Source organism: Rhamphochromis longiceps, linkage group LG20, assembly GCF_057381845.1.
Source record: "Rhamphochromis longiceps isolate RC_006_pf linkage group LG20, R_longiceps_female_GT1.1, whole genome shotgun sequence".
In the NCBI taxonomy this organism is placed as follows: domain Eukaryota; kingdom Metazoa; phylum Chordata; class Actinopteri; order Cichliformes; family Cichlidae; genus Rhamphochromis; species Rhamphochromis longiceps.
The window spans coordinates 5,287,837-5,549,138 of NC_140576.1; the positions used below are offsets into that span (position 1 = coordinate 5,287,837).

Genomic DNA, 261,302 nt, shown 5'->3' on the forward strand with positions numbered 1-261,302 from the left:
CATTCTATATATTCAAGCTTCATTCTATATATTCAAAAGATCATTCTATATATTCAAGTTTCATTCTATATATTCAAGTTTCATTCTATATATTCAAAAGATCATTCTATATATTCAAGTTTCATTCTACATATTCAAGCTTCATTCTATATATTCAAAAGATCATTCTATATATTCAAGTTTCATTCTATATATTCAAGCTTCATTCTATATATTCAAGTTTCATTCTATATATTCAGAAGATCATTCTATATATTCAAGTTTCATTCTATATATTCAAGCTTCATTCTATATATTCAAAAGATCATTCTATATATTCAAGTTTCATTCTATATATTCAAGTTTCATTCTATATATTCAAAAGATCATTCTATATATTCAAGTTTCATTCTATATATATTCAAGTTTCATTCTATATATTCAGAAGATCATTCTATATATTCAAGTTTCATTCTATATATTCAGAAGATCATTCTATATATTCAAGTTTCATTCTATATATTCAAGTTTCATTCTATATATTCAAAAGATCATTCTATATATTCAAGTTTCATTCTATATATATTCAAGTTTCATTCTATATATTCAGAAGATCATTCTATATATTCAAGTTTCATTCTATATATTCAGAAGATCATTCTATATATTCAAGTTTCATTCTATATATTCAAGCTTCATTCTATATATTCAAAAGATCAGCATAATAAAACATATCATAAAACACTTTGGTAGCTATTTGGTATTTAAGGGCAATATTTAAATTCCAGTTCCTCTTCATTAAACGGAAGGCGCAGATTGTAGTTTTTAATTGATATATATATTTTTAATAACCACAATACACTGAAAGAGTTAACTGTTATCAAGTCGTCAAGGGAGACTATCCTAAACTCCAGTTCAGGTTTTCCGATCAACACCTGCTAACCGAGAAATTCAATTAAGGGCTCCTCTTCCCACTTGGAGCCGGTCTCCAGGGCAGATCTTCCGGCCAACTCGCCCTGTAAGAAATTAGAAAATGCTACAATAAAACCTGAAAAAACTGAAAAAAAATGTGGGAACTTTAATAATGAAAGCTCTCACACCGGCCACCGTAAGCACACTCACACCTCCCCTGAGTTGGAAGTCACCGAGAGACAGCGAAGTAGCACAGGTAAGAGTTTTCCTTTTGCTCTCAACTATACAGCACACGCTCATTTCATCTCCAAAACATATCACCCCGCGCTGAAAAGGACATCAAAGTGTCCCCAGCTCCAGCGAGGACACCAACAAATAGCATTATCAAGCGGTATTTAACGTCGTAGAAGCGATACTGTAGGATAGAGAGTTGATGTGAGGACTGTAAACACGGTGCGAGCAGCAGCCTCGGTTACAGCGGCAGCGCCGACAGCAACAGCGGCAGGTCTGGAGCGACTCCACACAGTCCGACTGAACCTACTGTACCTTTGAAAATGACGGCGAGGGGTCCGGGCTTTCCTTAAAATCTGCTAGTTCACACAGCGGTCTCATTTTAAACCGTCTAAAGAAGACAAGGAAACTGCAAGCAAGCAAAAGCCAGCCCCCGTTTCAAAGTTGAGACAGAAAGGTGTAACTTTTTCCTCCCCATAAGTTTGTACTTTTTCTTTTTTTATTGCCCAGTCAAGGTGAGCTCGAGTCCTCCCTTCCTCAAAATATAAAAAGAGGACTGCGCGAAAACAGAACTGACACGCGCTATTTTCTTTATTATTTAATCAGCAGTTTTGGACGTACAAGCTATCATAGGCTGTTCCTGTTAGTTTGCACTTATCCAAAAGTGCAACAATGAGAAAAACCCCAACAAAACATAACAAAAAAGGCACAAAAGAGCGACTTCATCGCCGAAAGTCCCGCTTTTAAAGTCGAGAAAAACTTAGTGAAACTCCTTGGCTGCCCCTAAACAGGTAGTAGCCTTCACACAGTATCATTTACTGTAAATAGAGGAACTGCTATAAATGCAATCAATATTCAAAGCCTGAATTGCGGAAGTTCTGCTTTTGAAGTTTGGCTGTGAATGACTTATTTTTTTTTCTTTTCTGTATATTGCATGGGTAAAAAGGTTAATTGAGGCCGCAGTGTCTGATCTTAGTCACAACTGAAACCTGCAAAGTGCATCACCCCATCAGACCTTTTCTACTTATTAATAATTATTGTTTAACGTTGTAAGGCTTCTTACCGATAATGTAGTTTCAGCTTTTGGCAGGTCTGACACCACACACCACTAAACTATATTTGCTATGGTAAATATGATGCAGTTCCTGCTCTCAGTGACTGCATGGGCTTTCTGACTTCCACTTACTGTCGAACAAACAATCTGTTTTAAAACACTGCGTGTGTTTGGTTAGTTGTGATCTCTACAAAACACCACTGTGATGTGAGATTTAATTTAACATGGTTTTGTAAAGGGTCACTGTTTGTTCTCTTGCGCATTTATAGATGTCTTTGTTGTGTGCTTGCCACTGTGTTTGTTATTGTTCTCAGGGATGATGAGGAGGACAGGAATAGATCACTGGCACTTTAAACCCGGAGTTCTCATATTCTCGCCGGATCTTTCTCCTTTGCTAATTATTGTGTTGTTTTCAGAGCAAATATGTCATATCCATGGCGACCAGGCAGGTTTATTGTCTCTCCCGTGCAATAGCACAAAAGTAATTAATTACCCCCCCCCCCCCCCCCCCTTTTTTTCCCTCTCTCCCTCCTGTCTTTGGTTAAACAGATCATTCAAGGAAAGCCATCTTCTATATTAAAAATGCCACTGATAGTACAACACAAGGTAAACATGAAAAGTTTTTTTCTTCCCAGGTTTTTTTATCCTTTGATTTTGTGTGTGTGTGTGTGTGTGTGTGTGTGTGTCCCACAGATCACTAGTAGATGAAATAATTTCATCATGTGAAGAGATGCATTATGCACACAGTGTGTGCTTTTGAGGTATTTTCCATAATACCCTCATGATGCAGCAGCTGTGCAGCCTAACTGTTGCAGATGTATTCATGCATGCAGAGCAAGCACACACTTGGCACTTAAACAAGGCAAGCTTAAAAAACACATGCTTAGACATGAAATTACATAGCATTTTGCGTGTTTTGAGTACCAGTCATTAGCCGGTCTATATGCGAGTTCGCTTTACTGATGTCTCCTGTTTTATGAGCATACCAAAAATAAAAACCAACAGCAGGTGACACTACAGAGTACAGCAGTTCACCTCGGTCCATCGCAGGGCTAAGGTAAAATAGCTTTTGTACATTCTGTGCAAAGAAGAGCTGCAAAGTGATCAGCTGAAGCCGTTTCCAACTCTTCCGCCCCGTGTGCTCCCTCGGTGCCGCTCTCAAGTGTAACGTCATGTGCCTGCTGTCTGGAGGTCCATCTTTAGCTGGACACCAGCCAGCCTTCACTGTCAGGCCGGTGGCGCAGGTTCTCATCTCTCTTCGGCATTGAAGAGACACTGCAATATCCATATGTCAAACATACTGCCCTTCCTTCCCTGCTTCTCTTTCGCTTTCCTCTCTGCCAGAGAGGTAGGCAGAGATGATAGTTGAGATGATAACTGTCCATTTGTGCGGTTTTAATTGCGAATTCGCTTTGTGTGCCTAGTTCAGTATTTATGGATGCGGTGGGCCTTTCGTTTCGGGTTCTCTGTCTCTAAAATGGACTTGAAATGTTGCCTGTAGTGCTGAACCCTTGGTTCACTAAAATGGTTGAGAATCTCATTAGTTAATCAGTGTGCGATGCCTCCAAGATTCTTATTGCTTGCAGCTCTATCAGTCAGTGAAATGCCTCATGTCTCATAAGTACCCATCTGCATCTGTCAAGGGCTGTGTAAAATTAAACCCATGTGTATTCCTCTTCTGTATGACCTTGGCTGTGGACCTCGGGTCTTTGATGTCAAATAAGCATCTGTAATCCCAGGCTGCATTCGACAGGCTTCAGGAGCTATTACTTTTGTTTCCCCGGCACCTAAGCTTTATCAATTGCCCACAGTGTAATGATTTTTGTATACATATTCACACTACCACAGCCATAGTGTTTTCCTTGTAAAAATACACTGCCTTCAACACATACTCTTACACCGGCACAAATAGCACACATGTTTTTTTAATCATCATTATTGTTTTTATTTTAGTGCTGAGGAAATGTCCTTTTTGCATGCTTGATCAGCCAGTAGAGAAATCCAATATAATGGAGGTTCAAGGTGAATTGCATCCCGTGCATCCCCCCCCACCCCCCCCCCCTCCACTCGACTGAAGGAATATTCTAAAGCAAAATAAACAAATCACGCAGACAACAGTAATATAGGGTTGATTTTGAAGGCATGAAATAAGTATCGATTAAATCCTGCAGTTCATAGATGAAAATGGCCTTTTTGGTAATTTGTCCTGGCTCCTTTCAATACGATGGAGAAAGAGGGAGAGAGGCATGGACTGGGGAAAAGAGAGAGACTGCAGAAAGGGTGGAGAGCTGGAGCAGAAAGAAGCACAAGACGAGTGAACAGTGAGGAAGAGAAAGACAGAGAGAAGAAGAGCCTTCACAGAGTTGAGAAAGGGACAAGCTGCCCCTTTCCGAGCTCATTATCATTCTTAATAAGTCTTAAGGAAAGAAGGAGCATTGAGTGTAAATGCACGGTAATCCTTACACTGGCCAAGGTTAGTAGGGACGTCAGCACATGCGCACCGTTCCCAGCTGGCCACTTTGGGACAGGGAGGGGACCAGAGGAGCACAGTTAAGGATAGATGTTCAAGGAGAAAGTGAGGACGTTTAGACAGTGCATAAAGGTTAGGGCCTTTCCCCCAGCCTGTAGCTTTCCAGTACCTGCACCACCTGGCAATTAATGAGTAAACAGTTCTGCATCAGACTTAAAACAGCGGTGTTTGGGCGCTAAGACTTGGCGTAGGCTGCAATTTTTCCCAAAAAGAACAGTTAAAAGGTGACCAACTTAAAAATTCAAGTGGAATACCTTCTGCTTTGGGGTTCACGTCTATATTTGATCTCAGTGTAACTGTTGATTGCACTGCCTGCCTAATTCACTGTTCTTTGGGTGTGGTCCAGAAACAGGCATTATGATGAATTAGATGAACTGGTGACCAATTAACTCATTTAACAAATTGCCAGCCACTTGTAGGGGTTGTTCAACCACACTGCTTTAATGGAAATCCAATGCAGTATTTATTTATATACTGTACCAAGTTTACAGTCCAGTGTTCTGTCACCCTATACATTATACAGTGTTAGTAATATTAAAGTATTCCTTTTCATTAATCAAATCAGTTGTGAGACATGTCTGGCACATTAATCTTAGTCCACATTAGGCCACACAAGAAGGTGATTTTTATACTCGGATTAATTAGCACAGAGAGTGTTTTCCTTACTGTTGCATTAGCAAAAAATGTGGCAAGAGCCATTACCAGAATGTAATGACATTGACAAATTGAATGAAGGACATTAAAACGTCTGAAAAGACTTTCTAAGTCACCACTGCATCTAATAAGATTAAAAAAAGCTCAACCAGTATGAACAAATGTCACTGATCTATGCAGTACATTCAGTAGTTTTTGCGCAAACGTTATCAGCTCAAATTAGCACCAAACTGCAATAACTCAATCAGGCCAGCAAAGAACTGTAGACACACCTGTGAGTCATGGCGCAGGGCAGTAGTGCATCTAAATCGAGGCCCTAGCGTTAGCTCTGAGCGCTTGGAAAGCAGAATAAAGGGGAAAAGCAGCAGCAAGTGCAGACAACAAATTGGTAATTAAATTAAGTACTCAACGGCGCTCGCCTTTCTTCATTGCTTCACTCAACAACGTAACAACAGCCTTACTGCACATGTGTAAGTGACTCAGTCTAACTTAGTGGGTTTATTGTGGGAAGTGAGTCTCTCCTGCTTTGTGAGAGAAGGAGCTGTCGCTACAGAACAGTGAATCCCATGAGCCATGCAGTCTGTAGATAAGCTCATGCTGCACTATAGTAGTTACTGAAAGTCTTTCACTGAAGAGGAAGAGTTTTTGATGGGATATCAGTTCTCATTTTTAAATATGGTTATTGTCAGTGCTGGTATATTGCGACAGCCCTGTCAGCTGCTTGTGATGTGACAGAATTGGTCTGTGACCATAAATGTGTAAAACTATCATAAAAAAATGGGAACAGATTTTATTTCCTCAGCTAAAGTAACTAATCAAGAATAGTATTTGTAATGGTATTTAGGTGTCATAGGAATCTTCAGTAATTATTTTAAATTTGGATTCAGAATTGATCATCAATTCAAAAATATTTTTATGACATAATTTATGAAAACTGCATTTATAAAAAATTTAAAATTATGATCGCTCAAACTTGAAAGCATGTTGTCTGCTCCTAAACCTGGCTAAGCAGATTTTAGTCCTTAAATCTGCCAGTGATTGAAAATGATAGTAAAAATTTAACAGAGAAAATGAAACAAATCACCAACTGAAAAGCAGAACAAAGTGCAAAACACTTGCAGTGGTGTCTTTCAGAACACGCCTTCTTTGAAGAATGACTGCAAACACAATATCCTTTCTGGCCCTGACATGTGGCCCTACCTCTTTGTTTTGTGCAGTATTTAGTATTTCATAATACTAAAACAAATTAAAAGTTACCAAACCGTCATTAACAGCACAGTGAGACAAGGTTTTGTTCCTAGCAATTTTAAGCATGCTGAGGTAATTGCATTCCTTAAAAGAACCCCCCAAATAATCTTGATTGGGGTTTGATTTTGAAATTGATTCAAATGTATTAGACAAAGATGTATAATGTCCATTCAAATCCTTATAATGCAAATTGAACTCAAAAATAAGCAAGAGAGACTCAAAAGAACTTAATTGAAACTGCTCTTTTAAAGATCTATAATGGTCTTTTAATAGCAGCTGTTGTAGGGCATTGCTCTGTGCTCAGAATGCTTTATCTCACTTCTGCCTTTGATAGTGTGGGTCATAATATTTTACTTAATATGCTTAAGTTTTTGGCTGGTTTTGGCTCTGTATTAGATCGGTTTTCCTCCTAATTATCTGGAACTTTGTTGGTTAAGGCAAGCAAGTGCTCCCCTACCACTGCTTCCCTAATTTTTGGGGTTCCACAAGGATCAATCCTCGGTCCGTTATCATTTTCTTTCTACATTCCTCCTGTCAGCTAGCATCATTCAGCCTTTTGCTTACATTTCTTATCACCTTTATGCTGATGACATTAAGCTGTATATATCTTTTAAGCTTTGCCAACTGGATAGGCTGTCCACTCCAGTTGATTGTTTATCCTGGATTAGAGACTGGCTTTCCAACAATTACCTTGTTTTAAATTCCAGTAAGGCTGAGACCATGATTATAGCTCCTCCTGAACTACATCCAAAAATCAGTCAAGTGCTTGCTTCCTTCTGCTCATCTGAGAAGTCCAGTGCTCCTAATCTCAGTGTGATATTTGAGTCTTCTCTGGGTCAAATGTAAAATCTGTCTCACGTTCTTGCTTCTTTCATTTATGGAAATTTCTAAATTGCGAGCCATAGTCTCCCCATCTGAAATGAAGAAAATTATTACTGCATTTTTGTTGTTGCACCTAGATTACTGTAAATGCCCTGTTTATGGGCTTAGATAAATTGTCTCTTTCAAGCCTCCAAGCTATACAAAATCCAGCAGCCAAACTATTAACGCATTCTAGTAAGTGAGCTCACATTATTCGTATTTATATTCTATACTTTGGCTTCTAGTAGGTTTTTAGATTTGTTTTAAAAGCTTTCACTTCAGCTATCGTCAGCTCACTCTGTGACTCTTTTAAAAAGCAGTTGAAAACCTTTCTGTTCAACCTTTTGTTGACATTCTTTTGTTATTACTGTTTTTATTGGCAATTTCTTCATCTGTTGCCTGTTAAACATCGTTTTGTACTGGTGTTTGCTGTGTTTTAACTTTCTATTATAGTTTATGTTATTTCTGTTATAGTGTTTTGTGATTACTCCTAGTTTTTATTTATTGCATTTTACAATGACTATATGTCTGTGAAAAGACACCTTTATTCGCTAAAGGTCTGTATTTCTAAAATGATCATTGAGGCTCTCTAATAGGGCTGCATGACCACCACCACCTGAACAAGCAGCCTTATGTGGTAGTTTGGAGAATAACTCTTGTTTGTCAATGCTGGTTTTTATTGTTGGATTCAGCAGTTTTCTTTTTGTGAATGTGACGTTACAGGTTAAAAAACAAAACAAAAACGTTTTTGGCATCTGTTAATTCTTTTAAAAAGCACAAGATTACAATTGCGATTTTCCCCCCCCTTATCTTTTCATACATCCAACAGTTTACTAACAACAAATGGCGTACTTAATCAGATTTCTCGCTGAAGAAGTTCACAAATTGTTCAGCAACTTGAGACAAGAGTGAACATCAGCTATTTATGGAAATAAATTTCTAGATTAACATGCGAAATAAAGCGTCCTTTGTCTTTGTTTATTTTCTAGGTATTTTTAACTTGAAGATGCCAAACTGTTCTCTGAATGAATGTGGTTTAGTAAGAACGCGGCTGGATAGATAGTCACTTGTAACACGTTAAGAAGTGAGTAAAGTTTTAATGAAAACTACAGTAGGTTTACAAGAAACCGTTAAACAGTCACAAACCCTACAGTGCTGTTTCCACAGGCTAAAGGCAGAAAAGTCACCAGCATCAGTAAGTAGGCAAATTTCACTGGCTGACTGGCCACATTGCATCCCTGTGCATGTGTGGCTGCACTGAGTGGGGATTTTTGCCCTCACAGCCAACATAGAGCACTGTTTATTTGCAGTTTATACGTAAGAAACAGTTCAATAAACTGCACTTTTCATGAATAATTGCAAGAGTTATTTGGGCACGGTCAAGTTAAGATAACAAATATTATTCACAATTGTATCATTGCATCGACTGTTTTTATGTGGAACTGGGATTCTCGGTCTGTGTCTGTGGCCAACTTTTCGCGTTCTGCGTCACATTTAAGCAGGTCTGTTAAAACCTGGGTGCTATTTTCCCATTTCCAATTGAAAAGAAAGTGGTCAGATACTGAGTTTTATCAGAAGTCGCGAAACTTTGTTATCCAGTCTCACGTGGCAGTTCCATCTGGGTCATACGATGGTTAGGCCTAGCTGACATTAGGCAAAGCATAGGGTGCCAGTCTATTACAGACACAACAATAAGCATTGGTGTCCACATTCACAACTACTTTCAATTTAAGGTCACCACTGAACCCTACATCCATGTCTTTGAAAACAGGGACCGGAAGAGCATAAAACTTAAAGAACGTCCTTAGCTAAGCAACAGGTCTGAACCCCGAATATCCATGTCATGAGTCACTGGTGCTAACCACAAGTGTTTGTGCCAACATTGTGCAAAAGATCCCTATAGAAACTGGTATTATTTTACTTAAGGGGAAGTCCCACTGCAAAATGAGAGTTTGAGAGAGCTGTTTAGAAATCTGAGTATTACACAGTTGGAGTATGGAGCGTATAGATTACAGATATAGTTTTCTCTATAACTGTAGTACAAAGAAAACAAATCTTAACAGAGTGCAGAAGTTGTGGCTAGTTGTGTTACAAGAGCATGAAAACATGGCTGCCTGTACACAGCGTCTTGGTGACAATAATATTTCAGTTACCATTTTAGGCAGGACGTCTGCTGGCTGTGAAATCAAAGAAATCCGTTGCTTGATTTTCATGAGAAACTGCAGACAGAGAGATAACGTTGTTTCTGTGTAAAGTTATCTTCTTGACTTAGCATCAGTAAATGTAAAAGCATGGCGGGATAATGTCAAAAACAATCTTAGAGTATCTATTTGACCCTGTCAGTGGTGAAAACAAGCACTTTTATCTTGTCACAGACTGCTGCAGTTGAGGATTACATCGGAGACATTGCGTTCTTGCATCACGTTGGACCAATTCTGATAATTTTTGTGCCATTAATTATTTGAAAAATGAAGCTCCTATTTAAAAATAATGACATTTTTCTTTAAGATTGTTACGTAAGGTACTCCTTATGTTCCCTGTGCATTTAAATCTTGATGATAATTCCGCAGATTTTCATGGGAATGTTTTGGCTTTAGTTGTCCAAGTAGGGGAAATAAGTGAAACAAGCACATGAAATCGGAGCTGATGGTGTAGAATAGGGCTGAACGATTATGGAAAATAATCTAATTGCGATTTTTTGCCCCAATATTGCGATTGCGATGCGATATGCGATTATTTTTTAAGGTCTTTGTCTTCTGTATTATTAAACAAAGACAAGCAATACATCATATAGTATGGCCAATACTATATTACATTAATTTTAAATTGTTCTTTCCTGGAAGACAGACCTCTGTTATGATGACATGAGGTGATGCATGAATTGATGACTGACATTTTTATTTAACTTCTTCAATCACAACAGTATATTTGAACATACACAATAGTTTATTTTTAGCTTACAAACATCTGAGCATAAAGTGCTGACAAGGAACCCTGGTGTAAACATTAAAATGAAAGTCAGTACAATGTGCAGATTGCAGAAATATACATAAAAAAAATCAGTGGCTTTACCACACTCAGTTTTTCGACATCTGTGAACTACTAGACAGTCATTCAATTAAAAAATAATATTAAATAAATAAAACTAATAAATAAAAAATACACACATCTTACTGATCTCTGCAGTCAGTAACATTACACATAAAGTGCAAACATAATAGCAATTGTATAAACACACACACAAACACGCCTTTAAAATTTAAAGGCGTGAAATTGGACGGTCTAGCCTTCTGATTAGCTAATCAGAAGGCTAGTTCTGATTAGCGTCACCGCTGTCTCGGTGGAGTTTAATAAACTCGGCCGTCTGCTTCTTGCTATCTAAAATATAACCAGACACTGGCGTAAATTCTCGAATGTCTCAAACTTCTGTTTAATAAGTTTTCTGTTTGACGTTTAGTCAGCTGTGTGAAAACCAAGGAGGAACCCACCCGGGGGATTAATAAAGTTTTATTTTATCTAATCTAATAACTTTAATCTCAGCCAAACCGATTTACTCACGAACAAACAAAACACTGAAAAAAGCCCAACAATAACATTTTTAGGTTGTCTAAGTGACTTATATATTACGTTTAACCCGAGCAGCGAAACTCCGCGGTGATCTGAAAATGATGTGCCGGGAGTTGTGCCGTTCTCGGCCGCATCAGTAACCCTCGAGCTCCCGGCTAGCTGTCGAGCTGGTGGGTAGCAGACGCCTCTGAAAACGTCGAAGCACTTTTGCAAATATGGGATATCTTGATAAACCGAGCAGATATTTGATGTTTACTGGGGCGATCGTGGCTCAAGAGTTAGGAGTTCGCCTTGTAATCGGAAGGTTGCCGGTTCGAGCCCCGGCTCGGACAGTCTCGGTCGTTGTGTCCTTGGGCAAGACACTTCACCCGTTGCCTACTGGTGGTGGTCAGAGGGCCCGGTGGCGCCAGTGTCCGGCAGCCTCGCCTCTGTCAGTGCGCCCCAGGGTGGCTGTGGCTACAATGTAGCTTGCCATCACCAGTGTGTGAATGGGTGGATGACTGGATATGTAAAGCGCTTTGGGCTCCTTAGGGACTAGTAAAAGCGCTATATAAATACAGGCCATTTACCATTTACACAACTACTTTCTCGCCTGAAAATATGTTAAAAGTTTATTTTGTGACCCAGAAAGATTAGTATGAGTAATTTTAAAACTTAGTAGCGGCCGCCATTGCTGGAAACTGGAGTTTGGCTGGGCCGCGCTATGAATTCTGGGATATGGTAGTAATTTGGACAGCCTTCGGCACGTCGCTGTGACGTAATCGGTCTACAAATGCGGCCTCAGGAGGATGCAGCCCATGAATTTGGACATGTCCAGAGTATAATCGCAGCCTTTGCGGTTAGAAAATTGCACTTGATCATGTCGCGATATTATCGCAAATGCGATATATCGTTCAGCCCTAGTGTAGAATGGGTGTAACCTTTTGTCCTCTTTTGTCTTGCACAGTGTAATGCCATCTCTGTGCCTTTCTGTCATGTAAAAATGATTTACAAAGAGACAGATGTTCTCAGACCTTTGCTCATGAACCTACACGTTTAGTTCTATTTTTTGCCCTTTTAAAGGTTAGGCAGTGAAACGCGCTCCCTGCAACATGTCGGCCTCTTTTGATTGCTTTGATGTTGTTTGCTCTGCTCCACAGTGTGCTGAGCTCCCCTTATAGTGGACTAAAAAACCCATTACGTTACATAGAGAAGAAGCTTGGAGGAACATGTTTTCTTTACCATTCTCCCAGTGCGTTTGCATTTTAGTTTGCAAGGTTGGCAAACTCCTCCTTTACTGCCCCCTTCCCAGGCGCCAACCCTTCGACACCCTCAAGGAAGCCTTGGGAGGCAGAGAGCCATCGCCATGGTGATGTGAACACAGATCCCCCACACACCGGTCCATTGTGACTGGCGTGCGTTAAGGTGAGAGAACAAAATGTCACAGCAACAGGTTTTTTTGTATGTTTTTGTTTTTGCCTCAATTCCCAGTGGAAATGCACTCAGATCCATGTAACCCGTCACACTGGATGGACTGCTACAGGGACTGTGGGAGTTAGGCAAACAGGCTGATTGGGGAAATGAATGGATTGGTATCAAAGTAGACTATAATAAGTGCGTTTGTTTGTTTTCCTTCCTTCTGTAATGTTTAGCATCAGGGTAAAAAAGCAAAAGCAGAGCCAGGGAGGAAGTTTAATTGTTTTTATCTGAATAAATGTGTTTGCAAATTCTCCAAATGGGCACAATCTGAAGGGAAATCTGCAGGGTTTTTAATTATATAACAATAATTTATAATAAAAACACGCAATTGAAAAGCAGAATTTTGTTTAATTAGCTTCAGTGCTGAAAAAGTTGTTTCATACCGAGGTATTTCAATTTGCCTCAAATTTTATTCAGTTTAGTAGTATTTTGAAAAATAAAACTGAATAAATTAACCTTGGAAAAAAAAGGCTTCCCCCTCTCTCTGACTTCTATACAAACACTTTTTGCTGTGAACAAATTGAAGTCCTGCTGGGGCCTTCGCAATAAAGTAAAATGATTAAATTGCATGGGATTTGCTCCTTGGATTGAAGTGCACAGTTTTCCTGTCAGATTTGTGGTAAATATAAAAAGCAGTAAATATCAGTCTCTTGAAGACCCTTGGGATCCCGGGGTCTAACGTCCTCCACGCTTCACTGTACTTCTGCCATAATAGCAATTCTGATCACCTCATGATGCCCTTTGAGCCATCATTTTACTTTGACCTTTGACCTGTCTCGAGGAAGGCTATTGGTTGCCGGCCTCGGGGAAGGAACGGTCATATAGATGATGTGTCACTGAAAATGTGGAGCAGATTTTGCCCTCAACCCTGAAGAAGATGTGGGCTGTGTACTATGACAGGTCCAGGGTTGCCCTCAGTCCCAGAGGTTGGGAGGGTGGGGTCAGGCTGAGCCAGAGGACACAAAGGTGACTTCAAACACACAACCCTAGCGTCTGGTGTAATGTCTAGGCCTGCTGCCCTCTGCTAAGGGTAATACCACCCCATGGCTCCTGTGGCATCAAATGCTAAAGTTATTGTCTTCTCTCAGAATATCCACATATGCATTATATACATACAGTAGAGCTGTTTTGTTTTGGAGTCAGGGCCAGTATGCAGTGCATACCGCAGCTCCCCCGATAACCTGTTTTATTATGCAAGAACCTGAAGTCTCATTAATATTTGTTGATATGTAGCTATAGCAGTCAGGTCTTTTCATGCCAAGTCTGTAAGATGCTGTCATCTCTGTTCCCCGAGCAGATGCAAAGGTGCAGGTCCTGAGAGATTCTTTTATGTTTGGAGACCTCTCCTTGCTCCTTTGACTGCGACCTCAACCACAGCGCAGCTCTGTCTCAATCAGCTCTCTGCTGTAATCCCACTTCAGAATTCCTCTTGGCTAAGCGAGTAAATAAATTTTTCAGCATTTATTAGAATACAGCTTGCCAGAAGGGACTCCTCTCTCCTCTCCTATTGCTGCTCCAGTAATTAGCAAATTGATTAGGAGAACTTCAACACACCTCCTTGGCTCTTATCTCCCCATTCTAGGACAATATTGCTGTGCCATGGGACAGCGTAAATATTTTAAGGGAAACCCTCAGTGATTCTCATTAAATGGCTGTGGGGCAGAGCAGCTGTCTCCTGCTGAAGGTCCCAGCCAATTTTCTAAACTATGATTAAAGAAAAGTTTTGGATTATTTAAACATGCTGTGTCCTGTGGGTTTTTGTTTTTTTTCCCAGTCCCACTGACGACCTCCGATTCCCCCACCCGTCTGTGCCAGGACTCCTCCTCTCCCTTTGGATCTATTAGTTTGAAATCGTTTGGGTGATGACTCTTTGAAAGCTGTGGTCATTCTGGGATGCCACGTTCAAATGCAATGTAACAAAGACCTCTCTTTTATGCACAAATGCTAATTAAAATTTTTACCCCCCATCCCCGAGCTGCAGAGGGAAAGACTTGGTAGCAATTTGGCAGATAATCAAATTGCATTTTAAATGGAGCCGTTTAAAGATGACTAGGGTCTGCTCACAGGAAGACACAGTGGCGCAAATTAAGCTCGAATAAGCTGCCATGTGCACCGAGGAACAATACAAGGAAATTCATGCAACAATACCATAATGCATTTATGTTGTTAGACAACATGCAATGTTTCATTTATGTTTTCTTTAATTAGTTAGATTTGTTTTCTTAGGCAGGAATTCTGTCTTTCTTGTAATTATTGTTATTTCCCTCTTGTTCACTGACATTTTTACATAATGTGTACTTGCAATATGACCAATTGCTGCAAAAATGCTAATAAGACATGATTTGTTAATGGATGTTGTACCTAGGAAAATTTTTTTCTTAATTTTAGATTTTCAGCCTGACAGAAATGGCAAACTGGGTGGAAAATGCTGTCAACACCTATGTTTGTCTAGAAAATATGCGCTTAGAAGCTGTCCCCTCACATTTGGTATACATCATTAAGTTCTTCGTGGCCAATCAAACTGTCTGTTCTCACAGCATTCCAGTACATATTAGTGACATCTCGTTAGCAGAAAACAGAAAACTGACACAAAAAATTTGGGAAACAGGCCTGAATTGTTTATCTCTCAGAATAAGTTAAAAGTGTGATTCTCATGAAATGATAGAATCAGATCAAACGTGCGGCTCCCAAATCCTCGCTCATCCTCGCCTTTTGTGTGCCTGAAAAACTGAAGGCACCAAATGATCTGCTTAGTTTTCAACACTACTCATTTCAGAGGCCATCTTTCCTGTAAAGTTAGCCATTCATCACAAGACCAATACAGCCATCACAGTGCTTCATATCCATAAAACCCCATTATGGACAGCACAACAAGTGATGCTTGACTTGTAAGTTTAAAGGGTTCTTAATTGGCTGTGATTTGCTGGCTGTACAGCAGTGACTGGAAGTGCCATAATGATCCTCTGTGGATGATACATTACTTTTCTGCCAAATTAATGCACCTTAATGCGGGATGTATTCATACTCCTCTCTTTTATTATTAGTCCTTTATTTATCCAGGTAAAAAATCTCATTGAGATTAAAAATCTAATTTCCAAGAGAGACCTGGCAGCATGGCAACAAAAGTCAAAATACACATACCACATAAGTATATAACATTTCAAACAAATACAATATCCCATACCAACATGTGTAAAATATACAATAACAGATCAAATTAAGAGTACATTAAAAACAATCACACTGAGTAAAAGAGTTATTCTCTCGTTCCTTTAGGACAGACTTAAACTCTCCCAAGGTAACCAATTCTGATAATTTCAGTTCCTTCTGCAGATTATTCCAGGAAGCAGGGGCAGCGTATTTAAAAGCCTCTTTCCCCAATTCTGTTCTGATTTTTGGGACAATCAATTGTATGATATTGTGAGAACGAAGGCTGTATTGATTGTGGTTTTTACACATATAAACACATAAATAAGATGGAACCAGCCCAAGGAGAGATTTATAGATAAACATCAACCAATGGGAGAGTGCGAATATGCAAAGATGGACATTTAGCAGCAGCATACAAAGAACAATGATGTACATGATTTCCATAGCCAGTAATAAAACGTAAAGCACAATGGTACACAGTATCCAACCTCTTTAGGTAGTGGGCAGGTGCATTCATAAAAAGCAGGTCACCATAATCCAATAAAGGTAAAAAAGTTGCATGAATCAAGTGTTTTCTCACTTGGAGGGAGAAACAGGATTGATTTCTAAAAAAGTAATCTAGTTTTAGTTTTAACTTCGACACAAGCCTTTGAATGTGAGTTTTAAATGACAAATTCTGATCTTTAATGATCCCTCGATACTTGTAAGATGTGACCATTTCAGTTCCTTGAATTGTTTTAATCTTAGGAGACGTAGCTAACAACTCCTTGCCATTTGAGAATAACACGAACTTGGATTTCTCTGGATTTAACACCAACTTAAGTTAAATGGGACTGAACTACATCGAAGGCAGACTGCAGAAATTGCAGGGTTTGTGCTACTGAAGGGGATGAACAATAAATAATTGTATCATCTGCATAAAGATGAAATGCTGCATTTGACAAATTAGCATAAAGGTTGTTTATGTAAAGAGAAAATAGCAATGGCCCTAATATGGAGCCCTGCGGAACTCCTTTGGATACTGGGAGAAAAGAGGAAGAAGACCCAGCAGCATGGACACACTGTTTTCTTGCTGACAAGTAATTTGAAAACCAACTAAGTATTTATGTATTTAAGCCTTCATCTGGGCATCATAACAAACGGACATAACAATGTCTTTGACCTGCACGCTGCAGGTTTCAAATGAGTAGATGAAATGTTGACCTCTGCCACTTTTGCTAAAGTAAGTCCCTTGAGTTGTTTTACAGTGATTCGCCAATGAATTTCATGTTTTTGCTTTAGACTTGTGGTTGAAGGCCATGAAATACCAAAGCAGCTCATCTGAAAAGTTTTTTAATTCATTATTACAGCTTATTTTCAGCATTGTGGACCACTCCCAAAAAGCCCAGGGGAAACCAGAGTGCAACACAGAAAAATGACTCCCCTGCTCCCAATGAAGGACCAAAGCTAAATACCATAAGTACTTTAGGCTGTTCTCAAAAAGCAGTTCAACTTAGATAGATAGATAGATAAGCATTTAGCAAACCACAAGTTAACCATTAACTCTGACTTAAACTTAAATCTTAGCTATGGGTCTAAAGATCCCAAACGAGCCACCATCTGTTATCTGGTGACAAGTAAGGAGTCCACGTAAGGTTTCTTAAATACTAAACAATTCATTAGAGATAACCTAACCAAGAAAAAAACATCGGCTACATGCACACATATAATATTCTGACTGAAATCCTTCTGATTAAAGACGTTGATGCAGCTGTTAACATTCCAGATGTGCAAAGGTAATAGCATGCATTTGTCCACATCGGCATCAATCGCATCTTTTTAGTTTGATGAGCTGCCTGCAGATGGATGTCTTTAATGTTGCCTTTAATAGAAGCTTAATACAAAGTTTCTCTAATACAAACTTAAGAGTTTGTATTAGAGAAACTCTCAAATTCAACTCAGAGGTTGTCATGTGGTTTTTGGAGGAGGTGGAGTTCATACATGCCCGTGGGTTTAAGATGGAGGGGATGCACCGAAAGATTTCAGAACAGAAGGAATGTGCATGAAAAACGCAGCCAGAAAATCCAGTTAAGTAGATTACGTGGTTCAGATTTTTTTTTTTTTTTTAATGCTCATACAAAAGTTTTAACCTCTCCACTGCAACCAGTCTGAATTTCATTTTAGGCCTCATTATAACGATTATACATGGAGGTTTTAAAAAAAAAAAAATTATTTATGCTTTGTTTTTTTCCTTTTGAAGATTTCCCAAAATCCACTTTGTTTTTGTAAACATGCCTGTTTTTGTGCTTAAAAAAAATTAAAAGCACGCAAGAGTTGTATTGTTTTGTAAATGCCAATCCCTCTCTTCTGATGTTGATTGACAAACATTGTTGCAAACTTAATGGCACAAGAGGGATTTAATTGATCAACTGAATAACTGATCATAAAACTGCAGTCAATATTTGGCTGCAGCCTTATTTCCCTCTGAGCAGCAGTGTACCAGGATGTCTGAGATGTATGGTTAGACACACAGTGATGGCAAAACACATATTTACACTTCTTCTCTCACTGAGCGTGATGATGTTGCTCCTGTTTGCCGTACAGTAAATAATATCCCACGCTGTTAAAATGAGCAGCCTTAGTGTATTTATTCAGTTGGAGCAAAGGGTATTGGTTAAAGCTGACCAACTTTTGAGTAGTTGGGATGGAAATCTCTCTAATTACTATACTGTGTGGATCCTCTGGTCCCCGTCCCTTGGATGGTATTAAAAAGTCTCTTTTATTTATAGAAGTAAAATTTTAGCTTCAGAGACAATAGGTTCTGTTTTACGGTACAGCAGACTTTATCTTTTTAATAAAAATTCCTGACTTGGTGAAAGTTTAATTAATAAGGGACTTAAAGCTAAGGGAATGAGCAAGGGAGTTGGGTCTTTAAGGGGCTACTTATTTTTCCATCTGGGCTATCCTCCAAAAAAACTGTCAATTAGTGCGTTAAGCTGAAGAGACAAAAAACGTCATTAGTTCTTGCAAAAAGAATAATGGGTTTTAAATGTTTTGCTTCAGGGGCAGGCCAAAAGCACAGTGAGCCTTATGTATTTTCATTTACTTCCTGCAATTATCAAGGTTTGAAGGAGGGATTTATTGTTCTAAGGTACATTACTGAGAAAGCAGACACAGTTTGTTGCTTTCCTCACTAAGTGTGTGCCTTAATTGCCTGAAATAAGACAAAATTCATTTTTTTCCCCTTTATAATTTTCCCTGCTGAATTGCAGTGCTAAATAGTATTGTCACTGAGGAAAGCTGGATGTCGCTGTAAAAATGTGAGAGATGGATTATTTGATAATCCACTGAGTTGGTTAAGAAAATAGGCACTTCCAAACCTTCGTGTGGCATTAAGCCAGCCGTGCTGTAGTGCAGGGGCAGGCTGTTATTTGGCCTAAAATAGTCCAATCAGTTTTTGTTTTTTCAATTTGGCTCCTGTGAATAAATTCATAAATAAATGAATCAAACTCAACAACAGGTGAAGTTTAATACTTACACCTAAACAAAGTTGGGTTGATTATTTTGTTCACTGGCATCATTTATATCATCTTTTGATTTAGTTTAAAGTTAAAAGAGTGTTTCAAGACATTGTTTCAGAGTGTGTTCATTATTTTGTTATTCCTTTGTTCATCTTCAAGTTCTACTTTCATCCACTAAGGTCACCTGGAATCCAGCCGGGTCCTTTTTGTAATGAACTTTCTGCCTTGCAGATGGCCATTAGAAACGTTTTTTGTTTTATATATGTAGGTAGGAAGTGTGACATTGGCGCTTAAATGAGGCTTACATAACTGGTCAAAGAGCAGAGGGGTTGAGGCACTGAGCCCAAAATATGTCATTGACTTGTGCCACACACAACAGGAGATGGCTTTTGCATCACAGTGTGAGTGCTAGTAAATGATTGGTTACAGGAGATCCTCCAGTAAATTAATTGTTTCCACTTCATGGTTAAGTATGTGCTACTCTTCCAAATCGAGTGCTGGTACTTGGTTATTACACTTTAATAGCTCGCTTGCCAAACTAACGATATATTACTCCATGTGCTGGCTCAGATCAGAGAAGATGAATTGGCTATTAATTAGAGTTGCACTGAGAGGGCACAGGGGAGAGACTACTCATAGCCTTGCAATCAGTGTCAACGGGGGCCCTTTTCTGACTGGGACAGCCGGGGCAGGCCCAGGTCACCGAGTCTTATGGTGAAACCCGCTGAATCCGGTGGAAGAAGCGGCATCAAAGATGGCCATCGTGCTGTCTGCTTAAACAAAAACAAGAGAGCGCGAGCAGCTGAGCAGCTGCAATTTCATCTGATCGCTTTTAGTTAGGAGTGCGGATGGAATCGCAGAGATACGTGGGAGGTGGTTTGGCTCTGTGAGGTTCCTTAACAAAAGGCTCACGTCCGAAGGACTTTGAATTAGAAAGTTATGGAGGAAATATTTGACGGGCTGAGATGATTTGTGGGGAATATTATTGTTTGGCTCACTTTTCTTGTGCAGCCTTTGAATTAGCCCTTTTATCACAATTAATTAAGCTTGCCTATAGGAGATGTTCCATCTTGAGCTCATCCACACAGGATAAATAAGTCAAAGCAGTAGGATATATGTCCTTTTATTGGCTGACTTGATCTCCGAGGCATCTGTAGTGGGGGGGAAGCTGTCTCTGTGGTGCGACTTTGTGGAAGAGTCTTTGCCATCATTCACTTTGAATGCTCCTTTTATGACTAGCTTTTTTAAAAACCTCTTTTTTTAATGCAAGGTATCAGGAGTTATGGCCTGTCCATGCAAATTAGGAAATTTTGACAGTTTGTTATTCATGACGTCGCCTTTTTAAACACTTAAAGCTAATAAATTTCACTGTGACAGGCTGCTCCAAAATTGCCACTAAATATTATTAAATATTTTAACAAGTTCCTTGTAAATATGCCTTAAATGTTTGAACGATGGGCAGGAAGAAAAATGGCTTTGCATCAACTTATTAGAGGCTATAAAAGTGGCAGTGATTTATCATGGATGTGGAACAACTCAGGCCATCTTTTTTTCTTTCCTTTTTTTTTTTGTTTTGCTTGTTCTGTTGGCTTGCTTTGTTCTGGTGTGCACGTTAAAGAGAGTAACATCGTATTAAAAGCCTGCGCTTTTCATGAGTCGTGAAAATGTTAGAAGCAGAAACTGTTACGGCGTAGTCCTTGAAAGACAGAATGATGCATGGCAACAGCATTTTAAAGTTTTTAAAGCTTTTTATAGCCATTAGCAGTTCTACGTTTTGTGATGTGGCTGGCTCTAACAGTGTGTTTATGGAGAAATCCATCCGACGTGTTATTTCACCCACTCAGGCTTTCTAATTATTTTCTTTGATTATTCGTGTCACTGTTTAAAGAGACTAAATGTTGGCAACAGCGAAATGCTACGTCTCTGCCAGCCAACATACCTGTCACACTTTTAAAAGAAAGAAACTAAATTCTGTCTGTTGTCTGTTTTCCAGCTTGTAGACGAACTGTACAGTAGTAATTTTCTCTGGTATTATGTGCCAGAATTGATTTGACTCTCTTTAATTATCTTTAATCTTTTAATTACAAATTCAAGCGACAAAGTTTGGTTGAACGGTTTAAAAACGGGTTGAGATGTGAGGCAGTCTCGTGGTTTGTGGTGCACCTTTCTGTTGGTTAGGGTTCAAGCTTTTGGGGGCAAATCAGGGTCATTTAGAGTAACAGGTTACAGAGGATTTGTTATTTACACTGAATATATGCAGCAGCCGGCTTTTTTCTTCATTGTTTCGCAACTTAAAGCAGATTCTTTATGTTTTAAATTTCAGTTATGATCGAGTTCAACGTTATGTTATTTATTAACTCTTCAGAAATGATTCCAGCCAGGGATCACAAAGGAAGAGAAGAACAATTTAAATCATCACTTGGCACTAAATTATAACACACATAAACATTTAGTGAAAACACTTCTATATTGAAAAGGGCTGACTGTGCAGTTACAGTGCTTCAGCATCATTGTTACTGGGATAAAAGAGCTACCAAAATAAAAAAAAGCCTAGTTCACATTTCTGTATGTGAACATCTGCTTCCGTAAGTCTTTCAGAGTTTCGCTGTTTGGTTGTGATTTGCCTTATTTTGGAACTGAAGCACCAAAGCTGTGCGCAAACTTTCGAGCTGTGTGTTACGGCTTATTGACACTGCAACGGTTTAATTGCAGATGTGAGGTAAAAAGCCGTCGCTGAGGTTTCATTGGTTGTGTGCGCTTATGTTCTCTTGCTGCCTTTGTTTTTTCTCGTGCTCCTTTTGGGATAATTAGACATAAAGAAGGCAATCACGGGTCATATAATCTACACACCACTTACTGTTCTTTGTTAGGAGCCACCGCACTATTCTACAAATCTCGGTGCTGTCTGCGCACATCACTCTTGCCCGTTAGTACGACGTGACGGCTGCCATGTCAGCAACATGGCACATCTCTGTTCTCTCTCTCGCTTGAACCCTCTGTGAGTTTTCCCTTGGGTTGGCAGAAAACGAGTGCCCCCCTCCTCCATGTCTGAGTGGCTATAACCTTGCCACCAGCTTGTGTTTGCGTGTCTTTGTTTTTTCTTTCCAACTCTAAAGACTTGAACAATGATGACTCAAGCCATGCAGAGTACACCACAGGGAAAATTCAGTGGGAATAAAAATAACAAGTGGATTTTTGACTGCGGTAAGATGTGAGCATGCTGGCACTGGGCTAAAAGCCTGAGCAGATTTTGCCCCCCCCCCTCGACCGTCGCACACACCACACACACACACCCAGTTCATTAGATTAGGCTGTCTCGTGTTCAGGAAGTGCTGAAAGGCACTGCAGATTGTATCTCCACAAAATGCTGTCCTTACGTCCAGAGACAGTTGCCAGTCCCAGTCTTTGAAATTCCAAAGTAGTTCTCAATCCAGTTAACGTCCGATATTGCGGTCGTGTCTTTGTGCTCCCCCTGCTGCTGAGGTTTCTTATTAGGAGGGTTAACTATGAGGATGCTGGTGTGTTGGTATTTCTGCGGTCGCTCATCTGCGCACCGCACATGAAGGTCTCTAAATTATTTACTTTCCTGACATCACCATATGGTGCTGTAACTTGTTTGTCTTGGAGCATAGAGGAGAAATGCAAGACATAGACAGATTTACTCCTTGCATGAATACATAGGAGACCCTCTTCAAACAATGCCTGTTTTTTGTTATTTCTTTTGCTGGGTGGGCTTTGTTGATGCAATTGTGTGCAACGCGCTACGAGAGTTCTCCTCTCATCTACTTGATAGAAAAGCGATAATAAACATAATTGGGCCAAAATATGGAGATGTTTCAAAGAGAAGACCAGAGGCTGCCGACACTTGTCTGCAGCGGATGGGGCAACTGAGCAAGAAGCTTGAAAGGCCTTGGAAAAATTGGGTCCTGATCTTCTTTGAAATGCCACAATTAATTGCTATGCGTTGTCCCCAATGCACGGATGATTAAATGTGCTCCTAAACTGCCCTGATTTGTGGGGGCACCTTGCCGATTTTATTTGCCACTGTTAACATTTTCATTCCTGCATTATGCATGGTGCTGTGGGGCAAGGAAGTGCTGCAAACAAATGGCCTGAGGGATCGGTGTAAACACATCGTGCCATAAGAGGGAGAAGACTAACAGTTCAGCACAACCTCCCTCAGCCAGTCTTCACTGACAAACTAGACAGCCCCTCTGGCAGCTTTGCTGTACTCTAACAGATCAGTGTAAGTGCGACTGTGAATGTCGGTCAATTCAGATACTTAAACTTGCCAACTGAAAATTAGCTAAAGAATATGTGAAAACTGTTCAAGCAGGGCTGAGATTTGATGCATGGGAAGACGTTCTTCTGTATCTTTATTAATCGACAATGAATGCATGTCTGATAGAATATTTCTGTCTAACTAATTGAATATGATCCCTCCTCTTTCATAGGCTGAGGTCACTTTCACTAGTTAATTCTGACAGGCAAAGCAATGTGGTGCTGGTTGCTTTGTGTTAAGGGATTTTAATTCCTCATTGCAATAATCAGTGAGTGATGGAAGCCCTAGTGTTATATGAAGGCATGCCAAATGACATGTGCTCCCTTTTGAACATGAAACACTACAGAGCAGAAATATGAATTTTCACATTAGCTGCATATTAACTCACTGATTAGGATTTACTTGATGTGAGATCTTGGCTGTTAGAAGTGCAACGCTGCACACAAGGCCTGTCTGAGTTGTCAGCTGTCATGGCATTGGACCAGAGCCTTACACTTGGCAGATCTCCACCCTCTCACCTCCGGCTGACAATGCAAATACAGGCAAACGATGTGTAGCTGCTGGACAGCACTGTATACCCTCATCCAATTCCTTATGGATAAAAAAACTTTGAGTCAGACGCTGATCACTAAAATGATCCTTTTCACTATGACAGCCTGTTGTTTTGACACTGGAGTCAGTTTTTTATATCACGTCATAAACGAGTCCATACTCTAAAGTTCCTACAAGCGTGGGGAGTTTTTTTTAACCTAGTCCCTTGTCATCAAAAAGTAACTAATGCACAAGTCAGTGGAAAGAGGGCAGATATTGTTTTTTATGGCGTGACCTTTGAGGCATTATTATTTTTTTGATGAATAACTGTTTACTCTGAAAGCGGGCATTAAACAAGTTTTTCTTAAGTTTTGCAGTCATTGTCCCTGACACAAATGGCAAAACAAAAACACCTCATCCTGTTCATGAAGCCTGTTGACAGTGGAAATAGAAAGTCTGTTTAAGTGGACTCGAGGGTAGTGTTAAATACACGGTAACCAGTTCATTAGGGTGCCTTTCGGAGCATGAAAAATGACCTTTTCCCTTGTAATCGTAGGCTGAGTTCATAGATAGTTGACTGGAACGAGAGCATACTGTATGTTGACAAGGATCACTGCTCCAACACCCGTCTGATTTCATTATGTGGAAAAAGGTTAGACAAATAACAAAATACATTACTATAATTATTTTTTTTAAAATCAAGTGCACTGAAGTTCATTTAGCTCTGTTTGCTTTGCCCTCATATTCTTTCTAGAGGGTCACAGCTGGGTTGGGTAATTTCTTGGACCAATTAAAGATTTCTTTTCAAGTTTCTCTTCTGCAAAATATTTATTTGTCAAGTACTTTGTGGCATATAATTAACTGAGCAATATAATCAGCTGTCTCTTCTCGTTCTGCTGACGGACTCCCGCTCCACCGTCTTGGACTGTAGCTGGCAGTGGTGAGGACAACAAAGACGACCATGTGATTCCTCATTCATTGCTGGAGTGAATGAGCAATCTTGTGTTCAGTCTTGCCGCCTGCGACAGAACATTTGACACACTTGGCTGAGACATTTTGGATCTAGCAGAAGTTGCTCTTGCAAGTCAATGTAGAGCAAATGCTTATTCTTCGTTTTAGGGTATGCTAACCCACCTGCTGGGAGGTTACTATGCTTTGGTTTATATCTTTGATGAGGCTTGACACACACACAGAAGTTACACTGTAAAAACACTAATCTCTAATACACTAAAGCAAATGGCTAAAAAACTAAATGCACTTTATAGTCTCTTTAGATATTTTTGTTTCTTGCAGTTCTAGATTGCAATCATCATCAGAAATTCCCGTCTCTGTAGTGTTTTGATAAAGCAAATGTGGTTAAAAGACTGAAAATATTTAAGGTATCTGCAAATGTGATGCACATCTGTCAAACAGCCCAAGGGTGAAAACCAGCACATAAGAAGGCAACAAATGCTGATCCGGGACTTCTCTGCGGCAAAATAAAATATGGCTCAAGTTTTCATTAAGGTGCTATTGATTAGCTTTTCCTGGCAATGAATTATGGATGACATTAAATAAAAGGGAAAATATTTTTATGACTTTGCTTAGGCCATGCCAGATTCCCCCTTTGCCTCTTGTATGCTCGCCCTGACAGGCATTTTGTTTTCTCTCAAATTCTTGTGGCTTTTGTGAGACCTAGACCAAGTTAAAAAAAAGAAAGAAGCTATTTCACTTTGATTACCTTTTCCATTTTAGATATGTGTAAAATGATTAGAATTGCAGACTTTACAAAAGGGTCAAAAATTTGTCAAATTAAAAATGTTTAAAATCTCAAACTCCTAAAGGTCTAATCAGCTCTCTCTTTGTAAAAAAACCTCATTTAAAATGTAAAAAAAAATAAGTAGAATTGCATAAAAACAATTCAAAGTTGCCACAGTTCCTTTACATGCTCAGTTGTTATTGAAAACAGTTATTTTTTATGAGAGTTTCTCTGCTGTTTCTGATTATTCTTGTTTTCTTGTGTTCCAAGGATGCTAACTGTACCTTCAGATAGTCATTGCTACTATGAAGTCTTTGCATAATAATTCCTGCAAAATTATTTTCTTGATAGGATATCTTGAACTTCTAAGTGAGAGGTGACAGAATCCTTTCTGATTATTGGGTCTGTAAAGAAAACAAATGCAGAAATTATTAGACAATCCTGTATGATTGAAAATCTTTATTTAGCTGTTACAGTGCACTCTCACAAATGTCGCTGCACTCCTAAGCTGCCTTAGGCCCGAATCCCACTAGGCATGGCTGCTTTGTGTCACACCGGCATAATCCTTCCAGTTCATCCCAGTGCACGTACAGTGAATTTCAGGAGCAGCACCGGCACTCCTTTGCACTACTAAAACTCTGTGCTGAACTTTTTTAGTTTTTTCTGTTGGAGCTGCACAAAAAGAGATGAAGTGCTGGAAGTCAGATACAAAAAGAACATGCAGTGAATTTTCAAAATAAAACATCCTGTGCACATTCAATGCTATACTTCTAAATTAGTCTGAGCGTGCTTTAAAGCTGCACGAAGGCCAGAACAGAACTAGGGATTCATCAATTTGACATTTGTATTGGGTGATGGTCCAATCTTAATATAAAAAAAAGAAGCTAGATTGGGTATCCTTGACAACGTGCTGATCGTTCAGCTGACCTTTTGAAATAAATTGATCTGTGTTTATTTTGTCATGTGGCAGCAGCTAGCCTGAGAGCAAACATGGCATGGCGAAAGCTAGCAGGTATTTCACCTTCGTTATGCCAGCGGCTTGCTTTTTTTTTTTTTTTTTTTAACTGTAATGAGACTAGTGGAAATGAATTAGTTGATCAGCACCGGCACATTTTTGAATTTTTTTTATTGTATTTATGGATCTTGGGCATGCTGTCAAATATTATATTGGTAGCAGATTGTTGGAGCCTTTCCCAACTGGATACATCCTGAGTAGATCACCAGTCTATCACAGGGCAAACACAGAGAGACAGACAACCACTCAGACTCACTCCCACAGCCAATTTAGAGTCACCGATTAACCTAGCATGCAGTGTTTGGACTGTGGGAGAAAGCTGGAGTACTCGGCTTCTCTCATGCAGACATCAGGAAGGCTTCTGGCTGACTGGTGGATTCAGACCCAGGAATTTCTGACAGTGAGGCAATGGTGCTAACTACAACACCACAGTAGATAGCAACTGAATGTTTCTCTTTCTAATAATTCTCTAAAATGATTTTTTTAAATGTCTAAATCAAACCTGATATTCCTTTAACTATAAAGAATGTTTCCTAGTTTTTTCCTAGTCTGCTGATAGCTGAAATCAAACTATGGAACTGGAAAAAAGTAGGCTTGATGAATCCCAGGGCAAAATCAGAAAAAATGGAATTGCATCCCAAAAGTTGAACGTCACATCTAGTGTAATCCCGGGATTAACAGCAGAACTGCTCATTTACAAATACACAAACCTCTTTTACTCTTGGAAGTCATCAATTGATGACGTCCTGCTGAGATTTATTCCACATTTCCTTTTCTCTGGACGTCTTGTCTATTGCAAAGTTGTTGTTTTTTTCAAGTAGCTGTCCACAAATTCTTCTGCTGAGGATATGAAGGTGTCATGGGAGTCATTTAAAATTGTAACTGCTCCCTTATTCACAAGGGGTCGCCACAAGGGGTAGCTCGACATGTTTGATTCGTCAGATTTATTATTTAAAAAAAAAAAAGAAAGAAAAAAACAAAAGACACTTTCTCTCTGTTATAGCAATGGCAGCAGTCACATTCACAGAGCACGCACAATCTTGGTTTTAGTTTTGACCTGCTATGCATCACAGGAATGTACTAACTGTTGGTGGTGGAGACTTTTATTAGAAATAATTACATCTGCCTACAGTAAATAATAGTTGAACCTGTCTGCCCAGTTCTGTCTTCTTAAACTTCTTTCTGCTTATACATCGTCTGTTTTCTTAAATAGTAGTTAACTTGCAGGGACAGTTTTCTTAACTGGAACTTTCTTTTCTCTTTTGTCTCCTGATTAAGCTCAGTGTGTTGAATTCTAGTATATGTGTTTAAGTATCTTGTACATTTAAGTCTAAATTTGTTCAGTTTATGTCTGCGTTAAGTTATTTTGCATACAAAATCTGCAAATGAACGAAATGATCTTAATGATAAAAAAATATGAAAGGGTTATTCTTTCATAAGCAGTAGTGCTGCTCAGATATTTGTGCATCTGACCAACAGGTTTGCCCATGCAAGATTCGCAAGAGCTAGAGATCTCATATTTTAAATGGCAAGAAAAATGGTCTGTTTAGAGGTATGTCTGAGAATGAGCATTCCATTCACATTGTATGCTTGGTTTCAGTAGACACAGCAGACAAACAAAAAAATATGTTCCTGGCATTTGCGTCACTGAAAAAAAAAGTAACTGCACCTACAGGTTTTTACAATACGGGCTGTATGAGTTCTTAGTATTTTCTCTTCCCTGAATTATTATTGAATTCACAGAAAGATATGATTTACAAAAAGAACATGAAAGGCATAATATTATGTTCCTTTTGTGAACAAATTAGTTTCTCAGGGCCAAAAATCCTCATATAAACAGTGGACTGAGTGCAGTTTTAAGTCAGGTGAAAGGTAGTTCTTTAGAGTTAGACTGATGAAATATATTTTGGGGGAGTTGTTTGATTCTCTACAGATCACACAGAGTAAATAAGTTGTTTTTAAATCATTCATTTACTTAATTTTGACAAATTTACATATTCATTTACTATCTGATGTTTCAGCAGTTAAGTCATTATATTATGGTTCTTCAGTTTGCTAAACAGTGTTAAAGTCCGTGATATGTAAAGCCTGTAGAACCTGCCTTATCTATCCTTAGGTAGCTTTGCAGTCACTAGCCACTTTATTAGGTACACATAGTTATTCTTGGTCCAAGTGGGTACTAACAAGCCTTCTGAACTGCTTTAACTTCAGTGATGGAAACGTTCCTCTGAGATTTTGGTCTATCTTGACGTGATATTGTCACACAATTGCTGCAGCTTTGCTGGCTTCAGCTCTATGATGCAAATCTCACCACATCCCAATCCTTTGGGATGTGGTGAGTATAGAGTACAGTGAACTCAAGAGATGTATGTGCATTATCCTTTTGGAGACAGACGATGGGGTGGCTGTAGCTCAGGTGGCAGAGCAGGTCAGCTACTAATCAGAAGGTCGGTGGTTCGATCCCAGGCTGCACCCTGGCTGCATGCCAAATATCCTTGGGCAAGATACTAACCCCGTGTTTGCCTACTGGTGGTGGTCAGAGGGCCCGGTGGCGCCTGTGTCCGGCAGCCTCGCCTCTGTCAGTGCGCCCCAGGGCAGCTGTGGCTACAATGTAGCTCGCTATCGCCAGTGTGTGAATGTGTGTGTGAATGACTGAATGTAGTGTAAAGCGCTTTGGGGTCCTATGGACTAGAAAAGCGCTATACAAATGCAGGCCATTTACCATGGGCACATTGTGGTATATAAAGAGATGGACATGTTCTGCAACAATGCTCAGGTAGTATTTTTTCCAATATTCTGTTGTCTGATTTTGGTGAGCAAATTGTAGCTTCAGTTTTGTGTTCTTAGCTGGCAGGAGTGTGGTCTTCTGCTGCTGTGTGCTCAGAGATGCTCTTCTGCATATCTTGGAAAGACCCTGTCTACATGCTTAAATGCTTTTGGTTATTGTCCAATTAGATATTTGCATAATGAACGCTTGAACAGATGAACTAGTGTATCTACTGTGCATTTATTTTGAAACATTTAAAGCATGAGAAATCACCCAATCTCTATGTATCTTCCGTATATACAGCGCTTAACAAATTTGTTTTAGACCACCACCCAATTTAAGGTTTATGTCACAGCTGCCCTAAATTAACAGTAATGACAGTTGACAAAATTAGAGTAAGCAAAAGCACATTATTACTTTTTGATTAAGATGCCAAGTTAGTTATTTACATGCATTCCTGAACAAAAAAAATAGATTTAATGGTTGAATGTCATTCATTTGTGATTTCATTGTGCCACCTCAAATTAGGGTATAAAAATGTGACTTGAGCAATTCACATTCAAAAACGTTTTTGAAAAACTTCTAAAAGATGTTTGTTTTCTTATTCTTACAGGTTGGTATAATAAATGTGTTAAGCACTGTATTCCTACTGTTGCCACAAAACATTTACCAAGAATAGGTTAAATAAAAAAATATATTTTTAGCTTACCTACTTACACATCTTGCTGTGGTGATCATAGCGTTTATATATATCTGTATCTCTTCCCTAACAGGAACACCAATCTGAAATCACCTTTACATGAACATCGTCACACGTACGGCAGTCATTAACTGCATTAAATGCAAAATATTTTAAAATACAATTCTAAATCCTAATTCTTTGGATTTTCCTATATGGTGTGGTGATTTCATCATCCCCCTGCGAGTGCGATGTTACGTTCTCTGCTTTTGTTTGTTTCACGTGTCACATTCAGTGTGCATTGCCCATATGTAACTTAATGGCCACCGAATTTGTATTCTCTAAAGAATTTTGTTTGTGTGACTGCTAAATATGGAGTGAATTATTTGGAAAAGGGCTAATTGGTCTAATTTGTTAAGAAACCTGAAGCTAGTCATCAGTCACAAAACCCCCTTTTCATGCATCAAACATCCCAACAGAAAAGAGGAGAAGAGCAAAAGCCGACTGATTTAAGTGATATGTTTTTAAACAGATGGCTATTTTGCTATTTAATGCAATTTACAAGATACAATCCTTTGAAATCTGACTTTGGTAGTTCATTAACTTGCCACATAATGAGTGTCGAGAAAGGACAAGTGTGGTACGAAGCTGCAGTACGTAGTTAATAGAAAATCTTTTAGAAGTGACAGCGCTTTATAAAAGAGCTCCATGACTGCTAGCTGTTGTTCAGTGTTCAGACTGCAGGCACTTAGCGCACCAGGTGTTTTGCCCAAGATTTTTTCCACAAGACAAATGGAAAAGTGCCATATCCTTTAAACATCCCATTAATATGTCTTATAAGAGTCACCGCAACTGAGCACCAAAAGCTCAGTTTTATTACAGTTTCTTGTCTTTGTCAGGCATAGCTTCCAGTTTACGTTTTCAGGTAATTATAGCGTTGTGCACACTAGAGTGGCACAAATTAGCACTTTGGGCGAAGAATCAGTTGGCTGGATGCCCATCATTGCTTGCATGGCCTGGACATGACAAACACAGAAGCACAAATGCCTATAAAAGGCATCCAAAGTGTGACAACATTTTGAAGAAGTTATTTATTTATTTTTTTTAAGTAAAACTAAAAGACTAACTGCGGGATTACCGCTTTTGATTTTAAAGACCAACATTGGGTAAAGTCCTGTTTGTATATTGAGTGAACCCTGCAGAGTCGTGTGTGAAAACAGGCCTTTATAGAGGGTCAACTTTTTTTTTCTCTGTTCTTTAAGCTCGTAAATAAATGTAGCAGGGAAAAAAAAACTTTGTTGCAATAAATGAAGGGAGAGGACACCTTAAGAAGCTGAGTCTGGTCTGAGGCTTTGCCTGTGCCTAATGTGTGAGGAATAATGCATGATGTTTGATGTGGTCTGAATAGTTCTTCTATCACACATGCCATGAAAGAGAACTCATGGCTGTACTGTATACTGTATGCAATTCCTCTTTATTACACGTGGAATTTCCTCCCAGATGATTGAAGTATCAGCATATTGCTGCCATATTCCCTCCCACAAGAGCCTAGAGTTTTAATAATTTGCAGAATGAAGGGGGGTAGGGGGGTTGAGAGGCTATCAAAGTGGCTTATATTTGTTTAATCTCTGAAGGACTGCCATTCACAAAGTTTTCCAGAAAAAGACAGGAGTTCATAGTTCTCTCTAAAAAGCAGTGTCGAAAGCCGGCTAAGCTGCATCAAACGTAGGTAGGATGCGTACACAGTGATCGATATATGCCGAGAATTACTATATGTGCTGTGTTTACAGAATGATCATGTGGTGGAAAAATAACAATAAGTAATCTCATGTCATTCTGCTGTTCTATGCAAAGTTAATGTAATCCTCTAATGTTTAGTATAACGCATCAATCATGCAAAAATCTATTGTTGCATTAGCCTTGAAAGAACAATAATAATAAAAATGCTATAATGGTTTTAGCTTCCTTTCCATAAATCATACTTGGAGGCTGGGGAGGGGGGTATCTTAACTTGCCATTTCAGCTCATCTGAGCAGTTGAAGTGATGCTGAATACTGATAGGATATTGAACAATAACCAGAGCTGCAGTTGGTCACTTTCAACCTGAAGTGGTATGAAATACTGCACGACACAGTCAGTGGCTGCTTCTAACTGAAGTTGACCCAACACCTTCTGCAGTGACATAAAGCTGTTTTCTGTTCGATAGCCTCTCAACAAAGGACTGTAAATCAGGAGTAAATGCATAAAAACAGCGAGCAGCAGAAGATTTACTGTAACTCTGCGAATCCTTTTAAACAAATATTAAAATAAGGGCCAAATCAGGCGGATCATCTTTAAGCGGGTCGTGCTCTCTTCAGCTTCGAGGCGAGCCACAGTAGCTGACAGGATGGTGGAATTTACATCGTTAATAACATTTAATTAATGCCGCAGCCCTCACTCTGAAGATAGGTTATGTTGTCAGTGTAAGTCTGTGATGTATGGATAAAAATCCGAAACGAACGAGCACGTCACTGAAGCACGGCGTCCTTTACCATGATTAAACAAAACATTGAGACGCACAAGCGACTGAAAAGTGCTACAGTTGAGCAAATCTCCCGTGTCGTCATTCAAAAAGTCATGTGGCAAAGCACGTACGTATAGAGAGAATTGCTGAAGAGCACAGCTTTCAGATTTGATGAGTGGAAGTGCATTTCTACCATGTGGTTTCAACCTGGGACCTTTACAAGTGCTTGTCGGAGTAGTGCTTAGAGTGCTACCTGAAGAGGCTTTTCGATTTCACAGAGAATACACTCTTCCCAGGAAGTGGGTGGAGAAGATAATTCTGCAAAAGAAGAAGGGAAAGGAAAACAAAAAAAAAAGAAAACTGGAGAATTAATAAACCTTTTTAGTTGGCATAATCACTCATTTTGAACTTAAACTGAGCAGAGCAACAAAACAAATCATTTTTGGGGAAAGAATACATGTATTTTAATGCCCTCAAGCAAAACTAATTAAAGACGACACCTCATTTACATAAATAAGCATTATAATTTGCATGCGTGCACAAGGGAATAGAGTCAGAAAAGAAAGCAATATTTTGCAGTCTGCTAATTTCATTTTATTCAGGATTTAAGCTTAATAAAGATTCATTTTGGAGGGGAAGGGAAAATAATCAAAGAGGGAATTTGAACTATCTCCAAAGATGCAGCAGCCTACTATTCAAAGGGCTCCTTCCGAGTCACCAGATGACTCCTAATCTGGAGTGGCACTTCCTGGCCGAGTTCCAACACCAACTCCTTGAAAGGTAAAGAAATTTTAGAGCCCAATTTATTAGTATGCAGTTCTGGCTTCGGGTGGAGAATTAATGGCGGTGACTGATAATGACTGTAATCGTGGCACAAATGGGGTGTTGAAATAGCAAACAACGGGCACAAGGCATGTAATGGGGATTTTATTAATTACCCAAGGTCCCTAGCATGAGCAGTCTCCAGGATTTACTGTGGCCGTGCCAGCCGGTCGAGAAGGGGTCGGCCAGTCTAATCTGACAATGAAAGGGTCACTACAGAGACTGCAACATGCGCAAAAGGGAGCAACGTGGCCGGCCTCCTACACGTGCCTTAAAATGACTTTGTAATGTTATGAAAGGCACTAATATTGAAAAGATGAGAGCGGCTGTATTCATTTTGGTTTTAGAATCTTTTTGCGGATTCAGCAAATGTTTCAACAAATGCGAAAACGGATCAAAGAGGCAAGATCCAAGTCAGATAAATTGTCCCCTTTCATCAGAGTGTTTCAATTAAAGTGTATTGTAAAGGCATTCACCTGCACTGCAGTAAGCTCCCTCTGTCTCTTTGTTGACTGTAAGAACAAAAAAAATCAACATATGGTACCGCTGTCAGGTAGGATAGCCCATTCGCACATCAGCTCATCAACAAGAGAGGATTGATTAAAAGTCCTTTTTATTACTCACTGCATCCTTAATGGACGCTAGACTTTCAAAATGGAAGAAACAATTAGAGTTTTACTGCTTTGTGGGCACTACTGATTTATATAAATCACTGCACGGGTGTAAATTTTCCAATAAAACACTGTACCACTCCTAGCATACATAATCAACACGTCCATTCTTGGTACACACTCCAGACTTGAACAATCTCTTTAAACTGGTAGGACTCAAGCTCACTCAGTCAGTAGACTGTCTACTTGATGGAATTTAACTGTTTCTATATGGTTTACCATAACTACTAGTATACATTTGCAAGGCAAACAAACACAGGGAGACTGTTTACTTTGTATTTCAGTGCTGTACAAACATGAAATTAGAGTTTGCTCATTCATTTAATATGAAAACCAGCAGTTAAATCCAAGCCCGGTTAGGTTAGCGTCATTTTCTGCGCGGTCACTGTGACACAAAACACTCACTCAGCTATTCAGGGAGTACGTTTTTGTTCTTCTGTTTTATAGCTTACTATATTAGTGTCAACAAAGAGTATGAAAAACAAAATCAGGCAAAGAAAGTAAGGTGGGTCAGCTGCATATTGCATTTATGGGAGATTACATTATTTGCAATGGTGATGTCGTTTTGCTAAAGCCACGTTGCGTGACAAAAGTGGGTAGTGCATATTTTACAATGTGTTTATCTAGTACTCATGCCTAAGGGTAACATAACCACAGAAAATCTCACCTTGCAGGTTCAGATTTTTGCTTTTTTTCCTCTCTTGAAGGTACGTTTTTTTGGCCTTTTTCCAGATTAAGCTGTTAACTGTTGTCTTGTTAAATGTTAACGAGTCATCTCCACATTTTATCAAAAGGTTTCACAGTCACTTAATAGTTAACACATTTCAGCCCCTGGGATTGTTGTTTTATCACCAAAATCAAAATATGCACTTTTTCAGAACCGTCCCTCATTCACATGTTCTGACAAGGTTTTCTCAAGTTCCTTGGCTCTAGGTTGTATTTGCAGTATTATAGTGTTTTTCAGAACACCTTGATACTTAAAATCATAACAAAAACAGCTGTACAATTTGCAGGGAAATTCAATACTCTACAGAACTGGCCTGTAAATAAAGATAAGATAAGATAGATGGATAGATAGATGCTTTGTTGCTCCCACAAGATACATTTTTGTGTTAGTATTAACAGTTCTTGTAAATGTTGATGTCATTTATTTAAAAAATTAGTTCTCTACACTTTCTTTCTTATTTTTTGGATTTGAATGTATTTGAATTTTTTGAACAATTCTGGTAAATGTTAAATATTCTGCGTCAGTGCCTTCTCTTTTGTACTTTACTATTCATAGATGAGTCATGTCTGTAATGGAAAATACCGTACCACAAAGTACAAACCTAATTTACTTGTGAAATACCCATCTTTAAGTTCTGTTTTGTTGTTTTCTGTCAGTGTTTTTTTCTTTTTACCTCAAGTACCTGTTCCATGGGTGTGTACATTTTTTCACATCATGAGGTCATGTATGAAAAATGTACTGAAAAACAGTCATGCCATAACAAATCAAAACCTGTTTCTACGTAATGATCCAGATATTTTAAAAAAACAAAACAACCAAAAAAAGCGTCTCTATCTTAAACACGCACGTCGAATGTTTCTCTGAGCTTTTTGCTTGTTTTTGCTCCTCCTCTTGTCCTGCCTTTGAGTCCAGAGGGGAGAGACTTTGAAACTAAAGTTGGCAGCATTCCTCGGCGGTGACACACGCTGAAGTATCACTTTATTGCTCACTTTTAGAAAACACCAAAAACACAAAGAGCTCAACCAGATGTTCGAGTTCTGCTCTTAAAAACAGAAGTGTAAACACTCGCTGAAAGAAAAAAAAAAAAAGAACTTCCAACTGTTCATTTTTTTGACACGCTGTGCTGTTTTGTGTGCGTGCAGCCTAAAAATTAAAGGCAGACCAGAAAACGAATAATTTCCCTGTTATTGCTACAACCCACTGTGATTGTGTTTCATGGTAGTCGGAAGTAGCAGACCCGTGGGTGTTGAGGAGGAGATCCCTCTGTGTTCCAGCGGTGTCTCAGACAGGCGTGTTGCCTCACCTGGTGCTGTGTTTACCTCAGATGGTAGGATTAGGAAGCAGCCATGTGGAAGATACGACTCTAATCCATCGTGCCTTTGCTTGGCACTTAGACATGGCCCTCTGCAACACTTCCGCTCTCCTAAAGTTAGAGCAACGCCCTTAAGGAATGTGAGAAATATCAGCACCGTTTCAAGACTCTTGAGCATGATGCAGCCACGTGGGGTTCAGCTTACCTCGTGGAGGAGGTGGGCGTATGTATGGGTATGGGTGCTGATGATGGCAACCATCAACCAGATAGATTCAGATTTATTGGATGGATCTGGGCATCGTTATTTCTCTAGGCTTGTGCCTGGCCTCTACGGCAACGAGATACTTTCGTTTTCCTTTTTTAAATTTTTTCCCCTCATGTGCACAAAACCCTTTTTCAACGTAGAGTAGCAGATAAGCTGGTATCATGAAAGAAAATCTCTTAGTTAGATAAAATCCTGAATGTTGTCTCTTTAAACTTGCCGACATTGATTAGGCAGTGATAAAAAGCTCATAACCTGCAAGAGGGAAGGCTGACCTCTGCATGCTCACAGTCTGCTGCTGCACCCCAATCTTATATACTATAACTTACTGAGCTTCCACGTTTACAATACTGATATTTTTCTGTCTGGCTGAGTTTCTTTCTTTCTTTCTTTCTTTCTTTCTTTCTTTCTTTCTTTCTTTCTTTCTTTCTTTCTTTCTTTCTTTCTTTCTTTCTTTCTTTCTTTCTTTCTTTCTTTCTTTCTTTCTTTCTTTCTTTCTTTTTAAAGAAATTTCAGGCAAAGTTTCATTTTTTTTCTGCAGAGATGGTTTTAAGTATAAATTAATAAAAATAAAATGAAGTGCAGCTGCCCGTTTGTTTAAAAGCTATAATGGCTTTGCACTGAATGATAAATGCAGTTGTTTAAGGCCGAAATACTGGCTTGCGATAACTTTGATATCTGATTTTCCTTTTTTTTCACACACAGTGCAAAGGACATAATCAAATCTATAAATGAATATGCATTTAATTTACATGTTAAATGTTTTATTACCATTGAAGAAAGGGAGCTACAGTGTTTTTCTTGTGCGTTTCAGAGGACTTGCCCTTGATATCGTGGCCAAATCACCACCCCAATCACAAATGGTGGAAAGCAAAACTCTTATTTATCCAATGTACTGATAATTAAGCTGTTCTCATTAGTTACATAATTGGAAATGTAATTAGCAATAGTAATAATTATTGCATTTAATACCTTTTCTCTTTTAGTTATCAGGCTCATTCAAGCTGGTAATTAGCAGTCGTGAGAATTCTATACTTTCGTCCTAATTCATTTTGGTCGGCAGTTATTTATAGTGTATTTTATATCAATAAATCATTACCATATCCATTTAGATTTTTCAGTAAACATACAAACGCCGTGCTCACTCAAATGTTTGTTTCATGTTTTGTGTAATAACAAAGCAAAACTCTATCTGCATAGTTGCAGTTCTACTTTGCCTTAACTAAGCCTTACAGTGAGACGCCTGACAGAGCTCAGCAGCGAGGTTCCGAAAATGGAAAATCTCATTCATATTTTCCGTAAGGATTTTGATTATGAGCAGTAATGTTGTAACCATCCAAAGCAGACTTACTCTGAGCTACAGCATTGTGAAATGATGGCACGCGCTCCTGTAGAAACCACAAGTCTGTGCGATATCCACCTCGTTTTAACAAAGATGCAGTTTATTCTCTCCAGAGTATGCAGTCGGTTCTGTTCGTTAGCTGTCAAGCAGCCACGGTTTTCAAGATATCGTGCTCAAATTTTGTGTCGTGGTAAAACACGAGCTAATTTAATTTTGGTGAAAATCAGATCAAGGTCAAGTTCACATGAAATGTATAATTTATTTATGGGTCGTCTTCAAATTTCACAACAATATTCTAGGAAGTTGTGGCCTTGAGTACCGGGCTGTTTGCACCCCAGGTCAAAGTTGACCTTGAAAAAACTTTTAAAGAAACCACAATGGGCATCATGTCATCTGAGTGAGCTGTACAACACACGACAACATCACAGCGATTACATAAAATTTAGCAAAATCACACATGGCACGAATATGTCTTAAAATCTCAAATTTGATGCCGAAGAAGTCAGCTAATTCTGCTTCAGTCACATGGCTAAAGATAATAAAATATATAATTTTACTATGTAATGCTTTAAGGTCATAGGTCAAAGTTCAGATATCTGGGTGTTGTTATAAAAGCAGGTTGACGTCAGGATGTTGTAATAAAAACATCATAAAACATCAGTGTTTTAGAACAGCCCTTTGAGGCGAGTCATTCTCTCCGAGTGCGCTTGTTTGCAAAGTCATGGAAAGGACTAAACTAAAAACAGCGTCATCTCTGATCGGTGGACGCCGCTGTTACCATGGAAGTGTCCAAGCCCAACAAACCAATTTAAGAAACTGCTGAAGAGGTGTTTGCAGTCAGGGATGATATTTTGATTTATGCTTTACTACACAAAACACAAAATGCAAATTAGATTCGAAACTACTATTAATATTTAACACTATTATTAACCATATAAACATTATGATAATGATAAGGTTTGATTTTCAATAAAGCTTAAAGATACTGTGGAATCTGGATACTGTGGAATTTGCAATGCATTATGGGATGAGTAATGCCTTTCAAGTAATCATGTAAACAGTCTTGCACCTTGGTCTTTTTTTTCCCCCTTTATTTTTTCTGCATATCAAATCTTTTTATGGTCATGATTCACTCATAGCTGGTTGTCTTGGTTCAAGCCTTTAAACTCTTTAAATCAGGATTTTCGTCGATAAATGAAAATGAATGGGAAGTTCACTTCTGGAGCCAAAGCCTTTAGAAAACGGGGTACTGATGTGCTTGTTTTGTTTGACCATCATAAAATGAGTTGTTTCCCCTTTATTTACCAAAACCAGCTGCATCGCTGAATGCAAAACTGCTCCACAGAGAGGTTTCTACACAAAAGAGAAAAAGAAGTTGATTTTGATTTGAGAAGTTTGGTTTTAAATACTGTATATTGGACATAAAAACTAAATTTTATATAAACTTTATTGTCCCATAGATTCACACATTTGAGTGACTTGGTGGTTTGAAGATATTAACCTCTACATTCAGTTTGTTATTTGCAACATTGGTAATGGCATCTTTGCTGCAATCTGCGCAAATGCTTTAAATCTCTTATTTCAAAGAAACTACATGTGATGTAAACGGACTATATGTGATGTAAACAGCTGTTTTATGTTTATCTACAGAAATCAGATGGCAGTAGAGTGAGCATCGGCCAGAGGCGATAACTCCTCAGCGGATTAGTCTTCAGCAGACATTATTCAACAGGAAGGTGAGTCTTTAACTTTTATTCATGCACCATTTTTATGTGGTATAGCAAATATAGGTAAAAAAAGAGACTGCCACTGGCTTTCCTCCCTGTCTTTGACAGATCGGCCCATGTGATTTGTAATTCAATTGTATACCAAAAAAAGAAAGAAAAAAAAAAAAAGCAGTTCGCACATTTGTCATTAGTTTTCTGTTTTCTTCAGTGGGAAACAAATGATTGGATAATTGACTTTCGCAAAACACAAAATGTGTCATGCAATGTGCGGTATTGCTGTCTTTGCTCCATGTCAAAGTTGCACCTCTGTTTCTTGGAGCAACTTAATTGTCTCAAACATGCACAAAAGCAGCACGTTCGAGTCATGATACCCCAAGGCATAGATTAATTAAGCTATGAAAACCCATGAGCAGAGAGCATTCAGCAGGTGCCTGTTTGCCTTGGTATGGGACTTGTTTTTGGCAGTGGTGCAGTGGCTCATTATAAATCTATAATTAAGTTACAATTTTATTTGCTTTTTTTTTTTAACATACTGTCATAGGGGATCAACATGGCTTAAACTCTGATTCTGTTAAGTGCACTCTTGGCTATATCGCTTTTATGTCTTTATTCTTCCTCAGGAATTATGCTTTGACAAAAAAATGTGAATGAGAGGCTGAAAACGATACTGTGTGTGTCACTTAGTGCTCGGTATCCCACGCCTCCTGCAGGTGTTGATGTGATTCTTAAAATCTGCTGATTTGTTCTTAATCCAAAGCAAGCTGATTTGCCCACTCCTTTACCTCCTTGTATCTCGGCACATAAACAACCCCCCCCACCCCCTCTCCCCTGCTGGCTGAAAGGATGGTCCTGAGAACCCCCCACAGTTCGACTCATCCCGTGTTGGCCATGTTGGCAGAGCTGGGTGATTGCGATGTAGCGGCTCTCTCAGGCCAACATCTGTTGTTCTGAGTCACCTGCCAACAAAGAGGGAGGGTGAGCTGCACAGTGAGGGGCCTGAAGGAGGGATGAGCAGGTCTGCGGGGGAGAATCCCCGTATCTGCAGGGTGGTCAGATTGAATGAGAGTCACCACCACGGCGGTAGTCTTTGCCAAGAGCTTCCTCAAGCTAACAATGTGGCCTGTGGAGGGGCAGACTAGGCAGGAAATTGAGGTTAACGACATTGTTACATATTAAGCAGGGGTTGGCTGCCTCCGTAGGCAAATCCTTGAATAGTCAAGCATGTTATTATTCACACCTGAAATCTATTAAAACTCACACAGTGTTGGTGGTTCAGTCAAAATATCCATTTTTAGTAATGTAAAAAAAACCCACATATTTTTGGTATTGCGCTGGAAAGCTTCCTCAGAGTTTTGAGTTTGAAAATCATAGATTCAAAATAAAAGTTTAAATTAGTTCTCATGTTTCAAGTACCATTATATCTGAGTGACCAGGAGATCACTGCGGTACACTTGAATCTGAATTGAATAATACATTTACAAACTCTCTTCAAGTGAAGTGACTAGTCATCAGTTGTGACTGTTATGAGTGTTTTCACAGGTGGTAATTGTGCACTACAGCACAGGTCTGTGCTTTAGCTTTCATAGCTCAGTCCTTACAAGTGAATCTCCACACTTTCCTTCACTCTTTCCCCCACTGTGCTTTGCCCAGGGGAGAGACGCCTTCTACGTGTTGTAATAAGGGTAGCTGATATAATGAAGGTCATTGTAATCAGAGCTAATGTGCCAAGGAGTCAAGACACTGTAGCTTTATTTGCCAGCAAGGCCCGGCATTTGGTACCCATGGGGATCAGGCTGATAGTGTTATCTTTGCTAACCTGACTCTAATACAGGCCTTGCTCCGCTGTTTGTGTCAGCGTCGGAGCTGAACTTTTCCCAGTGATCCCCTCCATGTGTGGATGGGCATGGATTGGGCTCTACTCTGTTCCATCCTGGTTAAATCCCATCCCAAGGTGTTTGGCTTCTCTCAGTTCACGTTCTGCATTTAGCGAGCAGCGCTCCCTCTCTCTGACTGTCGGACTTGGGAAAACAGGCTGGGCTTCAATGGAATGTACTTGACATAGAAACATTACATTGGCATCTGTTGAGAACTAGCTCGTAAGACATGACCTCTAAATCTAATCCTGTCCCTCAGGATATGCAAATGTCCTCAGCTCAAATTTGATTTGTTTTTGACTGTTCAGGACACGGCCGTTTGTTTATAACCGTTATCTAACACAGCGGCAGGACAAAGCCGTGTTCGGTAGACAGTTTCGATATTATTTTCTTGTAAAAATGTACCTTAAATGTTAGAATTAAAATTCTTCTTTCTTCACCAAGTATTCGGTAGAAAGAGCTGACCTGAAACGAGTTTTAGTTTCAACCAGGAAGTGAAAACTTTATGGTTAATACCGTGTTTAGTTGCAGTTAAGGTTATTTGTAAAACTGACTGAACCGTTAAACATGTTATGCTAAAAAGTTTTTACAACTACAGATTCACAACTGTCTTCTCCATTATTGAAAATTTTACCTCGAGGCTCTGATGTCTGATATGTGACCTGATATTTATCTAGGAAAAAAGAAATACCCCATCCCTACTGGGCATCATCAGCAGAGCTTCAACATTAATTTCCATTTTTCTTATTTTTTTCATAGTCGCCTTTTAAACTTGGTGCTTTCAGTAGCAAACATCAAAGATCCTTTTTCCTATTCATCTGAGCACCTCCTGGAAAAAAAAAAAAGGCTATCCATATCTAACCCCAAGAAAGTCCCCTGATCCCATCATTCAAACTTCCAAGCCTCTCTTTGTGGCTTCCTAGAGGACCACGGTGAAATGATCTCTTTTGTTTCGCATCATTAGTTCCATCTGTTGTGCGAGCAGGCCTGTCTGTTCCGGAGCATGGCAACGTGATGGTCGCCAGGGGCGATTGGAGACGCTGCCGTCCCGGTGGCTTGTGGCTCAACCTCTGCCACCACCATTGCCTTGTCCCTGATCCCCATGACACCATCCCATTCGCTTCACAGTTTCTGCTTATTTATTCATACATTTGAGCAGATAATAAAAACGTAAGCTTCGTGTACATGCAGTACTAGTTTACCTTATACACGAGGCCCCTTAGGAGAAGAGTTTGGTTCAGTTGGGACGACATTCATACAATCGTTTGCAAACAACATACAGATTTGAATCTCTATACCTCAAACGCTTAAATGTCCACTGTGTGTCAAAAACGAGCTTTAATAGGTCAGATTTTTGTGCTTATTTTCCTGCAGTCGGGAGTAAATGATGCGCCAAACAGATGTAGCATTTTCTCACAACAAGGAAATATTTTATTCATGATTTACATGAATGATAAATCTTCAGAAAGTCTTAGCGCTGATGGGCATACACAATTTAACATCTGTCTTCCTCAGAATAATTAATCGCTTACCAGAACACTCGGGACTCAGAGTTGGATTTTTCCTCTCACTTTACTTGGTCTAATTACTTCTTTAAAAGCAAAGCTTTCTCTAAAGAAGACTTGAATGATAAACACAGCAGCCGTACGCTCCGCAAAAGGAAAAGTTCAGGAAAGATGCAGGAAACGTCCTGCTCTCGCTTCTTAGTGCCGTGCCTGTAAAACCAAGCAAACCCCACCATACTTAAGACAGAGAAATGTGGCCATACATTCTAATTATAATTCGTAATTCCCAAATGAACATTTCCATAATGTCTCCCAAGTGAATTGCTCTTATCACCATAGTGTGAATGTACAGCACAAGGGCATCCGTGTGCATGTCAATGCGGAGATCGCCAGATAATTTTCATTGAAGATGGAGCCATCAAAGGTCATAGCCATCCGAATGACCTAACCTTGCAATGTAACACCTGGGTGTAAAAGTGGACTCATCCTATCTACTGGGATGGGTGTAATGTACCTCTAATGTATAAAGTGCGGAAATAAAATAAGAGTTATAGGTTGGTGGAGGAGGCTCAGTGTGGGCTAGAGAATACTGTAACTCTATAGGTTGAAATAGCTGTGTTGGTATCACCCGAGGTGACAGGCTATTGCCAAAGTGCTGTATTTGTTGGAACCATTATGAAATAAAGTGTGTGGAAAAGGGCAATATTCAGTTTGAATTGATTCTTGGAAAACTCAAGAAGTGAATATGCTTTCATTTTGATGGTATTACTATGGGCAAAATGTGTTGTGTCAGTTTCACCTCGCCATTACTTTGCTCCATTAAGGCAAAACCGAGTGATTTTATTTTTGCCCAGTCTATTTTCTGTGATAAAATGAAAATCTGAAAGCTTTATTAAGTCTGAGTGACACCTAAAGCTGAGAGCCAACAGGAAAATAAGTCATGTGGGATCTAGTTTCAGTTCATTTTTGCTCAATTCCCATCTCCTGATCAAATACTGCACTTTCCAGTAGGGGCTTAATGGGAGTGTCAAGTTCACAAAGGCCCTCTCTCTCCCACTGACTCCATTACCTGATAACAGCGCTGGTTTTGGCACTTATTTGCACAGTGCAGGGCTAAGCTCGGCTTGTGCCGTGCGCATTCGAAGCAGGTTGTAATTGAAGCTGTATTGAGACCATTTTATTAATTTTTACAAATCTTCCCTGCCTGTATTTCCGAGCTACTACGGGCACTAACTCATCTCATTTTCCTTTGTGTACTCTGACTACTTGTGCTGCTCTTTTGAATGCTGCTTCTCTTTAAGCCAAACAAACATGACCACTGGTGTCTTGGGTTCAGGGCCTTTCAAACAACCTTTCAATAAAACAAGATCAGCTGTGAGACATACAGGATCTCACATGCTGGGCAGCCCCGCTGAAAATACCCTCCCTCCTGTTTCAAAGCCATCAGCTTTTGGTTCCCCCAGGAGAGCCAGCATTATCCTGCAGGGTTTATTTAAACTTGTTGGGAAGGTCTTGCCTTTTCTTTTTGATACACTAGGTTATTTGACATTTAGGCGAACCCTGTCACATTTAAAACCTGATTTTATTCGGCTTATTGGTTCAGATTTCAAAACTTTAGTTGCCAATTTCCCAGTAAACGCAAACAGTGGCAGATTTAAGATAGGGGTCGAGTAATGCTGCGCCTGCCGCACTTGCAGCTCGTCCTATGTTTAGGCATAGGATGACTGATGATGCGACGCCTGCGAAGCCTGCCATGCTGCTAGACTTAACATTTTGTGAGAGACAGTAACCTGAAAGAGAGGAGAAGCATGAGGAAAAAGGACGGGGAAAAAAAGCGACAAATAGGGACAGATGACACAGGCATCTTTTACAGCTTGATAGTGCAGTCCCCGACTTGTTTTTATTGACCTTTTCTATTTACAGTAGAAGATGTGCCACTTAAATAAATGTCATTTGACCATCTTTGGTTTCAGTGTCACACGCTGACATGTGGTATTTTGATAGAATTCATCCGTTTGTGTGGATAGCGTATCCACTTCGGCTGCTGTGTTGCGTCACCTTATATAGGGCTTTATTTCACTCGATGTGGGCACTTTCAGAGCATCCTTAACTGCCTCTTAAATCAACAAACTGGTCAGTCTCAGTGCGTTACTTTTTTTTGTACCACCCTAGGAGGACACTATGCTTTGGCTGAGACATTATTGGACCATTAAATCGCCACCCCTCCCACTCGCAACCACTTTCGGTTCTGTTTTAAGGCTTTGGAATTACGTCCAGGTGGTGGGGGGTTGCAAAAAAGACTGCTGGAAAGGCTACTTATTCTCTTAATGATGTCTTGTCCTTTTTAAAAGTCGTCATCTTCATTCACAAATGGATGACTATAGCAGAGGAGCACCCCGAGGGACTGAGGTCATCCCAACCTCCTTGTCCCAGCAAAGGAAGTTACTGTGTATGAAATGAGGCATGAAAGTTTGCGTTAAAAATTAAATTTGTTGACATCGGGTGGGGGGTAGAATGTAATGGCACATAGTAATTATTATAGGGGTGGATTAGTTAGGCAGGTATTTATGATAAGTTTCCTGCCCATTAGTAGCTGCGCCCAGGGAAATGGGGAATGTTTTGTTGCATGCCAAATCTAAATCTCCAACTTAATAGTGTATTTAAAATGTGACACTGTTAGTTTTCACTAAACTGCTGTAAATACTGTATCTTTTTATTCAAGTATACAAAGTTAAAGATGTTTCAAAGCTTTTGAAATTTAAGCCTTTTTTCAGTGTCTGATTTTATGACTAGAGGCTCCTTACTCTGGTGGTTTACACAACTGCTTAACACGGGAAAGATTCCCGGTTCAGTCTTGGGAGGAGATACGAATGCCTTTGGGGGTGTGACAGGAAGGGCATCAGGTGTAAATAAATAAATAAATAAATCTGCCATATCAAACATACAGAGCTACCTGCTGCGGTGACCTCTTGTGAAGAAGAAAGTCCCTTTCATGAGTGATGCAGTGACTAAAAGTTTAGACCAAGGATCATTATTTTTATCAAATACTTTTGAAATATTAGAAGGTTTTTACTAATGCACAGACTTTATACAAACTTGGATGAGTTTTGCTCCTTCGGGTAATTTTTCTGTCCTGTTTAGTAAATAAAAATTTAACTGGAGGAACTTGCTCTATATATTTTCTCATTTTTAGTGCTGTAACTTTTTAGAGTTATGCTTTTTTTGTCCTTTTGTATGCACTGTAGATGTATTTAACTGTGATTTCATGGGAGTATAATAACATAAAAATAACAAATAACAAAACAAAAACAACTGGACATTCAAGATTTTCCCAAATTATATTTGAAAGGTTCACAGAAGTTTGAAAAGTAAATAAGGAGAGCACCTGAAACAATAGTACAGTTTACTGCATGTTGCCTTTTCCTTCAATCCCCGAACCTTTGGACTGCCTACAAGCTCACATCAAGCGAGCGAGGTGTAGTCGGTGATATACATGACACGCGTCTCTAAGGACCCTCTGATTTGTATAATATCCTTCAGACAAGGTCATAGCATTGCCTACATCTTTGAAGATAGAGGAAAGAGAACATGTTCCCCCCTCATTGTGCCTGTGGAATAGAACAAACGTGAGATCACGGTGTCGAGGGGCTTCCACTCTTCAAAGTTGATATGAATCAGACATGAAATGATTTAGATAAAGTGATAGTTATCTTGATTCCCGGCGCCGTCCGTTGAATAGACACGGCGACGCGCGGGGAAGCTGAATGGCTGTGTTTTAGTGTGAAATCCCGGGGAAACGTATCCATCTGGTATATGAATAATTTAGATGGCTGAAGTTGGTTCCTGTTGCTGTTGTGTTTGCGCTCAGCTTTCTCTCTCAGCTCAGCACCCCCACCATCACCCTCCCTCCTTGACATCACTCCTGAGGTTTGTTTGTGATGCTTAAAGGGAAGTTGGGCCACATGAGGAATCGAGGGGAGGAGAGACTCACTTTCCCTCTCTGCTGTGCTTTCTGTGTCTTCTTTCTTTCTTAGATCTACACAAACCTCAGATAAACAGTTAAACACCCGCTGACACACATAGCCTGTCAGCCAGCCAGGCATGTTGCATGTAGGAAACACTCTTCAGATATCGAGACGCTTTGTTTTATATGGTAGACATTGCACACGTTTGAAACTTGTATACACTGGATTCTCTTAATTGAAATCTGATTTTTTTTTAGTGTTCACTGAGCATCATGGTAATGAGGCTGGGTGTGACTGCAGATGGATATTTATTTGACACATATAAATGGATATTTGGTGGAAGGTCTTCCAATATGGAGCAGTGTAAAATGGATTCAAAGATCTGAATTGTCCCTGCAGCACCAAGCAAAGGCAAACACACGCGTGCACGTACAACAATCACACGTATGCAGAATTTACGGTTTCAGCGCAGATGTACAAAATTGCAATTGTGCACATGCACTTGCATAACAAACAACAGCAACAACAAAACACGTGTTCTGGCAAAAATGTGCAAAAGTGTTTGTGGACAGATAACACACAAACATGCAAATCCACTAATATGCCAGGCCAGCTATACTAATCCAGTCCCTGTCTTTAAGGGAACCAGTCAGGATGAGGAGGGGGGATGGGGGGGGGGGGGGGGGGGGGGCATTGAGGAATAGGAGGAGGGAAAGACAGAGAGAGGGAGAGAGAGGAGGGAGAGGGAGGGAGGGGATGTGACAGGCCCTTGGAATCTCAACCTCTCTCTCCTGGCGCCCGCACTAATCAACCCCTGTAATTTATGCAGAAAATATGATTTATATTTAATTTCACTACACTTGCATTGTTAATTTGAGATGTAATTAACGCGTCGCCACGGCAACTAATTTCTCAATGCCGTAAATTATCACCGCCTTTTCATCAAAATTCAGTTACTTTGGCTCCTGTGTGCAGTGTTGTGATGCAATTAGGTTACCAGGGCAACCCCAAAGTGTTAATTTTCTTTTGTTATATTGCAGCGAGGCAGAAGTTTTTAAAACACAAATCATATTCACTTTTTTAGTGAACAAAGAACTTGGGACTTTTTTTTCTTTCTTTAGTTAAAAAAAAAAGGAGGGAGGGTGGACGCGATGTTGAATGTTGGATACCGTTCTGCCGTTCATGAGCACCGGTATATAACCCTGCACGCTGCTCTTCACAACACTTATATATGTACTGTCGTGACGTGGACTGAGTGTTTGCTGAGAATTCTTTGATATTGCGAGCAGGGGCGCTTCAAAGTTGTCCTTTGGGAAAGGGCATGTTTGTCAAAGGAAATCTATATAAATGAGAAATATGTACAAATTTAAGAGAGCTCTCTTTTCTCTCTCTTACTTTTTTTCCTCATACCAATATTCTCTCTCTCACACACACACCACAGCACATTTTCAGTACTCACACTCTTTTTATTCCCCCAACAGTGACTGTGAAATGACTCAATATTTTAATCAACTGTATCTAATTTGCACTCCAACAGAAGATAGGGCCACATGTGTGCTGTTGTTGCCTTTGCTGGCAATGAGTATGCCCACCGGATGGCTCTGAGCCGCCCTGGATTGCCACGCATGGCAGTCTCTGTGGCCCACTCGGTGCGTCCGTCTCCAATCCATCCCCCCTTAGCTAGTCTTCAGTGGAAATATCAGGTCATTGGCTGCTAAGCTGTGGTTAACTGCAAAGGTAATTAAATTTGGGAGCAGGCTTTTTGAATCTTTTTAGCCTCTTCGGTAATACCAGCAGGAATTACAGCGTTTTTTCGAAGCGAGGTGCTATTTTGACACCCTGGCAGAAGGGGGCCAAGTACCAGTGACCGCACAGAGTTTACAAAAGCCAAAGTACCGATTTGCAGGAGACTCTTTAGGGAGACCAAACCCCCCCAAAAAGATGATTTAATTTTTCCAGTTTTTGAATATTACCCATTGTAAGAGAAAGACAAAGCCCTGCATGTCTGGTGTTTAAACTGTGCATAGCAAAAGTGCACTTGCCTTGCTCATCACACTTGTGATAAATACTAGACGCTGTGCAGAAATCTGAAAATGCAAAATTGATTCCACTGTCTCCAAACCAGTGATTTGTAACATATTGTCATTAATGTACTGCTGTTTTGTTTTTTTTTGTTGGGTTTGTGTACAAAAGTTAGAAGCTTGAGTATCCCTCTTCAGCCTCAAGCAGCTGACAAAGTTATTTGTCCAGTGATGTCAAACTTTCTCTAAATAACAATTAGAAGTCACAATGAGGCTGAACCGCCTAATCAAAAGCAGCATAATAGGACATTAACCTGTCTGGCATGTCTTGCTTGATTAGAACAACATAGTCAAAATATACTTGCTATTGTCCTGGTGGGTGCAAAGTACGGCTGCAAGGAAAGGTCATCAAGGAAGTTTTTATGTAACTCGCTCTGTAAAAACATTACGTTGATTAGACTTGTTTATTTATTCAGGTCCAAAAGAGTATTTGCTTTTGTCGCATTTATTCCCATTTTGCCAGCACAAGGGGCCCTGGAAGACGAGTTACCAAGGAACACAAAATTTTAATTAGTGTATTTTAATCATTCAGGCTTTTCAAGCTAATCCACAGACCCCTGAGAATTCCCAAGATGCAGCTCTGTGCTGCTTTACCATTTATTGTTGAGTCTATTATAATTACTGTTAGCAGGTGGGGGCAGGGAGACGTTTATTATGTTTTTCCATCTTTATTATAATTACCAGAAAAAATGAAAGGATGCTGTTTCATTAAGTTTAGAGATGATGCCATTTTCCCCCTGTTTTCCCCTCAATCTCCTTCCTGCCTTTGTTTCATAAAGCTATTGTACTGGCTTTCATTCCAGGGCTTTCATACGTTGCACAGCTTTATGAGAAAAAAACAACAAAAAGAAACAGATCTTTTATTAAGAACAGAGGGGGAAGATGGTCTTAAAGAACTTAATTTCTGAGACAGTTTTCCTCCCTTTTTTTCTCCTAAATGCAGGCAGTGCTCTGAGAATGAAGTTGACACATCCTCTGAAACACAAATGTTTAATCGAGTTGGACTGGGATCAGAACAGAAATGCAGAAAGTAGAATATGTTTGCCTCTCTTTCACACTTGTCAGTAATGAAAGATAAGAGGACTGCAGTAAATCTTTAAGCCCCATGCTTTTGGTGCTCTGCAGGGATTTTAGCATCATCCAGAAATATTTTATGTTTGTCTGTTTGTTTAAATATTATTTTGCCACTCCCTCTTCCTCTGCTCGAGTCCCAAATGTGTGGCAATTGTGTATCTAAAACAATCAGGCTGCTGAAGTGATGAATCAAATAAAGTGGAGTTTTCTCAATTAGAATCCTTTTTGTGTCTGTATTTATGATACTTCTTGGAGGAGTAAATAAAGAGCCAACTTCTAGCACAGCAGTGTTGCTTTTTAAATGAAGAGAGGCTGATTTACGAAGTAAATGTGCCTTTTGTGCATGACAGAGGAAAGCACATCAGCCGTTTTCTGCTGGTGCCGTGTGGGTTGACTAGTTGATCAGAGCTTGTAGTATGGTTATGTTGGAGTCAACTACATCGCATAAAACTTAACGCTTGCTATCATTTCAATGTCTGTCAAGGGCACCATTTTGGCAATGATCTCATCAATTTTCTTAAGTGAGCAGATCTGAAGCCGTCACTTGGCCAGAAAGCAGTATGCCCAAGAATTGTATTTCACATTGATATGATTAGACTTCCAGTTCTGTAAATGGTTGCGGTGCTCCAAGTCTTTCTTCATAAACACCTGAAGGGCAAAACTGAATACATACAGTACCTCTGCAAACACTCTGGATTTAAAACAAACTTTAAAACGGTAAAAATTCATTACCCAGCAGCAGCTATGTAATAGTCGTGTCATTACCACAAGTCATGACAAGACAGGCGTAACTCTGAGGAGGCGAATGGGCAGATTGGCTCAAGAGATAAACGTTGGGGCTTACTTTGTCAAGCACTTGAAGATTGTTTGCATCCACGGTGTAATATGTAACAGAGATCTGAAGCTCACTGCACCTGTGTCAGTAAAACAAAGCACAACTTTCATGTTGGTTGTTAGATGACTCGTCTTTCTTTTGATTTGCAAGAATTAGCTGGAAATTAATAATAAATAACGAAAGAGAAAGCGATATTCTTATTTGTAGAAAAGCTGTTTTACAGGTCTTGCAGTACGTGAACCTGAACAGAGCATGTCAGATGTTCTCGTTGACAAACTGTCAGATCATTCCAGTTTATGTGGGTGCCATGTGTAACTGGTTGTGATGTTTTATCTCTGTTCTGCCCAGTAAGAACAAGATTTGTTTTATTGTGACATGGTGATCTTTGCACTGCATGGGTCTTGCAATATGCTAATTAATTAGCAAAAAACAAAAGAACAAATGCTAACTTCTAATGGATTGTTAGCATTAGCATCCGTTGAAAAGAAGACGACTGGATTTCTTTAGGTTTTTTTCTTTTTTAATGTATAATAAAATAAACTGTAATGACCTGGATGAGTGAGAACCTATACAAGTATACATGCTAGCTAGCTACAAACATTTAGCAGTTGCAAAACATCTGCACAGGAATGCAGTTTTACATTTGTGAAAACTAGCCAACCTCTATTTCATTTCATTTTTCTTTTTTTAAGTGTGTGAAAATGTGAAGAAAGTTTAACCCATTATGATAGCAAAAAGCACATGACTTGTATATTGGTGTCTGCCACAAACATAGTCCAGTAAAACTTGCCACTGTTGGGAAATTACATCAAACATACTTTTAGTGTGCTACCTTTCAAACAACTGTAGTGGGGTGTTTTTTTTTTTTTTATCATGTTGTTTCCAGTGATGGTTTCCAGTCACATGGGCCTAGGGACCAATTGGCAACCTCCTTGCAAACTCCTGGCAACTATTAGTCGCTATGGCAAAATTGCTAGAGCATACCGGCAGTTACTGTGAAATCATCTGCTAAATCCACGCAGGCAGTCATGCAGGTCTAGAGAACAGTCAGTGAACCTCCTGGTGATCATAGCTCACAAGGGAAAAATGTGTATTCCCCAACCAGTTGCCAATTGTTTGCCGGAGGTTGTTTGCTTTGGTTAGTTGAAATTGATTGCAAAGAAACATGCTGCACCAAAAACCTTGTGATTCTTTGATCACTAGCAGATTGCTACGTCACCTGTAGTTTGGATGGAATTGCATGGAAGTGGTAGTGAAACTGAAGAGTGCAATGCACACCAGAAACAGAGACTGTCACACTTTTCACAGTTTCACTACCACTCTGCGGTTGGCTGGCAAACTATTGTGCAGACTGTGGCTGTCTGAGCCCAAATCAATCATCAGGAGGTTTTTGGAGCAGACCCTTCTTTGCGACTGATTTCCCTTAATGACAGTCAGCAAATTCCAGCAACTGCTCGTCAATTGTTTGAAAATACAGTTTTCCCCAGCAACCAGATGTTTTCAGGGGGTCACTGTCCAGTCTCTAGGCCTGCACGACCTTAGCAACTATCTAGCTGTGCAGCTATGGTATCATTTGGCTGGGAGTCACTAACCAGAAAACAGCACCATCCTCAGTAACTTAAGCCTGTCATGAATGTATTTTCTCAGTGGTGAACTGTAACCTCTGGCTCTGACAAATTTGTTGGCTAGAGTGAGGGAGAAAACACTGCCGAGCGCTATGGGTGGATGTAAACCTGCCACTCTTCAACAAGCACAGTGTGTTTTAAAAAGTGTCCACTTAAAGCAGATTTACATTTAGAATGATAGGTGACAGCTGTACCTTCCCATCCTGACCTGACAGTTTCATCCCATTCTCATGAGCTTGGCATTTCCAGAAGGCACCAATTTCATTTTGTGGTAAAAGTCACACTGTACGGCCACTAAGCTCACCTTTTCTCACTTCTCTGGAATACTTTGAGGGTTTTTTTGGGGGGTCAGAATTGGCACACATGACCACTTGGATGGACATAAGGATGGACTGGTACGACTGGAGTGATCAATGCCAATGTCAGTAATCTCAAAACATCTTTTGGTTATAAATCAACTATTGATTCCATGTTTATGAAAAAACACAGGGCATCATAATGTTACTTTCTGCAAGTCCAGAGTCTTCACTACATATATTTTGTGAGCCTGCTCAAACATTGATGTAAGCTGCAACTCGGCATAGATCCAAAAGTTTCTTTTTTTTTAAAAAAAATTGTATCTATTGTGACGCCATGTAAATCTGACACTCTTGAGGTTTCACCTTATTGACTATTATTAGCTTTTGGACATCAAAATTATGCTCTAAGTATCTAACACCATGTCATGGCACTATTCTGGGATGTTTTGAGAGCAGAGAGTAGAGAGCAAGTGATGATCTCAAGTGGAAATTTTTATGTTTTCATGAAAAATTCCTCATCTTCTCATGAGGTGGCTTTCAGGACCCCCTCACCCCCCCTCCCCCCCCAGATATATTTCAGGACAGGTCCTAAAAAAAATGAATGAATAGACATTTGAAGACTGAAAGAGTATCCTAATGCAATCACAGTGTCTTTGTGAAGTGTCATGATTTTGGAATTATAAAATCACTCTGGATTGGCAGTGGTAATTATGGTGGGTGAAGGAGACATTCTCTCAGGCCTGTGTTGATGCAGCTTGTCACTGCCCCGTCTTTTCAGTCTGTTAAAGGGTTTCGTATTTTTATAGCCTAGTGTTTTTATACAGAGCTTTGTAATTGTCAAAGAATTTAGTTATGTAATATGTGGCTTTAAATTAAAAATACATTGCATGACATAGCATAATAATTAAATATTATACTTCTCATTATATAATGGCAAACACCTTCTACCAGAGGTGTACTAATACTGTGTTCACTAAACATAATATAGAATTATTTTATATTTATTTGCCCTTTTCTTATTTTCAAATTCTTAACTTTGATTCATAAATGATTTTGTAAGATTATATAAAATCAATCTAGATACACATTCATTCATTTTTTCATTCATCTGTTGTTTTATCTCTACAGAGCAATGTTTTTGAAAAGTTTATGAAACCGCAATCGCAAAATATGTTTTACAGATACTTTTAAAACCCAAAATCTTCCAGTTTCCTTACTACTTGCTAACATGTCTGTGGTACAGTAACTGGGCAGTAGCACGGCCTTGATAAGCATTGCAGAATAATAATGAGTGCATCTGTCCTTCACACACAGCCAGCCAGGTGATGTTTAGGTTTTTGTATAATAGTAGGGCAAGTGATTCCATTAGCATCCATGATGGGTCTCTTGGGGTCACTGAGGACAGAAAACGTGGATGCCCGTTCTGCCTTTTCTAGCCTTTTATTTAAGCTTGATGTCTGTTTTACTATGATACAATACAGAAGCTCTTTACCCAGTCTCAGCCGAAGGTCCATGCGCTTAGTTTGAATGAGGCAGGCTAACCAGGCCTGATAAAAGTGGCATTAAAACATCAGACTTTTCCCCTCACACAGCACACATCGACATCATACAAATTACTGCTCAATTTGGCTGCAATCATGCTCTTAACATGGAGCTGGTTTGGAGAGGAGCTTTTCTAATTATGGGCAATCTGTAAAAGATTGTTGTTGTGATTACAGCACAGACATATGCCCCAGTGCTGAGTACTACAAACTAGACACCAGTAAGCTAAAAGCCCAAGACCCTTTAGCTACTGACCTACTAATGAAGGTTTTTGTTGATATTTACATGGTAGTGCATCATGACTGATATTAATCATTAAAACAGCCATGGCTGTTTTCAAAAATATGTGTCCAGTTGTGGAGTTTTGACATCAAAGACAAACCAATTATATGTCACTGTGTTATAACAAACTGGAACTTCTCAACGTTTGGAAAAAGGCTTGGGTGTAATTGCGAATTAAGATTGAGACATTGTGACTTTTGTTATTGTCAATAACATATCTTAATATAATGATTGCAGCATAGGTTTGCATATGCATATCTATGTGCTCTTTAATGGCCATGAACAAAACTGCATGGACATCTTCACACATACAATTATGTTTTTAAAAAGGTTATAAATCCCAGTTATTTGGATTTTTCTATATATTATGGCCAATTCACAGAATGAAGAATTTTAAGTGCCACAGGCCTGGCAAAAACCAACCTTGGGGTGTTTTTTTGCTAGTATAAACTAATATATAGAAATACCATAACACTGTGTCCAAATTTGCCACTAATTAATTATTTGTAGGTTTAACAGTAGTTAAGGCAGAAACACAAATGGTTAACAGATTTTTAAAGAGTGGAATGAAAAGTCTAGAAATGAGTTATTACCTTTTGGTCTTTTCCTGTTTTTACCAAACAGAAGTTTTGTGGTTGTGACACTGAGGCCATGTGATCTTGGTGTAGGTTGTTCATACCGTAATAGGGATTTAATTTGTGGTGAAAGATGGTGTCAGTTGCTGAACAAAATGCGTCAGTATCATAAATGTTTTCTTTGATAATCCAAAATGCTAAGGAAAAATCTTTTGTTAGTGTAGCCACTGTGGATTCACCTATTGGTTAGTGGACTAACCATAGACTCTGACCATATACTTTTTATATTAATTAATTTTTGTTTATTTAAATGATACTGCTGGAGAGTGAGGTTAACACTTTTCATAGAGAGTATAAAACATAAACTTAAGCCTGAGTTGAGAATTTACATCAGTGCTGAACTGCCTTAACCCTGTAAAGTCGGTCGGAGCGGGTGCGCTCCGTTTTGCGTAACTATTTTTAAATCCTGGTAGCACTGCAACCACGTAAGCTAGCGCAATAATTGTTTTTGCATATGAAACCGGAGGAGTTGTACTTACATCTTATGCCATCAGCTTGTCCTCGGTCACAGTTTCCTTCCACATATAGCTTTGCAAAAACTGCATAAAAAGCACTTGCAGCAACAAAAACATAATATTCCAGAAACACGCTTTGCCGATCCGATCAGCTGTTTGTAACACTTCCTACGTCCATCAGCGCGAACTATCGCATGTCCGCCATGACCTGCCCGAAACCGGAAGTGACGTCATTTTGCGGAAATGTAGTTTTTTACCATCAGGACCTTATGAGCCTATACTGGTGTTTTTAAAAGTTATGTTTGACTTTATGACTTTACTGTGTCGTTTCTGGGATGCTTAGGACTCAAATTGCACTGCTGGAAATAGTTTATTTTGATGCATATGCTGTTTTTTTGCAAATTTGCATTATAATATTTATTTTCGTTTTTCCTGCAGTATATAAAAATTGGTGTATTTCAAAAATAAAACTATGAAGACACTTAAAATAAATCTCCTCTGGTGGGAAACTATTTTGTGCAACGTTTTTGTATTTACAGTTTTGAGGGATAAGCCTCTTAAATTTCCCTAACTAGAAATATATGTTAAAAAAACAAAAACGATTTAATTTTTTTTGTAGTTTATTGCACTTTTTTGCAATTTATGTAATTACTATGCACTTAATGCATACATATTATTAAAATTTGGGCTATAATGGTTGTATTGATGTATATCAACTTGAAATGCTCCCAAAAATGGCACTACAGCATGTAAAAATATAATATAAGCTCTGGCGGACTTGGTTCTATGGTAGGTCTTAAAGGGTTAAACCTGCGTGCTATTAAAACGCCATCAGATAGTTGTGATTGGAAAAACACTTCTGGTCATATAGAAGTTTATGGGAAAACAGCTTTCTGTGATGACTGCTGTAAATACTTTCCTGCTGAGTTTATGAACTCAGTCACTCATTTTGGGTCACACTGAGTAAAAAAATTATATGTTTTATAAATCTTCATCATACCAAAATGGAGAATTTACTGTGGTATGAAACCCTATGCTCACTTGCCTAGTTGTCAGTCACAAGTCAGTAGCCAATGAGTGTGCAATTTCAGTCAGACCCGCCTCTAACTATTATATCCAATACTTCAAAAAATGGGGCTTAACAAAAAAATGGGTGATTTCACTGAAGGTGGAACCATTCAGCTACATATGACTTTAAATATAATTTAAAGGGGTGTGTTTTATAAGCGTTCATCCTGATTACAGTTTTCACGAGGAGGGATCGATTCACTATTTGAGCCAGTCTCAAGTGGACTTTCCATTAATTGCAGTTTTTAGGTACACAAGATTTAAATAATTTGCGATATTTGTTATTGTAATGGCCTTTAACTTCTTTCAGGGTACTACAAAAAGGTCAAAGCCAAAAACATTTAATGCCAGAAAATGCTTGGGATTGGATCGGACATTAAAAAATATTGTCATTGTGTTAATTTGTTTCACCGACATTTAAAAGGTAAGACAATTTAATAGAACATTTTTGATGACATTAGCAAGATTCATTTAAATCCTAATTTTAAAAAATGCTTAAAGTACAAACATTACATCCAGTGTGACTGTTTTTGATTAGAAAATTAAAAAAGATGAAATTGTGAATTGACTGTTTTGTGTAACTGCCTGGCTTTTCCACGGATACTGTCTTTGTCTGTTTTCCTGCGAGCGTCCAGGTCTCTGTCTGTATTGCAGTGTTCTGTTATTAATTCAGTTTTCTGTGTCCTGATCAAGAGGGTTTGAGTAGGACACCAATGCAGCTTTCAAAAAAAGACTTTGGCTCCAGCTCGCCTTAAAAAAACTCCTCATCCACCCAAACCGCCACACGTGCCCTTTTCCTGTCTCCTTTTATTACGCAGCCATGGTCCTCTTACGAAGGCTTCCTCTCCAGTGGAATACCATATGTTTCTAGTTAAGCCCAATGTCTTTTTCTCATCATTCAAGACAAGCATTTGCCAAGCCAAAAGCATTGAGAAAGCCCAACTTCTGCCATTCTTTTTCTTTTTTTCACCCGCCTGACATGTCTCAGAATATTTCAAATTGCTGAGGTTTTAAATTAATTTACAGCCACAACAAAAGAGCTCAGCATTTTAATAGCATTGTAAGTAATTTTAAGTTAATTCAGTAACCTTTGAAATAGAGTTCAGGCAGCCACTAAATTGTGGTTGCTGTTGATGAACACAGAGGTCACACAGAGGGTTCCAGCTTATTCATCAGAGGATTACTGGGATATCATTTTTAAATTGTCTATTTTTTTTTAATCCAATGGCACAGTGTGTCACCGAAACACTGTGGAGAACTTAAAAACATTCGCTCGTTTGGTTTGAATTATTTTTCTGGCTTCAAAGTTTTCGTTTTCACTCGTTCCGTCTTTGAATTGTTATTGTGTTTAAAATTAGGCAAATACTTTTTGGAAATCAGCAAATTTGTCTTTATAGATTCTTTCACTGGACGGCTCCGCTGCAGGATGAGCGTTTGAGGTCAACTTTAATGTGAATTTTCTTGCTATGAGGAAAAATCTTCCAGATGAATGCAGAAATGCAGCTTAAGTAAGTGAGAACAATCTGCATTACTCAAACTGCACTTTTTAACTCCCGCCGCCAGTATATTATCTACACAGTCTTTAAAATCCCTTTTCAGCCATCACTGTTTCACAACCAGCATCAAGGAATAAGTGGCTTCCTTCATAACGCATTCAACAATATGAGAGTATGGCTGTGGTGTCAACTCCTTTTTAGTGTGAATTTTCCCCCCACATTAAATGTAAGCTGTTATAGGGCCCAGAGGAGCTCAGTAGTCTATTTTCCAATGATGTTGTCAGCCATGTGGCTTACACCCCTGAGAGGTGAAGGTAATCAGCCTTTTCATCTCCAGAGAAGAGGCAATGTCGAGGTCCTGGCTGACTCCATATTTTCCTCAGCCGTCCTCGCCGCGTTTGACCAAAGCGTCCTCTTTATGGATTAAATCTTTAATACTAAACTGGAGCCATCTCCCTAACCGTGCTTTAGTGTGACACCATGTTTGATGATGATTGTTATCATTTTGATGATGAATATGTTTGTGTGTTAACAAAACAAATGGCTTATTTTTGGATTATGAGCACAAATTCTGGTTAAAGTCTGTATCCACAGGTTAAAGGTTTCACCTTTACAGTTACATTGAGATGTATCATTTTATCAGCATGTGTAATATATAAATATGCCAGCGTGTTGTTATTTAAGTCTCCAGCCTATTCAAGTAAATGTGTGTTCTTGCTTGTTCAAACCTGGACCCAGATTTTTTAATGCATCCTATTTAATTTTTAATTTTTATTTTTGGAAAGCTGTAATTTGTTTCAGAGTCAATATATTGAAAAATGGAGGCTCCAGTTTGTAGCGCGCCGTGCGGTACATGGCTCTAAAATGAATGAACAAACAGTAATCAGCACTTGGGGATGTGATCAAAACCCAGTTTTAAGAAAAGGAGCAAAACCCTAAAGTTCCTCATTAAAAGCTTTGAAATCACTTTTCTTCTCCGAGCTCATCCGTGTTTGCATTTCTTTTGTGTAGGTGTTGAAACAATTGCTCTCTTCTGTGCACCTCCCTAAAATAGCAGACGTACAGGGCTTGTAAGAAAATTAGTCAATTTAATTTCCTTGAGTAATGAAAATGTCATGCACCATTTAATAAAACTGCAAGAAAAAAGTCTGCGTTTCACACGCTGGAGATAGCTAGGGCCCCGTGGATTTGAAACTTTGACAGTTGGCCCTTTTGATGTTTTCTCTGAGTTTTGTTTCTTTTCTTTTTTTTTCTTGATGTGATTTCAAATTAATCTCAACAGCTTGGATGTAAATATGAAAATGAGACTTGTTTGGTCTTCCCCTGACAACCCAGAGCACTGCTGGCTGAGGTAACTGATATCTCTTTCCCCTTTAAACTGCAAATTATTTTACGTTTATGAGTTTGTCTCATCTTCAAGGTCAAAAATGTAATTTTTGCTCTTTCAAAGGGTTATAACCTTAAAAGAGAACCTCAATCCTTGCTGATTAATAAGAGACTCCCGCATTTGATGTTTCAACTGTGACATTTTAAACTTTAAATATTTTATATGCATACCTATGAAAAAAATGAAGATATGCATTCATGTGGAATAAACGCTATTGCAGAGAAGAAAGGCTGGGCCGGGTATCATTTTAATAGAACAGTTAGAGTGCAATGGTTTTTCTTGGTGATTTTTATTTGAGGTTTTTATGTGTGCGCAAGCTGATTTAAAGGCACACTAAATCATTGGGGATGGGGAGTAGTGGATTATGCATTTAATCAAGGAGTAGGCCTTGGGAGAGTGGCTGGCCGAGTCACTAGGGCATCAGTGAGGGGTTGGCTGTAACATGGGGTCTATCCTCTTTGTTCCTCGTTATAATGGACCATTTTTACGTCGTTTGTTAGGAAAAAAATGATAGAGCGCGTGCGCTTGCTTCAGCTTTGTTCCTTTACTGGAATTATGCGACTGCTGAATGTGTTTAAAACGCTATCATTAGGCAGTGCTTAAACTCAGGAAGCTCTCAGTACCATTTTTGCTTTTTGCACAGCATGTTTTTACTTTGGTAAAAGTCTAAAAGTCAGAGTTATTGTTTACAATATGGAGCAGAAATCACATGGTTCTGCTTGTACTGCACTGGGTAACTTCACAGCTAGGCTTGTTTGCACATGTATAGACAGCACATATAGTCTGGCACAGTGCATATATTCTTTTAGTCCATCATACAGGTCGACTGGTGAACGAAAATTGCTGCTGTTTCAGATCCGGTGACTGATTTTTCTCTGGTTAATTAAATGATTAGTCCCCTTAAGTTAGAAAAAAAAGTTTGCTGGCATTTTCAGATGTCCCGTATCACATTTTACCACTCGTTGTGACTAGGACCTCTTTATTTATATAGTTTTAACTGGAACTATCTGTCCAGAAGGCCACTTTGCCTTTTGTAAAGATACTTGATTTAATTGCTGAAATATTATGATATAATTGAAAGCAATCCAGATTACATCAAAGAGTTTGGCCTGTAATTGCAATTTGTAATTTTCATTAGTGATTTTTTTTTCTGCACTTTTGTCAAACACATCACGGAAACAAAAAGCTTTGCAAACTGCACGGTGGACTCTGCAGTGTTTGTCTCGCTTCTGTTATTAGTCTTATCGTAGCTCCTGCAGCGTTTCCCATGAAATTAAAATTTTCCATCAGCGGTTCGGTTTTTAGACATGGGTTGACTTGTGACGTCACGTTGAATACTTTCTCGCACTGACACTGTACATTATGGGTAAGGGTGCATGCATGTTTAAAAACTGTCTACAAAAGGATTTTTTCGCCCACTATGGTTAAGTATTTAATATGAGTGTCCTGTCAGCTTCAGACAAGTCATCGCCACTGTCTCCAAGATGTTCCCATTACCACTAGTTCTTTGAAAATTAATATGTGTGCTTAATGCTTGATGACTTGCTTTCCTACTGGCCAGTAGAGCTTAATTTATAATTGAAAAGCCACAGTGTGCTTTGTATGTCAGTGCTGTGCAACTGTCTCAGGTCTTAATCAGGATGACGGCATACAAATCAAGAGTGATTTTGGAAAGCAAAGAGAAACACTCACATTTCAGTTTTAAGTTTCATGGATGAGCTTGTGAGCTAGAAAGCACATGCTGGATATTCTTCTCATAGGTTTTGTGCAGATCATTTAAGATACTGGGGCTTGTGTGTGTGTGTGCATGTATGTGTTTGAGGGTGTTCAGTTGTTACTTATGCTAAGATTGCAACTTTTTTTGTCTGTTTGTTTCTTTTAAACATAGGTTTAGTCAGCAATGCAGTTGAAACTCTTTCCCACCTACCAGCGCATGCTTGACTCTTCTGCACAGTTAGATGGATAGGTGAAATATTTACCCAAAGTAGGATTTAATAAACAGGGACATGTTTTCTATAAGGGCATGGTTTGTTTTCTCCACCTCTTCGCTCCTGTGGGGGATTAATAGTGTCAATCACATTGACTGGCACCTCTCAAATCACACCCTTGCAGCAAAGTGGCTGATTTTGTCAGGGAGAGAATGGCGTTATCGGTAGAACCTTGTTTAGAGACTCACAAAACCGCTAAACCCGCAATTCATGGGAGATCTGTTTACAATCTGCACCGGCCATTGACTGCTAAACAGCCCGCGCAGATCCATCCTGGGCCACTCCGAGGAGGAGAGGAGCAGAGCAATTACATCCTCAAACAGCAATCTGAGGCTAGGTCGGCATGCAAACAGACATCAAGTGCACACACAAACACTGACAGATTCAGACACGAGCAATACGTTTGCTCAAGACTTTGCAGAGTCCTGTTAAGCTTTGGGTATGAATATGCTTGGCCTAGCTATAGTGGCGGATGTGTACCGTGCAGTACAGTTATTTTGCTGATTTGTAGGCCCGAGTATCTAATGTTACTTTCCTTCTTCCGGAAGCAGGATAAGAAATTTGCAACGTGATACCTGAAATTTCTTCATACTTGAAATACTTTTCGGGAAAAGTGCTTGGATTAAAAGAACGCGAACAAACGGAAACAACATTTTTGTTTACAAAAAACTACAAATGACCAAATGCTAAAAGGGTACCAGCATCAAGTTTGCATTAATGTGACACATTAGATAAATTAATAAGGTCTGTTGGATGGAATTCCAATTTCTGTTCTCCTGTCACTTTTCTCATTCAGGCAGTTTGTAACATTTTGAATCATTTAGCACACAACGATCGAGACATTTTTGGCACCGTCGCCAGATTTCAAACAGCAAACCTTTTAACAAATATATTTGCCCAAATAGCCAGATCTGTATGTTTTCACTAAACTTGATAAAATCCCAAACAATTGCAAAACTAAGCTGAATTTCCTTCACTGAGCCTAAAACTGCAATTAAACCTAGACAGCTTCATTTCCATGTAACAGGTGATGCAGCTACTCAAAAAATCTGGATCCAAGTGCTGTCCTTTGAACTGACTCCGCGCCAGACGGGGAGGTTTGTTTGCCTTACAAAGCAGAGGCAATGTCAGTGGATCATTTTATTTTGCCTACCTTATTGCTCGTCAGCATGTTTTTTTTTTTTTTTGGTTGTTAAAGGACATATGGTCTTTTAATCCAAAGTGGTTGATTGTTGTTTTTACAGCCCCGGATGTGTTTCTCGATCAGAGTGCACTAAATCATTGTTTCACCCAGTGAAATATATAAATTGCTTAGGGTTGTCCAGTGGTGCACATTCTTGTGACGTACTTAAAATAGAGATGCACTTATATATTTATATATATATATATATATATATATAAGACAGACATAATTATTCTGTTACGTTATGTTCAAGAAATCAGTTACCGTGTGTTATACAAATGTATTTCTGGATGAGCGCTCACTGGTTTAAAAGTCCTGCATAGGACAAATTTGTCAGTTTAATATTTACTGTACATTAAAGCAATATGTAACAATAGGTGTCGTTCACGCTTTACGGTTCTTGAAATGCAACTGCTATTCTCTATAGTGCCTCTGGCATTAAAACTTGAGGATGATGCAAACAGCTAAGTATATTGCTCCATCCATTAAAGGATTTTAATAGTTGAGTTACATTATTGATTTTATTTTACAGTGATAAATACATCACTGATTGAAGGTTTTTCCACATCAAAGATGAATTGCATTAGTCTGGCTTTTCATACAGTGGGAATCGAGATTGGATGTGTGAAAGCCATAAAGTCTGTGTATGTGACATCTGTGCTAGTACAGCCTTTTCACAGTATTGTTTTACAAAGCAGTAATGAGTAATCAGATGAAGGAACCACAGTAGCCGTAGTCTTAACGCATTTTAATTTGTTGTCCAATGTACGGTGCGTCATAAAAATCAAAATACACCAAAATTGCGCCGTTCTCTACTTGAACGTACTGCACGTGTTCACAGCTCTTACATAAAAATCAAATTGATTTAGTTTATAACATTAAATGAAAAAAATAACATTAAACTCAATGCAAGTTAAAGATTATTTATGTTGAACGTATTTATTTATTTATTTTATGTAGACTGCAGAGGGTAAGAGATTGTTGGTTGGTTAAGCATCTCCTGTCAACATGCCAAAACAAGACACAGTGCACTGTAGAGCAATAACAAACCAATAAACAAAGAAAAAGGAATATATCTAACCACGTGCATGTGAGAATTTTTATCAGAATTTTGGTATTTAGAAGATTCAGAGTGAATGATGATATGTGACAATCAGTCACAGCAATTAGTGTTACTGTTAAGAAGCCTTTTTGTTTTCTCTCACCCATACAGAATGTCACAAATAAATCCTCACTTACATTTGCATATTAATTGGATCTGAGACGTCAAGCATCTTTCATTAAGCAAAATGATCTGCATATTTGGAAATAGTTTATTTCAATGTGGGAAAAGAAGTCATTGAAAATTGACCGCATATGGGATGTAAACTTTGGCTGATCCATTAACCCTTTTACCCCCTGGCAGCATATCGTACACAAAGCAAAAACAGGCTGATTAGCAATGGGGATGATGTTTCTCAGCCTCAAACAATGCTAAGTAAAGGAGCAACGAGATCATGTGTGTTATGGTTTTGGAACAGGTGAAACTTTTTTGTAACGTTGCAGTTTTTGTGTTATTGAACTGAAAGAGCAAATCTGATTTAAAAAACAAGAAAAGGAAAATTATCTGTGCTTCCTGCGACATGGAAATTATACAGAACTCCACACAGTGACTGATTGGTTGCATTTATTGGAGGTTTATCTAGAGGTCGCACTAATACAACCACAAAATGAACATATAGAAATTCAGTCTCTGTGGTTAGATGTGGAGGTATATCATATTAGAAATCAGAGATGCAGTCAGAAACCGGCAGGAAATAAATTATCCCCATGACTTTATCATGTCAGTGGTTGCCCGGGTTCATCAGACAGTTCAAGTAGCTGGTACTGGAAGACTTCTGGTAACATTTTGTGATCGGGGAAGCCATGAAACATACCCGTGCCGAGCATTGGCAACAGCTTCGGCTAATTTGAACACTTTTGCTTTAACTTCCTAAAAGCTGTTGATGTCCAGAGAGGGCTTACCTCGCGTGAGAAAGAAAACTCGTCAGTTTGGTTTCCTAATTTGCATGGGACTGCGTGTGCCTAAAATACTGATACCTAGTGAATTTGGATGAAATGTCACGCAGTATTTTCCCAGAGAATAGACTGGACATTTCTCTGGAAAGCTCTGAGGAAATTTTGAATTCAAATATGACATAAATATTACCTTGAACTTGAGGATAAACTGATCTGACTTTGGTGGTTGAAAAATGACAAAACAGGTCACATTTTTTTTTATCACATTTTTCTAATGTGATAAAAATTCCAGTGTTATCACGTTTTACATCCAAAATCCTCTAAATGGGCAAAGTATTGGACCATTCTGTCTTACTCTTTGAAGGATATTTTCAATCCCCTTGGCATAGGGCTATAAAATTAAGTACATGGAAATGCAGTCCACATTTATGAACATTTGTGAAGGAATGGATTGTTCTGTAGAGCTCACTGAATTTGAATGTGGTCCTGTGATAGGATGCCACCATTGCAAGAAGTCAGTTTGTGAGACTTCTTCCTTCCTAGATATTCCACCATCAACTGTAAGTGGTATTTCTGCAAAGTGGAAGTGTTTAGGAACCACAGGCACTCAGCCGCGAAGTGGCAGACCACGTAAAGTTACACAGCGGGTTACTGAGGGCTGAGGCGTAGTAGTAGTGCATCACAGTTACGGCGCCTCAGAATTCTCCAGAAGCCTGGTAATGAGCTAATCATTTGATTCAGGTGTGTTGACCCAGGGTGATATCTAAAACCTGCAGGACACTGGCCCTTGAGGCCTGGACTTCCCCACCCCTGGTGTAATGTGTAGGTGGCCCAATACTTTTGTCTATACAGCTTGAAGTCAGCACGGACATTTTTCTAGTAATTATTCTAACTGAAACAAATGGCAGTTTTGACTAGCTGGACTATGTTGCTGGGTTAGAGACGTTTGTGAAGTATTCATGCTTGTTGTCTACTTTTGTTGACACGTAAAGCCACACACTATATAACTTATGAGTCTGGAAAAACATGGATATTAGCCATAACTTGATTCATTAGTGGACTCATACAACTTGGTATTACTGTAATTGAACTGAATTGTGCCCAGAGGTGTGTCCTGCACGCACACACACACACAAACAAACAAACAAACAAACAAACAAACAAACAAACAAACAAACAAACAAACAAACAAACAAACAAACAAACAAATTGCATTAAACAGTAGAGCTCTTTCATCGTATATCATTTTACTTAGCGTCATCATGGATTCATGATATTGGAGCGACTTTATTCATTTGTAGGACATTACATGTTCTTTCTTTTGCACTGCACCGCAAAACAGAAGTGGTACAACCAGTCCGGAAAGCTGGAATGTACCACAAACGTTATAAGCAATTGCACAATGTAAAGAACCATATTTTCGAGCTCGACATTTCTGCATAAATCATACTTGCATTTGAATCAGCACTTCTGTTTTTATCTCCTTTTCGGATTAGGCCTTGAGGGACCCAACCCCGTGATTATCAAAATCCCTCGTGTCATCTGCAGTTGTCTTTCAAAGTTATTCTCAATAGCTCCGACTCTGCCCTGCTAATTACTCCAACAGCTAACTTCCCTTGAAAGCATCATTTGAACATAATGTGCTATTGTCTTAAGATTGTGTACTTCCAGTGATAAAATTCTCTTTCTCTTGGTGCACTCTGTTCTTCAAAAGTAAATAAAATCCCAGGACAATAAGAAATGCCAAACAAAGTGGACAACGGGGGGAAGGATGTTGTTTGTCTGAAATCTTTGTGTGTCAGACACAGCCATGCTTTGTTTGCTGTGTCTGTTGGCCAATCTAAAGGGAAAAGTGACATTGGTTGTTTCGATATGATTAAGACACAGAGGCTGGTAATGGAAAGGCTGTGTATCGCGTGGTCTACATAGTTAGGGGCTAGACTTGTGAATAATTTGATTAGGTTGCAGGGGAATATATCTGGAGGATTATGTAAATGGCGGTGCCCCCATGCAGAATTCTTTTGAACTCTTCAGAACTCACATCTGCCGGGGTCGACAGCTAGACAGGATGGCTGCCTTCTTGTAGCCTGATTCCTCTGTGTTGGAGGAAGGTGTTTAAAGGTCATTTTTGGTACAAACAGACTTGTCCTCAAAGACCTCTCTCTTCTAAAGAACTTCAATTTATTTTTTGTTGATGCCCGTGCAATTATCATTTTCTTTGAGTCAACAATAGCTGAGCTTAGGACAATTATTGTTGTATACTAATTAGCCAGACTGTGTGCGTGTGTGTCACCGGTAACCTCTTGCATGCACAGGATATGTACACAAAGGAATAGCTTTGACCTGTTTACAATATATTTAAGGTTATATCTGCCTCTCCCTCTGTGCCGTCTGATTATGAGATTTTCCCCCAAGCCTTATTTGGTGTATTTCTGGGTGGGGATATGTTTGTGTTGTGCACTATGGCAACCAAAGTCAAGGTGACCAAGAGCATGTAGCACACATTAGATTACCAGAATAGAGGCAAGCAGACAATGCAGTGAGCACAAAATGGCATTTATCTGCAGCCTTATTGTAGGGAATTTTGAGACCATCCTTTGGCTGACTGTGGATTTATTGTCTTGGTGAGTCTGACCACTGTTAGGTGTATTAAATCACAGGGACCAGTGCTTGTGCAGTGGCTTCTGTGTATGCTGTGTGGCTGGTCACAAGCACCTTAACAGAAGTGAAGAAGTGGGTATTTTGGCTTTATTTGAACCACATTTCATAATAGAAAGTGTTTCTGTGAAACCTCTTTTAACATTTGAGGAGCTTTGACACCCTTATGAAAAGATAATCCTTAAGTATTGTTGAAAGACTGAGCGAGTGCAATAAAGTAGGCATTTTACTTGAAAGCCGTTTGAATTTCACTCGAAGTAATTCCATTATTCTGCGCTGTAAGTGTTCTGAGCTTATTTGATCAATCGCCAGAAAAGCTGAAATGGTGTAATATTAGCAGCTGGTTGAAAATCTGGTCAGCTCAGAGCAGCACGTGTAGAGTATTTCTGGCAAATTATGCTGTGCTGCGGCTGCAAGCGAATGTTTGGGCCTTTGGAGATGAATTTGTGTTTGAGGCTGCTCTGCAGAAATCCGAGTGCCAAAACAGTAAAAACACGGTCATTTTGGCAGGCCGGGAATCTGTGGGATTTAGTCTCGCTTAAGAAAAGTGGAAAAGAAAACAATCAGGCTATTATCGCTCTTAACCTCTTGTAACTTCCGTCCACATATGAACATCTATACCGTGGAGGATATGTGAAATGTGTGGAAAGTGTGACTTTCTGCTTATGGGTGTTCACAGCCAGTTTCCTCTCTCACAAAAGCCAAAGTCCTAAAATATTGACTGAAAATAAGCCTGACAAACCTCCCACTTCCCTTCTTTCAGAATGCTCTCTTTTTTTTTTATTCCCAGGAATGTATGCAGGGCACTAAGCGGTTACTTTACCAACAGGAAGGATGATACAAGGACATACTGTAATTATGTTCAAAGATACAGAATCAGCCCAGTTTTTACTTGTAAAACTTAAGCAATCAGTTTTGGAATCTAACAGAATCCTCTTTTGTGGTTGTCATGTGCTATTGAAAGAGTCTGTTTTGCCCCGGCTTGTGACCACTTGTTGAAGGGTTTGAGAGTGATTTAGGGAGGGCAGCTGGATAACAGAGATTTTATTTATCTATTCTGAGAGCCCTTTATTTTTGCGAGCAGTTCTCAGCTTGCAGTTGCTTGACTTTATGGCAGATTTTCTGAATTGTGTGGAGTGAGTATGACTAAAGGGAGGAACAGCTGTGGGGGTGAATGTGTGTACTGTAAAAAAATGTGAAGAAAATGGAAAATGCCAGAGATGTTAAACAGAGGGCAATCTAGATGTCTGGAAGTGCTGCTTAAAGTGCTAAAAGCTGATTTCCTGTGGCTCTGTTCTGGTGAAAGGAAAGAAGGGCAAAACATTTTCCAAAGATCAGGGACTTTTGCATGGGAGATGTATAGTGTTAATGCTCTCTTAATTCAATATATTCATATTTTGACTTTATAAATGAAAGCTTTTGATCAGGTATGACCTAAAAAAAATCACAAGAGTCGCTAGAAATAGGAACTTTTTCGACTATGTTTCTCACAGCTTTGTGAAACCTCTCCAGGCATCTGAATGTGTGATTGTTCTGTGCCGCTACGTGTGTGAGGATAGATACAGAGGCATTATTACCCAGGAGAGGTCATGGGTCAAGTATTAAGCAAGCTGCCTGCTTGGAGCCCTGCATCAGAGATTTCACTCTGTTGGCCCAGGAAATACTCCTGTGTCTTGTCTAAATAATCAAGGAGTCCTTCAGCGTACAGTTTTAGAAACTGATAAATAAACACAAGAGACTGAGACTAAGAGGAAGTATCACTGCGAGAAGCCCACAGTGCTAAAGTGAAGATTTTCTTCCTCTTAATTACAGATCAACAAAGTGGTGTTTACAGGTCCTGGCTCTGGAACAGGAATGCCCTGTTGGCCGTGCGCTTTTACCTTTAGTCTCATTTTCTTCGTTTCATAACAATGTTGTTTGACCTTCTACATAGGAACAATTTGTTTTTAGCCTCATTCCTCTAAAAACGCAGGAAAACAATAGAAGCGGCTTGGATAGGAAGTCACATCTCACCCTATCAAAAACAGATTAGAAACGCGAGAAAAGGCCAAAAAACATGTATGCATGAAAACAGCAGCACTGCTGGTGAAAACAATGAAAGCACTCTGGATGATTTTCATTTGATTATTCTGTCCTGTTATATTTGTGTACCTGCCGCCTACTTACTAATGCTATTCTGAGTATAATTAGTATAGTTGATGTCAATTTTGTGATTATTTGCAGTTTTATTAAACATAGTTTCAAAAAAAAAAAAAAAAGACCTTAAGCTCTCTCTTTTATCTGATCAAACTGCCATCATCTGAAAGTTCCTGGCTGCCTCCTGTTAGAATCTCTAAAGAGGGACAAAGTTAGAGTGAGCATTATCACACAAACTCAAAATAACCCCAGAATTCAGACAGTGCCTTATTAGGTCATGAATCCACAATGGGAAGGAAGTGTACAAAAATTTATTGACAATGTGAGTGTTTCTTTGAGTCCAGGCACAGGACAAGATAACCTAAGTTGGAGCTGCTGGCCGTGACTTCTTCTCTGAGACCAATTAAGAAGGTTTTGCATAGTTTAAGATGGGTTTAGTTGAATTAGTTAAGGTAAAAATATGTGGGGCTTTGAATATGCTCGGCATACACAGACACACGTTACTACCTCAGAGTAACTGGATAACTTATGTATCTTAATCATTTCTATATTATTCTATAGCTGTAATATCTTGGAAGTGACAAAATATGGGGAAAATGTCCTCCACACCTCTGTTACTGTCTATTTAAGAATATTATGGTTTAAGTTTGCTCTCTGGTCACATGATAGTCAAGCCTCAAAACTGTTATTCCAGTTATGTATTAGTTACTGTAAGAACAAGACAGCTTAGTTTAGAAGGTAAACTACATTTACATTGTAAATGAAAACAACCGCGACCTGCCTATTTATAGATACGTTTGTAAAAGCACTTGTCTGTTCCCCAACAAGCCTCACTTGTGTTTTGTTCCGAATCCTGTCCTTGAAAAGGACAAGAAAACTGACAGTCCATGGGTGTGTGCTTGCCTGCGTGTCTGCGTTTGTGTGGCAGTTGGATAGGGTGGGGTGTATGGCGTCACAAGTGCTCCAGTTTAGGAAAAGTGACACTTTGCCTTGAAAGACTCTTCAGGTCAGCTAGATAAGGAATTTAGTGGCTTTATCACAAATGCCACTATTTAATTTAAAAGGGTGAGGCACTTAGGATCTGGCAGCAGTCTTTCAGTCTAGTGATAAATTTGCAAGAAAGTGGAAAAGATTGGAGCCTGGGAGCAGATTAGCAGGATACAAATATAGAAGTGACATTATAGTGGGTATTAGTCAGGTGCTGAACAAGTGGCTGGTTTCTGATAGCCCTGAGAACAGGGCCTGACTGCAGGCTTGTAGAGTGGGTGGGTGGGTGCGGGGGTTCTGGACACACTACAAATAATAGAGCAGTTAGTATAAATAAGGCCAGTTGTAGCGCTTCTAAACAGCTTAAAGCGCTGTAGAATATTTATAGTGCCTTATCAGTCTCAGTTTTGATAGCATCGTGTTAAATAATGAAGCTATTGCATTAAACTTTGTTGAGTCTTTGTATAGCTTTTCCTGTCATCGTTCTATTTTCTTCTGGGTAACAGTTGAAATATGTAGAAGCCTTAATCAAAACAGAAAGAAGACTTACCCTGAATTACTCGTTTTGTTAGAATAGAAACAAACACTCACACAACATAACTGCAGTTGTCATGCACAACCCTGAAATAACCCGGTTAATGACATTAATTACTAATGTAGTCAAAAAGAAGTTTATTTTTAAATTACATTTAATCCTCCAATTTTCTTCATTTTGCTGATGTATAAAATGTTGTCAATTTAAACTGACCCGTAGTAATTTCAATATATGTGCTGTATGACACACACTCCTTAAATTTGGATACTTACACTGGTACATTTGCACCATGATGAATTTATTTGCATTGCTTCTAAATTTAGACAGGGTGTTTCCTGAAATCAAGCACGGCACGAACGGCAACACAACACAACGCGTGTAATGTTAATGTCTGATAAAATAATATGTTAGGTTGTTGGCTAGCATCAGTATTTAAGGGGCGTCCACACGTGAAACGATTTGCTACTACGTGGCAGCCACGAATCATAGAAAGACGGTGACATTCGACAACTTCAAATAACAACGGGCGATTCAGTTCTGGCAACTTTGAGCCGAGTGAGTGAAGTGACTTCCGGTGAGTCGCTGAATCACATATGGCAGGGGGATAAATATGTTAAAAGGTCAAGCAACCAGAGCCTGGGATGTCCACTAGCAGCCGACTAATGATAAAGTCATATGCGATGAGCACGCTTGAGTGCAAATTAAAGGTACGAAACATTGTGACTTGAGACAGGGCCAAAGAAATGCTTACGTTTGAAAAGTTCTAGATAAATAATAGTTAATATCAAATTTTAATGATACGTTTTCTTTAGCTTGACCGACCTCATTTTTTCACCTAGTAAGAGTTAACAAGACATTTCTTTTTGTACTGCTCAGACTTTAAAATGTCATACTTTCATTGCAAATCAAGTTATAAGCTAACCAAATATTGCTGTAATAACTCAGCAGCAACTTTAAAAAAAAATATAATGTGTTTGGTTACATATCTCCTACATACACCTGCATATCTGCAGATGTGGAAAGCCACTTCTTTTACTTTAATTCCACTCTTGTTCTCATTAATTTCAATACTCGATATCTCATTAATATATAACTAGAATAACCAAGTTTAACAGTGGATTGAGTCCCCATATGAGATGCTGGAGCCAGCCAATGGTTACTATTTTGCTTCATGATGAACTAAATTAACCTAAAACTAAATTAAGCTAAATTATAACTTTATCATAAAATGTGTAAGTGATACTGTGTTTAATATTGATTGATTGGATTTTCTGTGGCAACATCTGTCTCTCTTTTTCTCCCCATTTTCTCCCCATACATTTCTATCTTTGTATCCTCTATTTTTTAAACTAAACTGTCCTTTTTCCACTTGTCCGCCCTCCCCTCTTCCTCTCTCACGTTCTTTTTTTGCAACAGTTGGTGTGTGTTCATCTTGGCAGCGCTCCATAGTCTGTTTGATGTGGTTTCCAGAAGTCCTGAACTGCAGTCCCTGGCCACTCTTTCTGTCATCGGTAGACCTGCTGTCTCTTTAGCCTCCATTGACTCCTTTTAACCTCCTCCTACCTTCCTCACGTCGAAGCAGCTGCTTTCTTTCCCGCTGCACATTTCTGCATGGAAATAATCTGATTCCCATTATTTGCTAGTAAACTGCCTTTTGCTGTGGACCGCATACACAAGCAAACTCTTACTAATGCAGTGTGCGCTCTAGTCAGGCATTCACAACATTGCAGAACATCTTCTAGGCTCTGTTCCAGGCACTGGAGAAAAATTAAAGAAGCCTACTATTTCCCCGTTGTAAATATAAATTAGGGAGGCCTAAATTTATGATCTGCTTTTTAAGTCATGAGCCTCCCAAGGCTTGTACTTTTTCCATCCCAATAATATGTAAAACTAGATCAAAGTTAATCAGCTCTGTTGAACCCATTTCTACCAGTGACCTCTACACACTGTAATTTGAGTGATAGAAGAAGGAGGGGAAGTAGAGACGACCAGATAGTAGCTTCAAAGAGGGCCTGTAGAGGACAGTCAGTGACCCTATATGGGTGCCTTTCCTGCATATAGCAGCACGTTTAAAGGGAAACTGATAGGCAGGTGAAATATCTGCCACTTACAGAAAAGAGGCAGTGACTGGGGAGGGCAGACAGGACAGAATGGATATGGATTGGGTCACAAGGCTGACGAGGCCATCCTAAGGAAATGAATATTCCTTGCAAAGTACACTTGGTGACTCTTGGGTCTAAGGACAAAACACAAGTGCAAAGGAAATTCATTCCTCACTTTTATTTGGCATGGAGAAGCAGTGGATCATGTTTTTAACATCGCATAACACTTTACATGCTATGTTGGGCTTTTTATAGCGATGCTACTTCAAAATGTGCTTTGCTGCGTCCTGACACTACTTATCGTAACAATGCCGAAAATCTTTCAGTTTTCAGCTGAAATACAAGGGGGGATGTATCAGCCAACTTCTCTTTTTTCTTGCTCTGAAGTGTATATGTATCCACTTTCACCCCACCAGCGGAGATGCATGTTATTACCGGGTGGACTTCCACTTTGTATCAGATGAAGGCGGTGCGGTGGAGGCACAGCTAAACATGCCCAGGGGGCTGGAGTGAGATTGGTGTCTCGTTTTCAGGGGCAAACAAACACATACAGGGAGCAGACATGGCTGTCACATCTCCCTTAGCTCCCCTGTCACCCCTGAGGGCAGTGGGCAGGGGCAACCTCTGTGCTCCGGTGATGCCTCAAAAAATCTCCACGTACTCTCGGAAAGAATACACAACCAGACGCACGCTCGCATCGTTTGCGGCGCAGACACACAGATGCGTCAGCATATGTTGCATTTGTTCTGGCTGCTGAACAAACTTTCTAAAATACAGCAAAATTAGTCTTCGGCATTCCCTGGAGATCCCCACTTTGACCTTCTAAGCTGAAAAGCAGCGTGTTTAGTCCACAAACCTGGCTCCATTTTTAACTTTCCCAGATTGATCAGTGATTGTACTGGCGCCGAGCAGCTGTATAGCTTTACATCAGCGAGGAGGAGGTTTAGCGGTTTTCAATAGTATTTCAGGATATCCTTGCTGCTGCTGCTGCAGTTTTTGGCAGACTAACAGCTGCCACCAGCATTAGTGTACAAGCAGACACTTCTTAATGTTCCCCAGCCCTGGCCTCATGTGTCACATGGACTCCATCCAGCCTAACCCACTTGCCATCCGCAGTGGCTGAACTGGTTGAAAACCGTGTGAGACCAGCAATTTGCAGCATGCCTGAAACTATCCTTTCATACCGGTTTAAAGTTAGTAACATTAATGTGACTGTGTTTTAGTGGCAAAAGGCAAACAGAGGACAGACACCTTACTAATTATGTGCGATTTATTATCGCAGATGAAAATTACTTAAGGTCTCTGGACCAAGGGAAATTAGTTACATAGCCCTGTTGCTTATAATTTGACAACACTGCCTTGAATTCACTGAGATGTAAAATTAATTCTTGCAGTTGTTTTCAATGGGACTTTCGTGTTTGCTTTGCTCACAGTTAAAAATCTGAGAAAAATACAAATGATTGGGCTTGGCTCAGTAACTTCATTGTGCAGGGAAAAGAAAGCCAAACTGGACGGGGTTCAGTGGTTTTTAGGCCTTTTGAGGGTTGGTGTGTCAGGATTTATGTATTTAATTACACACTCATTCTGCTAATGTAAGTAGAGAAAAAAGGAAAAAGGATAAAAAGCTCCATCAAGCCTATAAGCTTGTAGTTTCCCTCTTACTGAAAGTTGGCCACTGCTGCTGTTTAGCTCCCCTTGAACTGGCCTAATACTTGTCTATTCCGATTAGGATTAGTATGTGTAGCATGAGCTCAGGGACCCGGGCCACGTAATCTAATAAATCAAGATAAAAAACTCTGAGATTGGTTTACAGAGGGCTCGGATTTACTATTGGCCATCTCAGAGAAACAGGGATTAGCACAGCATTTGGTGCTGTACTTACACACCCCCATTCTGTGCATAGGAAGAGCGAGCAAGCAAGAGAGAGACCGAGGCGGCGGGAGGGAAAAAGACTTAGAGGGAGGGGGTGGAAGAGAGGCACTGGCTAGGGTTTTATATTGCCTAACAGACAGCAAGTTAAACTTGCAGTGACAAGGTCAGGTAAGTCCTTGTACAAAAGGCTTTGTTCCATAGGCAGATTAAAGGTCTCTCTGACAGTTTTTACACTTTTGGATCATGTTGAACATATTAGAAGTTAATCTTGTCTGTGAGGGGCAAGAAGCTCTGTGGTCACACGCATGAGGGAAAGCAGGAGAGAAGATAGAGCTTCACAAAAAATAATGAAACTTTTGCGTACATTTTCAACAGCTGATGTCTTCTTATGACCTGGGTGGTGCTTCCTAGTTCCTTATTTCCCTTCTCTAATCTCCTTATTTAGCCTCCCAAAGCCACATGTAACACATACTTACACCACTTTGTGCTGTGTTAAGATTTTTACATTTAAAAGCAAATTTTCCTATTTAGCAATAATGAAGCCGGAGAATTTTTTTTCCCCCTGTCATCCGATCAGGTGGTACAAATGGATAAATTTAGAGTTTGGGTATCACTCTATCTAATGTGGTGAATGCATTTTTAAAAGTTCTGTCGGCATCAATAATAATAATGCATCATTAGCAACATCACGTGGAGCTGCAGCTGAGCTGGTTGACACAACACTGCATGTGCCTCTCTTTAAAACAATAAGATTATGTTTCCTGAAGTCTGGTTTCATCTAAATATTGTGTCAAAGATGAGTTTCAGAACATTTGCATCAATTTGCAAGTATTTAAAGAAGTCCAAAGGTGGGGTCTGCAGCTGTGGCAATAAAAAAAAAGCTCAGTTTTAAAGACAGTCAGTTTGAACTGTACTGTGAGGATTTTATCATCTGCTTCTTTAAAAGATTCAGAGAAATCTTTGTTTGCAAGGATCAAGGCCAAAAAACAGCACTGAATGCCCTTGATTTCTGCACTCTGAGATGCCATAATATTAAAAACTCACGTTTCTCTTCTGCAGTGGAAGCACTGCATGGACTCACTTCCAGGAAATCCTCAGGAACACAACCATTGTGAGCAAACACAGTTCATCTCTGCATCTACAGGTGTTAATGCAAATCTGTGCCATGCAGAGAGAGAGAAACAGATAAACAAGGTCCAGACATCCTGCTACCGTCTGTGAACCTGAGCGTGTTTAAGAAAGACTCAGGTTAAGTGGAAAACTTCATCCCGCTTTAATTTTGTTCCAAATCGTGGATGCTGCCGTGTTCAAACTAAAGACAAGAATGACCATCTTCAGTGTTATCACTGCAGAATGGTCAGATGGCATCGGGGTGAATTAACATGGTCATCTTGCACCTTTGTGATTTCACCTTTAATGCTGCACAGTACTTACAGACTTTGGCTCAGCATATTGCTGCCATACAGGCAAGTCTTTTAGAGAAGACCTTGCTTATGTTAGCAAATAACAGTCTAGATTTTGTAAAAGTCCAAGAGATAAACCGGCGTGCCTGCAGTTCAGACCTCTAGTTCAGAAAACATTATGAAATGAAGAATACTGTAAAGAAGGACCCCTTTAAAAGTTGCTTTTAATATTATAGCAGATGGTCTCCACACTTCCTAAATGTTTATAGAGTGCTGTTAAAGAAAAGGAGATGCAGCTGCTAAAAACACAACAACAGTATAAAATATCTTTATACTAGTTTCAGTTGAACTTTAAATTAATTATTTGACATTTTATACAACAAATCCAACATGTTTGGACGCAGAGTAACAGGTAACGATTAAGGTGCAGTGTTTCTGATTTTGCAAAATGTAGATTTAAAAGTACAGTGTGTAGTTTCAGTGTAGGACAGCGGTTTTTTCATTTTTTATTTTAACTGATAAAAGTTCTTAAGATTTAAAGAATTGTGTGTCTGTGTGCGTGAGTGTCAGTTATCTATCGGTGTTGTTTTTTCCCCAGAAACTGAGACTAAATGACTAAAAAATATCCACCTGAAATTTGAGCTCTTTCTATTTTCTCTCTGCCTCCAGGGTTTCACATAAAGTTTTACATATCAAAAGTGGAATGTCCTTTCATCTGCTTGCATGTCTTGTTAAGCAATATCAAACACGGCAAATTCTTTCTACATCCACATATAAAGGTTGAAAAATCCTAGCAACACATCCCAGCTTGTGCAAAAGAGGCCTTTTCTTTTCTTTTCTGTCTTTCTTTCTTTCTCGGGGAACTGTTAGCAATATCACTGGGCAATTAGCAAGGAAACGAGAGAGAATTGGAGAAGCCAATTACTTCTGCGAGTTAGCTAAAGGCCATTTTAAACTGTGTGCCCATGACATAATAATGTTTATGGTAAATATTATAGTTGGAGACAGTGAGTGCATGGCGTGAGAGGCAATGAAAAAAAAGGGCATCAATCTCAGATCGAGAATAATTTATTAAGATCTGAGATGCGGCAATTACGTGGAAAGGACCAAAAAGAAAAAAAAAGAAGAAGAAGCCAACTCTCCAGGAACCGCATACATGATTGCAATCTTGATTAAATCCCCCTGGATCTAATGAGTTGATTTTCTGCTGTTAATATTGCATTGGCTGATGATGGATTCGTTAAGATAATGGAACGAAGCTAAAATATAAATGACTCCCTGTCAAGGAGCAGATTTTCGTCATTTTCTGTCTGACACCTCCGCCGTGGGGATTTGGTGAGGCCTTTTTGTGTTTAGAACCATCAGGATCTGGAATACTAATTGCTCATGTGTGGACGCTTCTAATGCTTCTCCTCCTCTCTGCACCCCCTCACCACCGCCGCCACCCCCTGCCTATCCTCTTGGTAAATATCTGCTCCACATCTCTACGCAGAAACAAAGAGAGCAGCTTCTTTTCTTCAGTGCTGATGAAAGTGTTCCTGTGCACGTTTGATATATTAAAACATATAACATGATACACCAGTTTCCACATAAGTCGGCTCATGTTCTGTGAGCAAAAACTGTTAAGTCACAGAGATATGACACAGTGCCAACAAAAACAGAAAAATAGTTTCTTATCGACCTGTGCTTCTTTTAGTAATATGGCCTCGTTTGGCGCATGCAGAGCAGCTGAGCCAGTCTTTTTGTTTTTTGCTCCGTCGCCCGTCTAACGTATAGAATATTGATCACATCAGACATGAACTACAATCCTGCGTGTATAATTTTATTCCCAAATGTGGTGGGAACCTGTAATAATCTAGAGCAATGCTCGGATATGAATGTCCTGCGGTGACGAGAGCGTCATTTCCAAAAAGAAACCCCACCACAGTATTTAGAGCTACAGCGAAGCGAGTTTTCAGTCGTCTGATTCCAGGGAAAAAAAATCACACAGTTCATGTAAAAGAATCTGATATGTAGCTCAACGTAACACACCTACCAAATTCCAACCCGTCTTTCTTTCATTTTCGTAATTACCATTGTCGTCGAGTTTCATGCTTTGGCCTGACCCTTCCTTTGTGGCGATTATGATATTGTTTCTTTTCTTTTTGTGGTTTTTTTTTGTGCGTTAGTACAGGGAAACCCGTCTGATTGGGCCATCTGCAAGATCCCTTTTCTTCTGTGTGTCACTTTTTGTGTCCTTTAACATGGTTTTACTAAAAAGTCTTTTTTAATCAATCAAGAAGCAGGCAGAAAATAGGCTTTGTCATGGCTAGGCCCAGGGTCGTGTGATGCCTGCTTTGCCTGGTGACAGGTCTTCAAAAGGGATAAAAAGGAATATTTTGGGGGCAAAACGGGGGTTTCCATGGCACCGGCACTTGTTGCACATGGATCACCATTCTTTGGTTCTGCATGAGATTGAGGTTTCAAAGGGCTGGACAACAAAAATTAGGCGAGGAGGGGACAGCGGAACTGTGTAGGTAGCTGCCCTCAAGCCCCTGACTCTGTCCTCTCCTAGGGGAAAAGGAGAATAGGAGCCAGAAGTGACAGAACAAAAAGGGGCCTACTAGGTGCTGTCAAATATGCATGAGTAAATGATCAGTTGCTCACTCTGCAGTGCGTTTAAAAACTCAGAAGGAAACACAGGCTAGAGGACATAAAGTACAGACCTATTCAGTGAGAAGTGTATTCTTGTTGCGGCTTCCACTTCATGTAATTAGAGGTTGTTTCATGTAGAATGAGGTCACGTAAACTAGTAAGTTTCTGAGTTTATGTGTGGGAAATGAAACCAGGAAACTTAGACAATGGGCTGGCAGTCATTACAGCAACGAGGGTTATTATTTAAAACTGTTCTGTTGAGCTGAGTAGCTTTTCATGTGTTCCTGTTATTTAAATTGGTAATAATTGCAACATTACAGAGGGATATATCTGCTCGTCTTGTGTACCATCTTTAAGTTTAGAGAAAGCTTTAGTGTATGCGGTTGTGGTTTGCCTCGTGTGCGTATACATACATATATATGCCATCGGCATATGCATGCATGAAAGCAGCTGCATAGTTCGTAGATGATTAGCTTGGAGCTCCTTGAACTTCTGTAAAAATGTTGTTCGTGCTGATTACCTTTGTGCTCCACCTTGAATTTCTCTAACAAATACACATTATTCTGACTTTGGGAAATGGCATTGCGAGGTCAAGGTTTTTTACGTGTCAGGAGTCCTTTAAGCAATTTGCAATAATTTCCATAGCATCATCACTGCCACCCCAATAACAAACAAGGTTACACACGTGTTGCTCGCACAATCAACGCCAAACATGTTTTGGTGTTGGAGGGCTTCAGCTTGTTTGCACTTGGCTAAAAAGAGGTCAAAAGCTCCAGAAGCACATTTACCTGCAGGTACCGATCCAGACCGAAGACTTTTTTGGCATTTCGAAAGAGTTGCATATCCCTGCCTTGCTATAATGACAACTTATAAGGGTGAAATTTGCAATGTAGGGATTGTGTAGCTGCATTCTTTTCTAATTTTTTGTGTGTTTATATATTTATTTTGCTATTTCAGGTTCTCAACAATGAGCTTCCAGTATGTTTAAAAGGTTGCTGCAGTTGGGATATGTTTCTTGATAGGATTTTATCATGCTAGGCATGCTCTGTTTCCTGATGAATATATTAAAATTATTACTGTGCAAACAGAGTTTCTAATTACTGACCTGCTTGCCATTGTACTGTGCATTCTGTATGCCCCCCTTCTTCTCCATGCCTTGTTTATTTATCTGCACCAGTGAATACAGAATAGTCTGTGCAATGTCATTTCCATCCACATGAAAATGATTTTGAAAATGCCAATCTTGCCTATTATACAGTGTAATTACTTGTCTGCTTTTTGATTTTATCATATCTTCAGCCAGTGGGAAGATACTTGGAGAGGCTAAACATCTTAGCAAAGCTTGTCAGCAGATGATTTGGAGTGGAAAAAAATATCCCAATGAAAGTGCTATCTGTCACATGTACAAAACCGATGACTGTAGTTTACTGAAGGGTTTACCCAGTGTGCGTATAGCTTCTTTTAAGACTCGGGCATCGAGTGAAGGCATGCCATTAAAGGTATGTATGTAGAAGGAGAGGTTTTTTCGGGACAGCTAATAAAAATCTTTGAGACGGTAAATTTGTGATTCTCATGAATGACGTTTTTCCCAACTACTCCCTCAACAAAAACATTCTTAAAAGGCATTTAAAATATGGGTAGATGGCACTACCTTAATGCATTCTTGCACTCTGATCAAGCATTTGTCTTTTACCTTTATTTCCACTCAGCAGGTTTTTCAACTCACATGGCCATAAACGATATTTTTCAAGTTCAATTTGTTTGTCGCCGCTGCACCGACATGCCGTTTCACTGTTTCCTTGGACATAATGTGTAAATATCTGACCCTATGTATGCGTGTGCACTGTCACCTATGTTACCGGAGCATTTGCACTACATCCCAGAAAAGGGCAACCCTGTTGTTTACTTGTCTGCTTGCAATGTTGCACAGGGGGTTGATCAGCAGAGTTGATAGGAGCTGCAATTTAAAAAGAGGACACTGCAGCTCTGAACAAAAACAATTAAAGGAAAATGAAAGACGGCCCCCAAGGGTTAAAAATAGAAAATTATCAACATGCATGCTGGAATTCACTACCCCGCACACCACCTCGTGCACCAGCACCCACCCCCCCTCAAACTTACTGGGCCTGCATTGTTATGTATGATCAGATCTGCCAGTTCTTCCTCTAAGCTCCTTGTCACATTTTGACTTAATGAAGTGCAACTTAGAAGGGAATTGGGTTCATCATGCTAGTCGCACGATGCTCCCTTGTTGTAGCAAACAGGAGTGGCATGGGACCGAAGCGCTACAGCGCGAGTCGTTATCATTCCGGTCAGTCTGTTTAACACAAAATTAAACAAAGAACTAATTAGTGCCTCATGAATTAATAACTGCACTGTTGCCGAGAAGAAGTTAGGTTGCTGAGGGGAGATATAAAATAAGTAGGAAGATCAGGTTAGAATTATTATTACTTTTTCTGGGATGCATGGGCTCTCAAGGTTAGGAAACTTTTGAGAGGATTTAAGAGTGACTCAACTGGTTCTGCCAAAGTCAGTTTCTGCCCTGATTTAAAACTTTGTCTGCGCTTATTGATGTCATATACGAGGGTGTGTTTGTCTCCGCATGAGAAAAAGCAGCAGGTTCATGTTTTAACAATGAATGCCATTTTTCCACAATATGAATATGGAGATATCTCACCACATACTCTGGCCCCGTCAGCTGTGTTCGTTATCTAAGTAGTATTTGAATCTCTGTATCTCTGCCAACAAGTAAGCTTTGCCCCCAAGGTTTCAAAGGGAAATGATTTGTTTTATTGTTTGCTCTATAAGACTGTGTCAACTCACCTTCAGCTAAGACGTAGGAAGCTACTATTAGAATAGTCCAACTTAATTTATTTCTGGCAAACGGCTGAAATATGAACAGACGTGGTTCATACACAACTGTACTCTGTACAGTTGCTCCCCATGCTTCAATGGGCTTTACAAACTATAGTCTCCTCCTTCAGTCACTGCTTTCCCCCAGCTGGGACATGGGGCCTGGGTATCTGTGCACTATTATTCTGCATATCAAAAGGAAAGGAGTGAACAAAAAGTACCCATCTTCCTCTTGCATCATCTGGAGGCTCGTTACATTATGTCAGCCACTGCAGATTAGATTGAGCTGGGTAAATGTATGGATTTCGCGAGAACATGTATGCACGTGCATATACATTGGAATAATCAGTGCCTGGGTTTATTTATTTTTTTAATGTTTTTCCTTTGCTCTTCTTTTTAGATGAGGTGAGCTCCTGTACGCAGTGACTCCCCAGGAAGAGAAAACGAGGTAGGACAAATCCCCAACATGACTGATTACTGTCCCCACCATCTCCCCTGTTCATATCTCCAACAATATCAGGCATCTTCATTAATCCCCGTGGATCAATGTGTCTGGGGGTTGTAAAAATTGACAAATGACTTATTAGAATCCCACCGTTTTATTTTCCAACTGATTAACTCACAGCGATGTTGTACACTATACAGGCTCACTGATGTATCTGTTTTCCAAAGAGGGCCCCCCCTTTCTCTCTTTCTCTCTCTCTCTCTCTCTGTGCCTTTCTTACTATGGGTGATCTATACGGAACCAAATGCACTCCTAACACTGTTTGTGAGAAACCCTGTCAGGCTGACTTAAAAACTACTACAACCGAATTATGCTTTTTCCTATAAATACACCCATTTTGTTTCCTGACATAAACAGCTGTTGAGAAGTGTGTTAGCTGACTTGCTTATTTACATATAGAATATAAAAATACAACTAATAATCTATTAGAGAACTGGAACTTTGCACTGGCGGTAATAAAATCAGCATGTTATAGCGCTGCAGTTTCTCCATTTTTGCACGCTATACTCTTATTATCAGGGGAACTGTTCTTTTATGCCTGTTTTATGTTTAGATGTTGTTGTAGCAGTATCCCACATTGTCATCTCGACGAAATAATATAATTTTTTCCACTTTATGGCATTTATTACTGTAACAGACATTAGACACAGACATCTAAGTACAGATGACATCCACCAAATTAACAAGAGTATAAAACCTTTTGTTGCTGATAAAAAAAAAAAAAAAAAAAAATCTGCCTCTGTACAATTTGACTCTCGAGAGGACACTAATGACTTGTGACTTGAAGAAACTGGGTTGCTTTTTTTTTCTCTCTCCCTGAGATGAAACCTTCTGTGCTAATGATGTTAGCTGGTATGAGCACAATGCTGATGTGGGAGTCTGTCATAAGGATGCATACAACAGCCCTTGCCCCTGGCCTCCTAGTCAAGAGGGATCTAAACATTCAGAAGTGACAGTCTGGGCTGTCTCATGTCAAACCAGAGACCCCTCGCTATCACCGGGTGTGGGGGGGCGGGGGGGGTTGGCATGGCCGGGAATTGAGGTGGAGGGCTACACCAACACTCCTTTGTTTCTGGTGGTGTCACTCACGCACCAGAAAGAAGACACACTCCCTGTATCAATCAGAACCTAAGATGCACACCCAGCGCGCTTCCCAGATTTCCACAAAGATTGGATAATTCATAGCAAACAGGATGGTCAGCTGAGATTTCTCTTTACACAGGTATGCACTCGCACTCGGGGACATCTTTAAACAAGTTCCTTTGGAAGTCGAAGCAAAGTTAAGATTCGACTGCTGTGTAGACTACTTACAGACTCCTGCCTCTGACCGCATAACAACAGCATAACTGGTTACAGTTAGTTTAATTGGCTTTTGATATACGTTAATGCAACTAAACATAAAGGCCAGCTTGCTCCAACACGGGGCTGGCATGACACACACACACCACCCCGCCCCCTCCTTCTCTTTTTGGCTCCCACAGACGTAGAGGCTAGAAAGTGGAGTCCCTCTCTTAGACAGTGGGAGGAAAATTAAACTGCCAAAATTGTTTTCACTGGTTACAGGGGGTCTCGGGGGACCTCAAGGCTTTTAATTGAGCTCACCGAGCAGAAATTTGTATGGCTGCTTACAAACAACATTGATGTCTCCCTTTTACTTCTCTTTGGTCGCAGTGATAGATGAGGCAGACTGGGTGTGATTGTTAAGTACGGTGACGATCTGCTAAATTGTTTGTTCTATATTTGTCCCCCCCCCCCACCAGCACTTGTAGATCTTTAGAGAAAATTTATGACTGAATTGAGAACGATAGATAATTGAAACTCAGACTCTTTGTTTGGTGTTTTGTTAGTTTTTCAGAATTTGTGTGTAGGAGGGCAATGATTCTGTAATAAACACGAGTTCATTCAGTCACAAATAAAAGTAAATAAAGCCCACAGTTCGCCGTAGGAAAGATAATTTGTCTCACTGAGAAAAAGAGCAACAAGTCATGTAACTCAATTTAGTATTATTGTATCACTCAGTATAGTATAATAACAAAAAAGAGAGGCTGCCTTTTCGTTTTCTGCGCTTTTCTTTCTCCTGCACTTTTTTTTTTGTCCTTTAAAATTTTTCCAGTGTGTCAAAACAAGCAAAGGCTACATGGAAACGGCAGCCCTGTGTAAATATTTATGATGTAACATCTCCATGTGAATAGACTTTCTTCCCAATCCATCCATCATTACCGGCATATCGTGAAAGCCCACCTCCCGGTGGCGGCTTAGGGCCTTAGGAAGCTCAGACAGGAGCGGCGTGTCCCCCTCTCATTCAAAGTATTTGTTTTTCTTTTGACTTGGGGCAGCCCAGCTGTGAGGGCATTTCATGTGTCAGCCCCTCCATTTTCATTCAGGGCTGACTTCAAAGCCCATTTTGCTCCATTGTTTGTGTGACGTGGCTGCTGGACATGAAAATGCCCAAACAGAAAAATGCGATGTAGGTCAGGTGCCCCTGGAAAAAAAAAAGTGATTCTTATGGTCAAAACATAAAGCCCTGGTTACCGCCTAACACTAGCTCCTCTGCCTGTTGTTGCTCACATTCCTCTTTATTTGTTCACAGAGGAGCTAAATGGAAGTTAAGAGTAAGAATAAAAAGGCAGTACTTCAGAGTGCTTGGCAGAAAATCAATGTTTTAAGTCTAATCCTTTTTTTTTCTTTTTCTAATTTATAACATTCCACTCAGGAACAAAATGTCAAATAGCTTACTTGCTGAAGATGTTCGCTAAATTATATTAGGTTGGAGATTGCGCTGAAGCTCTGATATTTTTTGGCTTTATTTGCTCCCGCTGCTGCGAGGGAGACTAACAGAGAGACACAGAGTATCTGTTGGGGCCTGTGCGTGCACACTTCTTTACCTTGTGCAACGGTCTGAAATGTGAAACATGTCTTCATTTGGTACAAACAAAGTGGGATGAAGGATCTGCTGGAGTTTTTTCAGGCTCGACAGTCTTTAAGAATGTGAAGGTGCAGTAGATTTATGAGGTTGTGTGTTTGCAGAAGTAGGTAAGTCTACTGCCTTACCTAAGTGGATTACAAGGTTTTAGGCTTTTCTTCTTGCACAACTTATCGGCAGAAAATAGGCGTTGCAGACGTTAGCGAAATATTGCCACCCAGACTCTCATAACATTATCATTAGCCATGGAGGATTGCTGAAATGTGATTAATACATCACCATTTTGACAGAGTGAGGCTGAAAAGGTAATATGGATTATTACAACGGTTGTAGAGCTCAATACCGCCATCCAAGTTTATCCATTTATCTGCAATGATGAGACTCCTTTGTGTTGTATGGCATTGTAACATCTATCTAAATAACAAAAGATATCTCTCCCATACACAATTGTTGTGCTGTTAATATTCAGCCCATGCAACAATGCACATGGGAATGGAGTGCGGAGACAAAACTTGACTCAGAACGGGGAAAAGACCATAGAACGTTATGAGCATTACGAATCGATGCTCAAGCCTCTAGTACTGGCCACTTTTTCCTTGGCTTAGGTATCTGATTACCTTCAAACAAAAATATTGCTCCTGTATTGTTCAATTACAACTGGTTGAGTGCTGGATGATGCAATTCACAATCTGAGAGCTATTTTTTCTTTCTTTTTGTATACACTTTGTGTGTGTTTCATTTAGTTGGCCTTGGACGATACACGTTGAATAAATGCCATTTTTCTGCCGTTTCAAGTGCCTCTTTTCTCTCTGGATCCATTCAAGCTTTCAATACCTTTTCTCCCCCACTCTTCTCCTGTCTCTTTTTTCCACGAGCAGGAGGGTTTTACTTTACTCCTTTGTCATCCTAATTGATTGCATTAACCTTTTGAGTATTGAATTTCCTGTGCATCACGCCGAGCACAATGTGGAATATTATCATAATCCTTCCAAGTAATGGACACAGGGCAATCAACAATGCTTTAGGAAAAGTACATCTTTGAAAGATGGAGCGTCATATTATTTTCAGCCCAAAGACCTGGATAGAGTAAGACTTTTAAGCTTTAAGAAACTTTGTCAATAAGTGAAGTACGCTTGTTTTTAACTAGTTAAAGAGGTTAGGAAGGCTGCTGCCAGTGTTTGTTTTGCAGGAGGTAAAAATGTCTTGGCTTAATGAAAATTACTTGTGTCTAAAGACTCACGCAATAGACTTTAGATTCACTTAAACACAGTTTTATCATTTGTTAGTGTGAAAATAATTTTTAAAAACGCAGTTTTTTTTAATGTCTCAGAAAAACACCTTAGCAAAAGAGTTTTATTTTTGCCCGCAAGAAATAGGATAAGTGGTGGGGTATGACTCGACATTATCATAAAATTATCGCAAATTAACAAAATTACAAGGTTATAGTTGGGCTCACCATTATGTAAAGCACTGGGAGTTTCAAAGTTCGCCTTCCTGTTGGGATCCTGTTGTCCAACTATATGCACAATGTTCCTAACAGAGCAATTATATGTTGGAATTGGAGGGTCACTTGGTGTGTGAACACTGACTGTTGTTTGTCATTGAGAAACAGTAATGTGGACCCAAAAATCAGAGTGACTGTCACTGTGAATGGCTTTCAGCAGTCCTGACTTTTCTTAGAAATCTCCATCTCTTATAGGCTTACTGTCTAAATCTGGAAAAAATTTAATTGTGGCATAAATAGCACGACAAATTTTGTGCTGGTTCCAGATATCTCGGAACTCTGATGTCACAACTCCAGTGATAGCGTGTTTCTGACTGGGACTCACCATTACATTGAGAAACTGAATGACATGACAGTTATTGCTAACTAGCCAGGTAGCATAACAGTCAGCTTAAGTATTTAGTACATTCAATTTATTTTTAGGATTTCAAAACAATTACACATTTTTGCTGCTCTTTCTAGCCAAGTTGCTTCTATCTTCTCATCAGATTTACTGTGTCACTGTTGGCTTTCCTCAGGTAGCTCCTCTAACTGTAGCGATAATGAACCAGGACGGTGTTTTACCTCAACAAAGTGTCACAAAATGTTTTTTAAGATGACACTTTGGTGCGTTGAACCAATGGCAGCTCTTTGAGTGTATGCACTGCCACAGAATGGTTTGCATAGATGATGAGTGGATGATTCTTCTGCCAAACTATAGCAAAAGTAATACAAGTGCCTATTGTTGAGCACTGCTAAGTTTTCAACTTGCTACAGTTGAAGAGAAATTAACACGTTATTGAAGGCAAATTATTCACTAATAACTCGAGAAAAACAGGCAGACATTTGGAAGAATCAGTCCAAATAGAGTTGGTTTCAAAGCATTATGGGGTCACCATGGCATTAATCACACGTTGAGGCAAGCTAGCCAAGCCTCACTTAGCAGGTAGCATTAGCAAAGCTAGCTGCCTGAACCAGCGACGTCGCTCCATGATTTCATTGGCTATCGGCTGCACTGCCATTTTTTTTCATTCGTCGACGCCTGACTTCAGAAGTAGAATTTCTCTCAACTTTCAGTGCAAGCAGCACAAGCAAAGTAACGCATCATTATTGTCATTATTCAGTTCAGCAATGTGTGACGTGACACCATTCAAAGTGAATGAGAAGCGAGAGCACTGAAGCCTAAAAAGCATCCGCATGAGTCGGGCTTGTATTTAAATTCATTGTATTTAAATGAAATGCCTTCATTTAAATAAAATTTTTGGATTTACAGAACTCATTTTATTGATTTTTAAAAATATATCTTTCATTTTGATATTAAATTGTTTTTATCTTTGTATTTCTATATACAAGGTGCCAGAGATATTTGAAAAAATACTATAAAAATAAATGCTAAAACATGCAATTATACAATATCAAGTTGCATTACTTAGTGATTGTTTATTCGGGAGTTTTGTTAGACTGACAGTGAATTAAAATGAGGACCCTAACCCTGCATTAAAAAAAAATGTAATCCTATTTTTATGTTTTAATTTTAAAGTTTCATGTTGATGGGTCAGCACAGCCAAGCTTTTGTCCCAAGGTAACCCTGTGATTTAACACAGACTTTAATCTCTTTACCTGCTTTACAATAGGCTGTTTTGGTTGTGCAGTGGGGGTGTAAGTTGATTTTCCCTGTTTTCTTTTCCTTCGAACTATCCAGGGCAAATCTTTCCATATTGTGATATTATTATCTGTCTTATCTGGCTCAGAATGATATAGATAAAAATTTGGGCAGGGACAGTGAGATAAATGTAAATGGACATCATTGTATTCCTTGTATGAAACTGCACCTAGGCTATTTTAATAATATTAAGGCCCCAAGCCTAAAACCTACAGAAGACACTGCAAGGATAACAGTACAATAATTGCTTGTTAACAAGGATGGAGGTAGCCTGTTGGCCTATTGAGTTTAATCTGTTGCTTTAGCTATTTTATTTAAACGCTATGGTAAAGGAATAAAAAGTAGTTTATGTTGCAAGACCAATGTAATACCCATAACTGTCTTATAAAGGCTTAATGTCAGAAGGCTTTAGGGGAAGTGTCAGTAGAATAACACTGATCAGCCTTGAGCTTGGGAATTAGCGACAGCAAATCTTAGAGCATAACGTGACAACTGGGAGAGTTTGGAGTGTGCAGAAACTTTTGCTGAACAAGTTATTTTATGTAGCTTATTACAACGTATTGTATTTATTCTGAATATTATACCTGCAAAGGCCACCACACTTGATGGAGTGTTGCAGAACAAAAGCATGACAGTAACCTGCATTTAGTCAACAGCCGGTATTATGCTGCGTGTAGCTGAACATTAGTGGTAAGCAAAGATATAATTTTTTTCTTGCAGTGGAATGAAATGTTGTTGATCATCTACCATTCACGTCCCCCATATGTTTATCGCACAAACAGCCTAGTTGTTGTGTTGCTGACTTATACAGAGTGTTGTTTGCTTCTGTGTAAATATCAGCATAAATGCATTAAAGTAATTGATTGTTGAAAAACAGACAAAAACTGTTATCATGTTTCCCTGGTAACGGCAAGTATTATTTGGGCTGTGTTGATGAACTGAAGCAAAACACCCTGTAATTCATATCAACTCTATTATGTTTTTCAGCTCAAATAGGAAAAATCAATTGAAACAAGCTCTTATGCATGGATAGATGCTCGTTATGATCAATACTATTTTCACAGGGATGGTGCCTTTGAGCTTGATTGAGGCCAGCTTATACAAAGCTAGCCAGTGGTGCTCGGGACAAGTGTAGACACGCAGATATTCAGAGGGGATACAGTCACTATTTGGCCACATCTTTTGGTGCATCCCACCTGAGTTATATTGATCAAAACAGAATCATGTGATTGAGTGTGGATGTGGGTCAAAACATAAGTCAAGGTCAGTCAGTAGCACAAAGCATAATCCCGGTCCATTTTTTGTATTCCATCAGGCATCACTGGTATTCCACTGGGAACCTCTGTGCCCTCGGCATATGAAAACTAAAGTCCCCCCCCCAGTTCAATTATACAAACCCGTGAGCTTCAGAATATTGACATATCTCTGTATTCTGAAAATGTCATGGATAACGATCAGGCTGTTCACCAGAAAATGTTTCCACAGAAACCAAGATTTTGAGTCAAGATGTAGAACGTATTGAATTTGCAAACCGGCTGTAAGGTCAGGGATACCTGCCTGCAGGTGTGTTTGATAAGCACGAGAGCTTGTTTCTTCCAAGGCTATTGTTATCGCACATCCTTAGCCTCGCACGGCGTTCGCAAAATAATACATATCTTAGTGTAAACCAGGTGTTTTGCAGAAGCTGTGATAAGTGGGTTGAGTGGTATGTAGAGGTTACATAACAGATCTAGTTATGCTCAGTGATCACTGTTAATTTCCATTATCACCAGCCCGTTGCACAGAGATAGACTTTATCCACAGATATAACAAATTGTAAAACTTGAGAAATGTATTTCAGTTCATTGGTCAGACAGAGCTGTCTAATTGCTGACTATTGTAAAGAGGACAAGGTTGTTAAGTTTTCTGAATCAATTAGGACTTTTCAAATTTAAAAACTAAAATAAAAAAAACTACACCTGACCACAGAACGTGGTCAACCGCTCGCGCAGAAAACATTTACCGCATGGGAGAAAGTGGCTTATTTCTGTCTTACCTGTTGCACTCCCGTTTGTTAATTTGTGGCGAAGATATGTGGAGAATTTCAAAGGCACAGTTTATCCCAGCGTGGAAGCCCTTTCTATGAGCTGCCCTTGCAAAAAGAATTGGCCTGCTTATTCACATACCTTAACCTGGCTCATTCACAAAAACATATCAACTCCCCTCCAATAAAGTGGACAATGTGGACATTATTTCTCCTGCTTGGTGTTTTGGTTGCTCTGTGTTTACGTGTTTAAAGCCTCAGTTTTGCTGTATGCAGCGACAGCTACAAACAGAATCTTAATTGATCTAATCTGGTTACTGCAAGCTATTTTCAACAGTTCCATTAGAAAACTCCCATCCTCCCCCACTCTTTCTCTCTCCCTTCACCTCCCACACTCTCTACCCCCCATCTGCCCTGACCTACATGGTTGTCACATGGCCCCGGCTCCCTGGCTTGGCATTTTATGGAAAATCTGCAGGAGATAAAGCCACAGGGTTTAAAGTGTTATCCCTGCCTGTCCTTTGAGAAGGGCTAAACACTGAATGAGGTGTTATTGCATCAATGCTGTTGGACACACACAGGCACCAAAGAGGATATCTTCCTCCCTCCTTCCCTCTCTCTCGCTCTCCCCATGTGTGTGTCTCTCCCTCTCTCTCCTCAGTTTGATTGGATTTAGTAGAGTGTCACCACTGTGACTTTGGGGGATTTCTCTTTCCCTGTCACTGTCTTCTGCATGCTTGCTTGGGTTATTTACTTAACTTGTCCAGAAAATGGACTGTGATCTGCAGCTTAACGCCAAAGCTAGGGAGAGACAAGTGCTTCGTGCTAGTTAAGATATGCTTGACAGGCACCTAGACACTCAGTTGACTCTCTGGCTTGCTTACTCCCTCGCTGGTGCTGAGGGCTTAGTTTTGCATTGTGACCGAGTCCCCTTCACACTGTTGTCTGCCTGTAAATTTTCTGCTGCCCTTGCTATTCAGCCAATTACAGCAAAAGAGCTTTAGTGATTTTTTTCCTTCTTCATTTTTTTCCACCCTTCTCCCCTTCTCCTGGTGTTTTTATATATTTATTTTACAAGGGAATGACAAGCATTGCTGAAGGTTAAAAAAATGCTGAATTTCATAGTGCGTATAATGTCATCCTTTTTTATTCTGTAGCCGGACTAATCAATAAAAAACAGCTTCATCTTGTGTGGAACAAACACATACGGCGCAGGTTAATATAACTTCCTGGCCTGCTGCGTTTAAATTTTGAAGCTTTTGTGCTCCTGTCTCACGTTTAAATGAATGAAAGAACAAGGGGCAGCTTAATACAAATTTCAGTTATTTGTAAGCTTGTAAGCTTTCGCTTAATTTAAATATGAAAGATGCCAATATTCATGAATCCCAAAGGTGAAGCACATTCATAAAAATGAGCAGTTTACTTTTTGGAAAAGTGAAGATGCAAACCTTTTGTGTGGGACTTGAATGGAAGAAACTGTTCACCTAAAGTAAGTATTTAGTTAAAGTTTAAGATTGTCAGAGGTTTTTCCCTTTTGCATATATTTTAACCATTTGTTGTCCTCCAAATATTCCTCTGCTGTGTCCCTGGCCGCCAACCTTACTACTCATAGCTATATATTCAGAAAACTGGTTCAGGAATACACACCCTTAAACCTCTCTAAACAATAATGAGGTGTACTGGATTTCAGCGCATACACCATATGTTCCTCTCAGGTAAGGTTTCTAAGTTGTTTAGTTTCTTTGGCACTAGGTCGTGCTGCAAGATAAGATGCGTGTTAAAGGCCTCTGAAAGACTATCAATGCAATGTCAAATGTAATGCGGAGCCACAAAGCAGTTAAAGAATGCATCCAGAGTGCTCTGCCATGTTGCATTCTGGTGCTAAAATGACCAGAGCAAATATCTTCCCAAAATACTGGATAAGATAAGGCAGTCGGCACAGCTTTGCATCACTGTGGTGGTTGGTTGTAGTAACGCTGGAGCTATACTTGACGGGGTGAGTGCAGACTTACAACAGTCCCTCAGTGACCAAAAAAGGAACGCCACATAGGTTTTATTGTTCTATCTCTCATAAAAACAAAACCAGAAGTTACACAAGTGATAATTGTGCATAAAAGAAGTGACACCACAAAATGCGCAGTGTTCCAAAACAAGAGAACAGAAGAATAAAAGAGTCTTTCCACCAGTCTAAAATGAGCCACGCCTAGCAGTGGGAACGGAAAGCAAAACTGCTTAATGTGACAAAATAAAGACAGAAACACTCCAAGGGAAAGTTAGAATTAGGATCCTGAAAGATTTATGCCTCCTTTTTATTTATAATTTGTTTTCTTTTCCTTATTGGAATTGAGTTGCAACTGAATATTTGATGAACACAGCCTAGAAGTAAGGATGTTATGTCAGCAAGGAAACAAAAAGTAAAGAGAAACAACCAAGAAATGTATTTTGCAAAGTTCGCACTTTGGAATAAACTAACATGCCTTTGCTTTCACAAGTGGCTTGTTAATTGACTGGTGGGTGGGGGGAGGTTTGGGGGGGGGGGGGGGGGGGAGTTCGCTATCTGCAGGTTGTGCTGAGCCCTAGCGAGGCTAGCTGCGCCTTTCCGTATGCACCGCGCCGAGTGCTGGGTACTCTCCGTGCACAAAACACCATCTGCATTTTGCTGTTAACGCGCCTTCACATCCAAGGGAGGATTAGGAGAAAATCCCCAGGTTTTTTTCAACCAGTTGACAAATATCAGATTTGTCTCTAAAAAATTAGCTCCATCTATATCTCCCACCATATGACACACAAAAAAGATTATCTGTAATACCCAGCCAGCTTGGGTGGGAAAAAGCAGATTAAAGTTTCAGTTTGGTCATATTTACGCAGCCTCTTCAAGTGCGAGACTGTCTGCAATCCACAGTCGACAGACCTCTTCGCAAAGAGTCCTCCCCTCGGTTGTACACCCACCCCCAAGCTTTACCTTCCAGAAACAAGATGTCTGCCTTGAAACAATTAGACATCATACTTAAATAATTCATCATTTCCCAGTGACTCTTTCTCTTCTACGTGTCCTTTAAACAGAGAGAGTGAGCTGCCAAAAGGGCTAAAGTGAATAACAGCAGCAGGTGCCTTTTCAGATGGAGCTTTGTAGTCTGCAGTGGGTGCTGAGCTGTTATTTTAGTGGCCCACTGGTGAGGAGCAGGGGAGGGCTGGGAAATGGACCTGCTAGCTGACCCCCAGACCCCAGAGCTGTCCTGTTAGCACTCCCCCCTCCGCTCCACGTTACCAGGAGTAACTCCTGGCTTAAGTTGTTTTTAAAATCTAACAACGCAACATGCAGCTGTGTTTACCTGTGAAGTTTAAGAACCTCGCTTCCTAAAAATAAACTCCTTTGACCCTCAAGGAGGTCGTTTGTGTCTGCAGTGACAGATTGTAAGGCTGGGCGTGCATGATTATAACACATCAGCATGCATCAGAGGGATTTAAACATACGAGTAAGATGCTCCTCTTTAAGCCTCCACTAAGTCAGTGTGTTCTTCCTGACCATTTCATTATCAAATACATAATCATCATCTGCCGAGGACAGAACCGAAGGCCTAAGGCCCTACCTGGTGTCCTGGATGTTGACTTCCTTGCTTCCGCTCAAGACCACTGCCCCACCCAGAGGTTGCTTTATGAACACAGGAGCCCCATAAATGAAATTAAGGTGTCAATTAGTCAATTACAGCATAATAACTCTGAGGGCAGACATTTAGAGACAAAGAGAACCTCAGCTAAGTTCATTTCCTCCAGCCCAGGAGCCTAGCGTTTGGCACACGTCACTCCCCACCCAGACTCGCTGAATAAGGGCCCCAGTGCTCTCCCTAATGTTATTTTCCCCTGGATATCTTTTTTGATCAACAATTTCCTTTCATGGGTTTGTTTTTCAGATGCAGGGGATGCACTTTTTCTCTCCCCAATTTGGCTAGGGAGAATTTTATAATTTAGTAATTAAAATCTTTGTTAGGCTTTAGAAATTGCAACTAATTGAATTTAATGGGAAGATGAATTTCAATTTTATTTGATTAGCAAGACCCCTGGCATAGGTATTTATGGAAAAAACTCTACAAAAATATGCTGTGTGGGCTAAGATGGCATAATAGAATTACAGATAATCGGATTTCACTGTCATGAATTTCACTCTAATTTCACTATAATTTTCCATTAGATAGCTGGTTTACAAATATTTGCTCATCTGCGATGGGAAAGGCTATCTGTCTAAAATGATTACCGAGCGAGCCTTCAGAAATATGTCCCTTTTTTTTCTCCTCCCTTTTAAAACCAGATTGCGAGGGATCAAAATTAGGAAGATTGCATTATGGATGTCTGCATCCGGGAGAGCAATGGGGGAGATATGATGATTACGGCCGGGGGATGAAAGCGGTGTCAAGAAAAATGTATGACTGAAAAACATAGGCCTATTCTATCTACCGAATCTCTGCTCTCAACACAGTGCCGCCAAGCAACATGCTATATCGTGATTCATGTAATATCAGCGCCCCAAATATACCTTCTACTTTATACACGTTAATTGCTTTCAAGTATGTACCTTTAATGAGATTTTCATTGCGCTTTTCCTAGCGTATGTATGTCAACGCATATACAGCTACACAGCAATTATGAAAATCAAATGAGTTTCGAAGGAATCATCGTCATGAGTCATGCAAATGATGATCATCAAAATGTGGTGTGTTGCGATCATCGCTGTTGTGGCTGCATCTGCGTGTAAGTTTAATATTCCGCTCCTTCTCCGCTTAAAAAATAAATATATAATGCAATATAAACAGACGTGAGAGGGAATAATATTCCACATCATAGACAACCTCGAGGAACACTGAGGTGAACTCTTGTTGAAAAGCCTCTGCTTCAGAATTAAGCTTTTACACGTTCAATTTCCTGCCAATTTTCAACAACATGACAGTGAGTATCAGGAATAAACTTGCTTCATTGTCTGCTGAAAAACAAACCGTTTTTAATTTGTTGTGTTCAAACTTTAAGACGCAGAGTCGGAGAGGTTCACGCCGGACTGTTGCTCCTTCTGTCTCTCACACCCCCACCTGTGCACTCCACCCGTCATGACAGACCCCAATACCCCACGCCGGCTCACACCCACTCCAGCCTATTCGCTCAGTCACTTTTTTGCCCCCCGAATTGCCAGAGACAGCAAGAGGGGTTCAAAAACACAATCTGACTTTCGGCAAAGGTCAGATTTCTCACTCGGCATGTCTCTGGGCTTTGGGCACAAAAGCCGCTGAATTCACATCTTTCAACTGGGCAATAGCTTTTGTCCTGGGGAATGGAGGACTCGGAGTGGGCCCTGCACCAGACCAGCCCCTCCTGGAGCGCACGGTCAGGGGCAGCCAAACGTCTGGCCCCAGCGGCCCTTTGACTGATGTACCCCTACCATGTCACATGCATAGGAGCGCGCGCACACACGCTCACACGCATACACACTCCACCTTGCCCTCAACATTCTCCCGCATGCACCATACAATACCCTCACGCCACATCAAACGAAAAGCCCCACAGCTCCTTTTGAAAAGTAATGGTTTCGCCCCCAAAGATGGCAGCTCGAGGGTCCAGAAGGCTGTAATGCATGGACGACAGACCCTGCCTCCTGTGGACATTGTTACATGAATAGAATTCACCCTGCACTCGCCCCCTTGATATCAAGTTTTTGAGATACTGTGGAAGTTTTTATTGTTATGCTCCACCTATGTGAGACAAAAAGCATCACAGCATTAGAGCCAGGCAGATGTTCTCACCACTTCAAAAATTTCTACCACATCAGTGGCATGCGATCATTTTTAGTAACTATTATATTTTCAGGTTTCAATCTAGCAATTCACACGGGCCACAAATCCATTAACAACATATATATTTATTTATTTGTACGCAGACTGACACAAAAGATTTTTATCCAGCAACAGAACAAAAGCGCGGTCGCAAGTCAGGTCGTGCACAACAAAAACAATTCGATTTCATTAGATCCCGGGCTAATAAAAGTAGTATTTACAGTACAAAGTTAAATCGAGGGTGGAACCTTTTGATAGAAACTCTTTTAAGGTCATTTTCCTTTATGTGGGTTAGGAAGGAGGAGACAAAGCCTTATTTTTTTCCATTATTAGCCAGGATGAGTCATCATAATTTCAGAATCAACCAAAACCAGTTTTATGTACATACTTCAGACTAACAGCACTCAGGAACTGAAGCCCGACCTATGTATTATTGTATTATGGTCCAAAGCCATAAAGTTATTCATTTCCTCTTTTCTGTGTCCAGTAAATGCTAGTTATACAACACCTTTATTCAGAGTAAACCTGCCGTGGAAAACAGGAATATCCAGTTACCTTTGAAAGTTGAGACTTTCTTGTTATTTTGTGTCGCTCTGTAAATTCCACATTCTTGACACACCACCATGTTTACAGTATATGGGCATTATGTACAAATGGTCCCGAGGCGCTTTGCATGCTGCTGCGGAAGAAACTGCCAGGCAAATAAAGGGTTTGTCTTATAAAGTATTCATTGTCACCTGGTAACGGCCGTCGTTTATCATTTCACCTGAAATTACAATGAAAACTGATAGCTTATCAGAGGGAGGGAAGGAGAACCAGAGCGCTCTGAGTGAGAGACAGAGAGAGAAGCAAAGAAAGTATACCATGCAGGGCTGAAATGGAGAGGATTGCTATATTGTGAGGGAGGGAAAGAGTTATTCGCTTTAAGCTAAAGGGCTGGAAAATGTATTTTGTGAAATCTTTTTCTAAGCTTAACGCTTCTGTGATAGACATGAGGACAAGCATATTTACCAAATAGTAATGTGCCTGGCTTTATCCTGCCCTTTGACTATGTACACATCAAACATATAGTCTATGATTTAATAAGTGAGGACAAAATTGTGGAAATATTCTTCCATTTACTGTAGTTGTATATATAGAACGCTAATTAAATATGTGTTTAAAAGCAGCTTTTACATGTAGTCACACTGCATTGGATTTAAATAATTAGCCTCAAAGTATAATATGTTTTAATAAACGTATACTCTTATTCTCTAGAAAGCCCTTTTTCTTTTTCTTTTTTTTTAAGTGTTGTGTGCCCCCCCTTCGCTCATTTGAATAGAGGCAGTGGAGGCTCCACCCAAGAGAGTTGAAAGGCTAGAAGACCACAAAGATGGAAAGGCCAGCCCACTGAGGGAGGGAGAAAAAAAACTGCTCCGGTTCCTCTGCCATAATTTCCTATCAGCCTATTCAGACAACATCACCAACAGCTTTGTCTGTGTGTGTGTGTGTGTACGGGAGCAAAGCAAGAGAGGGAGGCAGCGCACGAGAGGCAGAGAGAGAGCGCCACAGAGAGAGAGAGACAGAGCAGGGAAGGGGGAGGCTCCATATTCTTTCACCTAACCCCCCCATCACCGTCAAACCACAGGAAGGAGGGGCCAGACCCTAAGCTGCCAATCAAATCCGCTCGTGGCAGCCGGCATTATCTCAGCAACAAACTATTGACAGATTACATGTCAAGGAGTTTAGTGCTTGATTGAAGGAAGCCTCTTTTTTTTTTTTTTAATCTAGTTACTTTTCCGCTGTATTCCCCCCCTCCAACAACCAACATTCGAATGACTTTCTAACAGAGTTGAGTAATATTATGAAAGTTACATGTCTGAGAGGATTTAACTTCGACTTCCCTGAATATGGTGAGTACTCTTCTTCTTTTCTGTCTTTGTCAGATGTGTTTTATTAGCTGACAGTTTAAGGTGTGCCTTTATCTCTGACTAAATATACAGAGAGGGGAAGTTGTTCATGATTAAACTATGTGCCAGCTCGTACGTATACCCAAGTGTTGCGACACCATTATTTATAGCTCTTTGACAGTGCCCAAAGGTGACTGCAGTATCAAATATGATTGCCTGTTTCCTCAGCACACGCTTCATGACACTGTGTTACATTCAGTACACATGTGAGGAAAGTTCACACAGCAAGTTTCATTTTCTCTTGACAGAGTACGTCTCTCTTCTAGAGAGCGGCACAACTCCCTGTCAGCCTGTTTTTGTTTCTTCTTCTCTTGCTTATTAGTTCTTTCTTTCAGCTATACTTTTTTTTCTTATTTTGATAAGTCACAGTTTGAGTCTAGAAATAAAGATATTGGTTTGGCACACACGCAGGAGCTGGCAATGCCATTAGGGTAACCTGAATGGCCTAAGGGTTTGTTGCTAAGGGGACAAAGCAAACAAACTGTTGTGTTGCTTATGTTTTCCACATGTAAAGGGAACAGCAGCAGTGTTAACACCTTGCCAGGTACTTCTAAATAGTGTACATACAGTGCACAGGCTATTTTCATGCATTAAACAGATAAATTAAAAGCATTAGAGGTGAGGTAAAACTGTAACCAAACGATCCATTCGTTTGAGTGCTTTCATACGATGATTCTGATTCATTTCCCTTTCTATACACACACACACACCTGTGAGGCAGGTTTTTTTTATAAAAACCTGTAGCTGCCAGGTTAACATCAGTGATTCTGTGCGTACTTTTAGAAAGATAAACTTGTTGTGTTGTAACTGGATTATACGTGTAAGCGTCACTCTCCTCACCACTTATAAGACGGGTTCTTTTTAGTGGGATTTAAAAGAAGTCACATTTTATGGTCACATTTAGTTCTTTCTGTTTTGCGCGTGCAGTGTGTTCTCGTGTGTTTTCCATTCGCTTGCACACCAAGTGGTGTCTTCCTTTCATTGTGTGTGTGTGTGTGTGTGTGTGTGTGTGTGTGTGTGTGTGTGTGTGTGTGTGTGTGTGTGTGTGTGTGTGTAATAATACTCTCAGTATATTTCATTATTACCACATATACATGTTACTGCTCGGTAACTGTACATCAAGTTCTTTTAGACTTAATCGGTCCTCTTTGATCAGTCTTATCGACCCTATTTTTAAAATGCCTTATTTTAAACTCACACGGTGTGAAAATATTTAGCAGACGTTGTGGTATTTTTTTTTGAGTAGGGTATTTTTAAACTGATGTCAGTGTTGTAAATTACAGAAAGGTTACCGTGAAAATATATTTATTCTTTTTTTGGTCTTTTTTAAAATATTCCCTGAAAAAAAAAAACTACGCAAGTCATATTTCGAGCGAGCTTTGCACGAGGCTGTTATTTTTAATATGTTTGTCAGTTATGTCTGTTTTTATTTTCATCCTCTTCTTCTTTTTTTTTTCTTTTCTCCTTTTTCACGGCGCTGCGTTGCACTTCAGACACTTTTGGCACGACATCGGCTTTGACTTGTGCATCGCAGGATTAATGTAAATTAAAGATGTTTTTTGCCTTATCAAATAAAACGCTGACAGACTGTATAGTAGACCACTGTGACCACAGGGTTTCACAAACACTCAGGAGAGGCAGACAGGAGAGAGCTCGGTTATTATGTCTGGTTATTTAAGGTGTCCTGCATTATCGTTTGAAATAACAACAAACAAGTTCAACTGTTATTGTGACACACCCTAATTTCAAACTTTTCGTCAGCTTGGAAAATGTTTTTCTCCCCTCTTATGAGTCATAATGTTGATTGCCTTCTCCCTCACTGAGTCGTTTCATTAACCCTTTGTGGCCCTCTCCATCGTTTACGGCCCTCCACAAAACTAGGATGAAATGAGGGAGAAAAAAACAAGCCCAGGTCTGAAGGCCCTCAATAACCTTTTATCACAATTTAGCAATAACCCGAATCAATTTGATGTCTTAAGCAATAAAATATGCTGTTGCACTCCTATTTCTGCAGCTCCTTGGATGACAGTAAATTTACATTTTTTAATTAAACTAGCTGGAATTTTTATTAGGGGGCCGGGCTATGCTAATGGAAATGTTGTGTACAGCAGATTAACAGAGTTTTGAAATAAATTTAACAGGGAGACGTTTGGAGGGAAAAAACGCGAGTCATTGTCTTTAACCTCTTTCGTGCCGATTTCTCCTGGGGGATCCTTGTATTCTAAGGAGCCTTGTCAGGGAAGAGTGCTTCTCAGCAACGAGGTGATTAGTATCGCCTTGTCAACCGAGGAAAAACACTCGCATTCTGCACATTTATTTATTTAATAAATGTTTAAAATTATACCAAAATGTGAGATTTTTCTTATTGTTCACTTATGTTATTTGAATGTAATGAGACCTCACTCTCTGCTACTGAATTTAGAAATAGATGTGTGTTGTTTAGGGTTTTTTTTAAACGGCATCTGTTTTGTTTTCTTCTCAATGTTAAAAATGAAGATATTTTATTTTAGCATTTTACTGTTTATTTAAAAAAAACTTTAAAACAACAAACCCCTTTTATTTTTCCTTACCCTTTAATTCTTTTTAGATCTTCAAATTCATTTTCTCTATTTTACAAAGTGTCACATGCAGTAGTTAATGGCAGCGTATAGTGTTTGTGTAGTTTTATGGTCCGCTCTCGGTATTTGATTGATGTTATGCGAGGCTGTGTGCGTTATCCCTGGTTTTAGCAGAGTGGCAGGGGTAGAGAAGGGGGGACACAGACAGCAGACAAGGGCAGGGAAGTGTGTGTGTGTGTGTGAGTGTGTGTGTGCACGTGCACGCTGGTGTGTGTGTGTGTGTGTGAGTGTGTGTGTGTGTGTAAGGGTGGGGGGGTGAAGAAAAAGAGAGGGACAGCTGAGTCCTGATTGAGCCTGTGCCCAGTCACCAGACACAAACCACCCAACACCATAATTACCTTAACCCCCATCTTTTAATACACAAATCACACCAACTGGCCTTTTTTTTTTTTTTTTTTGCCTTCACCGACAGGAAGAGGAAACATCAGAGATCAAATGATCAAATAAACTCCAGATGCACGTGGGCTGCTATGCATCTTGCCGCAGTAGCCAAAGTGTTCAGGGCTACTTGATATGGGCCAGGAGTAAGGCAAGTGGCATCACCACCCCCTTTCTTCACTCCTGTGCACTCATGCAGTGGCCAGCACCTAATTAAAACCTCAAAGCTCCCCGTCACCAATCTGGAGTAATGGCCTAATTAATACTTGGTGAAGAAATATTCCAGAATGATAAACAGGTTGCACCTTGGGTCTTCATTGCCTTTATTATCTAAAACATAACTTGCTAAGTTTTTATTGTCACGGATATTGCGTGTTTGTGAAGCTGCTGTACTCAGAATAGGAGTAGTGGAAATCCTGAAATATCCTTCGTAATTATGTTCCCTCAAAATGGAAGGCAGTCACTTATAAATTATACTGTAAATTAGAAAAGCACATAAAAGAAAAAAAATAGTTTTTAATATTTCCCCCCCTCACACACATTTTTATCATCATAACCAGGAGAAAATAAATCTTTTTTCTTTTTTTTTTTTTTATCTCTCAGCTGAATGTGCCGTGTCATGTATTCTGGTGCGCAGCAGATTCAGGAGAGATGCATCCAGTAACTTTTTTCCCCCCCTAATCTTACATATGAAATTATAATTTCATGCAAAGCGAGGGAGTAGAATAATCTCTGCTTGTTGATATGCTATATAAGAGGGGAAAACGGGGAAAATGAAGAGGTAATTAGCAGAGTGCAAGACTTTGGCGCATTTGTCTGAAAGCATGGTCTCCACTGGCCATGAATGAATTTGCATGCTTCGCTTATCGGGGCGCACTTATTAGGCCAGCTGAAAGAGAGATTAAGCCGGCACAAAATGTGGTGACTAATCCCTTTAAATGTGGCAGGGGGTCTTTAAGGTGTGAAGCAGGCCGTACGTAGGTTAGTGGGCATGGAATGTGGCGGACCGCAACTTCCAGCTGAATGTGTGTGAAAGCAGTCAGCAAACGTGGGGTTAACTATCTAATGACAAGGACAGTGATTGACATGGGTAATAGATTAATTGTCTATCTCCTCACCCTCTTATCTCTGGTATACATACAGCAGGTGGGGTCAGACTGGTTTGAGATAGTAAAAGAAATACTTTGCATAGGCCAGTATCAATTGTTTTCCTTTACATATATATATATATTTACCACTGAGTAAAATTGTTGGCAAGTTTAGTCAGTCATACATGTACGGAAAAGCAAAGCATATAGAGAATAGTAGGTGCTGAAACAAATTGGTCTTCACACCTTGCTGCTGCTTTTTAGTGTTGAGTTTATCTCTCAGTTCTCTCAGTTTCAGTTTTCTGTCACCTTTCTCTTGACAGGAATTCTGGGCCTGCCGGGATATCTCTGATTTTATTTTTGATTGGAGGAAAAGAAAAGAAAAAAACAAACAAAACAGGAACAAACATTGAACCTTTTTTTTTTCCCGTCACCTTCACTGCGAGCAACAAAATGTTTGCTCTGCCGGGTTACACAGCCAATACTCCTGTCCTCAACCATAATTGACTGCAAACAGGAGCGTAGTGACGTTTAAACACTGCCCTGCTCTGTCTTTTGTGTCACCGACGCATCTTCCGCACGGTCCCCAACCCGGCACCCCTCGAATCCAGCTCCCCTTCTGCTGCGCGCGCGCGCGTGTGTTTTCATGTGACATTCTATTCACTTGGGTCAGTAGCAAGCAGCACCAGCAATAATTACTGTCTGTACATGATAAATCTGAAGCCCAGCTGTTCATTTCTGTCACAACAGAAAGAGAGGGGGAAGGAGAGGGGGAGAGGAGTTCAGCAGTATGCAGTTTGCCGGATTTCTTTCTTTCTTTTTCTTTTTTTTTTGCTGGGTAACTTGATAGGATTACATGATTCTAGAGTCCACACCTGTTAAGAGGCTGTTAGCAGAACAGTTGGCAGTCCCGTAGTCACAGCTTAGCCTTTTTTCTGTCCATTCTGTATCGCCTTCAGGGGATTTCACCCTGCATGTATGACGAGAGTGTGTTTCTCCAGGCTCCTGCCTCGGGGAGGAGCGAAGAGGGGAGAGCGCTCCTTGTGACACGCGAGCGGTGTATGTTTGATGTTAGAGTGCGTATCCTACGTTTGTGTGTGTTTGTGTGTGTGGTGCGTGCGCGCACGTGTGCGAGACCGGGTCGGCTGACATCTCTTTTTTCCCCTCCCTCTCCGGAGAGATGTTGCCTGCCAGCAGTCGTGCTTCCCTCTCCCAACCTCAGTCGCACCGGAGCCACCCGGGCAACAATGTATATACAAGTAACACGACAGCAAACAAAGAAAAGAATTCATTTTGGTTTGTTTCTCACAAGGGTGTTGGCAGAGTCGCAAAATGCCCAAATACAGGTTAAACCAGACAATTTAAATGATGAAGGGTTAGGTTGAGACGTTTTGTACATATTTTAGGAGTCCCAAAGCCGTGCTGTCAATTAGAAATAGTTTTGGAAGGAGTGGAGAAATGAGTAATGCATAAAAATTGTTGCCTGTTTTCGCTTGTTCGGTTATTATTAAAGTGGGGAAACTGTCCGAAGCAGCACGCTCACGTATAGGGAATACAGTCAGAGGGAGAATTGTTGACAGTCATCAGACTTAGAAAATGACATTACAGTAGGGTGTTTGGTGCTTTGGTGCAACGTGTCTCACTGCCTTATTTGGCATTCAGCAGCTACCCAGCTCTTGGGCTTCGTCACTTTCTGTGGGCCCTCAGCACCTGTTCCCCCTATTGTACCGGAATTTTCTATATTTGGCCAGAAACTGGACTCTCTCAATTTGTGTGTAGATCACTGTCAGTCTGAGAGCAATAAACTCCATAATCTTCAAGGTTGTTTTCTTGTTTTCTTCTGCCGTTTCTCAGTTTTGCTTTGCTTTGTTTTTTTCAGACGACAATAGAAGAAAACATCATTCAACTCGGGAGGACTGCGAAGCGTTTCTCACCAGGGCTTTTAAATGTCATGCTGTCCCCTTGCATGTTATTGACACGTTGCGCTGCCAAAAGTGCAAATTATCTAGCCTCTCGAGCGCAGGAGAAATAAAAAAAGAGCAAAGTTAATAGATATCTTGGGCTAACTTTTAATTGTTCTGATATGTAATCGCTAAATGACAATAAAAAAAAAAGGAGCAGGGCCACGTTAAAAGCTTTATCTCTCCTGCTCTGTGCCCAAAGTGTCATGTCCATAACAGCACCACCTGATCTACAGAGTAAAATAACCGCTAAGGCTTATTGTTTGGACAATATTGGAGCCCCCCCCCCCTCCCCCGCCTCCCTCCCCCGCCTCCCTCCCTCTTCAACACTCACCCCACCCACCCCCGCTCCCCCCGCTGCTCCTCTCCCCTCTCCCTTGATTCATTTCACCCACTGTCCTCGGCTGCTGGAAAATGGCGTTAATTTTTTTATTACCTGTTTGACTCTCCAGCCTTATTACTGTAGCCCCTTAATGTTCTCTGTAACCGTGGAAACCAGATGAATAAATGTCCGCCAAAGAAAATGAGATGATTAAACAGGTCACCCTTGCAAAACAAATTCGCTTGGTCGAGCGCAATTTGTGTACCAAGCGGCTGTCTTAACAGTTTGCTAACAAGGGGATTGTTTGCCAGACTAACTGACAGAGAAGGGAGGGGCGAGGGGGGGATGAAGATATCGGGGGAAAAGGGTATGATTGAAGAGATAATATTTTAGATCCCTGTGTTATTTTGTCTCATCTCTTTATTTTTCATCAGAGTGGGAAGTCTGCAAAACGGGTGAAGTTTAACCTTCCTTTGCCGTGTATTACTTCAATATTAGAGAGACAGTCAGACGCCGCAGAAACGACTGTTTTTTTTTCCGGCTCTGCTGTATATTTAACCAGCATTTACAAGTAAGTCTAAAGCAGCCATCCATATTATTGTCAGAGGCATTTGGTCTGTGATCATCCGCAAGTGCACCAGCAAATAGAATTCCCCTCATTTATGTGGCAACCAATCATTACTGCTAATTGTCCTTGAGGCCATCTGTATAGAATGGCTCGTCCTCAATTGGTGTTGGAATGGTACTGGTCATGGATTTACTAGTCCAATAATGATACTTAACTCCTCCATAGTCAGCGCAACCGAGTCGCAACTGCAGTGATAAACATGAAGGAGGTTTTCTTCTCAAATTAAACAGTAGCCCGAACAGCATCCTGGTACAAAGTGTTACTTAGTTTCTTTCCCATGATGCTCCCGCCCTTCCCTTCCCTTGTCCAAGTGTAATGTTCTCATATAACTTGTTTTAAGCAAAGCTCCCTGACAGCCATATGAAACGTCTGGTGTTTTCATCTGGGAAAATAAGAGAGTAGGTCGGGCAGATTTAGCCATGTAAGGATAGGGCAAACATGCAGACTTGGATTAGAATCAGGCCTGCGTTGCCATTCTGACCACAAATCATAAATGTCGGAGACATGGCGGTGGTGTTGTTTATGGAAGGATGCCACGCTGCGCCACTCAAGGGTGTTGCCTGTTTGCATTGATGCACCACCACCACTTACCGCCTCTCGCTTTAAAACAACTTCCGCGTCCCACTCAGCCCAGCCATTTTGTCCCGTTACCAAAGCAGATCCCAACTGTTCGCCGCAGCTTTAGCCTCAAGTTTAAGCAAAGGAGGGGCTGTTGCTCAAAGCGGGACTGTGGCTTCTCTAAGTCGTTTGTGCGACGGAAGATGGCGAGCTAGAAGTTTTTCCACTGACTGAGGGGGTATTTCATCCCAATACGGGGACACTATAGCTCAAAACTGAAAAGCACTTATGCATTATTGATGTTTTAATTTGTGCAAATGCCCAAGTCTTTGTTAAGTGATTATAGTGCTAGGGAGATAACAGGGGAGCTGCTTCTCTATGAAACAAGAGCTCGCTCGCTGGCCGCACTGGGAAGCCATTGGACTAAATCTAACAAGTCCACGCTCCCACTCAGCGGAGGGAGAGAGAGCGAAGCGGGGGTTGGTGAGGGAGTGACGAGAGTTGACTCAAAAATATCAACGTGTCTAAGATAAGGAAAAATTCAGCCGTTGATCTTTTGTCCTTATTTCAGCTACACCTCTCCTGTTTATGATGTTGGGTTTATAGGTCTTTTACATCCCTTATCAAAAATTATTTGATGTAAATACAATGGAACTGACCTGAAAAAGCCCCATGTGTAAATAGTCCTTGTGGCACAGTAGAAACTGACCTTGGGAGAAGAATGCAAAGTTATAATGCTTGCAAAACAAGCCAATAAAATAATACCCCGCTGAAAGAGGGGGAGTTTGGGTAAATATAAAAGAGGAGAGAAGCAATTTTCTTTTGCTGCAATGATTAACTTAGAACAAAGGTTATCAGGGATGACATTTTTTTAAACTCTGTAATTTATGTAATCACCTGCTACACTTACCTGCCAGATAATCAGTGATGGTAGGAAAGGTTGAAATTTTCCCTTTGAAACAAATGTTTGTGCATATATGCTGCGAGCTGAGCAAAAAGCATTTTCCCCCCATGTCCCTGTGGAGTCAGTCTCCAACTACATCTTAGATCATTGTCACCAGCACATAGAAACCTATGTTTCCTCTATTGTGCCATTTGGTGTCTGTGATGCTTGTCCAAACTCAGCCTCAGCCTGGCTGCTCCCACACCTGCAGCTGTTCACACAGCTTGCCTTCCTCCAGCACCTAATGCATGTATAACCTGTAAATTATGCTGTATTCATTTAGCTCAGACTGCATTAATATGGGCTCTATGAATGTCAACCCATGAGATAAGTGTCTTACTTTTGGCTTTGGTTTCTGTATTAGTCATTCTCTTTTGTTCTCCGGCTTTATTCTTGCTTTATTCTTTTGGAAAATCTGCTTGAGTGTGTGGAACCAGGATTTGCCTTCTGCTTTGAGGTCCCTGGTGGAGGTAAAACACAAGAGCACGCGTGTGCACATGGGTACACACACACATACACCCATACACAGTAGGCTCTCAGGCTTCCCCAAGCATTTACTGCTTTATTAAGCTGTCTCATGAACCCACTACCAGAACATGAGAATACAGGGAAAAAAAAAGAAAAGCCCATATTACTTAGATGATTTGATGTCATTTGTGGACTACAAAACACTAGGCTTTATTGTGTGTGCAGGGAGAAAGAGCGGGAGCAGGGAAAAAAGAAGTTGGCTTAGAAATTCAGAATTTCAATTAGGGTACGTAATCTGAACCTGCCGGCTTTGATAGAGGCTTTTTTTTTTTTTTTTTTTTACTAAGAATACAGCAGCACTTGTAAAACATTAATTAAGCAGGCTTGTTTTTTTAAAGCATGGAGTAAAGTGTGCTTTATGCAGTCCTTTTCACTGAACAAAAGGCAGTTACCTCACACAGAGGCCTGCTTCACCCAAAACCATTTGGAAAAAAGGGCAATTTGAATTGAAGAAAAACACAAAAGACAAAAAAGACAAGCCACTGAGAGTAATGTTCTGAAAGAGATGATATCATATGAGAGCGCGCAGCCTTTTGCTGAAGAATAGAAATGTATCCCTGCCTCAGTGAAACCTAAGCTTGGTACAGGAAAACGAGCCCCTATTTTAATGACTTTCTACCTGACAGATGACTTTAGACTGCCTTTTGGATCACATTGCTCTGACTTTGTCTCTTACATCACCAAATCATTGATTATTAATAGTTTATATGAATTGTTAATTCGTGGTAATGTGAGGTTTTTTTTTGTTTTTCTTTTGACAACCGCCTTCTAAATGTAAAGAACTAAAATAGTGTCAAACATACATATATATGTATATATATGTGTGTGTGTGTGTATATATATATATATATATATATATATATATATATATATATATATATATATATATATATATATATATATATATATATATATATAATATGTGTGTATATATATGTGTATATATATTTTAAAATTTAGTAAAAAAATGTACTAAATTTTTTTCATGGTGATGGTTTGTGGCAAAGCCATAGTGCTTCTGTTTGTAGAGCATGAGTCCATTTGCAATTTCAACTCTTTTTCTGGTTACTGTGGCTATGTGGAAGTGAAAGCTGACATGAACGCTCTAAACAACACTGATTAGCATTAAAGAGGATTACAGTTCATTCACACGCTTTGGTTTTATTTTCCGTGAATGTATCAAGATAAAAAACAATGCTGTATATAGATCATTTACTAAGTCCTGGAGCAGATAATAACCAAGGTGATTCTTTTTTTCCACCTATTATAAAAATATGGTTTTATGGTTTCTGCTTCTTGGAATTTATAATAATAAAAAGAAAAAGCAGCAGAAAAGGATAAAGTCCCTGTCCCACGTTTGCACATGGTGCTGTATATGCATTATCCGCAGACTATTGTAAATCCTCTTGCAGAAGGTGATGAGTACACATACAGATGATACATTAAAACTGCCATAACTCACACACCCAGCAAAGCTAAAAATCAATTGGAATGGATAGTTAAGCTGGCCCCTAAAAATCAATGAGCAATTCATGTCCTTGATCACAGAGTGTCATTCCTCTCAATGTTAGAGGCCGATGAGGGCTGAACATACACACAAGTACCACAAGTACTGACATTCAGCACAAATAGGCAGAAAACATGCCCACGCATTCTGTGTACTGATACAATGAAGTTTACAGTAAATTAAATGCACCCTTCAAGGACACGATCATTTTAATGTACTTTTTAAAAGCTGGTTTCAAATGCACTCACTGTAAGACAGTGTCGTCCTTTTGAATGTTTAGGCAAACACGACTTAGTTTTGCAACTTTTTCAAACATACACTGTGATGCCGTTAAATGAGGTTTTGGCCACATATCGAAAATAGCAGGGAGTCAAATATCAAAGCTCGTTTTGTTGTTTTTAACCATGCAAAATGTTGCAATCCAACGACATTGTACACCAAGCCTGGAAAATAGAGATGACCTCACCTCAGAGACGCACTCACGAACACACACGCACAGTCACAGTCACCGGCTTCCATGTAGGAAGAGTAGAGAGGCGATAAGGTTAGCCAAATGAAGAGGATGAAAATTCTGTTTCAAAATAGCAATTTTGCCCTTATTAATGCCATTAGTGTAACAGTCATAATGGATCAAATCAACGGATGACCGAAACAACTCCCCTGTCTCTTTGCTATGACGGGATCACGTCGAGAACAATTTAGGCATTTTGTGTTGATGAGTGAAGTTTCGAGTGCTGTAGCGTCCTGCAAACCTCCCCTGAATTATGCCCATAGTTGCCCGCTTTGTCGTTTCTCCTTGTATGTCTTCCTCTTACGTCCAGTTTTAGTTTCTTTAAACACACACATATCAGTAGAAGTGACCCCTTTGTTGGGAACTACTGTATTTTTAACCCTGATTTAGATAATGACGCTGTGACAGTCATTTTTGCTCCTGGGCCATTTGCTGCTTTGAGGCCTCTCTTGTCACTCACACTTTGTATCCCTTCGTTACCAATTATAGCCACACTGACCAATTCAGAGGAACGCCACAATAGAAGCTGTCTCAGTGCAACACTGTATGTTCAGCTCCGAGTCTTTTTCTTGTCTTTTTGGACCCTTTTCACTATCCCCTCCCACTGGCTGTGAGTTAGCAGTTGCTTGACCTTAACAGGTGGTCCTCTTTTTTACTCTGGTAACACTGAAAGCATCATTCAGCCTCAGATTTGGGGAGAGGGCCTTCGAAACAGTTGTCGCCTGTCAGGGGGAAGCAAAGAGTCATAAGAACCGGTGGAACAGTTGCTCGTCCCCTCGTCGAGGTGGGAAATTTTCCGGCAGCTGTCACTCGACCTCTTTACCTCGAGTTTTTTTAGGAGGGGTATTTTTTTTCTCTCTCATTTCCAATAAAGCAGAAATGACTGTTTGTGGCAACTGCAGGGGGGAGGGCGGATTCCAGTGCTGTGTCCTGTCACTCAAAATCTCACTCGTGTGTGTCCTCCTCTACACGTTTCATCAGCCGCCAATCACGACACGCACGTGAGACGTGTCTTCGCTTATATGGTTGGACGGTTTCAGAGGCTCTCTTTTAATGTTGGGTATCATAAAACTCTTGGTGTTTGGCCACGTAAAGGAACAAAATGATACGTTTATTTGCCTCTGTTTTCCTCTCTTCTCAACTGCACTATGCCTCTCTCTCCCTTTCCCTGTCTCCCTCGCTCCCCCCTTTCTCCGCCTCCCCCTCAATCCATCTGCATCATGTCGATCTGTCAGACTGCCAGTGTCTGTTCCAATTAGATTCCACTTAATACACGTAACCTCGATTAACACGCAATCAAGCCCAGATAAATCACGTCCTTTAAGTCCCCCCTCTGCCTCTCCTGTGTTGCTTTGCATTACTCAGTTTTTCCCAACAAGCTTGCTTTGCCACAGTCGCCGTCCCGATGTATAAAATCACACACTGACTGCACGAGCAGGTACCCTTACCAGATGTCTTCAGGGGTGACGCTCCACTTTAGAGACGAGTGATTTTTTTTTTCTTTTTCTTGTGTCTCACATCTGCCGTTTCCAGCAATGTGGAGTTCCTCCTGCGTTTCCAGCAGACGCTTGTTGGTGCCCTTCTCACCCAGGAAGATGAAGGTGTCTTAATTACATCTTTGGTTAAAAAGCTACAGAAGACACCCTGGGCTTTCTCTACATTGTGGGAGGCTGTGTAGTCTATTGTCTCGGTGACCTTTTTAGCTAGCGGACAATTGGTTTGACTAGATTACAAATTAAGACACAGCACCAGGCACTTAGAAAGCAAGTCTGTTAGAGAGCAGTTCTGCTGCTGCTGGCCTGTGAAAGCCACCAGACCATACATTTTAAGAAGAAACGGCCACAAAGTCAGGCATCGCGTGCGCATTGTTCCATATCTATAAAATATAAAGTTACATTCGCTTTAATGATGCCTGCAATGCCATTGTGAGTCTTTGCCAGTGGCAGAAAGCGGGCAAAAACACACAAAAGTACTACAGAGCTAAGGATTCATGGCTGATTATAATTCTTTTAACAAAGTTAATAATTTACACTGTTTATGCTAATAGGAGAAAAGAGGACTGTTGAATTACCAAACAGCGAAAACCACTAAAAATACAAACCAAATGAAAACAACCTGGGGCACTGAAAAAGCACACACAGCACTCTTGGGGTCTTCTTTTATTAATCGCAGCTAAAAGTGCTAACATTGACATGTTGAACAGATTAGCCTCTTTAATAACTGGGCGGGTCAACATGGCTACCACTGCTGATCCACGAGGCTATCCTGTTGGGAGGTAGATAGCCTGTGCGTTTCATATTCTGACCCTTGCCTCTGTGGGATTAGCCGCTGTGCTAAATATACACTAAATTAGGAATAATAATAACTCCTTTTAATGCATGTGTAGTTTTTACGTTTTTCCTCACATTAAAAAAAAAGGCAGGTTGAGGTATTATCATAATATCCGAGTGTCTGATAAGAGTTTTGTAGCTACGCTTTGTTTGAAAGTGGAATCTGTAGCAGTTAGACTTCTGGCTTTGCCTCATACAGCAGCAGCTTGTGTCATACAGGTTCAGGCTGCCGCTGTACAGCGTTAATGGTTTTAAATATCTCAATGCTAGTTAGAGCTGACAAGGCCTCTCGGTGTGCCATGTGTAAACAGGGCTTGGATTTAAAATAAATTAAGCTATGAGAAAGGCTCACGTTGATCCATTTCTTATCTCCCCCGCTACCTTGCCAGCCCTAAGCCATTGCGAGATGTGTGGACAAGTTAAGGGAGCAGCAGTACTCATTCATGCAGTTTCTTGCGTGGTACTATTACATATTTCTAACAAGCAATGCATACATGCAGCCACACACTTGGAGCTTCCTTGACATTGTTGTTCTCGGTAGAACCAGAAAAGAAAAAAGGAAAAAGTGGTGCATGTTTTATGTAATTAGTATTGGGTGCAAACAAATTGAATATTGAATGGATCTCTGATGGGCCCGTCCTGTCTTTTCTAAACTCTGTCCGCAGCCACAACAGAGTCGCCGCTGTCTCTTTAAAAGGGGGTGACAGTTTCGACTATATGTTGAGCTATTTTCTCTTTCCCAGAGAAAAAAAAAAGGGAATAACGCTGATGAGTTTTAACAGCTTCAGCCAGGCGATGGGCAAATATAATAAGTGTTTTCGTAGACGTCACCAGTGATTATCTCATCTGCGCGTTTTGGGTGAATGTAGTGGATTTAGAGGCTCGTCTCCCATTGTGCTGACATCACCCTTTAACAAACCAAATTAAATCATGGCTAAAATCATTTGAAACTCTCCCAGAGTCTGTCTCTGTCTGGGAAACTTGTAAAGGGAGCACTGTGTGCATATGTATGTGTGGGTTTGAGTGTGTTTAGTCTCGGGGGATAAAGGGGGGGTGTACTGTGGAAATGGGGGCAAATTTACCCACACGCTGAATAATGGGATAAGAGGAGCTAATATTTAACAAATTCTTCAGAGAATTCAAAGGATGGCCTTTGTGGCGCGTTAACGTGCGCTCAGTGTTTCTTTTCAAGCATGGAATCGTGTACTTTATTTTCTGTATTTGATGTATTATTTTATTTAAACTCTAATGGATGTTTAAAAAAAAGCTTCAGACACTTCTCAGTTAGGAAAATTGGAGAAGCCATGCAATACGCAGCCTGAAGTCACTCATGGTATGGCTGTAATTGCATGGAAAATCTGTTTTGATACAGATACCACTACACACACTGTACACACAACAGGAAAGAAAAGACAAAATGAGACCTGTATATTTTATAAACAAATTTTGGTGGCGTGCCATCACAACAGGTGACATGCATGCCTGTCTCTTACTGTAACAGCCATCATTAGATGGCCTCTTTAAAACCCATTAGATTGCATGGCAGTGCAAGTTGCATGCAGTCTGTTTGCAAAGAAACCACAGTATTTTTGCTGTTTAAAAAAATGGAAATATAAAAATATATTGTGATGTCATTAGCCATAAGATCGCACAGGAACACTCAGAGATTCGTCAGCTGTCCCGTCTCATCACTTGCATGCCCTAGTTGGCCAAGTGTGACCTTGTTAAATGAAACAAAGGTTAAGAGAGAGAGAGAAAGTGAGTAACAGGAGTCAGTGAAGAAGTGGTGGCAAAGCAGGGAGGTGCACGGAGGTGGTGGTGGTCGTGTGTGTGTGCGTGTGTGTGTTGAGTCGGGGTGGAAGAAAGGCCTCAACTCAGCCAACCTAGCCTGATGTGACAGGATTAGCTAAGCCCCGGTGAACATGGATGGTACTTTGAGCCTCTGTGTGTGTGTGTCGGTGTTTGTGTGCGGCAGGCAGGAAGTGTGCACAGCAGACTGGAAGCCCAGAACTGCTGCTTGCCACCAGCCGAGCCAAGACAAGACATGGGAGATCAACAGCGCGTCGGCCCATCACTGCCAGCGAGCCTTAGCCCCCATCACCCTCCCCTCCCACCAATGGTAGAGAGCCAGACCATAGAAGATGCAGCCAAAGGAGTCACAGATACATTGGGGGGAAGGGGGGGGGGGGGGGGGGGGGAGAGAGAGACACAGTGGGGGACTAGTAGGCGGGCAGCTGGGGCTAAAGTGAATGTGGGTTGGAAAATGATCCTATTAAACTGAATTAAAGAGGCAGTCTTCATTTACCCCAAGAATGATGGATTTGGATAATTAACAGTGTTAATGGGTAATGGTAAAAGAGGGCAAGGGAAAACTGGTGGTTGCAGACACAGAGCAAAGAGGCCAGGTCAGACCTGCATTGTAGTCCGTCTGCGAGGCCATTATGGATGACACCCCTTCTTCTTCTCTTCTTTTGACTTGTTCCAGCCAATGGTTACTAGTTGGGAATTATTTTAAGTTGTGAACAGTGTCTCTTCATCACCTCTTTCATTTCAAAGTGTCCCCCCCCCCTGCACGTCTTTACCTTTGTAAAAGAAAACCATTTGTGAGATAAGATAATATGAGTGCAGCAGATCAAACACTGTTGTATTGTGTGGTTTTTCGCAGGGCAGGCTCAGTAGCATGCACGCGAACAGAGGGGGGAAAAAGCGATAGGAAAGTGTCGCTGATGAGCATCTAGGTTCAGTGTCGATATATTTTGTGGTAGTGTACTGCTGCAGTGAGTGCATTACACCAGTTTAATGTCCTCATCTCAGGACCTAATTATGGCAGTAGTAGCGTGTGCACGTGTGTGTATGTGTGTGCACGCACATGGTGGTGTGCTTGTGTGTCTGGGTTTTCACTTTGGTCAATGCACAAACCCTATCTGCATGTCCTTAATTCTTGATGATGTGCAGGCCTTAGGCAGTGTGTGTGTGATGGAGAGGATGCCTGTGTGCCAAGTTGAAGCAAGGCAGGGCACGGGCCCTCATCCTGGCGAACAATCCAGTTGCTTTGCTCACGGCAGCCGACTGTGTCACTAGTGTCCAGAGTCTGGTCAGTCTAGTGATACCCTGCCACAAAGGACGCAGATTTATTGGGGACCACTTAGCCTCATTTACATGGACGCTGCCTTAATAATTCAGCTTATCCCTTATGTGAAGCGTCTATTTTCCTCTGCTTTCCCGCGCTCGTGCGAGGTCAAACAGTTTTCTTTTGACACGGAGTTTCGCCAGTTATAGAAGAACCTTGGGTGACGTGTACGACAGCTTACCTGAACCCTGATTAGGCAGGGAATGTCTTAAGTAGGGGGCTCAAATAATTTAATGCTACTTTTCTCCTTTCAAAAAAATTAACACCACAGTCGCATGCGTGTGTGTAACTGAGAGAGTGATAGAGTGTGTGGAAAAAAACAATCTCATCAAGCAGGAGGCCGTTTGCTTAGCAAGAGCTGACAGTCTTTGTGTATGTAAATGAAGAATTTAGACTAATGGAGTTGAACCATTTCTAATTTTGTGATGGCAAGAGGATTTTGATTGAAAGTAATTAAGCAAGCTAGCTGTAAAATTAATTAAAGCAAAAGGAGGGGGGGACTTTTATTGGATTGGATAGCGATATAGCTGCTGTCAGGCAGGGGGACAAATGGGGGTGACCTGGATTCTCTGCCCTCCCTCCTCCCACTCGGGACTTTTATGTCACTTTAATCTCCTTAGAGCGGCTGGTGTGCATTTGTTTGAAATAATCAAGGAAATATGGTCAGAAATTGTCAGCTTTCAGATCTAATTTACCTGACAGCCTCGCGAGTGCGTGTGCACGCGCAGGCATGCATGTGACAGTGGCAGGTCCCTCTTTTTTTCCTTGGCCTCTCCTCAGCTTTGTGGAAAATGCTTTTGACAGTCTTGAAGCATCTTGGTTGTCGGAGGGCGGGCGGGGGGAGATGAGAAACTTGGGTGGTTTTAAGATGGACATTTCAATGAGGCATGTTTGGCCCAGCTTAGCACCTCTGACACTGTTGTGTGCGTGCACACACACCAACATGCTTAATTGCCTCTGTAACATATTCCGACTCCATTTGGCCCCTGCACCAGCGCTTCTCAGCCTGTGTTGTGTGCAGGTAGCCTAAACAAGCAGAAGCAGATTGCAGCCATGACAAAGCCTGTTACAGCTACTTAACCGCTGACAAATAAGATTGACCAATCCCACACAAATAGAAATGAAACTTATTGATTGGTTAGTTTCGAAAAGTAATAATATCTAAATCATGTTTTGAGTCGCTCCTGATTTCAGAATATTTTTCCTTTGGTGTTTCAGACTGTGGTCTTTTTTTAATATTAGGCCTATAATTGAATAGCTGTGATATTAAAAATATCAACCAACTGTGCAGTTTGTGTTGGGCTAATAACCAGTCATAAAATAGCCCCGCTAATGTTCTGCGACATTTCTATGGATTTGACCTGCATGGGGTCCGTATTACAGGTCTGCAGAGCTTCCAGTAATTCCACAGTGGATGAGATGCCACTTCCTCTTTAAGGTGCTGGTGTTTGTGGCATAGGTTCTCACTGTGGCCCTCAGTACCCCCTGAAGAGATGGTTAATTAAGGTCTGGGCCCAGTGAACACTGCTGGGACTGTCACCCACCACACCACAGGCTTCCCCTGCTTCCAGCCCTCCTGTGGGAAAGCAGTGCCAGGACAGAGCGCCACCATAGAGGCCCCTAACGGGATTAGGAGCCCTCTGAAAATAGGACCTCAGTACCAAAAGCCTCTCATCCACCTTCATCTGCCCAATGGACACCCCCCCCCCAGTTCATCCCAGCCCCGTTTGCTCCTCCTCCCCCCCATAAGAAGGCTCCACCCTAGCTCTGTTTTATCAATTAATGTAATAAAAGGTAGAACAAAGAGCTGTCTTTCTCCCACTCTGTAATTAGAGGGGGTGATCTCTTGAGGACTGGCATTCCTTGGGCCTGAAAAACACGATTCACTCTCTCTCACACACACACACACACCCCTCCACTCTACCGCCACCACTCAAGTGGAACATGGCTCTTCGATGTATAAGAGTGATAATGTAAATGTAGTGTAGTCTGCCAGGCAAACCCGGCACAACCTATTTTGCAGTAGCTTTATCTAAGTGTGAACAAATGAATGCAACATTTGGAGGAGTGATACATTATTAACTCTAATTGATTCCTCTATAACACTATACATTCACTGTCACCTTCGCTTTGGCTCACATGAGTACGTGCGCTCCGAATCACTCCTGTCGCTGTCCCTATTCTAACATGTTACGTGTCACCACACACTGTTAACAAATGTGATAAAACCACCTGAAATGAGAATATCAGGTATGGCGTCTGCCTATGTGTGTTTTTGTCTGTTAAGGTGAGATGCAGCAGACTGCGCTGTGTGTGTGCGTCTTGCGCTCTCCTGTGCTTAACTGTGTCTAGGCGGGTGTGAAAGTAAAAGAGAGAGACTTTCAGTCACTGGAGCTTTCGATTGGAATTAGTTTTACAATATATGCAAATATCCCCCCTTGAAAAAAGGGGTCTTTAAATGACAGGTTGATATGTGATTAAACGACAATTAGAGTGCTGAAAATAAGTGTCGGCAGTAGGTCAAGCACTGGGCGGCTCAGCTAAAAGGTAGCAGACTATTGAGCAGAAAACATTCCCAGGCGGAGGCCGGGAACAAGACCCAAAACAAATTAGAGAGGTGAAGGGGGAAACGAGGGTGGCAGTGTGTTCCAATAAACCCACAACAAAAAAACAAGTTGTGTTTTTGTGCCTGAGTGACAAAAGAGAGACCGTTCACCATTAGATCTGTTTTTAGTGAGCCGTGATGGACGTGGATTCATCCCTGTACTTCAGGTGTGTACGGTGAAGAACCTGCTCTGAGTCCTAACACTGATTCAAAGGGTAAAACTTGAGCGGTGAGATGGAAACCTTTAGTCTGAGGGCTGCACCCCCACACCTCTGCACTGCCCTTTAAGTTAAAGTACATAGACATGAGGGATTCTCTGTCTTTCTTTCACAAACACACACAGGCACACAAACATAGACGGAGACATAAAAGGGCTCACGCTTATTCTGGCACCGATGGCAGATGGCCCTGTCCCTATAATCCCCTTTGATGCTGCAGTGGGCAGCAGCTCCTGAACATCTATGAAGCCAAAGCCCCAACAAAACTTGAGCTTCTTTTCCTTTAACTAACCCCAATTGCCAAGGAGCTGTTAGCTGTCAGACCTGGTTAAGAGTGCCTTTACCGGGCAGAGACTGAAGGGCAGAGTTTTCGCTCACTCTGTCCCCACTCCTTTTTCTGCTTCCTGTTTGTTTTCTGCCACAGAAGGTTCATTCCACCTCCACAGCACGGCTGTGAAAGCAGGTTGACTTTGTTACTCTAAGTCACAGACTAGATGACACTTACAGCTTTCTTTCTCATTCGCAAGCTGTATATTAGGGCCACAGATGGTAGGAGGTGGGCTAAGAGGCTTAGATTTTATCAAAGGCTCACCTTACATATTGCCAGTTGCTTAAAAAGGGATATTTTAAGTGCTTGTGTTCAGGTTAAATATAATTACATATAGAAATACAAAAAATGTATCATTTATTTTCTAGTAATTACATTTTAAAAGCCATTTTTACAGATAAAATAAATCTATTGGTTTAGCGTTCGCTGCAAATTTTGACTCTTTAATGCTTTTTACAATTTTTACAGAGAAATAATTTTGAATTTTGTCAGTACTGTCATACTTATTATGAAGGCAGAGAGTTAAGTTAAACACCCCTGATTAAATTGAGGATCGCTCCCCCCAATGTAGGAGTAAAACAGCACTACAAAGCACTTTCCTTATTAATTTTGCACTCTAAGTAGACCTTATTGTGGTCTTGTGTCTTAACTTTCACTTAAATCATTTTCTTCACCTAATGTAGGAAACTCCATGCTCTACCCTCTAATTGGAGGACAGTAGTTTTAATGTATCCTGAGACGCAGAGGCAGCTGTGCCGATCTTGTCTGTTATTTTTTTATTTGGAAACGACCAGATTCTAACCTAAATGGGGAAACACAAATTAGCTGTACGATTACAGAGGGGGAAAAAACCCTGTAGTGTTCGATTATGTATTATCATTGGAGAGCTCTGACGGATAATCATCGCTGAGATTTGCTCACGTTTCCAGCAGGTCTGCTGAGATGTACGCTAGCTAATGGGATTGGGCTTTTTTTTTCCCCCTAACCCTCTCCTGTGGCGATATGGAGCTGGCAGCTGAACTTGAACGGATGCGCATGGTGCTGAGTCGTGCACAGGACTATTTCAAGACTGAAATGCGATTGTTTTAATACTTTAATCCACCTGTCCTTGGCATTCAGGATGTTGCAGAAGTCGCCTAATTATTTCAGTGCCCTCTATCCTTCCTGTTAGAAATACAGCAGAGACAGCAGCACTCTAATATTGATAAATAAGCCTATCGGTAAATGAATTTCTTCTTATAATGCTTCCGAATTTTTAAAAAAGGTTTATAGCAGGAAAAAAGTTGATAAAATAGAAAAATATACAAGTTCTCTGAGAAAAAAGGGCATAGCATAATTGAAATTTTAAAAATGCATGTATGCAAAGAGGATTTGAAATACCCCAAATCACTTTAAAGAGCAAGCCATTTAACAGCCAGAATTCTCTGAATTGTTCCAGGTTCCAACAGCGATAGTATGCAAACACAAATATTTTCTTTTAATTAAAAAGGCCTCATCTCTCTGGATCCTCCCCCAAGCCCACTACCAGCTCTCAACATCCGCCTCAACCCCCCACGCCCCCCCAAAGTGCTCATACACACACAGACACACACACACGCGTGCAGCAGCACAAATGCTTGTGACGCTTCATTCAAATCCAGAATCACTCATAGCCTCATACATTCAGCCAAATCAACTGAGAGCTGGTGACCCTAGCAGTGATGGCTGCCCAGGTCAATAGTAGCCCACCAAACGGGCACACCCACACACTCACACTCACACACACACACACACACCTGAAAAGCAGCTGTTGTTTTATTTTTCAACCATCGGAACCTGAGGTGGCACTAAAAGGTACGGAGCAAGGAGAGGTCTGGGGTGGTGATATTGGTGTGTTTGGGCCAAAGGGGGGGGGGGGGGGGGGGGGTGATAGTAATGCATGTTGATGGTTTCTGAGATACTTCATTTCAGAAACAAGGGCCTCATTAACTGTAGTCTTCATCAGGCCAGCAAGCAGCGGGCACATTAGGGGTCCACAGGAAGTTAGAGTACAGCAGGAGAGTGCATTAGGGAGGCCTGGAGAGACACACACTCTCTCTTCCCCTCAGTTTCACTTCCACCTCCAGTGCTTTTCTATATCTTAATGTACCTTTCAGAGGAATTTGGATAGAGGTCAGTAATTATGCTTTTTAAATTATTCAGTCGAGGTCCTCTGTAATTGTGCTTTTTAGAGCTCGGACATTGACAACATGGTTTACTGCACCACTTTTGGGGCACGGTCTGACCGGATGAATGAGTATGGAGTAAGAGAAGGAGTGTCTGAGTGTGTTTCACTGCTCTCACCGACAGCTCGTAGCTGATGTAGGAGTGATCTTTTGAAATGTCAATAAGTGCCAACACCGAATGAACAAAATTAATCCCTTTGCTAACGGACTTTGTCCGCACGTCAAGTTCAGATCCCTTTTCAAAAATTTGGTTAGGCCTCAGCTGTGTGCGGTGGGTATGTTGTGCCGCATGCAGTCAGAGACCCAGCAGACGACCAGCCGCTGTGTGGGAATGTTTAGTTACGAACACAAGCGTGTTATTTTTGTTACATCGACGAGAGAAAAGCCTAAACTGCAAGGGTAGCAGAAAAAAAAATCACCAAACTTTCTCTACAAAGCCAGCTCCGACAACGTTTGACTGCACATGATAACATCGTCCATCCACACAAGTCCTCTTTCAGCCACAGATTATTAACACATCACTGAAAGCGGCACAGAGCATTTCATTGTTGTTACAGGGTCTAATATTTATATTTATCTAGTTGGGTGAGGCACTGACAAACATGTCACACACCTGCAGTTTTGTAGTACGTGCTACTGCAGTTTGGTGTAAGAGAAAGAGCCTGTACAGTAGAGTTTTGTTGGGGCGAGAGGAAGACTGTAATTACTGTCTGGCGATTCATCTAGTCACTGCATAAAATAGTGTTTATCCAGTCGCCCGTGTTTCTGTCGTGGCTGAGGGAGGGGAGGGTCATGTTTTGCAGAACTGAGACAGCTAGGGCAATCAGGAGAAGAATCGTGACTCCAAAACATTCAGCCTTTTCTTTCTTTTCTCTCCCTTTGTCTCCCTCACTTTCCCTCTCTCCCTCCCTCTTTGCAGTTGAGAACTGGTGCCTTAGAAAATGAGATCTGCCCCCCCCCCCCCCCCCAAACTACCCCCCCACGACACACCCACACACAAATAAACATAAAAAGCTAATTTGTTAGCGCCCTCATTTCAGAGGCCTGAGCAGGAGAATATTGTTGGGAGGAAAAGTAATGCTTTGTCAAATGTTGACATGTGTTGCAAACATGAGGCCTTCCGCAGCAGTATTTCGTGGAGAAGCTCGAGCACATTGTCGGCACATGAAGAGGATGCTTTGAAACAAGATTAGCCTCCAAATGCCCTCCCCATCCATACTCCTGTGCCAAATGTGTATGTGTGTGTGTGTGCCAGCACTAAGATGCTAAATGATCAGATCCACTGAATATTTGTGGGCCTGTTTTCTCACATAATGAGTGTGCATAACATGCTCTGTATGCCACTATACAGCTGAAGTTGTGTGTACTCATTTGTCCTGCTGCAAAGCCCCATTGTCTGGTGCGTGGTCTACGCTTGGTTTCGTGGGGCCAGACTGTGGCTACTTCCCCTTGGCTTCGGGTCACGGTGACACTGGTCAGGTGGAGTTTTCAAAAAAAAAAAATCCATCACCTCCACCCCCATGCAACCCCACCCCCATAAAAATGAATAAAAATTGGAAAACAACATGCAAGGTCTGCCTAATACAGGAACACTTGCAATATGCTGATGTTTTCTTTTGCACACTGTGTTTGCTAAATTGCCTTTGACTGCGTGCATCAGTAATGAAACTTTATGTCCTTGCGGAGAGGGCAGCAAGTCCGTTCCAGTTAGGACCGGGACCATCTCTCCTGTCTGGCTTTTGTAAGATTTTTTTTCCCCTCTAATACACGTCCTTATGAATAAATGAAGCCCATGAAGTCATTTTTTCCATATTTGTGTAAATTGCTTTAAAAGCATTTTATCATGTCATAAAAAAGTGCAATTGATCTGCTGGGCTTAGCCCATTGGACAGCTGTGTGTTTTGTTAATGGCCACTTTGCTCCAAGCAGCTTATTAAAAAATTTATATAGAAATGCTAAAATTGCATAAATTATTTAGATACAGTAAGCATTTTTTTTGTTTTGGTTGGGCAGGGAGGGGCTGTTATCAGTATGGAAATTTACCATAGTATATTATCTGCTGAAATATAGTAATATATCTGCCCAGACACATATGTGTCCTCCTCACTGCACCCCCTCACATGCAGAGGCGCAGGGAAAAAAAGTATATATTTTTTGATGACTTCGTTTCAGCAACCACGGAATGTCACCCATATCCTGGTTGATTGTACTTTCGAGTTTTATGATGTTTTTCCATTGATTTGTTTCCCCGGCGCAGCTGCCGACCTCTATTGAGGGACGAACGTAATCAGCGCTGACGCAAATTAGATGGTTATTCGTTTCGAAAATTGACAGAAAAACAATAAAAAAGATGAAATGCTCCCAAATCAATAGATATAATGAAATTCAAATAATCCGAGAGATGAGGTCTCCATGGCAACTGATAATGTGGAAAAGAAAACAATTTAATAAAGGACAGACACGCTTTGAAAACAGATTGGGGAGGGAGGTGGCTGTAAAGAGGAGAGGAGAGCAGAGCAGAGGAGGTGGGGAGATGGAGGGATAGAGAGAGGGTGGGAAGGTGGTGGTGGTGGAGTGTTTGTGGCTGTAGTGGTTGCTCTATAGCTTGTTTCCCCCGGCGTGTGAAGGATCTGTGTCTGTCCCAAGGACGCCGGAATAATTAGAAAAGCTTTCAGGCCAGAAAGTGCAGATTCAGGTTTTAATACACAAAATTATTTCAGGGGCAGTGAATCGGAAAACCATTTGTTGGTGACCTTCCTGAGAGGCCTCCCCCCCTCCCCGGTACAGGGCAAGATGGAGGCTATGTGGCAGCGCTGCCTGAGTTATGGCATATTTGTGTTTTTATAGAGGCAGGGGGAATGGAGTTGGGGAAGTTGGGAGGGGGACGTGGGGGTAAATGTGTGTGTGTGTGTGTGTGTGTGTTTGTAGCGGTGGGGAGGGGGTCATAGGGAGACCTTCATGTCTGTGTATGTGTGTGTGTGTGTGTGTGTGTGTGTGTGTGTGCGTGTGTGTGTGTGTGTGGATCTGGCAGGAGTTTGGGCAGAGGGAGAGAGAGAGCAAAGAGGAGAAGGGAGAAAGTGAAGCAGTGAGAGAAAGGGGGAAGTTGCAGATCCGGCTGTATTTACAGATCAGTTGTCAAAAGGAGCCATTTAAGGGGAATGCGCCCGTTCCTGTGCTGTGACAGGCGAAGTGGCTGTTTAAAAAGCAAAAGAAACTATGAACCAGAGAGGGAGATAGTCAAACACAGGCTTTTTTTCTGTTGAAGACAGACAGAGCAAGGGGTGGCGAGGGAACGAGTGGGTGTTAAGTGACTTCATTTGTAGTCTATTTAAGGTATGTTTTACTTGTCCTTGTGCTGCTCCTCCAACATTTAATACAGGGGCTGCGTTCTAGTTAGCACAACAAGGGAATAATGATTGAGCGCATCGTTCTTATTTCCTGTAAATACAAATGACTTTCCTTCATCTGCCTAAAAAACTGTATTTGATTTCAGTCTTGCTGTCAAGGGAGATTTGCAACTGATGCAAACAGTGATAAGAGTAAACCAAAAGCACAGCTCTGTTTCCCTCATTAGCTTATCACGACTTAAAGTATGTACACTTTCTGGTGGCTTTATTCAACATCCGTGTCCTGCTCTTTTAACATCCTATTTTCTTTATTGCCCTTTGTCAACGTTTTGAAGGAAGTCTGATTGGGCGTTGGAGGCTTGTCTGTCAAGTCGTGACTATTTTTGTGTCATTAGAAGGCTTTGTTTGACTCAAATAAAGGTGATCCACCCTCTGTTCAAATTATACCCGCGGCAGGTCCGGGATATCGCGTCTTGGGTGCAGGTACCCTTATCCTGTTCCAGGTGGCAATAAATGGAAAAACCTACTCACCTCAACCTGATAATTGCTGTTCTGATATTTTAACTGCTAAAGATCCTGATCAAGATCAGGGCTGTTGTACAATATTAACTATCATAAAAGTTGGGCAATATTTGATAAAATTCTGGGATCAAGTTCCATCCATTGTTAATCTTCTTTCACTTTGTGTCAATTATGACTTAATAAGCGAACAACATTTGCATCGACTCTTCTGTCTACTTTAAGACAGCAATTTTATATTTGTTTTAGGTTAATATTCACTTTTAATTGAGTTGTTAACATGTTTTCGTGCACAAAAGATAATTAAAAGCTTATTTAAACTCTTAGTTATAGTTAGATCTTCGCATTTTCACCCAGGGGGATTCTGCTCTTATTCAAAGGCAAACGGAGATCTGACATTCTTCAACAGGACAGCTAATATTCTCCAGTATTGATATTGCGATGTGAAATGTGCCCCACAAGTCGGAGAGAAACTAGAAATTCCCCACTGTACACTAGCTAAGAGACTTCAAATCTAACATGCCAGTGTCAATGAAGACTGTTTTCTTTTTTTTAAGTAATAAAAAAAAAAAGATGGAATAGAAACCTGAAATATGAGAGCCGATAGCCATCTGCTATGTGTTGAATGTGTGTGTTTATGTGTGCATGTGCGCTGCGACACACACATAGGGCACAGAGCGCATGTTATCACTGTCAACAGCAGCCGTAGCAAACAGCAGCAGTTGTTCTGTGTGTGTCTGTGTAGCGTACCAGTGAAAGTGTGTGTGCTTGTGCGTGCCCACAATCTCTCGCTCTCTCGCTCCCTCACTGGCTGCTGGCTCCGAGGAACCCACTGTAAGTCAATCTGTGCGCTCATATGCCCATGAGTGTGTTTGCGTGTCTGTGTGTGTGAGGGAGTGCGCTTCTACTGTACTACACTTCAGGAGCCAGGGCCGAGCCTAGCTCAACAGGGCTGGAAAGGGCCAAGGGCCAGCTCCCGGTGCACGCCACCCACTTCATACCTGTCTATCTCTCACACACGCACTCGCACACACAGACGCACAAACACATGCACGCAGCTAGTGCAGCCGCGCTACTCTGCAGAGGGCTCTCATTGTAGCAGTGACAGGAGGGCGCCCGTTAAGTGGCTCTCTCTTCCTGGGGCCTGTGTGTGTGTATGTGTGTGTTTTCTTCCCCCATGTGGCTACGGGGTGGAGAAGGGCGCTGAAGGACCCCTACTGGTAAAGTGGGTAAACTCGCACAGCCTCGACATCTGTGAGGAGAGAGGGGGAGGGTAAGGAGGGAGGAGAGATAGACAGCAAGAGAGGAGGACAGAGTGGGAAAGAGGAAAGGAGTGTGAAGGAGAGAGGGAGGGAGAGAGACAGAGGGGGAGAGAGAGAGAGAGAGCAGAGCCTTGGCAGAGAGCAGTTGTGGAGAAAATGCCTTGCTTTGTGGAGAGAATTCTTCCAGGGCAGGAGGGAGAGGTGAGACAGAGCGCAGAGGGCGGTTTGCTGCCAGGTAAGACTCACACATACCTTTCTCTCTCTCTCTTCCTCCCTCCCTTCCCCTCTCTCTCTCTCTCTCTCTCTCTCTCTCTCTCTCTCTCTCTCTGTCTCTTCCACTCCCCCCTCCCCACACACACACACACACACAAGCTCACACACAGGAGTTGAGTGCTACCTCGAGATGAACGGGTTTGCTACTATTTGCAGTTGGCATGAGTCAGGCACGCATGTGTAGTGATGTAGTGGGTGGTGTCAAAGTGTGTGCACGTCTGTGTGAGAGAGTGAGGAAATAGCAGGTGTACTGTTCATTTTCTTGGAAAAAAAAAAGATTTTCGTTTCCATGTATATTTGTGCGCATTTGCACCTATAGTGCACTAAATGTCAGTCGTGTATGTAAATTTGTCTTAACGGCATTTTTGCTCGGTCAAAAGTTTTGTCTCTGACTTTTCGTGCCAGGCCTTGGAGCACTATGAGCGTCAATGGTGGAAAGTTTGTTTAAATTAAAATAATAATTGAATTAAATAATGAACACTTTTAAGGGCTGTACATTATATTGTTTTTAATGCCTAAATTTGTGTGGTCTTTACTTGCTTTAGAGGGAAATATCGTTGGACTTTATACATTGATATTTATGTATAAATAAACCTAACTAAAATTAGAAATTGTTTGAAAAGCACATAAATCCCTCTCCTCTGAAGTCAAGTGCGCCTCTTTCAGATCTGTTGTGAGGTAATTTGCGGTGTTGGTCGAGATTGATTTGGCTGTTTAGATACAGATGTTGTGATGGAGCGGTTTGTCATCGGAGGGATTTTCCACTCTGCTGATGTAAACAGTGTCTGTTGAAGAAAGGCTAAAGAGTCCTTTTTTTCCCTTGTGGAGACACGGTTCTGAGAGCAATAATCCTCCTTGTGTACAATTAGATTTTCTTCTTTTGGTTAAATAAATACTGTGTCTGTGAACATAAACACAGATTTACATGTGGCCCTGTGGGCGTCTGTCTCCCAAGCAGCACACCGCTTGAGCCCGGGCCTGATATTTCTTGTCGAGGCAGAAGTTGGCCGACTCCAACTTCACACTTGCTGTTTATTTGTTTTTATAACAAATGGAAGCAGCAGAGTGAAAGGTGAGGTCAGAATTGAATTTGGCTTGCTTTACCGTAGCGATCTGGCAACCGCTCTGCTCCCATGTACCATAGAGCTTGCTTTGGTTGTAGTGTTTGTTATTCAACTGATGTGTGCGTGTGTTTGTGTGTGTGTGGGAGCACACATATATGTCTTTGAGTAGTGGGTGGTGGTAGCAGCATTCACGAGAGAGACATTTTACTAAGCAGACATTTCCCCCTCTGTTTTCACTCTGACCTGGTAGGAGATTGATGACTGAATTGTGGAGTACATGTTAACAGTAACTGGTGATTTATGAAGATACTTAGGGTAAGTGAGGCCGCACAGGCTGGAGAGGAAGAAAAAGATATAGCCTTTTAAGTTAATGCAAAAATATTGCCTTTTTAAGTAATAATTGTTATTACTACTGCAGGGGTTTGGAGCGAGGTCTGAGTTAGACTTGGATGTGCACAAAGTGCAGTGTTAAGCTTTTCCTTTTCCGTTGGCCAGGCCCCTTCCTTTGTTTCAGGCTTTTCAAGTCTGACTCCTCAGAACAAGACAAGTTTGTCTGTGAGAAAAAAAAAATACGGCTTAGCTAGTTTGGTAGAATAGATTGAGATATATCAAATAATTAAATTGGAAAAAAAAAAAAGTCCTACTTTTTTCCCTGGATAAACCAGAATGGAAAACTTTTCTTGGATGAACCCTTGCACTGCAACAAGTGCACTGTGTGTTTTGGCAGCTTCTCTTAGCCAAAGATCCCTCACAAAATCCGCGTGCAATTTTAGAAGAATCAGATTCTTTCCCTTTCCTTGGCTCCTGAACTTGCTTGATATTATGCACACACACACAGAATCCTCTTCTCTATTCAAATATGAGGTTCTGTCCACTTGGATGTGATCTATGGCATTTTTAAGGAATAAAGCAATTTTAGTGAATGTAGACTAGTGCTTCCCCTGAAAGAGGGATGGCTTTCATTTTTTTTCAAGGCACCTCTTAGACTGAGTGAAATGTTTCCCCCGTTCGCTCAGGGACGACTTTATTTCTTACCAGGGATTTAACACTCACTCAGTCCCCTCATAAATACAGCGTCCCTCAGCCCTTCGCTAGCCATAACTCACACACTAACTCTCTAGCTAACTAAACTCATATAGCAGAGCCAACACTTGTTTGTCTTTTACCTCAGCCTTTCTCCCTCTTACTCTTCCTCTCTGTCTCTTTTCCTCCTCTGTGCTGATTTATACGTGACACAATCGTCTTTGACTACCATCTCACCAGGCTCCTGCACTGATCTCCTTGGCCCACTGGTGGAGTGGGGTTTTAGAAGAAAAGTGCATTTGAATATGAGCTACCCTAATCTCCTCCAGGCTATTTAGAGTCAGCCTAATGCTCCAAGAATGAGTGGGAACAACACAGGGGAAAACGCGGACATCCCTCTCAGCGTGTCACAACACAGCTCAGGTCTCCGAAGAACAAAACAAGTATTTTGATTGGCTGATGAAAATCTCTCTATGCAAAGCAAAGAGCATAAAATTCCAGATAAATTATCTCGGGGCACCTGTTGAAGCTTCACTCTTAAAAAATGTCTTTCTGCCTTTAAGACACCTACATGTCGAACTTATCTTATCCTAGTGGTGCAGCTAGAAGAGCCGCCACTAATAACAAACAAAGTTATCAAAGGCCACACTGCTTGAACATACTCCTCCTATCCTCCAGGTTTTATGTAGGTTTGGGGTAATCTTGGTGATAAACAGATAACCAAGCAGGCAAACAAGCAAACAGCAGCCATCACATACAAAGCTGGCATAGAGCAGCTGATAAACTTTTAAGCCATTTAACTTTGAACAGATGAAAGTGCTCAGGTGGGATATTACAGTATGGGGGAAGCCTTTAGTGATCTGGTGCCGACTGGCATTTTGGGAGGAGACGATCTTTCTGGCGTGGTTCCCGTATTGGTTGTTAACAGCCTGCTGGTACCTTCTGTTCTCTCTGTTCAGTCCCACTGGCTCAACACTGACAAGTCCTCAAGCATCTGAAGACCCTCTGAAGTCAAAATCGCCCATTTTGATGTCTCGTGGCAGCACCCCGCATTTTGTTGTATTTGCCTCTGAAAACAGAGGCCCTGCTTGGAGGAATTACCCTCAGCAGTCGCTGGTGTCAGGCAGGGGAGGAGGGTATCATTCCTATTTCCCTCCGTCTCCCCGTTCTCCTCGCTGTCCTTCCTCCCTTTTTGATCTCACCATCAAATCTTCCCCAGTTTTTATGAGTGACGTTTACCCGAGAGCAGCTTGGGAAATGGCTGGCTGAAGAAGACGTTTGAGAAAATGTGCCTGAGCAAGCTATCACCTTTGATAAAGCCATAGTTCCAGTGGGAGAGGAAGAAGAAAGCTATAGCGCGAGAGCATTGTTGGTAATGAAAAATGCCATGAAAGAGGGAACATCTCTCTGATCCCAGCCTGTTACACCAACAATGTATAGTACAACAGATACTGCAGTGGTACATCAAGCAATTTCTCCGTTGCTGTACCACAATGAGCGTTTGCCCCAGCTGACTGATCTGAATCTGGGGTAGCACACTGCGCCTTTATTGCACATCAGCTGGGCATAATCTCATAATACGGCGCTCACACATACACGCGGGGAGTCACACTGGTACTGCCATCAACAGTGGCGTACCTTCAGCTGTGTCATCAGTTGGCAAAAAGCTGGCAAGGCACTTGAGTGCGCTGCATAAAGAGAAAGAAATGATGGGGAAGTGGAGGGTAGGTGGAGGCGCAGAGAGAAAGAAATGTTAGCTTTAGTAATTACTACCTCCACAGAGAAGCAGTGGAGAGGACAGTGAGGCAAGCAAGCGCATGAAGGAGGCCCCGTGTGCAGATAATGAAGGGGTATCATTGTAGCTCTGACAGTGTTAATCTTAGAGCGCTCCACAGTGTGTCTGTGTGTGCGCCTATCAGGTTGTGTGTATGCCCTATGCAGCATATGTAGACACTGCTGGGGTGTATGGAGGTCGTGCTACGGCGCTGTTGACTCTCATCCTACCAGCGAGGCCATCCGGCCCACCTGACAGATTATCCAACCACTGACAGTCGCCGCCTCGCGCAGCTTCTGGAAGCCGATCCCGGAACTCCGCAGCTTCTCGTGTATCCATCGCAAAAAGCGCCGGGGTAGCCTCCCAGCACTCGAACGCCTGAACTTTTTCTTTGCAGGGAAAGGATTAAGAAACGAGGAAATGGGGGAAGAGTTGTCCAACTTTCTTTGTGCCCGGCTTTCTCTGTTTTCCTTTCCCCCCCTCCTTCCCATTTGAAGTTGTGATACACTCATTTAAGCCTCATCGCTCACACACACGAGAAAGTGTTATGAATATGTATCAATACAGCATATGGCAGCAGTAGCACTGGGACTAGGTGTGTCCAGAAGGTAGAGTGCTGCCGATGCATTATTCTCCATTCAAATTACCACAGTAAGAATGCAGCAGAGAGCTGGGAGGTTTTCACTCCGTCTTTAGACGGGGCAGGAGACAAACCTGGATCGTGCGAAACAGCGGGAACGGAAAAGCTGTGATGAGCACAGTAGTTGGCCATCTGAGTTTCCTTGATTTGTTAGATTTTTTCGGCAGGTTCAAACCCGGCACACTCGCTGACACGAGTGTGATTAAAAGCGATATTTCTGACACATTAGGATGCGCGCAGGAAGTAACCTCCTCTAAAGCGTTCATTATTAGATGCATGACAGACCTGAATATTTATAAAATAGGTTTTAATAATTAATAGCAGCAATCTGCTCCTGTAATTCATCAGATTTGCACTTCAACAGAGTATCCGTTTTCACTTTAAAATAATAATAAGAGGAATATTAATGTTGCAGAAATGTAAAGCGGGCAGCTGGTTGCAGCGCAAATAGGCAAGCGCTCCGTGTTGGCTTCCTTTAAACTGTCACTTTTCAAATAAAATTACACTTTAAGCCATCAACACTGCATCATTTTAAAGCCTTCGCTTGTTTGTGCTTGACAATTTACTGAGTGGCTTCTCACAAATGTGGCAAGTCACGAAGATAAAGACGCAGGAAACAAAGTGGGTTTGGTGTAGAATGCAAAAGTAGTTGCTGTGGTTTTATCAAAAGCAAATTTATTTGTTTGAGTCAACTTAGCGGCACTTCCTTTTGTATACTGAGACCCAAAATAGACAGCATTCTTTTTTCCTGTAAAGCAGCTTTGCTTCTTTCATTTTTATTTTTTCCCCTTATTGTGAGTGTTGTTTTATCACACCTTCAAATTCAGTCATAGCACACTCCTCCCTCCACCGAACTCCCAGAAACACAAATGTTCCTGTTTTAAGTGAAAACTGCCACATTTATTTCTGCCTCAAGTTCGTGTTGAACTTTTTCAGTAAACCATGCTGTTTTTCCCTGCTGTCACGACTGACACAGTGGAGTATTTATTAAACCCACCGTGGATCAGTGTTTCCTCAGCTCGTTGAAATGTCAGTGTGCATTTTTCTGTTTTTTTGGCCCGTGTGGCATCTCAGTGCAAATGATGTGACCTGCAGCCACGACACATACAGGAGCAGGAGGAGGGCTCAGAGCGCAATGCCCTGCTGTTTACAAACCTGCAAACAGGCATGCAGCACACCAGCACACACTTAATATTGGTTACAACAGTTTTACTTAACATATACAGTATGTTTACAGTGGCTTGTGCACCGAACCACACTTTCCCAACCACACACGGTACAAATAAACGCTTTGAAATGTCTTGTATGATCACAAAACCCTGTAGTCACATCTATGCTGCTTGTCAGAAAAGTAGAGCATAGCAGTTGTGGCAGGAGATTCGCAGTCACATGGGATGGAAAAAAAAACAACAAAAATGCAAATTCCTGCAAGCAGGAAGATTCGTTCTTATCACTTCCTCCCTTAAACCGAGAAACAGTGTATTTTGATCAAAATGCAATTGTGCTTCCTTGAATTATTTGAAATGCAAAACTGTGAAAAGTGATAAAAACTTAAGAGTGTAAAAAGGCCGAATTGTTGTTTTTTAGACCGGCTGCAAAAGCTGCCCACGATGACATTTTAACAGGCACCTGTGATTCATTCTGCTGCGTAGAAAGTCCAATAGACAAAACTCTGTCAGGCAGAGCAAATGTTTTAATGGTAGCCGGGGATCGATGTTGTCAGCGCAGGCATCCTGTCTGGAAATACGTCTTTCTTTTCTTCTTTTCTTTTTTTTTGTTGCTATTTTTTTTCTTGGGTCCTTCTTTCTTTTTCGAGGAGAGGAGAAAAAAAGGGCAAAAAGGGGGTGGAAGAGGGAAGGAGGTGGGACGAGAGTGGGGTTCGGCAGGATCTGAGGCGAGCGGTGTGAACCGGGCCGAATTTAGGAGAATTGATGAAAAACATTGACTCGTGCTCTCATTCGCAAGGCCTCCGTAGCTGAAAAACAAATTTGAAACATAACCTTGGAAATCAATTAAGAAGTCCCTGAGAGCCGGGGGAAAAAAAAAAGAAAGAGGAGGGAAAGGTCCACCCTTCTCACCCCCCACCTGCTTGTCTTTTCCTTTCCTCCACTTAACAGGAACTTGGGTCTGCCCATCAGAACGCTGCCGTGTGTGAGGAGGCTTTGTCAGCAGGGGCCTTATTTAATTTTTTTTTTTACGGCACAGGGCCTTATATGCTGTCAAAATGTCTTAAGAGTCTTATTAAAGAAATGCCACAGCTCATTTCCTTGTAATGCAATTCATATGCTGGTGAAAGGGGGCATGTCTAAAGATCTAAACAGCTTTGCTTTTTAGGCTTCACATTAGGGGTTATCTGTGAGGGCTTGTCATTGATTGACATTATCTGGCCTGACAGGGCCTCATATCAAGGTTAACCTCATGGACAAAAGTGCCACCCGCATGGACACACAAACACACTCTCTCACCCACACTCGTAGTCAAATAAGGCACGCTCTCCTCGACTTCCTGTCGAGACCGGTGCTACGTACATGCGCTGGCTTCGTCGGCGTGTGCATGCCAGGTGGAGATTTCCAGAATTAATTGATAACTAATGGAGCAGCGTGTGCTGAGTTTACCCTGGAGGATTGACACTGGATGTGTGCGCGCGCCTGCGTGTGTGTCCTGTGGAGAAACAGAGGGTGGTAGGTGATTGTAAGAGGGTGTCGAAGACTTACTTAGCGGCGTACTTTTGGATTCTGGTAAATGAAATACGTCCCAAAGATAATAATGTGGAGTGACATGCGTCAGTCCAGGGGCGGCTGACCTCTTAGGCGAGCAGATCGTTTACTTCACTGCTGAAGAACGAGCGCAACTAACACTGCGTGAGTGTAATACACGCGCTCGGCACACATCTCCCCTGCTCCCTCCCAACAAGCCACAAAGGCAAAGAGAGATCCCCGTGACCAAAATACAACTGAAGCAGTTAATCTGTACAGATATTAGCTCAAGGGCCCTCGAGAGGTGCACCGCTGAGCCCCTTCTGCACTGTACTACCCACACTGCCTTGCTCCCTCACCAAGAACAGCAACCGTGAGGGAGGGACACAGGGGTCATCTGCTCATTTACCATGGCGGTTGGCTTATCAAATTGCACTCCCGGTGTCTTGAAGCTGAACAAGAGCTCCAAAACAAAGCTTCAAGAATAAATTTCCCTTGTTTCAGTCCGCGGAAGCACGGTGCCATGTGCAATTGGGTATTTTTAAAGCCTTTTTTATTATTTATTTATTTCTTTTTTTTGCCTCCTGGAACACACTTGCAAATTAAGTCATCATCTGGTGCCAGCTGTGAGTCCAGATTTGATGTACAATTTTAACAAGTTGGCCGTGTGTCCCATGAATTACCCTAAGCAGCAAACTGAATAAAAGTTGGCTGTTTTGGTACGTAGCTGTCAGAATGACTCTTGTCACTCATGTCAGATTGTTTTTTTTTTCTCTCCCTTAGACCATTTTAGCTTGCTTGTCCTCTATTCTGGAAAATCCCATAATTACCCTGTTTGTGATGAAGCTGGAGGGCGTATTTGTCCTTAGATCTCAACTTTCCTGCCTGATTGCCCTCAAGTTCAGAGTCTTTCGTCCTCCGTCTACGCTCGTAATATACATTGTTTTCCTCAGCCATTGTCCCGTGCATTCAGCGAGTGTGTGACTGGAGCCGTTTGTGTCCGCCTTTGTCCTGCAGTGTCTTGTTTGTGTTTTACGGCGGTGTGACGGGAGCGTGGCACTTGGCTTAGGGCTTGTGTTAACAGCCTGTGGACTGAACTGAAGTGAAATAGTCCAAACAGGTCCTTCAAGGTCAGCAGCCTCAGAAAGACAGCAGACAATGTACAAGGTCAAATTCTAGACTAAAAGCAATAAGTTTATTGATGATAAAAAAAAAAAACAGCAAAAAAAAAAACAAACAAGCAGGCAGATGTGCAACCAACTGATTAATAATAAAATAGATCTGCGAGAGAGAGAGAGAGAGAGAGAGAGGGGGGCAGGGGGAGGGCAGGGTGGAGAAGAAGAAAGCTACCTCCTGACTTTATGTCAGTGTGTCTTTGCACTGTATGAATGTGTCTGCCGGCCTGCGTGTACAGTAGCTTTGGCAGCAAAAACATTGATCTTGTACTAAACCTAAAAAAAAAATCCAATAGAAATCCAGTGGTTTATAAAAAGAACAAAATGTGACACATTGGTGCTGGTGGCAGTTTCCCGTGTGCAGCCTCTCTCTTCATGCCTGAATCATTTCCTATCATTACTGCAGTTTGTGTGATCTGAATAGTACAGTGTGAAAGTACTGTTTCAAAAAAGATCACAAGCAACTCACTTCTCCTGTTTTGACAGTAATCTACATATCATATATATCTCATCAGTATCATGTTTTATGACAGAGACAACGTTCACCACAGGTTCCTTTTTTCCTTTCAGTCACTTTATGAACAATGTGCCTTTTGTATCGTGCCTACTGCGCTATTATCTTTTTATGAAAATAAGCAGAAGGTATTGGACTGTCGTCATCTTTTATGTGCCTTCATCGGTCGTTCACTTGCACTCTCTGTGTGTGTGTGTTTTTTTTTTCCTCTCCCTCTCTCTCGTCCCCAACCTGGCAAACCTGCCACGTAAGGAGAGCTCCAAAGTGGATCAGGCAGTGGCAGATTTAGATTTGAGGTGGGGAATGCTAAGTCCCAGTCCCAGCCAAACCCGTTTCCTTAGGAAGACTCTGAGGGACAGAAGGGCTGGGAGATTTCCATATGCTCTGCCACCCCCTCCACATAACCTGCAGTAGCCCCCACACCCACCCTGCTTGCTCCTTGGTAATATAAAGCCTCCTTTACAGCCCCTTTTGTAAATCTCTACTCTGCATAAACTCCTCAGATGTGCCCACCCCAAACCCCCATCTATCAACTAGTTGGCAATGGCATTGTTTTTAATCATCAGAACCTCAAAATTATTATTATCGCTTCTGATGCGGCAATTAAAACTTCAGGTCAGAGGCACAACGAGCGGTGATCAGCAGCCGAGCTGAGAAGTTTTAATTAGACGATCAGAACCATTAATGCACAAAAAAAGGTGTGCGCTGGGAAATTAACGGGAACGTCTTAATCAGGGTTAGCGACTCCGAAGAGGAGTCAAGTGAACAGAGAGCAAAAAACAAATCATTTCCGCACCACTGGGACAAAACTCAATTAAATATGCATGCGGAAAAATGGAAATTTCTCAGCATCGGCTGCACCGACTGTTAGAAAACTGTGGCAAAATCTCACGGCGGGGTCGGTGACCTGCTTATTGTTATTCTTCTGTAATAAAAATGAGAGAGGGGCCAGATGCTGGGGTCTGGGTGCAATGGCGTAGTTGTCCATCAGTGACTTTCCGCTTGACTTCCTTGCGGCTGCCGCAGCCTCCCTACCATACAGCGGGGCTGGGTGGAGGGGGGGTTGGAGGGGGAAGAGAGTAGAAGAGGAAAACATTCTCATCCTGCAAGCCGTAAATTTACAAAAATAAAAACATGGTAATTTTCAAGACTGTCTGCGCGTGTTTGTGTGTGGCTCAGTGATTTCCCTGAAACACACATGCACGCACACTCGCGCATACATCTCCCTTGAGAGCCAGAGACATGAAAGGTTCACTGAGCTACACCCTGGGAGCTGCAGCCTTGTCGATTAATCTGCCATAGGTTCATGAAGTTATAACTAGACTTTTTCCTTTTTTTTTCTTTCTTTTTTTTTTTTTGAAGAGCTAATGCACCTCTCTGTTGCATATTGTAAAATAATCCTGAGTTGAATAGACATCTCCCAGACCCTGTTTGTATTAATTAACTTGAGATATTGCGGAGGGGTGGGGGGGTTGTCCCTGTGTCAGTCATGTTGAAACTCAGCAGGAATCTACAACAGGCCCTGTATCTGTGTTTGATTAGTTGAAGAGATAAGCTTCAGTTTAAACAGGTAATATCTACCTCTCTTATATACAGACCCCTCCTGTGTGCCTGCTCCATACAAACTGAAACGCTGCGGGGAGCTGGGCTGTTTATGGGGGGGTGGAGGGGTTAGCTGCTCTCTGAATTAACAATAAAGTCGAGTTATTCAATTCTCTATATGCTACACTTGTGGCTTTACATCCTCTGTAATATGACTATACACGTATTTTGGAACGAAAGCTGCCCACTCTTTCCTTTTTTGTGTCACGAAGAGGTAAAGCCGTGACCCCGCGCAGTCACGACCATTGTTAACTCCCACACCCTTTTACCCGTAGCAGCCTTGATTACAGTCTGTGCACGTTCACACAAATAATGCACTTCCAACAGCGTTATTAGGATTTGAAACACCACTTGATTGGGCATGATATCATTCTGGCACACAAACAGACACTCTGCATCAAAAAACCAACAAGACCTGTGGGGCTCGGAGCAGAGGAGGAGTTATTCTGTCAGCGCGGAGGGCTAGACTCTCACACAAGCTGTGTCATCCACCTCTGAGAAGAAGCAGGACCCAGCAGAACTTGCGCTTATGCACCACTGCGCTTATTTTTGACTGAAGATGAAAAAGAACCTGACCTTGTCGAAATGTATTCAAAATAGCTTCTTGACTTTTTCCTCAGGTTTTGGCCTTATACAGACACTGCATGGCGCTCCTTTGCGGTCCTGCACTGTTTCCAGTAAAAATAATGTCACCGCTAACATAAGCAGTTGGGAAAAATTAGTTTCAGCTGTTGTGTTCGAATTCAGACCTGCCTATTTTTTCCCCCAACTCCCAGTGCTTACCGAGGTGTCTCCTTCCTTGACAATTAGCACACCAGGCTAAAACAGACTGTAAATAATGTCCAGTGCATGTGACAGTGTTGTTTTTCTTTCTGATATTCATTAATAAGGCAGAACGCTCACTGGACTCTCAGGGAGGTTGGGGGAGTTGGTCCCAGAGGGAAAAGTTATTCTTTCATGCAAGTCCCCACAGATTTTATCTCATTGTACGGCATCATGCACACAAACGACTTGAGGTAAACAGCTTAGCGTTACCATAGTGATCCTTATTGTAAGCAATAGCAAAAAAAAAAACCCCACAGCACAAATAATAGTTCAGACTACTTCCATAAAGCACTGAATCGCAGCATGTTCTTCCTCGGAGGGAAACTCAGAATATTTAATTTGTTTTAAATCACGCCCTACCTTTAAAAGAAAACACTGAATATGTGCTTAAGATGTCTGATAATTCAGTTTAATGGCTTGCTTAGATACTGAATCAGTAGCACTCGGTGCGCCAGTTATTCTCCTCATTGTTAACACAAAATCATACATAAATAGGCGCTAATGGAAAGAAACAACTGTGTAGGGGTCATTTCCTACAAGGAGCTCGAAATGGCAATACACAGGAAATCGGTAGTTAAAGCATGAAATACTGAACACAGTAAATAGAAAGAATGACCTCTACAGCAACACCCAAATGACCTCAATCTTCCTTTGGAGAGTATTTCTGAAAAAAAAGAAAGAAAAACTTTAAAATTTATATCTTCCACTTCCTAATAGTTTTTCCAGCTGATCCCCCCCCCCCCCCCCCCCCCCCCCCCCCCCCCCCCACCTTCTCAAAGTTGCTATCTTCTTAAAGGTGACCCTTTCACCCCCCGCCTGCAATTGTCTGACACTAAATTTGTGCTGTAATGTGCCAGTGATATACGGGCCCCTCAAAACTACATAATTCCTGAAGTCATTGTTTCAGAGAGGAAGCCCGCAATGTAAATACTGTAACTGAGAAAGCATGTGTGGGTAGCACGGGGGTGCATTGTCTGGCGACGGGGGTGATCTGTAAACTCCCTCAAATTGCATATCCTCTAATGATTCCACAGCTTTGCAAAAGAAAATGAAAACAGGATTTTATGTTGCACCGATGTGATTTACATAATGCAGGCAATGGCTCACACATGATTGTGCTTGGCTTTATGGCTGAGGGAAAATGAAGAGGCTCGTACTCACTGATACAGAAAGTGAATCGAGTCTTTAAGATAGAACTTTGTTACCTCTGATATCGCGCATTTTTCTCCACTGAAACGGTGTATTCGTAAGTCAATATTGTGCATTATCTTAACAACAGTGTGGCTGAGTTAAGATTCAATACGCCATCACGCAAGAAGAAAGATCTCTGATGTGGTTCGGTCTTTAACTGTTTTTCGCTGAGCTGCAACACGCAGCACAATCCCTGGTTATTGTACCACCCTCTTTTTTTATATATATATATATCATAAATGCTCTTTAGTCACTGTCACCTCAGACTTTAAAAAAACAACCTCTTTGCAGATTGTCCAGAAATTGCTGCTGGGTGAATGAACTTTTGCTTGCTCTGGAAATAATGCGAAAGGTAACAGAGTGCAGTTTCTGCCCTAAAAAGGTAGCTCTGGATATGGAATGCCACATGCAGCTGTTCCTGCCTCATCACAGGACATGTTATAAAGATAGCCCCACTTGGGTTGAAATAATGCCACCCATTCCCGCCTCAAAGCACATACTATGATGTGCTATTGTTCAGAGGGGCCACGCCGGGGAGAAAAATAAAACGCTGAGACTCATTTAGATGCATAATTTCTTCTGAAGTAAAGATGTGCGAGATACAGAGACGGCGTTTTGCGCGCGTCGTTTTTCTTTTAGGAAAGAGAAAACAGGACAGTCGCTGAATCTAATCTCACTTAATAACCGGTAAGAGATCAGGGCTCTGAAAAGGCCAAAAGTGCTCAGCATTTTCACTCCACATCCTGACAGCTTTAATGCTATACAGCCCCCCCACTCAGTGGCAGGGCCACAGCCTCTTGAGGTGAGAGTGAAGATAACATTTCACAGTGTCTCTATAGCGCTGTCATGTGCTGGATTATGTAGCCGTGTATTTGCAGCTTGTACTACTGTAGGGGGTCTGATATCTATCAGCCTATGGTTTCAGCTGCTTAAGCTTGTTTTTCTCTCTTTTTTTTTTTTTTCCAACCACATCGTGCTAAACTCTGAGCTGACCAAAGAACTGTGACTTAGAAAGATATGTACAGTATCTCTGGGTGTCCTTCCAGGCTCGAGCTGTTATTGTTAAGTGCTTTTTATGTTATTAATAGCAGCAGTCCCTGTTGTATATGTCGGTTTATTTTTCCATTGTGATCTTCAAAATCAGTACAAGTTAGTGACAGGAAAAAGCAGGTTCGAACGATGTTTCCGGTGACACTGAAAGCACGCCTGCTGCCGTTCGTTCAGAGAAAAGTAATATTACTCGAGCTGTAACACAGATAGTTGTGGTATTGAGCAACTTCGCTAACCTTCTATTTGTCTTCTTCTCGTTTCCATCAGCTGAAAGGAGTTTATGCACTGAAACGACCTCAGGAAAACCCAAGATGGCCGCCAAAAGAAAAGGTGGCCTAAAACTCAACGCTATCTGTGCCAAGCTGAGCCGCCAGGTGGTGTTCGACAGCAGCTCCCAGAATGCAGAGGGAGACCAGAGTGTAGCAGACAACAGCGAGCGCGGTAGCTCCCACTACGACGACAACGAGACCAACTTCCCCGAGAGCCTGAGCCTAAATCAGAGCCTAGAGGAGGACCAGAAGCGACGCGAGGCCATTGAGAAGTGGGTCAACGGCGAGTACGGCGATGAGCCCCCAGCTCCTGACGACGATCAGGAGCAAGAACTCAAAGTCAGCAATGACGAAGATGGCCCTCCTGAGGGCGTGTACATGGTACAGCCCAAAGGCTGCAGCGATGAGGAAGACAATGGAGAGGAGGCCGAGCCTGCGGCGGGGTCTCAAGATGGCAGTTACCCTGAAGACAAAGAAGCTGAAGACAGGCCTTCAAAAGATGACGCCTACATGCCGCCGAGTGAGGCCCAAAATCGCCAAGCACCATTCTCCTCTCCAGGTATATTTTCACTGTGTCCTTTAAGCATCCTCTTTCACACGTCGTCTTCTAAATGACCCTTTCACACACGGTACATCTCAAAGCAACACTACCTTTGGCCTTCAAAGGCTTAGACAGAGGAGAGGTGACATTGCCACATCCACATAAGCTTAAGCGTGTCCATTATTGGAAAGGGAAACTCTAGAGTTACATTATGAATAGTCAGTGACATTATTACTCTAAAGAGAGATTCAGCTGGCGGGCCAGAGGGGGGCAAAACATGAACTTAACTGTACGAAGAAATTCATAACTGGAGTAGGCTTACAACGTAAGGCATTTAGGCGTTTATACATTCTCCCAGCAGCTGAGGGCTAAGAGCGCATGGCAGGGCCAGGCTAAGCTTCATATTACACCCAGGATTACATATTGAGTCTTTGATTTTTTTCCCTAAGCTCACTAAACTTAGCCACTGCTTCAAGCTCCTCTATTACATGGAGGAGTTTGGCTTTTTTTTTTTTTTGTCAAATCCAAGAGATCAGTTGTCAAATAAGTCAGAAATGGGGAAGTTATATTGCAGCCGCATATCACACTTAAGTGCAGTATTTTAATACCTTCCCACAAACAACAGTGGCTTCAACAGTGAATTCATTTAATAAATTTCTCAATACTGTGTGCTCTTGTAAATGACTCACAGTAAACCCTGTTTAATATTGACATGATGTTCCCTCGGAATAATTCACTGATTATCAAATAGATAAAGTTGGCAGAGACTTCACACTCTGAGGTTGAGTGCGTGTGTTAACGCCACAAACAATCTTTTAAAGAAAGTGCTGTTTGGTGTCATACACTTTGTGACCCTTGAAACTTGACACACACACACAGACTCGGAAACGGTGGCCTTGTAATAGCAGAAGTTGAAAACACGGAGCTGTAAAAAAGATGAAAAAACAGAGCTCGGTTATATGAATAGATAAAGCATTCTTCACAGACGCCAGTAGGGGGGGGGGGGGGGGGGGAGAAGGGGGGAAAAAAAGCAATTTGCAGGTGAGACCGGTTGTTGCGGTGCACAAACAAGTCTCGTTTTGTGCGTGCTCACCTCACTTTAACAGTTTTTGTGCTTTCATCTAGGTTTAAGTATGTACCTCAGAGTCGTGTACACATGCTCCTTTTTGTCTTCATTTCTTTTTGTTTTCACCCACTGTACAGCCGTGGCTCTGGCCACACACACACACACACTCATTCAGAATTGGGGGCAGGGGCTTCTCAGAAAATGAAGCAGGTTTCATTTCAGAGGCAAATGAAAAAAGGCTTTGTGGTTTTAATTAGTCATTTTGTTTATTTCACGGCCATAAAAAAGCAGGTCTGTAAATATGCATTACTGTTGTATAGAAGGCCTGCACCTTTCCCTTCACCGGCTCTCTTACTATTTTAAATCTCACAACAAAGCCGATGTTTGAAGACTGCGGGGAGAGCATTCTGCATCAGTTGCAAATCTTGTCTTTAGAGTTTTTTTTTTCTTTTTTTTCTGAGTTGCTCTTTGTTGATTGTAACTAGGGCATCTATATTGCCATGTTTCTGCTCAGCTCACAATTAAAACATCCCCCCCCCCTTCTCTCTCTCTCCCTCTCTCCGTTTCCCTCTCTCTCGCCACTGTCTTTCAAAGGCTGATATGGAGTGCACATAATTATGCATATAAACATAGTGGCTTAATTATCTCTCACAACATCAGTGACAATGTAATTAACAAACATTGCAAGATCAATGAGAGAAACTGCGACCTTCAAAACATTTAACTCCTCACATTGAGGCATCGTGCGGATTTCCTATCAGTGCAAAACCCCAGAATACTTTTCCTAGATAATTTAGATGTCGCATTAGAGCCCTCATAAGCCAGTCAATGGAAAAAAAAAAGTCAATGAATAAAAACTTTGAAAGCAATGACAGAGATGCTCGTAGCGATGGATCAAACAGGCTTGACCATGACTTCCATTTGCAATTCTGGGTTCACTGTAAAAGGTTATTGTTCATTTCAAGCTATTTCAAAGTCCTCTCTATTTACTGCCTGTTAATTAACTAACCCAACAGTGAGGAAGTTTGAAGCCTCATAGTTTTTCGTGCGTGCATGCGCATGTGTGTGTGTGTGAGAGAGAGAGAGAGAGACAAATTACTCCAAACAAATGCACATAATGTCATTTATTCAAAGCTGCTTTTTATTAGCTTAACAGTGTCCATTTAAACAAAACACACTTAAACTCTATGGCATGAACATAAATAGCTCTATTTAAATTATTATACCTTATGAAAAAGCATGCTTTTCAACATGTTTGCAGATGAAACAGAAAACACTTGTTTTTCAACCTTGTGGCTTACACTATATATTTGTTGTTCGAAACTGACACCGTTCAGAAGGTATCCAGGCTCTAGATTAGTCCATATATAGCTACTAGCATGCATCTTTATCATCAGCAACACCTCTGCCTCTCAGTCCTGCGAGCACTGAAGCTATGCCACACTGATGGCCATGTTTGGTCAGCAAAAGGAGATATAATGCCCATCTGCTATCATATCTGGGAGGGAAAATGCAGCCTAATTGCCTCAAATATAGACAAGGCAGGTCTGTGTCATGTGTTGGCTTTTGTTTGCTTGAAGTGTCAAGATTAGAAACCACTTCTTTGTGGATTTTCCCAGTCCAACAAGCAAGTGCGGACAGAAATGTCAGGCGTGTTAGCGAACAGTGAAATGGATGAAGGTGAAAGAGAGAGGGGGGAGAGTATTTTATTTTTCTTTTAATTTAACGGGGGGGGGGCTGGAACATCTCAATCTCGATTCAACCCATACACAGTTTCCCACTCGGTGTCACATGACACGATTAAGAGGCAGCCAGATAGTGTTTGAGTAGAAACCTCATTTACATGGTGTTTTAGAAGGGTTATCTCCTGTCGGTCCCCGTCATAATCCCTTCAAGTCCAATCATTTGCCTTTCATTGATAACACGTCACGTGGCTGCGCTGATGAACAAAGAGTCTCGGCTAATTTTTTTGGGGGGGGGAGAAGTGGCGATAATACCATGAGGAAATATGAAAATAGGGACGTGGCGCTCTCATGACGGAAACTACTCTCTTTGCAGTAGTTACAGGTATCCTCCAAAAGGAATGGTGAACAGGCCTGAACCTCTTTATCTGAGGTGTTATGTAATATATATTTAACTCAGAAAATTATAGTAACGTGCTATTTTTGATTGTCATTCTTCAGTCACGGAAGAAGTGTAGTTAAACTTTGACTTATACTGGTGTGGGTGGCTCTGCCCTAACTTTAGAGCCAAATGGATATGCTGTGACCTGAGACGCTCTCATAGCAGTAAAATCCAACAAGTGCTAATTTAGTATATATTCAAATCCAATTTTAATATTTTTAAAGGACTCTTCACTCAGATGTGTTGAACACCTTATTTAAAAACTCAAAGGTATAGAAGAAGCTGTTGTCCTGTGCAGTGAATCTGTGTATACAGCATGTTTTTCTGCGGTTTGAGTACATGTGAAAACATGGTAGATTTGATAAAACGATCTGAGGCAAACATGTAGGCATTTCCTCACAAATACCTGATCTATTTCTCTTAAATTTTTCATGCCCCTTCGATCTGTTCGGATACTCTTTCATACTGAGCAGTGGAACAGCCCCAACACAGTGAATGGAAATTTGGGGATTATTTTACATGCTGCGCAAGAGATGTGAAAAGCAGGGCACGGCGACTGATTTAGCAATAACTGAGAAATACGAGACAAGAGCAGAAATATTTGTGTATTAATTACCTCGGCGATAGGTGATATTACCTCTGGCCAGCTCGTGTGTGCTCTGCTGATGAAAACAGCAATAAAATGTTTTTTTTTAAAAAGACTTTGGACCCTGTCCCTGTGACTGTGCCAAGCTTGAGTTAAGAAGGCCAAAGGTTTTACATGGCTCAGTTGACATTATCATCTGCATTACTAGCATATCTGTGTTCTTGCCTCCTGTGTTATATGCAAACTGGCACAGCAGCATTTTTTTTTTAAGTTGGATCTACAAACACAAGTGTTTCCTCCTTCTCCCGTTTTTCTTTTGATTTCTGTCTCACTCGCTGCGCCATTTCCTCCCTATCCACGCTCCTCTATTTTAAGGCAGAGCTTGGTCCGTCACTGCTTTCAGGCCAAATCATCTTTGCCTTTTCCCCACTCTCTGACCCCATGCGTTAACTTGGATGAAAGTTAATGGGGCAGAATTAATCTCCACATAATGCAATTAAACTATACATCAACTATATTTCGCCCGTGTCCTTGGGGAAGTTGTCCAATTTAATGGACTCTTAAAATAAAAGTGATGTTTCAGTTTGCAAATGTGTTTTCATTTCTGAAGTTGACTTCAGTAAGACTGTTATTTTAAAATATGTTATTCCAAGTTTCATAAGGTGATGATATGAAATGCTTATAATATGAGGCTACTAATAGTGAGAATGAGTCATCAGATAAAAATTCAGGGTTAAATGCACTCATAATAAATGCACATTTCTAAGAAGTTATAAACAGATTTCTGTATATTTTGTTTAATATTTTGGATGACTTTCAGTATTTAGGTATCTTGTATGCATGATATATATACATGCTTTTTATACCTAATTTTCTAGTTCATTTTTATATCAGGAGCACAGTGATTTTAGAAAATTAGATTTCTCTGTGAGTCTGTCCTTTGGTACAGTCCCCTGCAAAATTCTGCAGGACTGGCTTATAGTGCAACCAAAACAGGAAGAGCATTGCCTCAGACTGCTTGTTTGTAGACACATAAATACACGAACATTTACAGATGCTGTAGGTTGCAGTGCAGAAGCACTTTTCCTGTTGTCAAATTTGCTATCGTTTGAAATAACCAGAAAAATAACATCCAGCTATTTTAAACATTTATTGGAAAGGAACACGTGCACTCACAGTTGATGCAGTCATGTTAATTTAGTCCTTTTGCATGACCACAATAGAGCATTATTGTTGACAGAATGTTGTTTCATTAGTTTGCATGACATAATATATTTTGCTCTTTTCCAGATTAATTCATTTGTAACTAGCAAACTTGATGAAAAAATACATTAACACATGTTTTAGCGAGCATCAGTGAGTATGAAGGGAGAGGGAATCATTTCATAGACTGATTGAGTGACCTGAATTAGACTACTGATTAAGATTTCTTGAGCAATGGGTTGACTTGTGATTAATTTCTCTGCTCGACAGATCAGTACACATTAAATATATGCTAATGGAAAAACTTTAATTATCGGAATTATACATATTACATAGGAGATCTTTTCTTGTTGTCTTTGTGCAGGAGAAGCGTCTGCCCTGCGAGACTATGCAGCCAACACCATGAATGAATTTCTGGGAATGTTCGGTTATGATGACCAGCAGGTAAGGGATGAGCTGACCAAGAAGATCAGCTTTGAAAAGCTCAAAGCTGCTACCTCAGACCCCTCATCCCTCAGCAGCGAGGAGGCCTCACGGCGTGCCCGCTTCTCCAAGTACGAAGAGTACATTCGCAAGCTAAAAGCTGGAGAGACCCTACCTTGGCCCATGCACGCTTCCCCGCCTAAACCAGACGACCTCAACTCAAAACTGGCTCAAGATAAGAGCGCTACCATGCTCCAGACCTCTGGTTGTCTACCAGGAGCCGAGGCACAGATTTACCCCTCCAGCATGGACCACAAACAGCCAGTAGCACCTCAGCTGGGTAATTCTCAGCCAGCTAATCCCTCTCACATGCAGAACATGGCCTCCCGAGCGTCCAAGTATGACTTCTTTATTCAGAAGCTGAAGATGGGCGAGAGTTTACAGCAGCAGAATGGTAATGCTTACAAGAGACCCTCAAAGTACGACCTGGAGAACATCAAGTTTCTGCTCCCCTTCAAACCCGGTGAGGGCAACCCTGACATGGGCGGTTCCATCGCCTTTAAGACTGGCAAAGTGGGTCGCCCTTCAAAATATGACATCAGAACAATTCCGAAGCTAATGCCAGGAAACCCCGAGGCCTCACTGGTGCCCAGTGTCCTTCCTACGCCACCGGGGAACCCTGCAGCTCCCGGTGTCCCCGCTGTAGGCGCACCTGGAGCCAGCATAGCGCCAGGGCTTACAGTGGACCAGGCGGGCCACATAAGTTTCAATGCCTCTGACTACCTGAAGTCCAGCTTTTCCAAGACTGACTCCATCACCACTGGCACTGTGTCCTCTGTTAAGTGAGTGTCCTCAAACTTTATAAGTTATAGAAGCTGTAAAAAGAATTTACAGAAAATGTTTATGATTCACATGATGAGATTTGTGTTTCACAGGGGAACTAAGGCAACAAATTGTATATTTCTATTTGGGAGCCTTGAGCAACACAACAGAGGACCTTCTGCACCCAATTAATTCTACAACTTTATGTCCTTAGTTAACAAAAGATGATAAAATATACAGAGTGTTGGATAAGAAATGATAGTAGTTACCCACTTGCATCTGATTTACAGTCTCCCAATTCCCTGGGAATTTGTTAAATGTGACTAAAATATTGTTTGACATATTGCATGTGTTATTTTGCACCAAAACAATCCATAACTCTGCTGAAATCTGCTAAAAACTTACATAGCCTGCCGCTGAATTTATCATTTTAAGTTTGCTGGTGGATACCGCCTTGTCTGCCTTGTACACTCTGAGTCTCTCTCAGTGGAACCCCTTTGGAGCTAATGTGAGGCTCACATACACTTAACTGCTACTGTGAGTCAGTTAGCCTCACGCAAAGGTAATTGCTACCTTCACAGCAGCCAACGGGACTGTAGTGTGAAATGGCGCATAGCGCCCAATAGATCCACGACATGATGAGTTGCGAAGGCGCATGAACTGTTTACTCGCTGTAGCACTCCGTGGAGACTGATTTAGCACAGTCATCGCAAAGTGACTGACTTCCTTCATTTGGCTAGGGTGTAACAACTCTCCCTTTAATTACTTTGGAGCCATGACTAACCTCCCAGCGAGTCACAGGGGCCGACTCAACACTGCCTGACGAGTGCACTTTAAAGGAACCAAACGAGGGGTTTGGGGAGCTAACCTACAGTCGTGTGCTCTACCAGTAGGAAACAGCTCCCAGAGTCTGTTTGATTGGTTTTGACCTTGTCTCTAGTTAGTCAAGACCTATCAAAGACACTGTTCAAGAGCCCTCAGGCACCCCTCCCTCAGGTTTTGGCCTTTGTCAGGTTAGGGCTCAGTGAAGCTGCAGTCGTGGCTAACTGACCCAGTCTGGTGCTTGTATACAGGGAGGCGATGGGGTACTAGGGAAAATGTCTGGCAGTGTATCTTCCCCTCTGGGCCAGATTAACCTCAGGTCATCCCTGTGTGGAGCTGCTCACATGGAGCTAAATGCCACTTGCTGCGAGGGAGCAAACAGGACCAATACTGTGTTATGACTGTTATTATACAGGCATTACTGCTGCCAGCTTCATAAAGGGAATCAAAACCAACACAGGTGACAAAAAAGGACCGTTCCTTGATTTCCCGCTTTAAAATTAATTCATTTGACTCGAAACCGACTCAGCGAACGTGATCCTGCGCAGTTAAATCCTCGGTGTTGCCTTACATATTTGTTTGTGTCCAGGCTGATCGGAGACGACTTGACATCAACATTAGAGCCCGAGCCCCTAGAGAGTATCCGAAAATGCGTTTTCAGAGCTTTTTCTCCACGTGCCCATTATCCCGTTTTGCATATGAGCACTCACCAAAATACCCCCATAAAAGATTAATGTCCTTTTGCTCCTGCATTTTGCCTTTCATTGGTCGGAAGACCATGCATCAAAGTGTGTGTGCTTCCATCCTTGATTCATACTTCGCACGAAAACGCTGTTATGCCACAGGAAAATGTATATTGATAGTCCAAAGTTTGGGAGCGGCTTGTAAGTAAATATTGTGTCAGTTTGTTTTTATTAACAACAGGCAGCCCAACCTCACCATTAATCCTGTCTCCTTTGTGTTTGCTCTTGCATTAGGAATGGTCTGCCACCAGATAAACCCGCCAGCGACGACATCAACCTCTACCAGAAATATATTGCCAGGTATGCAAATCCCTCAATGTGCTGCACCAATGAAAAAAAAAAAAACGCACTGAAAACAGAGGCAACGCTTTTTTTTATTATCCACCTATGGTGCATTTTATTCAGTGGTATGAGAATGTCTGTGTGCAGTAAATTAATTAAGAAAAGACTCAAATTTATGTGCTGAGTGGAATCTGAAGGATGAGGGGGTAATGAAAGAGAAATGGCTTGATGATAGCTTACTGGAACTGGCTGAATAAATGCTCACAGTGTGTAAAGCACTAAAACATTAAGAAGAACATAATCCTCGTGCAACTTTGTATTATTAGCTGCGACTGACGTTGAGAGGATATGAGATGAGGCCGCGTTCTTCTCGAGGTTCTGCAGTTTATTGTTGAAAACGCGAGGAAGCGACTGATCTAAAAACTCAGTCATTCACACCAAGAGAGACAAAAGCATCAGGGGAAGCGGGCGGGAGGGTGGGTATCTTATGTTTCAGTGGACACGGAACAATGTCCTCCTAATCTGGATTCATCTTGAGCCGACACTAGAAAGGTGATTATCGCTTGTTTGTTTATTCCGTTTAAAAAGAAAGAAAAACAGCATTTGAAAAGCCAAAGTGGCTTTGGCGTTAATGATTACTTCTCCAAGCCATAACATGAAGGGCACAAATCAAAGCCTTGGCACTGACAGACATGCACATACACACATCCTCTTCTGCGCGCACACATGCACACACACACACAAAACCCCTTCCTTGGACTGATTACATTTTGCAAGAAGATTTAATTAAGGAATTTTTAATGAGGCTTCTGCTGGCACTGCCAAGAACTGTTTTGATATTTGCGCTGCATAATGCATAAAATTTGTCTAAACATCTCGGCAGTTGATGCACGGGGAGGTTGCAGATAAGCCCAGATACAGTTTCAATTTCCGTGTTGGGGTTGAGAAAAAAAAAAGAGAACGCAAAGAAGAGGAGGGAGGAAAGAAAAAAAAAATGGAAAAGGAGGGCTCATAAAAAGGGCAAATGTAGTACCGAGAGGGGAGGTAGAAGCAGGGGAGTGTCCTCTTTAGAGCCAAGGCTAATGAGTGCACAGTAACACTAAAAAGCAGCTTTGTAAATGCGTTTGTATCCACGTGTGTCGCGAAAGAGAGGAGGGGGGGGGGGGGGTGAAAAAAAAAGTTCATCTCTCCACCACGCTACAGTTTGATGATTTAAAGAGCTTTCGTGGTAGTGTTTAGTTGCAGTTTTCACTCTTTAAATGCTTTCATGCACCAACCATTGCCTCGGCACTTTGATCTGTGTATCTCTATTGTAACTGGAGATGCGCTGCAATCTCTGTATCGTGGCGATATTAATATTTAATCTGCTGCTGAATAGCAGAGGCCCATTAGGCCCCCTGACGCGGCAAGTGGGAATTGTCCAGAGGCAAAGTGATACAGCTGGGCACTGAGCAGAGGGGTGGGCCATAGTCTCAGGGGGATGAGGGGGGGCTTTGTGTGTTCATCGGTGTGAGCGTGCATGTGCGTGTGTGTGAAAGATATAGTATAGAAAAACATTTATAGTTTGGCCATATGTTGCCTAGTTTGTCTTCTGGTTCTGCTTTGAACTCTTTTAAAAGAGCCATCAGACCTTTCCAAAAGCCGCTGTCTTTCTCCGTCACTGTTTTCCAGCCTCACACGCACGCACGCGCTGCCAACTTAAAAACAGTAGTGGATATGCCGTTCAATTAACTTAATGAACTCAGCAAAGTGATCTGTAAATGCAGCTCTGGGATAATCCTAACAAGGAAAAAACAGAGAGAGAGATGGAAAAAATATTACTTAGCCTCCTTTTCCCCCTCTCCTCTGCACTAACAGATGGAGTTCTTGGCAGAGGCAGCGCAAATGTTTATTTGTGTGTTTTCACTGGTAATTGGAGGATTTTAACAGTCATCATCGTCAGGCTTATAATCACCACCGTAAAAGTGGCTGTACTGTGGCAAGTAGCTGTCTTTTCTTTCTCTTTTTTTTCAATGTAGAACCAGACTAATATCTGGTTTCTGCACTCCAGATAAAAGAAAGCGAAAGGGTTTTGAAGAGGGCAAAGTAGACAGAGCCTTTCCTGCTCCTCAGGGTACCTGACCCTTTATCTTGCAGAGCAAGAGTGTGGTTAACCTGAAAGAACTGTGCATTGATTTGACAAGCTTTCTCACAGCAATGAGAAATAAAGTAGTCATGGGGCTCTTGGTGATTGAGCGGCTGTGTGTATGTCTGTGAAGGAAAAGGCTTTCGGTGTAATAAGGGTCTCTTACGGCTGCTTTAGAAATAAATGGAGATAATTTGGCTGAAATTGGTGTGACAGACGGGTAAATTGTTGCAAGCAGAAGTCAGTTTGAAGGTTTGAGCTGCGTTACCTTGAAGGTGAAATTGCGACATGAGCCTTTGAAAGCTTCACCGCCTGTGTTATTTGGTTCTGTTTCAGGTGTTTTATAATAATTTCTTCATTAATTATTCTTGATTCGCTGCCGATCTTTCTTTCTTTTTCTTTTTCTTTTTTTTGAATTAAACCGACCTCTTTGGAAACTTCAGCTTTTTCCTCCTGATGTGTCCCCAGGTTTTGTTGTCACTGCTTCGTGTGGCTCTTAAAATGTGTCCTATAATTTGGTTTCAGGTTCTCTGGAAGTCAACACTGTGGACACGTGCACTGTGCCTACCAGTACAGAGAGCATTATCACTGTATGGACCCTGACTGTAACTACCAGGTGAGCGTGAGTACCTAATCTCTTATACACATTAAACATTGCTCAAGCATTCACAGCTATTCACAGCTTAGAAAAGGTCATTTTGTTCACGGGGCCACCATCACTGGTTGAAACCAACTAGTGATGGTAAACTGCACTGACTATCATAGCACTCTTAGATGCTGGTCTCCAGTTTACCAAACAGCCTATGGGTATTTGTATCTATCCAGTTTTCAGGCATCTTTGGGCACAGTTGACCTTTTATTACAAAGGTTAATTGTAAGTATCCTTAAATATGGCCCCTTTTTTAAAAATCTATTTGTTCTTTGTTTTTCCTTTTCTGAAGACACTGCCACCATAAGGGGCCTGGCTTTAATCCACTTTCACGGTATTAATCTTGCCCTGGTCCCATGAGGTGTCATGTATGGCACAGGAAGGAGAAAGAAAACAACACAAAGCAGATCACGATACAGGCCTCGTGTTTGCTGTAGCATATGGCCCAGAAGAGTTAGACAAACACGGGTAGATTTGTCAAAAGATGTAGAAAAAAATCCACGCGCAGCTAGAGCCGTGTGTATTTTCCTTCCTTTCTTAACAAGTTTCTGAATTAAGCCATCTTCAGATGTAATCTACAGTCTGCTCCCGATCAAGAGAGATTACAGCTTGATAAATATTGTTTATGTGGTGAAAAGCATTACAGATCTAAGCTTTCATTTTCTGCTTGAATCCCACTTCACAGTCTGATGAGACACATTCTTGGAGGAATACAAAGGAAAATCATTTCATGTCATTATTTAGAGTGTTAGTTCAGGTTATCATGGCAATTTCCACGGTCAGGTCCACATTTCTCTGTTGCTACTGCGTCGCATGGAAACACAGATATGCTTTGGAAGCCAGTTCCCAGGATGTCAATACTGAAAAAAACAGGCAGGCAGTGATGAGCAGCGATAACTCATGAAATGTTACATGACACACACTCCTGGAATATTATCCCACTGCCAGCCTCTGGGCGATTGGCTGAGTCTTAACATTCTCCTTTCATGGGCTTGTACATGGGAGAGAGTGTGCATCTTGCCACACTAGTGGGAATCCTAAAATAAATGTTGCAAGTGGCTCCCAACCTTCATCACCACTCAACTGAAAATGAGATCTTTTTCCCAGTCAGCTCTGTCCATGGCCTATTTTGGACGGCTTGATGGATCGAATGTACCATGACCACAGTTCAACCTGTCATCGTTAGATAACAGAAAAGTGCAGGCCTGAGATCTGTAAAAAAAATAAAAAATAAAAATTAGCAAAAAGAGAAAATCTGAGACAATCATCAGCCAGATTACGGAAAAAATGTAATTTAGGTGTGTCAGAAATCTGCAGCGGGAAAACACCAACAACAGGGGAATGAATGGCTGTGAGATCTCGGCTTTTTACTTGTGTGCAAGTGGAACACATGACACAAAGCAATTACCCTACTTTGTACAGCAATTAGTTGCTCTTTAGAGTCGTTCTTTCTGATGTTTTTCCCTCAACTGGAGATAAATATGGATAGAAGACAGAACTGTCTCATTGATTTAAGCTTCTCCTGTTACAGTTTCTGTAACATCAGCTTAAACCCAATTACAGCAGATTTGGTTGCTGCAGGTCTCCGTGGAGTGACTTTTCTGTTTTACCCCCTTCCAGACTCCTGAGTATGGGAGGGATTTTTTCTTTATAAGAAGGCGGGTGTCTTTGCATATTCATTTATATTTACAGGCGAAACCTGCACCAAAAGTGAGTGTTAATGCTTTAATTAAAAAGGGAATCATATCTCAGCGAATTGAAAGGGAAACTGTTTTTTGGTTCACTTGTTTGTTTGTTTGTTTTTATTGTCTTCTGTTTTCCCCTGTGCACGTCTGAGAAACCATCTGCATGGAACAGAATTTTTCCAGACACAAAAACATCAGAACTGTTATCTTGCATGTCAATTGATTCGTCTTAATTTCTAAAAAAAAAAAGTGTTGGAAGGAAGGAAAAAAAAACCCAGAAACAAAGAGTGTATGTGGAACATACTTTATGTTCCATGTGGAAGCATCTGCATTCAGAGAGTCCCGGGGCCTTTAAGCGCTGCATTTGGATAGAGCGCAACTTTGAGATATGCAAAGTAAATTAATAACCACAGAATGCATCATGTTTAAAGACGTCCTGTCCCTCTATATTGCCGTGCGCACATCCCTCCCCAACTGCCAATTGGCTCCTGCATGTTGCAGCTGCTGCTTCTACAGAGATAAAGTGACTTGTTGCTGATTCTGTGACTGGTTTAAATAAACACCAACCTGTTGCCGTACACCCCCACCCCCCTCCCCTTTTTGCAGAGGTTTACCAGTAAGCAGGATGTAATCAGGCACTACAACATGCACAAGAAGAGGGACAACTCCTTGCAGCATGGCTTCATGCGCTTCAGCCCTCTGGACGACTGCAGCGTCTACTACCATGGCTGCCACCTCAATGGAAAAAGCACCCATTACCACTGCATGCAGGTACACTACACAGACTCGCGTCTCCTCTTCCACCTACACACATACCCACAAAATGAACCCACGAAAGCACATGCACAAACACGGAAACAAATATGCAATTATGGTTCCACATGTTTAAGCATTACATATGGAGCAAAACAACCACTGCTCACTCTGTTAAAGAGCACCAAATATAGATAAATGCAGGTAAATTTACAATTCGTAATTCAAATTATATTGCAGAGACACCACATGCTGTCCATAAAAGAGTGTAAAAGGCACCGTTTAAAAGCACTGGTTTTGTCCAGTGCCTTTAAACAGCCTTTTAGGAGCAGTGACATCATTTTGTTTAAAACAGGTTAAGTCAGGCAAAAATGAGCAACTCTGTATAAATTACGGCCAACTTTGGAAAATCAGGCCACTTGAAATAAGCATGACTTCAGGGTGTTTCAGAGTCACTCAGCTTACCTACATATTTGTGAAGTGGAAACTCACTTTTTCCATTTATACCAGAGTGTCTTCGTAGAGCAGTTTGCAAAACGTGTCCTCGGCTAAATAAAAGAAAACCAAAAAAAAAAGGGTGAATATGAGTGAGGCTGCTTGTGCTTTCCCCATCTTTTTACTCTCTCACTCCTTAATTGGCATGGCTAAAATTCAGTTAAGTGTTTATATAAACTATACATTTTTCATCTTTTAGTACCAAGCAGCCAGTTGAAGATTATTCCCCCTCTGGATTTGTTTAATTTTTTTCTACATCTGCTTATTTTCAATGTCATTGTGCCGAGAGCTTCTCACCAGCAGGGCAGCGGTGCAGCGCAGGATGGCTTGAGATATATTCTTTTTTAAACCCCTGTAACAGCGTAATTGTTATTAGGACATTTCAGCCCTTGTTTTAACAGTCCCTGAGAACCTGCAGATGTTGGCATCGGCTCTCTTGATTTAAGGGGGAAAAGAACCGAGAGGAATTTTTTTCATTGTTTGACTCAATATGGAGAAGTTGCCCGGTTTGCGCGGGTGAAAAGTGCCACAGATGATATACAATTGCTGCTTTTAATTCAAACATTACCTGTTTTTCCCCCCCCCTTTGTTGGCTCTGAGGGCTCATGTGTACCAGAGCATTTTAAACTAAAGACTTAAGACAGTCATCTTACTCCCGTCTACCCCCTCCACTACTGAAATCTGTTCTCAGAGTTACAGTAAGTTTGTGGCGACTCACCGTTACTCTCCAAATATGAATTTCATTTTCTAAAAGGCTGCTTTGCCAGGAAGGTACTGTACTTTCAGCAGCCTTCTGCGGCCACTGTCTCTTTCAGTCACCTCCTTTTTTTTTTTACTTTCCAATTGTCACGATAGCAAGATTGTTTCCAATTCACAGGTTTGAGATGAAACTTGTAATGCTCTGGTGTTGCCACAAATTAAATCTTGAATGTGAGAAAACATCCTTCTTCTACCCATTTCTAGGCCACTAGCATTTTCTTAACCACAATGAGATCCCTCCTCTACATCTAGTACAGTATATCTGATCTTTTATAGCATTTTACAAACCATTCTTGCAAACTGAAACTCATGCATGCTTTGGGCCCAGATCTTGTTTTCGATTACCATGCTCTGACTCTGCTTTTGCAGGTGGGCTGCAGCAAGGTGTACACCAGCACCTCCGATGTCATGACCCATGAAAACTTCCATAAAAAGAACGCCCAGCTGATCAACGATGGCTTCCAGAGGTTTCGCGCGACTGAGGACTGTGGCACGGTCGGATGTCAGTTCTACGGGCAGAAGACGACACACTTCCACTGCAGGTGGATTGACCTAATGTGGTTTCTCCTCGAGATTTTTTTTTTACTGTATTAAAACCGACTTTTGGCAAATATTGTTTAAAACAAAAAAAGATTCATAAATTAAAACGGATCAACTTAAATTTTATAGCATTGTGACTTGCATGTGACAAAAATCATTAGAGCACTTTGAATAAAAAAAAAAAAACTTTTATTATTTCATCATCACCTCCCAAGAATTTAAACCTCCACCAGGTTGGAGATGGTGATGTGTCACTGAACCGCACCACTTATTATTCCACTTCACTGTAAAGTATTTCAATCATGTGGATCCCCTCCATGAATCCACACCTGATCACATTATCCCGTTTGCTTTTCAGGCGCCCGGGCTGCACCTTCACCTTCAAGAACAAGTGTGACATTGAGAAGCACAAGAGCTACCACATCAAGGACGATGCTTATGCCAAAGATGGCTTCAAGAAGTTCTATAAGTATGAGGAATGCAAGTACGAGGGCTGTGTCTACAGCAAAGCCACCAACCACTTCCATTGTATCCGCTCCGGCTGCGGCTTCACCTTTACCTCCACCAGCCAGATGACCTCCCACAAGCGCAAGCACGAACGTAGACACATTCGCTCTTCTGGTGTCATGGGCCTCTCTTCCACCTTCCTGGCACCAAAGGATGAGCCCGAGGAATCCAGCAACGACGACCTAATGGACTTCTCGGCCATTAGCAGCAAGAACTCCAGCCTGAGTGCCTCACCCACGACCCAGCAGTCCACTACTGTACCACACCTCTTGAGCACGCCCATCACTGCTGTCTCCTCCTCATCCACATCGGGCCACGCCCTCAAGCCGACCCCCTCGCTGCCCAGTGCGGGCCAGCGTATGTCCACCCTGCTGTCTCAGACCTTGCCCAGCAACATACCGGTGGCCCTTGCTCTTTCCAACAGCACCTTGGCCACCTCCAACCCGTTCTTCCCCCTTATGTCCAGGCTGCCTCTCCAGCCACCTCCTCAAGCTGCTGGCCTGATATCCGCTGTGTCTTCAGGGGCCCACTCCATGCCCACCGACTCACTCACCCAGGGCTGCTCCACAGTCGGGGCGGATGGAGCCATGCCATCTACCCCAACCTCCTTTGCCACCTCCTCCATTATGGAGAAGATCTCTGCAAGCAAGGGTCTGATTTCACCCATGATGGCCAGACTGGCGGCTGCTGCACTCAAGCCATCCGGCAGCCCAGACACAGGTCAGTGAGTGAACAGCCAAGTTTATCTCATATATTAATGATGGATAACATAATGTGAATATAAAAAATTCAAAAGAAAACTTTAGAGCTACATCCAAATCCACATGTTTATGATAAGCTGCATGCTTTTTCGCTCTTTGTGGACAGAGCAAAGAGAGAGCACTCAGAGGTCATCTCTCTAACTAGCCTAGAGCGGTGAGAAGGGCAGAAAACCCTCTGCTTTCAAGCTTAAAGGGACATTCCGGAGGCATGGTCCTCTGCTCTCAGCTTGTTATTGTGTTGATCGTTTGTTAGATACCCACAATCCATTTGGAGATAAATGCGCTGACAGGGGAGAGTAGAGCCTGTAAAAGTCTCTTATGATGTTCAGAGTGGGGGCTCCTGGGGGTTGTGTTGAGCATGTTTCCTCATCATTGGTCTCTTATCTCTGTCTGCGCCCGTTCCAAGCAAATGGAGGTGGAATGAAATTAAGTTCAGAAATTGCGAGAACAAAAAAAAAAATTTTTTTTTTCGTATCCTCTATGAAAACTGATAAAAAGAAAAAACAGAAATCACTCAGGCAGAAATGACTCAATGCAGCAGAGCTAAGAAACAGGTTTTTCTTTTTTCTTTTTTTTTCACCGATGCAAGAACTCAGTCACAGATGCAGTCATCGGCAACGACGCACACTTTTTGAATTTCTGGAAACCTTCTGTTTCCACAAAAACATGTCACCCATACATTTCAGAGGTAATTGGCTTGTCCATGTTTATCACATTGCTCTAAACAAAGCCTCTGAATGAAAATGAAGTTAAAGTCTTCAATTGATAATGCACTGCAAGCGCATGGTCTCGCATTCAGTTGCAGTGCATCCTCCTGCGCTCAGCCTGAGCAGGTGGGGTACGGATTGTAAATGGGACTGCTCCGGATGTTGGGACTGGGAAGGATTACAATTCCTGGTGGTACTCCTGGAGCAGGACAGGCCCTGGGAGAGAGCTGGGGCAGCTGCTCCGAGGAGCCGAGCTGAGCCCGGGCTGTCAGACTGAGCTCCACCTCTGGGCTTCCAGCAGGTAGTCTGGGCCTCCACAGATGGTGCCATCACCACCCCTCTCGATGGCTCACTTAGTTACAGCGTAGATCTCTTTACTGAAAAACAAGTTATTTTAAATAAGCTCTCCTATTTTAATCGCGCACATTTTCATAAAAGTTTTAGCGCAGACACAGGATGGGGGGTTTGCTGTGTGGTTTTGTTTCTCATATTTGCTTCATAAAATGTGTGAACAGGACATTTGGGGCTAAAATGAGGAGGAAGTGGTTTGTGCTTCTCTGTCAAAAAGGTGTGAGAAAAGTCACTGTGTTTGTGGCTATTTTTCTCAGTGTTTATTTTTTCTTCGGGTTGTGAAACTTCGCCTCTTTTGCGGTGAATTGTGCATTTTTCCTGTTTCTGCCTTCAGTATTTTCTCAGCTTTTCTTTTCTTTTTTCTTTTTTTTTTCATTAATGTTCCGCTCTAATTTACCCCTAAGTGTTTTTCCCAGAGATTCAAGCATCTGAAGGGTTTACTAATTAGACACACAGTACAAATGATCTTTCACAAGCTCTGTATCTTATCCGGAGTAATTACATGGTGGTACATTATTCCTGGATAATTTCCAGAAAGAAGCTGCTTTGAGTCAAACTCATTTGTTCTCTCTCTGCTCGCAAAGTGCATGCAAAAAAATAAATACATTTAAAACAATCACGATGTGCTTTGCAGTGAGATTGTTTTGTACTGTGATCTACCTTGAGCAGTCAGCTTATCTTCTGATTGTATTAAAAATATACTTTACTCAGCGTGGCGATCATGTGTGGATCATGCAGTGAGTGGCTGCTCTTGATATAATGTGCTCTCATTTTGTCTGAGAGATGATTTAATTGTCAATGACAAGGCAGGATTTGTCTGGCTAGTTAATTTTGGGTATACTCTTATCAAGTTTGGGGGGGGGGCAGGGAAGGAAAGCTGGACCAGAGACTTGGTAAGCATTCAGTGACCTCAAACCAGCCGCAAAATTGTTTGACTACTGTTTTCCTTTAGCCCCACCCATGCCCCACCCCCAGCCCCTCCAACCTCAGCCATTGTCAAACTGAACTGACACTGACACTTCCCCATCTCCCAGCTTTCAGCTGACAAGGCCCAAGACTGGCTTTTCCACTTGTATTCTGCCTGATATGTCTCTGGGTCATCTTGTAGCGGAGGGAGGTGGTGGTGTGGGCGGGGAGGGAACTCTGGTTGGTTTCCCCTCTTACGTTGGCTGGTCTTGTTTTCTCTGTAGCAAGTAAAAGGAGAGGATCCCCATCAGGCTCAGGGCCAAGGGCACACACTTGGTTGCCCATGACCTTGCCTGTCACAATCCCTCAACACCAGCCCTAATTTTTAAACAACAGATTTCTCACCAAACCAGTCGTGGCTGCTGGTGCACTCCAGTTTTAGTGTCTCAGAGGCTACGCTGGGGCTCCTACCCCCTCCCACTCACATATATATTTTAAAATAAACGACCACTTATTGTCAACCAAAAGCTCTGCTTTCCCTGTATAGCCCCGGGATAAATTAATATTTCAATCCCGCGGGATTGGGAAAGGGGGGGCCAGAATTCACCTTCCTGTCAGCGTTTTTACCTCAGGTCATCCCCTGGTGTTTATTTATTTCAATTCAGCGCTCCTGTCCTCACTCACAGCATTCACTGAATACCTATTTGGAGGCGAATGTGATCGAGGGGTCACGCTATTTGAACCAATCTGATTGGCTGTCAGCTCCAATCTGACCGACATAGCACCCGTGTTCCTTGTGGGTACGCTCAGTGGCACTGGCTGCCGCCCGTTGTCAGGCCAACAAGGAGCCTGGGAAGGTGGGAAGGGAGGGGGTGGCCAATCTGAGACTGCCACTTTCCCTCAGCATTAGCATCTCACTTAATGACCAGTTAAGAGGCAGCCTGGCAAATGAGTTGTGACAAGTGCTGCAGAAAAAGGAGTCTTTTTCCCCCATATCTCCCGCCTCTCAATCACCATTTAAAAGGCTTGACGGCCTGACATAATTTCGCAATAATTATCACTCGGAGTATTCTTTTCGGGCCAGGACAGGAGTCAGATTGGATCTTGTCATAGAGTAATAATGCTGACCAACAATAACTTTGTTGTCTCTTCTCTCATCTGCATCTCTGACTTGATCCTCAGGGAATGGGCAGCCGGCATCAGCCAGCCAGTTCAATCTGGTTCAAGTGAAGCAGGAGCCAGTGGACGCCAACTCCGGGGCTTCCCAAGACTCCACACAGGAGCACAGCCTGGACCTGAGCAAGAAAGACCAGAGGTACAGATGGTAAACTGATGGTTAATTCAAAGTGAAGGATGGTTAATTAGTGTTTCTTTAACCAATTCAGCCTTATTATTGGCAAAATAACCCCCACAAAAAAGAACATCCAGCTTCTCTGAATGATAGATGATGTCTACTAGTTTGGCAGCTCTGGTTATATACAAAATATTTAATTTATATAAATGTGCATACAATTAGAAAATCCTCCACGTATTTCTCCATTTATTTATTTTGCGTGTGAGTGAGAGAGAGGGATGTTTACATAAACCTTCAACTCCAATCTTCCCTCCAACCCACACCAGATCTTATTTCTTAAGAAGACAGCATTTTTCTTCTTCATTATACAGGCACACCTTGTGTGATAAATAGTAATATTTACTGTTCTCATGCAAATCTTGAATAAACATTGTTCATTTTCCTTGTTCCAGTAATGAATCAAACGGACACCCTGTACCAGGGAATACATCTCTTTTATCCTCGCTTATGAATAAGGTAAGATCCATCCATCAAACGCCTTTCATCCCAAGACAAATTAGCGGGACACGAAGGGGCCTGTTTGTTTTTTAATGTTTCACGGCTAATAAGATGAGTTTGTATCATTTAAATTTTCCAGCCATTTTTCATAGAGTGTAATTTTCGCTGCACCTCTCACAAATTAATACAATGAAGCAGTAGCTGGGTGCCATGCCAGATATATAGAGATGTTTGTTTTTTGATGAGCTGTTTTGAACTCGCCGTCCAATTTTTCCTCCTCCTTTATACGTTTTCTTCCCCCTGCCTCACTCTACATTTATTCATAGGGTTTATAAATTATTTGATTAAAAAGTCAGCGCAGGGAAAAAAAAAAGAAAAGCAGGAAGGCGCTGCCCTCATTTTTTAACAAGTCTAAATGTTAGCGTATGGAAATTTAAATCTGTATGGTTTTTTTGTGAAGATTAAAATGGACATTGTCTTAGTCATATATCTTATCTGACTCGTACAAATATGCCAGGTGGTTTCCATCATGTTGATGATGTCATGGCAGATCAGCCACCATTTATTTACTCTCTCCAACTGATCATGACTTCCTCCACTCCTTACCCCCCTGCAAGCTTCGCCGCCTCCGTGCACCTAAGTGCACGTCGTGGTTTTAACCTCTCTCGAGGACACCTTACCTTCACATTTGCAGTCGTTGCGCCCAAACGGCGGAGACGAGCTGCTGTCTAGCAACTCAGCTGTTGTCGTGTCAGCTTTTTGTTGGTTTGCTGCAAGCCACCACATTACATAAAAGGGTTAACAGTAGCTCCCAGAGGATGCTTGGCAAACACGCTTGGCCTGCACTCAAGCAAAAGCCCGGATGTTTGTAAATCTGGCTGCCCTTTTTAGCTTCGTCAAACCATGCATGCGTGTGTGTGTATGTGTGTGTGTAAGAGAGAGAAAGAGAATTCATTCTCATACTCTCACTAACATACGAAAGTGCCCAGCTAACCCAGCGCCTGGTGGTTTTTGTGCTGTTTTTTTTTGTAGATGTCACAGGTGAACCCTGCCCTCTTCAATGCAATGAACCTGAAGACAGAGCTAGAGGCAGGTGAGGGTGGTGACACCTCGGAGGCAGGACAGTATCTCAGCAAAGTGTTGAAGAGGCCCCTGGCAGAAAAAGCCAACGAGATCTGGAGGACGTACCTCCGCAGGTATAAAAAACAACAACAACAACAACACACATACACAGGAAGCGCGTAGAGACACTGGATTCATTATGAGAGTGAGAAAACAGTCAGAGTGTTAAAAAGTAGCGCACGTCCTTGGAAGGTCTTTCCTGTAAATACTATTCCTCACATACTGTATCAGTGGAAACCCCCCCTCCAAAAAAAAAAAAAAAAATAGAGAACACGTTCTTGCAGGAATTGGAAATGACAGTGCGCTGGTTACAGTATGACGGACCGCAGACATTTACCGTCAGGTGAAGAGTTGAGCCAGGTGTCCTCATAGGTTGCGTTTTCCTTAAGCAGCAGTAAATTTACAGTCTTTCTTATCTGTCTCTGTTAAGGTTTGACACGGATGACTTCTGTGAAGCTCAGTGCGACTTCCTTCACAAAGTTCACTTTCACTGCTTGGTAGAGGACTGTGGTGCCCTCTTCAGCACTGTGGATGGGGCTATAAAACATGCTAAGTGAGTGTCACGCTACCCTCGCTCTCTGCATTTTAGTTTTTGGCTTTTATCGATCGGTATAAAAAAGAGCTTCCATCTTGTTTTTCAGCTTCCACCTCCGAGCCACCTTGAAAGTGAAGTCGGAGCCTTCGTTCGGTGAGGGCAAGGACTCCGGTGAGGGCGCCCAGCTGCAGCCCGTTGCCCCCGTCTCTATGGCCAACAACCCCTCCATGGATGTTGCACACCTCTCCTCCTCTGGCAGATACAGCTCTCCTCCCCCCTCCCTGCTGGCCTGGAAGCAGCTGACGGGCAGCATCCCTCAGATGCCAGCATCAATGCCCAACCTGCCATCCAGTTCCCCTCTAGCCACCACCTCCCTGGAGAATGCTAAGCCACAAGTCAAACCTGGTTTCCTGCAGTTCCAAGAAAAGTATGTGGAAACCTCTGGGTTTCGTACACAGCGCCCTGCTTTTCTTCTTACTTTCCACAAGTTGATTAAACGATATCTTCTCTGTTTTTTTCCTCCCCATGCAGTGATCCATGTTTGGCTACTGACTGTAAATACTCCAATAAGTTCCACTTCCACTGCTTGTTTGGAAATTGCAAGTATGTGTGCAAGACCTCTGGAAAGGCAGAATCCCATTGCTTGGACCACATCAACCCGAACAACAACCTGGTCAACGTCCGCGACCAGTTTTCCTACTACTCTCTTCAGTGTCTCTGTCCCAACCAGGTGAGTGTGGCTTGATAACTCAGCCAGGAGCTGAATCACCTACTGTCATCTCCCCGAGGTTTCTAAGCATGAAGTATGCTATCTATTAGACCAGTATTTGAGGTTATTTGACTCAAGGCTTTCACAACCACTGCTCGCCGTCTTCCATCTCTGCTGAGAAAGACAGTCGACTCACCCCAGTAATGCCTGTTTATATGTCAATGATGTCATTTTGACTGCCGCATTCTCCTCTCAGAAAAGGCCAATTTAGCTGATATTACCCAATAAATCATTGTCACTTGCACAGTAAACAAGGCTGTCTGGAATAGGGCAAAAATCAGGGGAATGCTTCGCAAATGAAACCTAAATGGCAGCCCCTGCCTGCTCTCATGAGCCCGTATTTGGAAAACCGTTTAAATGAATTCATTAATGTGTTGAAAATCACCCCTCTCACAAAAAGCCCCCCCTCCCTTCTCCCCCCCCCCCCCCCTTTAGTCTGCATCTCCTGAACTGAGAAGATCTTATTTGGCCCGGTCCTTTGGGATCTGGGCCTTGCAAACAGATGGTGGTGTACAGACATGTTAGAGCGGAGGGGTGTTTGTGGGATGCCTGGAAATGCAAAGTAATTGTACCAAACAACCGGAGAGGAAAAGACTGCGAGGTGTTGATTATGTTTTTTTTCTTCTTCTTTTTTGGGAAGGAACTGTGTGTAGTCTTCGCTTAAACTTTGCACACAAAGAAGGATCGAATAAAAATTAATCAGCTCCTCTGGCTTTCAAACATTCACGACATTTGAGTCATGAAATTGGAAATTATGTGTCTCCACTGCAGCACTGCGAGTTCAGAATGAGGGGCCACTATCACTGTCTGCGGCCTGGCTGCTTCTTCGTCACTAACATCACCACCAAGCTGCCGTGGCACATCAAGAAGCATGAGAAGGCAGAGCGTCGCGCCGCTAATGGCTTCAAATATTTCACCAAGAGGGAGGAGTGCGGGAGGCTGGGTAAGGAAAAAACACTGGAAAAGAAAAAAACTTCTGATCCTGTAAAAGTTTTGTGTCCCGCTGTCTCTGTCTTTGCCTCGCATCAAGCTGTGTCAACTTGAGCGGCTTTTAAAAAATACTTTGCCAGGAGAGATCTGAGGATTAAAGGTGTTACGTTGAGAAAGATGTAGCCTAATTTGTGTTGTCTGTTGCAAGAGGATATTCCCCGTGTTTACAAAGGGAGAGAGACCAGTGTTGGCAAACACAGTGTCATGCATTGCGAGAGGTTTAAGAAGCATGAAACAAGTCTGCCTCGTAGGTTTTTGTTGGCGCAGTTTGCATATTCACAATGGCACCTCGAGTCCCAGATGTAGCCTTGCCCGTGCTATATGAGCAATAATGTCAAAGAGGGCAATCACATCCAGGTTGTTTTCTTCTTTCTTTTGCCCCTGTCAGAAATGAGCAATTAGGTTTGTGTTTGTTAATTATCTGGCTTGTCTGGTTTAGCCTGTTTGTGTTGTGAAGCTGCGCCTCACAGCCACCGCTGCCATCACACAGAAATGAATTAAAAGTGATCTGTTTTTTTCAGGCGGTTACACAAGCTTTTCAGAGCGCAGAAACAAAGCAAACAAAACCAGGCCCTAAACAGCTGTTTTTTGTCCCCAGCCTGATCTGCCAAGTGTATTGTTTGGGCTGGAGGGGAAAAAAAACAGAAAGGATTACCACTGCTAGCTCTCCAGTTATAAAGAATTGATGGGTTGCCAGTATCCATGGCAGCAACATTAAACTGAGCACCGCTGCTGATGTTACCTGGTTTCTGTCTCACAAAAGGCCCTCCCGTGTCACGGGGGGTTACTGTTATTTGCTCAACTTTGCGTGTTTAAAGCGTTGTGTGTGCAAAAGCTATTTGATGACACAGACATGTTTTTTTTTCTCTTAAAGTGGGTGCCATGGTTACTGACATGCTAGCACCTGCCCAGCATGTTACTCTTTCAATTATTTCTGCCTGCTTTTATATAATGGTATTTGATTAACAGGCACAAAACGGCACATTCATTTAATTTGAAATCATAAAGCAATTAGAGCTAGACCGGTTAAAACACTGGAAAAGAGCAGAAGAATATAGAACAGACGACACCACAGCGGAGAACAAAAGGGGGAAAAATGACAATGGAGATACTTTGAAAAATGAATTTAATATGGGAATAATTGTATATTTACTTTGGTTTGCAGGGGTGTGTGCATTATTGGCCCACAGAAAATGAGAATTTATTTATGTAAATTCCTAATTGAATAAAGCATGTCAGTGTAATAAAAGAGCTCCACAGGTTTAGTGCACAGAAGCCTTGACTTGCTCAGTATGACACCCGAGTGATCTAATATTCCTCCTACATGTACACTCCGAAACACTTTGAAACCCGATCCCTCTTTTGTCACAGCTATATCATGAAATTAAAAAAACCCTAAAAATATTTCACTTGGTGTTTGATGTATCGCGACGCCGTCACACTTATAATATTGCGTGTGGCGCGGGGAGCCTTTTTTTGGACGCCGCACTGGGAGCCAAAGATAAATTAAGCTCTTACTTTATTCTTTTTTTATCCTGCAGGTTGTAAGTATAACCAAGTCAACAGCCACTTCCACTGCATCCGCGAGGGTTGCCAGTTCTCCTTCCTCCTCAAACACCAGATGACCTCACACGCACGCAAGCACATGAGGCGGATGCTGGGGAAGAACTTTGATAGAGTCCCATCCCAGGTACAAGCACGCCAACGGCGACATGTGATACATTTTGAAAAGCGGTGTCATAAAAATACAGGCTAAACATCTCAACGGTCTGAAGCCTGTGTTGAATAGTTTACTCAAACATATTTTAACAAAGCACACACCCTTTTCCTGGGAGATTAAATAGTGAATAGACGTTCCCTTAACTACTCTACTACAACTATACTATATATTGTTGTTTTTGCTCATTTACACTGTAAAAAAGAGGAAGGGCTAGATATTGTTCAGCATTTGGGAAACTCATTTCTATTTTTTTTTAATAACACTGCATATCAGCTCACCGCGCTTACCTAAACACAGCATTGCACTACCAACTGGGCATATTATTATATCGGTCTTTCTTTTTTCACTAAACATTCAGAGATATACGGCACAAATCTTTTTTTCCTCCCATATTCACTTTGTTGTTCTGCCGATCTGCAGTTCTGCTTTTATTATTCTGCTAATTTCCCTCATGGGATTGATAAAGCATTTGTCTGTCTGTGTGTCTGTGTTTTTCATCTAAATTTTATGTTCTCAGAAACACACCATTGTTTGTGGTTTTTGCTGAAAGAAGATGGAAAAAAAAGCTCCCGATCCATTAAGGACTGCTCTTAAAATCTCCCAATATCATAAAATGAAGAGAAAAATAGGGATAATAATAGTTAAAGAAGGTTTAAACAAATGTTAAGCAGCGGAAGTCCTTTCTCGTTTCGATTTTGTCTGTCTTTCGTTCTTTTTAAGGTCGCGAATAACAACAGCTGTTAGCGTACTGGTGGTTACGCCGTCTTTGTAACTTGTGTACCTGGTTTGGTCGGTTTTGTCGGGGTTTTTTCGTTGTATATCTATTTCTTTTTTAACATTCAGTTTCCTTTTTTCTGAGTCATATTCAAGGAAAGACTAACAAAGACGTGATGTTCTGTAAAAAAGAGAGTACCGCTCATATCCTGTCATACCAGTCAATAACAAATCACTCATGGCATTCTTTTGATGAAGTTTCTTTTCCACGCAGTTTCCTCAGTTAACCTCTGCAGTAGGTGCGGGATGGAGCCTTTGTGGATATAAATGTGGATTTTCTAGTTCTGTTTAGGCTGTTTTTTTGTTTTGTCCTTCATATAATGACAAAAGTATGAAGTTCGTTCTTTCAAAAAACACTTCTGACGTCTTGAAATGCTTGGTTGGATGCCAAGCGCCAACACCTGCGCTCATGACTCTTTATAACCCAAGATGTTTGTTTCGTAAGTCTTTGTGTGATAATTTTTTTAAGCTTTTTATTTTATTTTGTTTTGTTCTCTAGATGATGTCACTCGGCCGCAGGGCGGATGAGATGCAGCAGCAGGCATCGGGTATGGTGCACGGGTCCATAACGATCCAGCCTGGCATCAGCTCCAACTTCTCCAACATCACGGATGAGAATGATGACTACATGGACTACATGGGTGCAGGAGGCAGCCCCTTGGGTCTCTCCTCCGAATCCTCCAACCAGGACCGAAGCTGCACCAGCACACCTGTGGGCAACGACAGCTCTCCGGCAGGTAAGCCCACGTGACTCAGACTCTGACATGTCAGCATGTACGGCCTTTAGCACAGTTTAGTCCACAGGTGTTGTCCACAAAGGTTTTCTACTCGTTGAACATCTCAGCCCACACGTCACCCAGAAAGCCAGCAACTCGTCATCTCATGCATCCTCCAATCACAACTCTGACTTGCAATCAATAGACACATTAGTTTTAATATATGTGGTTGATGACTATGCTATATTCTTATGTTGGGAGCTGCGGACGAGACAGTTTCCAGTTTGCCCGGTCATCCTCATAAAACCTCCATTTTGTACATCAGTGGTTTGAGATATTGCACTGTATGTAGCTTATTACATTTTCCTCTGGCCAGAGATCATCCCTGTGGCTTTATGTCTACTTTAGCACTTTTAGTGGTTGGAGTTTTGGGAGAAAGGAAATGAGAAACAGCCTCTTTTTCCTCAAACTTATTGAATAAACGGGTTCTCCTCTATATTTTTTCCTAAATCTTAGCCTGTCTCTGATTTTCACATTTCTCCATGTGTTGCCAGAAATATCCACTACTCTCATCGTTGTTGTTTTGGCTGGGTTACTTTGTCTTGAATGGGCCTCATTTTGTATCATTCTCTTATCTTTTATCTTTCCCTTTTTGCCTCCCATCCCTCTGTGTGTGCGTGTGTGTGTGTGTGTGTGTGTGTGTGTGTGTGTGTGTGTGTGTGTGTGTGTGTGTGCGCGCGATTTGGACCCCGTGTTTGTCTTTGTTCCCGTCTGTGTGTGTTTTCTCCCTCTTGCCTGTCCTTCACCCTCTCTGGTCAACCTGTCTCTCCAGGACAAGGCTGCCCCACCACCACTTCTGCTCCTACCACCCCTGCTGACACTAGCGCTACCCAGAATGCACCTCCTTCCTTCTCTCCTCCTCCTCCACCACGACCACCGCCACCTCCTCTTCCTCCTCCTCCTTCCGCTCTTCAGCCTGGCCTGCAGTCCCAGGCCCCATCCCTCTCTCCTGCTCTCCTCCGACCCCCTCTCCCCTCACTCCCATACCTCCTCTCTCCATCCTGTCTGTCATACTCTCTGCTCAGCGCCTCTCTGGGAGCCACTCGGAGTGTTGTCATGCCAACCAACACACCAGCTTTCAGCCCCATCATTGCCACTCCGTCTCCGGTTAAAAATGACGTCCCTATAGTGCAGGATGCTGCAGGTACTTATCCCCGGCGCAAACCAACACTGCAGCTGTCATTCTCAATTACTGAGTCCTGTGCAGCATTTAACTGTGTGATCCAGCCTTTCTCACTCTGCACTGTTGTTATGAAAAGACTGAAAAAAAAGAAAGCATGCAAAAAAGAGAACATTTGTGTTGAAATGCTGAAACTTGCATGCTTACTGTGTGGGTACAGTAAATTGAAAAAAAAAGTCTGCAATCACTTGACTTGCACCTTTGTGCGTAATTTCCCTTTTAGTATCACTAGGATTTAGCGAGAGACAGCAGTAAATTTGGCACCTGTTCTGTGAACCCTGGGCTCTGTTTAGCTTCCATTAACAAGGCTGCATCAGCAAGCTCTTATTTAATCTTGCCCCAAGTTTTATCGAGGCCCACTGCTTCCTGTCTTGCAGAACAGGGAGCACATCATTAGCAGTGACCCCAGGGTGTTGCAAAAAGGTGGGTGCCCCTCATAAAACAAACATGGAGATAAGAGGGTTGGTTAAAACTCCCAGCTCCGCCTTTCTTTGGAGGCCCGAGACACCCTGTAAAAGTGTCATGTCTTACAGTCAATCTATCATCCCCCCTCCTCCTCCTTCTTTAATCATTCTGGAAATTAGGGATTAAAAAAATAGTGGCTAGCTGTGCTTACTCAGCTGTGAACAACTTCTGGCTGAGCGGGGTCCGACATTAGGGTTTTAACCAGGACAGTCACTTGTTTGTAAGTCTGTGGACTTTATTATTTTTTTCAGGATTATTTTTGTTAATGCCCTTATCTCTTGTTTTTAGGCAACACCATCTCCATTCCCACGGCCGCTGGTGCAAAGAAGCGTTTCTGGATCATCGAGGACATGTCCCCGTTTGGCAAGCGCCGAAAGACCGCATCGTCACGTAAGATGCTGGACGAGGGGATGATGCTGGACGGATTCCGGCGCTACGACCTCTACGAGAACTGCAAGGACTCCAGCTGCCAGTTTTCTCTAAAGGTCACCCACTACCACTGCACTCGTGAGAACTGTGGCTACAAGTTCTGCGGCCGCACCCACATGTACAAGCACGCCCAGCACCACGACCGCGTAGACAACCTGGTCCTGGACGACTTCAAGCGCTTCAAGTCTTCGCTCAGCTGCAACTTTCCTGACTGCCAGTTTTCAGGCAACAGCACCCACTTCCACTGTCTGCGCTGTGGCTTCCGCTGCACCGATAGCACCAAGGTGACGGCCCACCGCAAGCACCACGGCAAGCAAGACGTGATCAGCGCTGCTGGCTTCTGCCAGTTCAGCTCCAGCGTGGACTGCGAGGTTCCTGACTGCAAGTATAAGCTCAAGTGCTCACACTTCCACTGCACCTTCCCCGAGTGTAAGCACACAGTGGTTGGCATGTCCCAGATGGATTCCCACAAGAGAAAGCACGAGAAACAGGAGCGAGGCGAGATTCCGTCTGTGTCGCCGAAGCAGGAAGCGGCGCACCACCTGGGAGGAAATGTGGCGGCAGTCCCTCCATCCTCCATGGGTCTGTCTACTTCCTCACCCGGTGGCCTCCACGGTTTGTCCCACAACATCATCACCAGTACTCCCTCCATGATCTACCAGACAGGCGGCATTGCTTCTGACTATAACCACTCATACCTGCCATCCTCCATCAACTTAGACAGCTCCCTCAACCTGGGCACAGACACCAGCAGCTCACTGTTTTTCCTGAAGAACGCCGCCGGTCTGGGCCTCAGCGATTCCCTGGACCTCAGCAAGAAGATCCACCACGACGCAGCGCGATCAGCCCACAACCTCTCAACCCAGCTGGGCCTGCCGGCAGCTCAGGACGACACCACGGGAACATCCGGGGAGGCCGAAGATGACATGTCACCAGAGGAGGAGGTGCAGGCGGAGGAAGATGACGAAGAAGAAGAGGAGGAGGATGAGGAGGAAGAGGAGGCAGAGGATGATCTCAACACTGACTCAAACGATGATTCAATGGCGGAGCCTGACGGTGAAAAAGACAATGGCCAGAGTTTCGATGCTTCCGTTAACCACACTGATGCTTCCCAACTGGAAAAGCAAGAAGATGCTGACCCATAAAAAACAAAAACAAAAAAAACACACAAAAAACAAACAAACTGAGTTTAAGAACTGCAGAAAAATTCTGTGTACTATGATTAAACGAAAAATGAAAGTGGCCTCATTTATGATGTCGAGAGACTTTGGACGACGACAAAAAACAACGAGAGCGTGGCGAGAATGATGGCCCGAAACGATTTATTATGATGTTTACAAGATGACCAACATTATTAATTCAATTATGCATTAAAGGAAAAAAAAGATTACGAATGGAGACACACAGAGTTAGGGCCCTGTTTCACACATGGGACAGCAATGTAAAGCATTTTACTACACATCAGTCTTTTTGTGTGCGTGCATGTTTGACTTTAATTTATTTTCATTTTTTCACTTTTTTTGTGTGTGGACAAAAAAGAAAAGAAAAACACGTTAGAAAAACAAAAACAAATCTCTCTATATAACTATATATGTAAGTGTGTGTGTGTGCGTGCGTGCGCGTGTGTGTGAAAGATAATATACAAAGGAAATTGCTGGCACGGGCGACATGAACTGCAGAGCCGTGGATACATAGAAAAAGGGACATGAATCACTAAGGGAAAAGGATGTGTTTCAAACGTTTGATCTTTTTTCTGTATTATTTTATTATTAATTATTATTATTATTATTATTATTATTATTATTAGACACTGAGAGAAAGGGGTTACATTTTGCTTGTTCCCATCTCTTTGGTATTGTTTTTTCTCCTTTGTTCTCAATGATACGTGGACTCGACCAGTAGCTGTTCGGTCGGTCTCAGCTGCAGTCAGGCGTCCTTTCAAGCCGCCAACCTCGACAGTTCTCTCTGACATTCTGCTAGAAGTGTTTTCAACTAGCACCGACTCCAAGCTTAACCCTTTGTAATTTTTAGCCCCAATGTGGAGGAATCAAGTTTGTGCGTGGGTAGTGCACTTTTCTATTAGCTGACCATGATGATAAGATATACTTAGATAAGTCATAAGTATATTTAAAAAAAATATTTTTGTTACCATTTGCATCTTTGCATTAAAAAAAATTGTCCTTTTTGTTGTGTTGTTATAGTCAGATGCATATCGATCTGTAAGCCGGAGAGGTCTTGATTAACGCCCGGCAAGTCACGCGGGGGATGTTTGGTTGTTGGAGGGGCGGGTGGGGGCTTCAAGACTGACCAGAGGAAACGATGAGTCACTCAGATGCAGCAGCAGGAGGGGTTGGGGTAGGGGTGGGGGTGGGATATAGAGGAAGTGTCAGGGAGTGTGTTTTATGTTGAAACTGTACAGACCGAAAATGTCTCACAAAAAAAAGACGAAAAAAAAAACGGCATTTTTGTTTTCCATTCACTATGGCTGTGGTTGAGCTCCTGTTGTAATGGTTTTTATTTAATATTTATGTGACCTTCCAAATGAGAAATTTTTAGAGTGTTATTGCACTTTTTAGGTTCATTTTTACCATCTGGGGAATGAAAAAAAAGGAAAAAAATAATGATATATATCTTTTAACAGGGAATTTGCTTTAAAGATGTTGTTTTAGTTCACTTTTTTTTTCTTTTTTTTTTTGCTTTGATGCACAAATAGATGTTAGTGTGACAAAGAACTGTTGTTCTGTGGTTTATTTAAAGATTGGTTTTTATTTTTTGCTTCTTCTGTGATTGGACAGTACAGCGATTTTAAAAAAAAGGAAGAAAAACAACGACAACATAAAAAAAAAAAGGAAGGAAACGCGGTGCGTCGGGAAAACGGCGCTCCTGTATGAAACACTAATACGGACTGTGATTTCAATTAATTCTTAAGGAGTTCATAGCAATGCTCACTTACTGTAGTACTAAATTATAAACCTGTCTAAACCACCCTCTGGTTTTTATTGAGCGAACATGTACGACTGAGGAGTGGACACACTGATCATGAATTATCTCCTGAGCTTAGCATTGGATATAAATGATCACAATATAGGGATAAATAATGTGTGTAGATGATATTCCTCCAGATATTGTTTTGAGAAGAAGAAGAAGAAGAAGAAGAAAAAATAAGGTTGTACAGTATTTTCCTCTGTAAAAAATGACTATATATGAACAAAATGCTCTTTGATGAACAGCTTCCTTTAAAAAGAAAACGGTAAAAAAGGAGAAATGAATAATAAAAAGTTAAAAATTCAAATAGCCTCATCATAGTTTGCTTGTGTGCGTGACCTCTCTTAATTAGAAGTTGTTCATATTATAGCGGCGGCGGGATGCCGTTACATGCCGTATATTTTATTTCTTTTCTCTCAAACTAAAAATACACTGATTTGAATTCATTCATGGATGTTTCTCTCTTATTTATTGATTCATTTGATTCATTGTCATTTTTCTGTGCATGATCTCTACCCCCCCCTCACACACACACACAAACACACCCACCCCCACCCCCCCAATCCCTCTCATTAACTGAAAATCTTGGTTTGTATTTACTTTGCTGTGGGCGCAGACTGAACTGTCTCCCGGGACTCTGTTGCAGAGCAGAGGCATTTACTACGTTTGTTTTGTTTTCTCTTCATTTGCTGAGATAACTGCAGGGGCTGGGAGATGTTGTGTACTTGAATTCAGTTTAGTGTGTGTGCAGGTGTGTGTGTGGGTGTGAAATTTTGTTAAAAAAGAAAAAAAAAAGTAAGAAAATAAAGACGCTGTAATTATTATGACGCATGATTGGTAATGATTCAGCCTGAGGTCGTTTTTAGTCACATGTAGGGGGAAAACTGCTGCTGCTGGACAACAGCAGGGCAAAAGCAGCACTCCTTTTTTCCCCTCTGTGTCAGTGATACTACTGAAGTGTGTGTGTGTGTGTGTGTGTGTGTGTGTGTGTGTGTGTGTGTGTGTGTGTGTGTGTGTGTGTGTGTGTGTGTGTCCTGCTGAGAGAGACTCATAAGCCGTGGCTGTTCTGTCCCACCTGCTCAAACCTGCAGTTCAATCCATAACCTCATTTTCCTGCTTGTTCCTCTATAAACTCAACTTTTTTTTCACCAAAATAAATGAAAACACACAAACACACACATAAAAAGACAAAAAAAACCCATCTGCATTCATGCAGGTAGAGGAATCAACAATATTTGTTGTCGGGGTTGTTCATTCTTCACATTCTGGTGTGAGAACAGGATCAGAGCGAGGACCATTACTGAGATTTAGAGGTCTGCTACTGCTAACAAGATGGCTCTCTGTGTCTTGCTCACTGGTAACAGGGCACATTTATTATTATTACTTTTTTTTTTCTCTCTTTAAGCCATGTGCTGGTGTCTCCTCCCAATATTTCATGTCACCCAGTGGCCAGTGTGCTGACTCTGTCCCCTCGTCTACAGCTGTTCCTGTCCTTACTCCTTCTCTTCCTTGTGATGTTTTTTTTTTTTTAATAAAAAAAGAGAAAAAAAAGCACGGGTAAAGGCATCACCATCTGTCTGCCAGCTGGTATCCTGTATATAATCTACCAGTGGGAAAAAAAAGAAAAAAAGAATAAACATGAAAATTATATTACACAAAAACCAGACGGAAACGACCTCCAAATCCTGCATAGGCTGCTGCTGAAACGACAGATCGTTTTACTGTTTTAATTAACAGAGTAAAAAGGATGGTATAAAAAATGTGTGTGTGTGGGGGGGGTAAACAGAGATGTATTTCCACTGCTGGAAAAATGTAATATGAAAGCAGCCTTCTTACTGCAGAGTAGTGGATAAACAGAGCAACAATTTAGACTTTGTAAAATATATTGCACTTTTGGACTAAAAGCCATCTCCCGTTAGCGTTCAATTTGGCTCGATTTATGAGACGTTTTATATGAAAAGTAGACAATGAAGCAATTTTTTAAAAAGTCTCTACTTCAATTTGTTGCCCTCAGCGCTACTATTCATTCTCGTCGTGTTGCTTATTTCCACTTGGATACAGTGCTGTTCATCTTCATTGTTCTATATTTATGTTTTTGCATGTCTTATGCAAACATTGAGCTTTTCACTCAGTGAAATAAAAAAAACCATACTGAATAACTTTAGGCCTGTTTCCGGTGTCAGTGTGTTTTTGAATTTTAAAACATGTGTATGACACATCTTTGAGCAGATTCATACCTTCTGCTTTCACACAAAACAACCTCGAGTTTTATGTTTTATAAGCCTCAACTGTGTGTTTGTGTGTGTGTGTTATTGTGCCAGGCAACACTGACAAGCATTTGGTTGATATGTCAGGAACAGGTTGAGTGAGTGTATGTGTGTGTGTGTGAGCAGCGTGGAGAGGCAACAGTTGAGGCTGGGAACATACACGACAGGTGTGCACTGCATATGTGGTCACATGATGCCTATAAGGCAGATTAGGGCCCAAACAGATGAAGCGCTGCTTAATGGCAGCTTTTATTAAGTTCACAAAGCATGGGGGGTGGGAGGGGGGTTGAGCAGGGGAAAAGCAGGTGGCTGGGCCTGTGCACTCGTAAGATGAAGACAGATATTGTACAGTGTAGTCTGAAGAGGGTAGCCACTGTGGAAGGATTTATGGAGATTTGTCTGTCCTGGACTTACTGCCTGCCTGTTCCCCAATCCTGCAGCAATAGACAACGAGGGAGAGCTGGGAGAGAAAAAGACTAGCTAGCAGCTAGCCATGAAACCAAAGTGGGTGAACATGCATAATGAGAATAAAGTATAATAATAATAATGGTCAGCCACTGTAACCACACAGAAGGCTCAGAAAGCAAGAAAAAAGCATGTTAAATATCAGTCCCAGGAAATTCACAAACTAAGTTAACATTTGAGAACATCCATGCACTTCAGAGAAATGCCAGCTGATTAGGGCAACTAACAGATAACACAACCTACTGTATATACACATTCCTGCCACTTCATTAGGGACACCTGTAGCTCATTAAAACAAATAGCTAATCCGCCAGTCACATGGCTGAAACTCATTTAGTGCATGCAAAAAAAAGGCATGTAGCCACAATTAAAGCTTAACGGAAAGTGTGGTCACATGAACACGTGCGCTGTAGTGAAGAGTAAATATTGTGCATGTTCAAGTGGATTTACAAAATTAGCCTAAAACGTCAAAAGAGCAGGAACTTATAGTGTGAGATATAGATTCGTACTTTTTTAGGTGCAGCTGAAAAAAAAGGTGTTGATGTGCATAATCGTGTGTGTTCTCACTTTGAGCGTACTGCACTGAGGTAAAGTAAAGGTGTGAAATCCACAGAAAACTTTAGATCAGTAAGGCCAGCGAAGGCACACAAGATTGGTTGTTTTGAGTGTTTGCACTGTATGCACTTTGTGCGACGACTGCTGACATGAAAGAGCATCCACAGCGACATGTGTTACGACCTCAGACGTCGGTACAGTGAGAGGTATCCACAGTACATTTCAGTTAAGTCCACATCCCTTTGCCAAAACTGCCTCCAGGCACATGTCACTGAAACAAACAGTGCTCCTGGTCTGCTCTGCCTGTCTCCACCTTTGTTGCTTCCTGTTACTGTAAGGCCACATATGAGTTACTGGAAACTGGCAAATGTTGATTTATTGGAGTGGAAAAATAAAGAAGAATTAAGCCATCATTATCAGGATTTTAATTTTAACAAAGGATAACATGGATCAACTAGACAGTCCTAACGATTAACTTATTATTGCTGACTAAACTCTGGAGTTCAACTTCTTTCCATTTTAGCCTTTATTTGCTTCGATTTTTTGACTCTAACTGTCCTATTTTGGTTGTGACTCCAGGATCATTTCTGGCATTTCGTGGCATCATTTACTTCTGAACACCAAGAAACTGGTGGAGACCAAAACAGAACATAAATTCTGCTCCTGTAGAAACCACAAGTTACTAGCCACGTTTTTCACATTGTACTTACGATGTTGTGGAGAAGAACTACTCTACCCACAATCAGAAATTGAAACCAACCAAGCAGTGATTGTAGTCAGAAAGCAATAACACGGCTAAACTTCACTAAACACACTACATACTACAAAAGATATTTAAACCTATTGTTATACCAGAAAACACGGTAATGAAAAAGATTGATATAAATATTAACTAATTCAATCTGTGATTATCTTGAATCGTGAATTTGGGGTGTATTATGGAATATATATATATGTGTGTGTGTGTGTGTGTGCGCGTGTGTGTATATTAAAAAAATCCCATTTAAGTCTTTTGTATGACCATGATTCATTTCAATCCTGGTTAGCTTGGTTCAAAGCTAAAAACTCTTAATCGAAGGATTTTTTCATAACGTCAAGAGTGGAAATGAATCATTTTGAGAACCACAGCCCATAAAAAAAGCGGGGGATCACTGTTGAGCTCTATAGGGTATGGTTTAGAGTAGTCAAATCCAGCCCTCGCTTATCTCAGCTCGAGGCTTTGAGTCAAGACCAGCTAACCAGCGGCTGACGTCATGGATGGATGGTGACTACATCCATTTTGTTGACACACAATCAATAGTATAAATAGGTAGCTGTGTATTTGTTTCCACTGTGTGCAGTTGGAAAAAGAAAAACAGGTGAAGTAGTTTTGATGACCATTTTATTCGTGGTCACTTGCTAGTTAGCATGCCCGCTACCTAGCTTGCTGATGCTAGTGCTTCTGGGCATCCTCAACAAGTAAAACCTTTCATCTTGGTCTTTTAAAAAAACAGGAACATGTTGTTGGGGTTTTCTGTAGATTAGCTTACTTAGCCATGTACTTGCTTCTGCGGTTTAAAAATTTCCTTGTGACGTTAAGCGAGAAAACAAAAAAAAGTTGATTTGCCATGGGAGCTTGTTGTTTGAACGTAATAGTAATAGTGAAGTAACAAATACGTCTTCACTCATTCTTTAAAACCAATCTGGTTGAACCACTGAAAACAACTTCACGTGGTAATGAGTACTTACAAAATCTTTTCTTCACCTGAGTTGATTTACAACACAAAAGAAAAAAATTACATGAGCAACCACACTAAGGTGGTTTTAATTTAACCCTGGAGAACCAATGGGGTCAGAGCCGACCCCATTGGTTTTCTAGGGAAACCATGGGGTCAAATTTGACCTAACAATATCTTAGAGAGTAACTCAACAATTCCAGGTAGCGAATTTTGTTACATTCAGCTGGTTAACAGAATTCAGACAATGGACCTTGGGAGATTACGATCCTGGAAGAGTACATCTACTCAGAACTGGCACACAGGACCTTGAGAACACCCAAAGTGCAAAAGAGGAGAACTGACTCAGCGATAGTCACTCAAGTGGTATATTTAATACAAACTTTTTGGCAGTGTAATTACACTGAGAAGCATAACTGTCAGTGTAGTCTTTTATATCACGTGACAGATGATGTCAATGCAACATAGGTAGAGAGAAACTGCAGTAGAGTATCATGGTCTTTATATGTAGATGGAAGTAGCACGGTTTGTTCTCACATATTTGTGCAGTTTGAAGTCCAGTGGCACCATCTTTTTTTCTTCAGAGCCAGACTACACAATACTCAGGTCTGAAATATATGGTCATCATGTCAGTATAGTTGTAAATTCTTCCTGTGACTTGGCTGAGACACATATCAGGCAACAATATTGATCTACCAGTCATAGATCCAGTCTATCACCACTTATGTGACACAGGATCAGCGGGGAGGAGCTATGAGTTGACACCTGGAAAAAAAAAACAAGTGCATATGAAGCAGTATGCTAAGATTTTCTGCCTCCCGTGAGCGTGTTGTTGCTGAAACACCTTTAAAAACCTGCAAAGAAATACACAAAATTATACACCATACAAGGCACACTGGAGCAAGTCTTTCATGAGAGCTTAACAGCAGACGGATTTAGACTGTGACATACTTTCAGCTACACCAGTTGACGTCTGCCTTAAATGTAGCAAGAAAAGTTATTATAAGCAAATCCTGAAGCTGCAAAATTGAGCTCTGGCCACAAATAGAGAAACATTTTGCATAAAATGAATGACCCGTCTTGAGTCACATTGTGTCATAAGAGCAGCTTCCTGTTGATAGGACCCACAGGTATATAATATATTGCGTGTCGTGTATGTATGACATGTCTGCTCCTCTCATTTTACTACTTCATTGGCCCATTTATAGTTTATGTTTTGGGATGAGATGTTTCCGTCATCTCTTTCAGCGCTGTGCCCCGGTTAGACCTCTCTTTAAATCCGCTGCCCTTTGCAATAGATGTTCATTTATCTATTTTTGCATGTGTATGAGCTTATTTTGGAAAGACCCAAGTCACATTGCAGAAAAGGGGGCTGTGTGAAAAACACTGCTTTGCCATTGGTAGCAGCTGTTGCTGCTGAGACACCTCTGAGGAAATGGAGAATTGGACACACACTCATCCAATTTACCATTAACAAGACCTTATTGGATGCATGGCCTTAGAAACATGTGGCTTTGCCTTATGTGGCTCTGTTTAGATATGCTGCTGTTGCTCTTGAATGTTGGGTCTATGATATTATTGCCATCAAAAGTTAGATCAATGCAGAAATCTCAAGTCTGTCATTCAGCTTCAAGAATAATGTGCAAGAAGAAAAACATTAAATGTGTTGTCATCAGCTGACGGCAGCTCCTCTTGTATTTTCAAACCCCTTATCCCTTCAGTGTCTTGTGGCATAGATTCAGAAAATAAAACAGCTGGAAACATTGGTTTATATCAACATGATAGCAGCACATTGTGCATGCATGGTGCCAACTTCCCGTTCCACCACATCCCGAAGGTGCTCCACTGGATTGAGACCTGTTTGAGTACAGCGAACTCATTGTCTTGCTTAAAAAAACCATCTGAGATTAATAGAGGTTTGTGAAATGATACTTTCTGCTGGAAGCAGCCCTCAGAAGATGGGTTCGCAGATGTAGATGGTCACAAAAGGATGGACAGGAGCAACACTCAGGTAGGTGTTGTGTTTAAACAATGCTAACCCCTAAAAGCGTGCCATGAAAATATCCTCAACATCTTCACACCCGCACCACCAGCCTGAAACACAGATACAAGGCTGGGTGGATCCATGCTTTCATGTTGTTTATGCCAAATTCTGTTACAGCACAAAGTCAAGACTCACATTTTTCTGATCTTCTGTTGTCTAATTTTGGTGAGCCCGTGCAAATTGTAGCCTTAGTTTCCTTTACTAGCTAACATGAGTAGCACTTGGTGTGGTCTTCTGCTGTTGTTGCTTATCAGCTTCAAAGATCAGCGTGTTTTCAGAGATGCTCTTCTGTATAGCTTGTTTGTAACAAGTGGTTATTTGAATAACTGTTGCCTCAAACCAGTCTGGCCATGCTCCTCTGACTTTTGCCGTTTTCTCCCACTCACTGGATATTTTCTCTTTTTCAGGTATTCTCTTTTGTGTGGGAAAATCCCAGTGTATCAGTTCATCAGTGCAGCTGTTTCTGGCACCAACAATCTCACGTTCAAAGTCACCTTTATTCCCTATTCTGCTCGGTTTAAACTTTAGCACGTTGTCTTGACCATGCCTGCACGACTGCATGCATTCAGTTGCTGTTGTGTGATTGGTTGATTTGATATTTGCCTTAATGTGCAGTTCAGTATTGAGTATCCAGTGATTGAGACCGTAGAAAGAGACAACTGCTCACAAGATTTGAGTTGATTTTTGTATTTTTTTTTTTGTAATTATTATTTAACAGGTCATATTATCTGGAATGAGACTGCTGCTATTTTCATATGTATTTTTGGCACTTACCATCCATCTGCGCCATTATGCTCAAAAGAAAACAAACATTTTTACAGCTGATATCTCCATCAAAACGATCTATATCAGGGGTAGGCAACCTTTTTGATGACGAGTGCCATCTAAAATTTCCTCAGAAGTCAATGTGCCATATAATTGCATTAGCAATAAATTTAATAATGCTGTATATCAACAGTTGCTGCGCTGAGCGGAGAGCTCCTGAAGCATTTGAAGTGTTGGAATGTGGACATTTCAACATCGCTTGAAAAAACTGACAGCTAGCAACGTCCCTCTCACCAGTAGGCTAAGTGATTTTTAGCCAATTACAAGTTGAATCTGATAGTTGGGGTTGTTAGCTAAGACGCCGTCATTAAGAAGCGGCACAACTAATGTGTCTATGCGAGCTAATTTGTGATGTGCACCGCTGGCCCGGCCATTTATTTTTTAATGCACCCTCTCAGATTAGTTCACTGCGTGTCGTGCCCAGGGCTGGACTGGGACAAAAAACCGGCCCGGGCATTTTGACTAGAGACCGGCCCACCAGGTATTATAGGAAAAGCCATAAAGCCTTTGAATGAAAACAAACGCCGTTGTGACAGTGATGTACAGTCTTGTTGGTATATGTATGATTTCTATATGTTGTACATCAGATAAAAACTTTGGTTGTAAGATTCAGATAATTATTTAATAAAAGCGAGACATTTTAAATGAGAATAAGAAAGTATTTCTTTGTGCCCCCCTCTCCCTGTTAATACCCTGCCTGGCCCCCTGGCAACACTTTGCTAGATCCGCCCCTGCACAGTTACCAGCTGTCAGCTATGTAAAAAAGGATCCTGGTGTTATTTGTCTCTCAGAAACAGTTCATAACTTCCCTTCAACTCATTCATGTCACCTAAAAGGTAAACCTGTTTCTCCATCACCTGTTCAGCTCTGATGATTCAGTAAGGACATCTCCTGGTTTCATCTTCATGTTTCCCTCTCACCACATATCCAAACCAATATCATGACCAGCAGCTTTTACGGCTGTGGCTCCAGCAAACATCAGCTGATACTAGAAAGTAATATTAAATACATTCTAAAAACAGCTGATCAAGCTTAAACGTGCTGCTGTTGTTTAGCACGACATCCGGCGGTTTCCTCTTTCTGGCGCAAAGTTGGCGATAAACAAACAAGAAAAAAGCCGATCAGCTGATCAATGATCAGTTTCATGACTGAATGAGAGAAGAAGAGGCAGCTGCAGTGTAAAGACGCAGAATAAATCTAGCTTTGTGTCTTTTTCCATTCTAGCTGAAGTACGGGACAAATCGCATTCCTTTTCAGCTCAACACAAAACACGCAATATTTTCTCTGAATACGGGACGATTCCGTTTTTTATGGCATGGTTGGCAACTTTACTTTACTTACTTTACCAACCTTGTGAATAAAATAAAGTTCACTATCAGTAACATCATAGCACCCACCCAGCTGTATAGAAACTCTGTCATGCTAGCTAGCACGCAGTACGAGTTATTGTAACTGACTGTAAAAACTCAGCACAACGAAAATAAACTCCACCTAAACTTGGTTTATATCTGACCCAGATAGACTGCAGGTCATAACTTCTTACCTGAAGTTCAGTTCACCTGACACTCGAACCGGCGGCCACCTCGGGTCTCTCCTCCTGCCTCCCCTTCCCCTCATCCACCTGGCCTCTTGAGGCAGCTCCGCCATATCCGCCACCAAACAACTGAGTTATTTTTACACATCTGCCAGCATCTGGCCAATTCACCACCTTTCATTGTTTATACGGTTACTAAAAAAAAAAAAAATCATCGGTCCATAAAAACAAAAAAATCACCAGCGATGGCCAGTCCAGCTATGGTCGTGCCATCAGTTAACCCTTCGCGTGCCAACTGTGGCGCGCGTGCCCAGGGTTGCCGACCCCTGATCTAGATGGACAAACAAGCTGGAGCAAAACACGTAGCTTTGATTTTGTGATTTTCTGCTGATCTGTCCCTTTAAGAGTAAGACTTCAAGAACAGAACTGTAGCCAAGAGTAAAGTTTCCATGAGTACAGAAGAATCACTACTAAAGGCATTCATAGGAAAGTCTGACTTGTAACATGAGATAGTTTCAAACATCAAACACCAAAGCTGTTCTACAAAGATCTGCAAAAATCAAGCGATTTCCATCCGTTTTATATTTTCCACATTTACAGCCAACCACACAAAGAGAACTAGGATGTTTTTAAGCTCTTCAACATAGCAACAAGCGTTGACTTCATCCCCCTACTCCATGATTTCATGCACTAACAAATATATAATTAACTTTTAAAGATCCTCTCCTGCACAGAGCTCTTATGTACTTCCCTATATGCTCAGCAGATCTGAATTATTGCTCCTCTTGCATAACACCTATGTGTTTTTGTTTCTGGTCTGGTAACATTTTTTTCCACTTTTTCTTTCCATAAACAGATCTCACATTCTTCTGAGGGCGGAGTATCTAGAAAAACGTCATCTTTAAACACTTTTTGTGTGTGCGAGGACCTACAGATAACAAACTATTCTTTTCTCACAGTTTTGATGGAACATTCAGTTAGTAAAAACAAACAAATGGTGGTATGTTATTAACATCAAACACCAGAAAAACTGGATTCAAGTTTGACCAGTTCACACAGAAAGTGGAACAAACTGCCTGGAAACTGCTGATTCGATCTTCATGGTCATGAAGCAGATCATTTTTCTTCTTCTTTTTTCTCTTTCTTTCTCTGAAAAGCTTCATTCCTTTTAGTTTCTCTTATTGAGGGCGTGTCACAGGCAGGGATTCAGTGTTTTGTCTAAGAGCTTTTGAGTAGAAAAAAACAAAGTAGATGGAAACTTCATTGGCGATAGATAAATGTTGCAGATTAGCCGAGCTTTTGTTAGCCTTTAAATGAAGTTTCTCCAAAAATGTTTGCGTTTATGCGTTTTGATGAGTCAGAGCCAGGTGCTTCCACCACTGATGCATTTTACATGCTGAAAATTATTTATTTATTTTTAAATAGCTGAAGCACTCATGTCTTCGATTGTAAGTTCAGATGTGACCGTCATGGTCAGAATTAAACGTGGTCACAGCGCTTAGCTGGGAACAAAAGCACTTCCCATATTTCTGTGAGCTCTGTTTGAAGTGAACACATTTTCACAAAGGGAGTGGGGGGGGGTTGTGGAGGGTGGAGTGATGGTGTAACGTTACATGGGACATGTTATTTGGTAAACATGCAGTTGTCATCTTACAAACACAAACAGAATCCAGTGGAAAGATTAGCGTTGAGGCCCTTTAAACAGCTTGTGAAAAACGAGCCTCCTGTCAGCCCTGTTACATAAATGTTTACTAAGAAATACCAAACATTGTGTTCTATTTGTTTTACTTTGCCTCGAGTTTGCCCATCGCCACAGATTAGTCATCCGCAGAGTTAAACACAACTTTGCCAGCAGAGCAAACAACTAGTAGCAGACAGCGACCAGAAACAAGCGCGTAAAACGGTTGATCCGGGCTGGCTCACCGCCACGCGGCCATTACCCTTCAAGTAGTTCGCTTCAGAATTGGACCAGAGGTCTCCGGAGTTGAGTGGGAGCCTTTCATCACTCTATAATTCTGATCCAAAAGGAGAGAGCTCACAGCAAAAAAAAACAAAAGTCAAATGGACCGGCGCTCTCTCTCTCTCTCAGAAGCTAGAGCAATTCTCATTCCACTTCATTTGCCACAGCGAAGCGCTGCTAACTGGCAACCGAGGCCTGCTGCTGCTGCTTTCTTGGCAAATGGAGAAGTTCTTAAGTGCTAAGCTGTAAATTTAGTTAATTTGACGTGAGTCCGAGGGGGACGGGATCATTTTCTTTCAGGGAAAAAGCCTGGCATATTGGCTGACAATAAGCTGGAATGGTCCAACATGGTGTTTCTGCTCAGCGATGACGGCTGGAACACAGAACAGACAGCGTTCGACAGAGCTGTAAAACCGTTTGACTCTGGCACCGGCACAGTGTGACTCATTTTTATGTTAATAATGTGAAAGCCTTTCAGCGGTAATTTCAGCAGAAAGAAAATGATGATGAAAGCGGCTTAAAGTGGTTTGTCTGTTTGTACATACAAGAGCGTTAGAAGTTATTGGGCGTGCATGTGCACCTGCATCGTTTTCGCCTTAATAATTGCTCTCGCTGCGAGCCGCGTAGTCTGAAACGATGTGAAGAAAACGGACAAAGTCATGTGGTCGCACGATGCAGGAAGCGTCGCTCGTTTCTCACTTTCGAAAATGAGCAGTTGTAGGTCAAGCTGGAAAAAAAAAACCCCAACAAAAAAAGATGAAGTTTTGGTCAGAGATGTGGAACCAAAACAGAAAATGTGTTTGTGCGTGAGAACTGGTTGAACTGCTGTAGTAATCTCCGACTTAAAGGAGAGCAGAAAGGTTGAAATAAAACTATGATGAGAAAATCCAGCGGCCTCCGTGCATGAATTACAGACAATGGCAATAACTTTTGGTCTAAATCCTTCACAATGCCAAATAAACGGACAGTCTTTTAAAAAGCAGTCATCGCTTTTCTTTTTCTTCTTTTGTTTTAACTGCAAGGAAGAAGCAACAACACCGCTGCGCTCAACATTTCCCTCATTCAGCATAAACATAAGACCAAAACTGAAAGACTTGCAGCATGCTGGCAGTAGGCCGCAGATGGTGAATGATTGCCAAAAGATGTGTTAGTGTAGTTAGGCTTAGTTAATGTATAATATCCCTCTAAGACACAGGACTGAACATTAGTTTTGTTTGCCCTATTTTGACTACCTGACTGCATCTTAAGTTCCGTGACCTTCTTTTGGGGCTTTTTTTTAAGCCTATTTGCTATGAAAACAGGGGAAATGTACCATTAAGGTCACTTCTCTCATGTGGTCCACACTGGCTGGTTGCGGGGTCACGCTAAACTTGAAATAGCTCGGTTGAGCAGATATGTGACAACTGTTGCGTGTGGTGGAATCTGTTTTTAAAGATTTAAACAAAACTCGGTGGGTTTCAGTGGGTTCGAGTTTGAGAGTTTCATGCCGTGTCTGGCCGGTGACACTGTAGCACAAGTGTTGGGGGGGATTTAAAATTAACGTGTCACAATCAGCTTTATTTCTGTTGAATGACTCTTGAATATCAGCAGCCCCGTATGAACATCACGAGAGCCTTTAAAAAGACCGGTTTCAGTATCACAGCTGCGACCTTCATAAAACAGAGCTGGGCAACAGGTGGGCATCATGTGTGTGCTAATCTTCCACATTATGGTTGTTGATAACAGACACTGCTCAGCACAGCTCAGTTAAAACTCAGTAATTTAATATGGAATACATCAGCAACGTGATATTTGCAGCATGGAAGAAGCAAAGGTTGGGAAGATTCTGCTGATGCTAATAATAGAAAATGTCCATCATTCACTTTGGGTTTCTGTTACCAGAAGAATTCGGAGTACCGCAGACCCTCCAAAACAAGACATTGGGTGTCCACTGAGGGATTTTGGGATTATTTTTTTTACTCGCTCTCCTCCTGTCTAAGGGCATGGAAATGTGGATTGTATTTCGCTGTGACAATCCATGCCAATTTTGGAGGACAAGGTCGATGAATGTACGGCCTTCCCCCTTTTTCGCAGACCCCATTTACTCATTACTACTCACACGTGTCTGGTGGGTGAACGCTTAGGGCTCTGGAAAACTCTGGAAGTGATTCAGCGCATACAGCTTGAAAGGTATAGGACATGATCTTATGAATCGTAAGTGTAGACTTTTGAAAGTTCTGCTTTTAATAGCCTTCAAGAGAGTAGAAAAATAAAGTCTATTTTAAAGTATTTACAGTAAACAGAAAAAAACTGTGTGACAAAAGGGACAAAACTGATGATTCATTCAGTCCTGTTGTTGTGTGTTATCTAACCTGACTGAAAAGCTTCAGCTACCCTCTTTTCTTTTCTTTATAGGTTGTGTTTACTCATATGCAAGACGCAGTAAATTCCCGGCAACTTCTGTGGTAATTCGGTGGAGTAGTTACATTAGCCAGATTTTCTTTGTGTGGTTGGCCACCGCTGCACACTACAATTGTTGCGACCAAGTGCAATGCATTTGTGATCGTGTTGCTTACCACTCGCCATTCACAGTCAGTTTCCATCTTTGTGGGTTAAGACGGCAATAAAACGGTGATGGGGTCAAGTGGACAGCTACATGCAATCATAATATGATGATTAACTGTGATAAATCCAACTTGTTTCATGTACATACCCACAATTTCACTTTTTAATTCAGCCAGAGCCTCACAGATTTCCATCCTTCCGTTAAGACGGCTAGTTGTTGAAAGCAACCTTGCCTTTACAACTAGAAGACAACCAGCTGGCATCCAGTTAAGTCCCCTATTGCAAAGATATGTGTCCCAGACAAGTTGCACTCTTTGGTGCAGGCTCACCTTAGCTGTAGCCTACTTTGCATGTTAATTAGCATTATGTTGCTAATTAGCATAAGCATATTATGTTTAGCATGATGAAGATGCAAAAATGGCCTACATGGTTTCGCATATTTCGCCCAATTTCGATTGCAGTTTTCCAAAACGCATATTCCCCGACTGGTTGGTAAATAATTCCTGGAGGTTGTTGCCTGTTGCGAGCTTAAATAAGTTGCACCAAAAACCTCCTTGTTATTGCTTTGATTGCTAACAAATTTCCATGGTCACAACTACAGGTGACCGGTGCAAACTACTAGAGTTCGGGACCATGTAGGCATGTTCCCTTCTAGTGTCTAAAGCAGTGGTGGGGAGGTTTCTTCTAACCAGTCAAAGTATAAACATTTTTTCCTCATAACTGGTGGTTGCAAGGTAGTCTTGGAGCAGTTTTAAGACCTCTGTGAATATGGCAGACAAGTTAGCACCAAGTGGTTAGTAGTCACCTGACTGCAGAACTTTAATAGACATGAACAAGTCTTAATTAAAATACTTGAATGTTCTTCAACAGGCTGTTCTTACACTTACCCACCTAACAAATCACATAATTTGTCAAAAAAAAGTTGCATTTAAAATGTCTGAAAGCAGCAGATTGCTACCGCCAGCGGCCTGTGTCAGCACAATCACAGTGGCTATGTATCTTTACAAAAGTCTTTAAATGGTAGAAAATCCAGGCGAGTTGCAAAAAGCAAAAATTCCCCTCGTACTGAAATTACTTAGAGAGAGCAAAGCCATATTTTTTTTTTTTACCAGGTTGTAAACCTGTTAATTTTATAGCTGAAGATGGGAATTCCATCATGGGATTTTATCGGGATGGACTCACTTTTTGGAGTTAGCTTCAAGTAGCCATTCAAGGAACTGCAGTTTTTGGCATTTCCTTATTGGTTTAAAATTTCAGCCTTGAAGGCTGCTGCTTGTGAAAAATATGTGAAATACGCTATAAGCTCATTTTCCCATCAATGAAAGCTGGTAAAGCTAATGAGCATTCATCACTCAAACTCACCACTTTGAGCTCTTTCAAGGCTTAAAGTTATGCATTCTTGGAGTCCAGGGCTGCTTTAAGTAGCAGTTTGGTGCTGTTTTGACTCGTTTAGTATTTTACTAAAAGGTTTCACTGTTCTTTCTATTTGCATTTTTTTTTGTTGTTGTCAGATTTAATAGACTGGATCATGTGCGGCGTTAGGTTTAACTGATATCGCCCTGTTTTTTGTCTAAACATGGTCATAAACACATTTAAAAAAAAAAAAAAACACTAACTAGAGGGTTTCAAAACTTTACGCACCAATAAGCAAGGTCACGGTGGCTTCGTCCCTCTGTTGCAAGCACTCTGTGGTCTTTCGCTGCAGCTTTACAGATTAACCACAGTCAGTGTTTAAATGCTTAGAGAAATTCTGTATAAAGTTAAATAGCTGTCTAACAGAACGCAAGGCCCATTGTGATTGCAAAAAAGCCAGTGCTGAACTCTCCCCCTTCATTTTCTTTTTCGTTCCACATCTCCCCCCTCTTTCCCCTGCCTGGTCACTAGCATGCTTCAGGTGTTCCACAGTCAGGCCCTGTGATTAGTCTAATTTGCACAAATGCTAGCAAGCGTTGCACCTGTTGCCCCTGCGCCGCCTCCAGCTGCGGTCCCTCAGCCGGCTGACAGGCCTTCCCTTGGATAATCCAATCTCTCTACGAGTGCAGGACAAGGGCATTTGTTTTTTCTACCTCTTGTCTCCCCTCATGTTCTCATGGCCACCACGCTCCCGATGGCTCATTATTGGACCATTCATAAATACTGCCAGCCAGTACCCACCTCCCTGTTCTTTTAACAGCTTGCTGCTGTTTTCCCTCATTGCTCCTTACCAGCACCTTCCTTTACCTGTCAGTGAAGTGACTAAAGCTTTCCTTCAGGTTCAAAAGAGGCCCCACAGCCTTATACATGACAGCCCTCCAGTATCCACGTACTCCATTTGGATTTGAAACAGCGCCAGGAGAAAATCAAGTGACACGGGCCACACAAAGTGGGAGGGTGGGAGGCAGGGAATGTGATCCCACTTGATTGTTGAGAGTTTATATAGCGAGTGATGACAAAGTGCTTTATGACTTTGCGGTGTTCGCTGGGCTCTGCGTTTGAAGCCTTATACAGGCAAAGCCCCCTGGTGACCTTGGCTTGTCAAATGTTCTCATTTTCACCAGGAAGGAGCCAGTGTTCAGCGGCCGCTCAGAGCTGGTAGGCTGCTTTTAGAGGGGCAGCCACAGAAAGCTTTTGGAGGTGACCTATGCTTCCTCACATTTATTGCTGAAGCACGTTTGAGGAATTGTATCATTCATAGAAAAACCACTAACCTATAAGCAAATGTATATTATAAAATACAAACAGTACAGCCCAGCAGCTCAGAGAATCTGAACTTACTCCAGAGCTTTGAGGTGAATGCTAACATGCTCACACTGGTAAAGTTTTATCATGTTTCCTTTTTAGTTTAGCACAGTAGCATGTGATCCCTCATGAACAGGCAATAAACATAATGCATGATGATGATGGGAATCTGGAAAAGTTGCCACATGTATTTGTTGAAACAGCAACTACTACGCAAGTAGACTTTTTTAAACCAATGCCGCCTTACAGGAAAAGTCCGAACATCATTGAAGTCCAGTTTGTAATGAGGGGGAACATGAACGTACGTACCACATCTTATGTTAATCCACTGAACAGGTTTTAAGACCAATCCCTATTATAGAATATTATCTAATGTTTATAGAAGCTTGAATCTGACACTTCATTCTGATATAATTTGAAATTTTAAATGTAGAGATACCTACTGTCACTTGAAATTTCAAGTTATGAAGTCCAAGTTTTAGAGATACATAACTAACCCAAGTATTTGACTTACGGATGGCAAACAGTTAAAAAAAAATCATCAGGGTTCATTTGCATGATCAACAGTGCTTCAACATGCAGATCAAAGGAGCCAGGGATCAAACCACCAACCTTCTGATAGGTAGAAAATACAAGTCTAATATACTCCATTTATATTTTGTGTGTATATATGAAGATATCTAAATAATGTTCTCCTTACAAATTGGTATAGAGCTTGAAAGTCCAGTCTGAGCCCATTCCAAATTTGGACTTCAGTCTGGGTCAAAGCACTAGACCAATCAGACAGATCAATTTGATGAACTTTGATGAAAACATCTTGAAATAATTAGGAGAGAAACATGGATTTCCGTGGAGAAAATGGACATTTCCAGGTGATAAGTGATAAGTCAACCAGTTTTGTTTTCAAAGGTCTGATAACGCATCACGTACTGCTGTAGATTGCTCCCAGATACATACAGCGTCCACGCTATCTGACAGGGAAGAGGAACTGTCAGGTTTTCATCCTCTTCGGGAATTGTCCGTGACCTTTCCTATGCAAATCACAGAATGCTTCCCGTTGGAGGCAGATGTTTGGAAACTGGGTGGAGCTTGATGCTTGAAGAACTGGATCTGTGTTGCTAGGATGTAAATTACCCCAAATCACTGTGATGCAAAAACAAAAACTGAGCCAGGATCAACACTCAGGTTGTCAAAGAGTTTTAAATGAGTGGAGATGATGTGCGCACGTGTGTGTGTGCGATGCTGACAGAGCCACGGTAGCCCTCTGCTGCTGCAATGGGCTAACAGCCCTTGCATTGATCCAAGGAGACACTCAGCCCTCTAACCTGCTGAGTACTCAGTTCCAGTGAACAATGGAGTTCAGAGCACGTCGATACACTATCCTATTGAGTGCTCTCCGTTTAGCAGCAAGATTGATGAGGTTAAGGCTCCCAACCGGGGAGCCAAATGGTGTCAAAACCAAGGTGTTGCTTTGGACAACCAATCCTTCACAGCTCTACCACACCGAGAGGCTCTGGTTAGTGGCTAATATGCTATCCCTAACCAGGGAATACATTTAAACAGTCACAAGGTTTCTGAAAGGGAATGCAAATTGTTTCGGATGTTGTTGAAGCTATTAAAATGCAGATGAGAATATGAGGGTAGGATAGATGGCGCTTTCTTGCCTGGAATGCACTGTAAAATCCCCAAGACACAAAATGATGTACAAGCGGATTTATTACTGTAGGTCCCTATAAATCTAAGGTTGGCCTGAACTCCAGGGAGAGGTTAATGGATTACAAAGGGATGTGGTATCAAGCCTCAGAGAAGTTTATACACCTCATCAATATGTGAAATGCTATTGATCATTTAGACTATGATAAATTAAATTCATACACTCGATAACGTATGGCAATAAGAATGCCTTGTGTAGGTGGAAAAATGCTTTTTTTTGAGCCCATCCACAGAAAACTACACATTGAGAAAATAAACTGTGGCAGTGATTTGATCTGTGATGTCAGCGCTTAGAAGGCCACATATTCATCAGCAGCCTGAGCTGTACATTTAAAGGAAATGAAGGTTCACTGAATTGTTTCCAAAGATTGCCTAAAAGTTTACTACAGATAGATATGACAATAAGCTAAAATGACTTTAGGAAACACAACAACTCAACTCAACAACTGACATTCATACACAGCTAAAAAAAAATAAAACAAATGCTGTAAAATCCAGTCCGGCTTCATCCGTTTGAAATATGGCGCCAAGTAGAAGCAGTGAGTCCAATACTTTTCTGCTGTGAAAGTGATAAATATCGGATTGCCTTCAATTAAAGGGGAACTCCACGAAAGTCTGTAAAGGAGTACTTCTGCAAATGTGCAAGAAAGGAAGGAAAGGTTTTATAAAATCTTTGAAGCTCCAGAGGAAGCAGCATGAAATGTGATGATAGCACAGCAAGTCAAGTCTACATTAGCCACTACTTACACACTCTTAATGCCAGCTATGGTGTCTGCTGATGATTTGCAGTGTAGGTAATGTAGGCACCAGGTTTTGACAAGGAATAACAACATATGGAAAACCTCTTGGTTTAATCTGACAGCGTAAAGCTGAGCGCGCAGATCTGCTAAAATAAACCTTTATGGTTTTAGATAACAGAACTCGCCTCCTCCGGTGTTACCTCAGGTCATCCCTGGCATTTTGTGGCCCGTTTTTGCTCTGATCTTGAAATCCTCTCAAGACTTACTGTGTGGTAACAAACTCTGCGGTCATCATGCAGCAACCTCCAGGACTGAAAAAAAGGGCCAAAATCTGCAGTTCCTTGAGTCTGGCTCCAAAAGTGAGTCAAGCCATGTGTTAAAATGCCCAACTTAACAGCGAAAATAAAACTGCTTGCATCCAGATCCAAAAATATTTTCTCTACAGCAAATTTCCTCCATCATGACAACTGTACATGGGGTCATTTTTCATAACAAGTTTTAAAGTTACAGGCGTGGCCACTTTGACTGACACGTGGATGGACTTTCACTGCTGCAGACTAATAAAAAACAAAAACAAAAAAAGGGGGGCTTTAAAAAACAATGAGCATCATCACAGTGGGTTTTTCCATCTTTCACATACAGCCTAGTCTCGGAAAAGGAAATTAGACTTTTTGTAGAACACCCAGACCATTAAGAATAATCAAAATTTACTGTTATCAATATATTGCCAAACTGGTTGCAATATTAGTTTATATTGTTAGAAAGGGGATTCTGAAACCCTTGAGCTCCAGGTGGGGGGACATGCCATACCACCCACAATGGAGGGCTGGTTTTGGCCAGTAGTGGTGGTGAACTCAATCGACCCCTCTGAACTGGGCTCTGAACTTTTCTGCACCGTTTGATGTCAACGAGATTGGGCAAGTATCAATATAGGTGGTTGGAGTGCTTTGCTGTTTGTTTTTACAATGTGTATAATAAGTTAAAGGATTTTCTGCTTTTTATATTTATTGGCTGTGTGTTTGGTAAGTAAGTAAATAAAGTTTTTGACTAAAAAATGATAGCAAAATAAAAGTGTCATATTCACTGAATTGAAAACTGAGTAATAAACCAGGGCACACAATACTGAAAACCATAGGAAAGGCACTAATGACTCATCTGTAGAAATAAACAAACCTTCACCTATTTAATGTATAGCCGCGTCCACTCATTTCTGGAGAGAAAGCTGAAAAAAAAAGTCCCTGCTATGTCATGCTTTCTGAAAATTAACTAGAGTAGAGGAATATGTACTTACAGTATACATGCTTGACTGGTGCTGGAGTTACAAACAGATTACAGCTGGTTATGAAAGGAAACCACACCCCAAAAGAAAAAAAAGAAAGTCTAAAAAACTGATATACAGAGATTCTGGTGTGGCTAAAAGTCTCAAAATATTTCAAATCAAACAGAAAAAAAATCATGGATATAAGAAAAACATACAAAAATAATTGCTACCTGATCTGCAACTGAACATATTAATCCATTTAATCTCCCAGACTATTAAAAGCAGCAAAAATTGAAGACCTAAAGGGCAAGTTCTGTGTAACTTGAGCTTGATAACAATTTTGCAATAAGTATAATCTATAATTGTACAGTTGCTTTTTAATACTAAAGTGCAGCGAAGTGTGTTCTGCGTGCACTGATGGTTTTAAAATAAATATAGGAGATTCTTGTTGAGATAAATCAAATTTATTACAGTTAGAACTGCAGTGAAGACAGTGTTTATTCAGTAAGTTACAGGGAAAGGACCCGTCACTGAAACTACAGTGGTTCTGAGGCATACTGAGTACACGTACACACAAAAGGAAACAAAACAAAACAACCTTAACTGCAATGTTTCCTGTTAAGGTTAAGCTTAATGTCAATTCAAATCACTAAACATACAATCTGCAGGCCAGGACAGGATCTCAGAAATGTGCAGTGTCCCCTCCACCTTTTCTGTGTCCCAATGGAGGCCATGTGTTGGAAGTGGAAATGGCACAAGCTGATATCCCTTCTTCTCACTCATGGACTCTTCTTGTTAGCTAGAGACGGAGTGAGTAATTCAATAAGTCAAGTATTCATTTATTACTTTCCTTTTCAATCATGGGGCAATTTTCTTTTACTTCCCCCATCCACCTCCACACTGAGAAAGAAAAAGCGATACGAGTTCTGCAACTTCCATCTGTGGCAGCGCTCGTTGTCTTACTGCAGCTTAATTACAAAATATTGGTGCCGTTTTCTGTAAAGATTACTCACTGTAGGAGGCCCTACATAATTTGGACCGGAGGGTTTGTCACAGAAAATAATACAATGCAACTGGGCTTTCTGTATTAGATTTCCGCTTTTAGCCTCCTTGACATTTCAAGCTGCATGAACTAATACATCTGTTATTTGTTGATCATTTGATTATTAACATACTTCACAAACCAAATCAGCGGCCCTGCTGGAGACACAGATACAGCTCAGCAGACAGCCTTCGGTTTTTCTCCCGCAAACACGGCTCGCAAAGATGCACAATTCAGCCCACAGTGAAAAACGAAAGTGGGGGGAGAGAGAGAGAGGGAGAGAGAAAAAAAACATTTATCTTCCCCTCCTTTGAGCGTATGAGCACTCTGACACCGGCATGGAACAAAGCCCGTCATCACATTCTAATCTCGAATTTCAGGGGTTTTATTTCACCCAAATGCCACCCTGCTGGCCTTGTAAATTATTGACAGACTGACACCAATGCGAAAGGACACATAAAAGAGGCTAAAAGCTCCGGCCCTGGAAGAGCTTGTCCTCTCCTATTCCCATCAACAGTGAGACAAACTCTGCTAATGCTCCACTGGAACCTCACGGTAACACCGAGACTCAAGCACCACCTTATGATTCCTGACCCGCAGATGCGCTGTACAGCAGACATATTGTGTGCGGCGCTGCCTCTTTGGTCTGAGTCTTAGTACAATCACAAGGACACCGAGGCAAAGCTGAGGATTATCTGATCAAATCATGGAAATTAAAGGCAGTAAGTCACACATGGTTAGTACTGCACAAAGGCTGATAAAAGTCATTCTGATTTGACTGCTGCTTGTCACTTGTCCTTTCAAAGAAACATCACAACATAGTGCTTGGCTCGGGATACAGTCATTTAGTTTGAAGAAAAGTAAAATGTGGTAACCTGTGTGTCATCACACAGGTCTGGCTCTTCTTATACTTGCACTCCTACTCCTCCTTCTGCTCAACGTTATGATGTGACAAAAGCAAGTGGAAACTCACAAAAAAAAGAAAGAAAGCAAGAAAAACCTGTATGTGAGAGCAGCGAGAAACAAAGCTATCAGCAGGGATGAGAGGTGGTCTTCTGAAGTGTTTTTGTACTCTTATGTTGGTCTAATCGACTTCGCTCTCGTTGCTGGCACCTTCGGGCCGCCTCAGTTTGTCTACCTGTTCATTAATCTGTCCGTCCCCACCTCGCCGGTCCTCTGTCTGCATGCTTAGACCACCCTCCTCCTCCTCTTCTTCTTCTTCTTCTACATGGCTGACATCATCTTCATCTTCATCTTTCCTCTCCTCCTCTCCCTGCACCTCCATGCGAACCTGGTCGAGGGGCAGCGCTGTGCCCAGGCCCACGGTGCAAATATCTCCATTGATACCATGGGCTCCATCGGGCCCTCCCAGTGCATCCTGGGGGCTGTCGAGTCCATTTTTGACGGGGGAGGAGGTGGTGGACTCGTTGCTGAGAGGGGAGATGTCACTGCTGCTGTTGGTGTGGTTAATGGACGGTGTGCTAGATGCTGCAGGTGGCTTCAGGGGGATCTGCCATGAGGGGATCTTAGGAACAGAGGGAGTGGAGGGGAACTGTTTCCTGTAAAGGGTGACAGACAACAGTGTTGAACAGAATTAGGCCTGATTGCAACTTCATCACAAACCTCGCTGTGATCAAAAGACGTGAAAAGAGCTTTCCCACGATGTAAACAACCATATTTGGACATAATATGACCACAAAACCATGTATAACTTTCCAACCAAGCTCACGTCTCAACACTTTTTTGCATTTTAGCATGCAGCCGCACACTAACCACCCTATGTAATTCTCATAATTACAACAGAGAAAATGTTTTTTTCTCTTCCCCCCGAAACAGCCAGATGTTCATCACACCTGGTAAAGATGCTCTAAGATTTTTTAATTACACCCACTGCAGCTTTTAAGATCAAAAAGACAATGTTGAATGGGTTTCAGCACTTCTTGGTGCTTAAAAAAACAGTTTGGAGACGTTTTGGATCATTTGAACAGGAAAGGAACAAGTTTGGAGACAGATGGTGATACGGAGCCTTTATTTTGTAATTCAATCCTTTGCCAGAAAACTCATTGTGACAGTCAGGATGAAGTCAAGAAAGCAAATGACAAAGGGATTATTACTGATTAGAATGTATGAGGGGAAGAAAACAAGCTCAACTACACAGTACTGAGGCAATTTTCGTCCTCGCAGGTTTTCTGATGTACACTCTTACTTCAGGCTTCATTATAGACACTAATACATAATCATGCATGCTAATGGGCCTGACTGAGCTGGGCTGCGGCTGACTAGATTGCGGAACAAAGCTGAAAAGAAAGAGGGGACGTCTATCACCACGCTCACAGAAAAGGCCTTGCACATTTTTTTATTATTAACCATCACACTATAGGTACATCTAGACTTTGCAGTTAAGTAATTTTCAAAGTTTATAGCATTGCACAGTCTGTCCAACAGAGTAGCTCCAAGTCTATTGTTTATAATGCTGTCAGTGCTGAATGCAGCAGAGTGACATCACAGCTGACAAGACTGCGCTGCAGAGTGAAGCAACATCCTCTCAGTACTGGTAGCCGACTAGTTTTCAAATGACCTTGCTAAAGCATTATAATCATCAACTCTTTTCACAAAAAAGCAATATGAGCCATCGTATCGATATTATCAGAATGGTTTTACTCTGTATCAGTATAAATGTTGGCCTAAAAAGTCGGGTTCCATCTGGATTAGGAGATTTTCTCAGTTTTTACAATCTTATTTACTTTGTAAAAAATGAATATGATTTTTTTTATGAAGCTGCATCAGATCAACTGGAGTATATTAATGGTCACCTTTGTTACTAACACCAGTTGATGCCTGATGTATGTTAACTGGCCCACCCAAGTCACGAAATGTTATAATAAAGACTGATGTGATTATCGTGTGTTCTCTTGTTTTCTTATGTATTAGTACACAAACCTTCAGGTAATCTAAAGTAGTTTAGAACAAAGGTGTGAGTTCCAATTTTTTGTCTTAAAGAAAACAAACAAAAAAAATACTGCACAAGCCCATCAGGTTAGAACGCCACCTTGAAGCAGGCTCTCCAGTTTTTCTGTCACTGAACTGTGAAATCATCCCCTAGGGTCAGTCTGTCAGGGGTCTAATACAAGGTCATGAAGTGTCTGGGGGAGCACGCCTGGCGTGTTGTTCTGGCATAGAAACACAGATCTTGCATGTATCCCAAATGTGCAGCAGCGTTTGGGAGCAGTCAACTGCTGCTCAACGTGACAAACTTGTAGTAGATATCAGCTAAATTTACACCAGGCAGGTTTTAAAATTAAAAAGGTGTTAAAATTTTAGTTTTGGTAAGAGCTTTTGATGAGTGTGCAATGATTGCAAAAGAGCTTTATAGTTGCACGCTTTCTGAGAGTGTAAACTCAGACCTCCAGGGACAAAATATGGACTTTGAGTTTCGGTCCACTAACATTAACAACCGTATCTCTCAGCAAACAGGCTTTAGTGATGTGATGACAACAGATCACTGTTCACTGAATGTAAATTTGTCAAGGTATGTTTAATAGTCACCAAATAACTGTCACGCTCAAAGTTAATGTACAACATCTGCAAATATGATACAATTGCTGCTAGGTGTTGCATTAGAAATACACATTTAAAAATATATATTATAATGTGTCAGTAGCTTCTATTAACTCTACACAAACCAAAACAAGTTTCAATGAAATGAAATAACCAGGTGCAGGTGTAAACTTAAGGTGTTGGATAGGCAGTTTAAATTTGATTTAATGTGTGGTGTAAAAGACGCCATCTAGGGCTGGGTATCGTCACTGATTTCTAGAATCGATTCGATTCCGATTCACAAGGTCCCGAAACGATTCGATTCAATTCGATTTGTATCTGGGAAATTTTGCCTCAGACAGTCAGAAATATTCTAATTAAGATCAGTACATTTACATTTTTTTGTATCTATAAAAAGGAAGCTGACACTCGCAAGACTTTATAAAAGGTGTGAGCATCACAGCAGAAGCCTTTGTGTCAAAGTAGCTGAAGATAAAACACAGAAAAACATGAAGGTGATTTTCCTGGCCTGGGATTTTATAAAAATACTCTGCAGTACATCAAAAACGAAAGAAAACCATTAATCAACATATGAACATTACCTCTGAAGTTACAGCGGTTTTAGTAGAGACACGGCGTTTTGCATTTTGCATAATTTTAAAAAGTTTCAATTTGTTCAGTAGCCCATTGAACAGCAGAAATTAGGTTTTCTTTTTGGAAGTAAGTAAAAGGGGAAAAAAACAGCGGCCGACAGCGCTGCAAATAACGGTAGATTTGAGCGTAACAAGCAAGCGAATAATACAGAAAACAGATTTTTAGACAGGAAACTGTTCTTGAAGTACAGAGAGAGCAAGAGAGAGAGAGCTGTGCATGACGTGTGATTTTATCATGTTGGAAGCAAAACAGCAAAAGTCAGAGGGAATCCATGACGATGTTTATGTGAAGCGTAGTTTGGATCTTCTTTTGCTGCTGGTTCGGTCAATATTGTTTGGAGAGAGATCAAACTAACAGCTTTAGAATCAGCGCAAAAAGGGCGTAAACACAAAGCGCGGACCCGCCGAAACATCAGAATCAGCGAGCTGTCGGCTTTCAGCCCCAACCGTGAGAAAGGCGACATCTCACTGATTCTGATCCGTCGGTGGGTCTGAGCTTTGTGTTTACATTTATGTGCAGAATCCGTGTTCCTGCTCTTATTCACTGTTTTAGCTGTTTGGTGGTTGTTGAAATTTTGTGAGGTTTCACCTGAGATTCTGGCATTTAGGGCAAAATAAATTTATATTAAAAAATCGATTCAGGATTTTAATGAATCGATATCACGTTATCTGAGCCAGAATCGATTTTAATCGATAAATCGATCATCAAAACCCACCCCTAGTGCTGTCAAAAATCACATCTGAATAAGAGCTACCACATGCTAACAAATGAGTTGTTTTATGAATCAAATTGCATATCATGCTGATGGTGCTTTGTCCCAGTTTTACACTGTCACACAGTTCAAATGGACTGCATTAAGGAACTCAAATGTGCAAAAAAACACCAAGTCCTAAGCCTTTCAATGCACACACACACACGCGCACACCTGGCCTGTTTCATGTGACAGGGGTCGGGATAACTTTGTTACCTGCTGAGCAGTAAGCCCTTCAAAGAGATGATCTCAGCCTTCAGCTCTCCTACTGTTTGGCTGTCCAGGATGCGGCTCGTTGAGGACGAGGCCTGTAGGAAAAATACAAGTGAAACACGCACAACTGTCAAAAACACACACACGAGCACTGTTCAGGGTTTCAGCACAATTGAGCTTTCTGTAGGACTTTCAACAGCTCCTCTATGATTGATTTCAACGATATGAGTTAATAAAAAAGGTTCTTTAAAAAAAAAAAAAAAAAAAAAAAGGCCGGCTGGTAAACAAACATGGTAGATGCAAATGCTAAAAGCCACATGTTTGTGTGTAGTCAGGTCATCTGTCACCATAACAACCTCACAACTGCCTACTGCCGGCGATGACAAAAAAGGACAAACAATCTCACTGTATCCACCTTTATGGCGTCAGAAAGTCCAGTGAGTGTGAATCATGCTGTTTTTACATAATTTTCCATACTATCTAGAAAAGATTAGGCCAGTGTGTTGTGTTTTGGATAATGACTATCTTGAACAATAGCCACATTCATGGAGGCAGACCAAAGCTTAGCAGTTTGTTTTGTCCTTTTTGTCTTTTATCAAAGGCGTGTGTAGCCATACACGGGCATTGGTGCAGCATGAAATGTTAAAGGGTATAATGGAAAAGTATTTGAATGGCAAATTGCTGCTGAAAATCTGTCTCTGCAGCAATTTTTTTTAAGGAACAAGCTGGACTTTGACTGAGACAGCTGTAAAATAGGGAGTTTTGATAAAGGCCTGGAATGATAAAACTACTAACTGAACAACAAACATGGAAATGAGGAAGAACCTGCAGGCCCTGCCTGCTTGCACCTGAAACCGATGTTTTCAGTGGGTTATGCATGTTAAAAAAAAGAAAAAAGGAAAAAAAGTGAGTCTTCAGAAGGCATCAAATAATGATTTACAAGGCAGGAGCGGGAAAACAAAACAAAAACATTTGTTACACAGAAGTCCATAAATTTTTACACTGCCCTTCAAAACTATTCAAATAAAGCTACCTGAAAAGGAAATGTCATTCTTTGGAAGAACTGCGCACAGATGTACGTAGCCTGCGGCGAGACTCGATTATCTAACCATGAAAATGTTTTGCAAGGTGTTAAGTAGATAACTGCTAACCATTCTTAGTCTAGTCCTGCACACAAAATACAAACATGCGTGAGGATAAACTGGCAAGACCAGAGGGAGTAGAAGGAGCAGACAAGGGAAAAAGTGGGATAAAAGAAAAGTAAAAACTGTAATTAAGACTCTCCTGACTCACCAGAGGAAGCTTGTTAGGAAGCGTGGACCCCCTATCGAGGGGAGAGGGATAACTTGGACTCTTTCGCTTGTAATTAAATCTAAGAGAAATTAATTGAATCACATCTGAAAGGGATCAGACTCATTTACAGTGGATGGAAGGAGGCAGAGGAGGAGAAGTGAAGGGAGACAGAAAAGGAGGCGAGTGGGAAAGAGGGTTTTTTTTTGGGGGGGGGGGCTCTTATCGCTCCTAAACCTTGCTGATAAGGAGTCATGTTTTAGAGGTGGTGCATTGGAGGCCTGCTGAAGACACTCTTATTACAGCCGTCACCTCATTAGAACCATCTTAATCCCTCGCCTCCCCAAGGCACCCGTATAATAAGGCTGAATTCTGCTTCTCTCTCATTTTATGATGGGAAAAAAATTAATTGCTGTGTAGGCTGAGCTAAAAGATTTCCAAGGCGCAGAATCAACTGAAGAAAAAGGGCCGATTACTCCGAATAAGTGAATTGTAATGATTTCTATATACTTATGTCACATAACATTAGAAAAGAAGGCTTTAGAGCAGACTTGTTAACCACCAGCTACATACATAATATGCATTATCTACAGAGCAGCGCCATATAATATCTCACATCAAGGCTTGTCACACAACACTAACTCTGACATATGTCTTATTAAGTCTGAAGAAACCTAATTAAATGTTGGGCCAGGGCTGGATTTCAGCTCTGAGATACATTATGTCAGTATATATATATATATACACACACACACATTGTGTAAGAATCGTGTGTTAAGTGCACTGGGTGTTTGGATGGAGGCTGAGTGGTGGGGGTATCAGTGACTGCAGAGAATTGAAGTACGCCTCGCTTTAAAAGCCCCACCTGAAGTGCTGACACATGTCCAATAGACCGCACGACTGTGTCAGTTGTGATGTTTTAACAAACTGCTGATCAAAATATTTAACCGCTGCAATTTCTCAGCAGCTTTGATTACAAAAGCATCTTTTAAGAGACACTTCCAGCTCTTTCCAGCCATTACAGTGCAGAATCCGACCTGTGCGCTATTATACACCACGGCAGCCGTGGGTTTTTTTGCCTATGTTATTCATTTTTAAATGTACTTTGATATATGTTGCTTTTGTTGAAATGCTTTTCTTATGCAAATGCATGCGTCCTTGTGTTTTGTTTTGAACTGTATACACTTATATACCATATTTACATATATATTTTGAGATTCGGATACTGACTCCTCTGTCACTATAAAGAGATGCATCCAAAATTAGATTTTGGTTCCTAGTATGGGGACATGGATTGGATACCTCTAGGTAAATAATTCATATTTTTAATTTTTTTTCAGTTCACTTCATCAACACAAATACATGATTTGCTAAACTACTACCATAGCCTTGTATTCAGAGCTCCATTTCTAGAGTTTTGCTTTGTATGCTAAAACAAATCTTCAGAGCTATGCCTGTGCATCCCCTCCCCCCTCATGTTTGACTTTTACTGCACTTCCTGGTGTACAGGTGCAGGGCTCTGTGTGGCCTAAGGACTGGAGAACATAATTCTCCACTTGGCTCTTTAAATCGCAAAGAGCATTATGCATAAAAACAAACAACCAAAAAACAAATAAACCCAGCAACCAAAACCCAAATAACGCAAAGTCAATCTAGCAGGGAGGTGCCACCTATTAAATTATCAACCGCCTCTGTGCTGGATGGATGCGGTTTCTTTTACTGTGTAAATACTGCTCAAAGTAAAGATTTCCTCTAACTGGTTTAAAAGCCGTGTAACTAATGTGTCTCGGGTGGATGCGTGCGTGTGATGGGGTCTGCTGGTTAACTAAGTGCTTCAGGAAAAAGAGGGGGAAAAAAGAAAAATATATATTACAAGCAAAGAAAAAAAAAAGACCAAATCTAGCAGCACCCAAGGATGGCAGCGCATCTGGCTAAATGAAGATAAATGCCTGTGGACCATTAGCAACAAGATAAGATCTTTAACAAGCCTTGTTTAAGAGTGTCTGAAGGCAAATTAATTCACAGTTATTCCGCCGGCAGACAGTGTGTTTTCTTGTAACACATGTATATTTATGATGGAATTAGCTTCAAAAGGAACTCCCCAGAGGAGTGTTTTTGAGTGGAAACACTGGTACAGTGCAATTGATTTCACTCTATTTATGCACTTTCCTACTGGCAGTTCGTCTTACGCAAGCCAAAGAGACGGTTTCTAATCTTCTATGTAGTATCCACTAATAAAGAGAGCCATCAGTGAGTTGAGACAGCAGGGCAAACACAGTTAACAGGCAGATTTGTAATGATAATAGAGCAGAAATAGACTTGGCTGTTTAACATCAGGGATGAATCATCCTGAGGCAAATCTATGCTTAACAGCAGAAGTAGAATAGAACAGCATGTCTTTACAGGATCATTTTAACGGAGAGAAAAGTGAAAAAGAGGGAAAATGTCCCAGGCTTTCAAGCCTGGAAATGTGCAGAATCAGCCTATGTTGTGTGTGTGTGTGCGAGAGTATTTAAACTCACTTCCATAATGAGGTCCCCAGTTTAGGGACAGTAGACGCGCTCCGCAATTGAGCGGTTTCAGACTACGAGAAATGTTTACTTAGCAGCTGAGGAAACAGAAGTCTCCATGTGTTTTGGGTTAAAGGCACATTTCCGCGTTGAGAGGTATAATTGCTAAGCGTGGCGCGCTTTGAGCAGTGTGGTGAAGCAAACCCTGAAAGCCACAAACGGTGAATGATAAGTAGCTCCCCAGCTCCAACATGTGTTTCTCATCAAAAATGCCGGACCTGAAAACAATTTTCCAATTTCCCCCCGCGGCCTGAGACAACAGAGGGGCCTCGTGCCGACTCGCAGGGAAAATTTAAGATCAACACTATAACTATAAAGCAGAGTTTATGATTTGTTTAATGGGTGTTTTGATGGGAAATATACTTTTTATACACTACTGCTGTCCAACAAGGCACTCATAGCAAATGAAGGGGACACTTTTTAATCCAATCTGTGATTTAGAGATAAATAAAATAAATAACACTGCTTTGTGCCGGAAGAAACTCATTGTTTAAACGGGGCCTCCTGTACGCTATCTTAGATAGTTCTGTTTCAGCTCAGCGTGGGATCAAATCAGATCACAGGTCCCATCATACATGCTGATTTAGTCCATCAATGTGTTCGTTCTACGCTACACAGAGACAATGTGCAGCTCAGATCCTGAAAGAACAAAAAAGAGCTCTGAGTCTTCAGTTTTTGATGAACCCCGTCCAGGGAAGTTATCCATATTTTTCCTCCTTGTTTGTGCCGAAGCAGATGTGTCCACATATGTTTTCCTGCCATATCCAGATGCTTCAGTTACACACCCATGTGCTTAACAAGCTGTGGACATAAAACATTGTCTAAGATTGTCTCTTCCAAGGCAATTTTTAGAGCCCAGAGATCATAAAGCAATTTATGAGCGCCGTTATAAAAAGCAAGCAACATTTCATCCCTGCACATAAGTTTTAGAACAATCACTCAGTCCGATTCTCCTAAACACTTACAATTCTGAGGAAATTATGGACAGCGACTATAAAAATCAAGGCAAAGAGGAACGATATGGTTAAAGATTATGGTCCCATGATGAGCTGCACCTTATTTTTTTGTAGCTTGTGTTCTGATGATATACAGTATAATAAGGCTGTCTGTCTTGGGTAGTTATGACTCAAAGATTTTAGTACACAGAGGCCTCGAGAAAACCTCCTCCCTCTCCTCATCAATCTGGAGATTTTGAGCTGCAACCTCACGTTTACCGAGCTCTTCTGCAATTCCAAAGTTACTGCCCGTCTAGCTTTCCTCAAAAACATCAATCACAAAATAACGGACCTTTAAAAAGGTGTCCAAACTGCAGCGTGGCCTCGCTTACTGTCAGCACCGCAAAGTTGTTTCATTACACCGATGTTAGTCCACAATAAACATGTAATGAATAAAAACTTTCATGCTTTAATGAATGGACAGATTAAGATTTAACTTAGTTTAATTCTAAACTGGCCACAGCTTTATGTAGTACGTGTTCTAAAAGCTGACCAGTAAAACCGGCAAAAGAGGAACACGACGCTATCAGGTACAACGCCAGATTTCTACCTCAGTATTGGTGGTCTTCTAACAAATTGCTGGGGCTGTCAAGTGAAGGATACAGAGTTCCTGATAAACTGCTACCCACCTGTGAAGCAGCTAGTTCCTGGGAGAGGTCCTGGATTTTCTGCTGCTGCTGGACCAGCACCTCCTGGATAGAGAGCAGGGTCTGCTGCAGCTGGCTGACTGTGAAGAACAAGCAGAGTAAGAGATGACAAAGTGATTCAAGTTAGTCTTTTAAAAAAGAAAGAAAGAAAAAAAAAGACGCGCAGCTTTATGTTTTATGATGAAGTTATTTAATTGATACAAAACAACTGTTTTCTTTCCACAATGACAGAACCGATGAGACTCGAGTCACTGATCAAAGCGGCCCTCTGAGAATTGTAATCAAAGCTAATACCGGGTAACTTTAGTCGCAGCTTTTTGGTCCGAGGCGTCGGGGGTAGATAGTGGGAAGGAGGGGGCACATAGGATGGAGGTATTAATCTCTAGTGTCTGAACTTAAATCAAATAACAGTCTCTAACCTTCCATTATCCACCCAGACACTGCCTTCTAATGCATCTTTAAATCCTCAAACGATCAACAAAGGAAAAAAACAAGGCTCTCATTTGGGAGGAGGCTGCCAGACAAAATGTCCCCCCTAATCCTAATAAATATTGTTCTTTTTCCATTGACTTTGAAGATTGAATTAGTTCAAGTGTTGGTGTTGGAGGAAGGTGTATGATTTCAAATAACACCAGGCACAGTTTGTTGCCCCTGCTTCCAGTCACGCGTGTATTACCAAACAATGCATTAAGTTTCCCCGAGCTGATTATATTACAGAAAACCAATAAACATTCATATAAATCATGGGCGTGTAAAGTGTTAAATCAAGCCTAATAGGATTAACATCAACAGATATTGTGGCGGTCCACTGCTGAGGTTGTCAGGCCAATGGTTAAAAGCCTGTGCTGCAGCCGGCTGGACGGGATGTAAAGAACCCCTGCTCTCACATTAACCCAGGCCAGGACAAAAGACAGAGCGCCTAGCTTTGGAGCTGGGCTTCTTTTGAAAAACCAGCACAGACAAAATATTTGATCTTTCAAAGACACTAATATCTTGCAGTGACACCTGTGTTTAAATGGGTGGAGTTGTATCAATATAGGTGGGGTGCTTAAACGTTTGATCTTTTCAAGCTTTCTACAGAATACGAGTTCGAGCAGGACTGCCGGTTGGGGCTGGAGACTTTTGTGCAAACAGTTTCAGTTTTTCAGTGAGTTTTGTAATCCAGAGTGCGACCAACCTTTCTAAAGACGGCAATAAAATTAAATGGTATGGCAACCCGTGCTTAAAAAGGTGTTACTATGACGGGGTGTGCACTTTAAACCGAGAGCTGCCCTATTAGTCTGCGATTCCACCTTACCACAAAACAGCTTATCCAGATGTGTGGGTCACTCTGCCAGCCTGTAATGCTGCGCCTCCCGAATTACCAACGCCACTGCATTTTCAGCCGTCCGCAGCTAAACTCTTTTTAATGTCTCTCCAGAAAGTTGACTCTTTTGTACGGCTTAGACTCGTATTCCCAGTTATCACAGATATGAAGCCAGGAATACTAATAAAGTCAATGACTTTGGCCAGGCATGAATCAGAAGGAGGCTGTAGCTGCGATGTGTGCGTGTGTGCATGCATTTGTGTTAGAGAGAATCAGAGGCAAGATGATGTGTGGTGCTTGCAGCTGCTGTGAGAGGGATGCACATTGTGCATTCAGTAAATTATTCAGTAAATACCTCAATATAATGTACACTACATATGTCCAGGCCTGTCTCTGTCTTTAATGGCCAGCTGGTCACCAATATGGCTCCCACCAACAAAGAGTGCCCAAACAGCCGCACAATTCCATTACAGCCTGGGCGCGCTGAAGTAGTTCCAAGATCCATTCAGTAATTGTCTGTGTGAAGTTGTAGGCAAATCATAATGGGAGTCAAGGCCCTTACTCTTGAGCTGAGGCTGGCGAGAGAGACTAATGTAGTCCCCATTCAAAAGGATACATCACCTCATTGCGCCTGGCACTAGAGAAACACATGAACTTTAACAAAAGGGGGTTCGAGCAATTGGCAGCGGCGAGGCAGTCGGTCGCTATTACTCAGTGCAGAGAGGAGCGAGAGGGAGAGGAAGACAAAGAGAAAGCAGGGGGAGAAAACTCTCAGTGTAATTGCAACCCCTCTCCCCAACTGTTAACTACAACAGTCATTAACTACAATAGCAGTGTGGCTACTGCAGTCATAGCAAATTAGTTCCCTCTATTGACTGAAGAAAAGACCTGTGTTTTTTTTCTCTCCCTTTAGAGTCTCACCTTCACACTGGGAGAGGGGAAAAAAAAAAACTTCTACTGAGAAATCCTGTCTTTGGTAGCAAACAAAACAGGGTTTGCAAGTTGGCAAATCTCCAATCAGTGATAAGTAGAGCAAGAATGGGCAGTGAAGTAGCCAGAGGAAATGTGTTTGCATAGTTGGGAGAAAATGACCATAAAAGAACATATATTTGTTAATCAGATTCAGGGCGGCACACCTTGCACGCGATCCTACACAATTGCAGCCCTCCACCTACCTTTGCCAGCCAGAAAACAATAGCATGGGTGTGACTGGATAAAATGATAACAGCCATATTTTCATCTGCACTACGTTGGTCCGTGACAGAAGCCATAAACTCAGATTCTCGATTTGTTTTCATTTGGAGATGACGGGAAAATCAAACAAAGGATGTCTGTATTTAAAATAATCAGATCGTATTTATAATCAAGTTCAGCCCCTCTTTGTCTCTCAGGCTAAAAAAAAAAAAATCTACATAAACACAGGTCTCTCACTATAGAGCCTGAAAAACAAGTGAGAGACGTAAACAATTTACTAATAGATTAATAATATAAGGTTTACACCTGTTTTACAAATGAAATATGAATTTTAAAAAATTCATTAAGGCCTACCAAATAACATTTGAGACAAAGCTTACCTAAACGGTGCGACTTTCTTTTAAGAAGTGGCATTAATGTTTCATTTAATACCCTATAACCTTGCATGTTTTAGAACTCCGGAACATTTGGTTTAATTTAAAGAATCTGAAAAGGCACCTTGGAAATAAAATGCCTTTTAATTATTATCATTAACACAAAACAAACAATACGGTGTGCCAGAGCCACCTGTCTGAAATGGGGATTGGTAGCTTTCCGGTGAAAAACACACTCTAGTTTAACACTACTGCTAACGAGACCAAAGTTTCTCAGAGTGCCTCTCTCATTTACGCCTCCCTGGATTTTTAATTATACTGACGAAGAGCACGGAAAGCATCTCTCTCCCCGCTTCTTTCTCTCCCTCCACGTCTGACAGCCAGGTTGAGATTCCTCACCTGTCCAACATGGGAGCCGCACCTGTCACCATGCACTTAATCACACCAGGCCCAGCGCTGAGCCCAGACGCCACACAGTGCCACTGCGACTCGTGCACATCATGCACACAAACACAAACAGACACATACACGCGCGCACAAAATTAAAATGAACTTTATGCCCACCTATGGGGAAGAGGGTGGATGATGATGATGGTGGCGATGGAGGTTTGGATGGGGGTGAGGTTGGTGCAGGGCGGAAGGGTGGGGGAGAGATGGATGGAAGGGGGGAGTGAGACGGGATGGGTGGGGTGGAAGAAAAGTTGTCATTTCCCAACTCCTCATTAATATTCCGAGGTTAAGAGCTTTTCAGCGAAACGTAATTAATTGAGCCCGAGCCTGACAGTAAACAAGCAATTTCAAATTAAAGCGAAATGACAGCGGCGTCATTTGTTAAAAACGCGCAGGGCCCCCGATTTTGGCGACAGATAAATGAGGGAAAATGTTAAGGAGGGAGAAAGTGATGAAGATATTAATCTTCACCTGTCTGTGTCAGCGTGCCACTCATTGCCGCAATGTTGCTTTCCATCCTCTGCAGATGCTCCTTGTCCTCTCGGCTTCCCATAATGAGGGGAAGGATGTATTTCTGCAATTAAAAGCATGGCACAATATTACACTTCTCTCTAGTGGATAGGGGGAGAAAGATGAGGAAAAGACAGGGCCACCTAGACGTGGCAGTCCAGGGTCAATGGCATTGTTTTATTGGACTTGTGCGTCACTGTCTAAAGTGCATGATTAGGTGAAAAGATTTCTAGAGCGGATGATAAAATAGGTGTGTACACACGTTCGTATTGAAACCATTAGTGGGTATGAAAATCAACAACTGTGATAACAGATTAGTCATTTTAAATATAGAGCAGAAAAGTCAAAAACCTGCTGCTTTTCTAAGCAAAAAGCTGCAAGCCCAAAAGCATATTTTCAACATTATAAAAAGAATGAAACTGTGAAAAGGACAGTAAAAGCAAGAGACCAGCCTACAGGGAAAAACATGGTGGTGAACACTGAAAATAGTCTTCCAAAACCAAAAACAATGTCACTCTGTTTATCATCTCTGCCACTAAATAAACAAAACTCTACCAAATGATATGTATATCTGACAGCCAAATGAGGATGTTTGCTGCCCAGTGAGAGGGTTACCCAGACGAGCAGTTTGTGAGCATCTCGCTCAGTCCTTTTCATGTATGTTTCATATAAAGCTAATGTCCGCACATACATTTAGGGAACCACTGAACTGCCTTAAAATTATCTGTATATCTGTGTTTGTTTATTTGCTCTTAAGGCTGAGTAACTGCCAGTTTCCAGCTCTCTGCCGGGTTTTCTCTCCAGCTCAGGTGGCAGGCAGCCACACCAGTGCAAGTAATAAACACTTTTTAGAGAAAAAGATTAAATGGGTGTCAACACGAGGTAATTAATAAGTGGGTTGCTGAGAGTGTGGTGTTTACAAGGTGCACCATAACATAAATAAAGTATGGGCACAAGCCTGGACATATGGTGCGACTGGCGCTACACTAGTGACATGACAGCAACCTGTGCCGTCCCACCAGGGAATCCCACCTCCCAGGTGACCGGTGGCTGGCCAACACTGCAGCATGTGGGAAACAGTGGACTGGTACAGTCTGTGAATGTGCATGTGCAGCTTTATGAAAAGCTCTGTAATGAAAAAGGAAATAATAGGACATAACAGCACTAAAGGAAAGCAAGTGCATCTGACATGGTCAGCAGGGCAATATGTACATACATGATACCTGCTCCCCTTCTCTCTCCTCCATACACAAAGGAGAATGGGCTGTCACCTAGTCCAAGAGCTACTGCTAAAGCTCCTGTCCTCCTTTAAAACAAGAGTAATGGCTTCCACATGCCACTCAGACTACTACTAACAACTACTATGGGATTAATGTCAGCAGGGACAAGGGGCCTCCTGAGCTCTTGTTCAAGGGCTGCTAAGCCTGATAAAAAATAAAATAAAATAAAAAGAACGGTGAATACTTTTAGACTGTAGAATGTCAAAAAAATAAATGAAAAAAGTAGTTGTGTGTGGTGTCAGCAGATGTTTTTAAAGCAAAAAAATATCTGTTTGAGGGGAGGAGAAAATGTGCTCAGATGACATCATGCTTTGACGTAAAGCAGGGTAGCTTTAATAACAAGACCAAAGTGCTGTTACATAGTGCAGAGGCGTCTTCTATTCTAGCACCGTAGTTCATCATAAACTAACGCTAACCAATTTTAATGTGATATAAGGGAGAGGCAGTGCAGACAGATGTCAGGATGTGGCATATTAACAGCACAACAATTGGTCACATTAAAACAAATAAATCAGTGATGAAACAGACAAAATGAGGTCGTGTAACTTGCCTTGTAAAGCTGATAAAAACAGAATGTGATACCCCCCATAATGATGGCAAGGGCACCATAGTCCCTCCACCTGCAGCCCGTTGGACCTGGACATAGAAGAAAGATTAAACATTAAGCTTTTGACATTAATATGCATATGCACTACTTTGCATGAGAGTGCTAGTTCAACTTATTTATATAGCCCCAAATCACAGCAACAGTGTCCTCAAGGTGCTTTATACTGTTGTAAGGTAAAGATCCTATAATAATAATAATAATAATAATAATAATAATAATAATAATAATACAGAGAAAACCCCAAACGACCCCCTATGAGCAAGCACTCTTGGTGACAGTGGGAAAGAAAAACTCCCTTTTAGCAGGAAGAAACCTCGGGCAAAGCCAGACTCAGGGAGTGGCAGCCACCCGCCGTGACTGGCTGGGAGTGAGGGGAGGAAGTCGGGATACAAGACAAGACTCTTTGTGTAACTCGAGCTGCACTAAAACTTGAAATGCAGCATTAAAAGTATTGCATAATTTCTTTTAAGAATGCTGACTGACCTTTGCACGATTAAACATTTAATATAACTCAACTAGCACTTCTTTCCATTAACAACCCCTGTGGTAAGTCTAGAGCACTTGCCTGTCATTGCAAATAACACATTGTCCTTGGCGTTGTTTTAGCGGGACAGCCACAGCAGCTCTGATTAGTGGTACTACAGCTTATTCTATAGCTCCTGATTACAGCTGAGACTGTAGTGCCACTGATTTTAAAAGGGTCATTGACCTTCCAGTATCCTTTTCTCAGAATCCCATTTTCCAGTTCTTTTCCATGTAGCGCCCTCATGAAGACACGCATATACAGGAGAAACAGCCCAGAAGTGCAAAACTAAGAAAGTCGTGGCATTCACAGGTCATTTTATGACCATGCTAACACAATTAGGTCAAATGAAAAACACTTTTTGTTCAGTAATCAAAGATTACGCAAGTTGTGTATTGGTAATCACAAGTGTGATCACTTTTGTTGCATTTCATTTTTGCTTAAAGCTTTGTATTTTGCAAAATATTTTGGTTTTGGTAAAACAGTTGACATTTAATTGATATTGAACAGGACTGTACTCACCTCTCTTGTGTGTATGACATAATAATGAACCCTGTTTAAGCAGAACATCTGAACCATAAGGGTTAAGCCTACAGAAATAAACATGCACTCTTTATTGTGCTTTTCTATTAAAGGCTACCATTGTCTTCCAATGGTAGCCTTTCAGGTGGGGGTGACAGGGGCAGATACAGTGTTTATATATAAACCTTCAAAACTAAACAGAAAGGTAAGAGAGAGTGTATTTGTGCTTTTAGAAGTCGCTGTCTTGCTGAATGACAGATAATGTGAAAGTGTGTCATTGTGCAAGCTGTCATCTGGGTAGGCCAACTGTCTGTCAAAGTGGAAATTCCCCTCTTAAGAGGAGAAGCATTCAACTGAAAATGTCACTAAACAACAAACAAGTCCTGAGGAAATATATGAGTTTTTCTTTATTTACTCTGGTGGGGCCAAAATGAATAGGAAATTATTAGAGGCTAGGCCACTGAAGCACACCATTGATATTCTATTACAGGTCTGATTTCACCTAATGGGTTATGTGGTACATGTTTACTGGCTTGAAGTAAGTAAACCAGATTGATTTTGTGCCTTAGCACTTGTGTGATTTTTACATGCAAATAAAATGAGAGACCCGCTGTCATACAGGACTACATGGTATATCTCCAAGGTGAATGCTACTTTATTCTCCATCTCAAGGGCACATTTCATTGCTTTTGCAGCACACTGCAATGATCCTGTAACCTTTCCTATCGAAAATTTTGAATCAATCTCCAACATCCATATGGTAACCACATAAATTTAGGTCTTCGTCAACATAGCTGAGATAGACTTGTCACCTATCCCAGAATACGGCGCATCTGAAAGGCCTGGAAGTCCTTGGGATAGGTGTTTGACCCTGAACAAGCCTCACTGCATCACCAGGGGTCTTCACTTTCTCTTTTCTCCTCTTTTAGGACCTTTCATTCTTTCCCCATCTCTCCTTTTTTCTATACCACTTCTACTTGTCCTTTTTTTTTTTATTTGGTCACTTAAGCTGTGGAACTGTGGTCTCCATCCCCCGTTTTTCCAATCTCCTCTCAAATTTATTGGGTTCAGTGGAGGCCTTCCTGTCCTTCTACCGTGTGGAAATAGAGATCAGAGTATCCATTACTTCGACAGAGATGGATGCGGGTCCCTGTGCACCGTCCCCATAAGAAGGACATCACAGGGAGGTAGCCCCCTCTTTTCGGCATGACCCCCCATACAAGACTCCACGCTCTCACCTCATTATGCAGTTCCCTTATAGCCGTTTTGATATAAAACCCTCCACTATGGACAGAGAGCTGCGAGTCTTCCTAACTACATGGCCATCCCATCAACATCACATTCATTACAAAACATGAGATGCTGGGGGAGTCAAGGACAGTGTGGTAATAAATGAGGGTGGAATACATCTGGAATCATTGTCATATGGGTTAAGCATTACGCGGACTTCATTCTGCATTGGTAAATCAGTGGACAGCACTCATAACCTCCTGAGGTAATAAAGATACAGGTTGTGGTGTGGGGTCTCGCCAGGAGGAACCCCTTGAAACAGAATGGCAAGAGACTTCATAAGCTTGTGCTCATATTTCCTGTGTCTAAATCCACAGTGCAGGAAATATATGTCGTATGCTACGTATAACTGTAATACTTGTAAAGAGCGAGGTATATGAGGAGCTACAGATAATTTAAACTAAACAGGGTTAACAAAAGCAAGAGGGAAGCTCTCTAACAACACATCTGCAAAGCACAAGGATCTCTGTTCAGTCTCAAATCTTTAAGTCTCAAACTATTTCTGTAGGGCATGCATGCATTTGCAGGTGCTAAAAAAGTTGAAAAAATGATATATGTACTCACTGAGCGGTGCAGGAGGGAGCTGAGCTGCATGGAGTGGATGTGCGGGCCCTGCAGGGACCAGAGGCAGTGCTTCTGTGGAGCCAGAACGCTGGATGGCCAACTCTACCTCTTCATCTGTCAGGCCTGTAATGAAGACACACACTTATAAGGCATTCGCAAAAACGTTCCCTTAATGGGAAAAACCAAATGGCTCTTTGGCTATCATAATGTATGCTTAAATACTTCCCAAGCCCCCCACAAATCTTTCAAGTAGAATTTAGAGAAAGTATGTCAAATCTCATTCAATTTCACAAAGACTCTTTCTCAAAAATGTATTTTCATTTCATAATTCGGAAATTCCAGCGAGAGTTTTTGATTCAGGGACATCCATCAAAGGAAGAGAGTGCGGAAAGGTTCACACAGTGAAATCTGAAACTCTGCTAGCCTATTAACTGCCACCAAAGGCAAAGAAAATAAGAGTCTGTCCACTTCTCCAGTTATATTTCCCATGTGGAGATTTCATACACCCCAGACAGTGAAAATGCATTATTTTAATTTCTTCATTGTAATGTAAATGTATTACATAATTTTGCAAATGCCAATATAATTTAATCTTCAGATCTTTTTAATGATTTTAGTGATGATTAAATTGCAAAGGGCTCCCCGATGGAGAATCAGAGGGGAGGAGGAAAAAAAATCTAATATGAACATCTCCTTTTGTGGCAAGAAAGGATTTTATTTCAGCCACCATATGCTGCCATTGCTGTGGGTCTCATCTTTTAATGAGCATCTTACTCTAAACAAAGAAAATAATTATAACTTTTGATGAAACATGCTGGGGAAAAAAAAAAAAAAACCCACATTTATAGCAGAACAAGTAAGAGAAAGCTGAAGACAAAAAACCAAAACTGGAACATATTGTAGTTCTTAGATGGAGAAAAGCACCTTATAATGAAGACGCAACACAATTTACATTAGAATATTTTATACTTCTCCAAGATTTTAGCCATTAGTTCCTTCTGTAATTTCACTTACTTAATGATAGATAATCAGATTTGTAAAAGAGTCTTTTACTTAAACTATTCCCTCAGGATTTAGTTTCTCACACGCGCTGCCTAATGCTTCCTCCATCTTTTCAGAGATATTGAGAGAACGGAAAGTGTTCGTATGCAGTATTTCAAGTGACTGCTTCACGTTTTCATTAACAGAACAGTATCTGCACAGAGATATAACAGTTCTTCTACTGACCTCCAGAGTGGCCTATACGAGACAGCATACAATAACCTCCATGTGGATTGAAAGTTTTATGAGAAGTCAAATGTAAAGCAGAAAGTTTCAGTTCTGAAGGTGGACAAGATGTGATTTAAAACAAACAAAAAGGAAAAGAGAAACAAGTCCTCCCATTTGAATACCTGTTTAAGTGTTTAACTGTGAAGCAAATCTGAATTCACACTTGAGCATGTACCCGCAGGCCAAAAGAATAACAAATCCTGTGATAATCTAGCAGAAAGCTTATGCCAAGAGAGGTCCCTCCAGTCACCCATTTAAATGCTCAAAGGAATGGCCATGAAAATTGTTGAATAATTGAAGGCAAATATTGGCCAGCCTGTAGCAGAGCAGGTCCTGAGTGCCAGGAAGTGGTGAGCGCCATGCGCTGAGTTTGTGCAGTCAGACTGCACTGTCAAATAAGCAATAATGTGTCCCTGGACTCCTGTTTCATCTGACCGCAGCAGACTACATGGTGACAGACTATTGAGTGAGACATGCGATGATCTCAGTTTCACCAAATAAGACAAGATATATTAAAACAAAAGAAAAGAGACAAAAAAAAAAGGAAATTTCCCTTCACCTTGAAATTTAAGGTCTTTAAAAAGGAAACAAAAAACTACATTTAGGCTGCTGTTGAGACCAATATATGTACATGTTAATAGCTCTTCACATCTTTGATGTTGTTTACGCAGCAAATGAAAGGTTTTTGTTTTTTACCCAACATCAAAATAAAATACCTGGAAATTCCAAAAGCTGATTTCCTGTGAAATTACAGCTTGCTAAGTTGTGTTTGAGGCTCTGATCTGTTTATTGCCGTGGGGGAAGACAACAGCAAACAAAAGAGCCCTCAGATCCCAAAGAAAAAGGAACAAGGTGAAAGTGAGTTTTACATATAAAAGGAAAAGACAAAAAAGGGATTGTGAAATTTATTATGGGTTCCAAAACCTGTGGAATGACCCCTGGACCCCCATTTCAGATCGACCTGTGGGGAGATGAATTTTTTAAGACATAAATTACACCTAATGACGACACCATAAAAAACAACAATAATGGAAAGCTATTCTGTATTTCATTATACTGTATTATTTGGTGCACCTGATACACGCAGTGCCTGTTTATGAGTCACCGTATTAGCAGATGCTCTGCCAAAGCATTTGCTTTGACCTTGCCATTCTCATTGGGGCATGAAATTACGGTGCTGGCACCTCGATATTACAGCTATAAATACTGTAAACTGCATATCTGGGCTACGTTTTCTATTGTCTTTCAACATAAACCTGATCGGTATTTATTTAAAGGAAAACCCATTGCTCGTCAGGTTATTTACAGCTCTATTTTCACTGGCTCATATTCTCTGGGTATTTTTTAAGGGCAAAGAGGCAGCAGGGCGCTAGCATTAAATCTATTTCTCCAATTCTGGCACTTCTGGACTTTATGGGTCAAGACCTAGCCTGGACAGCCAATTATAAGAATTGCTTACTAAAATATTTTGTGTGGTAAAAGGTGAATGCCTTTTTCGCTGTCCTCCAAGGCCTGAACTATGAAGTTGCCCTTGAGTGAAAATTACTTACATTTTGAATATTATGGGGAAAAAAATGCAAGCCAGGGGTCATAAATAGATGGAGGTCAATGGGTTATTAAGGAGAGGTTCAAACTGTTTCCCAAGCTATACTGCCGAGGGAGATTCTACATGTCATTTGGTTCTGTTCAACAGCTTGAACATTGCCCCTAAATAATGACCATTCTCATAGAGTATTCATTTATGTATTAAAAAAGGGGACTCTGCTCTCATTTCCCTGCTTTATCGCCTTGTAGTGATGACAAAGTGGGCAAGGCCTAGGCTAGGTGGCGCCGTGGAGTAATTTATAACCACATCAATCCCTTTACCTTCCATGCAGGCCTTGGTCATTGTCATTTTTGTCCGAGAGGTGAGTCACATAACCCCACTTACAAACAGCATCCTATTAATATCTGGGATGATGAACCTTACTCTTACCTCCATAGCAGGTATGGTAATAGACCAAAAGCCAACCCTAAGAGATTTCCCCTGACCCTCCATCAGTGGCCCACTTCTCAGGATGAAATCTCTTAGGGTTATTTATTCAACTTAATAACAACTGAGACGTTATTAAAAAATAAATAAATAAATAAAAACAGTCACGCCATCATTTATATCTCACCAACTCCGAATGCCCTGTACCCGTTTCACATGCTGAAATTACCTGTACTGCAGCAAGTATGTACACTCCCTGTGTTTACTTTCCAAAACAAATTACCTTCGGTTTGTCAAACTAGGAGCGGCTGGGTGATGTCACCTTAGGTCCCACGGTCAAAGTGACACACTGAGAACTGGAAAATGTTGTTGACTTTGTCCTGAGAATTTGATTTTTTTTGGTAATTATGTGTGTAACTGCTAATTGTCTGGGTTAAATGGTGGTGCCAAAGTGGAGGCCCAATGCTCTTTAGTTGCTGCATCTGTTAATTGAAGAAGACATAGATGGCACAATTCACTAGATGAGAGTCTAGCGCATTATATTTCACTCAAACACAATAAAATTTACTTGATCTTGGCAGTCAACGACTAAGGCAAAATTGCTTCAAGATTGCGGTATGACAGTTTAAAATGCAATTCATTTCCTCACTCCTCTGTAAAAGACAGGGAAAAAAAGCATCTCTGGGTTTAAATCTTGATTTATATTACATCAAAGTGACAAAGTTTCAATATTTCAGCCAGCTTATTCAACTTCAAAGACTCTAGAAGGGCAGCTTGAAATATTGGACTGCATAATTGCCAATTCATACCCTGAAATTGACAGTTGAAGGAAAACAGAAAATTATATTTTTCAATGAATATTGAAATAAACCACACTATTAGGCTCTCTTTGGAAAAAAACAGACATGTAACCAGAGAGGCATCCTTCAGTGCAGATTAGGGCACAAATGCGCTGGGAAATAATATGCACGACTGAGATTATTGTGTAAAGATTCTGCAACATGCAATCAAAGTGGGCCCTATTTTCCCCTTCATCAGCTGTCCAGCGTAAGTACTGGCAGCAAGAGGAAACCAATTTAAATTCCACTCTACCAGGAGATGGTATTGTTTCATTTTATGTGTGCTTTGACATTTCTGGCTGTTAATATAGAGTAAAATCCAGAAGTATTTACATAAATATGACATTAAACTGTATTAGAAATTAAGACTGACACATTTGCTGTGGTGACTGTGGGAGAAGGAGGATGATGATTGAGTTTCTTTGTCAAAAGGTTGAAAGGACAATACATGCTGGGTACAGGAGCATGCAAAAGTCTGAGCACTGGCCTGCTGCCGCCTGTATAAAAGCTTATTGTGGCTCAGCAAGCAGTCACCAATGAACAAGATTACTAATCTGATTCAGTTTACCAACGAGTTTTATGGGAGGAAAATGGAAAGTTTCAAAATCAAATTCTTGTCAGTATTGATGTCGATGCTTCTGAGAAGATGAACAAAGGCTAAAAGATATTTTGTACTGATACTTCATTTTATTTTGTTACTATGAATGTAACCCAGAAGTGCAATTCATACAATAATTTATGAATTAACACAAACACCGGCACGATAAAGTTATTTTGTTTAAATTCCCACAAAGAAATATTTCAATCAGGAAATGTGGTATACTGATGAAAAAGGTCTGACAGGTGATTCATCACTTAAAGTACACTTTACTTTTATTTTTAGCAGTCAGCTAAGATTAGTTCCTTACTAAGCGGCATTGCGGTGCAATATCTGGGTTTGATGCGCAGCTTAAAAAAAGCCTTTTCCTGATATAATTTCCTGTAATATGATCAACGTCGATTTCTAAGACAAAAAAAATTACTGTACTTAAATAAAATCACAAAAACACAAAGCAACTGATTTAATAAAGCACGATAGTAACAGTAGAGCTTTTTTCCTGAAACAGGAGAAATCTTAAAGCTTGAGTATTGGATTTAAACAACTTCCAGGTTTACTGCTGTATGACTGTACAAGTCAAGAGTTATCCTAAGAATACTGCAGAGTGCAAACATACTTTGTGCTTAGTGTTTCATTGCCCATATCTCCCATCTCTCTCTGTGTGTAAGATCGATGTCCTTATGCAAATCCAGAGTTCTTGTTTAGATCTACAGCGGAACCGATTTTCCAAAATAAATCTGCATTAAAGCATCATACATATTTCATGGACTTAAAGTGCAGTAAGAGCAAACCGATTTGGATAGTGGAGCTCCGTGGAGTTTGCATCAAGGCTGAAAGTAAGAAGAAAATAAGGTGCAGCATGGCATCCTTTGACAATAATGAGGCCTTGTTACATTTCAATTAACCAACAGCAGACTGATAACATGCCTTAGTTGTTAATAATGAAAGAAAAAGACAAAAAAAAATACATTTCAAATGATATCAAGAGAGCCATATGAGATGAGTGTAGTAGCAGCCGGCAACCATGGATTTGGTTTCGGGTTACCTTTCCTAGTCACAGAGCTTTTAGGCTCACTTTTCACTGTTTGGCTGAATGCAAAGTCCCTAAGCGCTGTACAAGTACAGTCCCCACACACTGAACTGTCTCACTGCAAATTTAAATAAAAACACTCCCCACAAAGTGTTTATCCAAGGTAAAAGACACACACACACTGTACATACTATTACAGCTCAGCCATAGGCTGACTGTTATAAATACATGGCATAACACTGCAGCTCTACTGCTGCATTATATTGAACTGACTTAAATGAGTTCAGAGTAATAAAGCTTTTTGCAACTTTTATTGCACAAACAATATTCTACTGTGTGTTAGAAATATCTCAATGAATTGCAAAGAAAGTGAAGAGCCAGCAAACATTCCAACCTCCCCTGCTTAGAAAACCTCCTCGTGCCGTGCCTCAAATTTACGATAACTGTTAAATTAAGTAAAAGGGTTAAAATGCTGGAAGGCAATATTGATAATTCCATTGAAAATGCAGAGGGAGTTTGTCAATATTAATTTTCCTGAACCCAAAGGAGCATCCAGACTGGTGTGTCATTTATTCACAGAGCCTGAATCATGCTCTCTGAAGCTAAATCGACCCCTATTAGGCCCCCCTGAAGGCAAAGATCCATGGCCACAACCTTTGACCCCAACAGAATGATCTTACAAAAAATAGCATATGTATCTTTGCCAACCGCATTTTGTGGATTGTAATACCACAGCCATTTTCCCCCAAATTATGTATACTGTTCACAGCTTTCAGCTTTCAGCATAAATCAAGCAAATGAGAAGTCTCTCACCTTTTTTCTTCAAGAAGGTTTTTCTGAGGGCCAAGGGACTCTGATGTACTTTTGGGTTCTGTAGAAATTGTACAGCAGTGGTAATCTGGGGAGAGACAAATGTGATTTAATCCCTCGTAATGATATAACATGAGAGGAAGAAGATAAGCTTTGCAGCAAACTGATGCTTTTCACAGCACAAACAACAGTCTAGACCTTCTTTAAGAAAAAGGTTCATTATCAGTCCAACCCCACAGGAAAAAAAGAAAAACCTTAAATGGATTCCATTTGATAGTTGCTTTTACGCTCCCCCCACACCCAGCAGTGAGGAAAAAGACCACCTGACCACTTTCCAGCTAAATGTGGGGAATGACCAAATCAGCAGTTATAAAATTAGCCCATCAAGAGTGCTGGACAAATGGAGTATGGAGCTTAATTTGCTATTACCCTCTTAAAGACAAACTTCCATTCTTAAGTGCGGAGTGGAAGAAAATCTATACTTAATGCAGAGGTGATCATTTGTATCTAATAACTTGAGAATCCTAGGCTGAAAACTTCTGTAATTCTTCCAGTTAAAAACCTGCCATGATCAAATCACCCAGCCTGAATGTTGTAATGACTTGAAACGTTAATGCACTAGAACGTTAAATAGCATCAGAACACCAGTAGTTTTAAGTGCATTGCGTTCATCGATTCTATTATGTTTTCCTTCGAGATGCACCTTAATTTTCCACCCCAGTATGCATTTCCAAGAATTGGAGGGAGGGGAAAAAAAATCTTCCTCAAATGGCATTAAAACATAAATTTGAAGTGGGCGCCATGAAGTGGCGCCTCCTAAAATAGATAAATATGTAAGAACACAGAGAAAGGGGAAACACACTAGAGAGGAGGTTTCGATGACTTATTATCGCACCTGTGGTCCCCGTGATTCAATTGTAAAAGTCATCCCTCTAATAGGTTGAAAGGTTTTGATTACTCTTCTTTTCTCTTAGTGTTGAAAGATACAAAGTGATTGAGCGCCCTGCCAGTGGTAATTCATTTTGGGTAATGCATTGCATATACTAAGAACCTGTTTCAATCCAAAAGAATTGCAGTTTAAACTTGTCCAAGTGGTAGGAGTGGCAGTGAAGCTGTTTAAAAAGTGAGATTTCTGTCACAAGCACACAGTACAGTAGAGAATTATAGCGCAGGCATCTTTAAGAAACTTAGCAAACGCGGATTACAAACAAACCTAAAATGAACATCTGAATAATAATAACATTTCTTCTTTATACAACCCAGTGAACCTTTCATTAAAATGCACCATTTTGACTTCATGAGATCGCTGCCACAACTGATGTTCACACTAATCTACATTTTCACTGGGACAACACGGTGACCTTGATGTACACAAGGGTTACGCAAGAGGTGCGGAATTTCCTGGATCTCTATATATGCTGAGAGCTTTATTAAAGCCAGTCACCCGGAACCTTCATTGTGACAACCAGATTAAACCATTTGCATGGTGACCCCGTAACTGATGTTCTGGGCCAAAAGATACAGTCAAAACACAGAGAAAATATCCCTTTGATAAAAAAGACAAAAATCACTCTAGTGCTTGCAAGGCGCTCACTGTCCAAGTCAGTGAGCCATTACCACAAGTCACAGCATGTGGTAATGGCGGAAACTAGAGATAATAAACACACTAAAATCTAATACTCCAATATTTATTACGGTAAATAACAGAGTTATATACAGGAGGCCCGCTGAGAGGTAATGACCTAACAGGGAAAGAATATGCTGAATGAGCAGTCCTTGTTTACATTCGCTTAAAATTTCAGTAGCACAATATTGACAAGAAAATTGTATCAGCGTTAACAGGCGTAAGTGTGACATCTTAGTAAGGACCGCAGCTAGCTCAGCGGCAAACTAATGAGGCAAATGTCCATTTGGTTAAAACTGTTGTGGTAGATCTTCAGGGAGAGGAAAAATGCACTTCTTAGCAGATGACATAGATGCTTTGCACAAGTTCCATCCAGACATCTCAATCAATTATAACCACATTGCACAGATTTCAGTCTTGTTATTGACTTATGGATCACCCCAGTTATAGTGTTGGGTAGCACACAACTGGGGCTTTTAGGAGGGCGGGGGTAAGATGGATAACAGTACAAGGCGCATTTGAGTAGACAGCATAAATAACTAAAACTGAAATTAGGTGAATTTCCTTCCTTGCAGGAAACTGGTAAATGATTTTTGGTGCGAAGAACAATTAGGCTTCTTTGTAATACCTCTTGTAAAGGTTCGACTCCTAATGCACCAGAGTGCTCCATGTTAAGAGCGATAATCTTTGCAAACCAGATAACCAATAAAGTGTCAGGTAAAGCCGAAAAAGAGGTGAAAACTCAATCACAGAAAGAGATAACATTAACCAACACACTTAAAGAGAGTGAACTTGATGAACGGACAAGATTACAGAAATGTTATTGAGTTTGAATTGGACAAGAATTTGCACTGCACTTGTCTGAAAATTACAACTGCAATACCTTGAATTGTGAGAAATGAGGCTGCAATCCAATTATGTTCGAACTGCATGGATAGACGCCTGAGGGAATCCATGTAACCAGTTGTATATTTTTGCCTCAACTAGTAACGGCACTTAACCATAATATACCGTAAGACCCACCTATGGATATTTTACAGGAATTCAAGAGCAGGTGTGAGCATCTGGGAAATTCAGACTTTCGATCATCAGACACCAGTTTGTGGTATATCTTACAATTGATCATTTGGGCTGGTTTCTGTATTTGTAGCTAGTTTCAGTTTTAAAGTAACCAGAATTTTAACCACGAGAAATTAAAAAGAAATCTGAGAAGAGAGAAAAGATTTGTGTTTTCAGTCTGAATTATTTAGGCCAACGCAAACCACTACTTATCGAGTAATTACTGTGCAATACGGTAAAAATGCAGTTTTAGGGTTGCAAACATTCTTGGAATAAACAAGAACACTGATAAAAGATACCATACCAGAGTTTAAAAAAAACCAAAACTCAAGATTTTCCATCCACAGTCTCGTGGTATCACATATTCTTATCTAAAACACTTCAAACAATTCAAAAAAAAAAAAAAAGAAAAGAAAAAGAAAAGAAAAAGACGAAAAAAAAAAAAAGAGAGTGCAACATCAACTTTTTATATTTTTGAACAGGAAATGACTGGCATGTACTGAGCAACTCTTTGCTCCTTATCTGTTCTGCAAAAATATGTACACAATTTGTCTGCAACATTGAAAAGATTTGCAGGACTTGATGGAACTAGAAGCTGGGTGGGGGTGCAATTGAGGGTCTAAAAGGAAATCATTAGCAAGTATAGAATTCGGGCTCAGTGTGAATCAATTCATTCCAAATTGCCCTGGCCTGTACATTTGTGGAGAAGTGCCCCTGATATAATAACAGACTGATAGACATGAACAAAAATTGTGTTAAGCTAGTCTCAAATTTCCCCCCCAAACACACGTTTGGAGGACCAAAAGCAGGAGAAAGTGAGAGACGGCGAAAAATGAAGCTCTATATTAATTTGGTGCTTTCATGGATGATCTGCTATCAGGGGCAGCTGTCTTAAATGACTTAACCCAATACCTTTCTGATATTAGAGCCCTGCCAGAAAGGAATTAACTTTTAATGCAATTATTGTATTTCCTTTAGTTGCCTGACTGCTTGATGTGGCCAACAGTGCTTTTTAATCTTTTTAAAAGAGCAGCTTTAAATGCCCTTCTAATTGTGACAACCTTCTTGCCTTAATGTGACCTTTAGTGGAGAAAGCAAGGCCACTTGGGAACAGCTATAGGGAATTACTGACCCTGAGAGACATCAGGAAGTGAGGTGCAGAGCTGGCCATTTAGCTAACATCCACAGTTGTTCAGACACTCCAGGAGCTTCAAGGGCCCTGCTGGAGACGAATCTTTCTAACAATGACTGTACAAAAAGAACCCTTCATTTCTCACTCATTGTTGCTTGTCCCTTCATGTGCAGTGCTTTTTCAAAGAAGTTAGAACGTTACAAAATGAAATGAGAAGCAATTACCGAAACTTGTCTTCAGCATAAGCAAAATCTGATAAAGGGTTACTGGTTAAACGTGGGCATTTCTAAACTACTTTGCATCTGTTCACACGTTGCCGGGTTGGCGTTTTGTGTGTTACACTCTGAAATGTGGTCAATCTTTATTGAATTATCCTAACTTTTGAAATTTAAAGGTCAGAGTCAACATTTCAGCAGATGAAAAAGGGTCATGGAAAACTTCATTGACATTTGCGATGCAAAGGTTTAAAAATAACATGCGCTGTATCAGTGTCAGAGCCATGGGCAAGGCTACGATCATGACATCAAAAGCATATTATGCAATTTTTGTAAAAGGGGGGGTTGGTGGACGGAAATTGAGCTTTTTTTTTTTTTTTTTTTTTTCAAGACCACTGCATATAGAGAACAAACTTTCCATTCAGCAGCATTTCCCTATCAAAGTTCTGACATCACAAACATGGAAAAGTTGAGTGGTTTAGTGGTGAGAAAAACCGAGGGCCGTAGTAGACTGTATTCGACAAGGCCACTGACAAAAAGGTAAAAACGCACTTAATATGATATTGTGAATAACGCTACGCTTGTCAAAGAGAAAGAAAGGGGGGGGGGGGGGGGGGGGGGAGGAAGCTGCATTGTTATTTTCGAAATACAAGCAATTTTTAGAAAAGTGTAAAACTTTCAAAACTGTGTTTAATTTGCTGGAAATGTTTCGCTTCCTTTAAACTTTAAGTTCAGAATTGTCGTCCCCCCCCCCCCCCCCCAAAAAAAGAGAGAAAAAATGTTTTATTGGCTTCTTTTTTTACTGACTTGCAAAATAATTGAACTTCTTTCAAGAGCCGGTTGTACAGGGTAAAAAAAATATCCTCATTCTGCAGAACGAGCAGAATAAGAAAGTAGCTGAAGCTGCCACGTGTTTTAACGGAACATGAAGCAACAACAAAGTCATGCGCTTTGTTTATTCTTGCGAGATCTAAACATGAAGACAAACAGGTGGCACTCGGCCAATTCAAAACTAGCCTGACAGATACGCTATAAAGCCGAATCTGACATTTCTTAATGTGCAACTGTCAGTCGTGCTGCCTGGGGTTGCCTTTGCTAAACTAGTGAGACAGATGACTGTTTAGATAAGGACATCCCCAGTGGGGCTCCGAGAGCCCCGAGAGCCCTGATGACTAAAGACGTGCGACTCTGTGAGTGACACCTCACTTTCACTTACTTTGGGCAAAAATACTGCCTAGCCCTATACATTCCTTTTAATTCAGGTAAAAGGCCCAAACCATGAGTTTGAAGCTGCTCTCAGAGATGAGGGTCATCAGAGATTAACCCATGGCACTTTAGCAGTGGGGGTGCAAGAAGCGAGTCGCAGCGAAGCACAACAAACTACTTAGCTACCACAAAACATTCCAGCCCCTTCTCAGCTGCAATCCAGTAATGGATACTTCCTCAGCTCCTCGATTGGTCAAAATGTTTTCATACAATAATTTAATTCAGAAACACATTTACAAAGCAGGAGTAATCAATTTTAATTAGTTGATTTTTTTTTTTCATTCGCATAAAATTTAATGTACTGCCATCGATCTCCTTTGTTCTTTAATGCAGTGGCTCTTTCCTGTAATTCGAAGCTTTTTCTTTTTTCTTTCTTACGCAGTCAGTGATGACATTGTGTGACAAGCAGCTCAGTGTGCTTTTCAGTGACCGTTTTCAAAACATGAAAATGCTCACAACGCAACTTTATCTACGCACAGCGTAGCAAAAAGAAAATGTGGTCATAATGTGGTCTGTAAATGCGTCGAGTATGAAAAATGTTCTGTTTAGAAATGACTCCGGTCAAATATACGAGAAAAACGTTTGAAATAGAATAAAAGACACTAAACTGTCAGAAACTTTCTGATCATTTCTTGCCGATTTAAAATGTATCATTAAAATGTTTTTGAAAAATCAAAAAGATAAACAAACAAAATAAACAAAAGCAGCAAGAGTTTCATGTATGGTTTAACAACAATAAACAGTAGAGTTTACAATGAAAACTTAGATGAATGGGAAGCAATAGAAAGTGGTTTGGCTGTTATAAAAACACAAACACTCTGTAGTGTTTTTATGGAACGTTTTAAAATAGCAAATTTCATAACAAAATCTACACTGAGGTTAACACAAAATGGCTAAACATTTATATTATGCCATATTTATATGGCATATATATAAGTTCAGTTCTTCGGTAAAGAGAAATGAGAGACGCAATTTGCTACGGTAACATAAAGAAGCACAGGGTCTTTTCTTAAACCTGCCACTGCTCTGTGTGTTGTCCTTCACATCATCAGGGCCTGCCGGCCTTTCACATTCAATTAGTTGATTGAGGCAAAATGCAAGCGGCACCAGCAGCAAACAACGTGAAGCTTGTGTCCAAGCGACACACCACAGAAGTTGTGTTGTGGTGTCAGGAGAAGAGCTGCTTCCGTCACAAGCAACTTACAGTGACAAGCCTATCCTCCTCTGTTCATCCAAAACTGCTCTGCTCACTGAGGAAGCACCCACCCATGGACACAAACTCATACACACGCATCCTGCAATGCATACAACTGAAGCACTACAATAGGCAAATAAAGCCGAGAGCTGCGGCGAAGATGCAGCGAGTTGGCATCAGTTTTGTGTGCAGTCCTGCTCGCCTGCCAAATTGACTAATAAAACTAAAATAGAGAGACCAGTGACAACAGAGAGAGAGAGGTATCCTTTTATTGATCAAATTATTCCTTCTTGGGTACACTGTGCCACTGGATGAGCCTATGCTCAGAAAGACAACTAGACAGATTGTGACATTCCAGTGACATTGTAATTGTGTGTCAACCCTTTTCCAGTCAATAGGCTGAATGCACTAATCATGTGTCTTGGATCAGCAATTTCATGGTCTTCAAAGGGGACCAGGAATTGGTGGCATGACCCTGCATACAGGGTTAGACCCCTCTTTCCTCAGTGAGTTCCACAGAGAGGAGAGGGGAAGGATGGTGTAAAGGGAGACGCGCCAAGGAAGGCACAGAGCCAGGAAAGATGAACATCGCCATCTACTGGCCAGGGCTGGCAGAAGTGGCATACGAGGGGTGGGGTTGGCAGTTTACCCTTGCGGCCTGTCTTTCACTGAGACCTGTCAGAAACATTTAGACACACTTGCCAAGACAATGGGCCACACATCTACCGTAGCAGACAAGTCAGGCTGAAATAAACATCGAACCAGGGAGGAAACTTAAGCCAGCAGGCCTTCGTTTGGTTTTGGAGAAAGAGAGCAGCGGCAAGAGTCTGCTCCTGATCACACTAAGTGACAAAGAAATGTGTTGGCTAATTCTCTTTTTTTCCAGAGGCATCCAACCACCGCTAAGAGTCTAACCTCGAGAGTAGGAAAACCATAAAGAGTGGGGTGCTGACAGCAAAAAACAGAACAAAACAAACAAACAAACAAACAAAAAGCAGCAATCACCAGGGCCAGAGAAGAGAAGAAGAAGAAGTACCACTTGTATTTCTTTTTTAACTCTGAGGGGAAAAAAAGACAGCTCATAAAAAAAAAAGCAATTTAGTTTAACCTTTGTAAACCAGATAACGATAGACGATGAGCGAGTTATAAAAAGTCACCGTGATAAAGCGATAAAATGTGCAACATCTGGTTTATACATGCCCCGCCTAAACGTTATCCTTCTCTTTTGAGAAGTGCACACAGAATTTTCAGGTTTTGCAACACGGCTGCCTGGTGATCTAAACTTAAGAGACTCTCATACAGCACATAAATTTATACGATTTATGTTCCTCCTTTTGATCTCAAATCAACATCTTAACACTTTATGACTACGTGACAATCAGAGGCAGTGGTCAAAGTTTAGGCGTCGACACCCATCTTAGCTGAACATCGAGTCACGCGGTGACAGGAGAAAATACATGTTTTACCATGCGCCTCCAAAAGAAAGAGAGAGAGGAGACAACCCACAGTGAACCACTATAATGTCACACGAGGTGGCGTGTTACAGCAAAAGGGGCTGAGTTGGCAAGCAGCTCAGCAGCAGACGCACACCTGTTCTGACATTTTCTGTCGACCTTGACACAGAAAACGCACGACAATGCCACTCTCAGTATTTTAAAAGTACAGGCTGTTTGACGAAGCCCCTTCACTTCCCCTTTTCTCATCCCCATGATACCCAAAACCACTTTCCACACACTTTTGGAACCATGACGCAGCACGTACAGATGTGAGGGGGAACAGACAGGTAGCAGTGCCATTAAAAGAATGGAGAAAATCTACAAGGAGAGACAGGCGGAAAAAATAAATAAATAAAAAAAATCTGTGAGTGAGTGAAATTTGGAGACAACCGAAGGCCGCTGGGCGACTGTCAGAGTTGGCTGACTCTTTCCACAGGATTGCATGCCGCCAATACCTCGCTTAAAATCCCACAGTCCACAGTAAACACAATCTGGAAAGGACGGAAAGGCCTCAGCCTCGCCTCTATTTATTCCATTTCTAACGTCTCCTTGTCACCCTTTCTTTCGAAATTCATGACAGAGCTACAATGCATCCATCCATCTACTATTTTAATCAAAGAGAAAGCAAAGTGCTGCTGCCAGGAGAGCTGCACAGGAAAACAAATGCGATCTTCCTGTTAATCACTGCATTAACAAGAAGTTGACAGTCTTGAAGCACATGCTGGGGAGGGGAGCCACTCTAGGTGTTGGGTAATTGTCAGTTGTGCCATTGGCTATTTATTTATTTATTTTATTTATTTATTTTTTAACTACTGTGTCAATGTCTGTTTGACTCCTGGTTTCCAGTTGCTCTCTACCTTTAAATACAGACAGAAACAAGAAGACTCTGGATGAAGGCGAAGGAGTCTACCTATTACCAGTGCCTGATGAAGTGCTTAATTTTAAAGGTTAACAAGGGAGGCCTAAAATAAAATAACATGAAAACACACACAAGCTCCTTGACTATTCTAGAAATTAAGAAAATAATAAAATCACATTTGGTGACTTTGAGGCAAGAAAATGTTTTAGAAAAAAAAAAACAACTTACCAACACACAGCAACTTGTCAGATTTATTCACTTGGCCCTTTTATTAAAAGAAAAAAAATCTGTTTAATCTCTTTAACTGCAGGTGCAAGGATCCAGTTTCATTTTCCAACCAGAAACATTACAGTTTTTACTGGCATTACACTTCTTAGCCACACCTCTAAAGTCTAATTGGAGCGTAATATTTTCGTTCAAGTGCTCCATTTTATCTTAGTTTCTATATTCTGTCACTTTCATTTTAGCCTACAGAGTAGCATACTATCTTTTTTTTTCCAGATTTCTCAGATAAAGCCACAATCTCAGGGCGCCACACACAGAGAAACTCTGAAATCCCATTAGCATTTTGCTTTCATTATTTTTAATCAAACCCTGAAAACTGACACATATTAATTAATATCCATTACCAGTTTTTTTGCCCCCTCTCCCAGAGAAGACGTTCGGGGGGGGAAAAAAGAAGCAATTAACTTAACAAAATAATCAAAAAAATTGTTACAGAAATCTCTGATAAATGTCATGTGAGGTCCCATCTAAATGTAAGAAGTGTAATACATTCTTGCTGTCATATTCCATTAAACTGCTATTACAGTCTTGATAGAACTATTAGTCACTACATTATTAATAACATTAATGTATTTACATTTTTGGTGTACAAGCCTGCTTTCATGCAATAATTTATGAAGGCGACTTCAGATATGTTATAATGTTCCCCATCGAGCCTCTTTTGTGCTTATTATTGATTGTGAAAACAGTCAAAAACTCCAAATCTAATATCCCTCTGCCCTCCCCCATACCCCTTAATGTATTGGAGTGGTCTGTTTACATTAAGGACTGGAATAAAGTGCATTTACATCTGAAGCATAAGTTCATAATTTACATTCTAACATTTATTAGAGGTGACAAACGAGCATTTGGTCCACTCGTGCTTTTCCACAATGCAGCACTCATTCAATCCATATAAATTACAGCTGGGATAGGGAGTGCAAGAGCAAATTATTTTATTATATGTATGCATGTATGACTCTATAGGGGGTTACTAAGACAAACAGGGAATTACTTGATTAGGCCAACCGTGGTTTACAAAGAAAGAAATATGAGACTGAGGGTTAGGCCAATGAAATTTTAGCATAAATGTTTGGCTCTTATTCAAATACCTAAAACACACAGACTGCTGTATTGCCGTGGTACTACACTGCACTACTGTGCATTTCATACAGGGTAGAAACAGCTCTTTTAAATATTGCCGTTCCAATAGCTTATCCTTAGTTAGCACTAATATTATTCAATTAAAAGAAACTTGCCTAAAAGGCAGTATTATATTACATAATTAGACAGGGCAGCATTTTCAGAAGTGTAGTTACAAATGCACTGAGGGGATCCCAGCATTTGAACAAATATCTAGCGCTGTAGGGGAGCTTGCCGACAAATTAACAGCTAATAACTTACTGGGAAGCAAGATAAAAAGAGAAAAAAAAATGTTCCCCAAAGTGTCAATTACAAATAATTTTTCCTCTGATTTCTACACTTGTGAAAGCACGATATGCTAAAAGGCATTTTTAATAGTGTGCCAAAATTGCAGGATATCCATTTCTTTTTTTTTAAACGCTCTGAATTTATTAAGAAAGATAATTCAGCATCGGCAGCAGGACTGTTTAGGATGGCTCCGAAAGCATACGACTCCCATCTGAGAGCATTTAGTGGACTGATAGGAGAGACAGACAGGTGCAGGGACATGGGAAATGAAGGAGGATTCAATCAAATTCATGTTCATTAAAATCCGAGGACATCACAAAAATGAGAAAGATGCTGACAAATCAAAGGGTCTCAGTACCTGAATTACCATAGTCATTTACTTATTAAAGCCAGGATGCTTCGTGTCAATCAAGAGCCATCACATTCTCCATTTGCAGCGGAAAGCCACTGTAATTGCTTCTCATACTAATCAACACAACTTGTGTAATTATGCCTTGAAAGTGACATTGGAGGCTGAGAGCGATGTGAGCAGTCTTGACAGCAGAGACATCTCAGATTCATCAGGAGATTTCCAGCCTCGCTGCAAGGAGACAAGCCACTCTCAGACCAAGTTACTCACTCGAGCAGTTTACAACCATAAACACAAAGAAAAGATGATAAATCAAGCCGAAGTAATTACAAAGCAGAATAGAGAGTATAAAGGAAGCTCAGCTCAATAAGACCACTTTCCCAAGTATATTGAGGCAAAATGACTACGCTGTAATTAAACTGGTGTCGTATTTCTGTCATTTCTTAAGTAAACATATTGTGACAGTTCACTAAATTGTGGGAGAATAGGAAATTACAGCTCTGTTATCATGCTGTTTACATTAATATACTCGCAGAGACAAAAAACCCTACAAATAAAGTTCTAAGTATTCATTAAAGTTTATTGAATTCAGCTTAATCACAGACTTTACATATGTCTCCAAAATGAACTTTGCGTAAAACTAACTTCAACATTTCTCTGCACATTGGAAAACTATCCAAACCATATTCCCAGGCTGCATCTGTCACTAGTCACACTGCGGCCCAGCCAGGAAGGTCAGAGCGAGGTCAAATTACAGCAACAAATCAAGAGCCACGGTTATGACATTAAACTCCATCTACAAAAAAAAAGGTGCTTATTTTTGACATACAGTGGCAACAGCTGCTTCTTCATTTACTGGGAACTTTAGAGTGAATTGAAGGCCTTGCGTCGCTTTCGTCAAAAGACTGAAAACGCTATTGTCTGGGGCTGGCAATTGGGATCTAGTCCGGCTCAGCACACAAGGCAGAAGCCACAAAATAAAAATAATTTATAAAATGGGTTGGACTCATCTGTGCTCATCCCTTTCAAAGAGGTGGGTGGAACCATCACCAACATCAAAAAGGAGTCAACTGATAATTCTGGCATTCTGCAGGGGAATAAGCGTAATGATTTCATTTGCGAACAGAAACGAAGATGAGGGATTTATGGCTCATAAAAAGTTCAAACAACAGAAAAACCAAAATCTTTGTCTGTGTCATTCCTCGCTCATGACCTCCAAACTTCAGCACATGTTGAAGGCCAAGTAAGAAAATGCTCTTTTGTGGCCAGATATGAGAAAAACAAGTACATTTACTGACATAGAAAACAGAGGCTTTTACAGGAAAAGCCACCGTGATTCACCCCCTGCGTTCAACTCTAATGAGTCAAAAAGTGTGACCTGCACTTAAACAAGAAGTCACAGCCAGAAGCTGTAAACTCATTTCCCCCCCATCCAAGCCAGCAACGTCGGCAGGACCTGGAAGATGTGCTCCGAGCATGCACGATAAATCTGACGTGAAATCATAATCATAAAAGCAATTAGCTGACCCTGCGCCACTCGTCCTTGGACATGACAGTGAGAATTCATACAGAGTCCTCTAAGGAGGCTGGCTGCCGGGTTGGGCGAGGAGGGGGAAAAAGTGCAACACAGCAACAATAAAATGGAGGGCCCTTCCTGTGTCATTAACCACTGAAACAAACAGCGCATGATGCACAATGAGCGCTGTGAAACAGAGAATTGAGCCTTGATGCTTTTCAAAGGGAAAACTTCCCCGCGACCACTAAACTCGACTGTGCCGTGCAGATGTTCCTTTTGTAAAAGTGCGGGCACAGAGACAGACACAGACACAGTGCCGTACCACTTAATCCCCACCCCCACTACGCATTATATTACATCACCTTGCACTACCTTGCAGTGTGAATACAGCTTGCAGATTACATCTTAAACGAACTTATTTAGAATCACCACAAAAACACGAAGGCGGGCGCTTTCGACACCTCTTTGATCTGTGCTTTTTGCAGAGTGTGTCGCATGTTTACAGTAAGCATGACAGGATACAGAGACTATTGACTATGAGATAGCAGTTGATCGGGTTGATCGGACCTTTCTCTTTCAAGGAGTGCACTACTTTTTTAAGAAATCTCTTTTCCCCCACCTTTGGCGCACAAATCCACACAAATCCACGCACACACACCCACAGAATATCTTGCCATCACTTCCCACTCAGTAATTACACCAAGGCCGAACTAGTGGCTGCCACCTAGTGACCGTCTTCCCCAATAATCATGAAATATCTCTATGGCTCGCGCCCCCACTCGGACCATAACTCTCCTTTACTGCAGACAGCTCCAATAAAGGATTACAATTACAATTAAAGTAATGAGCAAAGAGGAAAAAAGGAAAATCTCAAAGAAGGATCCCTTGACTAACTAAATGGTAGCCTAGTTCCTTGACAGAATGGAGTTACTATAGCAGGCTCATTACTGGCTCCCATTTCTTATTCTGCCCCAATAATTAATTTGGAGCATGTTGAAACCTGGAGTTATGGAAAAAAAATTTAAATAATAGCTTTAAGAGTGATGGATGTGAAATGAATTGAAATATGATTGTCAAATTAGAGATTCTCTTCTTGTTATTCTTTGCTTTATGGTGGCTGAAGTGTAAAAAAAAAAAAAAAAAATCTACTGTATGTACAGTTTTAGGTTAATTTGTAGAAATCTTCAAAAGATTTCTACACTCACTCACATACATGCATATTTAGGGTAAACTGATATTAAAAGGAGACATCTCCTTTAAACACATGTTCCATGGGAAAAGTCATTGAGGGCAAAAAATAACTGAGTCAAGACCCGAGAGTAACCTCTGACTTCCTGGTATCACCACTGTGTTACATTTGTGCTACACCCACGCACATGCGAGGAAAAAAAACCCTCAAACATATGAGCAACATCTGTCTGCCTGCAACTCACGGGACTCAGCAAAAGACCCATCAGGGAAGGGAGAGGTGAAATGAGGAGAGAACGATCCAGAGAACAACAAAAGGGGACAGCGACAGCAGTGGTTCCTTCATGTCTTTGGCCACACCAATTACTGTTGGCAGGTCCTCTGCCAGCCAGCCAGGTCCCCCACAACTTCTGCACTTAACACACTGTTCCTTTTATTCCCTCTCTGTAGCGAGATGGCTATTGCAGAGGGGCTACGGAAATTTGGAGACTGCTGAGCCAAAACAGATCACTTCAAAGCGGCTTATTTAACGCTTGCTAAATTTTTCATCACAGTCGCTTAATATCCTGGGGAAGGAGAGCTTTTGAAGTTGCTGTGAGACCGGGGATGTTCTTCTTACTGTTCTTTTCCCCCTCCCTCTGCTGTACTAAAATCCCCAAACCTAAACACATAAAACACGCCCAGTTCACACTATCTGTGTCTACATGTGCAAAGGGTACAGAAGCACCTACTGCAAACAAAAAACCACACGCTTTCATACCCACAAACAAATATGCACTTCTTAAACTGAGGTTGGATTTTTTTTTCAGTGCAAAGAGTAAAGAACGGGGTAAACGGTAACCTAAATCTGTAAGAATTGCATTTAGCGATGACACATGACCCTTTAGTTTGTGATCCGAGGTAGTGAGAGTATTTCCAAAGAGTTCCGAGTTAATCGGCTCAAAGGAAATTAAGGAGCAGGAGTTCTAATAAGAAATATACAACTTTAACTTTATTATTCAGGACAATAATTAAAAACTTAAAAAAAGAAATGTACCTTTAAAGTACACAAGTACAAAGCCAAATTCATCCTAACTGTTCTTTCATATCATATAGTTTCTAACAGGAGAAAAGAAATGTAAACATTTTAAAATATAAATGCATAAAAACTATAATGCAGCTTATTTTGGTGAAGTGACTTTTAATTTTATTCCAATAGATCTGGTTAACCTGTCAAAATATCTATATTAAGTCAATATATTTGCCAATTCCTTCCTGTATTTTCATTTGGTCAGTGGAATCTTTGCTCATTAATAGCATCGTCATGTGTGGTAAGCGCAGGGTGTCACTACAGGGAGAGAGAGCACAGAGACTGGGGAAAGACTAGTAATAGACTGGCTGGGGTAATGGTCATGGCAGGGATGAGTGGGAGGGGGTGGGGATTTGAGATGGAGGTAGTCGGGGTAAGAGTGAGCAAACAGCAGTGCCAGAGGCAATAGCAGCGGCTGGCAGCGACTGGTATACCAGTCAACCATGAAACACACACTCACGCGGGCTCTCCCACCCCTTCTTCTCGCTCTAACCTGCAGGTCCAGATATCCCTGTCTGGCCTGGTATAGTGGCAGAGGCTGTGGCACCGACCCCTGAGCTGGACCCTCCTGCCACTGAGGAGGGTCCATGCCGTGCAGTGTGCCAGGGCCGGCTGATCTGGGCGAGGTGAGTCAGAACCTGTTAACATGACTGGTGTCCCCAGTCTGACATGCACATGTGCACATAGATGTTATGCAAATGTGTGTGTGTGTGTGTGTGTGTGAGTGTGTGTGAGTGAGAGAGAGAGAGACTGCTTTTTCTTCTTTCCTGCCCTTCCAACCCTGCCAGCACTCCCTTTCCTCTCATCCAGATAAAATCCTTTCAGACACAAATTTCAATTATTCACCTCATCCAAATAATGCCATGTGACAAGAATTATCCCTACTGTAATAATCCACTTAACTGGGAAAGAGCAGCTCATCAAAAAGAGAAAGGAGAAAAGGGGTTGGAAGTGAGGGTGGTGGTGGGACTTGTCAACTGGTCTCAAATTCCTCATAACAAGAATTTCTTCCCTTTTTTGAGGAGACAGTCTTGAAGCGCACTGGGATGATGAAATTGAAGTAAATTGAAAGAAAGCCTGGGAGAATGCTCCCACAATCAATAACCCCAGGATTAAATTAGCCTTGGCATGAAGGGATGATGGGGGGAAGATGAAGAGTGAATGGTGGTGAATGACATTGAGACATGTAGGCTGAACAATACAGCACGTCTATAACCTGCATGCTGTGCCTATACAAGGACAGTGAGTGTACCTGGGATGGATTCCATCCCACTTAGCAATTACCAAACATTCCTGGTTATAGTCATCGCTTGGGCCAAGCATGCCTTATAAACACTCTGCACATTACTGAAGAGAAAAACTGACATTTATTCTTGTTAAACACCACCTTATAACACCCTTTTGAGGGAACAACACCTTCAAGTGCCCTTTGTGTTTGCATAGGAGTCTACATGGTGAAGAAACTCCAAATGAGCAACTTTCTCGACCCATTTCTGACACAGACTAAAAGGATAAACAAAGAACAACAAAGATGTGCAGTCAAAGTTTTATGCTATGCATGATTAAAGAAACTGTGGAACCCATTGCTGCTGTTAAAATAGACCATTTTCCTCTCTAAAGACCAAGAACATAAAGTATACTCTCATTACAGCTTGGGGACATCATTGTGATGTATAAAGTGACTGTCTGCTAATTGGAAGCCTTTAATACTGGATCTCCCTGGGGAATGTGTAATACAGCCAAATAAAAGTCTTTAAATTATCAGATCTTAAGGTGGGGGGGGGAGAGAAAAACCATCATAATCTTCCTCAACTATGCATCACCAGATCAAGCCAAGAAATTAGAAGATTTTCATTCTTTCAAAATCCCACGAATACTTGAGTTTTTGAAAAATCCACACTTCTGAGCACTAGTATTAAGAATCACAGCGTGTGCCATGTGAGAATATCTGAAATATTATTTCCAGCCATTATGATACCTTATTCATTGCTTTTTGTTTTCTTTACAGGAAATGTAATTTAATATTTGCATCGTTTGATCCAAGATGCTATTTCTTTCCAGCTCTCACTTACATTAGCTTCATTTAATGTTTTTGTGGTTACAGTCAATGTTTCCTTACCAATAATTCATGTAATTGAGATTAAGGAATAAATTCTTACCAGTTCTTCTCTGGGGCTACGTGCTCCCTCTTTTCCAGGCAGAAGGCCAGGCTGAGAACATAAACAAACATTTGTATTAGAGTGCCATCTAGTGGAAAACAGAAGTAATGTCGCTTTGAAGCTTGGTAACTATGGTTGCCCTTTACAAGCACAGGGTATGTAACATTGCTGGCTTTATCTGTTGAAGTGACAGTATTCGGTTATTCAGGTATGGGACACTTTTACAATACTAGGCCTCAAGGCTTCATTCAGGCATATCAACAACATTTATACAAAGTGCTTGAGCACTCTTTCACGCTTGGCACATTTCTGCAAACTGATCAGGCAACTCTTACACTTAAAAATTGCTCAGTTTATTAGGATCCCCATTAGCTAGAGACTGAACCCTGTCAGAGCCTGTGTGAAGTACAGAACACAGTGTTATCTGCTGCTAGATCCTGATCAAAACTGCCTGAATTTTGGGGATAATTTACTGTGACTGAAGTTACTTCTGTGGTGTCAGGTACATAAATGTGAGCAACTCTCATGCATTTGAAAAGCTTTTGGATGAATTGTGCTGCTGTATGATTCTGCAGGTATGTAATAAACAGAGAAGAAAGAGTTCTAGAAACAGCTGCAAGCAACTACCTACCTACCTAACTTCTTGTTAGCTTTTGTCAAAAGTTAACTACTGTCATACCTCAGAAGTTTTTTTAACCTGTTCTCATCATGGTGAAGAGTTTAGCTTCATGCTGTACTCCATAAACATTTCCCTATGTACAGTAACAGATGGGAAACTGTAGAAATTGTGAACAAGGGAAAATTCACAACACAAATAAATTGATTGTGGAAACTGAAGGGTATCCATTTCACTGTGATGTTTATGGAGCAGTGCTTGTAGTAGAATGTGGACAGATTTTGTTCTATCGGCAGGAAAATAAATAAATTAAAAAAGGCTATTTTTCATTTCCACAAGATTGGGTAAGAAAACATTAATGACATAAATGGACTGGTTCTTATTTAGTGCTTTTGTAGCTTGCCATCACCAGTGTGTGAATGTGTTTGTGAATGGCTGGATGACTGAATGTAGTGTAAAGCACTTTGGGGTCCTTAGGGACTAAGTAAAGCGCTATACAAATACAGGCCATTTACCATTTTCTATGTGAGCACTCAAAGCACTTCATTTGCCCATTCATACAAACACTTTTTTTTCTAGGCCTTAGCACTTTCTATGGAACATTCACACACATTCTGATGAACACATTAGAAAGCAACTTGGGTTAGGAAATTGCTTAAGGATACTTGGGCAAGCACAATTGAGCAACAGTCTGTATGCCTACAATTAGTAGATGACCCTCTCTACCTCCTGAGCTACAGTTACTGTTTAGAGAATTTTAAAAACAATAAAAATGTATTTAAGGTGTTTAAGGTGTAACTAAGCATCTCTCACATATGTACATAAAAATATTTTGCATTTCTCTACAGCATATATAAACGTATATGCAAAAAGTAAAGGTGTCACTGGTGACATACATGAATAAAAACGTTCGATGACATTTGTTTTGGGGGGCTGGTGAGTTCAAAGATAACACTGTGACTGCAACCCAACAGAGACCATCAGGTTTATTTGCCTACACTGACCTTTGAGTTGCACCTACAGTTATCTGCACACAGTAAGACGAGGCTACACGCTCAGATGCAATTGTACAGCTGTACCGTTTGATGACAATGGCAAATATAGTAACTATGCCATATTATTTTCGACACAATATGGCAACTCTAAATGACGCCCCTTCCTGCCCACTTGTAAACACACTCATGTCTCAGTGACAACTTTTGCCTCGAAACCTAGCTAGCATGCTAACTAGCAGGCATGCTAATCTCTAACTTGATGAGCATTTCCAGGCACGTGATGCCAACGTTAAGACATCTAAGGCCCCGAAATATCTAAAACAGTTCACTACCGCAAATGGACATTAAAAAGAAACCGCTTTTAATGCATATAGAGACCTGTGTTGTTGCCTCAGCTTGGTCGTTGGATGCCATCTTCTTCTTCTGTTCCTTCTGCCACTCTTCTTATTCTGGTATATTTCTACCACGCAACATGCTTTAGGATGCACTACTGCCTCCTGCAGGTGAGTAAGGGACACTGCAGGATAAGTCTAACTCCAAAGTATCACTCACTATTCTTACTGTCTGTTATTAAAACGCTACAATTTAAAAGCACACCAAGTTAGGTTTTAGCTTCCCCATAGCACATTCTCATGCTCACACACCTTCAGTAGATCTTATACTGAGACCTCTCCATGGTCAATGTTGATGACTGTCTTTCTTTCATTGCCAAGAAAACTTCTCTTTTGTAAATTGTTTTTATTTGTCTGTTTGTTTTGTTTTTGTCATATTAGAGCCTGTTCTACTTTTAGACTTAATGTCAGCTTCATCGTTTCCTCAGCTGAACACACCCTTTTGCCTAAAGAACAAGAAAAAAATCTATACAACAAAGCCAACAGCTTAGTCACGAGGTGTGGTAAGTCCCTACTTGTTGAAACGGATTTGCATTCAGCCACCAGATAATAGCTTAATATGTCTTTGCCCAGGGCCCCTTCAGAAACCATAATACTTAATGAATTCACAGCAAGAAGATACACTCTTAGAAAGGATGTGTTAAAAAATGACACAAAAAATGTGTTGTTACACTATTAACACATTTTGTGTAAATTTTAACATAACATGTGTAAGAAAATGTGTAAACATTGAAAAAATGTGTAAAACGCTTAACACACTTGATGTGTTGCACAGTTTAACACATTTTGTGTGTTATTTTCAGAATCTAACAGCAGGACCTAAAATTAGCAGCTCAGTAATTTGATGCTAGCCCTGTGTTTAGTGAAATAAATTGTAGATTAACAATGTATTATAACTATATTAACTGAATAAATAAAATGTTTAGTTATTGTTTGTTTTCCTTAATCCTTTCCTCATTACTTTCAACAAATAAAACATTTTATAATGTAATGTGGACCAAGGTGTGTATGGTGTACTAAAATTCTGAAAGAGGATTAATTTTTTATTTCTCAATATGTATGGCATACCAATTAATGGCCATGGCTATACTATAAGCATAAGTATCCACAAAGAACAGGCTTAATTTTGACCATAACATGTGAATATAATTGAAGCAAAAGTAGAAAATGAAATGAGTAAGAACACACATGCTTAAAATTGAAACAAATTCTGCCCAGCAACATGACATACCGGCGGCGGGAAGGGGGCGCTATCTTTCGCGCCACTGAGACAAAGGAGACAAAGATGGAGGTTACGTCGCCTAGTATGTTGTCAGACCTTACAGTAAGTATCATTTACCAGTTTATCTTAATGTACTGAAAATATGCCGGGTTTCTGGAAGAATGTGAATTTATATAAAATATAGGAGTTATGTAGGAGTTTAGAGTTTAAGTTAATTACTGCTTAACTATACCTAACTAACCTTAATGTAACAGTCTTGCTAACATATCCTACTCTTAATTTTATTATTAGTTCTTGGATTTCGTGCCATACTCCATTAGAGTTAATGTGTTTTGGTAGTATTTTTATGTATTACTTTATTCATGTATTTATCTATTTACTTTATTTATGTATTAGAGTATTCAGAAATTGCTCTTAGAACCAGTGTGGTAGTTGGCTAGCGGCTCCGACAGGCATTATGTTGTCTATGAGCAACGCCAGAGTCAGCACCTAACCGTAGCAGTGTTGAGTAAAATGACAATATTGTGGTTAGCTCTGAATATAGCAAATGTAGTTATCACCGCGACCATTCGTTTACTAGCAGAGAATAGGAATAAAGACTGAGTAACTTTAACATGAAATATACCTCATATTGACAGAGATAATTATTTTTTCAAGCAGTTAAAGCAGTTTTTGCATCTAGTATGATTAACTAAAGTATGTGCACATTCTTTTTTAAGGCTTATTGCTGGAAACATGCTCTGATATAGTTTCTTTTTTATGCAGAACTTCTGAGGAAGTAATAGTCAGTGTTATTTAAAAAACCAAACAACAGCAACTTGACCATGCAAATTATCTTACTTATTTAGCCATGTGTTTCATTTTTTCAGCACACATATGACAACTTAGAATCTGTCAAAGTCCTTGTAACCACTTTTATAGATGAGAAAGAAATTTGTAAAAAAAAAAAATTCTTATTGTCAGCAGTGCCACAGACATCAGACATCACTATTAGTCAGGATCAGATTTATTCACCAAGTAGCAACTAGAAGATAAAATCAATTTATTTATTATTCAGAATTTCTTTTAGTCATTGCGTTATAATCACGTAGTTAAGAAACCGCCTTCTTCTGCTGCAGCTTTTTGAGTAAACTCGTGCTTTTATGCTCTGTGGAAATTTGCTGTCATGACTTTGAAGATTATTGCAGAGAGGTAAAGTGTCTGGTGTTGCCTTTACACAGTCTACCATTACCACAGAAGAACAAAGTCAACCCCTGAAGTCACTCAGGAAAGCCCCACAGATTCTTAAGGAGTATGAAACCTGTCGGTGCCATCGAGGAGGCTCCTTGTGAAGACTTGCATTGGGGATTTGGTGGAGAGGTGTGGTTAGTAAGTATAGCACTTTACTGTACTTTGTTAAAATTTTGCAATGAATGTTTTCCTTTAAAAATGTTGAAGTGCACAGAAGTAAAAAAGTTTGTTTTCCAGTTACCCTCTTAGTGCAGAGAAGCTAACTGTAGCAAAAAGCATCCTCACCAATTTTCCACCCTTAAGTGGCAGGACAGGGGGAAGGATTTGTAAGTAAATTTAGCATTTTAATAATGTAAATTCCACTACATACTGTAAATTGCACTTGTTCCCACTTACTGTGTATCGTTTAACCTTTATCTAATTATTTATTAGAGCTTTTTTTCTCAGTTAAAATTGCTCAGCTGTTACCCATATACCTCTGTCCTTTCTTCCTCAGGAGCATTATTATGATCCAGTCTCTCATTGTGGATTCCTAGAGACTAAACTGCGCAACCTTAGACGGAATCTCGACCAGGGGCAGAGACATTATAAGAAGCGAAAAGTGACAGATGACTGTGGTGAAGACAAGAAGCTCAGGCGAGAGGATGGGAATACCAGCAGCACAGATGAGTGGGTCACCCAAGTTATTGCGGCCCTCAGCTGAGAACCTTCCAATTATCATGTCAGGCATGGAGGAAACATACACCAGTCTCAGAGCCTGGAATATTCGGAGAGTACCCACGGTTTTTGGACATGCCAAGTCTGGCAAGTTGCTTGGTTCTCTGGTAATGGTTTATGTACTCCTTCTCCACTCAGTTGTGTTTTGCATACAAAGTATGTAACAGGAGTCGATACATTTGGAGGTATGTTTATGAGCTCCTAGTGAATATTTTGAAAGTTTTATAACTTCAGAGTTTGATCATTACTCCCTGCGCACTGATTACAATGAGCATCACTTTTCACATGGTCCAAAATCTTAGTCGTACCACCAAATGACTATCTAATAGTAGGGACATCAAATGACAATGCAGAAAGTGCTGCTCGTGGAAGTGAAAACCCTACAAAAAATCACCTAAATCTGTATGAAACTGCTTTCAGCAGCACTATTTTCAACAAAAAAGCTCTACAGGACAAACCGCAGACAGACAACATAAGAAATTGTCTGCTAGAAAGTTGAACATCAGCTAAAAAGTCCTAATTTTTTCTCAGGGTCTGATGGGACCCAAATCATAGCTAAAATGAAGGAATAATGGACTTGTATTCAAATACCACTCCAAGTAAATTGTTGTTTCACTGTGTAGGTAAGCTTGATGTGGAATGGGTAATAGAAATGTGATACTATAAAGTTTGATTTTAGCCTTTCAGCTACCAAATGGACAGAATGTACTTTTGATTTAATGTATTTAATGCTTCATTTTAAACGTAAACACTTCTTTTATTTCCGTAGGCTGGACTTGGAGTTTGGCAATCTTACAGGAGGAAAGGTGGACCTCTTTTTGCGAAAATAGGAAGCCAGTAGGGCTGCCACAAACGATTATTTTGATAGTCGACTAGTCACCGATTATTTATGCGATTAGTCGACTAATCAGATCATCATCCACTGGACGTAAAACTACAGCTTATTGCACCAGCAGCATCTGCTCTTATATAACTATCATTAGCTTACAGCTTTAAGCTTTTAAGGTGCTAACTAAAAATAAAGACAAGATGATAGTTTATTCAATTTTAATGAAATTTGCAGATTGTTTCGGTAAAGTTTAATAAACTCCTTGCTATCTAAAATATAACAGGACACCGGAGTATATTCTCCAGCATCTCACACTTCTGATGATCAGCTGTCTGCTTGACGTTTATTCAGCTGTGTAAAAACTATAACTTTAATCTCAGCCAAACCGATTTACTCAGGAACAAATAAAATACTAAAAAAAAAAAAAAAAAAGCCATACAACAACATTTTTAATTTATCTAAGTGACTCATATATATTTAACCTGAGTCGCGAAAGACGGCGGTGGGTTTGAAAACAATTTGCCGGGAGTCCGGTGTTCTCACGGCGCTAGTGACCTAGCCCCCGGCTAGCTATCGAGCTAGTGGGTAACAGATGTCTCCGAAAACGTCGGAGCGCTTTTGAAAATATGTGGTGTCCTGATAAACTGAGCAGATATTTGAGGTTTACACAGCTACATTCTCGCCTGAAAATATGTTAAACGTTTATTTTGTGACCCAGAAAGAATAATAAGAGTAATATTAAAACTAACTAGCTACCGCCATTGTTGGAAACTAAGCTGGGCCGCGCTATGAATTCTGGGACACAGCTGCTTCTTCTTCTTCTTCGGGGTTTAACGGCAGCTGGCATCCTTGTACATGCTGTGCTGCCATCTTCTGTTTCAGTCCGTTATTACACTCTTAAATCCTGCTATTATTCCTGCGTCTTTTGCGATCTTACAAAGCTTCAAACGACACGTCGACTATTAAATCAGTCGTCGACGATTTTGATAGTCGACGTAATCGTGACTAGTCGACAAATCGTGGCAGCCCTAGAAGCCACTATCATTCCGAAGCTCAAATCAGTAGCTGCCCTGGAAACAAGAACCCCCCCGCCATGTGTTAACACACCTACTCCCACCAGTTGGTGCCAGTCGTTGCAGCCTTTTTTGCACTGGTATGTATTCAGTAAAGTTCTCACGGTATTTACCTGAGGAAAGCATTTGTCTACACCTCACTGAATACTATCTTTATCTTCCCCATCTCCAAGCCTGGAACAAGTATTGCATCGCTTTGCAGTGATCCTGAAGCATCATCCACAACACACCAACCCCAGCTGATATGCATCGGTGATCTAAAGAGGGCAACCAGGCAGTACATCATTGTTGCTAAGAATGACAGAGTAACCATTTCTCTGAATGATGGCCTGACGTGTGCTGTGGATAAGCTTTTCAAACTGTACTGGGTATGTAACTTGTCCTATCCAGCACCACTTGGCTCCGTCTTCACCTTCTTTGAGTTTGTCTATGACCTGCCGCTGTCCACCCAAAGGAAAACCAAAGTACTGGAGCTGATTGCACAGATTAAAGGATGCAAGTAAAATGTTCACCTGTCCAAAATGTAGAGAGTCTCTGTTCACAGAGGTGAGAAACCTCATTTGGCATCTTTGTCAAATACACTGCTTATCAGGACTGACCATTTTTATGCCTATGCAGTGGAAAGGTCAGACAATATGAACTGATTGGCTGAAATTTTTGTTTTTCGTATTTAAACCCAAGGTACAAAATTGTATAACCTGGATGCTATATTCGCCAAAATGTATGTTTTTCTGTTTGCATGCAACTGCACATTTGTTAAATGTTGACAATTTGTTGAAGATGACAATTGTTACCTTTAAAAATTTTAATTCATGTATTGTCTGGATTATATCAGAACATTATATATATATTGAAAAAATTGAAAAAAGGGCAATCATATATATTGCCCTCAAATTTTTTTGACATTTTAATGATCTAGAGAGATAGAAAGCTAGTCAGATATGAATTTTGTTTGATTTTGTAAAGTAAAAATTGTGATATAGCTTTGGCTAAAATTGAATTTAAAACATTTTAATTGAAAAGATTCTGACAGCTGTTGTTCATTCAGTTTGTAATGATTTATAATATGCCAAATAAAAAATGGAATTCAATAAATGTATAATATATACCCATCTTTTTTCTCCTTTTTTAAAAAAAATTGAAATGTACACATTTTAACACATCTTTGTGTCAAAATAACACATCTTTGTGTTTACATTTTTTAACACAGAAGATGTGTTAAAGGAGCAGACACATTAATTGTGTTAAAACTGACACATCATGTGTTGTCCCTAATCTGATGCAGCACATGTGTTAAAATTTAACACATGATGTGTCAATTTTAACACATCCCTTCTAAGAGTGTACTATTTATTTACAGTAGTTCATAAATAATAAAAATAAATAAATAAAACTATAAAGTCATTTGCTACAGCAACCCCCTAAAGGTTAGACCCCTAAATGCTAGACTTACAGTATTAAAATGATTGTTTCAGGTGATGTAAGTGGTGCATTTTTGAACCATATAAAGCAGTCTTCTTTTCTCTCTCAACTACTCTCTTTAGGGGTTGCCACAGCGGATCATCTGCCTCCATTTCATCCCATCCTTAGCATCACTTCTGTCACACAACCCTCTGCATGTCCTCTGTCACTACATCCAAGAACCTCCTCTCTGATTCTTTTCTTTTCCTCTTGCCTGGCAGCTCCATATTCAGCATCCTTTGTCCAGTATATCTACTTCTCCTCCTCTGCACATGTCCAAACCATCTCAGCCTTGCCTCTCTAACTTTGTCTTCAAACTGCTCAACTTGAGCTGTCCCTATGATCTACTCATTTCTAACTTCTAGTTTCTGATTTTTAATTTCTGGTCAATCGTAATGAAAATTTTAACATCTTCATCTTCATCAACATTTTGCTACCTTCAGCTCAGCCTCCTTTGTGTGTGTGTGTGTGTGTGTGTGTGTGTGTGTGTGTGTGTGTGTGTGTGTGTGTGTGTGTGTGTGTGTGTGTGTCAGTGCCACAGTCTCCAAACCATACAGGTCTCAGTACCATCTTATAAACCATTACTTTCACCACTGTTGCTATCCATCTGTCACAAATCACCCCTGATAATCATCTCCACCCGCTCCACTCAGCCTGTACTGTCTGCTTTGGATGGCTGAACCTAGGTATTTAAACTATTTAAACCCACCCACTTTTCAGTATCTGTACTCCTGGTTTCACTGTTACACAAATACGCATTCTTTGATTCTACTGACTTTCATTCCCCTTCTCTCCAGACCATACCTCCACCTCTCCAGGCTCTCTTCCACCTACTCCCTAGCTATTTATTCTCACCACGCAATTAACCAACCAAATGTCTTTAAGAAAGAAAAACAAAAAAGAAAGAACTGAACTCCACTGTCAGGCCAGACTTTCTTTGGTCGCCATCTAGCGGTCATTTTCGGTAGTCCACCTTTGAGCTTTTTAACAGGAGCTACTCGGAAGGACATGTTATTATTCTCATATTTCTTATGTCTAGAGCTTGAAAATAGTTAATAAAAGATGTTTTTAAAATACACTCAAATTACCGCTATAGAGGTTATAGCGTTATATTCAAACTGTAAACACAAAGGCAGTTCTTTCTATGTATGTGCTAAACTACATATCCCAGATGCCATAGCGGCACGGCGGCAGTTCCGTATTCGGGGATAGTGGTAGCAGTTGATAGCTGCTGACGATAACTGTCAGTATTAAGGTATAAGAAAGCACAAAATCTGCTTCTCTAAACGCAGACTACAATGACGGATAAACCGTGTAAGGTGTGCAATTTCACACGACAACAAACGCATGGGCTAGTAGCTCTTTCCATAGATGAGCTTAAGAAAAAAGGTAAGTTGTCATGACTTTACATTCCTGAACTTTATCATGCTAGAGTTTCTTTTTAATAAAAGCGATGTATTCATTAATGTTGAACGGGTGTGTGACAGTTACGTGAAGTACCGTCTCACGCAGTCAAACGTTGTGGGTGCAGTATTTAAATGTTTAGTTTGCACTGGTGCTGAGCGCTAAAAGCGGGGTCTCATATTGCGAAAGTGAAAGAACTTCATATGTTCAGTGATTTGTGAGAGTGTTGGGAGGCACTAACATTACAACTGAGGTGATTATTGCTATTGCTGTCGACAAGCTTACTTATCTAGTCGTGTGTGGCAGCAGAAGCAGCATCACCATTTTTATCCATCGTGTTTAAACTTGCAGAAGCTAAACATGAAAAGTCATTGCTCTTCCTGCTCATTCCTAAAGGCTAGTCACCAGGCGTTACCCCCAGACTTTTTTTTCTCCATTTTTCTCTTTTTAATAAAAAAAAAGAAGGTTTTTAATAAAAGTGTTTCTACGTCTTTGATTGTTATGTGTCAGCAGAGTTTGGAGGAGGTCAGGCTGGGTCCTTGATTTTGAAGCCACCTACATGAAGATACTAGAAGTGTATTTCTGATTCTGATAAAGTCTCCTGTAACTGCCAGTGACAAAACTAGGATGCTATCTGAAAACCCCCCTCTTGGTTTTAAAGCTAGCTTAAAGTTATAAATTGCCTTTATTCCTATTCAATATACATAAATAAATACTTGTATATGAAATATTGAGCTGGGGCACTATTAAACTAGAGGTGCTGATTTATAGCTGTACAATTTTAAAAGCGAGTGGAAGTAAGACATGTTTTGTATTGCAAATAGGAGCAGCTTTGATGAAAGGGCTGGTGACTCTTTAAATGGACTGACTTGTTTGACATGTGGAAGTATGCTGAATCACCTGATGAACAGGTGGTGTCTGAGGTATTACTGCTTTGAATATTTGGCTTATGGGATACACTAATACTGATTGTTTTCCTCTGAAATATGGGCGGCACTGTCGCCTCACAGAGAGAAGGATCTGTGTTGGATTTGCTGGTTCCCCCCCACAGTCCACAGACACGCATGTGAGGTTAATTTGTTATGCTAAACTGGACTTGCGGCCACCTCTTTCCACAACAGTCAGCTGGGATATTGAATCGGCTGGATGGATACAACCATATGGCTAAACACTTTGAAGTATAAAAATAATCTGGGACACTCTATAATATTTGTAGTTTCTCTGTTCTTTTAACAGGTCGACAGTGTCTTGGGTTCAACTCCAGTGACTCAGTCACAGTGGTCCTAGAGAATGATGGGACAGTAGTAGAAGATCAGGCTTACTTTTTGTGTTTACCCTCAAACACAAAATTCATGCTATTAAATGACAAAGAGAGGTGGTCTCCACCTTGCAGGAGTAAGCAGGTTTACTTTTATCTGACATTTTTCTGCATCCTTTTTATCATCAATCATTAATATCCCGGGAATGCACCACCTTGTGTTGATTTGATATTTACTTTTTAGTTGATGGTGGCACAGCTTGGATGGCTAGGGATTCTGTGATGCTGGAGACTGATACTGTGGACAGCTCCAGTACTGTAGCACCTTGGTATGAACTGGCTCAGCAGCTGAAGCAGGACCTGACTACCATTATTCTCATGTCTGAGGCGGACCTACAGGTACCAACATTATATGTCAAGTATAAGAAAGCGATAAGTGTGTTAATCAATCTAAAAATAGGAGCCGCAAATTGTATTTTATTGTTTTGCTTTGCTTTTTCAGACCTTAGTGGATGCCCCATGCCCTGAACTAGCCTCTGCTTTGGGCTTCCAAGAGAAAAAGGCCCAAGAGCTCCAGGAGACGCTGCAGAGGGTTTTGGATCGAAGAGAGCAGGAGCGGCAATCCAAGGAATTGCTCCAGCTTTACCTGAAAACTGTGGAGCTGGAGAACAGACAACAGGAAGAAACAAGTCCGCCTTCTCAGGGAGGTACGGCTGTGTCATTTTGAGGTGGTTGCCATGTTTACCGTGTGGAAATAGTTTGTTGAGATAAAGATATGAAAATCAGATTTCCTGATTATTGTAGTGTGACACGGATACACAATATAAACTCTGTAACAAGTTAAGTCTTGCATAGAAAGCTGTTTCTGTGTCATTATTCAAACTGGGATACAGAAACTCCGTGAACTGCAGTACTGTGCAAAAGTCTGGAGCCACCTTTTATTTCTTTATATTTTGCTTCCAATGAGCCTGACTTTTTTATAATTCTTCTAGGTTGCCTTGAGCAACAGTTTTTCCAACGCTGAAGCCTTGAGCTTCAGCTTTTCTGAAGCTTTTTTGACATTTTTCTTTGTGCATTGGCTGCTTTTGTTTTTACTCATTTTCAGTCCTTGTACCTGACCTTTTTTAGGGAAGGTTTTCCTCTGAGAGGCTTGTTAAGCCACTTAAAGCTGACCTATGAGACAAGCTTTAAAAGGTGCCTAACTCGAGGGATGAACCAGCGTTTTGTCTACACATAACAGACACCATAGCAAAGTACCAATGTTAAATTGAATCTTTGGGCGCTTTGTTACTAGCAGTGTGAGGCAAAAACACATTTGTTTCAATTTTTTTAGTTGAATCAATGAAAATGCCAAAGGTAAAAATGTGCCAACATGGTGACTGCCAAAAACTTGCCAAAGCTTTGGCTTTTCTTAGCATGGTGTGCAGTATGTCCTTAAAACATTTGAGTAAACTGGACAGTTGGCGGACAAAAAAAGTGGCAAAGTATCTACAGCAGATGAACAGTCTATGTAAGTCATGTCATGAAGAAATAGAAGAACAAATCAGAGAGCTGACACAGGGTGTAAGAGATGCTTCTGTGGTGCATCAGTTGTTCCATCTACTGTTCACAGAAGCCTCATCAGACATGGTCTCAGTGGAAGGGTGGCAGTCAAGAAGCCATTCTTATGGAAGGGAAAGGGGAGAAATGGGTGAGATATTCCAAATTATTCAAGAACTGGACTGAAAATCAACAGGCAGCAGATCCTATGGAGTGAATCTGAATTTGAGATTTTTGGTTCATATTGTCATCAGTGTCCACAGAGGGCATCAGGAGAGGGGTCCAAAACCGAGTGTCTATAAAACACACTGGAGGCTCTGTCGTGGTTTGGTGCTGCATTTTAGCCCGTGGTGTTGGGGATCGTGTCAAAAATGATAGAATTATGAACACACAAAAGTTAGTTTTTGATCCACCATGTAATACTGTCTGGAAAGAATCAGAATCAGAGTACTTTAAAAATTATGTGGGTTACAGTTGCTCGAAGACAGTAACAGTAACGGACTAAACTAATTAAATAATACAATATGTTACAAAGTTTACAAATTTAAGAAATAGTACTAACAAATACAAATCATTCAATTACAAATATCAAGAATATTACACAGGTGAAGTATATATATGATTGACATTTAACTGTTGTGTGTAACTATTGCAGTGTTTACAGTGTATTAGGCGGAGGAGTTGAGGGAGATGGGAGATGGCCATGGGCAGGAATGATTTCCTGTGTCGTTCAGTGGTGCTTTTTGGTAATCTCAGTTTCTCACTGAACATGCTTCTGTGGCTAGTCAGGGAGTGGGTGGGAATTATTATCCAGCATTGTCCTTATCTTAGACAACATCCTCCTCTCAGACACCACCCTAAGGGAGTCCAGCTCCATCCCCACAACATTAATGGCCTTGCGGATCACTTTATTGAGTCTGTTAGCATCTGTGACCCTCAACCTGCTGCCCCAATAGCAATAGCATAGAGGATGGCACTGGCCATAACAGACTCATAGAAAATCCTGACCATTATCCAACAGATGTTGAAAGACCTCAGCCGCCTCAGAAAATAGAGATGACTCTGGCCCTTCCTGTAGAGTGCAACAATGTTTTGTTCAGTTTATTGTCCATGTATACTCGAGGTATTTATAGTCCTCCACAATGTCCACATTGACCCCCTGGATTGAAACAGGGGACAAGGTTTTCCTGGTCCTCTTAAAGTCCACAATCAATCCTTGATCTGATTGTATTCATTTTTCAGCATGACAGTGATCCCTGCCTAACAGAGCTCAGGTTGTGTTGAAGAGCAAAGGTGGTCAAAGTCAATTCTTCATATTTCACTATGAACATGGAAAAAGGAACAGCAATTTATTGAAATGTGCAAGCATAAACGGAAATGCAGTGTTTTTGAGACAGGCTGTGGTAACAAAGTGTCCAAAGATACAATTTAAAATTGATGCTCATCTAAGATGTCTGTTATGTGTAGACACAACACGTGTAACTCAAGATTCATCCCTTGAGTGAGGTACCTTTTTATGACTGAATGATTCATAGGTCAGTGTTATGTGGCTTAACAAACAAAAAACCATTAATTTGAAAAGGGTGCTTATACAGTTCCCTCTGCGTAACAAACATGTAATCAATAGATGTGATCAATATGCATGAATACACCCAGCAAAATAATCAATATAGTCCCGTGACTATGAAGCCCTCAAGATAGGTAATGGCCCCAGATGTAGTTCTTTAGATGAGAGTCGGGGACATCACTGACATAACTTTAGCCAGCGAGGAGGGGTGGTCAAATCAGAAAATTTGAGAAAACAATAAATGTGAAAATCATACATAAACTTTCTCTATATTTAAGAACAAGAGACATAAATGGACTGGTTCTTATGTAGCACTTTTGTACTCAACCTAAGCACTCAAAGCGCTTTATACAACATGCCTCATTCACCCATTCATACAAGCAGCTTTTTTATTTCGATGCCTGTTTCAATCTAACATTAACACACATTCAAACACAGTTTATTTATTTTGCTGCCCTTCTATCTTAAAATATGTATTTTTATTTCTAAGTGAAGGAGGTTCAAACAACTGCAGATGTTATTAGTTAACATGTATTATTTTTCTTTCTGAATTTGTTATCGGTTCATTCTCTTAATTTCTCATGAGGGAAGAGCTGCACTTCTATCTTTTGGTCACTAGGTGGACCTGTTGTTGTTGTTTAATAACCCCACCTGAAATAATCATTTACTATGTTTAAAATGTTTTGAAATGTATCGAAACCTGTTTCAATATCTCAGGTGCCGGGGATGTGGATGTGCCAGATGGAATGGAGGTGGATTCTGCTTCTGGATTTATGTCCAGGACTTTGATGGTCCTGAAAGGCAAAACATCGCCAGAGACCAGGCTTTCCACTGAGGATCTGCAGGTAGCCTATTCACACAACTCTGATTAAGTCTGCCTCAAAGCATCAGCAAATAAAAACACCCCAAATGTGTACTTTTACATCTGTTGTATTGTAAATGTCGCAGAGAATCCACTCTTTCTGAGAACTACCAAGAAGTTCAAACTGCAAATTTAGACAGGCACCAGCAAATGAGGTGCATTTACATATCGCAGCAATGTGGGGCAACTCCCTTCAATGATCCTACGTCATCATATTCCCACGTCACTCCTTCTGCTGTAAGGCTTTTGTCGTAACACACCCCAGTGAGTCTGCTGCAAAATGATCAAAGCAAGCATGTGAAACTGCCCATCCTGACACACTTAAAACACACCCCTGCGTCATCAGTTCTGATATAATCCCATTTACTTTAGGTACAGTGTAAGCACAAGACTTTGTCAGCCATCTCCATTTGCATTCATAAACTTATGTTAGTAGGGCAAGCCAGTGTATCGCCTCATATGTTCCCATATCCACTATATGGAGCTCCCGTCTGTGTGTCTTTAGATGGTAGTGGCCAGAGGGATGGAAGCTATGGAGCAGGTGCTGGGCTGGGACAGAGCGAGGACGTCCACGCTGCTGCAGGCCTGTGAAGCTGAGCTGACCGCACGTCTCCGGCAGATTCAGGCAGTGCAATCCATCAGGAGCAACACACAGCTGCGCGGCAGCCAGCAGTCCAGCGAGAAGAGGAAGGAGGAGGGCGTCGAAAAGCAAGCCCAAGGCGGCAACTAGGCCGAGACTCTACCTGAGCACAGACTGATAAGAATTCACACTACCAGCCTCGGGGCCAGCAGAGTAGGATTTTTGCCCTGCGTTACTGATAATAACAAAACTGCTGGAATACATGAATCCCAAGTGTTGACACTTTGTAAGATTTCAAAACCACTTGAATGCTTTTGCCTCAAGAGGAAGCTGGATGATTTACACAAGTCATGTTTATCAAAGACATTAACCACTTGGGTCTATTTTTTTTTTTAGCTGGTTTCTTATTTTGTGTTTCATGCTGTGAGAATAACTACAGATAAACAAATCTAAACTTAAAGCTATAACTCAGTATTTGGGGAGATTCTCTTACTTCTGGCAACCTCGCTAGTTGACAGAAAAGTTGCTGCGCCTCTAGGCCAAAGTCCAAGGTTCACTGTTGTGTATTTAAATAAAATGGGTCTTCTCATCTAACTCACATTTATTTGCTTTATCACAGTGAGAAAGTTTAAAAAGAAAGAAAGAAAATGTTTTCTTTTCTCCAAAAATGAAGAACTGTTGTTTTAAGGCTGCCTGTTACATTTATAGTCATCATTACACTTTTTTCTTTTTTTAAAATTTTGCCTTCTGCTGCCCCTTAACTATTGCTATGATTGATGGGATGCACCGCATTTGAGATTTTAGATCTTCAGTTTACGCAGGTAAAAAGTTACTTTTAATTAGTTAGAGTAAGCTAAACACATAATTTAGCTTCTGCTGTTTTAAAGTGAAAATCTGGTATCCAGGTCATCCTGATATTGCCTTGTTAATGCATTTTTAAGTCATATTTTTTTTAGCTATTTTTGGAAACTGCATTAAAAGTCAAGGAATTTTTTAATGAGTGTGCTGAAAAATCTTGAAATATTTGTCAAAACTGTGCATCCTAATGCGAAATTTCACTGTGTGATGTTTTATGGAATCTGAAAGAGGAGAAGAAATACCTCATAAATAATGGTAAGTGCAGAAACGGGAATAAATACAAAGGGGGGGGCCAAAATTGGCCAGATATGTTTGAATTGGTTACACAGACACGTTCATTGCTTTAATAATAAAAAGTTAGATACATGTTCATTCATATGACCCCTGTGTGTGTGAGACATTGTAGCTTATTATGCACGAGTCTGCTGGCAGTGTGATGTAAGAGGGTGTGGACAGCGTGTGCAGTGTCCATGTGACTCATGGGGATGTATCTTTTCTCATGCCTGTCATCTGTGTCCTGAACAATGAGCACAAATGAAGGATCTGAATTTACAGAAAGACCTCTTCTTTTTCGTGTTGTGGGGAAATTACAATGTCACTGCCAGCTTGTACTTTCATATTAGATGCCCTTTAAGTGCAGCATTTGTAAGCAGCTTATAATTACTCGGTATTGTGTCCATGTATGCCCAAAAAAATAAAAAGTTGTGCCTCAGCTCATCAGCAAGAAAAACTGCAGGTTGTAGGAGGCTGTTTCATATTAATTTTCCACAAGTAGCTAAAGGAAATTGTATATGGTGGTGCATGTTTATACATGTTACATGGTGGAGGAGGGATTTATATATATATTTTTTTTCATTAAATGTGCCTTCAGACTTTCCATAGTGCTGTTGTCCCACATTATTGTGACAGATATTGAAAGCATTTAGAATCCAATACAATCCAAATGGGAAAAAAAAAGGAAAAAGTTCAGTACTTTTGAGATTTCCTCAAAGGCTTTGCACTGTAAAGTGACACAGCAGTAGCGTTTGGCCTTAAAACCAAGGGATCTCCTTAGTGATATTGAATTTGAAGACTCTAAACACCTATTAGTGAAGGTGAAGGAGTATGCGTGGTCAGGAACATTATTACCAATGACAAAAAAGCAGCAGTCTCTGATATTGAGACTTTATATTTCTCTCTATAGCAACTTAACTGAGTTCGTGCACTAGTGTAATAGTGATGGGCATATTAGCTATAAGCCTGACAGCCTACTGGCAGCGTGCTGCGGCTGGATATTTTTCAACAGCTGGTTAATGGGTTTCATGGTGTGCGTAATTCCTGTGGAATTAGCTCCAACTAGGCTGGACAGTTAGGAGTGAGCGCGCGAGAGCACAGGAGCGGTCAATTGCTCCGTCATGTCTTACACCTTCCATGCGCATTAGATTATGACTTAACGGCGCTCAGGTAAGAACTGCAGGTTTGCTCGGTAAGCACACAGGAGCCCCGAGGGCTGTCTGGTATTTAATGCTGTAAACAAGCCTTAATCCCGCGTGGGCTGACAGTTTACAGCGCACATGTCCACACAGGACCTCGTATTTCTGTTGGGTTGAAAATGACGAGGTGATCTGTGGGTCAGTAGCTACACATCATGCTCGGGGTTGTTGCCTACAAACTACAAAATATGTGCCTGGGAAAAACAGCTCAATCAAAGCTAACAAACTGTGGTTTAAGAAAGTCACACGTTCACTGAAAAATTGCGCTGACCTAATTCTGCGGGAGAAGGAGGAAGGAAATCAAAACACTGGAGCAGAAGAAACAATAAAAATAAATCAGCACAAGTATTTTTCTGTCACTCACTGACACCTTCAGACATGCACTTTTGAACCATCTGAGGGGCACGCGGCTGGAGGAAATGTTGTGTGGATAAGTCATTTCTTTGTACTAAATAACCCTATAATGATTGTTTTGATAGAGGAGCGTAGCCGGGATTGTTTAAGAACAAGCTGCATAATGTATGAAGGTTAAATGACTAGCATACGGCGCTTATTGGACCAGACTTACTGACATCTAGACCCTCTTAAATGATTTTCTTATTTCTTCAATTCCTTGGCTAGATTAGAGGATGACTGAAATCACCCACAGCAATTTGAGGAAACCCAAGTTAATGAAAATGCTCGTCTGACTGCACACTGTTAGGTTAAAAGTTGGACACAGTATTTATTGTAATGAGCAAAGAGGATCTAAATAATACAACAGTTTTATTTTAATCTCTTTTTATTGTCTATGTAACAAAGAATAGCAAGATCTTACACAAAATAAGGACAATTAGAAACAGAGTCCGTGAACTGTAGCGCCATCAGTCTGAAGTCAAAGAAAGGGTCTCTGCCTCGGTACTGGTGTACTTGATCTTCCATCCCTTGTTTTTTCCACTAGAGTCGGACCTGAACTCAACGTGCACGTCATAACTTCCCGTGTGAATCCGATCTGGTGGCGTTGGGCCACAGAAGGGCCCATACTCTTTTCCAGCTGTTGAAATCTTTCATGTCGGGACATTAGATAGAATTAAAAATAAATAAATAAATAAATAAGCAAGCATGATTGAGTCCTAACTGATGTCTGGCTAAATATGCATGAAACCGCAATAGCTATACAGTATATCACCCAAGCAGGACAAGTCAGTGGCAAAACCACCTCCACGAGCATGAGGAGGAATACATTGCTCATTCATTAGCTTGTGTGTGTTCAGACTTTGGAGTCGCACAACTGACCTTCAACATATCATACGGACAGGGGGCTTCTGGATGTCCTTCTATGTCAAAGGGTTCCAGGAAGTTCAGGATTATTCTGGAGCCCTCTGGCAGACGGATGGTGTGGTTGCACCGGCTCATAGGTGGGTAGGGGTTCGGATAACCCGGACTACTCAGAACCCCCGAAGGAGACGTCAGCACCTGGCTCTGGCACGGCACTGCGAAGGAGACTCGTGCACTAAAAGTGATCATTTTGAGGCACTGATTTAACCATTTTGTAAAGCTGTACCGACAGCTGCTGGGTTCTGAAGTGCTGGCTTTAAAGAGTTTTTGATTAGAACAAAATAATTGTTTCACATCAATTGAAACATTTCCTGCCATCATAAATGATGAGATTCATTTAGGTTTTGCCTTTTTGTCCCAGCAAATGTGCAGATGTTGCCTCAGACAAAAACAAATGAGGATTGCAAAGAGGCAGAGTTGCTGTAATTCATATAATTAGTACAATCTGTAGGCAGATAATCATTTTTGCCTATTCATCGCATGATTTGTTTTGTCACCCTTTTTCCTCTGGCAAAGAATAATAATTTAAGGCACATCAGCTCGTAATTGTGATTAATTACCTTGTGTCAGTACATTATTAGTGCTGCACACAGGTATCAATTTTTAATGCCATTTTGAAGTCGCTTTTCCCTCAGGAATCGACAGTAATTAACCTCGCCTTACACCAGCTGGCAGAGATCAACTACTTTGTGCATCAGTATGCTTTTTCAGTCTGAAATAAGTGAGCACAGGCCAGCTATGACAAAATGAAATCCAGTACGGAGCACCGGCAAGTGTGTGCCCTGTGTGAAATATCACCAAATTGGTTTTTTTTGGGGGGGGGGACATGTTTTTTTTCCTGCCGTAGTAGGGAATAATGAGAGCATTTTGAATGACAAATGAGAACAATTAGACTTAAATACAAGTTTACAACACAGCAGTCTGATCCCATTTCTATGCTCGTCTTCAAAAGTCTGATAAGGAACTATTCGTATTTTAATGGCCTTAAAAAAACCCAAAGACACTCTGGGGTGTGCTGCTGTGCCAACTGAAAGATTAGGCCATTTCATGTGTTTACATCGTCAGTGAATGCAGGCAAATTGAATGCGTTGTTGCTAATGTCTCAAAGAGGTCAGACGCCTGCTTTTCTTCACTGTAAATAGTGTTTGCTGTTTCAGATTTGAGAAGATCTGAGCAGTAGCGTGTTTAGCTCCAGAAATGCCCTAATTACAAATCAATATAGTCAGACAATGTATACCAAGTTCTTAACGTTGCACCCTGCTAAATAGCTTTTGACCCACAGTGATTGAGCTCAGATAAACATGCCTCTTGAGCCTCGCTCTGTATCGTTCTTACCTGTGCAGGATCTTCTGTTGTCATGGAGAAGGTATCCTTGTCTGCACGTGCAGTAATAGCCACCGATGTAATTGTGGCAAAAATGATCACACACTCTCTCCCCTTCTACCTTGGACAGGCACTCATTGATGTCTGTGACAGAGTAAATCAATAAATATGCATCCCCTCCCCCATCCATGAACACACCTGAGATTGCGTATAAATCTGCTAAAACCTTTAGCCTACCAAGCAATCTGATGATTATTTCCTTGATTTACATCGCGCTGAAGTGCATATGCCATCATGGCCTTCAAAACTTGTTAGAGATAGAAATAAAAGACACTTTTCTAACTCAGGTGCATTTACTGCAGTGGTTCTCCAACTGTGGAGTCCCATTGGTGGAGTATAGAGCCAAAACATGTGGAGTGGAGTGTGGAAGCCAAGAGAAAACTGGACTGAAGCTAAGTTAACACACTCTGATGCTCTTCTGATGGTTCTGATTGTGGATGTCTGATTTTTTTTTAAAAAGAAGAAGAAGAAGTGGGGATGTGATCAGTGAGGGGTCTTTTTGGCTTCCGGACTGGGGCACAAGGGTAAAAGTTTGAAAACCATTGATTTACTGTTAAAACTTACACAGAAACTAAATGAATCTGGTTCATGCTAAATCTGACTCCCAATTAGCTGAAACTAAACAATGATCACAAAAACAGTTTTTTCATAGGCTCTGCAAAAGTCTCTCGGGTGTGCCACTGCAACCAATTAAAATAACAGTTTAACTGTGGGAAAACACATTTTTTTGTTAACTTCAGAGTCATTTAAATCCCAAGAGAAGATAAAGAGGAGGGCCTGTAATGAAAGCACCATAAATAAATAACAGTTACATTATATATAAAATTAAGAGCCTTCTAAAATAATTTCTTCATGTGGGGCATTATTCCTGCTGTTTTCTAAATATTACATTGTATTTGTAGTTTGCTGTCTGACTTTATTAATGTGAATTAATTAAAAAATTGCTGCATATACCTGTGAAGACTGCATTTCAGTAGAAACCTCACTACTCTTTGTTCTGTGTAATTACAGCTGAGAAAAATGTGTCTCCCTTCTGGCAACAAATGTCACTATTTTGCATCACCTTCTGAGGTGTAAAATGCTTGGAAGCCGGTGAATCGTCCCTCGTTAGAGTAGTCACTCCTAAAGACCACTGACATGAGGTTTCGGGCTGACAGGATGATTGTATTCCTCGGGGTGCTTTCATGGTTCTTCCCTTCCTCTCCGCAGAACCGCAAGGTTTCATTCCCCTCTGCCAAAACCTGGTTTGACAAGGTCAGAGGCCTTTTAGTGAGCAAGCTACTGATGCCAAGTCAGTGCACATAATGGGATGCTGACTTCCTCCTACATGTACCTGGATGTAGTCATATTCACACTGGTCTGAGAGTTCCATGCTGAAGTGGGTAAAGTAGAGTTTGACCCTGTGGCCATCTGGGACAGTGATGTTCCACACTACGTGCTGGTTGTCAGGGTAAGGCTGGGGGAAGTTGGGAGAGGTGAAGCTGCCGTATAACCCTGTCATTTCCACACTCAGCGAGACATGGAGTAGAGAAAAAAGAACAACAACATAGAGGCCACTGGGAAAAATTAGGTGTGATGGCAACAGTTACAAGGATTGCTTTGTAAAAATGAAAAACTAGCACTCACCCGGTCATGTTGGGTTCTCATTCCCCGGACAGTGCCTGTGTAGAAATGGTTTGCTTTCACTAATCTGGGGGTAAATGAACTCAGCTGTCCTGCCTGGTTGACATTTAGGTAAACAAAGTGAGCGAGACACATGATCACTTTGTTTTCATTCTCCACCTTCTTCAGTTTGGAATAAATCAAACGGATGTATGACAGCAGATTCATTTCTATGAGACATTCTATACCATTGGCCACAATATTTTACTACAAAGATTAGAACATGTCCTATGTATTAAAAGTACTGCACTGCAGTGAATAATATCTCTCTAATAGACTCCAGCTTGTCTTTACACATTAAGAATAATTACGGAGTTCCACAGGGTTCTGTACTGGGACCAGTTCTATTTACATTATACATGCTTCCCTTAGGCTAGGTTATTAGAAGGCACAGCATACATTTGATACCAAGCTTTATTTCTAAATGAAGCCACATGATACACACCAATTAGTTAAATTGCATGGATGTCTTAAAGACATAATGACCTCTAACTTAAAATAGTTAATGCATTTATTACTTCTAGGCTTGACATTATTATCAGGCTGTTCTAGGCAAGGCTACTGGGGGCTTCCCTTATTGCAATGAGTGATTCTTCTTTACTTCTCTCTCCTGATTCCCTCTTCTCTTTTCTTTTTCATTCACCCCCAACTACTTGTGACAGATGGCTCCCTCCTTGAGCCTGGTTCTGCCAGAGGTTTCTTCCTTTTAAAGGGGAGTTTTTCATTTCCACTGTTGCCAAGTGCTTGCTCGATATTAAGTGAAGCAACTGTCGTTTTAATTTGAAACTATATACATAAAATTGAATTAACTGAATATATACCGTGCCGAAGTGTTGTATCACTCTCAATCAAATATCCCTTGTACTACACACAAATGTTTAGACAGTGATGCTGACCAGACTTAGACAACTAATTATTTTAGACGCTGCTCTTATAATGGCTAAGCTGCGAGGTTGTTAAATAAAAGCCACAGAAAAATAAATACACTATACCCACAACATTTACCAGGCTGGCCCTTTTGTTTGCACCTAATTACTTCATCAGGGATGAAAACATTCAGTGGTACATCAACAGCAGTTTCCCGGCGGATGAAACCAGATTGCATCAGTTTTTTTCAGCACTTCGCCAAATGCTTTGGGTCAGACTTCATTGTAAAAGCTATTATAATGAGGGAATAGCAGCGTATTCATGCTGTTTTGATGGAATATGTATATTGATGTTATTCAGAAGGGACTGAGGCCTTTCACCCAGCAACAGTTGTACAATAAACTGCTTATAATAACCAAACCCACATTTTCCCTAACATTAAAGCTCTAATGGCTAGTACTCAAAGTGAATTACAATAATTATCCACATGAAACATCAAAGTTAAGTTCCCTTCGCACCTTTTTGATAGTACTCTTTTTCAACCATTACCTTGTTGTTTTCCTAATTGCAAGCCATAATGCTGGGCAACAGTGGAGTGTGTGCTCATGCCAGATGTTCTCCTGCTGGAAATCATCCTGCTGCCACTCAGGCTTTTAGAATCCAGTGTGATGCATCAACAGCAATGACACCCTCTGACTAACTTCATTATGAAAATAAACAATTAGTAGCTATGCTCGCTGATTCATCCTGACCTGGGGTCTTGTTCTTTTTTTGTCTCTGAGAGTACAATTTAATTTAATTATTAATTTCAAGCTTCTGAGCTTTTATTTCCAGTGAACCCACTAGGATATTGGAGGTGAAAATAGAGAAAAATCCTGGGCTATTTTCACTCGGGTTACTCTCCAAGGAGCCGCATCATCTATCATAACACTATAAACAACCTGATAGTGTTCTTATTTCGTCAGCCCCTGTGAATGTTTCACTGTTGGCTTAAAAGTGTTCTACCTAGTTTTAATCTTTGGTATGGCTTCTTAAATAGATACAGCATACATAAATAGATATATGCTGTTGAAGGCAATGCCAAGTGTTTTTAAGTTTTGATCAGCTTTTAGTTTTGTTAGATTATAGAGTATTTTACTTTAAGAGGTCACTGCCCTTTTAAACCAAACCTGCCCTTTACATTTTATATGTTTCACCTGCTCTTTTCATATGAGCATGCTCTATTAGCATTTATTTGCATATGATGGGTGCTAACAGCATGAAGCCAAAAACACCAAAAACTTAAATGTGCCACATAAACTGAATAATTTGAGTTCAAAACCCTTTCTGTATTTATACGTTTAACTTATTGTGCTCACCTTACTTCCACTGGTTTAATGGAGTAGTTTAGCCTGATATACAGTTTCAAATATCATTATTTATCTGATACTGGGCCTTAGTGGCCTTCCACTGGCAAATAACACCAGAATGCTAGTGCCTCAATTTTAGTGAATGAAGTTCTGGTATTTTACTACTTGGCATTATTTAGCAGTCTCCAAGGCTTTGCATTGCACCCATATAGTTTATGGATGCAGCTCTATATTGGCACTCGCTAGCTAATAGCTTTGACCTCCACTCTGTGTTTGTTTTATATATATTTAACAGGGGTGCAAATCAGTGCTAGCATAAGTGTTTTCTCTGAAAAAGATGGTACCTGTGGATTCTGATGGCTGTGAAATTCCAGGATAAATAAATCAGGTAAACTTTGAAATTAATCTGTCTTCTACTGGTAAAATATGTAACAGAGTTGTAATGGTTGCACACACAGTCTGGTCAGAAAAGCTTGGGGAAATACAAAGTCCAAATAGGACTGACCAATGGTCTACCATTAGTGTTAGCACAGGACTAAATGTCTCTTTGTCTCTGTCAGGTCAATCACAGTTTTGTCTTTCCCTTTTCCTGGCTAAATAGATTTCAGTAACGGGGTTACATGCATAGTGGTGTGAATAAGTGTTTGCCCACTTCCTGATTTCCTAATGTTTTGCATATTTGTCACACTTACATGTTTCAGATCATCAAACAGATTTTTATATTAGACAAAGATAACCAGAGTAGATGCAGTTTTAAATGAAGATGTCATAGATTAAGGGAGAAAAGTTATCCAAACCTACCTGGTCCTATGAAAAGTAATTGCC

At 41.0% G+C, this 261,302-nt stretch overlaps 4 protein-coding genes and 1 pseudogene across 13 annotated transcripts; 3 read left to right on the forward strand and 2 right to left on the reverse strand.

The window, feature by feature from the left end:
* Nucleotides 1-955: 955 nt before the first annotated feature.
* casz1 (castor zinc finger 1) lies at nt 956-172,131 on the forward strand. Of its 10 annotated transcripts, XM_085392664.1 has the most exons (22): nt 956-1,147; nt 2,726-2,782; nt 39,446-39,531; nt 82,395-82,442; nt 139,436-139,996; nt 145,322-146,222; nt 148,002-148,067; nt 150,700-150,796; nt 153,115-153,279; nt 154,885-155,057; nt 155,414-156,282; nt 159,470-159,602; nt 160,034-160,097; nt 161,112-161,275; nt 161,632-161,754; nt 161,843-162,163; nt 162,268-162,466; nt 163,277-163,448; nt 165,037-165,185; nt 166,489-166,726; nt 167,538-167,909; nt 168,699-172,131. In XM_085392664.1, the coding sequence occupies exons 5-22, from the start codon at nt 139,480-139,482 to the stop codon at nt 169,982-169,984; spliced, it is 6,009 nt and encodes a 2,002-aa protein (XP_085248790.1). In that variant the 5' UTR covers nt 956-1,147; nt 2,726-2,782; nt 39,446-39,531; nt 82,395-82,442; nt 139,436-139,479; the 3' UTR covers nt 169,985-172,131. The 10 variants fall into 10 exon arrangements, with proteins under 10 accessions (XP_085248790.1, XP_085248791.1, XP_085248792.1 ...); XM_085392665.1 differs by lacking the exon at nt 2,726-2,782; XM_085392666.1 differs by lacking the exons at nt 956-1,147; nt 2,726-2,782 and adding an exon at nt 12,355-12,440.
* Nucleotides 172,132-192,599: 20,468 nt separating this feature from the next.
* pex14 (peroxisomal biogenesis factor 14) lies at nt 192,600-237,917 on the reverse strand. Its single transcript, XM_085393302.1, has 9 exons — nt 237,814-237,917; nt 235,825-235,875; nt 219,006-219,090; nt 212,485-212,607; nt 209,529-209,614; nt 207,660-207,762; nt 203,847-203,944; nt 198,366-198,457; nt 192,600-194,766 (listed from the first exon to the last, which is right to left on the reverse strand). The coding sequence occupies exons 1-9, from the start codon at nt 237,847-237,849 to the stop codon at nt 194,292-194,294; spliced, it is 1,149 nt and encodes a 382-aa protein (XP_085249428.1). The 5' UTR covers nt 237,850-237,917; the 3' UTR covers nt 192,600-194,291.
* Nucleotides 237,918-239,049: 1,132 nt separating this feature from the next.
* Nucleotides 239,050-241,837, forward strand: LOC146644760 (uncharacterized; annotated as a pseudogene).
* Nucleotides 241,838-245,532: 3,695 nt separating this feature from the next.
* Nucleotides 245,533-252,163, forward strand: dffa (DNA fragmentation factor, alpha polypeptide). The gene is made up of 6 exons (XM_085394658.1): nt 245,533-245,748; nt 247,000-247,158; nt 247,266-247,420; nt 247,524-247,728; nt 250,845-250,972; nt 251,495-252,163. The coding sequence occupies exons 1-6, from the start codon at nt 245,658-245,660 to the stop codon at nt 251,717-251,719; spliced, it is 963 nt and encodes a 320-aa protein (XP_085250784.1). The 5' UTR covers nt 245,533-245,657; the 3' UTR covers nt 251,720-252,163.
* Nucleotides 252,164-254,682: 2,519 nt separating this feature from the next.
* Nucleotides 254,683-258,285, reverse strand: masp2 (MBL associated serine protease 2). The gene is made up of 6 exons (XM_085394060.1): nt 258,226-258,285; nt 257,933-258,155; nt 257,663-257,840; nt 256,552-256,683; nt 255,175-255,371; nt 254,683-254,942 (listed from the first exon to the last, which is right to left on the reverse strand). Exons 1-6 carry the CDS (start codon nt 258,231-258,233, stop codon nt 254,763-254,765), a joined length of 918 nt encoding a protein of 305 aa, XP_085250186.1. The 5' UTR covers nt 258,234-258,285; the 3' UTR covers nt 254,683-254,762.
* Nucleotides 258,286-261,302: the final 3,017 nt, after the last annotated feature.

Coding starts and splice junctions, on each gene's coding strand:
- casz1 (XM_085392660.1), top strand. CDS start 125,498: ATGCCTTGCTTTGTGGAGAGAATTCTTCCAGGGCAGGAGGGAGAGGTG. Junction 156,283..159,469: donor ATCCGGCAGCCCAGACACAG/GTCAGTGAGTGA, acceptor CTTGATCCTCAG/GGAATGGGCAGCCGGCATCA. Junction 163,449..165,036: donor GGAGGAGTGCGGGAGGCTGG/GTAAGGAAAAAA, acceptor TTTATCCTGCAG/GTTGTAAGTATAACCAAGTC.
- pex14 (XM_085393302.1), bottom strand. CDS start 237,849: ATGGCATCCAACGACCAAGCTGAGGCAACAACACAG. Junction 207,763..209,528: donor GTTTTTATCAGCTTTACAAG/GCAAGTTACACG, acceptor TTTTAATTGCAG/AAATACATCCTTCCCCTCAT. Junction 194,767..198,365: donor AAGGGCTTACTGCTCAGCAG/GTAACAAAGTTA, acceptor CACCCTTTACAG/GAAACAGTTCCCCTCCACTC.
- dffa (XM_085394658.1), top strand. CDS start 245,658: ATGACGGATAAACCGTGTAAGGTGTGCAATTTCACACGACAACAAACG. Junction 245,749..246,999: donor AGATGAGCTTAAGAAAAAAG/GTAAGTTGTCAT, acceptor TTCTTTTAACAG/GTCGACAGTGTCTTGGGTTC. Junction 247,421..247,523: donor TGTCTGAGGCGGACCTACAG/GTACCAACATTA, acceptor TTGCTTTTTCAG/ACCTTAGTGGATGCCCCATG.
- masp2 (XM_085394060.1), bottom strand. Junction 255,372..256,551: donor CAACAGAAGATCCTGCACAG/GTAAGAACGATA, acceptor TCTCCTTCGCAG/TGCCGTGCCAGAGCCAGGTG. Junction 254,943..255,174: donor GTCCGTATGATATGTTGAAG/GTCAGTTGTGCG, acceptor CCGACATGAAAG/ATTTCAACAGCTGGAAAAGA.